Source organism: Momordica charantia, assembly GCF_013281855.1.
Source record: "Momordica charantia cultivar OHB3-1 chromosome 9 unlocalized genomic scaffold, Mcharantia_2.0 BLBB01000009.1, whole genome shotgun sequence".
In the NCBI taxonomy this organism is placed as follows: Eukaryota; Viridiplantae; Streptophyta; class Magnoliopsida; order Cucurbitales; family Cucurbitaceae; genus Momordica; species Momordica charantia.
The window spans coordinates 8,862,929-9,123,969 of NW_028275167.1; the positions used below are offsets into that span (position 1 = coordinate 8,862,929).

Here is a 261,041-nt window from a genome sequence, read left to right on the forward strand (position 1 = left end):
TTTAATGTCAAGAGAGCAAGTTGCATATATATCGAGGAAAATGGAGCTAAAGCCTATGAAGTGAAGTATCTGGTGGTAATCTAACCTAGTTGACTGGAGATCCCAAGATATAAGTTCAATAGGCAAACTAGCTGGATAATTCATAGTTGACACACTAAGAAACTTATAGTTTCTTCCCATTTCTATGATGTTATGTGTGTGATATGTTGATATTATGGTCATATTGATATATTGATTACAAGAAGAGTAGTGGAAAAATACTCTTAATCAACATCACCTATGTGATAGTAGAAATGGGTTGGTTCTATGAGAACTTTTTCAAATGGCTTATGTTCTCTAAAGCTCTCATGAATTTAGAATATTGTCCAGGACCAAAATGGACACAACCGTATAGAACTCAAATATACAAGATAAGTTATGTGTGATATTTGTTGTCTCAATTTATCACGAGAAGGATAGTTCTAGAGCTAGTTCTCACTATTTCTTCGGTAAATTCGATAAATATTCACTAAGGAAGGTTCAAGTCCAAAAGACACCTCTCTTGATGCATAACTTATATGTTTGCTCTCAACGTCTTGGTCGTATTTTGCCTGTCTCACTTTCATGTGGGGGATTGTTGAATTTTTAATATGTGAGAAAGTGAGAAAACAGTTAAGTATATGAATTTAACATCCGGAAATTATATTCGTGTATTAAGAATTTGAAACTTAATTTATATTTGTAACAAATTCATTATTTATTTTATAAATTGTTTTTTGTTTCAATTTTTGTGCTATGTAACTTTATTCTGTTAAAGTTACATGTTGTTAAATTTGAAGTTAAACTTCAAATGAGTAGTTTTTTTTTCATGTTGTTAAGGTTGAACTTAATTCCTGTGTAAGGAGTTTCATGTTTACACAACTATAAATAATTGTTGTTTTGTGCATTTGAGATCAATCTTTCTCATTTTGAGTTCCTCCTCCTCTCACAAGAGTTCTTTTTTTTTTTTTGAGTAGTTGTTCTTGTTTGTGTTGAGAGCAAGTATCCAAGAGATCTGCCAGATTCAAGTAGTTCGAGGTTGCGTGTTGTTAAACTGGAGTTAGTCGTTATATCCTGCTAAGACGATCAATGTAGTCTACTAGCAACTTGTGCAGAGCGAATAATTGTATTCAGGTCAGTATTATTGAAGCGTGCCTCGACTATATTTATCAAGTTTGGTGTTTATCAAATTGTCAAAGTGTATATTGTTTGTAGCCAGTTCTGTTGTAATCTATTTGCCAGTATTACACAATTTATATATACAACGTATATTTACTCAACAACATAACATATATTTCCAAAAAGAAATATATAAAATAGATCTAAAAATTATTATAAGCAATTATTATTTTTTCAATATAATAAATCTCATAACATCCTTTTCTAATTAATGCAATTTTATATTATTTATAGATACATGAGAGTATTTTAATAATCATCGTATGCCTGATTATGATTCTAGGTATACATGAATTGTTTTCTGATTTTAATTCCATATGATTTCAAGTAAACAACATTAATGGAATAAAGTTTCGATTCCAATTGATTTCATTCTGATTCATTTTCATTACGATGTAGGATTAATAAACAGGCCTAAATCTCTTCCTGGAATTCCTGTCGACATCGACATCTCAAATGCGAAGCAAATTGGGAAATTAGGATTTTTGACCCTCCTATAATTCAATTCGGATTTTTAACCCCATTTACAAAAACTCTTATGTGTGGGGAAATTTGAAATTTTGACCTCTCCCATAATTCACTTTGGATTTATGACTCCATTCTGAAAAAAACTAATCTATGACCTCACTCTTCCTTATTTATTAATAATTTTATAATTTTTAAATGTGAAATTACCGTAGTACCCTCATGTTTCAAAATCAACATCTCTCCCTCCACAAATCTCTTTCCAATATTTATTCCCTCCACAAATCTCTCACAATAATTAATTACAACCCTAAAAAATCTAACTTTTAAGAAAAATATCTAACTCAAATAGTAAATTAAAAGTTTAATATGGAAAAAATAAAAAACGTACATAATTATATAAGATTTGTGCGAGTTTAATTACAAAAAAGTCAAGATTACAAAAATCTCGGGTCAATATTGCATTGAATGCTCGAGTTTTAATTGATAACAATAAGGCTAAGAGGAGAGAGAATGAAAAAAAAAGCTGAAATTGGAGGATCCCGTTCCGGGATTGAAGGATCTCGGACCGGCTTACTATTCGGTCCAAGATTCTGCAATCCCGATTCGGGATCCTCCAATTTCATTTTTTTTTGCATTATCTTCCCCTCTTAGCCTTTATTGTCAATTAAATCTCGGGCATTTAATGCAATTTTGGCACGACATTTATGAAATCTTAATTTTTTTAATTAAATCCGGACAAATCTTATGCATTTATTCTTGTATCATGCAAATCTTTTTTTCACCCTAATTTACTTATTGGAGGATTTAATTTACAGATTTTTTTGTATGGATTCGTTTGTTAAGTAATAAATTAATCCATATTAGATTCAAAATAAACAAAAATGGTAAGGGTTGAGAGAAGAGATTGGTGGATAATTTTACTTAAAATAAACAAGGATATTTTGGTAATTGTACAAAGACAAAAAGTGGAAAGGGGTCACAAATTAGAACAATAGGGTCACAAATTAGGTTTTTTTAAAAAGGGGTCAAAAATCCAAATGAGTTATATAATGGGGTTAGAAACCCCAATTTCCCTTATGTGTGACCCCTCCATTGAAGTTTTAACCCCTTTCAACGTTTTGGTGAATGTGTGATTACAAAAATACCCTTGGTTTGACTCACAATCTTCTTGGATTAAAAAACAATCTCTCTTTATAAATTTGAAGAATCTAAACTAATTTTATTTTTTTAGTACGAAGAATATAAACTAATTGAATGATCAAAAAAATCTAATTGGGAAAATCGTTTAATGTGAAAATCGAATTTTTTAATTTAAAAAATTAATATGAAAAATCGAAATTAGTTAATTGAATGGTTAAAAAAATCTTCAATATCGAAATTTGCATAATCTCAACCAAAGATTTCATAAATAAGGGAAAAGTCAAAATTTCATGAATCTAGGCCAAAATTGCATAGATTTAATTTAAAAAAAGGATCAAAATTAAATTACGTAATTAAGGAAAAAAACTATTCATAAATATCCGGATTTAATTTAAAAAGAAAGTCAAAATTTCATGAATTTAGACAAAGATTGCATAGATTTAATTTAAAAAGAGAATGAGTATTACGTAATTAAGGGAAAAAACGATTTCAAGTTTAGGAAAAAAAAACGATTTCATAAATACCCGGATTTAATTTAAAAGAAAGTCAAAATTGGAGAGAAGGAAGGAAAAAGAAAACCTGGACTGGTGTGGATCCCGGTCCAGGATAGCACAAACTTGGACCGGGATAGAACAATCCCGGACCGGGGCAGTATCCATACAAGCCCTGTCCGGGATTGTTCTATCCCGGACCGGGATCCACACCATTCCAGGTTTTTCTATTTTTATTATTATTATTATTTTTTTTGCCTTTTCTCCCATCTTGCCCTCTTTGTTGCCAATATATTAGTTCGAAATTTATGATTTTTTTTATTTTTTTAAAATTAAATCCGGAAAAATCTTATGCATTTATTATTGGATCATGCAAATCTTTTTTCACTCGAATTTAGTTATCGGAGAATTTATGTGTTTACGTTTACTTATTGGAGGATTCTTTTTGGATTCGGTTGTTGTTCTTAATTGATTCCTTAATTAAAATGTTGATTTTTTTTTCACATTAGATTCAAATTAAAAAAAATCGAAAGGTCTTTGGGGAGAGATTGTTGGATAAATTTACTCGAACATGATAAAAAGTAAAAAAAGGGTCCCAAAAATGGAGGGTCACACATAACATTTTTTTCATAAAGGATCGGAGGGGTCAAATATAGGGATGACAACGGGGCGGGGTGGGGCCGGGAGGGGGCCATCCCCATCCCTACCCCTGTCCCCATAATTTTGGAGGCAGGGACGGGGCGGGGATTCCCAGATCGTTATAAATATATTTTTTTAATTTTTTAATTAATTTTTGTTATTATTAGTATAGTTTTTTTAAAAAATTAAAAAAGTTCTTATGAAATTAATATATATTAATATTATTATATAAAAAAATAGAAAAAGTAATAAAAAATTAAACGGGACAGGGACGCCCCGTCCCCGTTGGGGAACAGATTGGGATCCTCAATTCGACTCCGTCTCCGATCAAATCGAGAAATCCCCGACCCGATCGGATCGGATACTCGAATCCCGTAGGTACTTTTGCCATCCCATGTATCCCAATTTCCCAAACAAATTCTTTTTGGGTTTATTTGGTCATCAGCGAATCCCCAATATAAAAAGTTGACCTTGGGATGACAGTGCTTGAGAATTAAAACATCGATTAGCTCAAGGATAGGAAAGCAACAAACATTTTCTTTTAATGTTCCGATCCAATTTAACATCATCATCCTTGATCCTTCCCACGTCCTCTTCTCTCCCTCTCTAGGAGGAAGTCTTCCCCGTTTCTGGGGAATTTCCCTTCCCCTTCGACTTGTCTCTCAAGAAATTCGTCTGTGTTCTGCTCAGGATCATTCTTTTGGACGCCATGAATATCTTTTCGAAGAAACCCACCGCCAAAGGTTGTCCCCTTCTCTTCTTTTTCATCGACTTCATTCACTCTGATTTGTTCTTGCTGAAACCTGTTACGTATTTTTCTGCATTGCTGAGAGTTCCGTTTTTTCGTTGTTTTGTATTTTTCTTCTGCGAATTGAACTGGGTTGTGTTTATTTTGCTACTCCTGTGTTGTTCTTATGTGATTGGACTTCTTTTTTTTTCAGAAGCTCTTCGGGAGAGTAAAAGGGAAATGACACGTTCTACGCGAGGTATCTTCTTTATTTTTCTTAACTGCACCTTAATTAAGAAAGAAGCCATCTGGGTTCAAAGGGGATTTGGATATATTCATGTTTCTCATTGTATCTCTGTATTTTACAATTCAATCGTTTGGTCATGGTGATGTTTCTTTTGGACTGAATGGAGTAAAGTCGTATGGAATGTATGGTTGTATATGGCACTAACGTGGAACCAATTACCTCCAACCCATTCCCTTAAAGAGAAAATGGGAAGAAGCTTTGGGCTTGAAGTGGTTTTTTGGGGTCTTTTTCTATCGGTGTATCTGAAATGAATTTGCCTATCCACCACCAGCCATTTAGGATACGGTTCAAACATGAAAGAATTTGTCTATATCGATAGTGCTATGGCTTTGAATTGGCATAAGACGGTAAGTGTTTTGAGATTACTTTTTGCAATGGTCAGTCTTTATAATAGAATGATAAAGATTAAGATTGCGTGTGGTTACGTTATTTTGACACCTTTTGGTATTAAGAATGTCATTTTCTTAAATAACTCATTACTCTTTTGAACTTACCTGTTTTGATGGTATTCATCTCTTATTAAGCCAGAAAGGGTGATCAGGTTATTGCAGGTTGCAACTGGGAATTTGACATTACAAGCATTGTATTCAAATTACAAAATAAAATAATCAAAGTGGGCTATAAGAATATAGAGCCTATAACAAAAAGAGCTTAAATAGATCATTGCATTTTAATTATTTAATAATGGTGAAGAAAAGTTTGGGTAACATAGATATGATTTATGAATTGGAGGTATTCTTGTTAAACAAGAACCACACCTTTCATTAATTGTATTAATTAGAAGTTATAGAGAAATGGTGATATATATTCACCCCAATCCAAGGAGATTTCAGTGGGCTTCCAATTACAATTGGTCAAGTTACTAAATTTTCTGATAGAAGACTCCAGATGCATTGAAAGTGATTGCTCCTCTCCATCCATAACTCCCAATAAGTAAGAAGATAATGTTAGTCCAAAGAATTTTAACATTGTCTAGTTGTCTTTAAATGGATGGGCTTGGGCATCCTTTCTTCCAGTGAAGGAAGGTAATAATGCCTTTTAGAATCCTCTATCTGAGGAGCTGGTCTTTGACTGTGTTAGGAAAAGATAAGAATAGCTTAGCAGTGTAAGTCCTCATACTAGAAGCTGCAAGTTTAAGAACTGTGAATACTCTAACAAGAACAAAACAAAAGTTGGTGATCGTGATACTATCTTCTCCATGTTTTTTATGGAGGATGCATCACTCAAGTAAAGATTTTTAATCTTATTAGGGTATTTGACCTTCCAAGCAATCTTGCACACCGATTTTGGAATGGCTTCATATTAGGTTTGGAAAAATGAGTTTGAGGTACTATGATGTCTCATTGTGAGGATTTTTGTAGACCTGGCTTGAAGTCAAAGGATGTGGTGACCTATTGAAGGTCTCAATTGTTGTGCTAACCATAGGGAGATAAGTTGTGGAAAACGTCTCTAGCAATTTCATCTTCAAATGTATGTATCGGAACCACAATGGGTTAACTTAGTGGCATTGAGCCATGTGGAAGTAAAGGGACTTTAGCAATTTCATCTTCAAATGTATGTATTCCACCACAATGGGTTAACTTAGTGGCATTAAGCCATGTGAAAGTAAAGGGACTTTAGGGGAATGGGTTGAAACCCCATGGTGGCCAACTATCTAGGATAAAATCCTATGAGTTTCTTGACAATCAAATATCAGTTTGGTCATTAGTTGTCTCATTTGATTAATCAAGCTACGTATAAGTTGACTCGAACACTGATGGATATAAAAAAAGGAAAAGAGTCTTTTATTGGTAAAATATCTCTCCATCTCTTCTAAGAAGGAAATGGCAGCAGTATAATATTTTAAGATGTTCAAATTAATCAGGACATTCAGCAATGTGCTGAGTTCTTTATCTCTAGCAAGTGACTTGTCATGGACTCATGAGGAGAACACTGCTGTGAATCTGTGATGTTTGACAGCAATATCCCTTCTTGAAATTGATTTTCTCAAGGCTGTCTTTGTTATCACAAAATGTTACAATGCTATGAATGATAGATAAGTAATGGAGCAGACTGTTTTAATTAATTTTAATTATTATTTTTTTTGACGAGGAAACTATATTTTTCATTGATAACATGAAGAGGGACAAATTCGTATGCAGAAATATGCATGTGAGAGAGCACAAGCTTTGAATTTGACCATATTGAAACAATCCATAGCCGTTCTTCTTTTTTCTTCAAATATCCTTTGGTTTCTTTCAACCATAGATCTGATAGAAGAGCTCTGAGGCCATTAACCCACAATAGGTTGGATTTACTAGGAATCTTTAGGCCAAACAGAAGCTGGTAGACGTTCTTGGAGACATCTGCATCAAACACGCATGAAATATTGAAAACTCTGAAGAGAATATTCGGAAGCTGCATACAGATAGAATAAAAAATATGACACTGATTTTTACTATGGGCAGCACATAGGACACATAAGGAGGGCTGTCAGGCCATTTTAGGCAGCTTCTTTTGTGGTACTTCAGCTGAGTTAACCTTTCCGTTGAGTAGAATGCAAGACAAGAAGTTAATTGTTCTAATGATTTAAGTGTTTTTTCGGTCCCTCTCATCCTTATTTGATGGAGCCCTCCTCTAATATGTTTTGTAGTTGTGGTTGGTTGGTTTTTTTGTTTTTAAAATTTTTTTCTCACTCTGGCTGTCGTGGGCTTCTCCCCTCCCTTTGTATTTTCCATTTTTATTCTTTCATATTTCCTCTAGGCGACTTCACCATCCTGCTTAGTTTTCAGACAGTTGAGGCTAAGATCAAACAACCTTCCAATATTCCCAACTGTTCTTTCTTCTGGAATGGTGGCTTAAGGCCTAATTGGCCTATTTGTTGGCTTTTCTCTCTCTCACGAGGAACCATCTATAGCTCTATGGCTTTTCTCTCTCTCATGAGGAACCATCTAAAGCTCTATAGACTTGCATTCTTTGTCATATTCCTATTGGTAACATTCAATCTTGTCAACTGTGGTTGTAGCCACCTTCCATCGACAAGGAAATTTAGTTGGGCTCCCAATTTTCATGCTTCATAACATTTGATTTCCTTTATACGACAATTCTTTTTTGTGTTTGTCAACCTAAATCCCAAGATCTGAAACCAAAAGCTCCCATATCAATTGTTGAGAAATTTGAGACTCTTAACTGAAATTTAAGGGCCTGTTTGGTTGGCAATCTGGATTATGTTGTTTATTTTCAGATTCACTAAATTCGTGAATATGCATTTGATAGATTTGTTTTCGAAAACTGTTTTCGAATTATGTGATCCAAATACTAAAAATTCTGAAAACACATTTTTTTTTGTTTTCAATGTTTTCATATTTTGAATTTGAAATTTTAAGATACAAAATTACATTAAGCAAGATAAAACCTTTGTTAAATATATTATTTCATGTTATAAACTCATCTCATTTTTGTTAAAATTAAAACACGTAGAATATAAATATATTATTAATTGTATAACGTTGTAAAATAGTAAATTATACAAAATTCATAACAAAAATGTTAATAAATTAATTAATATTATTTTAGATTAAAATAAATATTTAGTTGGTACTGCTACTAGTTTACAAATATATTGTTAAACACAGATTTAACAATTTTTTAAATTAAGATTCAATTACCAAATCTGCTATCAAACATATTTTTGAAAATACTGAAAACAAAGAATACAATTTTATTTTTCACTGAATCCTTTATTTTCAGATTTTTGTTTTCTGATCACCCACCAAACGCACCTTAAATTTCTCATTTAGAAGTACCAAATTTATATAGGTTGACCTGGTTCACACCCACCAAATGCACCCTAAATTTCTCATTTAGAAGTACCAAATTTATATAGGTTGATCTGGTTCACACTCACGCAAGGCAATGTTATGATCCTAGATGCACAATCACCTTTTACAATCACAAATACTACCTCTTCTTTATTTCACCTCGATTAGGCTCCAGCCCCTCATTGGAAGAGTTGTTATGATCTATATGGCTGTCTCACTACATTGCTCTCTCACATTATATGAAACCCATAAAATTACTATTTATACCAATCTTAAAACTTGCGACACATAATCGACTACACTTGCCTTCTCACTATGGAGCCAATGCCTATACGATGGGCTTGCTAGTTGGTATGCTACAACACTGCTGCAACATGGTGCTTAGCTTCCTCTTCTCCTGGGCTTTACTTCGAGCTTCAAATGGATCTTTTAACGGGTGTTGACATGAATCGTCTTGAATCTTGATGATTAAGCTCCAAAGAAACCATAAAGGACATAACTTCTTGGTTTTTGTTGTAATTTCATTGGAATTATAAAGGGAAACCATCCCATAAAAGCCAAGGAGTTACAAAACCACTCTTTAATTGGCAATGATAGAATTTAAGGAAATAGTAATGTTATACAATGAACATCAAGAAGAAGCCACAATAACTATAACGTGCCACAACTCCATGACTTTATCTTCTCCTTTCAAAAACATTGTATTCCTTTAAGGGAAAAAAAAAAACTTTCCATAAAGTGCCCTAACCATGCTAAGCCAAAGAATTTTTCATTGTTTTTAACGAATGACAACAAACACAATTCCAAGAGCTATAACAGTAAACGGAAGGCTTAATCTGGAAATATCAAGCAACCTCCACCAGAAATTCAAAGTTAATGCCTGTTGAGAAAAAGATGGCCAGCCATCCTTGTATTAAAAGAATGCATCAAAGGAAAGAAGAGTATCTATAGGGATTCTTTGTTTGAACTTTGTTTCTCCCTCGTACTCATGCCCTTAAAGCACAAGGTTCACAAGAGCACCTTACACCTTTTGAACTTCAATATTGTCCCAAAAAGAGATTGCTAAAGAGAAATACACAGTGAATCTACATGAAGAATCAACGTTGCGAACTCTAGTATTCTCATGCGGAACTAATTTGAAAGACCAATTTGAAGAGAGGTTTGAGCATTCGACTAGTTCCCTCCGATTTAGTTTTCTTCTAAAGAACAAGTTCCAGAACCTATGCTCCTCCTCCCACAAATAGATATACCTTTGCTATTAACAATGTTGTTTAACCTTGAAAACGAGATACAATGGGGTGATTCTTCATCACATCTTTCCAAAAATTAATGCGCTTACCATCCAGATCCAAAAAATAGAGAAATGTTCTCTGAAATCTTCAGGAAGAACGAAGAAACATAAACTCTTTTTTATTGCTATTCTTTCTCTCTTCCTTTTACAATTTGTTTTTACCCAAAAATTTTAGCTTTATTGGATGTTTTCATTTTCTTTTCTATTATAATAATATAATCATTCTTTGTGATATCACTAAGTGGTCACATCTTTTTGCGTCTTTTTCTCATTTCTCTTTTCTCAGGTATAGAGAAGGAAATTGGAGCATTGCAATTAGAAGTACGTGAAGACCTTCTAAAAATGGTTTATCTCTAAATATCCTATGTTTTAACTGTGATTTGACTTATTATCTTATCAGGAAAAGAAGCTTGTCGCAGAAATAAAGAGAACTGCCAAAACAGGAAATGAGGTACATTTCATATTCTGGATAAGATTGTATCAGACTAATACGGATGCTTGATTCTTTTGAAATTTTCTATTTTGAAATTTTAATCTTATCATCATTTTTTTTTTCAATTCTTCAGGCAGCAACAAAGATTCTTGCTCGGCAGCTAGTTAGGCTCAGACAGCAAATTGCAAACTTACAAGGAAGTCGAGCTCAAATGAGAGGCATAGCAACTCATACACAGGTGAAGTCAAGTGTTTAATCCCACTCGTTCATTACTCTGTTTGAGCTATGTGTGCAAGCAGATGTATGGTTTTCCTTTCATTAGTGCGGACAATGAGTTCTTCTTTAGACATTCTCTCTAGTGTTTGTACATAATATATTATTAATGGCCCTACCCACTTTTTGCAGGCAATGCATGCTCAGACTTCCGTTGCTGCTGGCATGAAAAGTGCCAGTAAAGCAATGACAGCTATGAATAAGGTTAGAGAGTAAATTTGATATCAATCAAATCTTACATGTGCTCAAATAATTTTGTTATTGTTTGTTTTTTCTTTTTTTTTTTTGTGGATACAAAATTTTAACTCTTATTAACACGCAAACACACAAGAAACGAGGATTACAGAAGGAAATGGAGATATGACTTCAACTCGAAGCAAAGCCCTGGGAAATTATGATTTAAGACAAATTCTTTGTTTGCATTTTATCAAACAAGAATCATAAATGCGAAGAATTTTGAAGTGTGAACTCAAAAAGGAAACCTCGAATTTTTAAGGAATCCTACATCTTACCCTCTTGTAACTTATAAGCTTATCCTGAAGAATCTTAAGATTTCTCTCAACCAACACCTCCGAAATTATAGCTTTGTCCAGCCTTTCCTACAAAAATTTAGCCTTTCTTAGTGGATGGCCCGCCGCAAATGGAACTAGTCCAGTAGTACGAATGTGATTCTGGAAAACCAAGAGATATCAAACTCAGTGCAGTTCGCTTCACAGATTATGGGCAAAATGGCTGTAAAAAAATTGTGGCTTTGGCCTTCTATGTTTCTTTACACATGATAGGCCATGGCCAACTTGAGGAAATGAACATATGAAAGATGTCTTCTTTGAGTAACCTCAAAGTGGTATTAAGGCGGTGATTGCTAATCTCCAAAATCTGTTTATCGTTCATCCATCTCTCTATTGACAGTTCAGTTCTAAGGAGGGAATGTCAACTGGTGAGCGTGAGCCACCCAAGTGAAACTTACTCGTGAAGGGTTTTTCATTTTTTTGTTTCAATTATTTTATACTCTCAATCATGTGTCTGATATTATATACCCATGTTCCGTCACTTTAAAATTTTAACTGTTGATTTCTGGTCTCTTAAAACTTTTTACCGTACTCATCTGCAGCAAATGAATCCTGTGAAGCAAGCAAAGGTCATTAGGGAATTTCAGATGCAGTCTGCACAGATGGATATGACTGTAAGATCCTGAATTTATTTAAATATGTTTTTCAATATATATAGGAAGGAAAGATCTTGAATATTTCTAGCTTTGTTTATTGTGTTTCTACGTAGCACAGTAACCTATGACTTCTTATCTTCCCTGTTGATATACTCCTTTTGGTCGAAACAAGTGTAGCACGATAGTAGAGCTAGTCACATCAGAATTCTGAGGATATTAATGAAAGCAATGATAAAATACTAGCTTGGCAATCTCAATCTCGGTCGTGTGCGAGGGGATAAGTTTTGACTCATAGCATAATAAACCATGTTGCACTCCTAATGCAACTAGAATCAATGTTATCAAATTTCTGAACTGTTATGACAAGTCTGTTATTTTCTTTCCTATCATTATCCCTGACTTCTGAATTCGAATTATTACACGTAGAGAAGTTATATGTTGACATTAGTGGAAGTATCAAGCTCTCAAGTTTATAGAAACGTGAGAATGTCAGATATTCTAGAAAAAGTTCACAGAAATCACATCTTATTGGATTAAGAAATAAAAATTAACCCTTCTTAAATAAGTTAATGATTATTCTTATGTATTTATATTCAGTTGCTGACAATTTGTTCTTATTTCATTTCTGTTAGTTATTGTCATTTTGTTGACACTGCAAATAAAAGATATTGTCCCCTCTATATCAGATGTAGAAACTTTTAAATTTACAGAAATATTAATAGAAATATAGACAAGTCAATAGAAGTTTTACTTTGTAATCGTAGTCTTTTATGTGGAAAAATTTGCATTTCTGCCTTTGTGGTCTCATATTTATGGATCCTTTTGGTCTCGCATCCGCAGACTGAGATGATTTCAGATGCCATAGATGATGCCCTGGATGATGATGAGGCAGAAGAAGAAACTGAAGATCTAACGAATCAGGTAAGCTCCTGTAGTTGCAATACATAATATGTAACTCTGGACTTTACTTTTCGCTTTGTGATTGTACGTTGAATTTAAAATCCCAAGTGCTTAAGAGGCCAATGTTGATGGAAATGTTAAAGTTCCAATTTTCTGAAAATATTGGTGGAAATATCTGTGCATGTCAGCAGATATTTTATTCCGTGTACATGAAAATATAGTTAGATGGTGGGTGATGTTACCTTTCTCCATGGAATCCGCGATGCTAGCTGTGCTAAATGTTACGACTTTACTTGAATAAGATTTGTTCTATAGGTTGTGTTTACTGTGCCATTGAGTTCTAGCTATGCTAAATGTTAGGACTCTAATATTCATTTAGATATCAAGATGTAGATTTGTTATGACTTACAATTGCTAAGTTAAGAACTAATGCAAAAAAAACTTTTGGCAGGTACTCGACGAAATCGGCGTTGATATTGCCTCACAGGTATGTTAACATTGGTTTAATATCTTTTTGAAGTGTTGTTGTCAACTGGATTGCTCATTATTGAAACTGATTGGGATCATGTGGATTTGGTTGCAGCTTTCAACAGCTCCAAAAGGAAGAATTGCCTCAAAGAATACTGAGGGTGTCAGTAGGTATGTATTTCCCATGAACATTCATCCTCAAAATAAAATTGGGCTTTGATTTTTTTTTATTTACTTTTTATTCAAAATAATATTTTAAAATCCAACCTAAGTCTATGTTTTTTAACTGATCTGACTAGTGAGACCCCTAGGTCATTAAAATGAAATGTCATGCCCGTCCCTACACATTTTTTTTAAAGGTACCCGCCTTTCTAGATAAAAATGAAAGCATACAAAGGGACATACAAAAAATACAACCCGAGCATAAGGAGCCAAAATAAATCAAAAAAGGACTCCAATATAACAAAATAAGACTTAACTGATAATTACAAAAGTTCTTATCCATCAAGGCTCAAAGAGAACATGGAAATCTAATAAGGGATCAAACCTCCTCCCAAGATCTCGCCACCCCTCTAAAGATCATTGTTTCTCTCGGTCCACAAACCCTATAAAATAGCACTAATGTTGGATAGCCACATAAAACACCCTTTCTCATGAGAGGGAGAAAGAGTGAGCAACTCCTCCACTGGCACACTACCATCACTAAGATGAGCAAGGCTAAAACCAAACTCTTCAAAAAATTGTTTCGAATAGGCAAAAATAAACTGGCATGGACCTACTTGCTATATTGGTTCATGGGCTATTCCTTTTATTGCCAATTGGTTTTGATATGGAACCTCATGAATATTAATATGGTATTAGAGTGGGAGGTCCTGTGTTTGAACCTTTGCGTTGTCGTTTTCTTCCCATTTATTATGATTTCCACTTATTGGGCCTTGTCAATTATCCAAGCCCACAAGTGAGGGGAAGGGGAAATGTTGAGAATCCATATAAATGAATTAAATTTATCCAACCCGTCAGCTTAAGCTTTTGAGTTGAGTGGTAGTTTATTCATCCTTAACATGGTATCAGAGCTCAAAAGCTCAAACAAGCATCCAGAAATGGGATCTGACCAAGATCGATGAGTCAAAAGAGCCACAATCTTCAGGGGTACGTTAAGGATCCCAAATTAATAAAAGAAGGGACCTTAGGTAGGTTTATAATAGGCATGGACTATTCTCATTGCCAATTAGTTTTGAGATGAAACCCCATAAATATTAATATGATATAAGAGCGGGAGGTCCTGTGTTTGAACCCCTGCATTGTCGTTTTCTCCCCATTTATTATGATTTCCACTTGTTGGGACCTTGTCAATTATCCAAGCCCACAAGTGAGGGAGATTGTTGAGAATTCATATAAATGAATTAAATTTACCAAACCCATCAATTTAAACTTTTAGGTTGAGTGGTTGTTTATTCATTCTTAACAATTTTTTTTTGTTACTCAAGTAATGTAGACGTCTAGTAGGCTTAAAGATAGAGACAATTGCAAAACTTTTAAAAATCTAGGGACCGAATTGACTTAAAATAGAGGTACTGCATTTGTAATTATCTAAATAATTACAATGGAAGAGATGGTACTATTTCTTCAACAGCTGGTATAATTATGCAATTTTACATATATGTTTTACAAGCTAAATAAAGATAAGTGTAATTAGGACGATATATATGGTATTATTCATGATCATTAAGTTGTTCTTATTAAGTAATAAACTTTTTTGTTACTAATACTTTACAGTTCGGGTATCGACGAGCTGGAAAAGCGATTGGCTGCTCTTCGGAATCCTTGAGTATTATGCTAAATACATTGATTTTCAATTGAGATATACATGATTTCGACTGGGATGATCTACTGTACATGAAATCTCTCTCTCTCGGCTTCACAGTTGAGCATGAACATTTATTCCCTTCTTGAGATAAAAGAAGTCTTATTAAACCATTTGCTTTAAGCCTTCAATTTATTGAAATCATAAACCAAATTGAAGGAAAGGGAAACTGGAAAATGGGTGTAGGTATTGTATGAATTACCTCATGTACATATATATGTATTAGGTGGTTAAACTCCAAATTTTGTTGAACTTTGAGTTTGAGTATTATGTCTGTTTAATTTAAAATTTAGCATCACTAACGGAATAATGGCGTGACATCTTCATTAGATAAATTTTGGTTTGATTAGCATATTTGTGATAGACAACTCGACATATTAATTGACCTGCTACATCAACATTAAAATGAAAGGAAAATGCATGATGTTCTTAGGGAATGAATTTGTAATTTTAAGTAGGAATAACTTAAGCAACTACCCGATGAACGTGTAGTCCATGCAGTAGTATAGAGATTAGTATTTTTCCACTTAAGGTCGAGTGTCCCACCTTCTCCTCGTGCAAAACTAAAGCCTTTATTTAGTTCCTAACGTTAATATCATTAACGAAATGCTAGGGTGATATGTTCATTAGATAAACTTAGGTTTGATTGGCATATTGTGATAGACAACTCGACAGATTAATGACATGCTACATCAACATTAAAACAACTCGACAGATTAATGACATGCTACATCAACATTAAAATAAAATGAAAATGCATGACATTCAGAGTCTGGGGACTAAATTTGTAATTTTAATTTGGGATAACTTAAGTAGTTGTCTCGTTGGAACAAGTAGTCCATGCAGAAGCGGTATAGAGACTAGTATTTTTCCATCTAAGCTCGAGCGTCCCACCTTGTCCTTGTGCAACACTAAACCCTTGGTTATTAGAAAACATGTTCAACATCAACCAAGCTTGAGCCATGGAGTTGGCACTCATAGGAACTTCCATTAAGCACTTTCTCAATTCACTTCTCCATTCTCTAAACTTCTCATCCTCTCCAATTGCCAATATGTTGCTGATCTCCCTATATAAAATGTTGTGCTCTACTTGATTTCTGTCACAGTCATCACTACTCGAGAAAGCTCCAAGCGAGTCGAAAATGGCGGAATAGTAGTGTAGGGAGCTAACAAAACGGTCCAAAAACACACCTCCATAGCACACGTCTTGCTCCACTAGTGTGAAAACTTTAGGCCCCCATTGTTGAATGAGTCCCATAGTTTTCCAATCTGGTTCGGTAGCATCGTAAAGACGGTGTCGAACCCAATTCACAACTCGAGTCTCCCCTCGCCGGAGTTTCACCATCGATGCCTCAACTTTTCCAACCTTTGCAACAATGGGGTTATACTCGAAAGATAACTCAAGCAGTCGAGCAATGTCAGAGAGTCGCTTCCCTGTGTCCACCAGAAGCTCCAGGGTCGTGCCCATGGCGGTGATCCTCACATGGCGAGGGCGGTTATCGTCTATTTTCATGGCGAGAGCTTGCAGAAGCGGTGGCCATTGCAAGCCTTGCATGATGTCGAGGTCGATAATGTGAACCCGATCGTCATGGAGGGAGAGAGATTCAAGTATAGATTGGTTGCAAACCAAATGAGCAAACTTTATGAATGGTGAAACATTGTTGAGAAGTTGGAAGGAGTTGTTTATGCTTTTGTAGTTAAGTAAAGGAGAGCAAATACCCAATATGGAGTTCATGACTCTGCTAGACATGGCAGCCGCAAAGTATGTAACCAAACGCTCCGCACTCGATACCGCGTATGGCGACGCCATTTGAGTGAGCTCAAGAAGCATTCGTTGCGCCTCGACGAGGTTATCAACGGAGATGGCAACGGCACACTCGAAGAGGAGGCTGATCAAAGTTAAACCATGATCCTCAACATCTTTACTTCTTCCATGGTCTGCATGAACTCGAAGCTCTTCGCCATTGGCAGTCTCCTCGGCGCTGGACTCCAGTAAGTCGTTGACATGGTCGACCGAGTATGGGAACTCGTTGCAGTGTAAGTTGAAGGTGTGGTTATGGAATATGGGGGTGAGGGAGGTGGAAGAAGAAGGGAGTCCAAAGTCCCAAGGTTCATGGGGATGGAGTGATTGAAGAAGATAGCCATTAACGATGTCGGGTCGACCGAGTTTCATCGGAGAAATCGAGCAGTGATGGGGAGAAGGAAGAAGAGGGGGAGCCATTTTTAATGGCGGACATAAGAGCTTGGTGTTGTGAGAATATTTGAGTTTTTTATTTTATTTTGTGCTCTCTCAACTCAGGAAGATGGCCGGCACAAACCAAGCCACAGAGAAGAAGTCAAGTTGCTAAAAGCCAAAAATCTATGACATATTACTTGGTGATATTATTTTTTCTTCAATTATATAGTGGAATTTTTTATTTTTAATATCATGTTTTAGTTTCTTGAAACTCCGACCCAAGTTTGAAATTTTGATGTCAATGGAACTTTCGAAAAAAATCATGAAACTTTGGTGTAAATTTTAATGGTTGCTTAATTAAGTATTAATTTATCATTTTTTATTATTACATCTAAAGTAATATGTTTATTGATGTGGATGGAAATGTTGGACCAAAATCATGAAAATTGATGAATTTTCAATGTAGTTTAATTATGTTTTATTAATAATTTCTAATCATCATTACCTATCAACTCTAGTATTTAGTTACATAATTTATCAATATATGTGTATAAGATGAAATAATGGTAGAAAAGTGAAATATAAAATTTTACTATATAAATAATATACATGGGTAGAAAAAGTAATTTAATTCTAAAAAGACGACATTAGAGGATTTAGTTCATATTTCATAATTTTGATACAAATTACGATAGTGCTCCTAGATCAATATAGATTGAATGTTCAAATGTGTCGAATATGACTGATACGATGAACATATGAATTTTAGTGGAAATTTGGGATTGAGTTCTTAATGTGAAAGAATAAGTGAAGTAAAAAGATATTTATAGTTGGTAAAAAATAATTAAGAATTTAAAAATGAAATTAAAAATATAGTTTTGGGAGCTTGTAAGTTTGATTGGAAGGAGAAAAATTGAGGAGTGATTTAGAAATAGACCTAGAAATGAAAGTATGAAGATTAAATGTAAAATGTAAATATTAAATCAACGAGGAATCAATATAAATAAAAAGTGTATATATATATATATTTAAAAAACATGATTCAGGGTCGACGGGAGGGAAAAATGAAATTCACCTCCCGACAAGTCCAGTAGCTTGACACATCGAAATTTTGATGTATTGTTCGACTTTTAAAATCTATTAATGGTTTGGAAAATATAAGTCGCTAGTGGGTAATGTGTATATGCAAGGTAAGTTAATCAAACCTACAATCTCTTCTCTCGTAGATTATTGGAACATCGTAGTTACATCTTCACTTTGACATTTATAAAGTTTATGTCATAGGTAAAGTTTTAAATCTAGATGTTGATTAAATATCTAGGTCTCAATTTGTAAAAACATAATAAACGGTTGACATCGTTAGACATTTTTGAAAAAAAAATTAAAAACTAAATAACTAAATAACAATATTTAATATAATAAATAATCATTTTAGTCTTTTTATTAATATTAATATTATGTACATTTTGTTGATGTTTTTTGAATTTTGTCAATTTTTACGCTATACTATAGAAATGTTGATTTACATATCTGGTTGATTTTAAATCCATGGACCTATATAAATGTTGATAGAAATTTATGCTCTATTTGGTACTTTAGATTTCGAAAATTTCAAAACCAGGATGGATTTCAATTTGGTTGTTTGATACCGTGAAATCCAGTTGTTATGTAAAAAAATTTACAGATCAAAACGGTTGGATTTGTCAAAAGTTTATATAATTTCAAAGTAAGTTTCCTATTTAACCTTGTCGTATTTTAATTTCTAATTATTTCCTATTTAGCCTTGTCATATTTTAATTTCTAATAAATTTAGGTTAAAAGCTTAAATCAGTAAAAATTTATTTTATTTTCCTTTTCAACCAACCTTTAAACAAAGAAATTTAATTTAATACATTTAAAACAAGATAAAGAATTTAAAATTATTTCTCATATTTAAAACGACGGAATTTAAAATGTATTTCTAATTCACGTATCTTTCTCTTCTAACATTTTCACATAGATTTTAAAATTCTTTGATGAGATGAGACATACGAATCCAGAAATAATTAAGGGTATTTTCGGTATACAATCTAGATTTTTGTTTTTTATTTGTAGGTTGAACTAAATATTTAGTTGGTAACTATCACTAATTTATAAATATATTATTTTTTTAGTACTCATGTGAGAATAAGGGATCGAAGTCACAACCTATACATGTAAATTACACTGAACTATGATCGTTTTGACTTACAAATATATTACTAAACATACATCGAACAATTCTTTAAGTTGAGATTCAATTTTAATATATGCACCAAACATATATCGGAAAATACTGAACACAAAAAATATAATTGTATTTTTCATTGTATTAAGGTCTGTTTGATAACCATTTCGTTTTTTGTACTTTGTTTTTTGTTTTTAGTTTTCTAGAAATAGTGTTGTTTGATAACCAATTAAATTTTCTCTTTTTTGTTTTTAGAAACTATTTTGAAATTCTATTTAAATTAAATAAAAAAGGTAGTTTTCGAAAACAGATTTCTGTTTTTCAAAATCTGATTTATATTCAATTTTCTTTTCTTTCTCATATTTATCTTTAAAAAAAAAAAATTCTCTAAATTTTTTTTTAAATTTCTCTCTACAAAATTTATTTTTATCTCTCTAAAATTTTCATATATTGAATATTTATTATTATTTGTCTCACTCTCTCTAATTTTTTCTCTATTTTTATTTTTTCTAGTGGATCAGTTTCATTTCTCCCTCTAAAAATTTAATATTTTTCCTAACTTTTTTCTTTCTTAAATTTCATCTTTTATAACTTAATCTATTTTTTTCTCTGAAAATTATATCTTTTTTGTTCAATTTTCTTTCACCGTAGCTTTTATTTATCTTTGTATTTATTTATTTTCTCTAAAAATTATATTTTGAATCTTGCTTTTATCTCTAAATTTGTTTCAATTATAATTTTCTCTTTCTTTCTAATTTTTGTGTTTAATATATCTTTTCCTCCGGACTTTACTTTTTTTTTTCTAAAATTTTTCTCTTTTTGTTTTTAACATTTCTTTCACTAATTTTTTTTTTCTAAATCTTTTTATTTATCTCTCTAAAATTTATCTTCCAAAAGTTTATTTACATTTTTTGTATTTTCATGTCTCTACATTTGGGATGACAAAAATTTCCGCAGGGTCGAGCCCAAAAATAGGAAATGCATGATCATGTTCTCGATTCCATTTTTAAATAATTAATATATATTTATTACGCTTTTTTTATACTTAAACTCTAAAAATAATTAAAAACAATTATAAAACCGATAATTTTTCTCGAGAACATCTCTTGAACCGAATAACGAGGTGGAGGTGGAGATTAAAACTTTTCACATGCACGAGAATGGGGGAGCATCCTCACTCGCACCCACACCATTGTCATCTCTACCTTATATAGAATTTTCTCTCTAATATATATTTTCAATTTTCTAACTTTTAAAAATACCAAACATGTTTGGATTTCTGTTTTTTAAAAATAAAAAACAAAAAATGATTATCAAATATATATGGTTTTTGTTTTTTAAAAACAGAAAACCAAAAACCAAAAACTAAAAACAATAAAAACCAAAAACAGAAATGATTATCAGATGGGCCCTGAGTTATTTTCAAATTTCTATTTTCAGATGACCAAACAAATTCGATTATGAATTATATGAGATCTATCACCCATTCACTTGGCCATATTTTGTCCCATTCACTTGTCCATATTTTATGAATATATACTGGTTTTTGGTCCTTTTTTTTTTTTTGAGTATGGGGAAGAGATTCGAATTCACAATGGAGGTATATGTCAATTACCGATGAGCTATGCTCACTTTAGTTTAAAATTTTAACTTGATTTAATTGCTATACATTTAGTCATGAGATTTGGAGAATTTTTTTCTCATTTGCAAATCCCTTGAGCCAATCTAATAATATTATCAAATCTATTTGACCAGAAATCTGACCAAGTCTCCAAGCTTCAACTCGTCGAGGATGAGCTAGGTGATGGACTTCAGATGTTGCACGAAAGACCTGCAAAACAGAGTAAGGGACTCCGAAGCTAAAGTCAGCAAATGCTCAAGTCAATTCTAGAGAGAATTGATTGGATTGCGTACCTCGAAGTGAAGCGGAATGAACTTATTTATAGGCACAAAACCCGGCAGGGTCCCCAACCTGGCTTGGCTGCCACATGTAGGTTGAGAATTCACCTCCATCAAAATCCTTCTAGCATTATATATATATATTTATTTATATATATATTCTTGAATTTTACCATTTGTTTAAAAAGTATTTTATCTTTTTAAAAGTTTGAATCCTACCCTTTAACTTTCATAAATATTTCAAAAAATACCATTTGAACAAGACATAAATTAATATTTTAAACCGAAAGTTGATGTGGCACAACTTGGAACCACAAATCTGAAAAGAGAAAAAATGTGAAAAAAATTATCGTTTTTAAAAATTTTAAAGAAGTTGAAGATGAAAATTGTAAAGAGAACGACAGTTGAAGATTTTGAAAATAATAATTTTTCCATATTTCTTTCCAGCTTCTACATTAATCACCTTATTTCATATTTTGTCCGTCAATTTTCCATTTAAAATAGTAACGAACATTTTACTTCAAAGTATACATTTATGAAAAGTCAAAAACAGTATTTTAATTTTTGAAAGGGTTGAGGTATTTTTTTGAAGTCAAACAGAAAAACTTTGGGGTATTTTTCTTTGATTTAGTAAAAAATTAATATAAAAATAAACCGCTTTCAGTACGCAAATATTTAAAAGATGGATTTAAAAACAAATGATTAATTATGGCAAGTGATGCCGACTCTAAAGCAAGGGATATAATGACAAATGGCTTTACAAAACATTTTTCATAATTAATTAATTTACTAATTTTTTTAATATTATAGGCAAACAAATACTTTTGATGAAATTTGAGCATTTTTTATACTATAAAGGTTAATCAGAGATTTAGCTACCGTTTAGTATTATGTCTAATATATTTCCAAACTTTTAATTTTGTGGTCAATAAATATTTGATCTATCTAAAATTCATAAATTTATTAGATAAAATTAAAACTCGATGGTCCATTCAACACAACTCCAAAAGTTTAGCACATATTATACAATTTCCAGAGTTCAGATCCTCATACATGTTGTGTGCCCACGACTGACGTGAAAACAAGTGTAAGCTTACACTATTCTCGTGGATTGTAGTATAAAAAAGGTCGTGTCCACAGCAACTAAGGATATTATTCTAAGCATGCGTTTAAGAATACAAAAAATGCAAATAAAAGATAATAAGTATTGGTATAACTAAACTAAGTGAAATGAAAAGAAATTCAAAGAAAGAAAGTACTATAATTTACAAATGCTGAGGCATACGAAAAAAGAGAAACAATTAATAATAAGAGAGGAATCAGGTGAGATTCACTCTGAACGCTTTCACTCACTTCCAGCAAATGCTCTTGCAAAACTTACAGTGTTGATTGCCCAAACAGACATGACTCTCTCCTGAGATACCCAATCATGCTTAAAACCCAACTCCCGTTGTAATTAAAGCAAACAATAAAAACAATTTATAGGCACGATAGGGTGAGTGTCATCCCTGAATACTCACAATCCTACTTCAAAGAGAGGAATCTAATGCAAATAGAAGCAATGAAACACACAAGGACTCTCCCGAGCCTCAAGCAAGCCAACAAACTAATAATGTTGGCCAAACAAAATCAGTAAGATGAAAGAATAAAAACACTTCTATTAAATTAGCAAAGTAAACAACTACAACAACACTGTTCGTAAGCTACAACAAGCAAATCCCCACCGAAAATGGGGTTTAGTTCATAAAAAAAGAAAATAAATCAGTGGGTAGAAGAGAAAGATAAACCATTAAGAGAAAGAGCTTCAGTAGCGGTAGGAAACCTTCAACACAGTGATGAAGAAAATGACAGCCCCTCGTTGTTAGCCTCTTCCTCGAAATGGGTGAAGAATTTCCTTGCTTTTTGCACCTAATTTGGAGTATTCTTCTCTCTTGAGATCTATTACCCCATTGGGGATTGATAATGAGACAACCTCATCTTGTTCCTTTTATAGATCTCAGAAAATTAGGGCAAAATATGATAAAATGCGTGGATATTAATAAAAATTTAGCGTTAACTTGTTACTGCACTATCTTGAGATTCTGGAGCATCAGACACCAGCAAGCTTCAACATAACAACTTTAGCAGGCCTCCAGCATTATTTTGCAGCATTTTGACACAACATTTTCAAATCTGCAAAAAAACATTCCAAAATAACAGAGATTCAACTAGAAGTTACACAACTTTGAAATATTGAGGATTTTATACACTATAAATGAATTCTTCGGTTAATTTCTCACTTTACATGTTAATTTGGACAAAGACCCTCACAATTGAAACACCAATTTACCAAATTATTTACTAAAATAACTTTGAGAGAGTTATCAATACACAATGTTGAAAGTTGACCAAAGTTGTAGATTTATCCCATTTTAAAAACAGTTAAGTCGTTTTTTTATAAAAATACATTTTTAGTCACTAAGCTTTAAACTTGAATTTTGTTCTCTAATTTAAAAAAGCATCATTTTTTGTCTTTGAGATTTAAATTTAGTTTTTATTTAGTATTTAAGTTTCGAATGACATGTTTGGTCTCTAAAGTTTGAATTTAGTTAATTCCTGATGTTTGGGTTTGATTTCTAAGTGGTCCATGAGTTTAGTGACCATTAGTTGACCTAAAGTAATGATAATGTGACATTTATCATATATTGACTAAATAATGAGGATCTCTAATGTTGTCAATACGAACGTCAATGAATAGTTGGCTATCGAGAAACTTGTTGATTCACATTGCAAATTAGAATCTAGTCAAATTGAATGTTTGAAGATGAACATAGAGGAAAGGTCGTGGTGCTATTGGAAGAGTGGAGGAAAGAAATGAGAAGCGAATGGAGGCGGGATGAGGAGGAGAGAAAAATACCACTTAGGCAAAAGAGAAAAATGAGTAATAAAATATGTCAGTTCTGTTAAAAATAAATAAATATTAGCAAACTTTAGTCAACATATGCTAGCTACTGCGTCATCGGATAATCCAACTTAAGGATCAGTTAAAAACTAAATTCAGATTTCAAGAACCAAACCTATCACTTTTGAAACTTGAAGATTAAATTGAAACTAAATTTAAATCTGGGAAATTTAAGGACCAAATAGAAATCAAGTCTAAAAATTATTATTATTATTATTATTATTAGACTAAAAAAAAATAGAAGACTTTTTAGCATACAAGTAACTCATAATTCATAAGATAATTTAACTGAACAAAAGATCTTTTGAAAGATTATATCTTACACGATGAAGAAAGTTACCAAATGGGGTGCAGTTATATATTCAAAAATCTTCACTCATGTTATTTGTAATATTATATACTAGGGGTAGTAAAAGGCTTTATATCTCCTAAGATAGTGCTCTGTATCTTTAAATCCAAAACTTACAAATTATTTTAATCCTTATTTTATAGATATTTATTGAGAAATTTCACCCCCATACTATAAATTTAATACATATTTTTAAAAAATATTACAACTTTCTATTTGTTTGATCCAAAAAAAAGACCAAGCTCAGAATCCACGTAGGTCGGAGCGTACGAGATGATCTTCCTAACCGTACAAAGAACCTGTAAAACAAAGTTAGCACTCCGACGAGCAAATTAGCTATTATCTGATTTAATTCAATAAATGTAAATGGATTCGTGTACCTTATACCAAGGGCAGACATATCTATTTTTTGAGATTGGATCTGATAGGAATTTCGACATAGGGCTAACGGTCGTCCGACCGTCCGTAAAACGTGGCATGTTGTTGGATTTTAGAGACATTCCCTTGAATGCACTTTCAGGTCAGCTCCGACCATTTAAACAGGCCAATGGTAGATGGGCAGCTCGGCTCGTGCCTCAATTTCCGACCTGAAAGGACTTAACAAATTATTATAATCGAAAACGGGTTTTAATTCAAGTACCTTTACGATTCTGAGGTAACATGTGAAAATCTGCCTCCAACCATATTCTTTTCAAATATAAAGTAATTGCAACTTCTTAAAATTTGCTTTATATTAAATTTTAGTTTGATTTGAAGTATGATATTTTTATAAAAGGGTTTGAACTTTCTTGTACATTAAAAAACACATTTATTTTATGGTATTTATATAAATGCCACTATGTTCTTTACCAATTAACTTTTGTCTTGATATTTTTAGAAACTTATATTCCAAAGTATTCTTGAATAGATTGACTATCTCACATAATAATGACACAGGTGCTTAGAATAGATTTATCCTCCACATCATACTGCTTTTAATTAATATTTTATCTTATCCACTTCCCTTAATTAGAAAAAGGAGAAGGAATAAATTTCTAAGATGAGTTGAATTTAATTCTTGCACCAACTTGAATCCTTTTTTATATTTTTTTCAAATAATTTCCATAAGAGAATATTGTTAGACTAACAATTTGAATTTCAAGTTTAGTCCATTAGTTTTCAAAGTCATATTTAAAGGGTCCTTAAATTAAAAATATATATATATCAATGGTACTCGAACTCTTGAGTGTCATGCTTAATAAGTTCTTGAATTTAAAATAGTATCTAATAAAGTTACGAACTTTCAATTGTGTTCTGAATAAGTCTCTAATTTATTATATAATTTTTTAGAATTAACACACAAAAAAAGTGAATTTTATTATATAACCTTTCATTTTTTTTGTCTAATAAGTTTGTGATTTATTTTTTTAAAAAAAAAAACGTCTAGCTATTAAACACTACTCTAAACGTTCCGAGACAAATTTGTACTTACAGAAATTCTTAATTTATATGCTAAAGGGAGTATAAAAACTATTCTATAGCAATTCCCCATACCATTAGACTTTAGTGAACTTCTAAACTAACATTAACAAATAACAGTCCTCTTACCAGAACAAACACATGCTCACTTCTATCACCTTGATAAAAGTCTTCTAACCTAGCTGAGGATTTGGGTGGAAGTGTTGAGCTTCTTATCGAGAATGACTCGTATGTTTATCTTACATGTTTTCGAGACGGTTTTTAATTTTTCTTACACATCTAATAGTATAAAACTAGAACCTGCTTAAGATTAGGGGCATCCTTCAATCCAAAAAGCATTGTGATAGTATCTAACCTCTATGTGATGCAGCATTCTAACGGGTAACAAAAGTGCTTTGAATTGAATAGTAAAATCCACCTTGATTTGCCAGACAATTTTATTTTGACTAATGAATTCCAACACCTATGCATGCTGTCAAAGGGTGTGATATGATGCCTGTATATACAAAAGCTCAACCATCACAACCGTGATCTATTACCTAATTAAACAAGTAAAAATCAACGTTAAATATAACCTAGTTAAACAAGCAAACATCAACATTTAATGGAGAGGAAATGATAGAAGCTCAAAGACAAGACTTCTTGCTTTAGTACCATGTTAAATCACCCATTAATTCAAAAAATTTAAGTTAGATGGGTGTTAAAGTTATATAAACATTTATAGATATCTTAAAAAGTTCCATATGACTTTTGAAATCTCCATTGCAGTATATATATACTTCTTTCATCAATGATCCTTTTCAAAACGTTGAATTACAAAATACTTTTGAAAATTCTAAAGACTTCTCAGAGGAAGCAATTAATAGTGCTTTTTCCAAAAGTGCTATAGAAAAAGTGTATCACGTAAAAACACTACACCTAAAAATTATCCCATAGTTGAAATATTGGGTTAATATTAGACAGATACATGCTATGGGTAAACTTCAAGCTAAATACACTAAAAATAAGCATGGAAGTTAGCCTTCAGGTTGAGAATATTTACAAAAACTTGAGAGAAATGATATTTTAAATTACAGGAAACACTTCTGAAAGTACTTTCCAATTGCAAGATACTAATCCATCCAGCATCGGTTAGTATGCATAGCTCTTCTACAACGTAGTTTACATCTGTTGGCATTCTACAATCTTCAACCTGTCGAATTGTGCTTCTATGATTCCCGGTATTTGGTAAGGTCGAAGGTCAGCGTTCTCGAGCAGCTGTAAAATACAAATACATTGTTTGAGAGATTAGGCAAAATGAAATGCCATGAAATACAACTGGTGATAGGCAGACATTTGTGCATGAGTACGTCTTATAGGCTTACCTTCTTTCACAATCCCGATAAACGCCTACTAAAGCTTCAGCCTTGTCATAAAAGCTATCCTTCAGTGATATAACAATACTTTGAAAACCGCTGCCTCCCTCGGTGTCTTGATTCATCCTGGCACCTTCACATGACTTGGAACGAATGAAACCCGCAACTTTTGCAACATTCAAGTTATCTAAGGCTGCATCCACTTCATCCAATATGAAAAATGGAGAAGGCCTAAAACTGAAATACATTGGACAATGTAGATAGGCATCAGTTGACAAAACAATTTGTCGCGCTTGAACAGATTATTGGCTGTCACTGAAAAAAAATCCGGGCATCTAGCTGCAAAATATTCTATAGAAGTGGTTTCTTTAAATGAAAATCCATGCCTTCATAAAGCAAATAAAAGAATATACAATCGGCATACAAAAAACCAACCCAAGTCAAAAAGGAGCCAATACAAAAAAAAAAAAAAAAAAACCCCAAGGACATAGGTCGGCAAGTCGGGACTAATAGAAAATGTATAATCAATTAGAGTAATAAACTTAAACAATCAAATCATCCGCAACGAAGATTCACAAATGTAAGAACAAGCATCTATATCATCATACCTATGAATGGAGAAAAGCAATGCCAGAGCTGCAACAGTCTTTTCTCCACCAGATAATTGTTCCATGTCACGAAACCGCTTTGTTGGAGGCATAGCGGTATACTTGATACCATGTAAAAATGGTTCATCTTCATTTTCCAAGTTCAAATATGCCGTCCCACCCAAGGGATGTGTGTTACTTTTTGTCAATTGCTTGTAAATCTTATCAATATTTCCGGAAATATGGTTGAAAGCATCCATAAACAACTCATACCTGCAGTTGTCAAGACTAACTCAGAAATAAAATACAAACTGCAAATTAATGCAGCAATCGAAGCATCATAAATCTTAACGAGTCAAGATTTCTCCAAGACTGGTCATTGAGGTGTGTTCATATGGGACCACATTGGAAACTAAATAATTTATATTTTGTTGGAGAGTGTGACATACAAATACAATAATGGTTCCAGATGTCTTAAAAATCAGAATAAATAAAATTTAAAAGGTATCAACATTACAATGTATCACATAAGGCTACGAAGCACAAATGCCCCTCCAAAGTTAATGGGTTGGTGTTGACCTGTCTAGAATAAACATGACTATAAACAATTCAGTTGTTTTTCTGGATTGGACTTAGGTTTGATAGATATTTTAGAAACAACTCAATTGTTCGAATTTTCTATTCAAAAGATTTTAGTTGGGTGATGAACCCAATCAAACTATGTATAATTTGAATTACATTAGTTTAAGTGCTTTGAAAATTTTATTAAAAAAACATTAAAATAATAGTATTGTAAGAATCTAGTTACCTAAAATCCTTCCTACACATCACACACCTAACTCAGGATATCATCAAAGTAATAATAGGAAAAGGCGGTAATGGTGCTCTCTTCTCTTTCCTCTCAAGGTTCTCTTCTTCGTGACCTGAGATCATCTCCTTCTTTGAGTTGCTTTTGCTTTTCCAAGTCAGTCTCAAGGTTGTTTCAGTTTTGGGAAAAAACAGCATCATAAATGATCAGTTTTTAGAGCGTAATCATTCCTACGTTGCATAAATCACGGACTTAAAAGTTGTCGTGTTGGAAATAAGTCATTTTTCATTCAATCTTTGCCGAATGATTATTTCATATTGGAAAAAAAGTTATATGTCCACCCTTTTCATATCTCTCCCAACAAGAAGCAACTAATTTGGTTTGAAGATGATATTATGGATTTGATGCAAAATCCTGTGAGATTTCATTTCTTCAAGCAAGCAAAGGAAGATTTCGGTATTTGTAATCTCAAGAAAAGCTACAATAAACAAGGATGCTATATCTTGAATGTATCTTGATCCCCAATTCAGGATTGAAAGGTTGACCTGTGGTCCCAATCGGTTAAAAAAAAGTTGGCTAGTCCCTTTGGGAAATGATAAAAGACGGCATCTTTCTTCTTCCTAAAAATGTTGATTCTACCACCTTGAAGAACTCTCGAAAATCTTTCAAATTAGAAGATGAAGCTGAAGATGAAAATTCTTTTTCAATAGACAAGATGTTCATCAAGGCTTCTGGGTCAAAAAGAAAGGGAAGTGGTTGAAACAGACTGGAATTCTTGATGGTTATCTATACGTAAAGCACATGATAATTGGAATGATATTGCTATTGCTTTGAAGAAGAATTTTGAGGTACGTTGTCTAGTTAACCCTTTTATAGCTCACAAGGCTCTTTTAAAGATGGAAGATAGAAGGATTCTTAAAGGTCTGGATGGAAATGGTAAATGGAAGAAAACTGGTCTTTTTTACTTTAAATTTGGGAAGTGGTCAGATTTAAAGCATAGCAAACCTGAGTTTGTTTTAGGGTATGGTGGTTTGATCAACATTATGAATTTACCTTTAAGCTTTTGGGCCCAAAGTTGTTCCAAAGCTCTTGGCGGTTTTTTTATTATTTTTATTTTTTTAAATCCGTGAGTGTCCTAGTTTACGCGCACCTCAACTAATCTCATGGGGCAACCGCCTGACTCTACAACATTTGGTACCGGAAAACACATAGGAATTACTAATTCCTAGGGGAGGAAACAACAATATATAGGTTCGAACACAGGACTTCCCGCTCTGATACTATCTTAAAGATGAATAAACTATCACTTAACCCAAAAGCTTAAACTTATAGGTTGGGTAAATTTAATTCATTTATATTGGATATCTAACAGTAGGTGGCCATCATGGGGTTTGAACCCATTCCCTCTTAATTAACCCTAGTCCCTTTGGACCAATGCACCATCCATGATGGTTGATCAGTTATTTTGGTGGATTGGTTGATTGTTCTTCTCAAACGTTGAATATGTTGGATTGTAGCTCGGTTTGTATAGAAGTTAAGAAGAATTTTTGTGGATTCCTCCCAACTCAGATTGAAATACGAGACCCTTGTTTGGGTAGTGTTTTGTTCGAGTAAAAGAATGTTGCAAACCGAAATTTCCTAAGGAAGAAAACGCTGCTCTCAATCTCAGTGATTTTTCTAACATTTTGGACATCAATTGTATCAAATTGGTGCTTGAAGATGTAGATGCACATCTGAAAGATGAAGCTGCTCGTTTGGAAGTTGAAGAATCTCAGACTTCACTTTTAAACAATTCCTTAGAAGAGAAAGACATCCATGCTGCTCATACATTTATGGAGGTTGGAAACGCAGCATGAAATGATAGGCTTAAGAAGGGCAGGTTAGATTCTGTTGATGCTTTAAATATTGGCCAACAGCTGCAATTAAAAGGCAGGCCAAAAGATAAATCATTCTCCCTAGACTATAAGAAGCCCAAAAAACTTATTCAACCTCTTCCATTTTATTATACCAAACAATTTTGCAAGCCAAAAACAGTTATTACCTCTGAAAAGTTAAATTTCGGCAAGAATATCCAAGTAAATTTGAATGCAACCTTTAACAAAGAAGCTGAAGAGTCTTATGGAAATAAAAAAATTTGTCTAAGTAAGTTTTCAAATAAGGACAAATTAGAAGTGCTAAAATCCTCTCTTTTGGTTCAATTAATTCCACTCATCAAGGTTTGGACCGGGAATTATTTTCTTGAATTTTCAGATAGTGACCAGTCCATAAAATCTTCTTTCTTATTTTAGCTAAATATGATCGTATTGTTAGCGTATAAGTGGAATCATCTCCCTGTTCTGGCTCAGACTTCTCTAGTAGGGATAAACATCAAGGAGTCTTCTTTAGCTTCTATCGCAAACCTTATTGGTTGCAAAACATAAAATTTCCCCTTCTTGTATTTGGGTTTCCTTGGCTTTTGGGAACCTATGGTGGAAAATTCAGATGTCAACTGTCGAAATGGAAAAACCTCCCACCTTCTCCAAAGGTGGTCGCTTAACAATGGCCCAATCGGTGCTAAGTAGCCTTCCCCTCTACTACTCCTTGTTGAAAACTCCTGAAGAGATTATCGAAGTTATGGAAAAGTGTGTTAGAGACTTCTTTTGGGATGGAGATTTTTTCCTCCCTTACTTAGTTAAATGGGAGTGGGCTTCTCTGCCTCTCATGCATGAGGTCTAGTCATTGACTCTTTCAAACAATGAAACAATGGACTCCTGTTAAAGTGGCTGTGCCATTTTACTCTATAGAGGAACAAGCCCTATGGTGCCAAATTGTAAAGTATTTACGGGACCAACCGCACAGTTGGATGACTCTCATCCCTAAAGGTGCTGCCAAAGGTCGTATGATATTGCTAAGAATACAAATAAGATTCTAGAAAGACTAATGGACAGGAGATCAAACATTAGAGAAGGCTTTCTCTGATCTCTTTTTAATCTCTACAAGAAAGGAGGACACCATCGACAGATGCTGGAACAAGGACCAACAAGACTGGGATTTAGGTTTCAGACAAAGAATTCAACAGTTGGCTGGGGCTGATAAAATAGTTAGATGCAGTGCTGGGGGACTCTAAAGATGGTGTGAAGTGGAGTATTGATGCTTCCGGAGTATTTACTACGAAGTCCACTTTTGTAAGATTGTCAAAGTCCTACAAAGTGATTCAAACTCCCCTCCTTTCAGCCATCCGGAAGTTCAGTTATCCAAAGAAGATAACAATCTTCCTTTGATCGTTGGCTCACAGAGGCATAAATACCCACGAATGCCTACAGAAGAAGTTTAAAAGTTGGTCTCTCTCCACCTCTGTTTCCTCCCTCTGCTCAAGGTAAGAGGAATCTCTAGGTCACCGTTTCCTTCACTGTCCTATAGCTTACAAGTGTTGGTCCCAAGTTTTTGGAATTTTTGACATCAACCTCTGCATTCCCAAGAATATTGATGACTGGGACCAATTAGTGGCTACTTAAAAAATGGGAAAAGAACCTTGTGCAACTTTGCTGTGGCTGTGGTTTTGTGGAATATTTGACTTAAAAGAAATCGTAGAACTTTTGAGGATATTTCTTTTGATTTGCCTATTTTGTGGAGTAATGTACAACTTACTACTTCTAATAGTGCTAACACTTTTAGAAACTTCTTTTGTAATTACTTTCCTTACTCAATCCTTCAAATTCGAAGGCTTTAATGTTATAGTTTCCTTGTAAGGGGTTTCCTCTACTCCTTGCCTTTCGGTGGTTCTTTTTTGTAATTAATACATATCTCTCTTGTTTCCTATAAAAAAAAAAGTGATGATGTTGTGGTTAGCATTAGTAGTTTGGATTTTTTTCCAAAGTCTCTAGACCTCCCTATTGAAGATTTTCAGATTCTCTTTAATGAGCAAAAGAAAGTTGAAAAAGCCAGAAATCTTGAAGTATTTAATCATTCCTCCTTTTTTCGAAGAAATGAGAATTTTTCTTGTCCCTATCAGTAGGGAATTTTGATTCTCAAGTTCGGGTATTGAAGTTGAAGGGTCTTGAATATCACTTTTTGTCGGTTTTGTCGAGGCATGGGGCTGGGGCTTTAATTTTGACAGCAATTTTCTTTTAGGATTTATTTTCGGCAGCAAATTGATTGGCGTGCTGCCGCGCTCACGAGTTTCGAAGTGTCTTTTTGGTGCCTTTTCTTTTTTATTATCGAAGAATGCTCTTTGGAATCCGAAACGTCTCCTCTTGTACCCGATTGACAACTTTTTTTTTGGTTCTTGGTTATGGCTATCAGGGAGTGTATTATTGGTGGATTTCTTACTGGTTCCTTTTTCTAAGAAGCTATCTCCACATTTTTTTTCTCTCATTAATCTTGTTAGTTTGAGAAGTTGAAAGGTCTTCTTATGCCTTTGCTTCTCTTACTTAAAGAAAGGGGATCCATTAGTTGGTTTGTCTCAAAGCAGAAGCATACCTCGAGTTTGTTGTGAGGTCTTTTGCCTTTGCATCATCAATTTTTCCTGAGAGTTTTTAAAGAAGATATTGTTTCTTCCCTCAAATTCATTTCAAGCTCATCTCCTTCTCAATTGGATGCTTATTTATCCTCTCTTAGGTTCGACTCTTGGGTTTGTAAGGTGATTGCAAACAAAGTCTCACAATGGCTTGGGAAGGGAACGATCATGGATATATAAGAGAGGACAATTATCTCTATTGGTATGAGGCCTTTTGGGTGAAACCAAAAGCAAAGCCGTACGGGCTATGCCCAAAGCGGACAATATCATACTATTGTGGAGATACTTGGGGTACTTGGGGTACCATTGTCCTTAACACCGACCTTGTCAATATTCGCAAAGAAAGGGCTATTTGTTTAGAAGCACACTCTAGAAGAAGTATGGAGATTTGAGCTGAGCGGGATAGAGAAATTGCTGAAATTCAAAGAAATATTCAGGCCAAACATTCTCAGAAATTCAAAGCTTTGTTCCCAAAAGATAAAGATGACTTTGCTGATGTTTTTGATGATCAACATTTGTAGAGCTTTTATGTTTGGTTCCTTGCATTTTGGAGGCTCTATTCGAAAGTAGCTGTTAAAATGGCCCTAAATGGTCCATAACATATTTTGACCATTAGTTGACTAACATTGAGAAGTTAAATGGCTAACCTTATATTAATATTTGGCAAAACAAAATAATTTAATAATATTTTGATGTGACTAGACTCTTCGTCTCTTTCCCTCTTCTTCCTCCCTCCTCTTTCTTCTCTACTTCTCCTCCTTCTCCTCTCCAGTGAACCGCTGCTTGTCACCACTTCTGCTGTCGTGGCCCATTGTCCCACTCCTCTCTAGGTGTGAGAATGCTTGCTGTTATTTAGAGGAACTTGCCGTCATCCAGATCTGGAAGTTCCTCTTCCCATGAGGAGGAATGAACGGTGAAGTTCCTCTTCCAAAAAGGAACTTCCACTTCCATGAGAGGAAGCTCCTCTAACCTCTTCCAAATCGAAGAGGACCTCCTCTTTCAGGAAGGAGGGGAGAAGAAGATGAAAAGTCTAGTCACATCAAAATATTATTAAAGTATTATATTTTACCAAATCATTAATGCAAAGTCAGCTACTTAACTACCACGTCACCTTTAGGTTAGTCAAATAACGGTTAAAATATGTTAGAGACCATTTGAAACCATTTTACAAACCTCAATACACTTGCCCTAATGGTTTTTAAATACCCTTCGTAAGTGCGTTTACAAACAAAAATTTCATATTACAGTTTAAGACACTTTCGAGACAGTCTTTACTAGTTTATTTGAAGAAATGGGTCACGATAAGTCAAAGAGATAAGAATATGCTTCTCAATGTTAATTAGTAGATAACTAAAGAGAACTTTCAATCATAATGATACAATTTTTTTAAAAAATATCGCTCCTCAGTAACCTAACAATGTACCTTTTTTGCTTAATAGAATTGAATTTGTCAGCTACCTCTTTCTCCTCTTTCCTAGCTGCTTCAAACTCCTCAGATATTAATCTTTCCTTTTCTTTCAGAGCTTCATATTGATCTAGCGCTTTCAAATTTGGTGCAGTTCTTTCAATTTCTGATATCAAGGCATCTATCTTATGTTTGAACTCCATTTCAAGTTTCTCTCTATCAGATGATCTCCTATCCTGTTGATAGGATCTATTCAGCTGGCTAAAATCAAAAACTGGACCAGGGGTCAAGGATTCAGTCTCCATGGGATCTGAGATAATTGGGAGCTCTATTTGTTCTAATTCACATTTTTCTACTATTTCCTGCTTCTGGGTGATCAGCTGTTCAATGTTTGTCTCCTGGAAGAAAAATATGGTGGATATCCATCATGGTATACTAAAAATATATACTCCGTAAAAAGAATTAAGAGCAAAAAAGCACAACAGATGCAATACAGACATGGTGACAGGTCGTTTTCTAAAAACTAGGATATGGGTACAGTAAGAATGCAATATCTTATTCTATGAATATGAGAACATGGAAAATTTTATTCAAATATACATTTTCTAATATATACAAATAATTATTTAAAACATTTCAATGATTTTAAGTTAAAAATTCATTAACTTATGATATTTTCATATAAAACAATGTAGAAAAAGTGATGCACATGCGATACGTCAAGTGGTTGAAGAAACTATCACCTATTTTAAATAATACAATAGTGTGTTTTGTATAAAAAAAAGTATCTTAGAGAGTTTGGATCATTTGTTATGGAATTGCAGCTTTGCTTCCTCATGGAGTACTTCAATGGTGTTGGGGGAGTTTCGTTCATAACAACGTTCAATACCTCTCCTTTTCAGCTGGCATGACCAAAGAGTTTTGTTATCCTTTACTTCTGATTCTTAATAGTTGGAGCCAGATGGTTCCCTTTATTCTGGGCTCATTTTGGCATTTCTCATTGTATATCCTTCCATTTTCTCTATGAAAGTATGGTTCTTCATCAAAAAATATATATACACATACATATATATATACATATATATGTATATATATATATTATATATATAAATATCAAAACAAAAGCCAGCCTAACAGAAACCTTAGAATTAATCTGACGATTAAGTTTCGATATGCTAGTTGTAGCAGCAGATATTTTCTTCTTCCATTCCTGCATATCCTTCTCACATTCTTCCAACCTGGATTTCCACTCTGCAAAGTACAAAGATGATGAATTACTTAATTTAGGAGCTTTAAAAATGTCTACATATTAGGCCTTCATATATACTTAACCTTTTAACCATTTGATAATAACTAAAAACTGAAATTAATAACAAAGGAGAAATATTGGGAGTTTCACTATATACGAAATGAGGTGGAATGTAATAAATAAAATATGAGCTTCTGTTAATTGATAAGAAAAGAAAATAATTCTTACTTGATTACCCAAATGATTGATACAAGGCTATATAAATAGCAGTCACAAAGAAGAAACTAAAAAGAAATTCTTGCCTATTAGGATAAGGAAATACTTACCTATTAGAACAATAAAACCCTAATCTAAATAAAATACGAAACCTTTAAAATAAAATAAACTATAATTTAACAGCTTCATATCCATTTCCTTCTCAGTGAGTTGTCTATCCATGTTGAGGTTAAAGAAAATATGAAAATTAGGCACAGAGCCACATACCATTATCAAATTATTTAACCTAAAAAAACTCACACTGGATCTGAAACTCACCCCTATTTCCAGAATAATAGAACTTCGAAGGGAGCCATCCAATCAAGCTTGATTCAATAACTAATATAAATCTCCAAATTTTTCTGGATGAAATAATTTGTTTCACTGGCTATAGATCATCTTAAAATCATCACTAAAGTGATGACAAAGTGAAATGTAATCTTGCTCGTCCTCTTTCATATTTTTCGGGGTTAAAAGAAAATTCTTGGAAGCAAAAAAAGGCAGGCAGGTGCTTGACAAAAAACATATAACCATATCAAGGGAAAAAGATTAAGAAAGAATCAAAAGGAGATCTCTTACTCACATCATAAGAGAGAAAAATCAATCACTCTTTTGAATACCTTGTATAAGGGATCTAAAGATTGAGTTTGGAATAACTATTAAAAGCGTGAAAAGTGTTTTTAACTAGTTAAAAGTACTTTAAAGTGCTGGTAGAAAAAGCATTTAATTAGTGCTTCTTTCCAAAAGTGATTATAAAAGAAGTGCTTTTTCATAAAATCACTACTCCTGAAGTCATTTCAAACTCGCTCTAGAGAATTTACTTGTGTTGCGACAAAAATTAGAGTAGAGTTCTTAACTAGAGGAACAATAAACCATGTTTAAGAAATCCACCCTGTTGGTGCAGAGCAACATGTGGAAAGGTTCCGTCTGAGGTTCCCTAAAAGCTCAAGTCAAAAACTGAAAACGTACCATTTTGATAGAAATTGTTTTTATTATTTATGTAACAAATGGAATTTACAGGGTTGAGGGAGATTTGAGAGCTCCCTGGCCTCTCCTAGCTATTCCAACAAACGAGGAAAATACAGACTACCAAAAAGATACCCCCACCCTCCACACGACAACATATATCTACCTACTAATTACCATCTTGACAACAATATATATCTACCTACTAATTACCATCTTGCCCTGTAACTAACTTGGGCCCACAGTAACAATAGAAACCATTGCAGATTGGAATGTGGTAGGGGCATTGCGCAATCCAAAGGGCATAACGAGAAACTCATAGTGGCCATCATGAGTCTAGAAGGCCGCTTTATGAATGTCATTCGGATGGACATGAATTTGATGGTACCCCAACTTCAAGTCAATCTTAGCCCCAAAGTCTAAGAGCTCTTCCACAGCTAGAATAGGGAACTGGTCGATAACAGTCACCTGGTTCAAAGCGCGATAATCAACACATAACTGCCAGCTACGGTCCTTCTTGACCAGTAACACATAATTGCCAACTCTTTCATAACTATGGTTTGTATTGACTTTTAGGGAGGAGAGAAAAAGAAAATAGGAAGAATGACAAATATGATTTCCTTGAAAAAATTAATAACTTGATACAAACCTAATAACCTATTTATAACAAAATAATTCCTAAACATAATAGGAATAGAAATCGTCCTCAATTGGGATGTCTGACTTTGGAGAATATCCTACATCTCCTAGCACGGGTATCTGAGAAACTAAGACTCTTGTCTGGATCCGTTGGAAAACATACAAATTCGTTCTAGCAACATTTGTGTGTTAGTAGTAGCTGAAAGGGACATCTTAGTCTTCGAGTTCATAAAGCTTAGAAATATCTAGAGTTTTCTACTTGTAAGGCATAGAATAGGTTGAATGTTGGATCATTACATATGTTATTCGCCTGTATGCAATAGAAGTCAGGCAAAAAAATCAAATCCCATTGGAAAAGAACAAAAACATGCTCAAGTTACATCCCTTTTAGCACCTTCTTTCCTTTAATTTATACTTTTCCAATGAAGCTCTTCGCACAAAAAAGGCCCAGTAGCTTGAAAGTTTTCAAAAAAGTTGACTATAAAAGTGTCAGTTGATAAGATATTAAAAGAACAGCCTTATATGAGCATTAGACTTCTTCACAACCTAGAATCAAATTCAAGTTTCTTACCAAATACCAGTATAAATGGACAACTAAATTGTAAAATCAATATATTATTTAATTAAAAAACCGTCACAAAAATATTGCCAGCTCAGTACTCCTACAACTTTGATGTTGAACCAAAAGCATCATATCTTGATGCTCCAAGTCAGAAAAGTGATTGAAAGTTTCAATGCCAACTAAGGCAGGTGGAGCACCTGCTCAAATGTCCAAACAAAAAAAATGCCTCTTGGATCCTCTACTTTCTTTTCCTTCAATAGAAAGAAAAAAATGAATTCTGTGGAGGAACCGTACTAAGAAAGGAAAAAAGGAACAAATAGAAATTAGACCTCTTAAAATATATGCAAGAATTGTACTATTCCGGAATTTAACAAGAGAAAATTTGATATAGTAGGAATATTCTGCATAACAAGCTCAATTTTTTTAAAAAATTAGGTCTGTTTTGTAAAGGGCTTAATATTTTTATCAAAAAAAAAAATAGTGCAACAAGACCTTACCACCAAGTTCCTCCTTCAAGCGATCAATATCATTACTGGCATTTTCTGCGGTTGATTTGGCTTCAGCATCCTTGTTTTGAATCCTTCTTAAATCGTGCTCCAAGGAACTCAAAGAAGATTCCAAATCTTTAATTTGGGACTCCATGTCCCGATTCTGTTCATACTCCAACCTAAGTTACATAGGACAAACAGGAACCTGTTCTATTAGCATAGATCAGTGATTAAAACTGGAAGTTAACGAACTATTCATATATATACAAGAGTATAATATGAGCTTTAGTTAAAAAGATATCATTCGTCAGCATAAAGTTTCAACAGAAGGTTAAAAGGAAATCTTTTGGTATGCCTCCACTTGCACAAAACAGAGAATAATGAATTCAACAAAGGTTCCAGTTCCAGTAAAAGTGGAAGAGGAAAAATTCTCCCAGAGCTCAATCCGCTATTATAAACTTATCAGGACAAAATTGTAATACTTGTTTCCAAAGTTAAGCAGAGAGAAAGGAGATATTTCAACAAGTGTAAGGTTTCCTCGGTTAACCCATTATACTACTCGATCAAATATACAAAAATAGCTTTACTTGATTCAAGGTATTCTCGTGAAGTAAATATATTGACAAGTACAACACCCTATTTTTCCTAAGGAGATTACAGCACATAAGTTATGTGATCCTCAAGAAGTTTTCTCGTCAGAATCAATTTTGTCAAGTATTTTTCATGGTTCAGAGAGAAGCAAGTAGAGTTGAATTAAGATAATTCAGGTAATGAGATAACTAACCTAAAAGTCTAAGTAGTTGCCATAGCATCAAGAAAACATAATTGTATAGGAAGGACCAAACACCACAAATCACCACCTAAGCTAATGGAAAAAAATATATATGTTTCACACTACTCCTCAAACTGCACGGAGACTCTTGGTACCAACTTTCATTTTCACCAAGAGAAATGAAAGAAAGGAAGGTGATGTAGTAATCATTCGAGGAAGTTAGTTTTTGGGGAGTGGTCTTTGTTAGTAATTTTTGGTATTTTAGTTCTTTTTCCCTAGAACAACTTTGCACCTAAGATATGAGACCCATGTCCATAATCCCGCTCATGATGTACGAGGAACAAGAACATTGTGCATATATAGGCATAGTTCAGACATAAGATAGATTCAATAAGTGTGTTTTATTTTCTTTAACATGGAACCACAAGTACACTACGTATGGTAGGACAAGAGCAAAAAAGAGGGGAACCTACTGGCCTTTCAATTTTGAAAGCTGACTGCTCAAGCTAACACGTTCATCAGCCATATGCTGCACGGCTTGGAGTTGGTTTTCTTCATATTCTCGTATGTTTGCCACCCCAACAGATCTGCTGAAGTCTCGATATATCCGGTCAACAATTTCATTGATCCTCCTCTCCAATTTCCTATTTTCTGCATTCCTCTTATCAATCCCCTTTTTTAACTACAATAGAAATAATATATCATTACAATTTGAATTGCAGAATAACTGTGTGTAAAGAAAAACAAAATAGGTTGACATGTGGTCATAATATTACCTCATCAAGTTCCGGAGTTATTCGTTTAATTTCTTCATTTATAATTTCTTTCTCTTGGCTCAAGTTTGCAAGTTTGTCTTCAATGCTTCGCTGCAATAAAATATCTCATAATTAATATCAAATTCATTTCCCTGCATTATGATCGTTAGATTTCTCTCTCTTTTTATATAAGAGTTGGAGTTTTCCATACAAAGATCTGGTTGAAAGGATTAGGATAAGAATACTAGATAATAAGAAACGTAGTTTTTAAGACATATGGAACTATGTACTATTTCTTCTCTATGATTCTCAGGCACTAAGGAAGTTCTTATTTCACACCAATACTATCACACTCCGAGATTTTTCCAACAACCTAATAGCATTTATATGTTCATTGCGTGGTGATCTAGTAAAGAATAACAGTCTCCCATCCATCACATTTTCAATGCTTTGCAAAAAATGGATTTATATGATTCTCAATCTCACCAAGTACAGATACATTCCTTAATAGGGTAAAACACTTTTGATCCCTAAGTTTGAGGATAGGTTTCTATTTGCTCCCTAAGTTTCAAAAACCAATAGTTCGATCCCCAACCTTTAGGAAATAGTTCTAAATGGTCCTTGAGTAAAGTTGACCATTAGTTGACTAACGGAAAAGGGACATGGCATTGCTAAGTTGGCAATTTTTAAATGATGTGTCAATATATATTATTTAAAAATTAAGGATAGAGACACCAGAGAGACATACACGAGAAAAGAGAGAAGAAATAAATTTTCAAATTGATTCATCAAAGATGAGGAATAGAGGCACTATTTATAGGTTACAAGAGGAAACAAAATCTAGGAATAACCTCCTAACTTCCCTAACAAAAAAGGAGATCTATTTGCTAAATTTAAACACAAAATCTAAACAACTTCTAACTAAGTCCACATAATCTTAACTTCTAACTAATTCAACACTCCCCCTCAAGCTGGACTATACAGATTGAACAGTTTCAGCTTGATCAACAACCTTTCAAACATGGGTCTCAAGAGTCCTTTTGTTAGGATATCTGCAGCTTGATCTGATGATGGAACATACATCAGATTTACAATTTTCTCTTCAATCTTCTCCTTGATAAAATGTCTGTCAACCTCAACATGTTTAGTACGATCATGATGCACTGGATTGTGTGCAATAGCAATTGCAGCCTTGTTGTCACAATAGACTTCCATTGAACTATCAAACCTGATCTTGAGTTCTTGGAGAAGGAGTTTCAGCCACATTATCTCACAAATATCATGAGATAATGCCCTGAATTCAACCTCAGCACTACTTCTTGCAACAACTGATTGTTTCTTACTCCTCCATGTAACAAGATTATCCCATACGAAGGTACAATATTCTGTCGTAGATCTCCTATCTTGAACAGAACCTGTCCAATTAGCATCTGTAAACACCTTAATCTTTCTGTCATCATCCTTTCCAAAAAATAATCCAAGTCTTGGAGTTCCTTTAAGATATCTAAGAATATGATACACGGCTTCCATGTGTTCTTCAGTAAGAGCATGCATGTATTGACTTACAACACTCACTGCAAATGCAATATCCGGCCTAGTGTGGGATAAATAGATTAATCTTCCAACAAGACGCTGATATCTCCCTTTATCAACGGGTACCCCATCTAGGCTCTCTCCCAACTTATGATTGGGACTTATTGGAGTATCAGATGGTTTACATCCAAGCATTTCGGTTTCCTTCAAGAGGTCTAGTACATATTTTCTTTGACATACAGATATACCAGTTCTGCTCCTTGCAACTTCCATCCCTAGAAAATACCGAAGTGTTCCCAGGTCCTTTATTTCGAACTCCTTCCAAGTGCCTGTTTTAGTCTCTTTATTTCTTCATGATGGTCATCTGTTACGATAATATCATCGACATAAATAATGAGGATGGTGATCTTACCTTGAGAGTGCCTATTAGAACATTGTATGGTCAGTTTGAGCTTGGGTATATCCTTGTTTACAAACAGCCTTTGAAAATCGCCCGAACCATGCACGTGGGGATTGTTTTAAACCATAGAGAGATTTCTTCAGCTTACACACCTTCCCATCATACTTATCAATGTCAAATCCAGGAGGAAGGTCCATGTACACCTCTTCTTCCAAATCTCCATTGAGGAATGCATTCTTGACATCCAGTAGTTGTAGTTTCCAATCCAGATTTGTAGCAAGGGACAAGAGGACACGAATTGTGTTTAATTTTGCAACGGGTGCAAATATCTCCTGATAGTCTACCCCAAAAGTCTGAGAGTATCCTTTGGTCACCAATCTTGCTTTATACCTTTCAATGGACCCATCAGCCTTATATTTGACAGTAAAGATCCATCGGCATCCTACCATTCTATGAAACACGGACACTTATTTTTGGGCGAAGTATCTGTGTCGGACACGTGTCCGACACAGATACGCCCGGACACGTGCCGGACACGTGTCGGACACGCCAAATTGCGTGTCTGAATTTTATTTTTTTTTTAATATTGGACACGGCTGGACACGGCCTGTGTAAGTTTGTGGGTTTTCTGGGCCCAAATTGAATGGCCCAATGGCCATTAGTAATTATTAATTAAAAAACAAAACAAAAACCTAATACCCTACCCACCTAACCTGAACCCACGATAAGTCCATAACAATCTCCCAGATTTCTTTGCCGCCGCCCGCCCTTGCCGCTGCCGTTGCCGCCGCCGCCGCTCGCCCTTGCCGCCGCCGACGCCCCTGCCTCTGTTTTTCTTTTTTTCTTAGGTAAAATGATTTTTTTCGTACGTTTTGTTTCTGTCCAAGTTTTGTTTATTTAATTTTCATTTTCTTTCTCCACTTAGTTTTGTTTATTTCATTTTCATTTTCTTTCATTGTGCTTACACATTAGGATGGCATCTTCATCAAATTCAAATCCATCCCAAGAAACAACCTCTTCTAGCATTGAAGATGATTCAGAACCTCTTTGGCAATATGTAACTAAAATTCAAAAATTGAGTGAGGGGGGTGGAAATTTTTCATGGCAATGCAACTTTTGTCAAGCCATCAAGAAGAGCTCTTACACAAGAGTTAGAGCTCACTTGTTAAAGATAAGTGGTCAAGGAATAGGGATATGTTTAAAAGTTACTCCTACAGATATTGCGGATATGGAGAAATTGGAAGAAGAAGCGAAAAATCGGAAGGAGAGAAAAGCCCCTAAAAATGTTCCTTTACCACCTTCATTCATATCAGTCGGTGGTGTTAATGTGAGTAATTCTCCTGGCACGAGTAATATTGAGCCAAAAAAGAGGAAAGGCACTCCAAGTGCAATTGAGAAGTCATTCAACAAGGCATCTCGAGATCAACTGAATGCACTCATTGCACGAATGTTTTATTCTGCTGGCTTGCCATTTCATTTAGCTAGAAACCCACACTTTAGAGGTGCCTTTAGTTATGCGGCGAACCATATGTTGACCGGATATGTACCTCCGGGATTTAATTCGTTGAGGATGAGTCTTTTACAACAAGAGAAGGCGAATATTGAGAGGTTATTAATACCAATTAAAGGTGAATGGCGTTTGAAAGGAGTGAGCATTGTGAGTGATGGATGAAGTGACTCACAAAGGAGGCCTTTAATTAACTTTATGGCCATCTCTGAAGGTAGACCGATGTTTTTGAAAGCAGTAGATTGTTCTGGCGAGGTAAAAGACAAGTTTTTTATTGCTAATTTGATGAAAGAAGTGATCAATGAAGTTGGTCCTGACAATGTAGTGCAAGTGATAACCGATAATGCTCCTAATTGCAAAGGTGCAGGACAACTCATTGAAGGACAATTTCCAATGATTGTATGGACACCATGTGTAGTACATACATTGAATCTTGCCCTGAAGAACATTTGTGCTGCTAAGAATGTTGAAGACAATCAAATTGCATATGGAGAATGCAGCTGGATATCTGATGTTGTTGGAGATGTCATGGTTGTGAAACATTTTATCATGAATCATTCTATGAGGTTGTCCATGTTTAATGAATTTGTACCTCTTAAATTGTTGTTTGTGGCTGAAACACGTTTTGCATCGATTATTGTTATGTTGAAGAGGTTTAAATTGATTAAAGGTGGCTTACAAGCCATGGTCATCAGTGACAAGTGGGCAAATTATAGAGAAGATGATGTGGGAAAGGCCCAACATGTAAAGGAGTTATTGCTTAATGATTTATGGTGGGACAAAATCGACTACATTCTTTCCTTCACTTCACCTATATACGACATGATTAGAGCTTGTGATACAGACAAGCCTTGTTTGCACTTGGTATATGATATGTGGGATACGATGATCGAAAAGGTGAAGAAAATCATATATAGACATGAAGGATTGCAGTCGAACGAAAATTCATCGTTTTATGATGTGGTGCACACCATTCTTGTTGATCGTTGGAACAGAAATAATACTCCACTACATTGTTTAGCACATTCTCTAAATCCAGGGTATTTACTGCTTAATTACTATCTATCATTTAATTCTTACTGAGATTAGCATGATTTATATTTAACATGAGAGTTTAACATTTTTGTAAAAACTTAAATTTAGGTATTATAGTGAAGAGTGGCTTGCAGAAGACTCTAATCGTGTGCCTCCGAGTCAAGATGTGGAATTAACTAGGGAGAGAATGAAGTTGTTGAAGAGGTATTTTATTAGCCCTCTGGATCGTACAAAGGTGATTACAGAATTTGCAAATTTCTCTACAAAATCCGGAGATTCTGCAGATTACGATTCTATAGCGGATAGATATGTATTAGATCCTAGAAGTTGGTGGGCAACTTATGGTGTCTATGCACCCATGCTTCAAGCAATTGCCTTTAAATTACTTGGACAACCTTCTTCCTCCTCATGTTGCGAAAGAAATTGGAGCACATACTCTTTTGTTAACTCTGTCAAGAGGAATAAAATGACACCTAAACGTGCAGAAGATTTGGTATTCATCCATAGCAATCTTCGTCTCTTATCAAGAAGAACCCCAGAATATTCCCAAGGAGAGACTAAGTCATGGGATATTGCTGGAGATAGTTTTGATTCTCTTGAAGACGTTGGCATGCTTGAAGTAGCAAATTTGTCTTTAGATGAACCAGATTTAGAGGCTGAAATTCTTGACGAGGATGGTCACGCTGACAAGGATGATATGGAGACTTGAAAGGTTGAAATGATAGCTTTAGAACTTTGGAACTTTGTTGTCACTGTATTGGTCATTTGGGACTTTGTTTTTGTAACTTTTGTTGAACATTGGATCATTGGATGTAATTGGCTTCATATTTATGCATTTATTGTATTTAGCATTTTTTTGTGAAATTTATATATATCCTAAAAAAATATTAAAAAAAATTAAACGTGTCCCCAACGTGTCCGTGTCCTAAGTTTTTAGGAATTGACGTATCGCCGTGTCTTGTCGTGTCCGTGTCCGTGTCCCGTGTCCGTGTCCGTGCTTCTTAGCTACCATTGGTTTATCTTGAGGACGATCAACTACTGTCCACGTATCATTAAGCTTCGGGATGGACACCCCTACCCCGCCGACCCTCCGCCCATCACCTGAACCCTAACTCGCTTCCTGTTCTTTACCAACCACATGGCCGCCTCTCCCCACCCACAACACATCACCATCGAAAGAAAACGCTTCACCATTGCCATTGACCACAGATACCGAGGTAGCGGAGTTCGCATCACTGAATCCACCAAAGACAGAGCTTTTTTCATCTCCCTCCATTGGTCTTCCATTGCCTGGCCGAAGACAATTTTCTCCACCCTCTTATCTATCCCTCAAAACCATAAATTCTTCAAGGAGACGCATATCGATGACCAGACACTCTGGGTCGAGAAGACAAACAACCATAAAGGCACACTTGCTGAGATTGCTAAACTGGACATTAATGGAGGACTCACTAAACTTCTGATCCCCATCGGCGAAGATAGAAAGGGTTGGAAAGCCTTCTATAGACTCCTACATGAACCCATTCAACAACACCCCCATGCTCCCACCCACACTAGACAAAACATCCCTGATCAGCCCATCCCCTCTGTCATCGTGGGTACACAGACATACCGAGATGCCATAACTAAAGGAAAACAGAAACTTAATCCTTTACCCGCTCCACTCCCGACACAGCACAGAAGAAAGAACCTGCATCCTACAAACATCACCGAATACGAAGAAGCAGATCTCCAATTGGGTTCATCCATTATTGTCGTTAGAAGATTCTTCCACGACGATTGGCTCAAGATAACCAGAGCTCTTCAAACCCACATCAGTACACTCTGTACTCTCAACCCCTTTACTGCTGATAAAGCGCTCCTCCGCTGTGAAGACAAAAAACAAGGAGACGCACTCAGCCAATATAAGGATTGGCATCAAGTAGGTGATACACAGCTGAAGTTTCTGGCATGGAGCGACCTTGACCCATCACACTCTTCTGTAGTACCTTCATATGGTGGTTAGATAAGGATTCGCAACCTTCCCTTGAATCTCTGAGACAAAAACACCTTGCGTCACATTGGAGATTCCTGCGGAGGTTTTATTGAAATTGCTAAGAAATCTCTGTCCAAACTTGATCTTTTGGAGGCGAAAATTAGAGTAAAGTCAAACCCTTTCGGCTTTATCCCGGGAGAAGTTGGGATTAACACCGCTGGCTTTGGCCATTTCAAAGTACAAATTGATCCTTTCCACAGGACGGAACATTACCTGGGTTTTTCAGTCGGAATCCATGGAGCTTTTCTGGCCGGAATCCCTTCCGATCCGCCATTGGGAACAACCTCCGAGGGCCTTTTGGGTCCGTGCCCGAAGCTTTCCTTTTTGGAGAAAGACTGCAGACTTCTTGATGAAAGACTCTCTGTCTCTACCTCACCTCGTACCTGCCTTGACATACACGCCACAAAAAACCCGTCTGCTTCATCTATCAGCCACAGTCCCTCGAGCCCTGTGCCTGTGACTGACCCCTCTGCTACTTCTGCCTTCCCTGCTGACAATAAACCCCCTGTCACATCGGTACCCTTACACCGATCTGACCCCTGTTCCTCCTCGACTACAACACCTCCTACCAAAAACACAAAATCTTTCCCTCCTCTCATTTTACCTACACCTGCTACTTGCGCGAGCCCACACCCCACCAGCCCTCTCCCTCACCCCACCCTCCTCCTCGAAGGCCCAAAACTAGCCGTTAATATCGCCGAAAAGGAAACTTTTCTGGCCTTGGGCACAAAACACTCCACAAATCCCCTTGAACTCCTTTGAGACTCAGACCAATGTATCTCTAGCCCGTATCCCCTCTCCACTGAGCCTCCCTCCCCATCTGCCTCCACATACTTGATCGACAGTTATGCCTCAAAACCTTTTGGAGAAGGCGACTCTCAATCTGCCTTACACATGTTCGATCCCTCTATCCACCCCTCATTTTATCTCCAGGTAGTTGCTCCTTGGCTTCATACTATTGGGATGGGCATCTTCCCCATTCCTACAAAGCTCCCAAAGAAAGCTGCCTCTTTGCAGAAGGAATACAGGGGCATTAGGGAACTTTCTGGCCTTACTACTACAGTCAACTATGAAAAACGCCAACCAAAAAAGGGTGGGTCCTCCTCTGTTAGATGATTTTCATCTCTTGGAATGTTAGGCTCTTGGTCAAAAAGAGCCCTGATTAAGTCCCTCATCAACAAACACAATCCCACCATTGTCATCCTACAAGAAACAAAGCTGGAGGTGGTGGACCGCCTCACCATAAAATCTCTCTGGAGCTCACGTGATATTGGTTGGACAACTCTAGATGCGTCAGGCACATCCGAGGGTATCCTTATCATGTGGAACGACCCTTCTTTTCAAGTATCAGATATCACCCTGGGGCTCTACACGATTACTATCCTTCTCACCTTACTTGATGGCTCTAATTTCTGGCTTACAGGTGTATACGGTCCATCAAATTCAGAGGAAAAGCCAGCTTTCTGGAGGGAGCTAAGCGACCTTTCATCCCTCTGCAATGACTCATGGCTTTTAGGGGGAGACTTCAATCCTGTCAGGTGGACACAAGAGAAATCAAACAACTGCAGACCAACCAGGAATATGCAACATTTCAACTCCTTCATTTATCAAGCCGGCCTACAGAACCTCCCACTCACAAACGGCTTGTACACTTGGTCTGACTACAGGGACCCCCCCCCCCCCACCCTCACTCTGATTGACAGACAGATTCCTGGCTTCTAATGATTTTCTTTTGAGAATTTAGAATGCACACGTCAAAAGATTGAATCGGCCTACCTCTGATCATTATCCCATACAACTCTCCTTCGGCATGACTAAATGGGGTCCATCTCCCTTCCGGTTTGAAAATGCATGGATGCTGCATCACTCCTTACAACCCCTCATCGAATATTGGTGGAAGAACACCCCCCTCAGAGGCTGGCCAGGCCACGGTTTCATCATGAAACTTAAAGGGCTGAAAATCATGCTCAAAACCTGGAGCAAAACAACTTTCGGGAGCATTGCACAACAAAAAAATCAGCTCACCTCAGAGCTCGCCATTCTAGATGAATTAGAGGAAGAGGGACTTCTAAACACAGTCCAACACGCCCAACGGAAAACTATCAAAACACAACTTCTTGAGGTTGTGGCCAAAGAGGAGATCCATTGGCGCCAACGCTGCAAATCCAAATGGTTACTGGAAGGAGACAACAATACATCCTTCTTCCACCGGATTGTTGCAGCAAAGAGACGTCGGAACACCATTACAGAAATCCTCTCCACAACTGGTATCAGTCTTTTTGATGAGAAGGACATAGAAACAGAATTTCTTTCTTTTTTTGACAGGTTATACACCAAAAAGGATGGACAAAGATTCCTCCCATCCCTCACAGACTGGTGCCCCATCACACCACAACAAAGCACTTTGATTGAACATCCATTCACTGAGGAGGAGATTTGGCGTGCCATCAAGGACCTTGGATCCAACAAATCCCCTGGACCAGACGGCTTCACTGCTGAGTTCTACAAAAAGTTTTGGAACATTCTTAAAGAAGACATTCTGAGAGTGTTCCAAGATTTTTTTAAGAACGGAATTATCAATGCTAGCCTCAACGAAACCTACGTCTGTCTCATCCCAAAGAAGCTCGACACCAGAAAAGTGGGGGATTTTAGGCGTATTAGCCTTACATCTTGCTTATATAAGATTATAGCTCGAGTTCTTTCAGAGAGACTCAAAGGTTTGCTGCCAGACATAATCACGGATGCACAATCAGCCTTTGTTACAGGGAGACAGATTATCGATGCATCACTGATTGCCAATGAACTCATTGAAGACTGGGAAAGAAGACAAGAGAAGGCGTGGTCATCAAGTTGGACATTGAAAAGGCCTTTGATAATGTTGACTGGGACTTCCTAGATGCTGTTCTTGAGGCAAAAGGTTTTGGACATACATGGAGGAAATGGATCCGAGGCTGTGTCTCTTCAACAAATTACTCCATCATCATCAATGGTCGTCCAAGAGGGAAAATCATCGCATCTAGGGGTCTTCAACAAGGTGACCCCCTATCACCTTTTCTCTTTATATTGATCACTGATGTTTTCAGTCGCCTAATGAATGTCTAAACTAGCCACAATCTTATAAAGGGATTCAACCTTGGAAGAAACTACATGAACATACATCACCTGCAGTTTGCTGATGACACCATACTTTTCTCCACATATGAAGACTTCTCCCTCACCAGCAAGGTTTTTGAGGAAGCTTCAGGGCTCAAAATCAACCACCAGAAATCTGAAATTCTGGGCATAAACCTAGAAGACAGTGAGCTAACAAATCTTGCATCCAAGTATAATTGCAAAAAGGGATCTTAGCCTACCCTCTACCTCGGTCTCCCCTTACACGGTAAGCCAAAAACCATTTCCTTCTGGGACCCCATGGTCGAGAAAATTAAGAAAAGATTATTCTCTTGGAAAAACTCCTTCATCTCCAAAGGCGGTAGACATACACTTATCCAAGCCACACTTACAAACCTCCCTACCTACTACCTTTCACTATTCCAAATGCCTTCCAAAGTCGCCAACACTATAAACAGTCTCTACAGAAGTTTCCTATGGAACGGCAACAAAAATACCAAAGGGACGAATTTAGTTAAATGGGACATTGCTAAGCAGCCTCTCGCAGAGGGAGGTTTAGGCCTGCCCGATATGAAGATAAAAAACAAGGCCCTCCTAGCTAAATGGATTTGGAGATACATCAAAGAAGAAGCGGCTCTTTGGCATCGAGTGATTGAAATTAAATATGGTTCTGCCTCCTGGCCCTTCAAATCTATCACAACCTCTCTCCCAGCCGGTAAAGGTCCTTGGAAGACGATTATCAAAACTCAACCATTGGTTTTTGACAGATTGGATTTTAAGATTGGTAATGGTAATAACACACCCTTCTGGACTGTCCCCTGGTTGGTTAACAAACCTCTGAAACAACACTCACCCCTTCTATATGCCTTATCTCTGAAAAAAGAAGCTGCTGTCCGCGATTTGTGGTCCACTGAAAATCAGTGCTGGAACTTGAGGCTGAGAAGAAATTTGAAGGATGCAGAAATTGTGGAATGGGCAATTCTTATTCACAAACTCTCTACGGTTCTTTTATCCACAGATGCCGATAGCCTCCTCTGGAAACTAGAAACAAATGGCACATTCTCCACCCATTCACTCATCAAGGATCTAACAAAACCTAGTCAGAATACTACACAAAGCCTTTATAAAAGTATTTGGAAAGAATCTTGCCCAAAAAAGGTGAAATTCTTTCTTTGGGAACTCAGCCACCGTGCTATCAACACCGGCAACAAGCTACAAAGAAGGCTGCCCTATTTGGCTATCTCACCTCATTGGTGTGTTATGTGTCGGGCAAGTCAAGAAACACAACGACACCTCTTCACCATGTGCACATTGCTACCAGATTTTGGAACCTCATCCTTTATACATTTGGATGGTCCACTGTTTTACCAACGGATCCTCCCCTCCTTCTGGAAGTCACTTTAACAGGACATCCTTTTAGGAACGAGAAAGCGATCCTTTCGCAGAACTTCATGCATGCTTTCTTTTGGAATACTTGGAGAGAACGGAATCAACGCACCTTTAATGATAAAACTCTCCCTTTTGACAGTTATTTTGATGCTATAGTCTATAGTGTCATTACTTGGTGTAAATCTTCCCCTATATTCCACCATTATAGTTACACTTCCCTCCTAGCAAACTGGAAGTGCTTCATGTAATCCTCTTTTGAGGTTTTTGTATCCCTCTTTTGAGGTCTCTTGTAATTTCACTCATCAATGAAATTGTTTCTTTCAACAAAAAAAAAAAAAAAAACTTCAAAGTCTTCAGTTCATCATCTACCGCATTTTTCCACTGTGGATTGCTCATAGCCTCTTGAATGGATTTTGGTACCTTATTGGCTTCCAGATTGAGAGCCAAGGCCTGAACTGCTAAAGATAAATGACTATAACCAATACATCGAGCAATTGGATGTTGAGTACACGATCTCACACCCTTCCTAAGTGCAATAGGGAGATCAAGATCATTAGTATTGTCTTGAGGCACAAGGGTAGATTGTTCAGTACCTAAGGACGAGATGGATTCATGACTTTGCTGTTGAGGCTGTGGTGGCTCCACTCCTCTTTGAACCGTTTGTCGCCGAGAATAAACAAGATTCTCAGGTTGCTTGTCACTTTGATTTGGGTTGACTTGATCATCTTCATTATTACAGGAAATAATAGGAACTGACTCTTCTATCTGATTAATTGGGACGATCGGGATAGGTATTTTTGGCTGAGGTGACTCGGTATTTAGACCATCAATCTCAGGTATTTTTGACTGAGGGGACTCAATTCTGGTATTTAGATCGTCAATCTCCCCAAAATTTCCATCAAGACTACTTGTAATAGGCTTAGTCTCCCCCCGAGGGGAATTTAGGGAGAAAAAAGATTGAGACTCAAAAAATGTGACATCCATGGTAGTGTGAAATTTATTGGTGAATGGACAATAGCATTTATAGCCTTTTTGAGTAGGAGAGTAACCAAGGAAGACACATTTTATGGCTTTTGGCTCCATGTGCTTAAATTATGTTGCAATCTAATTTCTGTTCAGAAGTTGACTCATGATTTAAAGTGTCAAGCCTTGTTCACTGACTCTAAGTGTTTGTTTCAGGACTTGATAACGGGAACGACGATTGGCAATGCTGATGGCTTTGAAGGGCTCTACTACTTCAGAGGACCAAGTCTAAGAAACCACCACTCAACCCAAAAGCTTAAGCTAATGGGTTGAGTAAATTTAATTCATTTATATGGATTCTAATACTCTCCCTCACTTGTGGGCTTGGAAAACAACCTCAAGACCCAACAAGTGAAAATCATAATAAATGGGGAGGAAACGACTACGCAGGGGTTCGAACATTGGACCTCCCGCTCTAATACCATAAAAATTAAGGATAGAGACACCAGAGAGACATACACGAGAAAAGAGAGAAGAAATAAATTCTCAAATTGATTGATCAAAGATGAGGAATAGAGGCACTATTTATAGGTTACAAGAGGAAACAAAATCTAGGAATAACCTTCCAACTTCCCTAACAAAAAAGGAGATTTATTTGCTAAATTTAAACACAAAATCTAAACAACTTTAAAACAACTTCTAACTAAGTCCACATAATCTTAACTTCTAACTAATTCAACATTAATTTTATATTATTTTTAAGTTATGTGGCATTTCTTTCCCTTGTCTCTTTCTCTTTCTCCCCTTCTGCTCCTTCTCCATATCCTCCAACCATCACTCTTCCAAATCTATCTTTCTTCTCCGTTTTCCCACAGATGTCTCCATGACAATGCTTCTATTCCTCACTTCCCCTACTCTTCTCTTCCTTCTCTCATTTTTTATCAAGGATCAAATGGAGGAAACAAAAACTAGATATTTTTGCAACACCAGTTTGGTAGTGGGAGAGAATCCAGTAATAAGTAATCAACCCAACTTAAAACTATTTTGAAAACAGAAAAGTAATTGAAGTTTAGCAAACTTCAAACTCAAAAACCATCCAGAACAACAAAGATCAGACTCTATAACCCAAATGACCAATTTGAATTTGATGACTTTTCTTCCAATAATTTCTGAAAGATCAAAACTTGTGAAGACCCATGACCCAGAATGCTAGAACCTCTTCTAGAATCTAACAGTACTTGGAGCCCAGACAGCTCAAATCCATGACTTTCCTTATCTTGTGGTGTGGAGATGGGTTGATGTGGTTGGCAATGGCGGAAGAGGAGGCAGAGAGGTTCTTGGCTTCGTAATAAGATATGAGCTTGGTCTTTCCGTGCTGCTGAAAAGATTTGATAGCGTTGTTCCAGTAGCAGACGCCCTGATCCTTCAACGTCTCGATGGCACTGATACTCGCCGACACAAAGCAAAGGCTTATGCCGCTCTGTTTCTGGTTGCTGCTAATTAATTCAATCGGTGTAAAAAGAAGTTTTTTTGGGAGGGTGCTGCTAATTCAATCTGTGGAAGTTCTCCACTTTCCCCTCTCTTCTCCTCCTTCTCTTCCTCAAAGAGAGAGGAAAGTGAGGAACAGAGATATTGATGTAGTCAAAGATGTCCTTGTTTGAGTTATAAGGTTGTAAACGTGGCTGGTAGGTTATGATCATTTGTATTTTTCCTTTTACTGCACAGTAACTTGAAGTTACTGTTAGTTTGTTATTTCAGAAACCTCTATAAATAGGTTTCTGCTCCTCATTAATAAGATCAGATTACATTCATCTTAAAACCTTGTGCAAGATTGCATTAGTTGGTATCAGAGCATATGGCAACAGTGTACTCACCATACAGCTATTACTGACTTCCCTATTGTTGATGGCTACTTATTTAAGGACAATGTCCTATGCATTCCCCACACTTCCCTTCGAGAGGCTATTATAAAAGATGTACATGCTGGTGGTCTAGCAGGCCACCTAGGCCGCGATAAAACTACCGAAATAGTTACTGCCCGCTTCTTTTGGCCACAACTCCGAAAGGATGTCGCCAACTACGTTAACCGATGCTTTGTGTGTCAAACATACAAAGGCACGACTCAAAACACAGGACTATATACACCTCTCCCAATCCCCAACAACATTTGGGAGGATTTATCTATGGATTTTATACTTGGTTTACCTCGAACTCAAAGAGGATTTGATTCAATTATGGTTGTTGTTGATAGATTCAGCAAAATGGTTCACTTTTTGGCCTGTAAAAAGACATCCGATGCGGTCTTTATAGCTACCTTATTCTTCCGCGAAGTAGTTCGCCTTCATGGTATCCCTTATGGAAGAAGTTTGATACCACACTAAAGTTTAGTACAACTAGTCATCCTCAGACGGATGGCCAAACAGAAGTAACAAACCGTTCTTTGGGCAACTTACTACGATGTATTAGTGGTGACCATCCAAAACAATGGGATTTGTCATTAGCTCAAGCGGAGTTTGCTTACAATCATATGAGGAATCGTACGACAGGGAAGTCTCCGTTTGAGGTTGTATATACTAAACTACCTCGATTAACTATAGATCTGGCTAATCTCCCTTCTACTATTGATTTCAGTTTAGAAGTTGAAGAAATGGCAACTCGAATTACGGCGCTCCATGAAGAAGTCCGCAGCCACATAGAAGCTTCGAATGCGAAATACAAAGAAACGGCAGACAAGAAGAGACGGCTAAAAGAATTTCAAATTGGGGATCTTATCATGATTCATTTAAGAAAGAGTAGATTTCCAGTTGGAACCTACAACAAGCTTAAGAAGCGAAAACTGGGTCCTTTTACAGTGCTTGAAAGATTTGGAACTAATGCATACAAAATCCAACTTCCTGCAGATTACAACATCAGTCCGGTCTTTAACGTGGCAGACATCTATTCCTATCATGCTCCAGATGACTTTTCCTTGGCTCAATAACTCGAGGACGAGTTGTTTTTTTGGGGAAGGGAAATTGATGTAGTCAAAGATGTCCTTGTTTGAGTCATAAGGTTGTAAACGTGGCTGGTAGGTTATGATCATTTGTATTTTTCCTTTTACTGCACAGTAACTTGAAGTTACTGTTAGTTTGTTATTTCAGAAACCTCTATAAATAGGTTTCTGCTCCTCATTAATAAGATCAGATTACATTCATCTTAAAACCTTGTGCAAGATTGCATTAGATATCCATGGAACGGTGACGGTCGGAGGAGCAATGGAGGAGGAGAGAAGAGAGAGAGAAAAGGGAAAAGAAAAGAAGTGCCACATAATTTTAAAATAATATATATTGACACATCATTTAAATTGCCAACTTAGCAATGTCATATCACTTTTCCGTTCGTCAACTAATAGTTAACTTTACTTAAGGACCATTTAAAACTATTTCCTAAAAGTCAGGGACCAAACTGTCGGTTTTTGAAACTTAGGGACCAAATAGAAACCTATCCTCAAACTTAGAGACCAAAAGCGTATTTTACCCTTTCTAATATTTTTTTTCTTATCTTTAACTGTTAATTGATAATAAAAGAAAATAACTCTTACTTACTTCCAAAGAATTGATATAAGACTATAAATAGGAGCTACAAAGAAGAAAATAAAAGAAATCCTAATAGAGGATAAGAAAACACTTACCTATTGGAACAAGGAAACCTAACCTACTAAAATACAATAGGAAATTAAAAGATAACAATATAAGTTAACACTCCGCCTCAAGCTGGTGAATGAATATTTTCTATTCCCAGCTTGTTAACCAAATGCTCAAAGTTGTTGTTGTTCAATCCTTTAGTAAGGATATCTGCTATTTGATTATTTGTTGGTACAAATGGAGTCTATATGAGACCGCCCTCTAACTTCTCTTTTATGAAGTGTCTATCAACCTCAACATGTTAGGTTCTATCATGTTGAACTGGATTATGTGCAATACTTTTTTTATATAGGAAACTGCACTTTTCGTTAAGATAAATGAAAAATAATACAAAAAAAAACGGGCATATAAAAACAAAAGCCCGCAAGGGGAAACCCTAGCTATAGAAAGGCTTCCAATCCAAAAGAATGTAACCTAATTGATAATTGAGACAACCCCATAAAGAAACGTTAAATCTCACAAGCTCCCAAACTGTCTCGCTATCTCTCTCCACCCCCAAAAAATTCTACCATTCCTTTCCAACCAAATTCCCCACAAGATTGCAAAGAAACAAGCTTGCCACAAAAACCTCCCTTTCTCACTAAACGGAGAAGCCGAGAGCACTTCCTCCACCATAGCCCCCCAATTTCTATTCTGGACCCAAGAAACTTCAAACATCCCAAAGAACTGGTTCTAAATCTTCTGGGCAAAATTGCAATGCCAAAGAATATGATCAAGACTTTCAGAGTGTTGCTTGCAAAGAACACACCATTGAGGACCCAAACAAGAAGAAGAATGCTTTTGGATACGATCCACGGAATTGATTCTCCCAAGTATGACCTGCCATACGAAAAAAACTTAATCTTCTTTGGGATTTTGACTTTTCAAAACGAGGCAAACACAAGGGCAGTCGAGGAAGGATTAGAGGAACACAAAATTTTAAAGAAGGAACTGCAAGAGAAACCCCTAGGAGTAGGGGCCCAAACACGGACATCCTTCCTATCCCAAGAGAAATGAACATCAGAGAGAAGATGGAGCAACTCACTCACTTCCCGAGACTCTCTGTTAGTTAAAGACCGATTGAGACCTAAGGAAATAGATAGCCCTTCCACCCCAAAGCCAAAAGCATCGAGGCCACCGAATGCAACCTCCTGTCTGATAAAAGAAAGAGACGAGGAAGTAAAGAACAAAGGGGCTTTTCTCTCACCCAATGGTCCTCCAAGAACTAAGTGTCATAACCATCTCCAACCACACAAGACAAATATTGGGAGAAGAGAGGAAAGCCCGAGGATAGGATTCTATGCAATATTGATGGCAGATTTATTATCAAAGTAAAGTTTCAAAGGCAATTTCCATGGAATCTCAAACATTCTAAAATAATCTTTATCCATAGTAATTCGCAGATGTCCATTTCTCTAAATTCCGCTTCTGAGCTCGATCTTGCAATTATATTTTGTTTTTTACTTCTCCATGTCACTAAGTTTCCACCTAAGAAAGTACAATAGCCATAAGTGGATTTTCTATCATCTATCAATCTTGCATAATCTGCATTTAAACTTCTAGATTGAGTTTCTCGCCTTTCTTAAACAGTAATCCTCTCCCAATGGAATTCTTCAAATAGTGAAGTATTCGGTACACAGCTGGAAGATGAACTTCTTTTGGACTAGGCATAAATTGACTTACGAGTCCTACAACATACGCAATATCTGGTCTCGTATGAGAAAGATACATTAATTTCCCAACTAACCTTTCCTTATTTACAAGAGGACACTCTTCAGATGCACATAATCTATGGTTTTGATCGATCGACGTTCCCATTGGTCTACTGCCAAGCTTTCTTGTTTTAGAAAGTAAGTCAATCACATATTTATGTTTTGATTGGAATATGCCTTGTTTAGAATGGGCAACTTTTATCGCAAGAAAATATTTCAGCTTTCCTAGTTCTTTTAACTTCGAACTCTTGGATTAAAGAATTTCTTAATTTATCTTGTTCGTTATTATCATTGCTAGTGACAATAATATCATTGACACAAACAATCAATGTTGTCACTCCCCCTACAGTAGAATGTTTTATAAACGATGTATGATCTCCTTGACTTTGTTTATAGTCTATCTTCCTCATAACTTGAGAAAATCTACCAAACCATGTCCTAGGAGATTGCTTTAATCCATATAACGCCTTTTTTAGTTTACAAACTTTATTTCCTGCTTGCTCATACCCAGGTGGAATCTCCATATAAACTTCTTCAAGATCACCATGCTGAAAAGCATTTTTTACATCATATTGTAACATGTCTCATCCATGATTTATAGCAAGAGATAGAAGTATTCATACTGTGTTTATCTTGGCAACAGGCGCAAAAAAGATAATCAAATCCATATGTTCGAGCATATCCCTTAGCAACCAACCGTGTTTTTGTACCTCTCAAGTGTTTCATATGCTTTATACTTCACAGTATATATCCATCGACATCCTACAGCTTTCTTATCTTTAGGCATAGTAACAAACTCTCATGTTCTATTTTTCTCTAAAGCCTACATTTCAATATTCATTGCTTGCCTCCATTCTTCATGTTGTATTGCCTCCATTTATGTTTTTGGAATATTTATCTGAGTAAGTTTAACCATAAAACTTTTGTATTGCCTTAAAAGTTTGTCATATGATACAAAGTGAGACAATGGATACTGAGTACAACTTCGTTTTCCCTTCCTTAAAGCAATCGACAAATCCAGGTGTGACTCATCATTAGCAAATATTGTAATGTCTAACTCATCATTAGCAGATACTATAATGTCTAATTCATCATTAGCAGATACTATAAAGCCTGATTCATCATTAGCAGTTACAGTGATATTTGATTCATCACTGATTCTTTTCTTGTCAATTTCAGTTCCAAAGATATGTTCAAGCTCTTGAACTTGCTCATCTTTTACGGTGTTCCTTCTTGAATAAACCTGTAATGGTATAGTAGTAGAAGGGTTAGATGGTCGTGGTGAGGTGTCTATGGGTGGTAAAAATGAAGACGATTGACTAATGTTAGGGTAAATATAAATAGGGTTTGGTACAGGTGATGGTAAAGGATTTGATACAGGAAATGTGAGTTTAGGAATGGGCAAATCCTTATCTTCCAACCATTGTAAGGTCCCTTTTCTTTTCAATGTGGGATCCTTAACATGCCTCCACAAGGTCGTGGCTCTTTTGGCTCATCGATCATGGCCAGATCCCATTTTATGGACCAGATGCTCGTTTGAGCTTTTGGGCTCTGATACCATATTAATATTTATGGGGTTCCATCTTGAAACCAATTAGCTATGAGAGGAGTAGCCCACATTTATTATTAACCATTGTAAGGTCCCTTTTCTTTCAATATGGGATCCTTAACAAAGACAAGTAGTGACCAGTATATATGGAACCAACAAATTCGGTTGGTTCGCTTTTGGGAACAAGATTGTAAGCAATCGTGGCGCGTAGTGGAGAAACATTCTATCTTCAAAGTTAGAAGTGGTGTACGTATTCTTTTTTTGGCACCATCGATGGTTGGGGGACTCAATACTAAAAGAACGGTTTCCTACTTTATTTCAAATTTCTTCGGCCCCTTTTATCTCAGTTCATGAGGCTTGGGATTCATGCTCTTTCTTCTTGGAGAATTGAAACAAGAAGAAATCTTAAAGATGAAGAATTTGGTGATTATTTAATACACTTATCAAGTTTAAATTTATTTAATACACTTATCAAGTTTAAATTCAATTATCTTGCAAGAGGAGGAAGACCAGTTGGCGTGGAGTTTGGCGTGGAGTTTGGAATCTTCAGGGTCTTTTCGGTTGCTTCTTTATGCAAGCCTAGAAAGCAATCTTTCTTGATGACAAATGATCAATGCTCTAGGCTATGGCGAACGAGAAGTCCAAAAAGGGTTAATATCTTTTCTTGGATTCTTATTAACGGATAAGTCAACACAGCAGAAGTTCTTCAAAAGAAATCACCACATATGCATTTGCAACCATCCATTTGTGTTACTCAGTTGATGTTCAGTCCCTTTTTATCTCCTAAAGCGAGCCTTCTTTGGGTAAATGGTGTCAAAGCTATCATCTCGGAGCTTTGGTTTGAGAGAAATCAAAGGATTTTTGAGGAAAAAAGAAGACCTTCGATGGAGCGCTTCAACTTGACTAAGTTTAAAGTGTCTCAATGGTGTGCTCTATCCGATCTTTTTTGCCCATTATTCTCCAAACATGATATATGCTAATTGGGGGGCTTTCCTTTTCCCTAGTTAGATATATATAGGATGATACTTTGTCTTTTTATTTTTACTATTTTGGACTGTATCTCTTTATTTTATGTTTTTTCACTCCCGTGGGAGTTTGTATCTTTGAACATTTTATGTTTCTTTTCATTTATCAATGAAAAGTTCATTTCTTATTAAAAGAAAATAAATGTTTATATATATATATATTCCAACAGAAACATTCACTGATGGTATTAAATATAACAAAAGAGGGACACTAGTGAAAGGGGAGGATAGCGATAGCCAAACCGCATCCCATAGGAGGTCACAGAAAACTCCCCCATTTGGATAGAAAAGAATTCAGACTATAATTTTGAAAGGAAGAGATAATTTTACACTGCGACACAGCCAAGTATGTTAGCCAGTAAAAAAAAAGCATATTGTTATCCACACAAAAACATAATTTATGATAGAAAAAAAATTCTGATTAATTTTTCTTTTTGATGAAAGTATAGATAGAAAAAATCAGGTAATTACCTTCTCAATCTCTGCATACTGAATTTTTTTCTCAAGTCCACTAATTCTCCCAGATTTTTCAGACTCCTTTACTTGCATCTCTCTGATTGATCCAAGTTCATCTAGCTCTGATTCATACTGTTCTTTCTTTTTCTTGAGTCCTACAATACAGCAAGCAATTTGGTAAAGTTCCAAAAGACATGAATCAGTGAATGGATTGAGTACCTTCAATCTTTTTATCGTCCCATTTGTTTGACCTTGCTTCCATGCCACCACTAGTACCCCCAGTCATTGTGCCAGATTTCGTAAGCAAAATCCCATCAACAGTTACAACTAGTTCAAGCATAAACAGATGAAGCCATAAGATAAACCTGATGCACAATCAAAAATAATTTAAAATTGACTAAAAAGTTACCTTTATGCCTTTCTCCACTCCAGCTCAGAGCCTTGGCTTCATCAAGATCATCACAAACTAGAGTATTTCCCACAGCAAAAATAATTGCCTTCTCCAATATCGGATTAAAAGTGTGATTGGTTAAGCATACAAACTCATAGAATTTTCTCGCCTATTACCCACTAGCAGTTTAGAATTACCAGAATATGATAAAGAAACGACAATCATAAATTGGTAGTGGATTTTCATTTCCTGACCAAAAAAAAAATGCATTTAAAATTATTTCAGGGGAAAATTTCAGTTTTTTAGCCGTATGATCAGCACAATGAGTCAAATTTAACCTTTAAGGTTTTAATTTTATAGAAACGAACCCTAAACTTAAGTAGTGTGATTAATACCCAACCTTTTTCTTTTTTTCTTTTTTTTTTTTGTGAAAGAAACAATTTCATTGATGTATGAAATTACAAAAGCCTCAAAGGAGGATTACCTGAAGCACTTCCAATTGGCTAAAAGGTATGTGTAGCTATAGTTGTGAAACATAGGGGAGGATTTACACCAAGTAATGACTGTAAAGACTATAGCTTCAAAAAAAATTTCAAAAGGGAGAGTTTTGTCGCTGAAGATGCGTTGGTTGCGTTCTCTCCAAGTGACCCAAAGGAAGGCACGCATAAAGTTCTGCCAAAGAAGAGCTTTCTCTTTTCTGAATGGGTGTCCGATTAGAGTAGTTTCAATGAGGAGAGGGGAATCTGTTGGCAGAGCAGTGTACCAACCAAATGTGCTAAGGATGAGGTTCCAGAATTTGGTTGCAAAGAGGCAGGAGACGAAGAGGTGCTGTTTCAACATGGGCAGTCCTAGTCCCCCTTCCAAAATCGACTGCTGTGTAATATTCCACTTGACTAGGTGTATCCCATTAGCATCTTTGTTGCCTTTTCAAAGAAAGTTTCTAGAGAGGCTTTCTAAAGTGTTAGCAACTTTAGATGGTAAATGAAACAGGGCGAGATAGTAGGTAGGGAGATTTGCTAAAGTAGCTTGTATAAGCGTGTGTCGGCCACCTTTGGAGATGTAGGAATTTCTCCATAAGAGCAATCTTCTCTTCACTTTTTCAACCAATGGATCCCAAAATGTCAGGGATTTAGGCTTACCATGTAAGGGCAGACCAAGATAGAGAGAAGGCCATGATCCCTCCTTGCAATGGAATCTGGATGCAAGGGCAGCAAGCCCACTGCCAGTTAAATTAATTCCCAAAATTTCGTCTGATTTCTGATGGTTGATTTTGAGCCCAGATGCCTCTTCGAAAAGCCGGCTGATGCCGGCTGATGTTGAACATATTATTGAGGGGGTCGTCATCAAAAGTGGAGAAAAGGATTGTGTCATCTGCAAACTGTAGATGGTGTATGTTCAAGGAGTTGTTACCCAGATCAAACCCCTTTATGAGGTTGTGGTGAGCTGATTGTGACATTAGACGACTGAACACATCAGCTATTAAAATAAAGAGAAAGGGTGATAAAGGGTCACCTTGACGCAAGCCTCTAGAAGTGATGATTTTGCCTCTCGAGCAGCCATTGATTATGATGGAGAAGTTTGCAGAAGATATACAACCTCGAATCCATTTTCTCCAAGTAGATCCAAACCGTTTAGCCTCTAGGACAGCATCAAGAAAGTCCCAATCTACACAGTCAAAGGCCTTTTCAATGTCCAGCTTCACTACCACTCCTTTCTTTTGGCGTCTCTCTCAATCCCAATCTTCTATGAGCTCATTGGCAATCAAAGATGCATCAAGAATTTGCCTCCCAGCCACAAAGGCTGATTGTCCTTTTTCTTTTTTTCAAGATTTGTAGATAGCTGTATGAGCGTTCTTGTAACTAGATAAGATTATTTCTATTAATACCAGTTTTTCTAGTTCTTTTGTATGCTTTTTAGCTTCAGATTTAGGAATTTTGATGGTTTACCTTCTTAATTTTATGGCTAGCTTCAGAAATTTTCATAGTTGGGTTTTGGTATTTCTATGACTTTGACTTGCGGTGTTTTGTACGTGGAATTTTGTAAGATTTATTAGTTGGTTCGTAATTAATACTTCAATTTTATTTTCAAAAGTATTAATTTCTACTTATTCAAGTTTTGAGTAAATTTTGATCAAATTAAAAGTTTCAAGTTAAAAATGACTCGTTAAGCTATGTACCAAGGTAAAAATGTTTTTTCCTCATTTAAAATATTTTATGTAACATTGAGTACTTTAACTTAACACACAGTTATGTACCCAGACGTCGGTGAAAAGGATAATCTCCAAACATAAATCAGAAACAAGGAAGAAGGGTATGAAACTGGAAAGTAGACAAGTGTTTCTGCTCCAGTGTCCAAGAAACAGAATCACAGAAGGATATTGGATAACATCAAAGACCAGCTTCGCACTACCACCTAAAGCACGCAATCTCTCAATGATGGGCTTTACACGAACTGACTGAAGAGGTATGAATGTTTGAGGAGGAAGTTTTTGTTCTTTCAAATACTGCAGGAAAGCCAGGAACCTAATTGCATTTAATACAATGTAAACCAAACCCCTTGTATCAAAACTAATAAAGGTACACCAAATTTGATAACAATGGCAGGCAAGTTTTTTTTTAAACAAGATACAACTTTTCATCGATGGAATGAAAAGGAACAATAAAATGTTCAAAGATCAAACTCCTGAAAGAGTGAAACAAAAAGAACAAAAATAAGAAAACATATAAAACAAATTACAGAAAACAATGGCAGGCAAGTTAAATACAAAAAACTGCAAGAGCATTGAGATCACAGATATAATTTATCATCTAAGGTAGAAATCAAATAAAGGAAGAAAATGCAGCACCAAAGATTTTCAAGAACATGTTGAAGATTTTAATTCTATTTAGGAGAACTTCTAAATCAGAACTTGTCTATATTCTTCTTACTATGGCATGAACAGCACTTTGCGTTTAACATTACTTCTAAATGAGTGTTATATTTTTGTTTGAAAAATAAAGAAGAATTTCTCTTCCATCATAAGTTCGTTTGATATCCAGACATGTAATCTCATAAATTAACAGATTTAATATTCGTACACACCAAAAAAAAACCTGTAATCCAAATAGATCATTTAGATTTTATGTTTGTTTCATTGGGAATGCCCTGTAAAACAGGGAAATCTATTGCTTGCTGACAACCATGACTTAGAAAGTCCAGTGCTAAAAAGAACTGCAAAGCAACTAACTTATCAGAAAAATAACATTGAGCTTCATCAGTTTCCCCACTCCCTCCGCACAGAAAAGGTCCATCCTTGGACTATGCTGCCAAATTCAGTCATCAGGAGGAGAGCATTTCAAACGAAGGTGAAGCTTCTCAGATTCCAACAATGTAGAGAACTTCTGCTTTCAATTCAACCCCATGCAGCAAAATAAAAGAGGCCTTAGTATGGCAAATCTGTACCCCATTTCTCAAATTTAAGATAAAGTCTACCCACCGCACACCAGCCTATCGAATAGTTGAATGCACCAAATCTTGGCTTGATAGCATCCATGCATAGAATAGTTGCTTTGTTGGATTAGAAGAGATTTAAGGATAAAACAGGGCCCAGGTTTTCTGGAGAGCTAAAAAAATCGTGTAGAAAGGATAATGTTAGGATAACAAAAATCCATGCCACCTTTCTGTTTGGTAATCATTTTTTCCATCAACAACTTTGCTAAGACTTTGGGAGATGTTCAAAGTTTTCTCTGTGGCCCCTGGAGGATAGAAGATTTTGTTTGTCAATAAGTCCATTGGCTTTTTTAGGGTTTTTCATGTAGTATGTTTCTTCTTTTTTTTTTTTTTTTTTTTTGAAAACTAGGATTCGGAGCTTTGCTCCCCTATACCCAGGGGCACTCCGCACCCGTCCCAAGGTCCGGATCCGGGAGACATCAAGGGTTTTTGGTATTAAGTTCACCAGAAGATTCGAACCTAAGACCTCTAAGCCAGTACAACCAAGAGACCACAAGCCCTTGTCAACTGGGCTGCCCCTTGGGAGCTAGTATGTTTCATTTTATTTAATCAAACTTTTTAGGAAAATTATAATTTTTGTTCTCGAGGTTTGAGTTAAGATTTCACATGGCCCCTAAGTTTCAAAAAACAACATTTTAAGTTTCAAAAAGCAACGTTTTAACCTCTAGACATCGAAATTAATTTCAAATTGATCCCTAAAATCATTTTGAAATAGTCACACTAACAGCAAACTAGCTAAATATATTAAAATAAGTGAGACGAACAAAAGCATTTATCCTGGGGAAGGTCAAGACTTCCACAACTACTACTATTGTTAACTCCTTCCCCCACCACGACTTCCACTAGGTTCTTCTCAAAGATGTAACTAATGGAATTATAAAGCAGCCCACTATGGCCTACAATACAAGAGATGGCAACACGGGCAGGGCAAGGAGGCAGCCAGACATGGTGGCATTGGTGGCAAGGTTGGAAGAAGGAAGATGCCAAGAAGAGAGAAAAGAAGAATAAGGTGACAAGAAACACCTTGCCGCATAAAGCTGAAGGCTAATTTCTAAAGGTTGAAGAAAATGAAACCCTTTGTAAAATATTAAAGGAGTGGAATGGGCTTCGGATGATAACATGACCTATTTTCTATTGGAAGTAGAAATGTAAAATAAATTTATATATATAAATACATCAATTTGGCTCAGTTCAACATTAGAAATGTTAAACCAATAACTGAACTGATGATCATTAGAATGCTCAAAAGGCAGACCCAGCTTTTCACCTTTTCACCTTTTTCTTCCTTTCACTAAAGATCACTCCTTAGGCCTCCGTTGGGCTTTTTAACACTGCACTCAACCATTGGACTAAGGAAAGCTCAATGGACATGGCAAACGATTTGTACACTTACAGATTTTGTCAAAACAACTTGACTGTCATTGGCCTCACTATGTAACACAGTCTTGAATGTTTATATTCAATGTGGCAAAAATCAACAAGGAACAGCACACATGATAAAGAGCAAGGGACGAAGAAGCTACAAGGAAACCTCATAAACTCCAACAAACTACAATAGAGCGGGGAAAGAAAAGGGGTAACAACAGTGAGAGAAGTGAGGAAGCATGAGCGAGTGGAGGGCACCATTACTCTCCACCTCTTTACATCATCAAGATGGTGCAATGATCATCAGATAAAATAAGCATGTAGAGTAGCTAGCACACATGGAAAAATATTTAAAAAGAAATGCTCAGCAACGAGAAGCTTAATAATCAAGACAAATAAAAGGTTAAGTATGTTTACACTAGGAGCAAAAAAGAGGGGAGGGGCCGAAATGTGTACCTTAATACATTCTTTTCCTGTATGTTCATCCTCAACAACCACTGCATCCATAAATTTACCCATTGCAACAGTAACAGCCAGGTTGTACTTCTTCTGTGTCGGACGACAAAGATCAGTCATGCGACCATGAACTCCTTGAAACAGCCGTTTCAAAGTTTCAACAGCTTGAGATAATTTAGCATCTCTTTCATTTTCATATCTATCAGCCTTCAGTTCCCGCAGTTGGTTTTCAATTTCTCCAATTTTTGACTTTAGGTTTTCATATTTATTCCTGGATCAAGTTTAAGAATCAAATATAACATCAGATTTTTTTTTAACGAGATACAAATTTTTCATTGATGGATGAAAATGAAGAAAAATGTTCCGAGATACAAACTCCGAAAGGGAGCGAAAAAAGATTAAACAGCTAAATAAAGAACAAATCTCCAAAAAAATATAAGAGAATAAAATATTAAAGAACGAAACGCCTAATATCTTGAAAAAACGACAAGCCAAAATAATCAAAACCACTTCCTTCAACTTAACAAAATGATGCCTAATATATTAATGTAAGATTTTTTTGTTGTTGTTGCTCGACATTTAAGTAGATTATGCTAACTGAAATATGCAACAAAGAACAACCTATATAACCAGTGTCCAGAAAGTACCTTTACAGACTTCATCAACAGTATGAAAGCTATAACTAAAATACTTAACCTGACATCTCGATGCTGATCTTTTATGGTATGCAAATCCTTTTTCAGATCTGCAAGATCGTCCTTATGTCTAACTGAACTATCAAGAATCTTCCTCAGTCTTGTTCGTATCTGCTCCTCTTGTGAATCCAGTTCTTTCACCCTGTTACGTAATTGTTGACAGTTCTCTTCCAAATTCTTCTGAGCTTCAATATCAGCATGTTGTTGCCTATCTAAAACCTCCTTTTCGTCTCTTAGTTTTGCAGTTTTCATCCCAGCTTCCTCCTTGCTGCAACATTAAGAAACCAATTACCAACTACAACAAAAACTAAGGGGAAAGCAACAGATGGAATATAAGGAAAGCCAAAGGTCAATTTTTAGGAAAATACGCCAAACTTCTATATAATGTCTCATATTTTTTATAAAAAAAATTAAAAATCAAGAATGGTTGACGTGGACGGCAAAAGGGAAACCAGCTAAAATGCCAGGCATTAAGTATATTGCTGTAGAAAGTAGAAATAATATATTCAAAATAGCATCACTAAAAACGGCTCACATCAAGTATGTTGCTGCAGGAAATGTTACATAACTCCTTCCCCCAAAAGAAAAATTCTATCCTCAAAATAGCATCACTAAATTTGATCATCAAACCCCCAGTAACCAAGAATCAATCAAGTAGGGAGTGAGTTGCAATATCTCATGCTTGACCAAGTGTAGAGACCATTCCTCAGAAGAAGATCCACCAAAGCAAGTGTTGAGTAAGCCATACAATCCCAAGCCTAAAAAAAATGTTCTCCTGTGTCCTCCCTCCCCCCTTCGAGGTATGGTGTTGACTCCATGCGCACCCGCACCTTGTTCTTTTTGCGGTCCATCCGGGGGTATGTTTAATCTTTTCATTGGCCATGGCTTTCCATTGGCTGATAGTAAAAATTGAAAACAAGTCCTTCTCTTGCTCTTTCGATTAGAGGTACAAGGATAGGGTCATGTCGATACACGAATTTCACCTTCATTGGAAGTTTTCCATCTCTTTAGGAGAAATAGTGGTTAGGGGTGTTCAAAAAAACCGACAACCCGAAGAAACCCAACCAAACCGTAAGGGTTGATTAGGTTAGATAAAGGCTCGATTTGAGTTGGGTTGCAAATTTTGTGAACCGAACGATTCGATTCATGGGTTCACTTAAAAACAAATCGGTCAACCCGAACTGAGCCGAAATTATTGATATATATATATTTTTTAATTATATAACTACTTTCAATCTTAGTCATCCATTTATTTTTAATCTCAACCCTTCATTTCCTCTCCATCTTATCTTATTCTTAGGGTTTCAACATTTTGTTTCAATTTCAAACTCACGAGACTGTCTTCTTCTTTCATCTTTGTCTTCTCGTTTTCTCCTCTCCCCTCTCGAATCTTCATTGCTGACCATCGCCCACAAACCTGTAGCCGTGACACACGTCTCGTCGTTTCCAGGAAGCAGGTGCAAGTCCACCAACCACACTTGTCACCGCCGTGAAGCATATCTGCATCTGCTCGTCGCCCGTAGCTGTGACCCACATTTATGCCCGTCGCTGTCTTTTCTTTATAAGAAAAAGTGAAAATGTATTCCAAATCAAAAGAAGCCCAAAAAGGCATGGACAACCTAAAGGTGGAGGGTAAAAGGAACCCTCTCCAAAGAAGCTATACAATCGTAGACTTCCACTTCCGTAAAATTAAAAAAAAAAAGTTGTAGTTAAAAGAGGTCTTCTTATGGATTGATGCCCACCAAGAAGTTGTATGCTTTACATTCACACAAAAAGAGTCTAACAGAGCTGATTTGTCCTCGAGAAATCTACTATTCCTCCCTCTCCAGAGTAACCAAAGAAGACCCCTCGCCGCGCAATTCCAAAGGACGTAAACTATCCCCTTTAGCATCGAGCCTCCAAATCCTTCTGTTATAAAGTCATCTATCTTCCTTGGGGGACAAAAGTTGAAATCTAATAGAGATGCCACGAAGTTCCATGCTCGAGTGGCAAAGGGGCAATGAAGAAAAATATGGTCCACCGATTTTTCTTCCTTTAAGCATGTTAGAGTATAGATATTAGGTCAACCTTGTATATTTGTCTATATATATAGACTTTAATAATGAGAATACATCACATTGGATTCTCTCCAACCTTAGTCTTTACATGGTATCAGAGCTCTAGGTTTCTTCTAAAATTTTTGTGCCCATTAGGGTTTTGATGCCCATTAGGGTTTTGTGCCCATTAGGGTTTTGTCCCTCAGGGTTTTTTTCATTGCTATCCAACACAACTCACCGCCGCCGCCGTCGACCACCGCCGCCGCCGCTTGCTAATTTGCCAACTGTTTTCCGATTGCTGTTCGTAGGTTTCGTCTCACCGCCAATCGCCGTCGCATCGCCGTGTGCTTTCGTCACCGCCAGTCGCCACCCGTCGCCCTCGCCCCTCTGGTTGTCGTGGTAGCACTTGGGCTTTCTAGTTTCAGAAAACACCTAATTCGGTTTGGTTCCAACCGTTTGATTCATCTGTTTTGTTTGGTTCGGGTGGTTTGGTCTGGTTCTGTCGTTTTGTTCAAATAAGTTCGTTTGTTTGTTATGGCTGAGAAGAAATCAATCATAACTTCTGAGGTGATCCCAATGATATCAAAAATCACAGAACACAAGTTGAATGGATCAAACTATTCTTCATGGAAAATCAATGTTCGTCTTTTTTTGCAAAGTATTCATATGGACGATCACATAACTGAGGATCCGCCTAAGGATGAGAGCAAGAAAGCTTGGTTGCGGGATGATGCTCGACTGGTTCTGCAGATCAAGAATTCGATCGAGGGTGACATTATTGGCTTAGTCAATGAATGTGAGTATGTTAAAGAGTTGCTTAAATATTTAGAATTCCTTTATTCTGGAAAGGAAATGTTAGTCGAATATTTGAAATCTGCAAGCGCTTCTACCAACCTGAGTTTAGTGACCAATCTCTTACAAATTACTTTATGGAACACAAATGAATTTATGCAGAGTTTAATGCATTACTCCCAGATAGTAATAATGCAAAAGTTTGGCTTGCCTAACTAGCAGTTATCAGTTTTCTTCTTGGTCTTCCACCTAGATTTGATGTGGCCAAAGACCAATTACTCACTGGTTTGGAAATTCTAGCTTTAGAGGAGGCATACACTCGAGTACTTCGAGTTGAGAAGTCACAACTCGTCTTGTCATCTAAGTCTAATAGTGCTTTGGTTGGACATAGTACAAATGCAAACAGAGGTAATACCTACCAAGGGAATTCCACGACTTCGAACGCTCAACGTTCTAGTGCTCCAAAATCAAATTCAGGAGATATTATTTTTTGCAATTATTGTCATAAGCATGGTCATACAAAACGAGAAGGTAGAAAGCTATTGAATAAAGGTCAGAAAACACAATTTGCCCATGTTGCATCTACTCCTGATAATGTTGGCAAGTTAGTTACAATTCCTGCGGAAGAATTTTCTAAGTTCCAACAGTATCAAGAGTCATCGACGGCATCGTCCTCTAATCCGATTACCGCCATCGCGGAGTCTGGTAACACCAGTAAATGTCTTATTTCCTCCACATCAAAATGGGTCATTGACTCTGGTGCGACAAATCATATGTCAAGTAACCCTAACTTATTTGCTAATTTCTCCTCATCTGCATCTTTGCCTGATGTTATCATAGCAAATGGCACAACTTCTCCTGTTCTTGGCTCTGGCGCACTTCATCTTTCCACATCCCTTTCACTAACATCTGTCTTAAATTTACCACAATTTTCTTTTAATTTGATCTCTGTTAGTAAACTTACTCGTGATCTCAATTGTTGTGTCTTATTCTTCGCTGGTTATTGCCTATTTCAGGATCTTATGACGAAGAAGACTATTGGTAAAGGGCGTGAATCCAATGGCCTCTACACGTTTGATACACAAATACCTACAGCCACTGTTTGCACTCGAGTGCCAACTCCTTTCGAAGAACATTGTCGTTTGGGTCATCCATCTCTCTCTATGTTAAAGAGTCTTCGTCCTCAATTTCATAGTTTGCATTCTTTAGATTGAGTCATGTCAATTTGCTAAGTTTCATCGTCTTAGTTTGTATCCTAGAGTCAATAAACGAGCTACTACCTTTTTTGAATTAGTTCATTCTGATGTTTGGGGTCCGTGTCCTATTGAGTCCAAAAGTGGGTTTTGATACTTTGTTATCTTTGTCGATGATTTTTCCCGTGTAACTTGGTTATATTTAATGAAACATCGTTCTGAGTTACTTTCTCATTTTCGTAACTTTCATGCTGAAATTCGAACTCAATTTGGTGGCTCTCTTAAAATTCTACGAAGTGATAATGCTAAAGAATATTTTTCTGGAGCTCTTGGCTCTTATTTGAGTGAATATGGTATTCTTCACCAATTCTCTTGTGTCGATACTCCGTCTCAAAATGAAGTTGCAGAAAGAAAAAATAGACATCTTCTCGAAACAGCAAGAGCCTTAATGTTTCAAATGCATGTTCCAAAACATTTTTGGGCCGATGCTATTTCGACGCCTTGCTTCCTGATTAATCGCATGTCTTCATTAGTTCTTAATGGTGAGATACTTTATCGTCCTCTATGTCCTATGCAACCTTTATTTCCTATTAAACCTAAAATATTTGGTTGCACCTGTTTTGTTCGTGACGTTCGCCCTTAGCTCACCAAATTGGACCCCAAGTCCTTGAAATGCATTTTCCTTGGTTATTCTCATGTTCAAAAAGGGTATCGATGTTATTGTCCTGATCTCAATAGATATCTTGTCTCTCCCGACGTTACATTCTTTGAAGATACTCCTTTTTCATCATCTTTGAGTACCAGTCAGGGGGAGAGTTCACGAGAAGATGATGACTTTCTTGTATATTTCATTGTCTCTCCTTCTACTTAAGAGCTTCCTAGCAATACATCTTCCTATGTGCCTGATCTTTCTCTTCCCACCATTATTCAAGTTTATTCTCGTCGGCAACCTCCTACGGACTCATGCCCTATACTAGCAGCTTCTTCGTCCGAGGATCCAGGAACAAGTGATGACCTTCCAATTGCTCTTAGAAAAGGTAAGCGTAAATGTACTTATTTCATTTTTTCTTTTGTCTCATATAACCATTTGTCCTCACCTACTTGTTCGTTTCTTGCATCCCTTGAGTCTGTATCTGTTCCTAAAACTGTTCATGAAGCTTTGTCTCATCCTGGTTGGTGGGCCGCTATGTTGGAGGAAATGACTGCCTTAGATGACAATGGTACTTGGGATTTAGTGTCTCTTCCTGCAGGAAAGAAACCTATCAGTTGTAAATGGGTGTTTGCTGTTAAAGTCCATCCTGATGGATCCATTGCCCGTTTGAAAGCTCGCCTTGTTGCTAAAGGATATGCGCAGACTTATAGAATTGATTATAGTGATACTTTTTCTCCGGTTGCTAAATTGACTTCTGTTAGGTTATTCATTTCCTTGGCATCTAGTCACCATTGGCCGTTACATCAGCTTGATATTAAAAATACCTTCCTCCATGGTGATCTTCAAGAGGAAGTGTATATGGAGCAACCACCAGGTTTTGTTGCTCAGGGGGAGATTGGAAACGTATGTCGTCTTCGTAAATCCTTATATGGGTTGAAACAAAGTCCACGAGCATGGTTTGGAAAATTCAATCGGGTGGTTGAGAACTTTGGAATGAAGAAGAGTAAGTCGGACCATTATGTCTTCTATAAACAAACTGAGTCTGGTGTTATCTTACTGGTTGTATATGTTGATGATATTGTGATTACTGATAATGATTCATCAGGTATCCTATCACTCAAAATTTTCCTTCATAGTCAATTTCATACGAAGGATTTGGGAGTGCTGAAATATTTCTTAGGAATTGAGGTAATAAGGAGCAAGAAGGGGATTCTCTTATCACAGAGGAAATATGTACTTGACCTATTAACTGAAACAGGAAAGTTAGCTGCTAAGCTGCGTAGTACCCCAATGATACCTAATTTACAACTAACAAAGGAAGGAGAGTTGTTGAAAGACCCTGAAAAGTATAGGAGATTAGTAGGAAAGCTGAATTATCTTACGGTTACGAGGCCAGACATAGCTTATCCAGTCAGTATTATGAGTCAGTTTATGAGTTCTCCTACGACTGACCATTGGATCGCATTGGAACATATTCTATGTTATTTGAAAGGTGCTCCTGGACGTGGTTTGTTATGTAAAGATCATGGTCATCTTAATATTGAATGTTTTTCAAATGCTGATTGGGCAACTTTTAAGGAAGATAGAAGATCAACCTCAAGATATTGTGTATTTGTCGGAGGTAATTTAGTTTCTTGGAAAAGTAAGAAACAAAATGTGGTATCGCATTCGAGTGCTGAATCAGAATATAAGCTATGGCACAGTCGGTGTGTGAATTAGTATGGATACATCAGCTTCTGACTGAATTGGGATTTGGCATCACCACTCCAATGAAACTTTGGTGTGATAATCAAGCCGCTCTTCATATTGCATCTAATCCAGTATGTCATGAACGAACCAAACACATTGAAGTTGATTGTCATTATGTACGAGAGAAAATACAGCAAGGATTGGTGGCTACAGGGTATGTGAAGACTGGAGAGCAGCTAAGAGATATCTTTACTAAAGAATTGAATGGAGCACGAATAGATTGTTTGTCTAACAAGTTGGGCATGATTAATATATATGCACCAACTTGAGGGGGAGTGTTAGAGTATAGATATTAGTATATTTTATATTCTTGTATTAATATTAATTTGTCCTTTACCTTCTCCTTATAAGATTAGGTCAACCTTGTATATTTGTCTATATATATAGACTTTAATAATGAGAATACATCACGTTGGATAATCCAACCTTAGTCTCTACAAAGCAGAAGATACATATGGAAGGAGAGAGAGCACAATGTAGGAGCTTTCTTTAAATTTTGTCGGCCGTATTTGTTCCCCTATAAAAAAGAGTCCAAAGGAAGAATTTAACCTTTTTGGGGACCTTGAAATTCCAGATTATAGAAGCAATAGTCGTGTTAAGTTTAGGGAAGGAGACGTCAAAGCTAGGAAGGCCGAATTCACTAAAAATATACCCTTGCTGTCAGCCTGCCACCATAAAATATCTCTGCCTTAACCAAGAACCGCGCCCTCAAGCTTTTCGGTAAAGGCTGCCTATCTATCAAGCTCCCTGTGAAAAAGATTCCTTCTCAAACCTATGTCCCAAGCTAATGCCTTGGAAACCCAGCAAGCTGACACTGATTGATGTTTTTTGGATGAGAGGACATACAGATCAGGAAAGGTGATGGATAGAGGAGACATATTAGCCCAACTATCTTCCCAGAATCTCATTGTCGCCCCCAAGGATACTCTAAAATAGGAAAGCTTGGAAAAAGCCGAGGAAGTGTCTTGAATGTCTATCTCCACAATCTGCCTATAAGAGAGCCTTTTGCAGGGGTCGACATCCACCCGAAAGAGTCTTCCCATAGATGAAAGTTATCACCCTTCTCCATAAGCTTGTCTTTTCATTTGCAAAACGCCATATCCATTTCATGAGGAGAGCTTTATTCCTTAGATTAAGAGAGCCCACACCAAGACCGCCCTGATTTTGAGGCAAAGCTGACCAAGGCCACTTCACTAGGCTTCCAATCGGTCTCTGTCTCCCTCCATTCCAAATAAAGTCCTGCATTAGCTTCTCCATTGAAGAGGCCGCCGCTCTAGGAGCTTTGAGGATTGAGAAGAAGTATATGGGAATACTATTCAATCCCGCCTGAGCCAAAGCTAATCGTCCCCTTTTGTTAACAACAAGTGTCTCCCATGATGTTTTGGTTTGTGAGACTCATTAACAGTTTATGGGCAATTCAAGGATGTTCGTTTAACATGCCAATTTTTTTATAACTTGAGAGACCAAATCATGTTCAACTTCACCATCAAGCATAAGCATTCAAGAACTTTAGGCTTAAATTTCAACCTGATCAAGCTCTTCTTCAAATGTAAAACATAGCTATGAACTTCATTATTGGTTTAATGAATAACACGATCTTATCAAAAGCATTGCATCCAGATAAATCTTTTCACAAGGAAATATAAGACCTCACATTCCATCCATCCGAAACTACAATCAATGACATCAAGTAAATCTCTACAAGTACAACTTTTAATGGATATTCTCAAGTGAAGGCCAAAATCTAGTAAATAATGAGAGTCTTTAATGTAAGGAAATAGGAGCATCATAGAAGCATTTTCTAAAAAGATAAATAAATAAAGACTTACATTCGACAATATTCCCTCAGCTCTTGGTCATCTAACTTTAGTTTTTCACCACTGTCTCGACCTTTCTCATGTAAATCATCAAGCTGTGCATTGAGATCTTGTATGCCCTTTTGTAACTCCTTAATATATTGAGCATGTTTTCTCCTTTGTTCTATTTTCTTATCAAGATCTTTTCGACTTCTCTTGATTTTTGAATTTATTCGAGAAGTTTCTTCTTTCAATTTCAGAAGCTCAGGTTGCTGCATATTGTGGTGAAAAAATTAGAAAGGAAAAAATTGTTTGTTGAATATGCTCTTTTACCTAGGTATGCTGCAATAGTGCGATTAATCCTCGGGAGATATAGGGAATCTCTTTAGTATCAGCTCCTAGCATACATGTTATCTATAAAATTAATGATCTCAGACCCTCATAAGAATTAATTCTTAACAATATTAAGCAATAAAGTGATCCACAACTGCAACAAAAATACAATTTGGTGACCTCAAGGGGCAGCTACGTTGACAAGGGTTTGGGATCTCTTGATCATACCAGCTAAGAGGACTCAAGTTCAAACCTTTGAGTGAGCTTAATAAAAAATAAAAAATAAAAACTCTCGATGTCTCCCATATCCAGGCTTTGGGGCACGCACAATTGCCCCGAGTAGCTCACTCCCAAGTATTAAAAAAAAACAGAAATACAATGTATGCTGTCATACACACCAATTCCTTGGAAGCAAAACTCTAAGTATCGAACTCAGCATGTTTGAGATGATCCTTTTTCAAATGTTTTGAAATGACTTCAACAAAAGGGAACCGACATACTTACATTCCTATCAAGCCTATTACTTCGCTCTGCAATTCTCTTCTCACAGTTACCGATTTCCCTCAAATATTTAGCTTGTTCTTTCCTCTTTTTCGAACATTCATGTTCAAAATCATCATTTTGTTGCATGACAGCCTCACGACTTCTCGTTTCAGCTACAAGGTCCTCATTAAGTTTTACAATGTCCTTTTCTATAGCAAATAATTGCCACAAGAAGTGCTCTTTCTTCAAAGATCTCTGCAGAGGGAAAAAAGAAAAGAAGAAAAAAAATTAAAATTTTTAATTATTTAAAGAAAAGTCCCACAAACTCCTAAAACTTTTTAAAAAAGTATTATACAAGAGAACAAGCAAGTTACTTTTTTTAGATTTAGTTCAGTGCAAGGAGGAAAATGTTTGGCTGGACAGACATCAAGTATCTGTATACTTGACATATGGTCAATATATGAATGATTTTAGCACACTAAACGTATAGACTAAATAAGAAACCTCATGTTGCATACCAGTTGGTCTTGCAAACGGAGGTGTTTTTCTGCTTCTTCCTTTTGCTCTTTCTTCTGCTTTCTTTCCATGACAATAGTCTTTTTCTTCTGATATACAAGTGCTGAATTTTCTTCAGCCTTGGCTTTCTGTTCTTCATACTCTTCATATTCTCTCTTAAGATCATCAGATCCAGAGATCTGCTCAAGAAGTCCTGTCAGTTCTTTGGGATTTTTGGATGCAATGGATTCTACATCACCCTAAATGAAAAAGTAAATTAACAACTCGAATATGACAAACAAAAAGGCTCAAGATTGAATCATCTAACAAAAATGCACACACGAATAAATTAAAAGAATTCAAGAGCTCGAGTCTGTAAACAGAACAGGAAGTTGTGGGCTTTCTTGCTAGCGCGCTTCAATGTCGTGTGCTACTTGAAACAAGACTATTGATTCAAGGACAACTACCTTGTAATAGCAACTTCTAGTATCAGAAATAATAAGTCTCAAGGTCAATAACTCTTCAAGAAATTTTAGAAGACTAGTCTTTTAACACACTGAAGTATTTTTTTTTTCCTGTAATTGTCTTAACTTAAATTTTATTTTTAAAAAAAAATTAACAGGTCAAGTACTATTAATTTTTTACAAGGTTGCGAATCTTTTAAAAAACTATCTGTTTTAATCAATGAAAGCTGGCTTTTTTATCAAAAAAAAAAACTTCTAAAAAGCTTTGTATATTTAAATCAATGAAAACATTTTTTTTAATAAGAAACTGGGGTAGATTTCATTATCAAAACACCTGTTACGAAAGAGGGTAAGAAACCCCTAACAGCCAATGGTTACAAAGAAGTGCTCCATTTGGCAGAAATTTTCACAAAACTGTAATTACAAAAATCTTTAGAAAGATGGCACCATTAATAAGCCAAGAAATGGACTAGATCCAGAAACCCTTGAAGACATTTCACTGTCTGAAACACTCTTTGATTCCTCTCGAATCAATGAAAACATATTTTGTTAACTGGTTTTTTAAAACGTTATTTTCTTCTAGTTAATTTTCACACAAATATTGTTCTTTGGAGAGGAACATCTAGATTGTTCTTTAGACAACTAATTCCAAAATCTAGCATTGACACACATCTATTAAGCTAACAAGTGTTTGATACATTCCTGATAAGTGTCGGCCACGTTACCCAAAATGAAGTGTATGTGCTTCTTAGGTTGACAGACAGCTACCTCATGAGCGAGGTATTTGAAGATATTTTTTTAAAGGCGGTCGTTTTTCCTTCTCTCTAATGATCAGCATTCTTTTCTTCCTCGTTTGACATCACATGATCAAATAAGGTATGATTTCTTTTTCAAGCTCATCTCAAATACAAAGTGGTATGGTACTCGTGACCCTACTAGTAGTTGCCACTACCTCAAACTTAAATTCCACCAACTTTGTCTTCCTACTACTGAAACCTAAGACATCTGCAATGTGGTTGGTCAATGTAGTAAACTCTAGCATTTCAAACCCTTTTCCTTTGTAAGTTCCTCTCTAAGTTCCTAATCCAAACTATCATATGCCTTTTCAAGGTCAAGTTTGGAGATCCACTCTTTTTCTATCTTAATTTATAGTCTTTCATAGCTTCATTGGTCACTAGGACTAGGTCTATGATCTATCTTCCTTGATAAGTAAATTTTGACCAGGAGAAATGGTAGAAGAGATCCCATCCTTCAATCTTTCTACTAAAACTTTGGCTAAGACTTCATAGACGAAAGTGACGAGATCAATACACAAAAGTCTTTTAGCATCATGGCTTCAAGCAAATGAAATTTCCTTTATTCAGTCACTTCTTCATGGGATTTCAATCTACTTTTTCTTTGTTTATGATCTTTAAAATCTATGAGTAAGAGTCAAGAGAAGAGAAGATTATGAGGCTTTTGAAGGTATAGATGAGGGAGGGGTGCTCATTTATATAGGCAAGAGACTGTGTCGAGGTGGTTGAGCATAAGTAATTTGAGATTTCATAGTGAGAATGGCGGTTTCCTCTCGAGCTGAACTCTTTACGGCATAGATTATTGTGGGTAAGTATGGTCCTCATCCTTTAAAATGAGTCTCCAATGTGGGTCTAAAGAGACGGTCAGAAACCCTTGGAAAGTGATCTCTTTAGATTTCCCCTCTTTACTTAATTCGTGAAATGTCTAGTTGGGGATGGTTCAAACACTTATTTTGGGAGAATTGTCAGTTGGTGATAGTCCCCTTTGTCTTATGTTCCCCCGCCTTTACCACTTTTTCTCTTTGAGGTTGCACCTGGTGTTTGATTCTAACATCATTTTCTTCTCAATGGTTCCTTTTCGTTCAACTTTGGCTTTCATCACCCTTATTGACTAGGGAGACCTTAAATGGTTCCGCATTAATCTCTTTGTTGGGTGACATTCATTTGCGGCCAGGTAGTAGGGATTTTTGTTTCTAGTAACCTAAACTGGTTCTTTCTTCAGTCTTAACTCTTAGTCTTTTGGCCCATAACTGGGATTATTGTCTTATGACGGAGAAGGTGCTCTTCGTTCTCCTTTTAGGGATAAAGTTTTTTTTATTGGGTGTATCTAACCTAAGAGAAACTATAGAATCTTTAGGAAAATGAGAGCTCTTGGGAAGAGGTTTGGTCCTTCGTCCACTCCCATGCCTATCTTTGGGTGTCTGACTCTAAATATTTTTGCAACTATTCTCTAGGCATTGTTCTTGTGGATTGGAGACCTTACTTGTTTCTCTAGATTAGGCCCCTATGTAGCTCCTCTTTTGGCTCTTTTTTTTGTAGCCCCATCATTTTTCTTTTTTTTTTTTTGTATTGGCCCACTTTTATTGGCTCTATTGTATTCTTTCATTTCCTCTCCATGAAAGCTCAATTTCTTTTTTTTTTTTTTTGAAAAACATTTTACTTTTCTACTTTTCAATTACAATTACAATTTTCATAATTTTGATACTCAATATAAGAATGCGTCATAAGAATTTTTTTGATTGTTAGGTGAATGTACAGCATATTTAAGTGTTATAACTAATGTTTAATATTTATTTTTGAAATTGATGTATAAATGTCGTCTTCTGATTTATTAAAAGTATAAACGTGTTATCGTCTAGAATAGATTCTCCATTATGTACATGGTTTTATATATAGTATGGCTTGTATACACCACGAGTAGAAGAGAATACCAGACATCTACTTAATTTCTTAAGAGCACTAACCTATTTATTATTATTCAAGACGTGCAAATTACCTACTAACCAAGTAACCAACAAACCAAAACTAACAACAAAAAAACAAGCTGAAACTACAAAACAACTTCTAAACACTCTACATCAATCACCTAGGGAAAGAAACTAAATTTTTTCACATTTCCCATTGTTCATTAAATTTGACGAAAAAAAAATCTCATTGAAAAACCCGTTACGTGTGTATAGATTTTTTCAAAAAATAAAAATAAAAATAAAAATTACTCTCCATCTTTTTCTCTTTCCAGGCTTCTATCTTCAGATTTGCAGGAATTTTTCCTCTGCTAACTCATCTTTCCTTGTTCTTATATCTGATTAGATATTGCAAGCCAATACTACTTTGTACTAGATCTTACTATTCTAAATATTAAATTAAGTCAAGAAATTGTTTCTCCATGGTCTATGAAACGTATATATTGGCATAAAGAACCATATAATCGCACGCATGTTAAAAATTTAAGCTTCTGCATTCATCTAATTGGCTATAGTTAATCTCAGATTTTCAGTTGCTAAGTTCAACATTTTTAGTTGACCCATGGACAAGGAAGAGACTGATCAGAATAATAAATTTTTAACCGATGCTCCTAAGTTGTTGAGATAACTCAGTAAACCAACTAACCAGTCTAACCTATAACAAATTTGTCTCAACAGAATAACAGATTTTTCCAAAATTAAAATTTTTAAATTTTTTTAATTAAGCCGATTTGCTATAAACAGAACTGTTAGATGAAAAACAAGTTACAAAGGTTACTATGAAAAATATGAAACACAGTTTGCCGAGTAAACCTGGAAAACGAGGAAATTCCTAGCCTTGACGAGTATTCCGAGTGATCTCAGCTTCGAATTATACTCATCCCAGGAAACGCTCTTCCCATCAATTCGATACTCGCTGCCGCCGGTGCTTGTGATTGTCCTCGTAAATTGAAGCTCCGACCCATTTCCCATCTGATACACGAGCCGCACAAATGCCCTCCGCCCCTTCTGTTCCTTTTCCCTGTCATCGAAAGCGTAGATTAGGTCCTTCAACTGCGCCCCACGTAATTGGCCAGTCCGCACACCAAGCACGAAGCTTATAGCATCCATGAGGTTCGACTTCCCAGCTCCATTGGGGCCAATAATGGCAGTGAAATCATAAAAGGGCCCGATTGTTTGATGACCCTTGTAGGACTTGAAATTCTCGAGCTCCAATCGGAGGATCTTCCCGGATGAAATCAGGGACGGCATGCTGTGCAGAACCTTAAATCATGTAGAGAGAACACTAAGAAACACAAATACGGCGAAGTAGAAGCAGCAGAATCTATAAAACTTTGCGAATAGCTAAACGAATCGCCATAGCAAAAATGTCAAAAGGGTAAACGAAGAGTCACCTGAAGAAGCGAACTAGGGCTTGAACTGAGGAGGCAGAAGTAACGAGTAGTTCAATAGAATTCCGGCGAGAAAAATGATGGCTCAGTGGAAAATTGAATCTCTTCCATGGAAATCAGAAATTGAGGGAGTGTGGAAGCAATATCGAGAGTGGAGTGGAGAGAAATCCGCGGAAAATTGGCGGGAGAAGATGTTTTTGGTAGGAATTTTATTGGGTGTTGAGATGAAAAACGCCTTTTTTATCGATCAGCTCTTGATTCCGTGATAATAATTTTTGCTGTTATTATTTAAGAAAATATTATCTTTTACTTTGTATTAATTTTCTTCACGAATGAGTCGAATTCAACCCTCGATTTAGATAACTATGGCAAATTTTACTCTCTTTTTAATTCTTGCTAATTCGTCCATTAATTTCAATAACAGATAGTATTAAAAAAATAAAAATAAAAAATAAAAAACAACACTTCGAAAGTTTAGGGAAATTTGGAGTTTTTAACCTCATCTTATTATGACTCTTTCGGATTAATGACCATTTAATCTAATTTTTTACCTTTTTACTTTTTGTCACTGTACAATTACCAAAATATCCATATTTTTCCAAAAACAAAAAAAAAAACGAAACAAAACAAAAATGTTCATAATTTTGTTCTCTCACCCACCCCAATGAATTACAAATCTAAAAATATAACATTTAATTTTAAAAATGATTACAAATTGGAAAAAAAAAATCACAATGATAATTAATTACGAATTTAATATGAACAAATCCTATTAAAAATATCTTTTGTCAAAATAGAATTTGCAAAATCTCATCACAAGATTAAAGGTTCGGAAGATTAAAGGTCCGGATTTAACTAACAAAAAGACAATATTTCATGAATCTCAGGTCAAAATTGCGTATTAAGGTACAATTTAATTAAAGGTAATGCTCGTATTAAAACAAAAATGAGATATTTTCCATATTAGGTTTGTAAATCAACATTAATTCACTTATAATTTACCTTTTCATGAATTTCTAAAATTTTGACTCATTTTATTAAAATGAAAAAAAAAAACAAAAAGAGAAAAATATATATGGAGAAATAATAAGTTAAAAGGAAAATTATCCTGAAATTTAGGATTGTTTGATAGGCAACCTGATCCTGTTTTTATAGATTCATTAAACAAAATACATGTAATGAATGTTTTCTGTTTTTCTAGATTCATTAAATAAATTAAATCAATATTTGTTTGGTAAATATATTTTTCAAAATTATAATTTTTAGATTGTGTTATACATTTAGCATTGTTTGCTAAATATGTGATATGGAAATTTTTTATGTTGTTAGCTTCGAAGATTTTAAATTTTAAATTTTAAAATGTAAAATTACATTTAAAAGGTATAAATTCTAATAAATATATTATTTCATATTATAAATTCATTATTTTGTTAAAAGAAAAACAAAATATATTATAAATAATATAATATTATAAAATAAAAAAATTATACTGCGTCTGTGACATATATAACATTTTAAATTCAACTGAATATTTAATTAAACTAATTTATCAATATATTACTAAACGTATTCAATTTTTTAAATCAATATTCAGTTTATAAATCTGCTACTAAACACAAACTCAAAAAATACTCAAAACCGATACAATTCTATTTTTTATCGAACCCCTTATTTTCAAATTTTTGTTTTTAGATTATCAATCAAACCCACTATTACTAATGTAATGAATTTTGTACAAATTTAAATACGACCGAGACACAAAATCAACCATTAAACAACCCCAACAAAATTTACAAATTTTCAAAGAAAAAATATAGTTTTGATGTCATTATTGTCTAAACTCTATAAATTTCATACTAAATTTATGTTTTACATGGCATGTAATACTTTTGTCAACATGTTTTCATAAGGAAAAAAAAAAACTCTATTGTATGATAAAATAGAAAAAAAGAAATAAATAAAAGCGTCCCACCATTTTAAGTTGGGAAGATTGCAATTTGCAATACTTATTCGAATTTAAAGAGCACTCTTGTGACATTAAAAATTTAGAGTCACCTTTCCAAATTCATGGTTAGACTTTATTTTTTTACCTATTATTTATTAATAACAACTCAGGCGTCACGGTGTTATGGCTCGATAAATTACAAATAGCGTTTGATTTTTTTTAAAACGACGATTTTTACAAGGGAAGACAAAATCTAGAATTAAAACTCACACCGAAGAAATCGATATAATCGAACAATATTTGTAGTCAGTATCTATCTTTAACCACTAAATAAAATTTGATAGTTTTTTAAATTTTTGAACAACACGAAAAAAATATATATTTTCCTTCATTTGTCTCTTATCGATCTCCAAATCCTACCACATATTGAAGAAATACTATAATAAAAATTATAGGTAGGTCGTCATCACTAGATTTTAACCTTTTGTCTCCAAAGTTTCAAACAATTTTTCCTTGATCTAATGGCACTAGTCAATTCATGGTGGTTGTAATTTTTACTTTTTTTCTTTTAGGAAAAATATTACATCATAAATAAAACTGAAGAAACTAAAAAGTCCGGCCAAACTAGCTAGGAGTGATAGAACTTCACTCTTCCGTCAATTCGAAATCCATCGCACGTTTGGCTATCTCATGTGCCACTTTATTTGACTCTCGGCTAATATGTTTCATCGATACAATCTCCATCTCTTTTGTCAAATGTCAACTTTCTTTAAGCTTCCAAATAATTTATTTTTGATCCCTATAAATGTCCATGAAGAAATTGAATCCCCCCTAAAAAAATCAGATTCCAAATGAATCGATCGACAATGAGCTTCTCAAAGTGCTTTTAAACCCTCGACGATCACCATAACCTCAAGGTAAGGTACATCTCTTTCCTCTTGTATAACCCTGCAACCTGCTCTGATGATTTATCCTCTCTCATTTCTTAAAACCCAACCTATCCAAACTATAATTAAAATATCTGTCAATTGCTATTTGAATTCCGTTGATGACTACCAAATGAAATAAAAATATAAACTATAGCCAAAAAGAGCCACACTAAATGCCTTCCCTATAGGTCGAGGTTTAAATTTTCCGAAATCTCCACCTTGATCTTTGCAAAATGCTCCCCCTCACACACTCAGTGAACACCCTATTCATAAATAAACATTTTTCATTATTTATGTGGTATCTCAATTCAATAATTAAACAATTTCCCACCTACCCTTTAAAAAGTTGAGTTGGTTAACTCAATAGTAACCTAAAAAGAATTCCAAAAGTATAAAGAATTAATACCAACGGCCTAGAATTTAATTAAGAAATTTTAAATATTTAAAATTTTAGAATAATTACCAAAAAGAAAAATGAAACTTTGGGATAGATGGAAAATACTCAATTCACCGAGTTGTTCCAAATAATCAAGACGGCTAGTTATTAACGAAATTGCTTGCCAGACTCTCTGTAAAATACTCATTATAACGCAATGAATAGAGAAGGTATAGTAATGCTACGAATTACCCAATATCGAATACTGGTGATAATATCAGCAAAAGAACGTTCTCTAGTGCTTCCAGACATGTCGAGCTCCACATATTCTTGTACATTCAAAAAGTGATCGATTGTGTAAAAATGAGTTCAGTAAATGGAAATTAACTGAAATTTTATCTTTATAAGATCGTCAATAATGAGGGTATTTTCAAAATACATTGAGTTCACATAGTACTCAACCCAAACGGTAGTAATGCAACAAAAAGGGACTCTTATTTTGCAATTAGAATACAAACAAACAAAGAAAAAAAAACCAAATCTTTAATTAATGTGAGAAGATGATTTTTTTTTCCTTTGAGAATAATATAGAAATAAGTTAAAGAGTAAAATTCCAACTCTTGCTTTCCAACATCCCCACCCTGTTAGGCGGGGACCCATCGACAAGATAATGGACATCCCTAATGATAGGCAGCAACAAATAATGATCCACAAATTTAGCAAATACTAGCGAACTTGGATATAATTTCATTACCCTCACCAGCAAGACTTAACAATTCAAAAAGATAATATATCATTCCGTTCAATATTCAACCTTAAATTAAATTTAAAGGCCATTTAGAAAAAAAAAAATAGTAAAACCAAAACAGCCACAATACAAGAAGACTATATGATAAGGGCAATACCCCATCATGATCATCAACGCAATCTCCTAGCTTCTCTCTCAGACTCGAGCAGGGTCAGAATATCGCCTTCCCTCACTGGTCCCTTCACATTCCTCATGATGTAACGATTTTGATCATCAAGAAATTTGACTCTAACTTGAGTTACCTGCCCCCTTGATCCAGTTCTACCCATTACTTTCACCACCACAGCATGTTTAATCTGAGATTCCATCCTACACAAACACACCAAAACCAAAACTATATCTTAAAATCAGAATCCAGATCAGACCCACCGCTTTAAGATTACACTAGTATAACTTATTTATATTAGATATCCTATAAATGATTAAATTTACTCTAACCCATCGCTATGAATCTAGAGCCAACTTCCCAATTCTAATTCAACAACCTGAAGTTTCTTTAAGTTGGCTTACCTTGTGCTTCAATGATATTCAAGAATTTAGACCCAACTTCCCACTTCAACAACCTGAAGTTTCTTTAAGTTTGCTTACCATAAGCTTTAACGATGTTCAAAAATTTAGACCCAACTTCCCACTTCAACAACCTGAAGTTTCTTTAAGGTATATGAACAAGCAAACTAGTACCAACAGCAAAGCTTAAGAATAACTCAGTCTAAGAATTTCGATGAAATTTTACAAGTAACATACAGAATCACGTGTGAAAGCTATATTTCAACCAAGGCCCTTCTAATAAGAGCTTTGGGTTGTGTTGGGATGGGACACGCTGATCCAATTTTTCATTTTTCAGAACTGGGATCTCAAAATTTTCCTAAAATCAAGCAAGCACAGAGACCAAAAATCAAGCAATCAAGTTCATAGAATGGGAGCAATGCCCTTCCTATTCTTCATGTATAAACCGGCAAATGACAGCGACCGAAATACACACTTTTTTTATGGAATTGAATTAATTCTTTCTGAAGTAATAAGTACCTCAAGGCGAAGACGAGAGACACTGACGGCCGAACGGCGGGCTGAGAGGTGAGACGAGATCGTGAGAGCGAGTCTGAGAGGCGACAGGGTTTTCTGTAAACAAATCCTAAACCTATGTGTATATATATAACCGGTCGGTTCGACCTGATTTTTCATGAACCGGAAGCTGATCGGCCGGGTCTTAAAATTCCTCACTCGGTTCTTCCGATTATCAGTTTTTTTTTTTTGTTCTTTTGTAAACACCTAGCTAATTAAGAGCTATATTAGCACTTTCCTATTTAATCGTACAAAAACTTTTTTGCGGAGTGAAGATTAATAGACAAAAAGACATTGAAAGTAAGAACCGAAAGATTGCTTGAAACAACATGATAGAAGAAACTAGATTTAAACAACACAGAGGTAAATATATCGTCGGTTTTTTTTTTCTAAATCATAAATGAAAACAAACGGAAAAAGATTAGAGAAAATTTTGAAAATTAAAGACAACTCTTTCGTCTATTAAATTGACAAAAATGACGACTTTGAGCTAAAAGGTAGAGCTAATAGGGTTAGGGCAACTGATCGTGCATGGATTTTCTCTCGTTTCTCTTTTTTAAAATGAAATTTTCAGATTTCAAAGTTCGTTCCCTCTCTTTGAAAATTTTCAGATTTTCAAAACTTTCCCCCTCCCTTCTTATCTCTTCACCAAAAATGAAAATTTCTATATTTTTCCCTCTTTCTTTCCAATTTCCCAGATTTTTGGAATTTGCAGCAAAGAAAAGCAAAAAATGAATTGTAACGTTTTAGATTAAAGATTAAAGGACCATTTCGTTTTTGAGTTTTGATTTTTGGTTTTTAGTTTTTAAAAAATAGAGATTAAATTTTCGGTTTTTTGTTTTTCAAAAACCATTTTGAAATTCTATGTAAATTTAAAAAAAGAAAAAGAAAAAGTAATTTTAAAAAATGTGTTGTTTTGATACTAACTTTTTTTTTCTTTTTACATATCTATCTCTAAAAATTTTTTTGAGTCTTGTTATTTCTAAAATTTCTCTCTACAAATTTTATTTTTCTTTTTTTAAAATTTTCATATTTTGAATAATTATTATTATTCGTCTCTTCAAATTTTTATGTATTTTCGTTTTTTTAATAAATCAGTTTTATTTTTCTCTTTAAAAATTTAATATTTTTCATAATTTTTTTCTCTCTACAGTTTCATCTTTTATAACTTTTGATTCTCTTTGTAATCTTTTTTTTTAAATTATATTTTATTTTTCCGTTTAATTTTCTTTCATGATAACTTTATATATCTTTGTATTTATTCATTTTTTCTAAAAATTATATTTTGAATCTTGTTTTTATCTCTAAATTTGTTCCACTATAATTTTTCTCTTTCTTTATAATTTCTTTAACAAATTTTTCCTCTCAACTTTATTATTTTTTGTTTTTGTCTTTTTAACTTTTCTTTCACTATTTTTTTTTCTAAATCTTTTTATTTATATCTCTAAAATTTATCTTCCAAAAGTTTATTTATATATCTTTAAACTTGTCTCTACATTAGGGGAAGACAAAAATTTCGGCAGGGTCGAGTCCCAAAAATAGGAAATGCATGTCCCGACCTCATCCCCGTTCCCGATTCCATTTTTAAATAATTAATATATATTCATTACACTTTTTTTATACTTAAATTCTAAAAATAATTAAAAACAATTATAAATCGAGAACAATTCTTGGATCCAAGAACGAGGTGGAGATGGAGACTAAAAATTTTCACAAGTCGCACTCACATTATTGTCATCTCTCCTCTACATTAAATTTTCTCTCCCTAGTATATATTTTAAATTTTCTAACTTTTTAAAAACAAAAAACTAAAAATGGTTACCAAACATGTTTTGGTATTCTGTTTTTTAAAAACAAAAAACGTTATCAAACATATATGGTTTTTGTTTTTTAAAAACAGAAAACCAAAAACAAAAAACAAAAAACAACAAAAACCAAAAACTAAAATAGTTATGAAACGGACCCTAAATAATTAGATCTCTAATAAAATTGTCCAAAAATCGATAATCAGTTACTGTTCGACGATTAGACTTCGATGAGAGAGATAGGTGCGATCAATCGCACAGTCGAGGAATATTGGTTACACAATAGTAAAGCTTTTAAACTATTCAAAATCCGTATTTTTTTATTAAATATTCCAAACTTTCAAACAAATTTGTATTATTTTTATTAAATTTTCTAAGCCTTTACGAAAGAAAGTCTTTAAAAATATTTAAATATTTATTTTACTAAATATTCCAAATTTTTTTTTATTAAATATTTCAATCATTGATTAAATAAAGTCTTTAAAATTATTTCAAACAATTTAGTCCAATTCAAATTCAAAATGATTAACAAATAATCAAGATTTATGGATAACATATTTTTTTAATTAAAAGTTAAAATTATAGTTGAAATTGAGTAAAACAAATCTCAATCTTTCATTTAATCTCCTTAATTTTAGTTAGGAGAGATATTCAAATTTGAAATTTAGTCCAATTATCTCTCCCTAATTTTAGTTGGGATTGAAATGCAAATTTTAAAGTTTTAATTATGTGATAAAGGTATCATTTTTTCCGACCGAAGATCTCGCTCGCGCTCACGGTCACGGTCACGATCTCGCTCACAATCTTGCTCTCGCTCACGGTCATGATCTTGCTCTTGGTCAGATCCAGTCGGTCTCAGTCAGATCGCCTCAGTCCTGATCTCGCTTTTGCTCAGGGTCACTCGGTCAGATCCCACTGGTGGTCTGTGTGGAGGTGAGAGAGGCGCTGTATTTTAGAGAGAGAGAGGCTGTGAAAAAAAGGGAGGGAAAGAGGAGTTGAATTTTAGAGAGATGAGGCGTGAGGAAGATGGAAAAGAGGTGCAGGATTTTAGAGAGAGAAAGGGGGTGTGAGGGAGAGAGAGTACCACTGAAATTAATTTTCCTGGTTGAAAAAATCGGGAGAGAGATGAAGAGACAAAATAATAATAATCATAGAAGAGAGAGAAATGATAAATGTCAGTAAAAAATTAGAAAACGCAAGTTTTTAAAAGAGATATGTATAGAAGTGGGCCTAAGAACAAGGGTCAGTCAACCCATTTTCCCGTATTAAATTTTAAAAAGTAATTTGGTATGTTATAAACTTTCAATTTTCTATCTAATAAAATTTTGAATATCTAATAAGTCATTGACTTATTATACATTTTTTAAAAAAATTTCTAAACTCATTATACACATAATTGAAAGTTCGAAGAACTATTAAATTAAGAATTGAAAGTTAAGGGACCTAGTAGTTAGACAAGTTTCAAAAATCTATTAGACACGAAGTTGAAAATTTAGGAACATTTAAGATACTTTTAAGTTTCAATATATATATATATATTTTTTCCCGAAACATAATACTTAATTAATAAAAGCCAAACCGAGCATAGCTCAAATGGTTAAGATACCTAACTAGAAGGTCATGAGTTCGAACCCCCACCCCACAATGTTGTACTAAAAAAAACTTAATTAATAAAGTCTATCATTAGAAACATTGGTTCTCTCTTTCTCACTCAGAAATTATTGAAGACAGGGGACGACACGTCTTCATCAAAGTCGATTCTATGGCCGACGAAAGATGGTTTCCAATTACGTATGAAAAATTACCAAACTTTTGTTATGTATGTGGGTTGTTTGACCATGTCCAGAAAGATTGTGAGGTTTATCGAGATGAAGAGGAGACAAAAGCACAGTATGGCAAAGGAAAAAGCCGACATCTGCGAGCGATAATTGGCGTGGAAGGTGTAGGGGTTGAGGGAAAAAAATGACTCCGATAGATATCGATATAGAATCGGGATTTGGTCCGACTCATTTTTAATAATAATTATTATTTATTTTATTTAATTTTTTTAATGTTTGAATAATAATAATATAAGTTTTAATATAATTTCTTAGTTAAAAATATCATAAGCTTTAATGTAAACATTTAATTAATTTAAATATTAAAAGTAAATTCTGTTTTTTCTATTTTTTTTATTATTATTATTTTAAAATTAAGATTTTATTTAAAAAAAAACAGATTATGAAAAGATTTTTTTTCTTCTCCCTCCTCCTTTGATTTTTTCCTCGTTCAAATTCCAAAAGAAAACCGCCCATAAATCAACTTCAAAATCTTTAATAGTTAATGAAATACAACTCATAAACACTTCAAAATCAGCCATAAAACAACGTGAAACCTTCCAAAAACCTTCAACTTTCAGCAATAAAAAACAGTGAAAAATAATCCCAAATAATGGAAAAATGGGAAAAAAAGCGACAGAAATCACAATTAAATATAAATACACAAACACCATTTAACTCGCCTTACTTACCAGTGTAAGGGAAAACGTAGATTTAATCGCCGAGGTGGAGGGAGATTTAGAGTGAAATGGAGGAAGACGAATGAGGGTGGTGGTGGTTGATTCCTAGAGAGAAAATGAGATGAAGTTGAGAAACAAAGAGAAAAAAAAGGAAGAAAAAAGAGGGGAATTTTAAACTCAAAATAAATTAAAGGTTTAATTTTTTCACACATTTTAATAAACGATGTCGTTTAGCTTTTTTTTAAACAAAGTTTACGTATAAAAGTTTCTTATTTAAAAAGAATTGAATTATATATCTTAGGTATGGTATAATGGCAAAAACTTTGGGTATTGACACCCATAATACAAGTTCAAGCCTTTGAGTGTACTTTGAAATGATTTTTTTCCCTTTATTTTATTATTGTTTTTACTAAATAATCATTTTAAATAAAAGTTTTTTTTCTTTTTAAATAAAATTTATTTCGTTTATTTTTTTAAACAAAATTAAAAAATAAAAAGTTTGTATTATAAAAAAGAATTTTAAGTATCCTAAGGTCTTGGCACAGTGGCACTAAATAAAGTAAAATACAATAATAAAAATATTAAAAATAAACCATCAACTTTTAGACTTTTGTTCACGTGTATTCCTTAATTCGTAAATAATCGATGCCTTTGCATGTTCATATTATTGATGGTTATTGTCCATCAGTATTTCCTTTTTTCTTGATATTAATAGAGAATAGGCGTGGGTATAAAATTTAATAAAATGATATTCTGGATATTTTAAAAGAAGATTAAATTATTCTCTTGTCGTAATTTTTTTTTGTTAAATATGCACAACTCTTTTTGTTGTTATTATTTATATTTCTGCAAGTAATTTTTACAAATTTTCTTAGAGCTCAACGTTGGAAACATATGAGGTAAATGAGAATTTCTCAAATAATAAATACAAACATTAACTTAGTTATTCAACACTAAAATAGAGAGATAAGAAAAGCTTGTAAATTATGGATTAAGGCACGTTCGTAAACGTTGTCCATAGAGAAGATGTGTCCCCACTACTTTGAGTTATTTGACACTCTACTCCAAAGATACAACAATCCTTCAAGAGATCCTTGTGTAGCAGTAAAGTTTTTTCACGAATCCCTGACTGCTTAATCCCCTCTTAAATACTTCTTAAATAGTATTTGAAGAGACTAAAACTATGTTTTTCTAATTTAGAACTTAACCACTATTGCTAAATCACATTGGCACGAGGGAAATACCAAATCAATTTTCTAATAAAAGAGTAACTAATTAGTCAAACTTAGAAAATCTTTTAATTTTCCAACAATCTCCCACATAATTAAAGATTTTCTAAAAGTTTAACACAAGTTTGTTTTCATTTTGAAGGATAAAAATAATGAGCATTTTTACTATGTAATAGGTGTAAGTACCTTTTGGGTTTGAACCTTCACTTTAGTGTAAGTAAATGTACATTTGAAAAAACTACAGTGAACTAAGTCTTAAACTAGGTCTTTTGGGCCAAATTTCCACTTACCACATACATAGTACAAGCAATATATAAGGTACTCTTTTATCTGGGTTATGCGTTAAACGTCATGCGCATGTATCATATTCATGAGTGTTTTAAGGGATGAACTATGTTCTCATCGTAGTGACCTCACTACAACACCTACATAGGTGAAACCTCCTGTTGTTTGTGATCAACACCCTACATAATACATGCATTTGTTTCATTCAGAGTTAGACTCTTCCTTATTATCACAATTATGAACACTACCACTTTAGGAATGAGACTCATAGTAATCCTCCATTATAATAAGTGTGCTCATAGTCAAACTTCAACTTTGTTGTTACCCATTGAACCTCTTTCATGGGATCTCCCATCTTTGAGGTTGGGTGCGCATTGCGGTGACTATTTTATGGGCCTCCCATTCCCCTCAATGATTTCAACACATTCATCTCTCAAATGATTTCAATAATTCTTTTGATTGGTCAATCTATTGCTCTTTGCATATGCACTGCTTGCAAAACTCAATCAACAACTCATCAATATAAACAAATATTTCTTTACGTTGCAATATTTACTTTTAAAATATTCTCCCCACATTTTGAGATATTTTATATAACATATATACTTTAATCTCTCAAGACATTTTGCAAGCATAAATCATAACACAACAATTTGGGAAATCGGACGGAATAAGCATTTTCCAATGCCTTTTATGTTTTTTAATCACCCTTTTCAAAACTCATGTTTTCTAAGTGTTTGCTGACATCATCCAATTGCCAATTTACTTTCACTGCCCCTCCACTTATACAATGCATTCTCTCTCCGTCCTCTCTCCCATCTCCCTTTTTTCTCCTCTCATTTTTTCTTTACACTATCTCCCTTCTTCTTTTTTTTTTCGCTTGGATGTTACAAAACATCTCTTGTCTTTTTTGTTTGGGTTATACATAATCTTCCACCTTATTCTCTTTTTTTTGCTTGAGTTTTACGGAATTGCTTTAGAAGTAATTTCCAGATCTCACTCTCGCTCTCTCTCTCTCTTTGGCCATTGGTTTTTTTTTCTCTCACGTAATGATAGGGGGAATATACTTAAATTTTAATTTTTAAATTCAATTATAATTAAAACTACGAGAGATTAAATTAGATTTAAGAAGATTGAGGAGAAATTTAAGGAAACAAATCTAGATTAAATTTAAAATTTGAATAACAAATGACTAAAATTAAGGAGATTAAGGAGAGATCGAGATTATGTTTCTTTGAATTCCAATTTTCAAATTTTTAATTAAAAGAATCTTTAATCTCTAATTATTTGTTAATTCATTTTAAATTTGAATTTGACCAAACTATTTCGAAATTTATTTATTTAGTTATAATCGATTTAATCTGATTATAGTTTCATTTAAATTAACTAAAATTTATTATTTATTATTATTATTATTATTTATATAACATTTTATCTCAACTTTCTCTCACTCGCTCATCTTTCTACCTCTCTCTCGCTCAACTTTCTCGCTCAACTTTCTGTCTCTCTCTCACTCAACTTTCTCTCTCTTTATCTCCTTCCCCATCCCCATCCCCCATGGTTAGAGGGAACATTCTTCTTCCTTGAGCTTCCATCTTCGACAAACGACCTTCCTCGTCGATTTTGATGCACCTGTCGCTGGTGATTGCTGAAGGTCATCGGAATTATGGAGTCTGCTCGTTAAAAAAAAGAAAGAAAGAAAAAAGAGAAGACGGAGAGATTTAGGGTTTTTTTAGAGTAAAGAATAAGGGAACGAGAAACCTAATAAAATTTTAGTGAGAATGAGAGGAAAAAACCCATGACGGAAGAGAGAAAGAATGGGTTAATGGAAAATTATGGAAGAAAAAAAATTAATGGAAAATGAGAGAACGAAAAAAAACTGGAAAGAGAGAGATGGGGAAACAGAGGGAAAGAAAAATATTCTGGAAGAACAGGGAAGGAGATAGAGAGAGAATAAAAGAGAAATCTAAAAAATGGGTGGGGTAGTAAAAGTAAATTGGCAATTGGGTGATGTAAGCAAACGTTTAGAAAACGAGTTTTGAAAATGGTGATTAAAAAACATGAAAGGCTGGGAGAACGACTATTCCGTCCAATTTTCCCAACAATTTGATATGTATCACGCATTAACAAAATTGTTATATATGGGGGAAATTAAAACATCATAGAATACATAAAAATTAATTACCAAAAATTACTTTAGTTTCACATAATTATATTAATAAACTTTGCCAATGAGATATTTCACTTGATTTACTACATAATTTAAAATAGCAACATCACTTTACGAATTAGTACCTGATAACACATGAGTAATTAACGAATCGTATAAATTCAATTTCTACCTCCAATGATACTCATGGCTATGAATCACACATACAAAGTTATAATGAATTAATTTTCAAACCACCAAGAAAATATATATACAAATATAGCCATCATAGATCTTAAATCATCTTAAATCACCACCCTTACTCGCTTTATATAATTACCACATTAGCAAGGAAGACTTTTATGCCGAAAGAAATAAGCAAGGAAATTATAGGCCAAATTAATATATAACTTTCAACTTAATAAAACTCGTGGCTAAATAAAATTACCAATAAAATTCCCAATGTCTACCTAATTTAACATATGGGATCACAACTTAATTTTTATTTTATTTTATTTTGAAATACTCGATCTTTACCTCATTTTCCTTTAACTTTACAAATTAAGCTGTACCAAAAACAACTTTAGCTATATTTCATAATTATTTCAAATAAATGTAATTATCACGTATGAGCATCGTCAACAACAAGGGGAAAAATTATTTCCATGTAAATTAACATGCTAAATGAAGTGGCCACATAGAACAAATCATTAACATTTTAGAAACAATCGTGAGATCAGAAAAGCTATAACAAGTCACCTCACATTGCAATGGGTAAGAAACAAACTTGTTTTACTATTAGCTTATGCACAAAATACAACAATTATCATGCTCAAAATATGGTATCGATATGAATTAAAAGTCTGTACAGTGCTAAATTGTCATAAGCCACATAAAATTTTAAACATCCGTATGTTCATATATAGAAAAATTAGCTAGCCTTTTATATAGAAAGATTTCTATATTTTTAGAATAAATCCTCCAAATGTACGCAAATAATTTGCCTTTAATTAAACCAACTAATAAAATCCTCACAACCTGCCAATAGCTATTTGGGGAGCAAAATATATGCAACCCTAAAATAGTAACGAATTTTAATTTATTGAATATCTCATATAGACTAGTCAAGATATTATAATGCAACAAGTCCACGAAATTATTAATCATATAATAAATATATTAAATTCAATTATATTTAACATAATAAGTAAATTCCATTAATTCACATTGGGAGGAGTGTATAAAGATTCAATTTAAAAAATCAATCCAAAGTGTTCATGAGAGAATTAACAACTTCATCCATATTTATGGAACAAACTTAAAGGTACTGCATAAGTCTTATTAATTAGAGATAAATAATTAAAACACCATAGACAAGAAATCCATCGATATCTACGTCTCTCGTGAACATTCTAAAATAGATCCAATTAGGAAAACGAAGTTTAAATATGGTATAAATTAAGAAATTTAAGAAACCACCGTACTGCTTTTGCCCATGGTTATATATAAATCATTCTATATGGATCGAAGATCATTAGGAAACCAGTAGGATTAATTCACATAGGTAGAGGGGACACATTACCATTTTTTTTCCTTCTTCTTTCTCCATTTTAATTCTAAACACTTTTTAGAATAAATAGAGAAAAACAACTCCAATAGGTAGTTTTTGTAATTGATTGCTATTTCACAAAGATAGAGAAAATTTAAAATTAAAATTATTATAACCAAAGAAATTACAAACAACACTATAAAATTTCAAAAATTTTATAATCAGAAATTCCAAACACCTCTTCTCTATTATTGTTGGAAATATATTAGGTAAATGAAATTTCTCAAATAATAAATATAAACATTTAATTGAAGATGTGTCGAAAGATCACACCTTCCATCTCGAAAGATCAAACTAATTTTCTAATAAAAGAGTAACTACTTAGTCAAACTTAGAAAATCTTTTAATTTTCCAATACTTAGGTCCTTGTGTTCCTATCCTTCATTGATTTTTCTTGATGACCTATTTAATTATTCTCGTAAAGTACAATTATCATTATTTGTATATGATATATTATATTTTAGCAACAATTATTTTTTTAAAATTTGTTTAACAAATATATAACAAAGTTTTCTCTAATTAAAATAAATAATTTATACTTTTATTCCTCCTAAATTTATATTCTAAAACATAGTTTTTTTAAATAATTTTTTTAATAGAAAGGTACAAACTTCCAACCGGAGAAGAGGTAAGTACCGGTTGCTCTAAATAATTTAATAAATTATTTAAAAATACTGTGCAATAATAATAAATATAATATATTTTTTAATATTTTCTCCTTTAAATTTGATATTTTGAAAAATCAAATAAATGTATGAATTTGTCAAAAAATAATAAATAAATAAATAGATGGATATATTTAATATTTTATGGAAAAATCATAAAATCACCGCTGATGTTCTTCCCTTCTTCCTCAGTCTCACCCGCCGCCCCGCCGCCGCCCGTTTCCAAATTTACTCCTTTGCTTGATATCGTCGCTGTTGATGTCCTTAATCTCTCTCACAATAATTTTTTTGGTTTGTTCTCAATTCACGAATTTTGGCCGTAATTCATGAAATGGTTGGTAAATAATTGAAAAGTAGGAAGTGATGGCTAGAAATTATAAGCATTTAGCTTGATTTTGAGATTACAATTTTGCCTTTCTCTTTCTCTTTCTCTCTCTCCCACTTTGTTTTTAGAAGATGCTTCTGGTTGCTTGCTGGGAATTTCAATCTTCAAAATTTATGAAGATATCGGTGAATTAGGTAGTGACAAGGCCTTTGTGGAAAGCTAATTTTTGGAACTCGATTGCAAGGGCTTAACTACATCAACAAACATGAAAAAAATGATTGAATCTCTGAGTTCACGAATGGGGATAAATTGTAAATTGCTGTAGAGTCACTCGAACAATTGGCAAAGCTCCTTGGGGTGTCCCTGGGTATAGAGGGGCAAAGCTCCGACTCCCATTCTCGGAAAAAAAAGATTTTAATCATAAATATGCGATAGAAAAGCAAAACTTTCTGCAAAGTGTTGGATCGTTCAATAACAAATGATAAGAGATACTGAGGGGAATATGAAAGAGAGGACAGAAATATGGTGTTCGAAATCAGATGGTGTTTAACATTATGAGATCATAAATGGTACCGAGTTGTTTTTACGTCAGTAGACATATTACATAGATGAATTTTCTACTAAACCATTCTAAACAATACAACTTTTGAATCAGTGAAAGTCTATTCATTTTCCCATTTGCTCTACTTAAGATGTGCAGTATTATTTGAATGACAATCAAACTATATTACTAGTGCTGAAGATGAAAGAAAAAGCTCGAAAATAACCATATCTTCCCATTACTATATGCTTTTTATGAAGTTTCCTACTTTTTTTCTTTTGGGTATATTATCTCTCTTAAAATCATCTCCTCCAAATGATTGAAGTAAATTATTCATGAATTTTCCTTTATGAAATTCTTCTTATCATAAAAAAATCCTCTGTTTTTTTTATATATTTATTTTTTCACAAAATTAATGTCTATTTCAGGAGATGATATCAGGAAGGGTTTTGATCGATGAAGGTGTCAGATAAGTGGTTGAGGTGGAGCAAACAAATTTGTGGAGATTTCTTTGGTGGTCATAGACCATTTCAGTGGTGCAACTGCAAAGAAAGTTGAACCTCCAAACCAGCGATGCAACTTCAACAAATGCACTGGTGCGATTTTTGAGCTTCGAGTTTACGAAATGATGACTGATTGATTCTGGATTTCACGTATTCAACTGAAGCATATGGTTAGTACTAGTAGTATTTCAAATTATTCTAACTTCTTCTTAATCCTTATAGCCAAAGGATGAAGAACATTTGATTTTCTTTGTAGTTTATTTGGCTTTATAATTGAATTGGTATGCCTCAAATTTTTGTTCCATTTTAACGCTTTTTCCATTGGTGATTTCCCCTTAGGTTGGTACATTTAAAACAACGGTGGATACTTTAGCTTGGGATGGAACTATCTCATCAAGTGATTTTTACAAGGCTGCTTCTGCTTTTCTTCAGAGATGGAAATTGATCAACTCTGATTTTCCTTCATGGTCATGGGTTCCAGGTCAGAAACTACAATTGATTAGTTCTGATAAGGTTAAGTTTCTTCTTCTTTAGGCTAAGATATCACTGGTTCACTTTATGGAGAATTTATGGAGAATTGAAGGTATCATTGATTCTCAGAATCTCAACATATATGCCTTTTTTGTAGGTGGAAGGATACTTATCTTTGGAGAAAATATGCCTTCTGAGGCCACTCGAGGTTTGCTTCTTCCATTTTAATGGCCCTTCTTTTTCCCTTTAGCAATATGCCAATTCCATCATTCCTCATTGTTTCCTTTATTATATTTTCTATGGAATGAACAGGAGAAAGGAGAGTGCTCTGAGGAAAGAGAGACTGCTGGGTACAACAATGAGTTTCTCGATGAAGCTACGTTAGTACGTGCATTGCATTCTAAAATTGATGATCTTGATTTGTCTGTTGGTATTACACTTCTTGAGTGACATCTGCTGTCTTTGTTAATGATTCTTGTTTTTCTGAAGGTCTCATCCCCAAGTGATCACCAAGAAGTACATTACTATGATTTTCACATTCTGCACTGTGCATCATATGGTGTTCTAGTACTATACTTTCGTGCTTACTGTAGTGGTATGCAATTTTAGAAGTGGCCTGACTAACCACAGAGTGGAGATCATGCATTAGTAAAATTGTTTTTTTTTTTTTGGTGCATTTGTCAACATGAAAGTTGTTGGGGTTTTGCAAATAAATAGAGTGATGCGTACTGATGTTAATATTTGTTTGTTAATATATAACTGTCCGATTTATAGCGAGTACCTATAATTAGAAATTATTGTTTTTTAAATTTGAATATGGTATTCCAAAAATGTGATTGAGCGTTACTTCTGTTTAAATAGTAAACGTATGCATTCTGAAAATGTGATTGGGTGGAACGAATTGGAAATCTTGGAATCTGGGAAATCTTGGAATATAACCATGGTTTATTCTAAGTGGTTTAATCCCCCATAAAATCTTTCAAGACCTTAATTTTTGCCAATGTAGACTAATCTTTAATAACTCTTTTTCCTAGAACCATCGTCCTTGCTCGTTTCCCTTCTTTTAAAAAGATAAGAAACTAATTTTTGTTGTTAGGTGGAAAGTGTAAAAAGAGGGAGAAATAAGAACCATCATCCTTATGCTCTTGAAACCTTGTGATCTCATCCTAGATTTGTCACTCACAAATCAGGAAAGAATGAGCATATTTGGTGTTGTTTTTGTATATTTCTGAATATTTAATTGTTCTTGAAGTTGGTGCTTTTTGGTTATAGCAATTTGATTATTGTTTGATCTGCTAGTCAGTCCTATGTATTCCATGTCACCCAGTTTATTCACTTGAGGTACATGGATCATTTTGACTATCCCTTGGCTTACAAAGCTGCAAATTCTAGAATATCACTTACATGTTGAAGTTGAGTGGTTTAATGCATGTACTTTATCTTCTTCATCAACTCATTTCCACCCTTTATCTCTTCCCTCTTTGGTGTTATATGGTTTAGGAAATATGAGGTACGGAATATCCATTTTGTAGGGTTAGATGTTCTGAAGTTTTATTGTTTTTTTTCTCAAATGAATAGCTATTTGTACGTCCATTGATATTGTAAAGGACAGAAGTAAGTTGTCCTCTAGCGGTACGATTACCTATTTAATATCCAGAGTGCATTCAGTATTGGTCCTTCTTTATCAGTTCTTCTCTGGTTAATGTTTTTGAATGGTCTTCACTGGGGGATTAGTGCATGTCTTTTGTTGGTATGAGACAGCTCTAAGCTTTCTATAGTAAATAATATGTTGAAAATAAATTTATCTTTTCTTTTCCAAAGTATCCAATAACTAGACAACTGAGATCAAAGCTTCTTATATTGAGCATTAAATAATTAAAGTTCGATATAAGTTCTTTGCATATGAACTTATAATCTTTTAAACACGACAATCTTACGATCTTTTGGAAAGTTGTATTCTTAAGTTAGAAATATCAGGAAATAAAGGAAATATAGATACTTTATTGTCTAGTATGACATGACAATGATAGATCTCCATTATAATTTAAACCTGTTTTCAAGTTTCCACTCCAAATTATCCTATAATATGTAGACTGCTGCACTTAAATGTTGATTTATGCATTTAAATTTAGGATTCTTTTGTAATTCTTTTGTGGAGAATTCAGGATTTATGCATTTAAATGTCTATAAACCATAGAAAATTCTCTTTTGTAACTACAGTCCCACGATGATTATTAGGATTGGAAAGTTGTAATGCACTAGTTTCTTGGGAGAGGCTCTCTCATCCCCTTCCCTTAGGTTGTTTGTGGCCTTTTGTGGTTAATAACTTAATACATTTCTGTTTCTTATTAAAATAAATAAATTTGCTCGTACTGATATCTTGGAGTATTTAGCTCATTCACTATACTAATTTTGTTAAGTGTACAGATGGGCTACCTCTGATTTTCGAAGAAATTGAAAAGGACCTTCCATCACAGTCTAAAGATGCATTATTGGATTCAAAATGGACATTCATTACTCAAGAGGTACAATTTTTCTTCGTTTAATTATTTAGTCTTTGGTTCTTAAGTGGGTCTGACTGGAAGGTAGTGCCAAATATAATCTACTTTTGTTTTCATATTTCGCTATGTGTTATAATTTTGATGCTCTGAAGTCTAAATCGTTATTATTTATCAGCTAATTTAGACCTGTACTAAATTAGTGCAGGAAATCCCCATAATCGATAAATTTATATACTATATAGCTTGTAAAAGAAATAGCTCAATTTATTTTAAGATTTGGGCGTTCTTTGAATTGAATTGACCATTTTTTTGTTTGAAATGTTGATGTTTCTTTATCAGTTTGTAATAACATGAGTAGGAGGATTTTTGGGTTCGGTTATATTGTTTTGGTTGAGGTTTTAAAACTAGATTGACCATATAGATCGTAGTCTCGTCTGTTTAGCATTTATTTGTTTTTCTTTTTTTCTTATTTGTTTGATAATACCATTTTCTAATTTGGTAATGCTTTTGATCATTTTTTTGAATAGTCTTTTTAGTCGTTTTTTTTGGTGTAAATGTTCCCCTCTTTTTCATCACTGTGGAGAGGTTTTTATTGGGGTTATCTCCCTTTTGTTTTTCTAATCTCATATTATCAATGAAATTGTTTCTTCTCATTATTATTATTATTTTTCTTTTTTTTGTTATTTGTTTTTCTATCTTCATAGTTTATAGACTTATAGTACATAGTTTTTTAACAAGTTTAGTACAAAACAACAATTTTTATTTTTGGTCTCAAAAAATAACATAAAAAACTTTTTTGGTACCATTTTCTAATTTGATCGTTATGTTGGTTTAACCTCTATAATGCTTTCATTTACTAAAAATTCTTCTATAACTAATCAGAAAAGAGTTGCAAGAATGTAAGGAGAGAGAGAAAAGAAATGAAGCGTGGAAAGAGAAGTAAAGTCCATAAAATTGTGCTGAAAAAGGGTTAAGAGATGGCATGTATTGAAGAGAATGAGAAAAAAAATGTATGGACAAATAGGTTACTAAAAAGAAAGTATATGCAAGAAAGTAAAATTTATATGGCTTGGCATAGTTATGCAGGATGATTCATTACGCTGCTTATGCACTGTGTCGGGTTTGAGAAATGAAAGTTCATGAAATTTTCCATAAACTAGTCTCGGGTATCGACTAGTCTTTTAGGAAATAAGTCTTTTAACTTATGAGAGTATATTTGCAATCAGTCTCATAGTTCTTTTTTTGATTGAAGATAGGAGTGCAGGACGATTTTCTTATGCTCCTTATGCATTGCGTCGGGTATATAACTAGTTTCGGGTACCGATTTGCAGGAACATCCATATTTAAACAGGCCATGGTTCAAATTACATCCTTGTGGAACCAGGGAATGGATGAAGCTACTCTTCCTTGGTGATGCTTCTTGGTGTAAGAATGAAACAATACCAATGGAAAGATATGTTGCAGCCTGGCTTTCAGTTGTGGGCCAAGTAGTTGGCTTCAAGATTCCAATGGAAATGTTGAAAGATGGCAGCGACAGCCAGTTGTGATTCTGGAACAAAGCTAAAAGTACTTTTAAAAACTTTAAAAATATCATAAGATTGCTTCTATATGAAGCACTTAGATTAATATTCATTTCTAAAGTGTTTCTAGGAAAGTCTTTTACTTGACAGGGCGTTTGGCCTATAATGGGGTAGGGTCAGTTTGGGTAGTCCACCCAGTGTTTGAAGCATGAATTTAGCAACATCATGCTTTCTGAACCTAACCCACCCGTGGAGTCTATTCAACCCCATAGGTTATACTTTTTTTTTTTAATTACATTATCATTTTTCTATTATTTTGTCTCAATTTTATCAATCTCGTACCAAATATATGTTTTATAGTTCATGATTAAGGTAAAAATTACAGAACTTTTTTTAAAGTACGGTTTGATGACAATTCTGTGGTCCAATAATTATTCAATGGCATTTAGTAATGGTTATTGAATGAATGCTATCAAACAAAATTGATACTCCAATAAATTATTACTACAATAATGAAAACTAGATTAACACATCATTCTATGAAGGCCAATGTGTGAATTACACAAATAAATAAGACCTTTAAAAAAAATGTAAAAACAAGAGACATTAAAGACGTTGAGTTTCTACCGGACAAGTTGGTTCTATTCTCTGACATCACTTAGCAGTAATTGTCACCTATTTCTTCTTTTGAGGTCAGAAGTTCGAACTCCATATTTCCAATGTGTTAGTATTAAAAAAAAACTCCCATTTCAAATTAATCTGCATCTGCACTTGAAACTGCAGTTGTCCTCTCAAAGCAAGCCAAGAATTCTGTATTACCCTCAGCCCCCTTCATTGGTGATTCAATCCAACCTCTGCTGCAGAATCCAAAATTCTCCACACCTTTTATGATCTTCTCAACAACCTACACCATTCATTTTTCAAACATAGATTTGAGGTATTCATCCTATCAATCTTTAGAATTTGAGGAAAAACTCGAGGACACAAGTACAACCAAAAGAACGGATCCTATTTAAATAAGGTCGTATGATTCAACCTATCAATAAATGTGCTAATAACAAATAGAGGAAACTAACATCACATTATCTTAACAACATATATAAACATATATAAACCATAATCAATTGAAATCTCTCTTTAACCATTAACGGGATGTTTGATAATGTTTTTGTCATTTATTTTCTGTTTTATGGAATTATGTTTTATTTATTGACATTTTCTTTGTTCCTAATCTAATTTTAAAATCGAGTTCGAAATTATAGCAAAATTTTAAAAGCTTAAAGAAATGTAATTTTCAAAGAGATTGTTTTGTTTTTGAAATTTAATTAAGATTAGTGTTTTTGAAAGGCGTAGTGAGACGTGCACCTGAGCTCACCTCATGCAAGGCGAGGGAAAACTAAGAAGGCAACCTTTAAGAGCACGCCTTATATTAAAGAGTTGAGGCACTGAAGCTCTTCTGTAATAATGTTATATAAATTTATATTTTATTAAAAAATACCATTTAAATAGAAGTGTCATTTCTCTTCACTAGAAGTTGGAGTAAGCTCTCTCTCATTTCCATCCTCAAACTCTCTCTCTTATCTCATTTTTCTTCCTCGAAACTCTCTTTCTCATTCCCCCCTCAAGTGTTCTTTCTTTCTATTTCTTTCTATTTCAATCTCTCTCTCTCTGACTCTACCTGTTTATTACTATGTAGATGGGCATATATATTTATTGATTTTTATATATAGTGTGCCTCGAAGAAAAAAAAAACTCGCTTTTTAAGCGCCTCATGTGTAAGCCCCAATCTTGGAATTAATTACAAATCATTATTATTTGAATTGACAAGTGATTAAAATTATTTCTTTTGAGGGTAGAAATTAAATTACCCATCCTTATCAGGTGGACAGGTAATGTTAAAAAGATGTATATAGATCCTTTTTAGTGCACAGAAGATGCAAATGACTATTCTAAACTTCAGTAAGAGCTATCATCTCAAGATAATTTAAGCAATAATTCCAATTAGAAAAATTCAGTAGCATGACTTTTCTCTATAAGCAGGTAAAAATCAATAAAACACATTAAATGAAATAACAACAAAGGAAGAAATAAATGTTTACCTCCTGGTGAACTAGTGGATCTCTCACGATTCCCCCACCTCCTACCTGCAATGAACTATATCTTCAAATGGATGGTCTACATAAACTTCATATGTCGGATATCTATATTTTGACATTCTTATTTTTCATAGTTTCATCTATTTTTACAAGATATCTGGTTTTCATGATTTTATTAGGAGATTGTAAAATGATAGCATAGTTCGAGTCAAGGCCAGCAAGAACAAAAATATTTAATCCATTTTTTTAATGAATAAACTAATATTTAATCCATTTTTTTAATGAATAAACTAACTTTCAGTGAGAAGAAATGAAATAATACACACGTGGAACAAAATAAAATAAACTAAGACGAAGGAGCAAAAACAAAGAGTAAAAAGCTAACAAACTACACAATTACAAAAAGGGATCTAGTTCAAAAGTGAGAGATAAAGGGTAAGAAATATTCAATCCATAAGACATAAAGGGGCTTTTATAGCTGGGAGAAAAATTCTTGAAGATCACCCTTTTCTCTTTGCTTAGCTACACAAGTGTCCTCTGTTTGCAGATGGTACTATCTTTTTCTGCTCCATTCAAGAGGATTCCTTTATCACCCTCAATAGTTGTCACATTTTCTTTGAATCCATGTCTGGGTTGAGGGTAAATAGGGGAAATGCTCCATCATTGGCATTAACTGTGCCCCTAGGTTGATGCTTGGGCTTCTCTTGTGGATGTGTGTGAGGTAGGTTGGTTTCCTTCTTCTTATCTAGGTCTTCCACTCAGGCATACACATAATCCTAGGGGTCGTTCCTTTTAGAACCCAGTCCTAGACAAAACTCCAGAAGCGTCTTTCGTCTAGGAATAGAGCCTTTTTCTAAGGGTGGCAGGTTGACTCTTATCCAGTCAATTATGAGTAGAATTCCGACTTATTTCCTTTTAGTGTTCGGATCTATGCAGGGGTCAGTAAGAATTTAGAGAGACTTATGAGGAAATTTCTTTGGGAAGGGGTGAAGGAAGGTAGAGGATCCCACCTAGTTAGTTGAGACGTTTTGCTAAGGTCGATCCCGTTAGGGGGTTTTGGGCATTGGTAATCTGAGACGTCGAAACAAGGCCCACTTCGTGTTCTCCTGTGAGACCGAGTCCTTGTGGCACAAGGTTATTCCTAGTAAGTATGGTTCTCATCCCTATGATTAAATTTCAGGAGGGGGTTTAAAAGGCACACTTTAGAAATCCCTTGAAAGAGATCGCAGCTGGATTTCCCTTTTTCTCCCGGTTCTTCAAATACCCAATGGGAAATAGATCTGTTACTTTATAATGGGAGGACATTAACCCCCAAGGGGCAGCCGGATTGGCAAGGACTTGAGGTCTCTTGGACATACTGGCTTAAAGATTTCAAGTTTGAACCTTCCGATGAGCTTAATACCAAAAATCTTTAATGTCTCCTAGGTCTAGCCCTTGAGGCAAGCACGGGTTCCCCTAGGTATAGGAGAGCAAAGTTTCGACTCCCAGTTATCCAAAAATAATAATAATAATGGAGGACATTAGGTTGAGCGATAGGCCTTTTGTGTCCAATTTCCTCCCTTAGATCAATTATTATCTACGAAATTTAGTCTGGTCACATTTGTTCTTCCTTCTCGAGGTTCCTCCTCCTTTTCCTTTGGTTTCAGTGACCTTCGTCTGGCAGAGAGACAACAGAGGTTGTTCATCTTCTCTCCTCGTTAGATGATCGGGTTGTGAGTCCAAGTGGTAGGGTGTTAGGCCACCAATAGTTAACAAATATACTAGGGGGGCAAGAAAGGAATTGTACTCGGGTATAGGGGAGGAATTACCGTTTTAGGTTGTGGGGCCCAGGGATCAGTGTGGGAGTGAGGGCCGAGTAGATATAGAAGGAGGTTAGGGAATATTGGGGGATATGCTTGTTTTTGTGAGTACCTTAAGGAGGTAGAAGGAGAGCTTACCCACCCTCTCGAACAGGTGGAGTGTTTCTATATTGCCTACGGGCTTTTGCTTGAGATTCAATCAAAGTGTGAGGAAATACCTCACCATAGGGGTGTTCGTTTTTGTCCTCCTAATCCTGTGGGGGGTTTCTCCTGTGAGTCGATTCATGTATTTTTCCTCTACTCTTCAGAGCCTTGCATGTTCCCTGCTTTAGAAGGTGAAAAATTTCAAAGAAGGTTAGATTCTTTGCATAGCAGAGTGAACACCTTGTCATGTTCTGAGGCATTATTTGGTTGTTGCTGGGCCACATGGGACGTTTAGTGTAAGATTGATGTTGAAGACTTGAACCCCATTTTATGAAACTGTCAATGCACAGACTGTTTGGGATCGCTTCTTTCACGTGGTCGAGCTTTGTTTCGCGAAATCTAGTGTTTGTTTTGAGATGATGGAAGAGGTTAATCATAATCCTCGTCCTCCCTTTTGCAAAAAGGACTGAATCATGCGGCGAACTGGTTTTTTTTGCGGTGATTCGGGGTATTTGGCTGGAAAAGAACAACATAATTCTTAGGGATCAGGAAAGATCTCCCAAGATGGTGCAGTCTCTTGCTAGCTAGGTTTAACACCTCTGCTTGGGCATCTGTTACTAAATAATTTTGTTCTTATTCTCTAGATCTTATTAATCTTGTATAATTATCCTTCGACACAAATTGTGGGTTGTCTTTTTGTTTGTCCTCTTTGTTCTCTTTCATCTTTTCTTGATAACATGACTTATCGAGGAAGGTGACTCACCTGGATAATTGGGCCATCACGTCTAAACTAGAAGAGGTTGGAGGTCTCAATTAGGAAATATATGCAAAAAGAATATGGCCCTTTGACTTGTCAACAAATGGCCTTATAATGGTTATATAGGAAGAAATATCTAAAATAAACTCTGGTCATATTTTCTTAGAAACTCTATTAAAACATATTTCAGTATAATCTATAATGATAACCAAAAGAGCAGCCAGATAGGAACTACTAAAACACCCAAGAAGGATAAGAACTCAAAGCCTCTTACCTGTGATCTGCGACATTCAAATTGAGGTTTCACCAAAGTAACCAATGTTGACATTTCCTTCATCACACTCACGACAGCAGGCATGACCTGATACATAAACAAATGAGAGCAAGGAATGAGAGAAAAGACAAAAGCACTTAAAATGACCATTGCAAGACCTTCTGGTCAAAATCAAAACACGTCACACTAATGATCAAAATTGTACTAATGATAAACTATGGCTATAATAATGTTTCTAACCCTGTTATCAAGTTAGATTTAACAAACTGAAATATACATCATAGCTATTAAAACACATTTCCGCAGCCATTTGAAACCTTACCAAGAGAATAGAAATGAAAGAAAGGTCCAGAGTAACAATATCAACTTTTTGAGGAAGTCCAGCAAGATATCTTAAGTTTGTCCTTTCCATCACACAGACACGTTCATCTCGGCGAATCTTATCAGCAACCTAAAAATTCTGCAGATCATTGATGCATCACAATGGAACAGAAGAAAGTGTGGGACATATTTGCTAGTTTCCTACATAAATATTAAAGGTATCCAAAGTGAACATTGGTTATCAATTCACTGGTTTAAACACTTCTGGTCAATGAAAGCAACAGCACTAATTACCAAGTCTTTAGTTCATTGGCCTCAATGGAGATGGAGAACCAGATCCTTAATTTCTGTCACATGCATTAACTTAATGACAAACTGTTCTAAACATAAATATATTTAGAGGAGAGAACAAGGTTAATAACTTCATACTCTTTGCAGCCTGAACATACCTCCTCCTTTTCCTCACTTGCAAGCCAGTTTCAGATGGATTTACAAGTTCAAATTACAACTAACTATAAAAGTTCCCTGCTTCCACTCAAACTCCAATATCTTGAATGGTCAATTTAAATTAGATCCTTTATGCTATATAGATAATCCCTTGTTATTGCTTTTTGTGTATATAAGAACCAATTTAATTTTAACAGAATATGACATTTCCTAAACAGTGACAGATCTCTTCGTTATTAAGATTGCCCCTCCTTTCCCAATGAAAAATCTTATCAGGCACTGTTTGCTCTACTTTTTGGGAAATTGAAATGATAGTAATAGGATTGAAGAAAGGGGTATTGTGGAGGAGGGTCAAAAGAAGCTGAAATATTGTGCTTCTCCTTGGGTTTCTTTCTAATACCAAAGAGATTTATAATTGACCCTTGTTGCTAAATTTGATTAGTTGGATACATCTTTTGTTATCTCTTAAGCCTGGGCTTGGATTTAACTTCTAGTTATCTCCCCCTCTTTTGAAGTTTCTCTTCTTCAATTCAATTACTTCTTGCATACAAAAGATGGACAAGTAAATAAAATTGCTAGTAGAACTTTCCCAAAAAACATGAGGTGTAGTGCTACTTTTATATTAGTGACATTTATTTACACGCTTATCAACTGTCAACTATATTAAGTAGATAACGAAGAATATGTATTAGAAAGAAGTTTATAAACTTTACCTGCCCATAGCCAACATCAACTCCGTAGACAAATGAAGCCCCATGCTGAAGCAAACAGTCAGTAAATCCTCCAGTGGATAACCCAGCATCAAGAGCAACTTTACCAGCAACATCAACCCCGAACTGTTCAATGGCAGCTTCCAACTTGAATCCTGCTCTGGATTTTATAAAATAAAAATAGTAAAGCAATTGATTATATTAACTTCAGAGACTTCATCTAGGCTAATGGGGATGAAGCATAGCATCGATATGTATGGGGAAAGAACAGGTAGCTTTCAGCGAAGTTTTATCACCTACATACATATTTCGGAATTTCAGCAATAATCTCAACCTTAGCTTTATCCCCAACAGGTGTTCCGGCTTTGCTGACTACTCTGCCATCTACCAACACTTTGCCTACACACAAATTTGTTCACAAAACACAGAAAGAGAAAGAAATCAAAAATAAAATGAAGTTCATCATCATCAACGAATCCAATCAGGCCTACCTTGTAATATCCACGATTGTATAATTGTTCGGCTGTATTGCTGGTACCTTTCCACGCAAATCTCATCCAACCTCCTCTTCTTCTTCCTAAGGAAAACAAAAACAGCTTCATTCCCTGGAACAGACTCAAGGTGTTCGACAAAATGTCAAGAACAATCCTTACAGGTTGAGTGGCTGAATCTTTCCCGACTTGGCGACGGAAAAGCTTTTAGGAGAAGAAGCATGCGCCGGAGAGCACGATAATGGCGATAAGAGAAAAATCCTTGCACAATTGTTACGATTCAGGAAGCTCTTCGACATCATTGGGGATTTGTTTCTTCCCCAGAATTACTTTTCGCACGATTTATGTGAAGGCTACTCTGGAAAAATCTCAGTCCTCGAAGGAGAATTAAACTTCAGTTCTTGAGGTCCGTCGCCATTTCTGGAGAATCTTGCACTTCGACATGATAGGGGTTGTTTTCAAAATATGTGTTTAGTGGTAGATTGGTAAATTGCATCTTAATATAAAAAATTGTTATTGGTAACTATTATTCGACTCTTTTTTTTTAGATAAATTATCGACTATATATTTAGTTGATTTATCAAAATCTTTGTACAATTATTATTTTACAATATTATATATTTTAGTTTTAAATTTTTAATTTTAATAAAATAAAAATAAATTATCATAATGTAATATATTTATCCAAACTTTTATTTTTCTAGAGGAATTCTGTATTATAAAATTTAAAATTCAGAATCTGAATCTTAAAACATAAAAATGTGGAAGACTCAAAATGAAATCGGTATATTTACGTAAAACAAAGGTTTTTATTTTTATTTTTTTTGTTTAGTTCTTCTCTCTATTATTCTCTCCCTCGTCTTTAAAACTTTTTTCTATATATTTTTTTTGTTTTACCTTCTAACTTTTCCTCGTTTTATCTTCTTTTCACATTTTCTATTACTTTTTTCTTTTATTTTCTCTCCGTTTCTAACTCTCTCTTTCTCTAATTCTGTTTCTATTTTCTTTCTCTATGCATTTTCATGCTGCATTGTTGTGTTATTTTCTCATTTTACGTTCTTGTTATGTTATAAATACTTTTTAAAGAGAGTAAATCAAGATTAAGAAGTTTAAAATAGGATTGAATCGGCTTAAGCTATAGGCGAGCGAGATGACCGTCTGAGGCCACCGTTATAGGGAGGCCTCATATTTTTCCTATAATATAAAATATTAGTATTTATTTAATTTAATTTTTAATTATAAATAAATTTAAAATATAAAATAATTTACTAATTATTTTTCATAATTTTTTATAATATTGAAAATACAAGCTACTAACAACATCCACAGTTAATAAGTTTATAAATTCCTTTCAATTAAGCAAGCTTTCAAATTTGTTAACCATAATCTTTTTATTCATGTTCATTTCAAATTTCCTTAAAAATCTCAACCCATTAAAATAAGCTCCCAAAATTTTCCTGGCATAAGTTGGGAGTGCGGGAGACCTTCCATATTTTTTCACTAACCAAACACAGGTTCTATAAAAAACTTCATAAATATATTACATTAATTTTAGGTTGAACTATCTATCTCTGTGTCAATACTCTCCCCCTCTCTCACTCTCACTCTCAATCTCTCTCATATCTCAAATTTTCATCTTGATTTTCTATGTGGTCTCACGATATTATCAATTGCTAGAGTAAAAATCGAAGCTTCTTATTTCCTCAACTCAACCTATCGGCTTCAAAGTTCAATGTTTTTCATTCATAATTTTTTAACTTTTTTTTATAAATTATTTCATACTGCATGTTGATTGCTCAAGACCTAATATAAGAGATTTACTTATTTAGAATATCAATATGTGAAAGTATGAATCTAGATATGAAAATATAAAAGAAAATAATAGTAGAAAAACTTAATCTTAAAAAGGTGCCCTCGATAAATTTTTTATTGGAAGTAAAAGTAATAAAAATGATGAAATTATAGAAGAAATGATAAATATATACAAATCAAGAGATGAAATAAAAATAGTCGATGATGATATGGTTGTTGAATAAATGAAGCATCTAATTATGAAAAACAAAGTAGAGCCAAGGAAGTATAGAGAAAAAGGATTGCTAAGAAAATTGCAAATGATATGAAAATATAACCAATATTTCACGAAAAATAACCATTTGAAAAATAAAAAATCATTTGATGAGAATGTTGATATTGAAGAAAAACGATAACGGCAAGATTCAATTTCACGTATATAGAAATATCTTTTAACTTCTTATTTGATATGAAATTTTTAAAGTCAAAAATATTGTAGTAATCTTGAAAATATATTAAAACATGATATATTTACTGACATTAGCGGTTTAGATTTCTTTTTTGAATTAAAAACATTAGGAGAAGTCTTACAAAATTAAATTGACTGTACTATCAAAATATTAAATTATATAAAAAAGTAAACACTTTTACAAATATATATATTGCTTATAAAATATTATTAACAGTGATTCTACTGAAAGAATACTTTTCAAAATTAAAATTAATCGTATTTAAGGTCAATTATGTCACAAGAAAGATTAAATGGATTAGTCATATTGTTAATTGAAAATGATATATCAACCAACTTAGATTATCAAAATTTGATACATAATTTTGGATCTCAAAAAGTAATAAAAATAAATTTTATATGATATTTTCTATATTAAGACCTCTAAATCAAAGTTTTGCCTAAAACTCCGTATCACCTTGAGCTGCCCCTGAAATAGGGTGAAAGGAAAAGATTGTATGAAAAATTATAAATTTTATTCGTTGAGCTATTACTGACGAACCAAAAGTTTTTAATCATTTTTTAAAGAATATTATACTATAAATACAACAAGGGTATGAAGTTCGAACTTATGACCTATAGAAACGTTTAGCCTTCAACCATACTCAACAATAAATTTTCAATATTAAAACATATATTACTATAGATTTGAAAAATCGACCTACCCAAAACTCAAATCAAAATTAAAAGAAGAAAAAGAATCCAATAATTTCTTTTTAAAACTTGCATGTCCTTGATAACAATTCGATACAGGTTTAAAGTAGGTTTTTTAAATTAGATGCAATGCAATAGTATAAAACTATCAACCATATTGTTTCAACCTATTCCAATAGTTTCTATAAGATCTCTAGCCTCCACTACAAGAAAAAAAAATCGTCGCTAAAGAATATTTTCAACGACATTTTATAAATTGGGTCGCTAATATAACTTTCAGTGACATCGTTATCGTTATGAGATGGTGTTGCTGAAAATACTTTTAGTGACAGCGGTTTCATATTCATTGCCTAATTGATTCTCCGTTAGAGAAATGTTGGAAGTTAGGGTTGGAAAACTTCTGAGTAAAAACTAATAAAGATAAATATTGCATTGCATTGCTCTCATGTGCCCAACCCTCCCTAAAAGCTCAATGGATGAGATTAAGAGGATTCTGAAATCTGACGGAAACGGATTGCAACTATTTGACCAAGGTTTCTGATGCAAATTTGAAGAACCAGGGTGAGTTCTTTGATTTCCTAATTAATTACTTTTCGTGAGTCCTAAAATTTATCAATTCAAGAACTCTCTCTATCCCCGTTTCTGATCCAGACCCACCTCTGTTCTCAGATTCTTAATTTCGTACCTTCCATTCCCTTAGGAGCCATTTTGTTTATTGGTTGATAGACAAAACAAGAAAAGAAAGAAAAGCCAGGTACGCAGTCCCTTTTCAACTTGTTTTTTCTTTTCTCAATAGTTGGGTGTTAAGATGTGGTGTTTATATTGTTGGATTCGTCTGTTTAAGAAATTGGGCCGATTGGCGACTAATGTAGAAATCATATCTGTTGTCATCTGGCTTTTGTTGTTGAAATTGCTGTTGAGAATCGAAAGGTACAGCCATGCTAGAGGCTACTGGGGACACTAGAAGAACCTGCTTTTTTATTATTTCGAGAAAAATTTGAATAGTTTCTAAGGTGCACTTTTGAAGATGATTTTAGTACATACTGGACCAAAGACCATAATTTAAACATGTTTGATGAACCAAAAGTTACGGTTTTGGGCTTCAGAAAGCTCTGATAAAATGTTTAGTGAAAGATTGATATCATTGTTTATAGCTCCAATGTTCTCAGCTAAGGGGATGAAGAAACCACATGCATGATAACATGACCATGCTTACCAACTGCAACCGAAAGGTTGGCAGAATAACAAGTATGACTATGAAAGAGATCCTGGATAATACTCCTAACATCCAATGAAATGAACGAAGAATGTGAAGAAGGAGCCTATTTTCTGGAGTTCGGGGGCATACCTGGGTTGTGCAGAGAAGGTGGGGCAGAAAGTAGTTAAAACCATTAGACATGTAAAGTATAGCTTGTACATTTACAACTTAAAATCTAACAGCGAAGTAAAGGTTAACTCCAGTGGAGCAAATTGCAGTCCATAAAACGATCCTTATTGGGATAAACTAAGAAAGGGTCAGAAGTGAATATCGATTTAGTAAAAGGGAAGAAAAATGGAATTTTTGTATTAAAATTAACAAAATGCTATGCAGATTAAAAATTAGACTTAATTTGTGTTGTCAAATCCACCTCGGATTAATTCATTAAGCCAAATCATTTCAACCATTAGTTCATATTTTGGTTCGACCCGGTAAGTAAGATGATAGTACTCAAAGTAGGAAACCAAGTGTAGTTCATTTATAAGTCCTCAAGCAACTAATTACAATTGAAGATTTAATTGTAAGAAATAGCCTGGATGTGGTGATTCTTCATAAAACTAGGATGAGAAGGTGGATAGAGGAGTCATCAAGTCTCTTTGGGATTCAAAAATTTTAAGTTTGTCTTCTTTGATACAGTTGGAACTTCGGGAGGAATTTTTTTTTTTTTAACAAGATTCAAAATTTTCATTGATAGATGAAAATGAACAAAATTGTTCAAGGATACAAACTCCCAAGATAGTGAAAACGGAAAATTAAAAAGAAGAACAACAAAACTAACAAAGAATTATAAAGGTCTCGTAATACATACAAATCATATTTGGGGAAAAGGGAGAGAAAACATCAGAAAGATCACACCATTGAGATGCCTTGAATTTGGCAATATTGAAACAATCTAGGGTCGAACGACGAGATTCTCGAATACCTGTTGGTTCCTTTCAAACCATAATTCTGAAATGATTGCCTTGAAACCATTCATCCAAAGAAGGTTAGATTTAGGCTGCGGCCTAACACCACATAAAAATGTGAGAATGTTGCTTGGAGCCGCTAGATCCTAGGCCGAAGACAAGTTGACATCGGAAAGAATAAACTCCAACAAATAGAAGCATAGGGGTAGAAAAAGAACATGTGGCTCAGAAATTCACCTTGTTCAGCACATAAGAAACAAATGGATGGTTGCAAGGCCATCGTAGGAAGCTTCTATTGAAGAACCTCTGAAATATTCACCTTACCATTTAGGAGAATCCAAATCATCAAGTTAACCCCTTCGAGGCTGCCCAAACTCCAAAGAGAAGAGAAAAAGCCTTTGGGAGAAACAAAACTGCACTATCAAGCTTGCAAAGTGAACTTACAAAAAATACTCATGAATTCTCCAAACTCCAGCAACGAGAATCGGTTTCCTCATTAAGGACAGCCATGGAAATACAAGATAACAACTCCTCCAACTCTACAATCTCCTGAAGCTGACCTTCCATCTCAAACATCCGAGACAGAGGCATACGTAGAAGAAGATATATTAAAAATAGGAGGAAATTTCTCCCAAGTATGGAGTCCCCTATCCACAGGTGATGTTAAAAGAGAGTTCTTTTACCATTCCCTACTTTGAAAAGGGAATACTTTTCCACCAAAAGTCATTGCTCGTTAATATTGTTCCAAGGAATACGACTCGAGCCATGAATCTTAGGCACCGCGTTCCAGCCAAAATGATCATAACCATATAAACTGGCCACCACCATATGCCATAAAGTCGAAATCTCCACACTAAACCGCCAGCCCCATTTGGATAAAAGGCATTTGTTGCGCTTAAGGACACAATCAATACCCAAACCGCCGGCTTCCCTAGGTAGAGAAGCAATATTCCAACGAACTAGGTATCTCATCGACCCTTTTGAAGAATCTCCTCACAAGAAAGAATGCATAAAACGCTCAATTTGTTTGCCAATTCTCACCAGAATGAAAAACAGAGAAATAATAAATAGGAATACTCCCAAGAACAGATCGACATAATGTCAACCTTCCATCCCTCTATAAATGATACCTCATCCATATGCCGAGCTTCTTGGAGATTCTTTCTTGTATTGGACTCCGAAAGGCATCAAGTTTAGGATTCCCTCCTAATGGCAAGCTCAAATATAGTATCAGAAGGCGTTCAGCTTTACAACTAAAGGAACTTGCAACATGCACCACTCTTTGTTCATCCATATTGATGCCACTCAAGGATGATTTTTCCCAAGACCTAACAACCATTTAAAGGCCTTTGTAGTCTCAAATAGAACATTTAGCATCCCATCATCATCTTTGCAAAACAGTAACGTATTGTCCGCAAATTGCAAATGAGAGACATGAGTCACGTCTCTTCCAATTACATAGCCTTCAAAAACTCCCTTGAGGTATATATTGTCTAAAAGACTACTAAGCACATCGCTAATAAATAAAAGGAGAAAAGGAGAAAGGGGATCTCCTTGCCTCAATCCTCTTATAGGATTGCTATTAGGATAGGTTGGGGATATTATTAGGGTATATTAGTAATTGGGTTAGGAATTTTGGTTATAAATAAGGTGAAGAGGAAATGATGAGAGTAGGAAATTGGTAGAACGGTTTAGACTTGAGTAAGAATACTCAAGAGAGGGGAGGGTCCAAGTACCTCGAATTACTTGGGTAATATTGTAGTTATTCTGTCTTTTATATTTCAATATATCATTAGTAATTCGAGTTCTATCATCCTCTTGAAGCTCTGACTCTTCCTCTCGGTTTCCCGTTGATGAATACAGAAAAGTTGTTGCCCCTGATACAATCATTAATCCATTCTACCATTTTCAGCCGAAGCCTTTCTGCTTTAAGACTTCCGAAAGAAAGTTTCAATCAACCTTATCAAAAGCTTTTTCCAAATTAAGTTTAAGGATCCATCCTTTCTTCTTCCGAGATCTACAATCCTACCACTTAAAAAGGCACTCTAATTACGGGAAATAGTGGAAGAAATGACTTTGTTAAGCCTTTTTGATAATACTTGTAGCCAAGATTTTGTAGGTTGTTGTAGTGAGATGGATAGGAGCGAAGTCCTTGCTTTCTCCACTCTGTCTTTTTTTGGTACAAAATACGTGGATTCACTTGTCCATTCTTGTGAAATTCAGCAAAGAATCTTATAAAATCGGTCTTCCAATATTTTTAGAATTTTATAAAAAAAAATCAGCAGTAAAGCCATTCGGCCCGGGGGCTTGTTTTTGCCAAGACCCTTTAGAGCTTCCCAAATTTCAGCCTCCTCGAAGCTTCTTTCTAACCAGCCCCTGTTCTGAACAGAAATAGGTCGCCCAGAGAGCCCAATTGGTAAGAAACGCTGCTGACCCTTGTTCAAGTAAAGAACTTCAAAGTAATTGATGATTTCCAGCTCAATGTCCCTTAGATTAACCAGGGAATTCCCTTTAGAATCCTGTAATTCAGAGATGATGGCTTTCCTTCTTTTTGCTGCCAAAAACCTATGAAAGAATTTACTGTTTTCATCCCCTTCGTTTAACCACCTAATTTTACTTTTCTAAGGAAGAATTTGTTCCTCACCTATATATATATCAAGCAGATTCTGTTTCAAGGAGCATCGATTCCCAATTTCCTCAGCCGATTAGCCCAAAACTTCTTCCTTTCCATCAAGCAACGAAATTTCCTTCGATGAGAAGGCCAGCCCATTCCTCCACCCCTGGTTCAGTGAAGTTCCTTATGAATTTGAAATCCCAGCCAAGATCAAAAGCCCTTTGGAGTTCACCACAGAATACAGCCTTGGAAAAGAAGATGTAAGAGGAGTGTTCTCAAGCCATTGGTCTTTCCAAAAAGGAAATTTGTCCCCTCTGCCCACTTCACATTTATACCACTTCTCAGCCTCTTTACAACACCCAAATGTGTTTTTCCTTTTTTAAAAAAAGGTACTCCTGGCTTCCTATTAGCATTAGATGAAACAAAAACTTGAAATACCAAAGAGAGAGAAATTTCACCCAAAACACTTACTTAAAAACAATCCATTAAATTGTCACAAACATCAATGAAAATTTTAATTTCTTTGTTTAAAAAGTAACTTCTTTATATTGCTTTAATTTTAAAAACTGTTTGTAAAAGAACTTTAATTTAGTGCTTTCATTCATTTCTTTAATGTATTAATTTAAACATGTAACACATTTAGACCAAGTTTTACTTTTAGGAAAATAATGGATGATTTTAGATAAATAATTAACTTAAAAAACACTAAAAGAACATATGAAAATAGCAAATTACGGTTTCAATTTGGAAAAATAAATACTTTTAAAAATCATTCTGCCAAACAACCTTTTTTCATTAAAAACTGTTTTTATTTTTAAAAACAGAAAACTATTTCTTAAAACACCACCTCCAAATAGCCTGAAAATATTTTAGCAGCACGCTCATTTGACCGGATTGCGAAGGATCAACATTATATATATAAGTTCCGACTCGACAGTTACAAGGCAAAACAAACTGCATGTCCCTGAAGGAGGGTGCATATACTAACCGACTGAGAAAAGATCAGGAAAGCAAAATAAAGAAATCTTCATTCTTAATTTCTTTTTGAACTTTTCATGTTGGGATTTAAAAGAGGTATATGATTGTAATAGTTGATTTTATCTAACTATAAAGTATTGAGTAAGGGAAACTACACAGACTGTAATGTATTGCAATTAGTCGATGATTCTGCCTTGGTATTCACTCTATTGATATGGTTTGACTTGACATTCTCTATAGAATTTTGAGTTATATTTGCTTGGTATTTTCCACACCAGTTGCTTTCATGGTTGAGAGTATATAACCATCTCTAGAGTTGTTGGCCTTTGTTTTACTGGACAAGCAAAGGTGGAAACTTTGATTGTACATTTGGCACTTGTATTTTGTCAAGTATATAGTTCTGTAAGAACAATATTCATTCTCTTTAACTTATGCAGGGGTCTAAATTATGGAATTGTGTAGGAGATGGAACCACTTGACTTGGCAAGGTTTTATAGTTGATGGGGAGAAAGCTATTATTCAGGTTTTATTTGTTGGTTAGGTTATTAAAAATTCACATTCTTTTAAAACACTCATAGATTTGATAAGAGCACACCAATGAGCCTATTTTCTTCGAGGATTATGGAATGGCAAGGAATGGATTGATTAAGCATCTCACGAGTGACTTCTTATTTCTTGATTCATCATATTTTGCCAAGCTCTTGAACCAATGCACTAGCTCAAAATCAGCTAGAGACACGAGTTGTGTACATGCTTGCATAATTAAATTGCCATTTGCCTCAGAGACGTTTATCCAAAATAGGCTCATTGATGTGTATGGGAAATGTGGGTGTGTAGATGTTGCTCGCAAATTGTTTGATGGATTGCTTGAGAGAAATATTTTCTCCTGGAACTCCATCATTTGTGCATACACGAAGTTCGGTTTTCTTGATGATGCCGTAGACATCTTTGAGAGGATGCCTGAAGTTGACCAATGCTCGTGGAATTCTATGATTTCAGGTTTTGAACAACATGATCGCTTTGATGAAGCTTTAAATTATTTTGCTCAAATGCATAGTCATGGTTTTCTGATGAATGAATATTCATTTGGTAGTGCCCTCAGTGCTTGTGCAGGTTTACGAGATTTTAAATTGGGTTCCCAAATCCACAGTTTAATATATAGGTCAAATTATTTATCAGATGTGTATATGGGCTCTGCTCTAGTAGATATGTACTCTAAATGTGGGAGAGTTGACTGTGCTCGAAGTGTTTTTGATGGAATGACCGTAAGAAGTAGAGTTTCTTGGAACAGCTTGATTACGTGTTATGAACAGAATGGTCCAGTTGATGAGGCTCTTGTTATTTTTTTTGAAATGATCAAATGTAGGGTTGAAGCTGATGAAGTAACGCTTGCTAGTGTGGTTAGTGCATGTGCAACTATCTCGGCGATCAATGAAGGTCAGCAGATTCATGCTCGTGTTGTGAAATGTGATGAATTTAGAAATGATCTTATTTTAGGCAATGCATTGGTTGATATGTATGCTAAATGTAACAGGATTAACAAGGCTAGAATAGTTTTCGATCGGATGCCAATTAGGAGTGTGGTGTCTGAAACCTCAATGGTAAGTGGCTATGCAAAAGCATCCAGTGTCAAAGCTGCAAGATGTATGTTCTCAAATATGATGGTGAAAGACGTAATTACTTGGAATGCGCTTATTGCAGGGTGTACACAAAATGGAGAGAATGAAGAGGCACTTATACTCTTTCGTCTTTTGAAGAGGGAGTCTGTTTGGCCTACACACTACACCTTTGGCAATCTCCTCAATGCTTGTGCAAACCTTGCTGATTTACAGTTGGGCCGACAGGCTCACTCTCATGTTTTAAAGCATGGATTTCGGTTTCAATCGGGGGAAGAATCAGATATTTTTGTTGGGAATTCTCTAATAGATATGTATATGAAATGTGGATCAGTTGAGAATGGTTGTAAGGTGTTTGAACATATGGTGCAAAGGGATTGTGTCTCATGGAATGCTATGATAGTTGGATATGCACAAAATGGCTTTGGTAATGAGGCCCTTGGAGTTTTCAGTAAAATGTTAGAATTAGGAGAGAAACCAGATCATGTCACGATGATTGGTGTTCTTTGCGCTTGTAGTCATGCCGGGCTGCTTGATGAAGGCCGCCATTACTTTCAATCCATGAGTGCACAACATGGCTTGGTGTCATTGAAAGATCATTATACATGTATGGTTGATTTACTAGGCCGAGCTGGCTGCCTTGAAGAAGCAAAAGATCTAATAGAGGAAATGCCGATGCAGCCTGATGCTGTCATCTGGGGATCCTTGCTTGCCGCTTGTAAAGTCCATCGGAACATCAAATTGGGGGAATATGTAGTAGAGAAGCTTTTAGAGGTAGATGCTGAGACTTCTGGACCATATGTTCTTCTCTCGAATATGTATGCTGAACGTGGAGATTGGGGGAATGTTGTGAGAATAAGAAAGCTGATGAGAAAGAGAGGAGTGGTTAAACATCCAGGTTGCAGTTGGATTGAAATTCAGGGTCAGTTGAATGTTTTTATGGTTAAGGATAAAAAGCATCCAAAGAAGAAAGAAATCTACACGCTTTTGAGAACACTTCTAAAACAGATGAGACGAGTTGGATATGTCCCATATGTTGTCAGCAATGAAATTGATGAAGAAGAGATGAAAGAACATGACAATGTCCTCGTCTTACCAAATTGAAATGTCATATACAGGTGACTAGATTCTTCTAGCTTCTTCTAACTAATCTAAATGGATTTGAAGGATATAATAATCAAAGTAGGAATTATATATTAAGGATTTTGAGGGGAAAAGCCAAAGCATTGTTATATGCTCACTCTTTTTTGCTAAAATTCAATGTAAAGAAGACGTATATTGCTCTAACTTTTTAATCAAAACATTGTTAGGATAGATTGTTAAATCCTGTAATGGGTCTAATCTATTCTCATGTTGTATTTCTATTTTGTCCAATAACTTGAAAAATATATCTCAGTTACCCTGTTTATCTACTATATTTGTTTTCATTTAGGACACTAATGTTCTTTCAAACGAGTTTTTGTGGAACAGTGTACAACATACACTTCTTGGTGGTGTTCAAACCATAGTAAATTATTTTGTAATTATAGATTTATAACCTCCCGTGATTTTGTATGATTGGAAGGTCTTGCTCTAGTTCTTTTGGGGGTAACCTCCACCTCGGCCCTTAGGCGCTGTTGTTCGTCCTTTTGATCAATGTGATTCTCTCATAAAAAAGGAAAACGTTCTTTCAGATAATAAAACTAGATGGTCTTAATTCAATCATCTAATTGTCAGTTGTGAGAAAATGTCCTTTATTTGTACATTTTACGGCGATGCGTGTTATGTATGCACTTTTGGCTTCCTCATTCGGATGTGTCTCATCAATCATGTAAATGGCTTAGTTCTTTTCATCTTGTTTGGTTTTTCCAAATGTTGAGGGTGCTGTTTTCCTTGATTTTAAAGGGGAAATTGAGGTGATGGGACTATATTGATTTGCCTGTGGTTTTGGGAGATTTGAGAAGAAACAATTGGAAAGATCTTTAAATATAGAGTATAGGGTTTGTTGTGTAGATGACTTGTGGGAGAGTCATTTTGTAGCTTCGTTACGACTTCCATATGAACAAATTTGTTATACGTCTCTTCTTATTATTGTAAATTGTATTATTCTCATTGTTTATATTTTTTGAGATGATTAGAAAGTTATATTATTGCTATTTTTCTTTTTAAAAAAATCTTTTCATTGATAGATAAAAAGATAAGAAAATGTTCGAGCATACTAACTCTCAAATTTGGTGAGTTGAAAAAAAATACCAACTTCAGGATGCCCGACAAATGAAAAGTTATCTGAATGCAATAAAAGGCTTGGATATTCAAGGATTTCAAAGCCCTGACCTCGGTATTCTCATGTTGGTAATGTATGTAGACTTCTTGATGAACAAAGTACCACCGTATGGAGAAAATCTAAAAGATCATCTACTAATAAATAAAATCTTAAAATCTAGAAGGTAAAAGATGATGTAAATATTAATATAGATATGGAAAACTAATATTAATATTTACATCATGAAACTTTTCTCAATCTTGTTGTACCCTACGAATTAACAAAAGAAATTGTACGAGGGAGTAGTTAAGTTCATATTAGTTTATGAGATTTTTATGATCTAATGCCAACTAGATTCTAGATTTTGACAATAGTAGAAAATTATATCATCCCTTATAATAGAAAGAAATACCAAGTCGTATAGGAGAAAGACCATCTATCTTTAAAAAAATCTAAAAAAAAAATTATCAAAAAAAAAAATCTAAAATTAAACCTAACATTAATATGTACAATTGTTGTATGTTTTCATTATATATATATATAGAGGATAATAAATTTACATGAAATCAAATCTATATTTATATTTATACTATATTAAAAAGGGACAATCCTAAAAAAAACATTTTTGGATTAATATAATTTTCCAAATTTCTAAATTACTAGACATACCACTACTAATTAATTTTATAAAACCAATTAATTAATTTATCCCTTTCTTTAGATATAATAACTTAATTAGTTAATAATTAATTATCAATAATACTAAATATATGGGATATAAAATGTTGGAATGCAAAAGGTGTTTTCTACCATTTTTAATTAGTTAATAATTAATTATCAATAATATTAAATATATAGAATAAAAAAGTCTTTTATACCACTTTTAAAAAATTCATTTAAATTATAATTTATAATGGAATTTCTAATATTTTGTAATTTTCATCTATTACTCTAAATATAAGCTTTCTTCTACAATTTTCTTCACAAATGCTGTTCTTTTTAGTCTTCTCAGTTCATTGTTCTAAAAGAGCTTTTCAATCTTCGAAGATGTCTCAAGATGATGTTGGTGACATATTCAAGTTACAAGGAAAGTAGATGTTGGATCTATATCTCGAATCCTAAGCTTACTCAAACTACTCTTTAATTTTCAAATACGTCTCAAGATGTTGGTGACATGTTCAAGTTGTAAGATTACACGTTGGATTTATATCTCAGAGTTTATGCTTATGACATTACAATTCCATTTTGTGATGGAGTTAAATTATAATATTGGTCAACCAATTATCAAGTCATGAGCCAACATGAACTTAGCTTAACAGTAATTGGCATGTGTATATGACCTCTATGGTATGAGATAATGCAATGTATATGCACGTAAGAGATATGAATGTAATGTGAAAAGTTAGAATGTAAAATGATTTGTATTCATTTATACAAATTAATTGTATAATATAATATTTGTATACAACTATATTTAATTTGTATAAATATATAAATTTAAATTATAATAAGATATACTATAAAATAAAAAATTTGATTCATATTTTATATTTTAGATGTCATTTTGATTTTTTTTCTTCATATAACACTTCTTATTCTTTCTTTTTTTATTTCTATTATTATTTTGTATTTTTTTAATCACACTAATTTTAATATATAAGAAATCTATTAATTTTTATATAATTTTTTAATTGATGCAATTTTTAATTGTAAATAAAAAAAATCAAGATTTTTATTTGTTTATTAACACAATTTGATAAACAACTATTTTTTTTCTTTAAATTTGATATAAAACTATTGGTTTAGAGCCAAAATTTGAATTAAATATGACAAAATCAAATTTCCATCGTATTTCTAGCCCCCATTAAATTTAGATTTCCTAGGTCCTGAATCTTAAGGATATTGGTGTTTTTTCTTTGGCCGAGCTCTTTCAACGCATCGAGTAATTTCCTTGTTTCTAAAACCGAGTAAGAACGTTATATCTTGAAAATGATGTTGTCCACAAGAAAGGGCTAGAGATACCTACGGATTAATTAGTTAATCAGTTACAAATTTTGATTACTAAAATCAAATAACAAATTTAATTTGATATAAATTAGAGATACAATGATAATCATAAGGCGGATGAAGATCAAGAGGAGAGGCCCTAGAAATAAAGAGAGACCCTGAAAGAGTAAACTTCATTGACCCCACAAGTGCCTCTTGACAATTCTCAAGGGTCAAAATACGTCAATAATAGTCAAATGGAGGATGGAGTTTGAGGAAAGACTAAGGAATCGGCCATGCATCAAGGATTTACCCACACATGCACTTGAACTATCGAGTATGCTCAACCCCTGCTCATGAACCTCGCAAGGACACGACCCTCGTTCGTCCGTGAGCGAACATACCCAGGCCAGCACCCATGTGCACGCCCCGCCAGCCCTCTCGCACATGCCTGCACTTCACTAATGCCCACGCCCGCACCATCTGCCCCTACACGCACTTGCGTGCCCATGCTGCCAGCTACTTGCATATATTCTTGCCATCCACTGATGCTCTAGCCAGCCGCCTAGACATTTAAGAAATCTTGTTTCCTGTCTTTGATTTGTTTGTTTTATTTCATTTTGAACTTAGCCATTTAGCTAGCATTTTTCGATTTAGGGAAATATATCAAATAATACTTTTTAATTCTATACGACCATAAAAGAAGCTCCCGTTGGTTCTTCAATGGCAGGCCATCCAATTTGCCACCTGCTTCATGCTAGGAAGGTTGAATTGAACTCGAAATCCACATGGATGAAAAGATGATATTGGATTGCTATTAGAAAACTGTAGCACATACTCTCTAGAAGGTGAATTTTTTGGGACAACTATTTTCATATAAATTTTAAAAATCAAATAGCTATTATGTGGTATTTAAACTTGATTCACATTACTAAGAATCTCAACCCAATTGGGGTCCATGCTTGAAGAATGGAGGGAAAAATTTGCAGGTAAAAACATCATCCGATTCTAAAAAACACATTTAATCCATATACTTCACCAAATTAACGAATTAATTCCTAAATTTTAGTTTGTAACGATTTAATCCATATACTTTAGACTAAAGTAATGAGTTAATCCCTGAACTTTAGCTTATAACAATTTAATCCCTATAATTTAAAATTTGAACTAATTTAGTCCCTATCGTAAAAAAATTTATTAGAATTAAGTGTCAAATTTTATCATATAACAATTTAATCTTACTAAATCGTTATAAACTTTAAATTACAAGGACTAAATGACTAAACTGTTACCAATTTGAAAGTACAAAGACTAAGTAAATTATTACTTTATCAAAAAGTACCTTCTCTTTTCAATTTTACTTTTATTAAGATGCATCTTAGTAGCACATATAAAGGAAACCAAAGCCTTTGCATACCAAGACTTGACTTTTAATGAAAACAAAAATACCTTTATACATGAAAATGCTTAAACAAAAAGAGGATTTTCAGAGAGGAATATAACCATCACCAAAGAATATAATTTGGTAATACAAAACAAGGCACGGCACGAGTCACGACGTATAATATACAGAGTTGAAAAAGATACATCAATCCTCATCACTTACGTAGTTTTGGCACAAGGATAAAAGGCCAGTGTTCATATCCTCTGTTTGTTCATTATCCACTGGGTTTGTCAACTCTGGTTTCTTAATAATGGAAACCTTAATTGACAAAGATTTGGAAACAAATCTAGCATCATCAGATGTGCCAACACTGCTATCGTTTCCTGTCAGTAAATAAACAAAAAAACTGTCAATAAAGTTACTGAGGCAGAAATAGTAGAGAAAATACGCCCTATGCATTTCCAAATTTCATAATTGCCAGGCAGCAACATAGCTAGCTATTAAAGAATTACAATCATTTTGGCATCTTCATAATACTCTAACATCGTGTCACAATTTTCATCAAAAACATATATCATAAAATATATTACTTATAAATAGAGCTTCATACATGCTCACGTTGTGGGATTAGGTGTGTTCAAATGACCCAAAGGCCCCGAAGAATTGGGTTGGGTTAAAAAATTTTTGGTCCATTAAACCTGAACCCAATGCTGACCCCTATATAATAATAAAAATATATCTTTTAGGATTCTCCCTCACATCTGGTTGCATCGTTAGAAATCCTAGAGTTCTCTTGCCCTTTGAACTGAGGAGGAAGAGGAAGATTGCGATTGATTTCAGAGAAAATGGTGGAACCATCCTTTCTCTCGTTTTCAAGACAGACCACCCTTCCTTATTCTCTCTCGTTTTTCACGACAGACCACACTTTCCTTATCTCTCTCGTTCTCATACCATAGCTTGCACTTCCTAATCTCTCCCTCTCGTTCTCACGCCATAGCTTGCCCTTCCTTATCAAAGTTAAAAAGAGCTTCTTCAAAAGGGATATAGTAAAATCGCTTAGCCACTACCGAGCAAAATACCAGTTTGGTTTGAACCCCAGGGTAGAAAAAGCTTTTTGAAAATTGAAAAGGACAATGACATTTATTCGTGTGTTAGCACTACCTAATTTTTACAAGGAGTTTTTTGTGGAAATTGATGCTTCAAGCTATGAACTGCGAATAGTTTTGATGCAACAGTTAGGTTATTTCTTTTAAGGCAGGACATGGAATGGAGATGTAATAGTCCTAGCAACATAGAAGTGAAGGCGTACTTCACGGGAAGAAAATTTTGAACTCAAATGCACCAAAAAAGTCGCAAGTACTTGTTAATGCAGTCTCAATCCCAACCAATGTAAGTTTGACATACATAACAATAATTGCAGAGAAACATATTGCCATTATATTAACCAGGAAGTGGGAGCAGATCCTTGTCTCAAAGTAAGAAGTCCTTGCTAGTGGGAGGGAAGAGCACCCTATTTCAATTTAACCATGAGCCAACTACGCTACAAAGGGGGGTTTGTTTTTAAGACATGTAAACAAATTCTAGTACTCCTTGAGGGCTGTTATTTTTCGGGAACCTAGATACTTGCATCTTTAGATATCCAAAATATTAGATATTCAAAATTACAGATATCTAGCATCTCTAAAGCACAAACATGTAAAATTAGTCAGTGTCCGTGTCAGACACGGACACGTCTAGACGCACGCTGAACATGTCTCTTACATGCAATTTTACGTATCTCAATTTTTTTTATTTTGGACACATGAGGGATACTTGTTGGACATGTGAAGGCTATTTTTTATTTCCTAAGCCCAAACTCAGAAGTCCAATAAGAAGCAAGTAGCAATTTTAAAAGAGAAACCTTAAAAAACTAAAAGCTAAAAACAATTAGACCAGAAAAACCCTAAATCTAACCACCAGTGACCGACCATGCAAAACCCCCTGCCCCGTAGACGCACGACAAAAACGAAGGCCACCCACCACCAACTTTTTGCATTCGCGCTAGCCTTGGCCGCCACCAACACCTCTGCTGCCAAGACTATTATGTTTTTAGACCCCTTTGTTCGCCACCAACACCTCTGCTGCCAAGACTATTATGTTTTTAGACCCCTTTGTTCGTGTGACCCCACTATCACCAAATTCTCTGTTCGTGTGAGTTAAATAATAGGTTTAATCTTTTTTTTTCTTCTAAATTTCGTATGAGTTAAATTAAAGTAGAATATGTTCTTCAACTAAATTAGGATGGCATCTTCAACCCAATTATCAAATTCAAATCTATCTCAAGACTCAAACTTTTTTTTTTTGACACAAGACTCGAACTCTTCTAATATTGAAGATTATTCAAAACCTCTTTGGCAATATGTGACTAAGATTAAAAAATTGAGTGATACAAGTGAAAATTTTTCATGGCAATGTAACTTTTGTCATGCTACAAAGAAGAGCTCTTATACAAGAGTTAGAGCTCACTTGTTGAAGATCAAGGAATTGGAGTGGGTCTAAAAGTCATTCCTAAACTATTGCCAAAAGAAGCTCCATGATAAACATTTGATCTCATCACATGACAATTATGATCCTTTTCACTGTGAGGTCAATATGAAACTTAGAGCCCGAGGTTTTTTTTTTTTTGGAAGGAAACAAATATTTCATTGATAGTATGAAATATAGAAAAGACCACATGGGCAATTACAAGAAAGCCCTCCAGCTTGTAATAAGATTGTTAAGAGAGTAGCTATTAAAAGGTGAGTAGAAACATTTACACCATCCAAGAGTTAAGAGAGTAACTCTGTCAAAAAAGATCTCAAAGGGAAGAACTTTATCATTAAAGACCCTATTGTTTCTCTCCAACCAAAGACTCCATAAGAAAGCCCTTATAAATTGAACCCACAGTGTAGCCTTTTCCTTTTTAAAAGGGTGTCCAAACAGTAGGCAGTCAAGGAAAATGGCAGGGTGAATGTGCAGTGCAGTTTTCCATCCAAAAGCAGTGAGGATAATGTCCCAAAAACGAGCAGCAAAAGAACAAGTAATGAAAATATGGCCCCGGTCTTCAGATGCCTCTAAACAGAGATGGCAACAGTTTGGGGAGAAAACGATGTGGGGAAGTTTCCTTTGAATCCTGTCGTGTGTGTTTATAGCGGCATGACTGAGCTCCCAACAAAAAAAACTTTACTTTCTTTGGACAGAGACCTTTCCAGATGCTATGGAACAGTGTTAGGGCGGGTTGTGAGGGAGTGGTAGATAGCACTCTGTACATAGATCTGGTGGAAAATGCTTTGGTTGATTCGTGTGGCCATATCCATAGATCATCATGGGTCGTAGGGGCAATCTCTAAAAGGGTGTGTGAAAGGCTTAACCACTCTGTTGTTTCCTCCTCTTTTAGATGTCTGCGAAATCTATAGTCCCATGATGAGGTGGTTTTTGACCATAGATCAGCAATCAGCAATGGTTGCCTCTTTATCTGTGGAAATAGCAAATAGAGCCCGAGGTATTAATGGGTAGAATAACACCTCTCATTTGTTTCACATATCCAAGGAGAGGTGCACACAAGAAACCTGAGGGAGGGAATACTTAGTTGTGGGACCTGTTAGATTCATTCTATTTAACGTAAATAGGAAGTGGAGCCATTAGAAGTAAGCTTGCTTGTAACTTGCTAGAAATATTTTATGAGAGCTTCGAACCCTTCAGCATCAGAAATCATTTGTACCTTTCTTTGTTTTTCAGTGCAACACCAAATGGTGCATCTTGAAATCATTCTCTATCCTTTTCTTCAATAAGAAACTTTACTTATATTTTTTGATAACCCGAAATCTATAGCTCTTTAGCATTCTTATACCTAGGGGCACCCGCACCTGTCCAAAAGATATCAAGTGTTCTTGGTACTAAGCTCACCCAAAAATTTATACAATACCTCATGATAGGGGATACCACAAAGCCTCACACCCTTGTCAATGAAGCTACCTCTACAGAAACTAAACTTATATTAATGAAAGAAGCCCAACCAAAGAAAGGGGAAATTGGTTACGATAGGCACAAGATCACAATTACAAAAAATCTCTAGAGAGGGAGCACCACATGGAGGAAAATTGTTCTCTATCATAAGCTTTATTTACCAAAAACCATACCAAAATAAAGTTAATAAGGCATTAAAAAAATAAAGTTAACAAGGCATTAAAAATCCACACGCCAAAATATTTTAAGAAAGGCATAGCAAAAAGTTCAAAACTAAATTTAGAACCTTTTCTCTAATTGCAGCATAGGAAAATAATTGCAACTTGTTAGTGTTCTTGTATACAGAAGAAGGGGAAAAATAGTTGAAGATTTAGTATCATAGTTGTATCATCCACATTCACCCAAGATTCTTTATCTAAAAGGTAAATGCTTACCTTCATCCGTGAGGCTATTAAGAATAACAGCTTTTGTCGAAGTACTGGTAGGATCATGAGGAGATTCTTCAAGAACCTTTTGCTTCTGCAATCCGATTAGATAGGAATGCTAATGAGAAAAGACATGCAAATTTGAATGCTAAAAATAGGCTGAACTAGCAAAGAAAGTATCTTCATGCATAAAATAATACAAATAGCTTAAGATTCAATAGTAGGGACAATTCTTAAACCTAATTCACTTCCTATTCGAAATTGAAATGTTAATGAGAGAAGACGTGTGAATTCAATACTACAAATAAGTTTAATTAGCAAAACAATATCTTTATGCATAGAAATAATACAAATAGCTTAAGATTCAATGGCAGGGATAATTCTCAAACCTAATTCACTTCCTATCCCCGCGTAAATTCAGCCACACTGAAGTGACGTTATTTGTAGAAAGCAAAAAAACTTGTTGGAATTTTGTTATATATAGGATTCAAAAATTGACAAGATTGACAATGAAATTGAGATAAATCTATAAACTAAATGAAAGTGCCTTACCCTTAATGCAGGTATGATCTATCAAATTTAATCTAACAATTAATATATGCTTATCAAAATTCGAAGATTAGAATGACTTTTGAGGTGATCAATCTTAATTGGGGGAATTAGTCTCCTCCTACAAATCTTAATTGGGGGAATTGGAAGTATGGCCACCCTCTCCCGCTCTCTTCCACCCTCCCCACTCCTTCCTCCTTCCCTTACCTCCCATCTTCGTCTCCTCCAACCACGTCTTCTTCCCCCTGGTTTCTAGCACACCCTTCAAAGTAGCAAGTAGTCATGGAAAAAATACAAAAACTGCCACACAACCATGATCAAAAGAAAACTCTTCTCAATCAATTGATTCTAGCTTTAGGGGTAGAAGGGTCTATATATCAGAAACAACAAAAGATAAAGCATACTCTATAGCTGTCCATTGGAGTATCCTTCAATGGATCAATCCTGTCCTGTACGACCTAAGAACTCCTTTATCTATATAGGAGCATTCAAAGTAGTTGTTGGGCTGAAAACTAACTAACTAATAGAAAAGTAATTAAATGCCATTAGGCTCCTAACTTAATGAAAAAACTAGTTGTTAGGTTGTTTTAAATTCAATCTAGCAGTTAGGTCACTTAATGAGGCTACGGATTACATCAGACAACTTTAAAATCTTCTTGGTTGCACCCTTAACCAAAAGTTTTCAAAGAAACACTTTGATCATCAGGTTCTTTGGATAGGAAAGTTGACAAACAAACTAGGGCACTCTACCAAACTAGTAAGGTTGGACTGCAATGGTGGAAAGAGCAAGATCCTAATCCCTGTGGGTGAATGGAGGCTAGAGCTCTTTTACACGTCTCATCTCTTTTTATAAGGCTACAAACACTACTAAATCATCTTTTAAAGAGATGGTCTTAAAAAAGACAAATGTTGGAAAAGAAGTTATTAAAGCTCACCTACCTGACCCCACTATGCTCCACTATGTTAATTACTAAGCAGAAGGTGAACCACTCTATTACATCCATCGACCAAAGGCTAGAAATAAATATTCTTCCTTCTGACTTCGACAAATCCATTGAGGTTGAATGAAAATTTTTCATGATAACTGGTATGAGATCCTTAAAGCCCTTCGAAAGGATGTAAGTGCTTATTGTTCCTTGAATCCCTTTCAATCTAATAAAGATTTCCCATGGAGGATGGATTAAGATAAAGAGATTTACTCATAGACAAATGGAATATGGAAACATTTAAGTTCATAGGTGAAGCATGTGGAGGTTTCAAGGAGGCGACCAAGAAACCTCTTAATCTGAAGGACTGGATGGAGGTCAGTATCAAAATCAAAGTTTCTCACAGGTTTCATACTAGCTCAAATTTATCTGCCGTCTTCATCAACTTCGACGGCATGAGACATGGTGGACACTTTGATCGTCAATCATGCTCCTCTCAATTTCTTTTTATATGGAAAAACCAGGAAATCATTGAGGGAAAAAAAGAAGCAAACAAAATCTACAGCCCGGAGAAGGGATTAATTGGCACCACTAAATTTTATTTTATTATTATTATTTTTTTTTTTTTGGAAATTAATTGGCACAACTCTCAAATTAGATAGTATTAATTTTACAAAGCACTTTAAAATCGACCTTAAGCGTCACCTAACCTCCCAAGTTCAATTCCATCTCAATCACAGAATGGAAAGACTTTTGAATCAAACTCAAACCAACATCCATGGATCTGGATCTAGTTCTTTTCCCGTCATTCAGGATCACATACTCCATATTTAAGGAAATGGAACTGTAGCTATTTTTTTAACATCATTCCAAAGCCATCTGAAGACATTTTAGTTGATTTACCTATACTAAAACACAAAGAAATTGGACATAGTTGATGTCGAAAGGTAGACCTTTCTGTCTACTCACATCCTCTCAAAATCACTTTTGACAATCACAAAAAATTTTCCGAATCAACATATTTACCCTATTAATCAAACATCCAAGACTCTCAAATTGCACAGCCAAATTCTACGTGGAGTAATTAAAAACTTGCTAGGACCCCAAATACACTAAACGAAATAAGATAACTATATTGCAATATCAAATGACGTTACAATATCGATAGCCTTTCGAGAGGGCTATATCTGTCCCAAATAACTATGCCAAGTTCCTTCGATGAGAGTGAGACTATTTCCAAAAATCCCCATACCTCCTTCCCTACCACTTCTTTTTTAAACAATAATTGCAGAAGAGGGGGGTGAGTATTAAGCTCCTTCCCTACCACTTCTATTTATAACAAACTCACCCCTAACTAATTACCATAACACCCCTAACTACAATACGAATACTATTCCCAAACTATCCCCATTAGGACTCTCATAAAATTGCACAACTAGCTTCGATGTCAAGTAGTTGAAAACTAAGGTAATTGAGGTTCTCAAAAACCTATTCCTTTTACAAATGTATCACTCACACTACAATGCTCACTATTTATCCATATCCACAAATTTATAAGAAATACGAGCTTCACTTACTACTTTATTACCTTTGCACTTGTGCCAGATGTTTTGTCATTGTTTGTAACAAAATGACTGCCGTCATCAAATTCATCATCAGGAATCCTTCTAACGTAATCTTTGGAGTTCTACAAAATATTATTAACCATGTACATTAAAATCCTTAATTCCTCACAAAGGAAAGAAAAAGAAATAACTATAAAAAGGGGAGGAAAGATACACAGAAATGATGAACTCACATTGAAGACTATCGATTTTATCAAAGCCTCATCCTCTTCTTCCAACTTCTTTTCCTGTTGAGTACACATTTGTCAATTATCCAAACAGTAAAACCAACACCATAAAATGAGATAGAATCCAGGTTTTTTCAAAATTATATCTCATTCATTTCACTCCAAACTAGGTTATACAATGAAAACATATGAGAATAATTAAATACCTTTTCAGCAGCAGTTTGTTGCAAAGCCATGAGCATTGAATCAATACTAACAGTTGCGTGTCTGGACTGCAGAACAAAAACCCACCAAGTTGTTTTAAACAATAAACTGAACTTATAGAAGGAAGATGTTAAAGATCAAGAGATATAATTAGATTCTCAATCAAAGCCTCAACTCCAGGAATCTAATCACAAAACAAGAGCCATAATGACCAAACAAAGGATAATAAAATGGAAAACCTTCATAGACTTCATCTCATCCAAAGCAGCAAGGATGTCCATCTCGCGTTTAGAATCCAAGGTTCTATTCTCCAAAGATTTCATAGGATCTCCCATCTCTTCAGCATTCCTTTTGTGTTTCTCCTTCTCTGATGCTTCATCCTCCTCACGCCATGGTTCAAAATTACGGGTGGCTCCTGATTCTACAACATAATCTGAGTTTTGAGGGTCTGTCTTAATGGTGAGCTCGGCAGAACATCTGGTGCACTTGAAGTAAAACCTAAAAATTTGAATTCCCAAATATGTCTGAGACAAAAGGAAAAGAAAAAACATGAGGACATGTGAATTATAAAAGGAACAAACGTATTTTAAGTCAAAAAGGAACACAAAGGGATTCTATTTCTCTTGCCTCGCCAATGACGTCCTCCTTGCGAGAATTAAACTTGGTGCCCTTGTATATATAATTACCACATGTATTGCATCGGATGCTCATAGGAAGCATCATACGGACCTTAATCTGCTGGTTTTTGGGCCTACGAACCCTAGGTAGCTTTGAAGGATCAAAGTCCGGCGGGTAGTATTTGTTGAGGACCTTCCTCTCACCCATTTTATCTCAAAATTTCACTGTAGGACAAAAAAGGGGTAAGGACATATCACTCAATGTCTAGAACATCCCGAAAACCATGAAAATCATATGCCATATTGTAAAGTAATGCACTTAAGAACAGTGACAACATCCATGTGTTCCTTATCAAGAACAAAAAGAACGGTGAAATCATGACATGAAAAAATCCACACTACAATATCAATGAACACCCAAAATAGCCCCTTGCATAACAGTGAACAACAAGAGAGTTCAACCTATGAAACACGGACACATTTTTAAGCGAAGTATCTGTGTCGGACACGTGTCAAACATGCATTTTGGCGTGTCTGTTTTTTTTTTAATCGGACACAAGCTGGACACGGGATGGCAATTTTGTGGGTTTTCTGAGCCCAAATAATAAGGCCCAATGCCCCTTAGAAATTTTAAAAAAAACGGTTGTCGTTCACCGGGACTTCGGTCGCCAGCTCCCCTGTCATCAGGTCACCAACTTCCTTGACCTTCCGGCCCCTTAGTAATTTAAAAAAAAAACAAATAAATGATAAATAACCTAATACCCACCCACGAAAACAAAACACACCACCCACTCCACGAAGCCAACGCCGCTGCACGCCTTCTTTGCTGCCAACGCCGCCGTTGCCGCTCGCCCTTGCCACCGCCGCCGACGCTGTCCCTGTCCTCTGTTTTTCTTTTTTTGCTTCTTAGGTAAACTCTAATAACCTAACTTTTTTTTTAACCCTATGTTTTTCTTTCATTTTCATATACTAAAAAGAATCCTCATTTATTTAAACTGCTTTTTAAATTTTGACCATTTTTATTTCACTAATTTTAAACTTTATTTATTGCCTGCCAATCTGAGTAAAGATATTTTTTTTAGTGTATTTAACATTTTTTTGTGTTAAATTTACCTATATCCTAAAATAATATTAAAAAAATAAACGTATCCCAAACGTGTCCGTGTCCTGATTTTTTAGGAATTGACGTATCACCGTGTCCTATTGTGTCTGTGTCTGTGTCCCGTATCCGTGTCCGTGCTTCTTAGAGTTCAACCATATCTTCTCTTATTCAGGCTACTCTTGTATTTTTTTGTCATGCCCCCAAATTTCTAACTCTAAGATGGAAACATTGGTAAACTCCTTTCAATCGTTCCAATCAGTTTCAATGAAAAAAGAAATTTTTTACCCTCATATGGAATCAGATTAAACTTTATTAACTCATCCATAACCAAAAACTCAATTAGTCCAATGAAACAATAGTAAATGTCTTGAAGATACCTACCATAAATTAAAAGTATTGACCCAACTTATTAACCAAACCTATCCTAACAAATCCCAATCGCAGAAAAACAAACAAAAACTCAATGGTCTCTGCAAGTCACTCCTCCACACCATCACCATGTTCATAGGACTCGTTGTCACCATTCACTAAGTAGCTCCACTTGAAGAGCCACCAACATATAATAATAATATGATTATCAATACAACATGCTTATCCCCTCTCTACCTCCTCTTCGCCACCAGCACCCTCCTCCTTCTCCTTCCCCAACCACGCCAACCATGCTTAATTCTTCACCCTCACCCCCTTCTGTTCTCCTCTCTCTGTCACCCTTACCTCATGGAGCAGCATACAAACCTCAGATCTGTTAAGATTGAAAGAAAGTCCTTCTCGATAGATAATAGATGAAAGTACCCAGGGTAGTAAAGTCCGGATCACTGAAGCAACAGAAGACAGAGCCTTCTCCATAGCTGTCCACTGGAGTACCTTGAGATGGATCATTGACAGTTTTAAAGACCTTATAGATTCCCCCCTCATCTATAAGTTTTTCAAAGAAAGAAGGATTGATGATCAGATCATCTGGCTAGAAAAAGTTGGTAACATACAGGGTTACTCTGCAGAACTAGTATGTTTGGACTCCAATGGAGGGAAAAACCGTATACTCATCCCAGCGGGACAAAATCGTTGTGGATGGGTATCATTTATTGACCTCTTATCTATTCACAACTCTGATATCAATGATGTTTCTGCACCCACTAAAGCCCCCCTCCATTAAAGTTCTCCTACAAGGAAGCCTCTAAGTCAAATGAGTTACATGAGTCATCGGAAAATACAACAATCTAAGAGCCCCAGAATTCCATTAACCCACCTACACAGAGGTCAGATATAAATGTTCTAGCCCTTGATCTTGGGAAATCGATAGTGGTTGAAAGAGAAAACATCCATGATGATTGGTATAAGATTCTCAGGGTCTTACAACTGGAGGTCACTAGCTTCTACTCTCTAAACCCCTTTCAACCTAACAAAGCATTAATGAGCTGTCAAGACGAGGACCAAGCTCGGATATTAGGCTCACCCAGAAGTTGGCAAAGAGTTGGACCCTACAAACTTCTTTACAAGCCTTGCTGTCCAAAAACCTTCACGGGTGGCTAGGTTGTCCCATCCTATGGTAGATGGATAAAGAATCGAGGTATACCTTTAGATAGGTGGAACATGGACACCTTTAAATTTGTGGGTGATGCGTGTGGGGGTCTAAAAGCCATTGCAAACAAAAACCAAGAACCTCATGGATCTCATGGAAGCTAGTATAAAAGTGAAAATAAATACAAGAGGTTTTATCCCGGTCTCCATCGATCTCCTGTCATCATCAGCATCTTCTTTGTGTGTGACTGTGGATCCTTTTTTCAAGGAAGAAAACTACATAGGATACATTGTCGGAATCCATGGCGACCGAAGCAAGGAGCCGACGCGTGAGATTGGGCGAGTGGAATTCCATCCTCCCAAAAAGGAGCAGCAGTCGTACCATGGAGAAGACAAACCCACAGATCTCCCTGCCACATTGATTAAAGATGCTGCAAAGGGATGTGACCATACGGTTGAGGATAGTCCATTGGATAAAAGTATGGTTACTTGCAAAGGTAAAATTTCCCCTTTTGTGAATGAACAAAATCGAAAAGATCTGCAGGAATTAATCCTTCCTTTACCCACTGGAGTTGATTTGAATTTTTCGATTTCCTTTCTAAATCACCCTTTCCCATCCCTATTCCCAATCCATCGACTGACGCCAACCCTCCCATATGCCCATCCCAACCAAACTATGTTATTTCCTGCCTAAATCAGCCAGCCTATGCTCCCTGACCCAACAGCTCTGACTCACTGCCCATACCCCAAAGCCATCACCTTTGGCAATAGACCATCTATGTTCATACCCAGGACGAAGCACTCCTCTTCCCTCATCCTTTATACCTTCTGAACTGGATATTGATGACTATATCTCAAGCACCTACTCCTCCTACCCAAACTCACCCTCCTCTCTGCCAAACCCACCCACCAGCCAGACCTCTTGCTCCAAAATCTACCCGTTCCTTCGGAAGCCCACCCAATCCCCATACACTCATTGCGATCCTCCCCCCATCCAACCCATTTCCTGGGTCTAATCTCTCCGTGGCTTGAAGAACATGGCCTCTGTATCACAGCCATCCCTACAAAGAAATGCAAAGGGAAGATCTCCACAGAGCAATCCAAGGGGCTTAGGGAATTAAAAGGCCTGAAAATATCAGTCACTTACGACAAGGAACAGTCCTCTAACCATCCTATGGGGTCACAACCACCCATATGATTGTTATTGCTAGGAATGTTAGAGGCCTAGGCTCTTGGCAAAAAAGGGCCCTAATCAAGGATCTCCTCAAGCAACACAACCCCTCCATCACCATTCTAGTTGAAACTAAGTGGTGCAATGTAGACAGAATGCTTATCAAATCAGTTTGGAGCTCTAGAAACTTGGGCTGGTCTTCTCTCGACGCGTGTGGTAGCTCCGGTAGTATTTTAATTCTCTAGAGATAGGAATGATTCTTCTTTCACCGTGATAGAGTTGATAGAAGGTAGGCACTCTCTCACTATCCACTTTAATCTGGCTTATGGCTTTTCTTTTTGGCTTACAGGAGTATATGGTCCATCTTCCTCAAAATATAAATTAGATTTCATCAAGGAATTATCTGATCTAGATGGCCTCTGTGGTGAAAATTGGATTCTTGCGGGTGACTTCAACCTTATCAGATGGTCGCATGAAAATTCTAACGGGAAGCGCCCATCTAGAAGCATGAGAGCCTTCAATGCCTTTATCTTTGACGCTGGACTTGCTGATAGCTTTCTCAAATGGCAGATTCACATGGTCAGATTTTAGGACTCCTCCAACATCAACTCTTATTGATCGTTTCCTTCTTTCTTTTCTGACTCCATTATCAGCAAATTCTCTTCAACCACAACAAAAAGGTTGGAAAGAATCACGTCTAACCATTTCCCCATCTCGCTGACTCTTGGTAAACAAAATTGGGGCCCCTTGCCCTTCAAATTCGAAAATATGTGGCTGCAGCATTCAAATTTCCTTAATTTTGTGGAGGATTGGTGGAAGAGTGATCCTATGAGAGGCCGGCCCGAACATGGATTCATTCAGAAACTCAAGGGATTAAAAGGTGTTATCAAGTCTTGGAATGTGGAAACCTTTGGTTGCATCCATTAAGGAGCTCCACCGCATTGACATGGATGAAGATCTTCTTCAATTGTCTTATGAAAAATCCTTTCAGCGATCTAAGATTAAATCTGAGCTTCTAAACCGGACAGCAAAAGAAGAAATTTTTTTGAGGCAAAAATGTGAACTTAAGTGGCACCTGGAGGGAGATGAAAACACTCAATTTTTCCACAATTACATGGCAGCAAAAAGGTGTAAAAACACCATCACTGAAATCATATCTAGCCACGACATCAGTCTCTTACATGAAGATGACATAGTGGCTGAATTTATCTCCTTCTACAAGCTGCTTTACACCAAAAAGGTCATACAGGTACATTCCACCTAACCTTTTCTGAGATCCTATTCCTACAGATCAAAATAGTATCCTTGAGGCACCCTTTACAGATTTAGAGGTTTGGCAAGCCATCCAAGCACTTGGTACGAACAAGTCTCCTGGACCGGATGGTTTCACAGCCGAGTTCTTTAAAAACTCATGGAACATCATCAAGGATGACCTTATGAAGGTGTTCCAAGATTTTTTCAGAATGCTAAAATGAGACTTATATTTGCTTGATACCAAAGAAGGTTGATTCTAGAAGAGTTGGTGATTATAAACCTATAAGCCTTACTACTTGTATTTACAAGGTGGTTGCTAGAGTTTGTCAGAAAGACTCAAGAAAGTGCTTCCTTACACTGTTTTCGAACAGCAAACAGCATTTGTGGCCGGTAGACAAATCCTCGATGCCTCGCTCATTGCAAATGAGATCACTGATGAAAGGTTTCAGAAAAATCAAAAAGGTGTGGTCCTTAAATTAGATGTGGAAAAGGCATTTGATATGTTGGATTGGGATTTCCTAGATTTGATTTTGAAAGCTAAAGGGTTTGGAGATAGATGGAGAAGGTGGATTCGTGGTTGTGTTTCTTCGCCAAATTTCTCCATCATTATTAACGGTAAGCTTCGGGGAAAAATCCTTGCTTCAAGGGGTCTTCGACAGGGAGACCCGCTCTCTCCTTTTGTTTTCATCCTGGTGGCGGATTGCCTAAGTCGGATTTTGACTAATGCATAAAAGAGCTCTCACATTCAAGGTTTCACTATTGGGCGAAATAATTTGCAAATTAGTCACCTACAATTTGCAGATGACACAATTTTATTCTCCTCACACAAGGAAGATGACATTAAGAACCTTTTCTCTTGCATAAATCTCTTTGAAGATGGATCGGGCCAAAATGTGAATAACCAAAAACCGCAGATATTGGGTATTAACTGTGAAGATGACCACATTTCTCACCTAGCAAATTTGCTAGGATGTAAAGCCAGCTCATGGCCTAGTTCTTACTTGGGCCTCCCCCCTCTGTGGTAAACCAAAAACAGCATCCTTTTGGGATCCCATAGTACAGAAAGTGGAAAGAAGGCTATTGAGTTGGAAGCACACTCATGCATCATAAGGTGGGCGTCTAACCCTTATACAAGCTACCCTTACAAACCTTCCCACATATTTTCTCTCTTTCTTTCTCGTTCCCAACAGTGTTGCTGAAACACTAGAGAGACTCTTCAGAAAGTTCTTATGGGCCGGTAATAGAGAGAAGGACAATATCCATCTTCTCAGGTGGGAAAAAGTTAAACTTCCTCTTGATGAAGGTGGTCTTGGCATTGTTGATCTAAAGAAGTGGAACAAGGCTCTTCTTGCAAAATGGGTTTGTCGTTTTCATTGTGAAAAGGATGCTTTATGGAAGAAGGTGATAGTAGCAAAATTTGGAGCTAAGCACTTCGACTTAAAACCGGACAACCACTCTTTACAAAGCTCCAAAGGCCCATGGAAATCTATTTTTAAGCAAAGTAACCTCATCTTTGCTAATATCCATTGCAAAAATCGGTAACGGTCAATCCACCTACTTTTGGTCAGACCTTTGGTGTGGGAGTAGACCTTTAAAGTTGGAGTATCACCTGCTTTATGCATTATCTCTTAAAAAAGACTCCTCCGTCGCCGAATCTTGGGATGATACTAGTGGGATATGGAACCTACACTTTAGGAGACAGTTGAATGATGGAGAAATTATGGAATGGACCTCTTTTTTTGAATACTATGCCATGCTTCAAACCCACAGATAGTAGAGATACTTGGTTTTGGCCCCTAGAGAAAGAAGGCAACTATATAGTTAAGTCTCTCTACCGAAACAGTTCCACAAACATCAGCTCTTTCTCTTCACAGCTTTATAAAGCTATCTGGAAGTCTTCTTATTCTAAGAAGGTTAAATTTATGATATGGGAGCTCAGCCACAACCTAAGAAGCACAGACACGAACACGAGACACGGATACGACACGACACAAACATGGCGACACGCCAATTTCCAAAGTAGGACACAACACTCTGGGGACACGTTAATTTTTTATAAACAATAATGTGTGTGCATATTGGAGGAGAAATGCTCCATTTGTCAATTTGCAGTGGCACTTGGTGGCAGCAGTTGTTTAAATCTTCCTAGAAATTGAAATTTTTTCTAGACTTTTCTTCTTCCTCCCTATTCCATGCGTCTTTCATCTTTTTATTTTGCCTTTTCTTCTTCATTTAGTGCTCCTAGAAATGGTAAGTTTTTCTGGTCTTTTCTCTTCCTCCCATGCGTCTTTTCTTCTTCTCTTCCTTCAGTTTTTTATTCTTTTAATGCTCCTATAATTTAGTCTTTTCTTCTTCCTCACCTCATCTTTTTCTTCTCCTTTTCATTCTATCTTTTCTTCTTCTTCCCATCTAACTCTTATTCTATTCTGATGCTTCTTCTACTTTAATGCTTCGACAAGAGATAAGATTTTGTCTTCAGTTTATAATTTTTCGACGTTTCTTATTTCTTCTTTTTATTCTTCTTCTATGTCTCTTATTCTTCAATATTTTTTCTTTTCATCTTCATTTTTCAACTCTCCTTATTCTATTTCATTTTTTACTGTTCATCTCCCATCAGACTCTTCCTTGTCCTCCATTTTTTCAACTGATACCTATGACGCCGTTGGAGCTCATGAAAATTTTTTATTTTTCTTAATTGTCGTGTCCCCGTCGTGTCCCGAACGTGTCCGCTAAATAAAAAATAATAAAAAATAGGACACTCTAATTAGTGTGTCGGAAGCGTGTCCGAGTGTGTCGGTGTCAGACACTGACACTTCAAGAATTTTTACGTGTCCGTGCTTCATAGGCCACAACTGCCTTAACACATTTGACAAGCTTCAGAAAAGGTGCCCTCGATGGTTTCTCTCCCCCCATTGGTGTTGTTTGTGCAAAGCAGCCATGGAAACAAATAGTCATATCTTTTTTAGTTGCTCCCTATCAACATCCATTTGGACCCACTTTCTCGCACCTTTTGGATGGAATCTTTGCCTCCCAAATGGAAACACATAGTGGTTTAGGACAATTTTTTTGATGCATCCTTTCAAGAAGGAGAAGGCTATCCTTCGGATGAACTTCAATAGGGCTTTCATATGGATGGTTTGGAAAGAAAGAAACTCTAGAATTTTCAAGGATGCTGAGCATGTGCCTCAACAATTGATTGATACTATTACTTTTTTGGCTTTATCTTGGTGCAAATGTGTAAATCCTTTCAATAGTTACAGTCTAAATTCTCTTATATCCAAATTCTCTTATATCCAATTGAAGAAGTTTTTTGTAACTTCATTTGTATAGGTTTTTTGTATATTTTATGCTATCAATGAAATTTGTTTCCTATCCAAAAAAAAAATTCAATACAACATGTTTGGTCAACATCATCCTCGATATAATTCAAGCTGGATACACAACACATATGTCAAACTAAACCTGAGTTCTAAAGGTCAGGCTCAAGGCTCACATTTGCAAACCCCACTAGAGTCTAATTCTTTCCAACTCTTTCTAATCCCTTCAAGATTTACCCTTTCAAGTTGTATCGTCCATTTATACCCGAAGTTCACCTACAACTCTCGACCATTTATACCAAAGACCCCAATACTCGCCTCCAATTACCCAAGGCCTCAACACCCAACCAAAAGTGACATATCAACCCCGACCATTTATACCCGAAGCTTCGACACTCACCTCACTTTCCTTTCTTTCTTTCACAAGGTCTCTGACCCTTTCCACCTAACATGCAACATAACTGTTTCCACAACTATTTCAACACAAGATTCTACCACATGCTTTTGCCAACAAAACAAACTTCTCACAACCATCCAGCATGCTTTCATAATCATAATATGAACACACAAGCATACGCACCCCTCAACAATTAACAACAGTTATCAACACAACTAACATGCTTTTGCCAAACAATAACCAAGCCAGATCCCTTAATTGAAATGAAAAGAGAGTTTAAACGAGTAATTACCTGTTACCAATTAACCCTTATTGAAAGGTGAATCGATGTCAAAAGGGTTCGACACTAGCAAGGACGATGCCGCCACGGGTAAGAACTCGCCGCCGCAGAAGAAACAGGGAGTCGCGCAGCCGCGTTGTTGGAGGCAGGAGAGCCCCCGCACCGCCGCAAGGAGGAACGCGCTGTTGAGGTTCGTGAAAAGGTGGCGGTCGCGGGCGGTGGATTTATGATGGCTGAAGCTCGAATCTGAGATGGAGGAGAAAGGGGTAGCGAGAGTGATGACTGAAATTGACAAAATTAGGGCTCCATTTTTTCTTTTTTCTTTTTTTGAAGGAAAAAGAACACAAAAAACAGACTTTCGCTCTTTTTCAAAAAATAATAATAATAATAATTAAAAAAAAAGACTTTCGTTACCGCCGTCTTTAACTATAGAACAATAAATCGAATTTTTTTTTTCTTTTTTGTTTTTGGAGTTACTTTTTGCTGTATAAAAATAAGAATTTCTGCTTAATTGACCGATTCAAATTCAAATATGGTTGGTGGGGTTTGATTTTAAATCCTCCCACTCTGATTTATTTTTAATTATTTCATTGTCTATTTACCTGCAATCATTTTAGAATTTGTATATTATTTTTTCATAAAGTTTAATTTTTTATTTAAAATGTATTAGATCTATAGATATATTTATTTCATTTCGTGTAGGATTTTCTATTTTATCTTCTTCGCATTATTTCATTCCAACTATTCTTTTATGTTACATTTTGTGGTTTTTTTCACTTCAACTGATCTTATAGAGTAGGAAAGGGACTTTTTTTTTTTCTAATATGACTTATTATTAAACTTATTCCAAAAATATATATCATCTACCAAACTATTTTAAAAAATAATGCTCGAAAAATAGTTGTCGTGTTTGAACTCTTTTTATTTTAACTAAAAAAAATCTAACACAACCTTAAAACAAACCAAAAAAATACTTTAAATTAAACTCAACTATAAAAAGTCTAACAAAATCTTAAAAAAACAACATAGATAAAAAAATCTATAAGAAAATCTTTAAATTAACTTTAACTATAAAAGATGTAACAAAATCTTAAAAGACCAGTTAAAAGAAAACAAACTTTAAATTAAATTTAACTAACAATATCTAAAACAAAGCATAAGAGAAAATTCATGTAACTAACTGTTATTGAATATTTAAAATTTTAAATTAAATCTAATTTTTTAAAAATTAGATAAGGTGGTGGTACCTTAAATTATAGTGAAAGATATGCAACCCAATAATTTTGAGTCATGCATCTCCAACTCGACGATGACTCGCAATTCACAAACCTCTCACTCCTTTGCCACTTCGATCTACAACAACGAGTGAAACTTCATTTTCTGCTTATGACATTTAGACTTGAGTTCTAAGTCTACGTAACACTTGTCATAGTTTTCTACTTTTTCATTAATATTTATGGGAATGTATCATTCTATTTAAAGTTTGATGCTCACAAGAAGTTGAATCGACGCCAATAAGTCTCTAGCTAAGACAATAATTGATTACAAGAGAGCATGTAAGGATAAAGATAAATTTTCATGACGGACAGGATAAGACCCTAACCGGTAACCTTATCTCAAGAAAACCTGTTTTTTGAAAGGTAAAGACAAGGTGTGGCCGACAAGATAAAACATCTACATCGCTCAATGTTTTTTATATAAAGGTAAAGTCATGATTATTTCAATTTTGTTGGGAAAGAAACCCATACCCGACGAATTTGTTTGCGTCGAGGAAAAGAACGTCATAAAAGTTTATAATTCTTTTAGTGTGAGAATTAAAATCTCATACAAAAATATTAACTCACAGATTTTCAAGATCAGAATATTTAGAATAACGAGTCTCGAAATGAAATGATTTAAACAAAATATTACGTTTTTTTTTTAAGACAAGTGTGCCTTAGATTAAAAACAACGATGAGAGATATATCCAACACAACAAATTTGAAAAACTATTTCCTTTTAGTTTTTATTTATATCTATATTTACAAAAGGAAAAAAGAAACATAAAGTTTATATTTTTTTGACCAATTTATTCTTTGAAAAATAGTTAATTATGGGTTGAAGTGTTGATATCTCAACGGGATGAAAATGTCATTTAAAATATTGATTAAATAATGTAAATGGATAGGTCTAAAAAATCATTTCTATCATAGTAATATTTTGTTGATATTTTTTTATATTTTGTGATTTTTTTTTTTGCGAGACTATGGAAATGTCAATTTACTATTTAGATTGATGTAGAATCTATGAATATATAGAAATATTCACGAGAGAAATTTAATCCTTTCTTTTTAATCAAAATTTGAAAAAATATTCTCTATGGTTGGAATTTTTACTATTATAACAAAAATCCAGTTTCTTAATTTTTTTTCTAGCATTTTTTTTCCTGATGTCCATTATATAATACATTTTTTTTTTAATTTTCTAATTTGTTGTAGGATAAACATATACTACTTCAAAATGTTATATAATATATAACTTTTAGCGATATATACTCAAATATTAAGTTATATCACATATACCTGAAGTACATGTGACATATATCCAAAATCTAATCCATATTAACTTCCTACCGCAATATAACCAACATATAGTTCATAAGATTTAGAGTTTGGTTGTCATTCACGGTTCTAAACAAATAAATTAAATACAAAAACTTGATTTAATAATAAAAAAAACATATACCCAACATATATTCCATATGTTTAAATATATACCCAACATATACTTATTTTTCTTCTTTATTAAGTAGCCCCTTTGGTGTTTCCCACCGTTGACCCTCCCCTCGTGGATGACGACCTTCGACAACTACCGGTACATCTTGATGACCCATCGACTGCAAACCCGTGGTTGGCGAGTTGCAACCTTTGACATGCTCCACGAACATATGCTCTAATCTCCTCCACTTGCCGATCGTCTTTGCCGCTTTCGAAATCCCTACGACCCTATAGCAACCCAAGAGGCTCGAACTTGTGGTCAACGATATGCAACCGTTGACACACTCCACAAACAGCAACCCATGAATGTTTGCTCCAACCTCCTCCACTCGCAGATCATCTCTGCCGCTTCCAAAATCCCCATCATCGACTTCGCAGTTTGGTAGGAGGATTTGGGGGAGGGTTTCACGATTTTGGGATTTGAGCGTCAAAAGTATATTTTGAATACCACGATTTTAAGACGGAATTTAGAAGATTGTTTTTTAGCGATTTTTTTTAATTGTTGCTATTTTTTTTAGTACAACATATTGGGGAGATGATTCGAACCCACAAGCTCTTGATTTGAGGTATATGTCAATTATCCTGAACTATGCTCGCTTTCGCTTCTAATTATTGCTATTAAGAAGGAATATGCCCGAACATTTAATTTTGATTGTCATTTTGTATTTTTTTTTGTTTTATTAAATATATATTTGTATGGTCTATTTAATAATTTATTTAAGGACACGCGTATTAATGGAAAATTTTTAGATAAATTTGTAAACTATTAACCGTTAAAGTCATAATTTGGATTATTAAATTGACTAATTGTGTAATTATCCCAAAAAAAAAACAATAAATAAAAAGATAAATTGTGTCCATTTTATTATCCCAACTCGCCCCACAGAACAAACCACAGAGCTCTGCCATGGAATCGCAGACCCTTTACCTCTCTGCTTCTTTCCTTCCCTTCAGTTCAAAACCTCTGAGCGTCTTCAATGGCGTCCATTTTTCCCCCATTACCAAAACCCATCCGTCAAGCCCTCTCCAAAACCCCCATTTCCTCGCAAAATCCTCCCCATTTCACCAATTAACGAAACCCCATCTCCCTCTCGCTCTAACCCATCTCTTGCTCACGCCTCTCCCCAGCTTCGCTCTGGAAACCGACCAATCCTCGGACAAGATAAACTTGGAATCCATTTTGCTTTCGATCGATGGCTTCTTCAACAGATACCCTTTTTTCGTTGCTGGGTGTACTTTCATCTGGCTTGTTGTGGTACCCTTGATTGAGTACTCTTTTAGAAAGTACAAATTCGTTTCTGCCATTGATGCATTTTGCAAAATCCGGGATGACCCAAATGCGCAGCTCTTGGATGTTAGAGATGGGAGGAATTTGGGGCTTTTGGGGTCTCCCAATTTGAGGATTTTGAACAAGGATGTGGTGCAGGTCGAGTATGTGGAGGAGGATGAAAATGGGTTTGTGAAGAAGGTGGTGGAGAGCTTTGGAGATGCTGCTAATACTGTGGTCTTCGTTCTGGACAAGTAAGTTTTTGCCTTATACTTCAAAGGAAATCTTGGATAAGAGAATGTATGTGTGCCTGTGCAGTTTTTCTTTGGCAGGCCAAATGTTACATTCCAACTTGTCATTAGGTATAAATAGTAAAAGTAGTAATAGATTGAATTGTTACCACCCCTATAGTGTATTCTATACTTAAAAGAAACCTTTATATTTTCTAAGAATTAGACAAATTAATAATACTATTCTAATAATTATACCAAGCATAAAGACTTCAAACCTTGGTTCCTATTCAAAGAGGCATAAGCCTCTTCTATGAAGAGGGGTAAGCCACTTGTGCCTTCTTTCATTCTTCTATGAGAGGCTCGCAAGCCTCTTATGGTTCAAAGAAGGCACGAGTCTCGAGGCTAAAAGTTAGAGACTTGCCTCGGAGGTATAAGTCTCAAAAGCCTTTTAAAACATAATGTCCTTCCTTTGAAATAATTTGAAAGTGTTTTCAACTATTCTCAACATTACCTGTGACTATGTAACAAGAAACAATGTTTTTAGACACTTTTCACCATCCCAAAGTCTCAAACTCACCCTAAGGAAATTGCAAAAAGGAAAATCGCTAAAGATCCTCGAAAATTTTGGCATTCTGAGAAGTTTTCCTTGACTGAAGATGATTTTCATTTGATATAAATGATCTTGAATTGTGTTTCTATTTAATTAAGTACTCAAACTCATTGAACATATTACTTGCGAGCATACACTATCATTTGGAAATTTTCATGCCTCGAGTCATGTCTAACGGTTTTCATATTTAGCTAATACTACCTAGATTAAACATAAGCCTCCAAATTTATTTGTTTTACTGTTTCAAATTTTACTCTTTTGCCAAGGATATGACTTCAATTTCATCAAGTGTTGCAATTTTCATGTCTAAGGTAGTTTTTGACGGTAATTCCATGAAAGTGGCCGAGTTATTGTTCAAGAATGGCTTCAAGGAGGCTTATGCAATCAAGGACGGTGTTAGGGGCGAAAAAGGGTGGTTGGTATGCATCCTTATCTTGCTAATTTACTTGATATTTGTTCACCATACTCATATTTCTGTGGAGGAGGTTTTGCTTTTTTTTTTTTTTTCGCTATTCTGTGGGGTATTTGGATGGAGAGGAGTAGACGAATGTTTAGGGAGTGCAAGAGGTTTTGGAGGAAAATTTTGGATCTAGTTAGATATAATGCCTCTTTGTGGGTATCGGTCTAAGACTTTTTGTAATTACCAATTAAGTGTCATTCTCTTGGATTGAGGTTCCATCTTGTAGGTGGATCTCCTTCTGGTGGGCATGTTTTTTATATGCCTCTTGTATATTCTTTTATTTTTATGTGTGTGTGTGTGTGTATAGAAAAGAAGCACAACCTAAAGGCCTAGGGATGAGGGATTTTGTCTGGGAAGGAGGAATCGAACAAAAGGTCTCCAATCTAAAAAAATGAGAAGAGAGGGATGGCACAGAAGGATTTGTGTGAGGCACCCTAAACATGATCACAAAAGTTAACGATAGTTTATGTCGAAGAAACATCATTAGAATTTCTTTCTTTCTAAAGAAGTCATACTCTGCAACGAACAAGAAATAAAAAACACGAAACATCAAAAACCATGGTCATCATCATCCTCATCCTCTTATAAAATCTATTGCATCATCCAGAGACTCTCCTTGGACATTCTCCCAAGTTTCCAATGTCCATTTCCTATTAACCACTATTTCTTATTTCTTCTCTCTTTGAGGTGATAGTGAGTTAGTCTTCTAACTCTTGAATTTAGAGGCAATTTTGGGTGACTTTCCTCTAGATATTGTAGATCTAGTATGCCTTAGGGCTTCTCTAGTACCACTAGTATGGGCTACATTCCCAACTTATCATGTGATTGCTCATTTTCTTCCTCCATCCTTCCAACCAATCATTTCAATTTCTAACTGTTTGTTTCTACTATACTAAGTGTATGTTTGGCATGCATTTGAAAGTGCTTTTGGAGGACTAAAAGTATTATATATATATATTTTTAAATTGGCATTGTTTGGTTAAAAGTTTAAAGAGTCTTGTAAGCAACCAAGATACTTTTCAAAATTTTTTATAATCAAAAGTGGTTTGAGATATTATAGAATCAGAAAAAGCGCATAAAAGTACTTTTAGATGAAACATTTAATTTGTTTTCTGTAAAAAGTGTTTACAAAATAAGTGCTTCACTTAAAAACACCTTTTTCAAAAGGCATCCCAAGCCCACCACAGTTATCTTCTTCTTCTGAACAATAACCACTTTCCAAGTGTTCTTTCTTTCTTATTTTCAAATGAAACAGAACCAGTTTTCAATTTCTAGCAGTTCGTTTCTTTCTGTTTACTAGATAATCTTCTGTACTGCTTAACCATAAATGCAGAAAAAGGATGACTCTGTGGCAAAGTGTAAATGGGACTTTATAAGTTATTTTTGAAAATTGCAACGTCTTCGGTGGCATTATGAATTATCAGATGAGTGATGCATAAAAGATTGAGAAAAGTTATTTTACATGTATCTAAAATTTGACAGGTCACTTTGGGAAAAATTGAAGACCAACTTAAAATCGAACTTTTTTGAAAATCAAACGGACTGAACCATCCACTAAAAGAAAAAACCAAAACAACTGAAACAACTAACTACATAAGCCAACCAAAATAGACTTCCCCATCTAGAACCAACCAAAATGATTTTGAAATTGTATAAATGTTAATCGACCAACATTACTGAATTGAATTCTGTTGGTATCATCATTTTTTTTTCAGTTTTCATTTTCATGTTTCTTTGCTATTTTGTGGAGATATGGATTGAAAGAAATAATAAAATCTTTAGGGGTAGAGGGATTCGGGAAGTATGTCTAGAAATTTTTTAGATTTAATACTTTCCTGTGGGGTCGGTTTCTAAGCTGTTTTTTTTTTTTTTTGTAATTATCGTGTTATTCTTTTGGATTGGAGTCCTTGTCTTTAGGTGGCATCTTGATGAAAGACTGGTCTTTTAATATGCCCGTGCATATTCTTTATTTTTTTCCCATTTTTCTCAATGAAAAGTCCAGTTTTTCATGAAAAAGATAAAAAAAAAAAAAAGATCTCTATTATGGTCCGTACTCGTGTTGCTGTCATGTAAAAGTTCATTTCTTTTCTTTCCTTTCTTTTCTGTGTTCAAATCTTGACTTGCGGAATTAAGAGAGCAGAGGTTTGACTCTCTCCAAAATTTGGATAAAGCTTTCTTTTACTTCTTTTTCATGCTCTTTGCAGGCAATACAGGAACGCTTATTGCCACCTTCTGTCCACATGAGCAAACGGAAAAAGACTAAAGCTTCCCAAAAGTTTGGGACAAATGGAGTTGTTCGACAAAGGGGAGAAAATGAAGCTGTCCCATCTTCAAAAACCTCCATTGGAGAAATCAAAACGTCACGTCTCCATATCGATGCATCATCAGACACCAAGCCGCAATTGAAAACTCAGTCGAGGTCATCGTCGCCTTACCCTAATGTACGTTCACTCTGCATACTACTAGTATTTTTAGGGATTATTTTTCACTCTTGGAAGTAGTTGAATGATTCAACCAAATTTTAACTTCATCAAAATTATGTGAAAATGAAATTAATATTATCTTTGTAACCCGACTAAATATTTTGTAAAACATAGTCAACTAACCCTCATTTGATAACTATTTCGTTTTTTGTTTTGTCTTTAAAAACTATGCATCATTCCTCACCAATTCTTTGGTATGTTTCACATTTAGATTTCTTAGCCACATTTCAAAAAATAAAAACAATTTGGATTAGATTTTAAAACTGTTTTTAAAAAGTAGATAACAAAACAAATAAACACATGGGTGGAAGCAATGTATCTAAGCTTAATTTTTAAAAATATAAAACAAAAGACGAAATAGTTATCAAACAAGGCCTTAAATATCAAAACTTCATTCAACAAAGCCTCTAACATCTAGCCACATTAAATGTCCAAAACCAACTAGAAAACCATCCAAATTAATCATAAAGGAAAAATATATATAATATATATAGTTAAAGTTCTTGACTTTTGGAAGATTGAAGGGTGATTTTACTTTATTAAAAGTACTTCTTCGGTTACATAGTAAAAAATATCTTAAAAATTTCTAGAAACAGTTAAAAGCATTTTTGAGATATTTTTAGAGGGCGCACCTAAGTGCTTTTCAAAAGCACTTTAATTATAGTTTATAAGTACTTTTAAAAAAAGCACTTTAATTATAGTTTATAAGTACTTTTTAGTTTTTACTATAGGGTCACTTTGATGGTTTTATGCCCTTTGAAGATGTGCTTCTGAATGAAGTACTCGGTCGAAAAGTACTCTATAAGTGATTTCTCACAAAGTACTTAAAAGTGCTTTTGACTTTTTTGTAAGACACTTTTACGTTATTATCAAATCTGTATACCTTTGAGGGAGAAGTGCTTTGAAACACAACAAGAATGCTTTCAGTCATGTAAAAACCACACCCGAACGTATAGTGATTTTCTTACCAACTGCTCCACCTCAAAAGTACTACTCTCAAAACTTTAAAGCATGATTTTGACCCGCATGATTAACTATGGAGTTATGAGTTAAAAATTTGTCCATTATGTATAATTTCTTCCCTCATGATTTGGTTCTTGTGTTTGCTTTCATTGTGGGTTTTTCTTTAGAACTGATATGTAATGTAATGGCAGTACCCAGATTTGAAGCCACCATCTTCTCCAACTCCCTCAAAACCAGAGAAATGAAAGGCAATCCTTACAAGTTTTGGGCTCACCATCTTGTTTTGCATAGAGAAGTTGACTTGTAATATTATCAACTGATTATTTTGTAAACTCCAATTTTTTTTGCTGGCAACTAGCTGTATATAATGTATGATTTAGTCTTTTGTTTCTCAAATAGTTGGTGGAAATCAAGATTTCAGAAAATGAGCATTTCAATATTATTCCTCACAATGGATGATTACATAGCATTGGAATGCTTATTTAGACAGGAAGCACATGGCTTTATGACTGAAGGAGAATATGTTAAATTACCGGTTTAGATTGCTGAACTTTCAGGTTTGTGTTTAATAGGCCTATGAAACTTTAAAAAGAATCCTATAGTTTTTTAGAATTTCAATTTTGTGTCTAACAGGCCTTTAGTTTTTTAGACTTTCAATTTTGTGTCTAACAGGCCTTTGACATATTTGAAAATTTTTAAAATTAACGTATTTATTGAACATGGAACTTAATTTTGTGTTTAATAGAATTTTAAAGCTTTGATTTTGTGTCTAATAGTTCTAGATTTTTTATTGTTGTAGAAATCATCTTTTCGGATCGTATGATCTTGAGGTGGGGTTCAATCTTGTCTCTCGAATTCTAATCATCTCTCTACCAATAAAAAACATCTTCTACATTTTACTTCTCTTTAACATCCTCTCTCAAAGAAGAGAGTGATGACATTATAGCTCAAATTTGATTCTAAACTATACAAAATACTCTTTAATTTTATGATAGGTTTCAATTATTCATTTGTTATTTCAAAAATTCTACACTCAACTTTTAAGTTTAAACTATGCTATTACAGTTTTAAAAATCTCATTTGAATCATTAATTTTTTAAAATGGTTTAAAACAACTCATTCGTATAGTTTTTCATGAAAATCTGACGTTGCAGTGAGTTACGATCTTTGTAACATTAAAAAATGACATCGTTTTGGGGTTAACATAAAAGCTATGATAATCAAATTTTTATTTTTGCGTATCCGTGATTCTTCTCATAGCGTGTGGCTTCCATTGGTGAGCTTTTCATTAGTCACAGACAAATAGACTTAACTACTTTCTACTATTGCCTGATGAGGTGAAATATGTGTTTGGGGAAGGGAATACCCTGGACACGTGGAGGACCCCTATTGGTGCTCCAAGATTGCTCATGAGTCATGCTCAGCTCGGATAGCCGAGATGGCCGCCACTAACGTCGACAAATGCTAAGTATGAGGGCCGAGGTGAACCTGGCCCAGGTCTGACCTACCGGGGAGCTCGGTAGGGGCTGATGTGAGCAACTGTCTGCGGCATGATTATCGGGCGTAACCGTCGGTCCCGAGATTACCGGGTGTAACCGACGGTCCCGAGATTACCGAATGTAACCGTCGCGAGATTAGCGGGACTACCACCCATAAGTAGAGGACCTCACTCCCCGATCAGGGACGACGACGATTTCTGGCCTCGAACTAAACTTGGAATCCGACCTATACTGACTTGATCGTCGGAGTGCTCACCTTTTTGTGCAGGTCCGCCCAAGTGTTCAGGTCGGTCCGGAGGCCGAGTTCGAGCTACAATCTGGAACACACTGTTGTGCATATCCTTGCATAAACATTTGGCGCCGTCTGTGGGAAACGACAATCTAAGTCACCCCAGTTCTTTTAAACCAACACGCGAGCGAACATGGTTCAACCAGCAACTCGACCAATACGACAGATCGAAGGACTCTAGCTGCCAGCGATGCCCACCAGAGGGAGGTCGGAGCAGCAGCGGTAGAGGGGCAAGGTCACGACGGCCTAGTAACGGAACCCCTCCGCAGGTCGGCACGGATCACCGCGCCTGCCCTACCGCCTGCGCACCCGAGGACGTCCAAGGCCACCCGTGGCCGAGGTGGGACCTCTAAGAAGGGCGCCCGGGGTCCAGCCCCGGCTCCAACAAGCGAGAAATTTGATGCGCTCAAGAGAGAGATGGAGGCAATGCGCACACAAATGCGCTCCATGGAGGAAATGTATAACGAAATTAAGATAGCTGCAGGCGCAGGGTCCCGATCTGAAAATCGAGTGACGCGCGTGGACGTACACGAGCAAAGGAGTTCCCACCTCGGCCCAGCCGAGGAGGAACGTCCCGAAGACAACGAGAGCGAGGGGTACACTCGCCAGAGGGGAGACCTCCGTGAGCATCTCAACAGAAAGAGAGGCTCGTCTCTCCGAAAAGGGCAGTCACCATCCCGCTCACACAGGAGCTCCAACCAGCAGGCTGAATCCTCTCACAATCCCGCGGGGATAATCACAAGGGAGGAGTTCGACCAGCTGAGGGGGGAGCTCGATGCTCAGGTGGAGGCCTTAAAGGCCAAATGTGAGCAGAAAGACGATTCGCTGAACGATGGCGACTTGAGAGAATCGCCTTTCACCTCGGACGTTTTGGAAGCACCAATCCCTCCGAAGTTCAAAGCTCCTACCGTGAAGCCTTATGACGGGACGAAGGACCCCAAGGACTATGTTGAGGTCTTTGAAGGCCTCATGGACTTCCAAGCGGCATCAGACGCAATCAAGTGCCGCGCCTTTCAGATCGCGCTTACTGGTAGCGCGCGATTGTGGTATCGGAGATTGCCAGCCAGGTCGATCTCAACCTACTCTCAGTTGAGAAGGGAGTTCCTCGCCTAGTTTTCTTCTCGGCACTATGACAAAAAGACAGCGACCCATCTCGCCACCATCAGGCAGAAGGAGGGTGAGACGCTGCGAGAATATGTCACCAGATTCCAAGAGGAGCAGTTGAAGGTTGCACACTGCTCCGATGACTCGGCCATGTGCTATTTCCTCACCGGTCTAGCCGACGAAGCCCTCACGGTGAAACTTGGAGAGGAGGCCCCGGCCACCTTCGCCGAGGTGCTTCAGAAGGCGAAGAAAGTCATCGATGGACAGGAGCTTCTCCGAACCAAAACCGGCCGACCGGAGCGAAAGATCGGCCGGGGCAGAAGTGGGAAAGATGTAGAAATGGCAGATCCCAAGTCCAAGGACAAGGGATTCTTTTCCAGCGGCCGAGCTGAGTATCGAAGGGCGGAGAACGGACCTACCAGGAGCCGACCTTATGAGCGCTTCACCCCGACCACGATTCCAATTTTCGAGATCCTAACAAACATCGAGGAATCTGGAATGGAAAAACTACTCAAGCGTCCTGAGAAGCTTCGGGGAGCCCCGGAGAGGCGCAGCAAGGACAAGTATTGCCGCTTCCATCAGGAGCACGGCCATAACACGTCAGACTGCTGGGAGTTGAAGCGCCAAATTGAGGATCTAATTCAAGATGGCTACTTCAAGAAATTTGTGGGAAAGCCCAGGACCAGCTCAGCAGAGAAAAAGGAAGAGCGAAAGCGTTCAAGTACGACGCCCCGGCGCACTGACCGACCTGCGGTCATCAATACCATTTTTGGAGGGCCAAGCGAGGGTCAGTCCGGACATAAAAGAAAGGAGTTAGCCCGTGCAGCCAGGCGCGAGGTGTGCATCATCAGGGAGCAGGGGCCGACCTGCCCAATCACCTTCGACGGTGCAGACTTGGAGGAGGTCCACCTGCCCCACCATGATGCACTTGTGATTGCTCCCTTGATTGATCATGTGGTGGTCAGGAGAGTGCTGGTAGACGGGGGCGCATCCGCTAACATCCTGTCCTTACCGACCTACCTCGCCTTGGGATGGACGAGGTCGCAATTGAAGAGAAGCCCGACACCGCTGGTTGGGTTCTCTGGAGAATCGGTCATCCCAGAGGGTTGCATCGACTTGCCGGTCACGCTGGGGCAGGACCGAACTCGGGTCACTCAAATGGCCGAGTTCGTGGTAATTGACGGTAGATCGGCCTATAACGCCATCTTTGGGAGACCCATCATCCACTCATTTCGGGCCATTCCCTCAACACTTCATCAAGTTTTGAAGTATCCCACCCCCAATGGCGTGGGCACGGTCCGAGGAGAACAGACCGCTTCGAGGGAGTGTTATGCCTCCGCACTTAAAGGCTCATCGGTCTGCGCCCTCGGAACTCTCGCCGGTAGGGATGGGACGCTCGAGTTCGAGGCCGACCTGCCGAGGAAGGAGTTTGCCGCACCCACTGAGGAGCTCGAACTTGTTCCTCTGCTTAGTCCCGAGAAACAGGTAAGCATAGGAACCAAGCTGGGGGCCACCGACAGAGAGGAGCTAATCCACTTCCTCAGATCCAACTCGGACGTCTTTGCGTGGTCCCATGAGGACATGCCTGGCATTGACCCGCGAATTATGACGCATCGCCTCAGCATAGATCCATCATTCCGACCTGTGAAACAAAAGAGAAGACCTATAAACAAGGAGAGGAGTGATGTAATTGTTGAGGAAGTTAACAAACTTTTGAAAGCTGAATACATAAGAGAAATTTCGTATCCCGAGTGGCTCTCCAATGTTGTATTAGTTAAAAAATCTAACGGCAAGTGGAGAATGTGCGTAGATTTTACGAACTTAAATAAGGCATGCCCGAAAGATTGCTTCTCACTGCCGAGGATTGATCAGCTCGTAGACGCCACAGCCGGGCACGAACTGCTCACCTTCATGGACGCCTACTCTGGAAACAACCAAATCAAGATGCATGTCCCAGATGAAGGTCATACCGCTTTCATAACAGACCAAGGTCTGTACTGCTACAAGGTCATTCCCTTCGGGTTAAAGAACGCAGGAGCGACCTACCAGAGAATGGTGAACAAAATGTTCGCCAAGCAGATCAGCCGGAATATGGAAGTGTATGTGGACGACATGCTTGTCAAGAGCAAGCAGTCTAAGTCGCATCTCTCCGACCTGACCGAAGCCTTCGAGGTCTTGAGGGCATATCAAATGAAGCTCAACCCGGCTAAATGTGCCTTTGGAGTCTCTTTGGGAAAATTCCTTGGCTTCATGGTGAACAACCGGGGAATCGAGGCCAACCCCGAAAAGATTAAAGCCGTGATCGAGATGGAGGCACCTAAAACGCTGAAGCAGCTTCAGTGCCTCAATGGCCGGATTGCGGCCCTGAACCGGTTTGTTTCAAGGTCGACAGATAAGTGCCTTCCTTTCTTCAAAGTCCTACGAAAGAAAGGGCCGTTTGAATGGACAGCGGAGTGCGAGCAAGCGCTTCAGCAATTGAAGAGCTACCTCTGTTCGGCACCTTTGCTCGCCAAGCCCATGTCGGGGGACAAGCTCCAATTGTACTTAGCAGTGTCTGACAGTGCCGTCAGCTCGGCCCTAATCAGGCAAGAGGAAGCGCGGCAAAACCCGGTCTACTACATAAGAAAGGCTATGACCGAAGCCGAGACTAGATACCCTCAGATGGAGAAGTTGGCTCTCGCTTTGGTCACCTCGGCCCGACGACTTAGACCATACTTCCAAGCCCATACGGTGGTGGTGCTCACTAACTTGCCCCTAAAAAGTATCTTCCATAAGCCGGAAGCTTCTGGACGCCTAATGAAGTGGGCAATAGAGCTAAGTGAGTACGACATCCAGTTCGAACCCAGAACTGCGTCGAAAGGACAAGCAGCGGCAGATTTCATAGCCGAGCTCACACCACCTTCCGAGCTGCGCGAGTCCGACCTACCTTGGACAGTCTATGTCGACGGATCCTCCAATGAGAAGGGGTGCGGAGCTGGGGTCCTCTTGCTCGGACCAGGAGGCGAGCGATTTGAGAACGCCTTGCGGTTCGGCTTCCGGACTTCTAACAACGAGGCTGAGTATGAAGCATTTATTGCCAGCCTGCGAATCGCTAGAGCATTGGGGGCCTCTTGTGTTAAGGTCTTCAGTGACTCCCAGCTGGTTGTGAGCCAGATCAAGGACGAGTACCAAGCCAAAGACACCCGAATGGAGAAGTACTTGGGCAAGGTCAGATCGTACCTCGCCCAGTTTCGAACTTACGAAGTAAGCCGGATTCCGCGAGCAGAAAATTCTAATGCTGACGCCTTGGCCAAGTTAGCATCGGCGTACGAGACCGACCTGGCCAGGTCGGTCCCCGTCGAGATCTTAGATAATCCCTCGATCTCAGAGCCAGATCTGATGGAGATCGGCGCTCCAGAATCCTCATGGATGGATCCGATCGCGGACTTCATTAGGGGCAACTCACCACAAGACCCCAAGGAGCGCAGAAAGTTGGCAAGGCGGGCAGCTCGGTTCGTGGTTCGAGATGGGGTATTGTACCGACGTGGCTTTTCCCTGCCTCTATTGAGATGCCTAACCCCTGAAGAGGGCCTGTACGTCCTTAGAGAGATCCACGAAGGAGTGTGCGGCAATCACTCAGGCGCCCGGTCGCTGTCAGCCAAAGTGATCCGACAAGGATACTATTGGCCGACCCTCAGCCAGGACGCCAAGAAGTTCGTTAGAACTTGCGACAATTGCCAACGCTACGGAACCATAATCCACCAACCTCCCGAGCTGCTCACCCCCATCTCGGCCCCGTGGCCATTCGCGCAGTGGGGGGTAGATATCATTGGTCCTTTCCCTTTGAGCAAGGGCCAGACCAAGTTCGCTGTGGTCGCTGTGGATTACTTCACCAAGTGGGCCGAGGTCGAAGCGCTCTCCCACATAACGGAATCCAGGGTCACATCCTTCGTATGGACGAATATCATATGTCGCTTTGGTATACCGCAGGCCATAGTGACAGACAATGGGAAGCAGTTTGACAACGCCAAGTTCAAAGACTTTTGCAGCAAACTTGGCATAAGTCATCTTAGCTCGTCCCCCGCACATCCGCAAGCAAATGGGCAGGTGGAGGCAGTCAACAAGATCATCAAGCGAGGCATCAAACTTAGACTGGACTCCAAGAAAGGCAGGTGGGCCGAGGAGCTACCAGAGGTTCTATGGTCGTACCGGACCACCCAACGAGAGTCGACGGGTGAGACCCCGTTCTCCCTGGCCTTCGGCTCCGAAGCTGTAGTCCCGGTTGAGATCGGCATGCCATCTGATAGAGTAGAGCATTACGAGCCTACGACCAATGAGGAAGAGCTGCTCCTCAACCTCGACTTGTTGGAAGAAAGAAGAGCAATGGCCCAGCTACGCCTGGCGGAATATCAGGGCAGAATGGCCCGACATTACAATGCCCGCGTTCGACCTCGGGCCTTTCAGGTCGGACATCTGGTCCTAAGGAGGGTTCAAACGCATGTGGGTGCCCTTGATCCGGCCTGGGAGGGCCCCTTTGAGATCAAGGGCATAGTCCGACCTGGGACGTACATATTGATCGATCTGAAAGGAGACGTCCTCGCGCACCCGTGGAACGCGGAGCACCTGAAGCGTTATTATCCTTGAAATGCCAAAAGGATTTTCAATGAATCTGTAAACACTGTTCCAAAAGAATTATGATCGGAAATTAAATGGGGGCCACGGACTCCCACACGATCACATTCCGGCAGTTGGTCCAAATTCAATCCTCCGAAGCCTAAGGGTACGAGGTGCGATGCCAAAACCACTGATGAACTTAAAATTCAAACCTTCAAGGCAAAGGGGCGATGTGAAAGGTTCAAAATGATCAAGCCTCCGAACTTGGGTGTACGAGGAGCGATATGAAGAATAGCTACGGACTTAGGATTTTAGCCTTTTAACCTTTTTTAAGTTAAGGGTGAAATGTTAAAAATCCAGAGTTGGTGCAATGTATTGAACATTAAGAGATTCAAACTCAAACTTACAACTATTTTAACTGATGGCGCGATCTCAAAGGTAAGAGGCGCGAGGTGACATTGGCTGCAGTTCAAGGAAAAGGCAAAGAAATGAAAGATGTTGCCGACACCAAAGTAAAATCGAACAAAGCTTCTTCATTAATGGAGAGCAGAGCCAAGGCTTATAGACCTTGCAACTCTGCCCTGACAAACAGAAAACAAAAGAAAAGGGAAGAAGAACAGCGAAAAGCCTCGTGAAGGGTGGTCGCTTAAGAGCCTGCTTGAGGAGCGCTCTCTTGAGTGGAGCCGACCTGGTCCTCTTCGGGATCGGAGTAGTCAGAGTCCAGATCTCTGACATACTGATCCACCAACGCTTGGGGGCCAGGGGTGCCGCCAGGCCCAGACGCCCACTTCTCAGCATACCTCCTTTTCAGACCGCTGAGATCGATCTGAAGATCGGGCATGTCGGAAGCAATGCCCTTCATGAGGAACTTGAAGCCCGCGTCAGAAAAGTCTTTGGCAAATCCATCGAAGTCAGGATGTTGCCTAAACGATTCCTCCAATAGGACTCCATTGCTGAGGCGCTCCTTCGCCGTCTCCAGCTCGGCAGTCGCATGCTTCAGCTCCTTATCCTTCGCTTCAAGCGCCTGGAGCATGTCGTCCTTCTCCTTCAGGAGCTGGAACTTCTCCTTCTCCAAGCCCCTGGTGATAGCGTGGGCAGCTCGGAGTTGGGCCTTGCGCCTGTCCTCTTCCTTCTTCAGCAGCTCGGCCTGGGACTCCACCTCGGCCTTCAAAATCTCCACCTCAAAGTGAGCCTTCAGCAGCTCATCCTTCATGGTGGAGGAAGCAGCCTCCAAGGCAGCAGAGAACTCCTCCTTCTCCCTCGCTGCCAGAACTTCCCTCCCATCCAGCTCGGCCTTTACAGCCAGAGCCGATTGAATGGAAGCAACGAACGCCTGAGAAACGGTACAAGGAAAAAGTTAGACCGAACTACCTGTTGGGCGAAATTAAGCAAAAATGGGGACACTAGTCTTACCTCGGCGGCGTAGTCGATGGTCCTCTGCAGAACAGACCTAGGGTCGCTCACAAATTTGGACGCCCTCCTTAGGCAGCGGTCCAAACTTGCAGCTGAGATGCGGGACACCTGGTCCCTCACCCCGGAACTTGACGGCTCAACTCTGAACCGTGTCGTCACGTCGGACGTCCCGCCCATCCTGGCCTCAGAATCGTCCACCCGATCTGCGAAACTTGCAGGCAAGACCCTGCAAGCTCCGACCTCCGAGGGGGAAATCGCCTTCTTTTTCTTCCTTTTTCGCTTCAGAGGGGCTTCCTCCCTCACCTCCTCGCCCAAAGGCGGGGCGTCCACCGCCTCGGTCTGATCCCTGGGGCGCTTCTCCCTCGAGGGACCCCCAGAAGACTCCAGCTCGATCACTGGGGCTGGATCTTCCAAGGCAGGCCTTGCCACGGCAGGGGTGGCAGGTTTCGAACTCTGGGCGGCCTCAAGAGCATGGGCTCGGCCCTTAGACTTGCGCTTCACGCCGCTTGCAAATCCGCAAACCATGGCTGCGAAATAAAAACAGGGGTCAACACAAGGTTAGAGGAAAAAGGGGGGAGGCAAGCTCGGCATACCAAGTTCAGAGTTCGGCCTTGAGGATTCAATGGGACGAACTGCAGGGTTGTAATCTAGCAGCCCGGACTCAAGCAGCAGCTCGTCGGTCACCAGGGTTCCGACCTTCCTACCCCTCGGAAAGCGCTCCTTGTAGTATTTCAGCGTGTCGAAGGAGGCTTGCGTAAGCTCGGGGACTGGTCGGATTGAAACTGCACGAAGACAAAATCCGAGTTAGACCTGAACGGCAGAAAAGAAAATTACGAAAAGCAAGAACTACTCCGTACCTAGGTTCCCAAACCTAGTGGAGACGTCAAAGAAGGAACGACCTGACTCGTCCTTTGCGAGCCATTCCCTGGAAGCGTAGAACCACTTCCTCACCCATCCCTTGATGGAGGTCGGCCCCTTAACTATACCGCCTGCGCCTTTCCTTGCGCACATATAGAACCGACCAGGCTTCTTAGCTATCCTTTTCGCTTCGAAGCACGCGAAGAGCTGGTCTACGTCCAATAGCTCGGCCTCCTCACTATCCCGAGCTCGTAGCCAAAAGAGGATGGCCAAAGCGAAAATGACACCCCACCCATTGGGGGCCACTTGAGCCGGAGCCAACCCAGTCCAGAAGAGAAATTCTTGGACAAAAGGGTGAAGGGGAAGTCTGAGGCCGTACTCAAACATTTTGAAGTAGAGAGTGACCCATCCCTCTGGAGGATTGTCAGCTCTCTCCCCCTCCTCCGGAAGCCTGAGGAGGATGTTCTCAGGGATAGCGAATCCCCTACGAAGGGATCCGAGGTAGTGCTCAAGTATCCTAGAAGGGTATTCCAAACCCTGACCTAAAGTGGAGGCGTCACTATCCTCCCCGTCATCGGAGAGTCTAAAGTTTTCTATCTCCTAGAGCTCGGACTCTAACCTACGAGCTAAATCGGATCCTAAGTTGCTGCTAAAAGAGGACGACATGGCAACTACGTTCGAAAGAGAGAGGGAAGAGACCGACCTACCAAGGGTTCGAGCTGCCTTCAGATCGAACTCCAAGAATTCAGGGAACGTAAGGTATGACCTGAAGGATTGGGGGCATTTATAGCCCGTCGGAAGAATTTTCCCACCGTACACGTGTAGTCAACGAGCGGCTAGGATCCTCCCTGGGATCCGAAGCGTCGGAATATTTGAATATTCCGACGATAAATCTTCCGCGACGGTTGTATTTTCCCACGAATAGGAAGTCGCCACGTGTCCAAAGCAAGTCGAATGAACTTCTCTGCCAGGTCGAGGTCGGACCAGACAGGGAGGGGGCCAATGTTTGGGGAAGGGAATACCCTGGACACGTGGAGGACCCCTATTGGTGCTCCAAGATTGCTCATGAGTCATGCCCAGCTCGGATAGCCGAGATGGCCGCCACTAACGTCGACAAATGCTAAGTATGAGGGCCGAGGTGAACCTGGCCCAGGTCTGACCTACCGGGGAGCTCGGTAGGGGCTGATGTGAGCAACTGTCTGCGGCGTGATTATCGGGCGTAACCGTCGGTCCCGAGATTACCGGGTGTAACCGACGGTCCCGAGATTACCGAATGTAACCGTCGCGAGATTAGCGGGACTACCACCCATAAGTAGAGGACCTCACTCCCCGATCAGGGACGACGACGATTTCTGGCCTCGAACTAAACTTGGAATCCGACCTATACTGACTTGATCGTCGGAGTGCTCACCTTTTTGTGCAGGTCCGCCCAAGTGTTCAGGTCGGTCCACTGACTTGATCGTCGGAGTGCTCACCTTTTTGTGCAGGTCCGCCCAAGTGTTCAGGTCGGTCCGGAGGCCGAGTTCGAGCTACAATCTGGAACACACTGTTGTGCATATCCTTGCATAAACAATATGATTGTGCAATGCAACTGTTGTAAAGATGAAGTTTGACTTTGGCTTTGTTGATGCGTGGATTTCGGTCCTCCGGCTCACTACCTCGCATCCACCAAACTTGTTGATCCGGGACTAGTACCTACAAAATCAAATCGAGCTAAACCGGTGTGACTCTAGTCACACGGGCTCCGATGCTTAAGTTAGCAAGAGAATAACGTAAATGTAGTCAACTTTTCTTCCCCCCTACCTCTAAGGCTGGATCGATACTTATAGCGTGAAGTTGTTCCAGAATCTTCCGTAGCTAACCCTAATTCACCGTTGCAGGGCCTGGGTGACATCGTCGATCGAAGATGGGGGATCACTGGCTGGGCCGTGGGCCGAGCACGACTCGGGACCAAGCCTCGGGTCGGGGCCGAGCACCGGGCCGGGACCGAGCCCTTCGTGGCTCAGTGGGCTTCCCTCTGGTCGCTTTCCTCGTTCTCTGCCCCGGCGTTAGGTCACTCTTTTGGCCGGCCCGTTATGTCACGGGCCGATCTTCCCCAATCAGACTTCAACTCATTGTCTCGTTTCGGGTCATTTTTGTTCTCCATAACAATGGCCCCCACTCTCAAAACAGAAGACGAATAATTGTGTAAAGATCTTTGTTTTGAGAGTACTTGTCGCTTTGTCGTTACCACGAGATCATTGTATATCAGTGGCCAAAAATGGGAAGGTTGCTAAGGCACAGGGCTTCTACCAAAAGCTTTTGATCCAATTTTGGATCTCAGTGCTTGGTTCCTGCAACTGGTTTTGTGCCTTGAACTTGTCGATACTATTCATGAATTGGAAGTTTTTCCAATTTTTGTTGACCAGAATCAAGTCTCCTGAGCCTGGTTTTATTCTCATCTGAGTTTAAACCATTTTGGCTTTGGGATCTAACTTTAACAGAACTAATGTCGATACCTTTGGGTTTCTAACCTATTTGGCTTTTGCCAATGTTTTATACCTCAGGGTTTACTCTCGGGTTTCTAACCCACTTGGCTTTTGCCAATGGCCTTTATACCCTGAGTTTAGTCGGTACCCTTAGGTTTCTAACATATTTGGCTTCTGCCGGTTTTTTACCCCCAGTTAAATCAACACCCTCGGGTTTTTAACCTATTTTGGCTTTTGCCATATGATTTTCTACCACGGGTGTAGTAAGGCCTTCCTTCGCTGGTCTTCTAAAGCATAAGTGCATATTCGCACCACTTTAGTGACTTTGTATGGGCCCTCCCATGTTGGCCCGAGCGCACCGCTAGTTGAATCTTTTGTATTGGGCATAACCTTTCTTAACACCAGATCACATTCTTTAAAGTCACGTTTCTTGACCTTCTAGTTGTAGTATCGAGCTATTCGATTTTTGTATTCAGCCGTTCGTAGTCATGCTGTTTCTCGATGTTCTTCTAATAGGTCGAGGTTGAGCTTTATGGATTCGTTGTTGTCAAGTAGAGTGAACTGCTCTACCCTTGAGGAGAGGAGTCCGATCTCGACTGGCACTACCGCTTCAGAGCCAAATGATAATGAAAATGGCGTTTCTCCTGTCGAAGTACAGGGTGTCGTTCTGTATGCCCATAATGCGTTGGGAAGTTCCTCTGCCCACAACCCTTTGAGCTTTTCTAATCTGGTCTTCAGAGTTCTTTTGATAATTTTGTTGACTGCTTCAACCTGCCCATTAGCCTGCGGATGTGCTGGCGAGGAACAGATGTGCTTAATGCCCAACTCCCTGCAAAATTCTCGAAAGGCAGCATTGTCGAACTGCTTCCCATTATCACTGATAATGGCGTAGGGTATTCCGAAGCGCAAATTATGTTCTTCCAGATGAAGTCGGTGACCTTTTTCTCAGTAATTGTCGCTAGGGCTTTGGCTTCGGCCCACTTAGTAAAATAGTCGACTGCCACTACTGCAAATTTGGTCTGGCCCTTTCCTAATGGGAGAGGTCCTATAAGGTCTATTCCCCACTGAGCAAGGGGCCAAGGACTCATTATGCTTGTCAGAGGCTCTGGCGGTTGTCTAGGTACGGTTGCAAACCGTTGGTATTTGTCGCATTTTTTGGTGAACTGCTTCGTGTCATTCAGCATGATCGGCCAGTAGTACCCTTGTCGAATTATTTTGTGACTTAGGGATCGTGCTCCAGAATGGCTCCCACAAACACCCTCATGTATCTCTTTCATGACGTAGTCGGCTTCATCAGGCGTTAGACATTTTAAAAGCGGCAACGAGTAGCCTCTTTTGTACAGATTGTCGTCTTTAAGCACATATCTGGCCACTCGTCGTTGCTCTTGATTGTCGATATCCATGGCTTCCTGAGCTTCTATGCTTGGCTCGGGTAGAATCTCGACCGGTACAGTTCTGCCTAAGTCGATTTCATAAGCCGCAGCTAGTCGAGCTAACGCATCGACGTTGACGTTTTGAGCACGTGGAATTTGTCGAATCTCATATTTTGAGAACTGGTCAAGCTGGTTTCTTACATGTGAAAGGTATTTCGCCATTCGCGGTTCTCTAGCCTGGAACTCCTCTTTCACTTGACCCACAATCAGGTGTGAATCACTAAGTATTAGTATGTTCCTGACCCCAACGTACCTGGCCACTTTTAGTCCTGCTAGTAGAGCTTCGTACTCGGCTTCGTTGTTGGATGCATGAAAGTTGAATCGCAGCGCATATTCGAATCTTTCTTTATCTGGAGAGATTAGTAGGAGTCCTGCCCCGCATCCCCGAAAATTTGAGGACCCATCTACGTAGGTGTCCAGAGTTGTTCTTCCTCAACCACTTGTGGGTCGATACTATATACTTGAGGCTCTGTTGGTGTTAATTCCGCTATGAAGTTTGCCACAACCTGCTCTTTCATGGCAGTTCTTGGCTTATAGTGAATGTTGTACTCGTTGAGCTCTACAGCCCACTTTACCAGTCGTCCAGAAGTGTCTGGCTTTTGTAAGATCTGTCGTAAAGGAAAGTTGGTGAGGACCATTATTTTGTGAGCTTGGAAATACGGGCGTAGTCTCCGAGCTGAAGTGACCAGTGCTAATGCCAGCTTCTCCATTGGTGGGTATCTAACTTCTGCATCTACCATTCCTTTGCTTGTGTAGTAAATTGGGGACTGTCGTCTATCTTCTTCCTTTATTAACGCGGAACTCACCGCAGTGTTCGATACAACTAAGTATAAGTAGAGCTCATCACCCACGATCGGCTTTGCGAGGAGTGGAGCTGCCCCTAGGTACTGTTTCAGCTCCTTAAAGGCAGCCTCGCACTCTTCCGTCCATTCAAATTGTCCTTTCTTCCTTAAGATTTTGAAGAATGGTAGGCACTTGTCAGTGGAACGGCTAACGAATCTGTTGAGTGCTGCTATCCTTCCATTGAGTCCCTGCAGCTGCTTTAGAGTTTTAGGTGGATCCATCTCCAGAACAGCTTTGATCTTATCTAGCTTGGCTTCGATTCCCCTTTGGTGCACTAAAAATCCCAGGAACTTGCCTGAGGTCACTCCAAACGTGCATTTGGTGGGATTCAACTTCATCTTGTACTTTCACAAGATGTCGAACGCTTCTGCCAAATCCTCCTCGTGTCGCTCGTTCTTTCGACTCTTTACCAGCATGTCGTCTACGTAGACTTCCATATTTTTGCCGATTAAGGCTGCAAACATCTGATTCACCATTCGTTGGTAGGTTGCACCTGCATTCTTTAATCCAAACGGCATCACAGTGTAGCAATACAAGCCTCGACTCGTGACAAAAGAGGTTTTATCCTGATCCGGTACATGCATCTTGATTTGATTATATCCAGAGTAGGCATCCATGAAACTCAATCTTTCATGTCCTGCAGTGGCATCAACCAGTTGATCTATTCGAGGCAAAGGAAAAGAATCCTTTGGACAGACCTTATTTAGATCCGTGAAGTCGATGCACATTCTCCATTTGCCGTTTGGCTTCTTTACCAGCACCACGTTGGATATCCACTGGGGATAATGTACTTCCCAAATGAAGCCTGTTTTCAGTAGCTTATCCACCTGTTCAGCTACAATCTCGTTCCTTTCTTGGTTGAACGCGCGACGCTTCTGTTTCACTGGCTTACAGCTCTCGTCGACGTTGAGTCGATGTACCATAACTCCTCGATCGATTCCCGGCATGTCCTCCGGTGACCATGCGAACACATCAGCGTTGCTTCTGAGGAAGTTTATAAGGCTTTCTCTTTCCTCACTCCCCAACTTGGTTCCGATGTTGACCCGTCGATCTTCGGCTGTCAGAGGGACAGATTCTACCTCTTCAGCCGGTTCTCCCCTGTCAAGGGTGGTCGAATTAAGTCGATGACCAGGGCTCGACCTTGCCTCTCCCGAAAGGTTTGTCGCTTTAATCAGGCCCACCACTGGTTCTCCCTTACCAAGGGTGGTCGGATTAAGTCGAAAACCAGGGCTCGGCCTCGCCTTTCCCGAGAGGTCTGTCGCTTTATTCAAGCCCGACACTGGTTCTCCCCCGTCAAGGGTGGTCGGATTAAGTTGATGATCAGGGCTCGGTCTTGCCTCATCTAAGTGATCGGCCGCTTCTTTCAGGCTCTTCTCTTCGAAGCACCGATGGCTCTTATCAGGATTCATGTCGCTTTCGGACCAAGTCGATGATCAGGGCTTCGTCCTACCTCGCCTGAATGGTCGGCCACTGCACTCTACACGCCTTGGATCGAAATTTCACCTCAGATCGGGATTTTGCTTCGACGAAACTCGTTTTGCTGTATCGTTCCCACAGACGGCCCCAATTGTTGATGCATGGATTTCGGTCCTCCGGCTCACTACCTCGCATCCACCAAACTTGTTGATCCGGGACTAGTACCTGCAAAACCAAATCGAGCTAAACCGGTGTGACTCTAGTCACACGGGCTCCGATGCTTAAGTTAGCAAGAGAATAACGTAAATGTAGTCAACTTTTCTTCCCCTACCTCTAAGGCTGGATCGATACTTATAGCGTGAAGTTGTTCCAGAATCTTCCGTAGCTAACCCTAATTCACCGTTGCAGGGCCTGGGCGACATCGTCGATCGAAGATGGGGGATCACTGGTTGGGTCGGGGCCGAGCACCAGGCCGGGACCGAGCCCTTCGTGGCTCAGTGGGCTTCCCTCTGGTCACTTTCCTCGTTCTCTGCCCCGACGTTAGGTCACTCTTTTGGCCGGCCCGTTATGTCACGGGCCGGTCTTCCCCAATCAGACTTCAACTCCTTGTCTCGTTTCGGGTCATTTTCGTTCTCCATAACAGGCTTTATATTCAAAATTTTCTCATACTTCATTATGTGTTTTTATGAGGATTTTTTTTTTTGGTAGGGCAATTGCATATAACATATTTTTAAAGTGAATGTTACAATTACACTCAAACTTTTAGGACCCGTTTGATAACGATTACTATTTTTGTTTTTGATTATTTTGTTTTTAGTTTTTGGTTTAAAAAAATCAAATATGTTTGCTAACCATTTTTATTAGAGACGACAATGGTGTGGGTACGAGTGAAGATGCTCTCTCTCGTTCTTGTGCTCGTGAAAATTTTTAATCCTTGTCTCCACCTTGTTCTTCCATCCGGGAGTTTTCTTCAGAAAAATTATCGATTTTATAATTGCTTTTAATTATTTTTAGAAATTTAAAACAAAAAAGTGTAATAAATATATACGAATTATTTAAAAAAAAAGAATCGGGGACAGGGTCGGGACATGCATTTCCTATTTTGGGACACGACGCTTCGAAAATTTTAGTCATCCGGAATATAGAGCATGAAAATATAAATTTAGAGAGATGTAAATTAACTTTTTGAAGATAGATTTTAGAGAGATAAATAAAAATGCTTAGAAAAAAATTAGTGAAAGAAAAGTTAAATACAAATACGGAAAACTTTTAGAGAAGAAAAAGTAGAGTAAGATATGTTAAAAGAAAAAAAAAGTTAAAGGAAATTAAACAAAAAAAAATGTAATTTTCAAAGGAAAAAATAGATTGAAAAGATAAAGAAAAGTTATAAGAGACAAAATCCGAAAAAATATTAAATTTTTAGAAAGAAAAATGAAATTGATCTATTAGAGAAAAAAACATTAAGATGCAAAATTTGGAGAGACAAATAATAATAAATATTTAAAATATGAAAATTTTAGAAAGAGAAAAATAAAGTTTGGAGGGAGAAATTTGGAAAGAAAAGTTTTTAAGTGAGAAGTTTTTTAAAGATAAATATGAGAAAGAAAAAAAAAGTTGAATATCTTGAATATTAGAAGAAAAAAAATCAGATTTTGAACCTCAGAAATCTGTTTTTAAAACTTTTTTTTTTTGTTTTTGAAATTTACATAGAATTTCAAAATGATTTTTGAAAAACAAAAAACAGAAAATTGAATTGGTTATCATTTTTAAAAAACGAAATGGTTATCAAACAGACTCTTAGTTGTAAAATTAAACCTCTAGACTTTGTACTTGATGGTAAAAATTAAAAAACCACATACTCTGATAAATAAATAAAAGTATATAGCCCTTTTCACTCTCATTCTCGGGAAATTGACAAAAATGACCCTCTAGACCCCCTTAGAATGTGCTCAAATGACCCACTTGAATATTTAATTAAATTTGTGGGATGCTCAAATGACCTACCCACAAAGGTGCTTATGTGACCCACTTTAAGCATTAATGATGCGTCAGAGGAGATGGAATGACTATAATGCCCTTAATTATAAGACATGACCTCTGAAAAAACTTTGGTCGGGGTCATATTAATTCTCGTCTGGGAATCATTTAATTCACAACAACCATTGTACCACTACTTTTAAGTTTTACCCAACCAATCTGTACACCTCAGAGAACAAATGTCCTTATCGTGAATATTCTCTCTGTACAATCCTACAAAATCTTAAAGGTGTATGTATTGTGAATATTCTCTTTGTAATTTGAAGATTTTGAAAGAGGTAGTGAATTTTGATGCTTTCGATTTCTTCTTAAGATTGAACTACATTTGAAAAACAATTTTGTTGTTTTGTTTGCTTTGATTTTAAAAGAGGTTGTCATTTTTAAACTTAGTTTCGTATTTCAGCACGATTATGTGAAGGTTGACTATGAACCTCGCATGGGAGTTATAGTTTCCTGGCCGAGTTTCATAAGAAGCGATGAACATCGGGCGGAGTTTCGTAGGTTTCCCCCGAGGTCAATGGCTAATGATAGCAAAAGTTGACACGACCTTACCTAGAGCATGGTGTTGGATTTCATTAACCCCAGGTGGGAAAATGGAGACCCCACCCTAGGTTTTGTTATTTTACAGTTGGTTTGTTTTTTTCATCTCTAATTTTCTTGTACTTGTGCTTTGTCATTTACATAATAAAATGATTCATCTTTTTGTTATCTATAGGGTAAGTGGAATAAGATAGGCATTGTGTATGAAGATGGGGTTATGGATGGTTTAGATGTTGATGAAAGCATAACATATAAAGACCTCGAAAATGCGATCTTTAGGCTTACTCGAATAAATCCTGACCTTTTCAATATTGTTTTACAATGTATCTACAAATTCAAGCATTGTGCACTAGTATCTTCAAAGATATAATAGTTCGACACTTGGTACTGGAGATCGAATTTGTAAACACATTATAAAACAATATTGAAAATGTGAGGATTTATTCGAGTAAGCCTAAAGATCGCACTTATGAAGTCTCTATATGTTATGCTTTCGTCAACATCTAAACCATCCATAACCCCACCTTCATACACAATGTTTATCTTATTCCACTGACCTCATAGATAACAAAAAGATGAATCATTCTATTATGCAAATGACAAAGCACAAGTACAAGAAAATTAGAGATCAAAAAAACAAACCAACTGTAAAATAACAAAACCTAGGGTAGGGTCTCCATTTTCCCACTCGGGGTTAATGAAATCCAACACCACGCCCAGGGTAAGGTCGCATCAACTTTTGCTATCACTAACCGTTGACCTTGAGCGGAACCTATGAAACCCCACCTGAGGTTCATCGTTTCTTATGAAACTCGACCGAGAAACCATAACTCCCGCAAGAGATTCATAGTCAACCTTCACATAATCATGCCAAAATACGAAACTAAGTTTAAAAATGACAACCTCTTTCAAAATCAAAGCAAACAAAACTGCAAATTGTTTTTCAAATAGAGTCCAATCTTAAGAAGAAATCGAAAGCGACAAAATTGACTACCTCTCTCAAAATCTTCAAATTCCAAAGAGAATATTCACAATACAGACACTTTTAAGATTTTGTAGCATTGTGCAGAGAGAATATTCACGAAAAAGACATTTGTTCTCTGAGATCAATAATGAGATGTACAGATTGGTTGGATAAAACTTAGCAATGATACAGATTTGTAGGATTGTACAATGGTTGTTATGAATTAAATGAGTCTGGAGCGAAAATTAATATGACCTCGACCAAGGTTTTTTCCAACGGTCATGTTTTATAATTAAGGGCATTATGGTCATTTCATCTCCTCTGACACATCATTAATGCTTAAAATAAGTCACATAAGGGGAAATTGGCTCAAATAACCTTCGTAAGTTTTTGGAATGCTCAAATGACCACCTCTTTCAAAATGTGCTTGGGTGACCCACTTTAATATTTAATTGAATTTAAAAGGAAATGAAATTACACTATTACCCATATGTTCAAAAATCAAACCATTTATCGGACGTCTCTTTCTCTTCTCCTTCTCCGTTCAAAATCGCTTCTGTTCTATCGTCTTCTTTGTTCGAAATCGCTTCCGTTCATCCCTTCTCTGTTAATTTTTGTTCTTTTCCATTGATTTGAATGTTAGGGCTTCGATTTTCATCGCTGTTAAGGAGTTGAATGTTTTGTTTCTCCGTCGATTCTTTTTTCCGGTGTTTGGATGAATGAATACACGAATTATATTGGATCAATTTAAGTTTTGTTTCTCGCATATTTCATGTTTTGAAAAATAGGAAAACTGATTATTGTTTGTGTGTTCCTTGTTCTTGATTTTTGAGTATATTCTTATGTCAATTTTGAGGTCTTAGTCTCTGTGTGTGAGGATGTGAGATTTATTTGAAATATTTGTGGTGGGAGGTTGAAGAAGAAGGGCGAACTCGGGCGAAGTCAGATGAACCTCGAGCGAGGTTGAGCCCGAGGTAATTGAAAGACACTCAATCTCGAGCGATGTTTGGAAGAAATTTCAAACCTTACTCGAGGTTTTAGGCCTCTGAAAAGTTTCTTAGGCGTTGTCTCGCCCGAGGTTGAGACTGAGGACTTTTCCATATGCTTAGAAAGCTGCAGCGAGGATTAAAATTTGAAAGTCGCTCGAGAGTTTGTACTCTCTTGTTATTTTTCTCGGGTTCGACCTCGGCAAGGTTGAGCTCGAGGTATTCGGAAGAGGTTGAACCTCAAGGTTGAACATCTTTCAAATACCTCGGGCTGAACCTCGAGGTAACCTTGAGGTTGAGCCTCTTAAAATAACTCGGGCTTAACCTCGCCCGAGGTCGAACTTGAGAAAAATAACAGATGCTTAACAAGAGTGACGTTCCTTCTTCTTCTTCAACCTCCCACCACACAACTGAAATACTATCAACGTATCCTCCCACATACCTCAATTTCAACAAAACAATAATAAAGGGAAAATCAACAAATAACATGGAACGAAAAAAAAGTATAACCGGACAACGAAATCGATCGAAAAATACCTAAATAGATGCATTAACATTCATGTATTCGTTCATCTAAACATATGAAACAAGAATCGACGGACAAAAATGTCATTCAACTCCTCGACACACAAAAAACGAAACCCTAACCATTCAAATCGATGGAACAATGGAAAAATTAAAAGAAATGAAACTTACCTCGAAGATTAAATTAACTTCTTTCACTTTGTTTCAAAACAAATTTCCAAGAAAAAGGGGAGCGAAAATGGAGAGAAAGGGGAGTGAACAGTCTGATTTTTTGAATTAAAGGGTAGTATTGTAATTTCACTTCCTTTTAAATTTAATTAAATATTAAAGTGGGTCATTTGGGCACATTTTGAAGGGGTGAGTCATTTGAGAATTCTATAAACTTTTGAAAGTCATTTGAGTCAATTTCCCTCCCATAAGCAGGGGTGAGTCATTTGAGCATTCCACGAACCTTTAAATGTCATTTAAGTCAATTTTCCCTCATTCTCCCCCTGCTTTCTCTAACATTGTCCCTTATGAAATTTTGAGAACTTAATTTTTATAATCAAATTTTACAGATAAAATTTTTCTTATCAAATTTGAAAGTTTACTTTTTATCCTTAAAAGTTTGTGAGTACCATGGGAACATACTGGGGTAAATTAAAGATTAAAAAACACATTTGATTTGTAATAATTTAGTTCTAATCATGAAAATTCTCATCAAAATTAAGTGTTTATCGGTCTACATATATAAAAATTAACCAAAAAACTTCACAATGGAGATTAAATCATTACAAACTTTGAACTTCAAAGACTAAATTGTTACATTCTAAATTTCAGAAACTAAGTTGTTACCAATTTGAAAGTATAGGAACTAAATTGTTACTTTTGAAAGTTCAGGAATTAAATCGTTACTTCAACTGAAGTACAGGGACTAAAAGTGTTATTTAATCTAAATTAAATTACTTTTTTTTTTTGTATAAATCCAAGTAGGACATTCTATTTTTTAAATATTATTTATAATTTCTTTTAACTCTTCTATTTTGACTCATCTTTTTGAGAAATTGAGATTTATAACCCTCCAATAATTCATTTTAGATTTATGACCCCCTTTTGAAAAAAAAAAAACTAATTTGTGACCCCTTTATTATAATTTGTGACCATTTTCCACTTTTTATCTTTGTAAATTTATCAAAATATCCTTGTTTTTAAAGTAAAATTATCCATCAATCTCTCCCCTTAACCCTGAATTTCTTTTTTAATTTGAATCTAATATGAAAAAAAATCAACATTTTAATTTAAGAATCAATTACCAATTGGGAAAGGAGGATTTTTCAATCCTGGTCCGGTTTGTGCTATCCCGAACCGGGATCAGCACCAATTTTTTTTTTGTCTTCTCTCTCTTATTGGCCCTCTTATTGTTAATTAAATCTTGAGCATTTAATGCAATATTGGCTCGAGATTTATGAAATCTTGATATTTTTTTTGTAATTAAATTCAGACAAATCTTATGTAATTATATACATTCGATTTTCTATATTAAACAATTAAATATCTAATATTCCATTTAGTAATTTCAACTTTTTTTTTATCGATTTTTTCCATATTAAAATTCTAATTAACTATTTGAGTTAGATTGTTTTTTATTTGTAATTGATTTTTCAAGTTTAAAAGTTAGATTTTTTAAGCTTGTAATGAATTATCGTAAGAGATTTGTGGAATGAATAAAGGTTGAAAAGAAATTTGTTTTTTATAATGAGAAGGGAGAGATCGTCGATTTTGAAACACAAGGATACTATAGTAATTTTACATTTAAAAATTATGAAATAGATAAAAAAAAAAAAGAAGAGTGGGATCACAAATAATTTTTTTTTTTCAAAAGAGGGTTATAAATCCAAAATGAATTATTAGAGTCTCAACTTCCCCATCTTTCTCATATTTCCCCATCTTTCTTATAGGTTGAGTACATGATTTAAACGTGAACAACCTTATGTTATTTACAAATAAAATAGTTCTTAGGTAGGCGCTGTTAAAGTATTTATATAAAATAAATGTGAAAAGGAGAAATTTAAACAAATTTCAAGTCCAACCTTTAGTTTAATAGAAATTATGAAGATTGTGGATCCCATATTAATTTGAAGTGAACGAAAATAAACATTTTGTTAAAAAATACCTATTGAAAAGGAGGGATGTATCATTGAAGAGCCGATTCTTCAAAATCCAAAGCTTACATCATACTGTTTTAGCACTCTAATCACACTATTCTAAACCCGTACTTCTTGAACCTACACTACATACTAAAGTTTCTTCAAATCTAAATACTCATTTGATAGACATTCTCGTTTCTTGTTTTTGATTTTCCATTTCTAATTTTATTAACAAATCTAAGCATTTCACAGTTATTTATTTTCCTTATTTCTCCATTTTTAGAAATATTGAATACAACCAAAACAAGTTTTTTGTTTCTTGTTCCGATTTATAATTTGTTCCAAAACATAAATAAAAAAATATAGTTTTATCATTTTTGAATATACGGATATTAGGATCTTTATATTAGAAAGGAAGAAACATAAATAAAAATACGAGGGCGTCACCAAAACCATGTATCTTATTCATCCAACACTCCCTTGGAGGGTTTCATTGCACATTACTACTTATGGTCACAAATTTTCAATAATTTCCTACAACTTTACATCATTTCTTTTATTGGAAGAACTCTCCACCTTGCAACAAATAACTCAACATTCCATAACTCTTTTTATCCACAGCTTATATTTTCATCCCATTTCTTTGAACTATTGAACGAAGATTTGTCTTCCACCTATCTACTGTTTCAGCTATGCTTCTAATTCTCTTTTACTATGCCAATATTCATGTATCCAAAAGAAATCAAATAGCATAAATCCGATACTTACAATGTCAAGCATCATTCTGTGTGCATTGAGACCTTGTTCTGGAAGCCATTAACGAACTCCTCCATGCACGTCCTGTAATTCTCCATTCCTCCAACATGCCTCGCTATTTCCAGCCCCAAATCCATCCATTTCTTTGCCACGTCAGTCTGCCCCATCCTCACGGGCACACCTGCCCGGTTCCACGCTGTCATGGCAAGCCATTTCCCCTCTTCCAACGGATACTCCCCTTCCTTCAGCCCCACCATTATCCTATAACCTCGCCTGTACATTTCATACACTGAATCATCTGTTTCGCCTTTGTTAATGCTTGTCATGGCGATTAGCTTCCGGAAAACAAGAGCAATGTTATGAAAATCTGGCGATGGGGAAGAGAGGAGTGCTGATAGGCACTCGTTGAGTGCGAAATTGGCTGCTTCTAGATTCAATCGAGGGCCCTGCAAGGCGTAGAGCCCGATTTGAAGCAGATATTTGGGATTGCAGACCTTGGAGATGGCGAAGCTTTTCACTACGTGTTGTTGGGATACTGGATCGTTCAGCCTTCCATGGATGTCGTAGGCACTGACTGTGTAGATGAACAAGTTTTCTGCCTCTAGGCGCTGAATGTCTTCGTTGTTGTTCACTTGCTTCTCTGTGGAAATCAGCTTCATGATCTGCATGAACAAAAGTGGAAAGACTAAAAAACTCTCAACTGAGAGGTCCATTGGGTAACAGTTTTCTGTTTTTAAGCTTATGTCTACTCTTTACTCTTTTCTTTTTCATGTCTATGAGGATCTGAAGAAACTTATGTGCACCTCAACTAATATCACAGGACAACTACCTAGCGGTACGAATATATTACCCAAGATAGTGACCACCATGGATTTTTGTTTTTTGTTTTTTTTCATTCTTGCAAATATATTTGAATTTTTAGCAAAATAGAGTTTCTAAGATTCTTAGTTTTTAGCATCTAAGCTTTTAAAAATATTTTTGAAAAGTAGATAATAAAACAAAACAGAGAGTATAAATAGTGTTAAATAGAAGTTTATACCTTATAGACCAAAGATTCAAAACAGAACCATAAAATGGTGTCAAATGTGACCTAAGTTAGTTAAGTCAGTTTGAAATTCAGTTTTTGGAAATATAAAATTGAAAATCTCCATGAATAGAAGATTCTCAATCACAATGGGTAGAAAGACAAAACATAATATACATAAAAGCAACTGCAAGACATAATTTGAAAAAAAAAAAAAACTAGAAAGCTAATTGAACTTTGAGTATGTTTATTGGTAGATTCAATTTTCAAAAGTATAAAACTGAAAAATGGTTGATCATGTCAATTTTGTGAGTTGAGTCGGTTCAATAAGTTCTGGTCAGATGATTGATCTCAGTCAACAAAAACCAGTTTTTCAGCATTAAACTGACTTGACTGACCAATTTACACCCTAATTAACAATAATCAGTCAAACAAACAAACAAAAAAAGAATTGAATAGTCCTTACCTTACCAGCTCTACCTAACAATTCTTTGGCTTGTTTGACTCTGGCGTTTGTCAGTGTGACCTTTGTCTGTTCTTCAGAAGCTATCATAGCAGTTGCAGCCAGAGTTAGTGATCTGAAAACCAAGACATTGTTTTCTTCCGCTTGTTCTTCATCAGCCAAAGCAGAGTAAAAGTTGGAAGCCAACTGCAGAAATTCAGCGCATAATTCAAATTTCCTCTCCCTCCCCATTCTTGTTCCAAAGTTCCAACAAGTCACAGCAAACCAGTTTTGTTCCCGCCTTCCTACTTCCCCTTCTCCAAAGAAGCAACCAGACCCAAGTTCCATTGCCCTCTCACAAGCGCGTTTCATAGCTTTGAGGATTTCTAAATCATCGCTGGTTTCTTGGGTGAGGATGGTTACTAAGGTACGTAGTACTACAACTTCTCTTGCTGGCATAGGTTTTCCTGGAGAATAAAAACCTAATAGGCTCGAAAGAGAGGCAACTGCCACAGGAAAAGCTCGGCAAGCAACAGCTTCATGAGCAGAGAGTGAGAGAAAATCTGGCGTAAAATCAAGGCAGGACATCATGGATTGGATCTGATTGATGGCCGCCGTATTATCATTCTTTAGAAGAAAGATTTTGAACTGCATAGTGGCAAGTATCAAGTTCAATCAATCATCAGATAATCATTTTGTTTCTTGATTTACTGATTTTAAAAATTATACTTGATTGCTCATATTTTTTTATGTTTTCAATCTTCCATACAGAATTCTTAGCCCAATTCCAAAAATAAAAATAAATTTTTAAAAACTAATTTTTTCTAGTCTTCAAAGTTTGGCTGAAATTTTAAAAATATATTTTTAAAAATAGATAACAAACCATGAAACACAAAGTGGAAATAATATTTCTAAGCTTAATTTTAAAAAACAAAAACCAAATAACCTTAAGAGAAAAATCACGAAAGATAGACCTAATAATCTTATATGATACATGAGAGGTGTTATGGGGGGAGAGTGAGTACCTTCAGAAAAGCACAAGCTATGCTGGGTTCTAGCTGCAGAAAAGAAGATAGGATTTGAAGCACTATAAATATTATTTGAGGTGGTGAAAAATTTAAGACCCGGGTTCTTTGAAATTGACATTAAGTTTCAGCTTCCTTTGATGATCGTACCTTTTCAGCCTCATTGACATATTCTTGAGCTCGATCGAGCAGAGAAAGACCAAGATAACAAAGACATAAAACTCGAAAGCCTTTGGTCCGATGACTTCTATTTTCAATGTCATATGGAATGTAAAGCATTGATTTTTCAAACATCTCAGCACTGATCTCGTAACCTTTTGACCGAAAATGATCTGCGGCACTGCAAAAATAAGGTAGGGAATAACAAAATAAGTTCTACAAATGAGAAATACCAATAATTTATATCACCTAAACTTAAACTTATTTCGTCCTAGTTCAACTTTAGAATGGTAACGAGCGTCTCATCCACTTAAATATATTCGGGTTCACAACTTATTCAAATCCTTGAACTTTTAAATGTTCTATTTTAACCCTACCAGTTTAATCATCGTAGTTATTTCTTCCTTTCATCATTTTAACTAAAATTTGAATTCATTTTAGAACACAACTCAAGACCTATTAAATAAAAACAAACACAGCCTTAATATTTAATTTAAAAACTCAGCACACCAAGCACTAAAAATGATTTTCATGGTTTGAAAACTTAAAGACAAAAAAGTGAAATAAACATAAGAATTTGAAGGAGTAGAATAAAACTTAAATCTATCTTTAGAAATTAGAACATCTTTCGTGGCAGTCATAACTCAATTTGCTCTTCAACAAAATCAAGAACATATGTAAATTTCCCTATTGTCTTACTGTTCATTAAGGTTATCAACGCAGAAGCTACTAACCACATAATTTTCCATTACAACTAGAAAATTCCAACCCTCCCTTTAATCTTATCGACTAAACTATGCTCCACGACTCATGTGGATTGATAAGAAATTGATTAGAGGGAAGGAATGCGAGTATAGTCACCAATTCCAAAGCATAGTGTACATGGTTTTCCTTTGTTTTGCAGCAGCCTCCCCGCGAAATAGCGCCAGCACTCTGTCATCTGCCACCAGCTTGGCCGCAACTCTGGCCCTCACTTCCGAAACCTCGCCGCCATGGCCAACCATCTTATGAGCCACTCGCACCGCCGCCCCTGCACTGACATGGCAACGGCCCAGCAGCCCCATGAACACTCCCATGGCGGTCTCTGCTCCGGCCCCTCCCACCGCCTCGAAGTACGCCTCCACAGCCGAAACCCAAGCGCTCTCCGGAATCCCTTTGTTCTCGATCATCCCTCGCAGCTCCTTCTCGGCTTCTCCGTGCCTCCCCAGCCCTAACCAAGCCTTCATAGCTAGCACCGGCAAGCTTGGATGGTTATCCCAACAATCTCCGTCTCGCAAAAGCCTCACACACTTGATTACGCTCTCGAATTCTTCGATTTGTAAATGGACGGCTGAGATGAACCTCAGCGTCTTCGATCTTAGGGCTTTGAACTCAACCATCTCCTCCCTTGCTCTTGCCACACGCAGACCTTTCTCGAACAGATCCAGAGCTTCGTTCATCAGCTTCAGAGCCTCGCGGAACGCTTGTGTTTCCCCCTTCGACAGCTCGCTCTTCCCAAACGCCAAGTACTCGTCTCCGAGCAACTTGTAGTTCTCCGGCAAGCCGAACATCAAAGATTTCGCCCGACTCAGAAGCGCCGCCGCGAGATTCTTGTCAGAGACCTGCCAGGCCGTTCGAGATCTAGCGATGTTCAGATCCAGTAGCAGTTTCTTGGCGCCGGCATCGGCATCGGCCGCCGTGGTGAGATCGATCTTCGAGACTATATCCGAAGCCCTCTCGAAGCAACTGGAAGCGAGCTCGAAGTTTTTGAGACTGTGCCATATCGACCCGGTCCTGTAGTAGAAGGAAGTGGACTTGACGGCCGGGGAGGGGACTCCGGCGACATCGCCGGCGAGGTAGAGGAGATCCGACGCGACGTGGCGGAGATTCGCATGCTCGACAGACGACCGGCGGGCAGCGGAGGTGTTGGAGAGGTCGACGCAGGCATTCCAGAGGCGGTAACTGAGCTTCCAGATATGGAGTTTGGTGGAATTGGGGAAGGGGGCGAGTTGAGCGAGCTGAGTGAGGCTATGGCGGAGGTCGTCGGAGATGGCCGGCGAGAGAGGGCGGTCGGCGGAGGAGGAGAGGAGCTCGGCCTGCTGGATTGAGGACTCGATTTGGGAGAGAATGGGATTGAAGTTTTGATCGAATCGAAGATGTGATTGTGATTGTTGTTGTTGGGATTGAGATTGAGAAGGCGACGAGATTTCTGCGATTCTCATTTGGGATTTGGCGGGAGTTTGTGAAGAAATCGAGGGAACGAATTTTGAATAATGGAGAAATACTATTTCGTTTCACCTCGACAAAAGCAGTGAATTCAACTTTTAAGGCGGTGTTTTTTCTTCAAATAAAAGTGCTTCGTAAAAACATAAAAAATATGTGATTACGTTTCGTTGTGTGTAAATAGGTATAGGCAAAGTAGGTTAAATAACACTTTCACGGTCTCTCTCCTTTTAATCTCAGAACTCTCAAAAGTAACACTTTAATCTCTATATTTTCAAATTTATAACAATTTAATCCTTGAAATTTAGAAGGTTATAATTTAGTCTTTGAAGTTTAAAGTTTGTAATGATTTGATCTCCATTGTTTTTTATATATGCAAACCGATAAATCGATGAAGGATCGAATTAGTTTATAAATTATAAAAATTAAATCGTTATATGACAAAAATTGACGCTTAATTTTAATGAGAATTTTCGTGGTAGAGACTAAATTGTGACAAATTTTAAACTATAGGGACTAAATTGTTACCTATTAAAATTCAGGGACTAAATTGTTATTAATATGAAAGTACAGAGACTAAATTGTTACAATTAAAAGTTCATGGACTAAATCGTTTACGGGGATCAAAGGTGCTTTTTAACCGGCAAACTAAATTGGATTTTTGAGTTGGATAGTCTTCCCAATAAGTCCACTTTGATATATGTCCCCACCCCCAGTATTTATGTTTTCTAACTACTTCTGTCAAGTCAAATGAAAATCACTACCCATCTACTAACTTTGACTTAAATTTTTACTTTCCTTTTTTTTTTTTCATTTGAATCTTTACTTGTATTCACTCTCACTCTCTCCGTCTTTCTTCCCCATTCTCATCTTCTTCTCTCTCCCTCCTCTCTCTTCATATTTCCTTATCTCTCTTCTTAATATTTCTTGTTCTCTCGTAAAACATAATAAAATCAAAATGTTCAGATTTGTAGGTTTCCGTCCTCTCTTTTTTCTCTCTTTTCAAAATTTCAAAATTTTTATGGATTTGAAACTTTTCCATTTCTTTACAAAATTTACGAAATGCTATGGTTTTAAACTTTCTTTATCTCTTTTCAAATTTTCTCAATATTAAAATGTAACAGATTTTCCCTACTTTTCCTTTCTCTCCTCTGTTTCACATTTTTTTCAACATGAATCAACGATTTTTTTTTTTTAATATTCTTTGACCACAAAGTAGATGAGTTATGAGGAATTTCACTTTTTTTTTCTTCGAGAACTATATCTTGGCTGTGGGAGAAAATTAAAGTGAGATTGAATGAGAGAAGAGAGGAAATAGAGAAGAAAGAGAGAGAAGGAGCGAGAAAAGAGACTGAGAAGAGAGAGCGAGAAAAGAGAGCGAGAGAGAGAGAGAGAATAAAGCGAGAAAAGAGAGAGAGAAAAGAGCCCTAGAAGAGAAAGAAAATGAATCCCCATTTTTTTAATTCTATTACTAATTTAGCGGAGGTGGAGATTAGGATCCCGATTAGATTTTTCTAATTCAATTTTTAATATTGTTGAAGGATATATTTTGACAAATTACTAAATGCCACATCACAATTTAAAATTATATTTTGGACCAATCATAAAATTACATGTATCCTAAATTAATTTTAAATCGATAAATCAAATTGTGTCATGTGTTTTTATGATCGTCCGATGAAATCAACTAATTGGATCAGGACCCATATAAGACCCACAAAAACTATATAAATAGATGGGGTCACCTCTCATTTGGAGAATTCGGAAAGATCCAGAAGCATTGGAGATTCAGAGCATTCGGAGCATTCAGAGTCATCTACAACTGTTTAGAGTGCAAACCATCTAGAACCAATAAGACTTGAAAAATGAAAGATTTGAAGACTACGAAACTTCAAGAATTCTGAATCTTCTCTTCTCCAAGCAACTAACCGAAGAACTTCACAAGCTACAAGCCAAAGACTTCACAAGCCGAATACCTCAAGAACCAAAGTACTTGAGGATCATTGCATTGCATTACATATTGTGGTGGATAAGTTGTTTGGATTTGATATCATAATGAATGGCAATTGCTGTTATCTTGCTGCACTTTGAAATGGTTTGAAATTTGTGTTTGCTTTTGGAAACTTCATAATTTTTCTTCTGAAAACTAAGTTTGAAGGCGCTTGTAATGATGTTAGCTTTACTCTATTTCCATTATTCTTGTAATGGTTCTCAAACAAACTCTTTTTAAGTCTAAGTTGCTCCCCATTTCAAATAAATTTATGGTTGGTGTTTGCAATACATAGAAACTCAAGTGAAGTAGCAGAAGAAGTTCATCCTAAACCAATGTGTGATTTTGAAATAGGTTCACCGAATCCAAATGAGAGGATATCATGTAATGGCTTCACATGACCCATGTGACAAAAAGACAAATAATCTTAAATTTATGTAAGTGTACCATTTTACCATTACCTTTCTGTTCTTTACCGTCCAACCAAATGCAAAAGAAAATTATGAAAAATGTATTGGTTTTGCTTATACTTCTTATCCAAGAACCAAGTCAAAAGTTATGAGATCAATGTTCCTTTCCCTTCCCTTTTTTAGGTTACTCTACAACTTTTACTTCAAATTAGTTTACATTTATGATGTATTTGCTTTGGTTGTTTACTCGATGAGATTGGACAATGTTGATGTGGTTTGCTTGTTTACTCGATGAGATTAGACGATGTTGATGTGATTTGCTTTGATTTATTTTGATGTTGGTGTGAATGGGTTGAGTCTCTTTTGTTTGTTTTTATTTAGGAGGTTTAATTTTATCTTATTAATTCACATGATGTCTTCGTCTGAGTTTTCTAAAACAAGTCATTCTAGTCAAACTCTTCCATCAGGTGACTTTGATAATCCTAACCTTGCTGCTAGTAGTAAAGTAAGATTGATTGGTAAAAGAAAACGCTCTAAAGGTTGTTCAGATGTATGGGAACATTTTGTTAGAGTAGAAGGATGTGATATTGAATTTCCTAGGGCTGCTTGTAAATATTGTGGAACTACATATGCATGTGATTCTAAAAGGAATGAGACGACAAATTTGAAAAAAACACTTAGAGAAATGTAAGAAGTACACTGAGGATTGTGTTGAAGGAGCAGGGGATTATGAAACAAATTTGTTAGCTACATCGTTTACTCAAGAGAATTGTAGAACGATGCTTGTTTGTATGGTCATATTTGATGAATTGCCATTTAAGTTTGTCGAAAGTAAAAGATTTCATAAATTTTGTAAGACATTAAATCCTAAGTTTATAATTCCATAACGAATCATTGTTGCAAAGGACTTTCAATTGTACATGGTTGAGAAAAAGAAGTTAAAAAGTGCTTTAAGTCGAAGTGGTCAACGAGTTTGTTTAACGACTGATACTTGGACTTCAGTCCAAAATATTAATTATATGGTCATAACAGCTCATTTCATTGATGGTGATTGGAACTTACACAAAAGAATTTTAAACTTTTGTCAAATAGCTAATCACAAAGGAGATACCATAGGAAGAGCAATTGAAAAATGCTTGTAAAGTTGGGACATTGACAAAATTTTTACTGTGACGGTTGATAATGCTAGCTCAAATGGTGGAGCAATGACATATTTGACTAGAAAGCTTAATGAGAGAAACGTGTTGGTGTTAGATGATGAATTTCTCCACGTTCGATGTTGTACTCATATTTTAAATTTGATTGTTGGTGATGCTTTAAAGAATTTGTATGTATCTATCATTCGTATTTAAAATGCTGTAAAGTATGTTAGGTCATCTCTTACAAGATTGCAAATATTTAAAGATTTTGCTAAAGAAGATAGCATTTCAACAAAGAGTATGGATGTCCCAACACGATGGAATTCAACCTTCACTATGTTGGATGAAGCAATTAAGTTCAAAAGACTTTTGAAAGATTAGAGGATCATGACCGAAATTATATTGCAGAAGGTGACAGACCAATTAATGAAGATTGAGATAATTCTAGAGTATTCGTATGGTTCTTGAAAATATTTTCAGATGTTACTCTAAAATTTTCAGCATCCATGTCCGTGACTTCGAATATATTCTTCCATGAAGTGTGTTTGGTTTAGGAAAAAATTTCTCGATTGGGTTATACAAAATCTCGACCGGGATTTTGAAAATTTACAAAAATCGATTGGATTGTTAAGCAACTCCCTTGAATTTCATATGCAACAGACTTCAAAAAAATGTCTTGGCTGAGATTTATAAAACTCGACTGGGTTTAAGCGACTCCCTCGAGTTTGATATGCAACTCACCCGAGATTGAATCAAAACTGAAGTAAAAAGTTAAAATTTATGCTATCGGCCTAGTTTAGAATCCCTTTCAACTTAAAAAATACAACTGATACTAAAAAAAATAACAAACTAACCTCCTTCAAAATAATGAAGATGAGAAAATGAAATGTAATCAACCTTCAAAATATGATTCTCCGAGTTCACCGCTCAAAGAATCTACACGTTGTAAAAATGAATTTCTTCGAGGGTTACAAAAACGTGGAAGACATGGAGATTTTCGTGCTCTAAGAACATTTTGTTCTCTGCCATGTAAAGAGACATGCGAAATGTATGGAATGAAATTAATGCTGGTACAAAAAGTTGGTGATAATTAATTGGAGTTGGTCAAAATTATTTAAAAACTAGGTCGAGTGGTTACAATGTAGGTCGAGTTTTATCCATATTTTGGTATCCAAAAGTTTGAACTTTTTCATATAAATTAAGGGCAGTTTCATCTTTTCACCGGTTTGGATGTGTCAGACAAACTTCTCTTACGTTAGAAAAAGTAAAATTTATGATGTGTAGGTCATTTCCACAAAACCTAAAACTTTTCAAGTCATATGTGTCAATTTTCCCCGAACCTGAATCTCTCTGTGATCGTGGGATTGTCAAGTGCGCGCCCGAGAATCGCCGTTCCTTTCCTCCCATTCAATCTCACTCACTCTGCTGCTTCAAGGTTTCTTCTTCACTAAATTTGTGTGCGTGTGCGTTTTTCTGACGATTCTGCTGAGTTAAGATCACTGCAATCACGATATATTTTTTTTGTTCTGTTCAGTCTCTCATTTGCACAGTTCCAGTCTACTTTCTTCTAGCCTGAGCACGTGAAGACGATTTCATGGTTATATTCGCTGTTTTGTTCATGGCTGATGGACATTTTGTGCTAGCCTGAGCATGGAGGTTTACTTGAAAACTTTGATTTTATTGGCTTTCTATCTCTCTAGTACCTGTTTATGCGTAAGAATGGGTTGCATAAAAGTGAAGAAATAGTGTTGATTATGTATGATTTTGATTTGAATGTACCATTTTTGTTTGACTGAATCTTTGTTACACATCTCTCTTCTGATTCAGGTACTAAATTTAATATATGTTTTGATTGGTTGCGTCAGTGAAGTCATTCCATATTCGTGTATATATATATTTCTTTTTAATTTCTAATGTTTACAATAATTTATTACCCAATTTATGTTTTGATGCTAGTTTTATCGGTTGTTGTAAATGTCACCTCTTTTTCACTATTATAACATTGATTTTCTATTATCCCATTGGAGAAGTTTTTGTAACTACCTTGGATTGGAGTTTTCTCCTCCGTTTGTAATTTCATACAATCAATGAGATTGTCTCTTATAAAGAAAGGTTTATGTTACAGTAGTAATCCTATACGTGCATGATAGATTGGAAAGTTCATGTAGTTCATGTAGTTTTATTCATTCCTTTCCTGTACATTTCACTAATTTAGTGATACTAGGGTTTCACTTGCAAAAAACATCCGGAGGGCATTGTTGGACAGTTAGTCCTTATTTTTACCTTCAACTTCCACCTTGTCTTGCAGTATTTTGCAAAAGAATTCCATGCAAAAATTCCTTGAAGAAATAGGAGGACTTGAAGAGTTTGAGGTGTTACATTTGGTATACAACAACGTCTATGGACCACTACCAGCTGACCTTGGCAGTGATCTCTCTCTTGGAATTCTGTATGTTGGCTCCAACAAGTTGCAGTTATCTTCTCCCTTGACCTTTTTCTATCCCATCTCTTTAAAAAGTGTCTTATTATTCCAATTTCAGGCTGCTGTTCTAATTTTGAGGTTGATTTTTTAAGCTTGGTTTTGAAGCAATACTCCTAGAAGAGAATTTCCTTGTAAGTTTTGAATAATTTTCTTTGCCTTATTTATCTGACATTAAATAAATCCTATGAAATATTCATGTTATAAGCCTTGGAGCCATTTTAATAGTTATGTATGTATGATCCGATTGTTATGTTAATTAACGTACACCACATCGATAATTAATGAAATTTACAAAGTTCAATTTTTTCGGCACTTTACAATTTCAATTTTTTACCGAGGAAGTAAGTGGAAGTTGAGGAAAGAGGAATAAAGGGCATGGCGAGAATTAAGTCTTTCATTTTTTTACTCCAGTATTATTTGGGCTTACTAGTAAGCAAATAAATTATATTGTATCCCCTTGTGGTGTCTGAAAAAGCTACTAGTTTCGTCGTTGGGATTTCTTAGCATGCACCAATAGGTTGACAACACTGACTAAAGATGCTTTTAACTAGAGGGCATTTTCTAGTCCATGTTTGCTGTTTTTTTTTTTGGATATCCGTGTGTCCAGGTCAGCTTGCGCGCACCTCGACTATTCACGGGCCAACCGCCTGACCCTACTACATTTGGTTGACAAGGAAACTTTTAGGATATTAAATCCTAGGTAGGTGGCCACCATGGTTTGAACTCATTCCCTCTAAGTTCTTTCTATTTACATTGGCCCTCATTGACCACTTGGGCCATCCCACGGTAGTTCTATGTTTGCTGTATTTATGAGGGTAAATATCCAATTTAGTATATTTTTTACGAAATACAATTTCTTTGAGATGCATAAATTAATAATATGTCAAATATAAAGAGATACATATACTTAAACTACCCTGCCATGTTCCAATTTAACCAATTGGCGTGGCCACACCCTTATCCTGCCCAAATTTCCAAATTAGAATTGAATGGGAAAAGTAAAACAACAATAGGAGTATGCTGCAGAGTTGTTAAGCCTCAGGTTTGAACTTGGTGAACAATGAGGCCATGAAATCTTCCTAAGCCACCCCCATTTCAAACTTTGTGAAATTTGAGAGAGATTAATTTGTTGGCTTATAACGAAAAGACAAACTTATCTTTGTAGGTGACACAAGAATATTGTAAGTGAAAATACAATTGCCCTCTTTGATCTCATATATATAGAAAGAGAATTTAGAGAGAGGGACTTTTTGCAAATTTTGGATCAAGTGTTGATAGCTAATGAGGCGATTGAGGATTACAGAAAGAGCAAAAAGGAGGGTGTGGTTTTTAAGATTGATTTCGAAAAGGCTTACGATCACGAGATTGGGACTTTTTAGATAAGGTTATGTGGAAGAAAGTTTTTGGTCTCAAATGGAGAGCTTGGATGTGGAGTTGTATTAGGTCCGTTAATTACCCTATCCTTGTGAATGGGAGACCTAGGGGAAAAATTCTTGCCTCGAGAGGCTTTCGACAAGGTGATCCTCTGTCCCCTTTCCTGTTTCTCTTGGAAAAGTTAATACCTTGGATCGTATCCAGAGGATGTCTTCCTTTTGTCTGGGCCCGTAGTGGTGTGTTCTCGATAGGAGAGCCTCGGAAGACCTCGAGCATTTGTTGTGGACTTGTAGTTTGTGTAGGATTTATGGCTTCGTTTCTTTAGGTGTTTTGGGATGACTTGGGTTCGTGCAAGGGATTGTAGGGCGATGATGGAGGAGGTGCTGTTATACCCTCCTTTTTGTGATAGGGGTCGTTTTTTGTGGCAAGCTTGTTTTTTTGGCTACTTTATGGGGTATTTGGCTGGAGAGAAATCATAGATTGTTGAGGGGGTGGAGAAATTTGTGGACTATGTATGGGAACTCATTAGATTTAATACTTCGTTATGGGGCTCGGTTTCTAAGGCCTTTTTGTAATTATCCGTTAGGAATCATTCTTTTGGATTGAAGTCCTTTTCTTTAGGGGGTTTCCTTTTTTTAGGGCTGTCTTTTCGTAGGTCCTTTTTGTACTTCTTGTATTTCTTTTCATTTTTCTCGATGAAAGCGTAGTTTCTTATAAAAAAAAATGTTAAAAGAGGAAAAAGTTTTAGATTAAGAAAAATTTCAGAGAAAGTAAGTTATAAGGAGGAAAAGACGAGTTATGCTGAGCGAAATTTCAAAGTGAGGAAGATAAGTTACAAAGCGGGATAAGAGAGAGGATATATTAAAGGAGAGATAAACTAGAGATAAAAGGTAAGTTAGGGAGAGATATGAGAGTCAATGTTAGGAGAGGATTATCTACAGAGAGTCAAGAAAGAAAAAGTAGGATTTTGAAAAAGAAACATTTTTTCAAAATGAAAAATAAAAAACCAAAAATTGAAATCGAAATAGTTATCAAATGGTGCCTAAATAGCTTAGGTCCTGTTTGGTTGGCAATCTAGATTTTGTTTTTTGTTTTCAGATTCACTAAACCAAATAGCTTCAGCGAATATACGTTTGACAGTCTTTTGCCAAATTTGTTTTTGAAAACTGTTTTGAGATTTTGTGATCAAAAGAAATTTTGAAAACAATATTTTTTTATTTTCAGTGTTTTTAGATTTTGAAATTGAAATTTTAAAATGCAGAATTACATTGAGAAAAGAAAAAAAGATAGAAACTTTGATAAATATATTATTTTATGTATAAACTTATTTCATTTTTGTTAAAATTTAAAAAATGTAAAATATAATATAATTATAAATTATACAACAATGTAAAATAATAATTATACAAAATTTATAACAAAAATGTTAATATATTAATTAATATTATTTTAGATTAAACTAAATATGTAGTTGATAACTACTGCTAGTTTACAAATATATTGTTCAAATACACATTGAACAATTTTTTAAATTGAGATTCAATTTTCAAATTTGTTGCTAAACATATATCAGAAACACTGAAAACAAATAATACAATTATATTTTTCATTGAATCCCTTGTTTTTAGATTTATGTTTTCTTATCACCAACTAAACACACCCTTAATTTTCGATTCCAACTTGTTACTTGTGATCACTTCCCATCAGTTTCCTGTATGGAAATATTGTTCTTTCTTATTGTTCGTTACTAGTTGTTTTATGGAATTGTTATAATATAGGACTTTACTACGTTTTGTTGTAAATGTAGAGTCTTCATCCAGGAGATTAGTCTCTACCTGATTGAGTAATAAGTTCAAAAGGTTTGAGGTTCTCTTCCCCAGATATATTCTACTCTTGCAGCAACAAAAATATTGTATTCTCTTTTCTTTGTCAACTATCTTGACTCTTGAATCCTCCGAGGTAAAAGTGTTTTCAAATATAAACTTTTATTCACTCGAAGGAGATTTGTCTTGTCTCCGACCATCAAAATTAATCATGTTTTTTTTTTTTTTTTTTTTTTAATTTAGATAATCTCAACTCTTCTTTATCTTGTTAAATTTCACATTTCTTCTCATTTTAAACTCAGGGCTTTTTCAATTTTCTCGTTCTAAGTATTTTTTTTTGTTGTTTTAGGTACTTTTTTTCAAGAAAGAGACAATGAGAAATCAATCTTTACCAAATTCTTTCTTCCTTCTCCGCTCCCTCTTTAAAAAAAGATCTTTTGGTTCACAATCAGAATTTTCGGGAAAGACTATCCTATCGTCACCATCTTCCGTGCATATCAAGCAAAGTATTGATGCTTCAATGGAAACCTCTTCTGAAGTGGCTTGTCAGAGCAACTTGGTTTTTTCAGAGTCCATTAACACCAAATGCAATTTCTCGCTTAATGCAGCTTTAACTGAAAATCATGTGATCAACACTCTCCTAGGCAACAAAAGTGATCCAAAATCAGCATGGGAGCACTTCAAAAGGATTGAGCGGAAGAGAGGTTTCATCAAGAGCACTGATGTTGTTTGTGTGTTGCTTCTCATTCTGATGAATTCGGCAAAGACACATAGAATAGCTCAGAATTTGCTTAACCAATTTGTTTCAGGAAATTTTGTCCCCTCTAGTTGTCTAGTGGAACATTTAGTGGAATGCATGAAACTGTACAGTTTTCCATTAGATATTCAGGTTTTTAATTATTTGTTGAATAGTTACGTTAGAGCTGACAAACTTGAAGAAGCTCTTCACAATTTTAATAAAATGGTAGAATTTGATATAGCGCCATCAGTTCAGTATATGAATATTCTTTTGACTGCTATGGTTAGGAAAAACATGATTTATGAAGCACGGGAGTTACATAAAAAAATGTTGCTGAAAGGAGTTGCAAGTGATTGTTTTACCTTGCATGTTATGATGCGTGCTTGTTTGAAGGAAGGGAATATTTTGGAGGCAGAGCAGCAATTTGTAGAAGCAAAAGCAAGTGGAGTTAAACTTGATGCCGAAGCATATAATACTTTGATCCATGTAATTTGTATGAAACCAAATTCTGGATATGCTTCATCTTTGTTGAGAGAGATGAGAGCAACAGGTTGGGTTCCTTCGGAGGGCACATTTACAAGTGTTATTACTGCTTGTGTGAAGGAAGGGAATATGGTAGAGGCTCTATGGCTGAAAGATGAGATGGTTAATTGTGGGAAGTCTATGAATTTGGTTGTTGCAACAAGTTTAATGAAGGGTTATTGCATGCTAGGAGACCTGAGCAGTGCTTTAGATCTTGTGAATGAAATTATGAAGAATGATATGGTGCCCAACAAAGTTACATACGCAGTTTTGATTGATGGTTGCTGTAAGAATGGGAATATGGAGAAGGCATATGAGTTTTACACTGAGATGAAAACCAAGGGCATTCGGCCAAGCGTTTATTCTTTGAATTCTATGATACAAGGGTATTTGAAATGTCAGTCATTGCAAAATGCATTCAAGATGTTTGATGATGCAGTTGAGTGTGGTCTTGCAAACGTGTTCTCGTTTAATAATTTATTGTCATGGCTTTGTAAGGAGGGTAGGGTCAATGAAGCTTGCAATTTATGGGATGAGATGATTGTTAAGGGAATTAGTCCTAATGCAGTTTCTTACAACAACATGATACTCGGTCACTGTAAAAATGGAAATATTAATGCAGCATGTAAGGTGTACAAGGAGATGCTAGATAATTGTTTTACACCGAATGTAGTTACCTTTTCTATTCTAATGGATGGTTATTTCAAGAAAGGTGATATTGAGAATGCCTTTGGTATATTTCACATGATGATGGATGCTAATATTCTCCCCACTGACATCACATTAGGCATTATTATCAAAGGTTTGTGCAAAGGTGGTCGTACTTCTGAGGGAAGGGATATGTTCAATAAGTTTGTTTCTCAAGGTTTGGTTCCATCGTGTATGGCTTACAATACTATTATTGATGGTTTCATCAAGGAAGGTGACATTAACTTGGCCTTGAATGTTTATAGGGAAATGTGTGAGATTGGAATTTCTCCTAGTATAGTTACCTACACGTCCTTGATTGATGGATTTTGTAAAAGTAATAATATAGATCTTGCTTTAAAGTTGCTGAACGTTATGAGAAGGAAAGGTCTTGAAATGGACATTACAGCATACGGCATGCTCATTGACAGTTTTTGCAAAAGAAGGGACATGAGAAATGCAAGTGAACTTTTTAATGAACTTCTTGGAGTTGGTTTATCTCCAAATGTTATCATTTACAATAGCATGATTGCTGGGTTTAAGAATCTGAACAACATGGAAGCAGCGATTGACTTATATAAGGCTATGGTAGATGAGGGCATTCCATGTGATTTGCAAACATATACCTCATTGATTGACGGACTGCTGAAAGAAGGAAAACTTCTCCATGCATCAGATCTCTACTCTGAAATGCTTTCCCAGGGTATTTTGCCTGATGATCACACACATACGGTTCTAATAAGTGGTCTCTGTAACAAAGGACAATTAGAGAATGCACGCAAGATTTTGGAAGAGATGAATGGCAGAAACGTGATTCCTAGTGTTCTCATTTATAACACATTAATAGCTGGACACTTTAAGGAAGGGAATTTGCAAGAGGCTTTTAGGTTGCATGATGAGATGCTTGCTAGAGGTCTTGTTCCTGATAACACTACCTATGATATTCTTGTCAATGGAAAGTTCAAAGGAGATAGTACTTTTAGTAGAGATTTTAGTTTCTAAGTAGGCAGGCTCACACTCCTGTATTGTCCTCAAAAGAAAGCATGATTATTAGGTATTTTGTCTCACTTCTACGTTTTATGCAAGATACATTCTTTAAGAAATAATATTGAATGTGAAGATAACTAGTTAATGACTGACTATAATTTTCTAGGTGTGTTTTCTTTTTCATTTTGGAAGCGTTGGAAGGTTTCATGTCTCCACTCATCGTCAGTTCCAAAGGTATGTCTCAAAAGTCAAGATCTTTTAGTTACTGCCTTATTTTTATTGCCTTTGAAATTTTAACAGCCATTGTCTCCATGAAAAGATCCCTATATCAGTTAATATGTTTCTGGTATACCTACTAATTTTTGAAATGGTTCAAACATCATGAGCAGCTGATAGAATTTTGCATGCCCTCCTAGTAAATTTGAATTATTTATTAGAAATATGGCAATTCTTGGCTTCTTTGCCAGTGTATTTTGTTATAGTCATGATTGTTTCCATTCTACTTTTGGATTCTTGGATATATTAATCACAATATCCTCATTCGTTTCAATTTGCTTTCAATTATTTTTTCATCCAACTTGATTGTGATCACTGATTGTTAGTTAACTTAGATTGGTTACATTTATCACTAAGTAATGAATTTTTTATTTTTCAACTGGAATAAAACTGCAACAAATTCTCCTTGTTTTTATACCTGCTTCCAGGAAATCCAACGTATTAGGTCTTCAAGGCACGCAGAAAAATCCTCCACAATTATCTCCAATTGCTTAAAAAATTCTCTCTACAATGTCAAGGGGACATCTCTGAGTTTGATCCACCCCCCTTGTTTCTGAGAATAAGGTTTCACAAACTTAAAAAGAGAAGGCCCCCAACATCGTCTGTCCCTTTTTCTTGCATACAAGACTGGCTTTGAACCTTTATGTAGATAGGATAAAACATACAATCCTCCATAATTGTTCTTTCCAAATTTTCTAGATGTTAGACCAATTATCATGGAATGGAATCTTGTAATCACTATGGTCCATTTCCAATGAATTTCATTACAATCCAAATTGTCCTGCTTCTCCTTCAGGTCTACCTTTCTTTCCTTTGTTTTGGAGTCTTTATTATTATTTTTTTTGACAAAATACTTTATTTCTACACTTTTTCAGGTTCCATTTTTCCCATTGACGAACAAGATGAAGGATCTTTTTCCTTTTGATGGGAAAACTTCAGTGACGGCCTTTCTTCTTTCTTCCCCTTACCCACATCTTTCGATCACTTTGCTTTCAAAAACCACTTCTTATCATTTCCCAAAATACTTTTACCTTCCCTTATTCCCCCATTGTAGTTCATCGAACCAGCCATGATGATTTGAATCTTTTTGCATCCAGCATGTTCCATATGAAAATCTATTCTTTTAAAGAATTTATAGTTCAGATGCTCTGAAGAGTTTCCACAAATATTTCTTCTATCGGGAGCAGTTGATCTGTAGCATACTGATTAGAAAAATAAGATTTCTTGTTTTCTCCTCCACCTTGATCATGTTGCCGTTTGAACTAGCTTCTGAACTAATAGAAAAAGCCTGTTTTCAGTTTCACAATGACCAACCAAACTCAGTCAGAAATTTTCCAAAATTTTGTACTGTTTTAAAAATAAAGTCACGCCAACCTGTTTTAGCAAGAAAACCCTTTACCGGGAAAATTCTCGTCTGAAACACTCCGATAAGCTCCAATCCACTGCCTTTCTATCTCCTTCATCGTCAAAATTTCTTGTTTGTTCATTCTTCCGGTTGTGAACGCCATTTTCCGGTTGTTTTGGAAGAGAATGCAGGCAAATGCTGACTCTGATTATGATATCTCCGAGGACGAAGATTACGTTTCAAATGAAGGAGCAACAGAGGAAAGGAAGAACTTCAGCTCAATTTAAGATTGAAAAGGCTCAAAGGAATCAGAGAGGCCTCCAAGCCTAAATTTACGTTCCATTCACAGAGGAAAAAATTATCATGCACTGTTATTCATGATGATACACTCTGTGTACCATCCAAGGTACATAATTTATCTGACAACTTAGATGCCATTCTATCTAGAACTGAGAACGATCCAGCTGCAGAGTGTCTTGAAGATTTTTTGGAAGAATTTGAAGAGCATATTGACGTCAGGCCTGCAGAGAACTTTGGAAACAATGAGAGTTTGATTGCTGAACTTTTAGATGGCCTTAAAGATAAGACTGGCCTGCAGGGTGGATGTCCCAAATTGTGTAGCCAAGTTAGAGGGAGAATGCACCCAATTGTTGAGAAGGGAGCTCTTGTTGCACTTGGAGATACACGTTCTGACAGTGAAGACTCCCATACTTTGGTGGATACCGGATCATCAAGTGGTAAGGTTAATGATCAGAAGTTGAAGCTTGCTGGGCCCTATATGAAGGAGCAATCGCTTACAGATAGATTTGAGGAAGCTTTATTTGCTGCTTGCATGGATGCTGAAAGGAATCTTGGCTTGGTTTCGAATCCATTAGGAATTGGCTTGTTTGGAAAGTTGCAGCGAGTCATGCAAAGCGAAAAAGAAAGAGAGACGAATTTCTTGAATGGGTTACATTGCAGTACAGTTTCAAATGGCTGCATTGATGTAAAAATCCTGTCGAGATACTTGGATGCAAAGTTAACAATATTTTCTTAGCTCTTTATAGACATGGGACGCTCTACATTGCACAATGGTGACAAAGGCATTGCAACTGAAGGTGAAAATAGGACAATTATTTTCAGTCCAAGAGTTTGCAGAAATGTTGAACTTGAAGTTGGGAACTTAATTCGTATCAATCCCCCATGGGAGGAAGTTCAAGTGGACCATGCTCCCGCATTCTTGTCAACATATTTTTCCCAACTCGATAATCTCCTTAGAAGAAGGAATGTTGCAGATTTGCCTGATTAGTCAAAAACCAATGTAAGATATTTCTCATTTTGTTTATACCTATAAGCCCTCATTCTATAGTTCAGGTATTAAAAGGTTAAAAAACATTTTTGACCTTCATTGACCTAATGATTTAGGTCCTGAACTTTAGTTTGTAACGATTTTGTCCTTGTACTCTCAAATTTGTAACAATTTAGTCCCAGAACTTAGTATGAAACAATTTAGTCCATAGAATTTAAATTTTGTAACAATTTAGTCTCCACAGTTTCACAACGACTACAATTCATGGAATTCAACATCCTAATTCACCAATTTCAGATTTAGCAAGGAGGAGAGAAAACCTAACCAACCTTTCTTTAGAGAGAGATGGTCACTGAAGCCGGTATGACCGTTGGCACCCTGGGGCGCGGAACAAGTACTTTTTTTCTAGTCTTCTGTTATTTATTTTTTTATTTATTCTTTTTTCATGAGTGACCTTTTGTTGATCTGTCTGTTTTTTCTGGTCCATAACTTCAAAAGGTGCTTGTATGTTAACTTTCTATTTGCCTTTAGTTTTTAAAAATTCCAAGGTTGGTTTGATTCATCTCTTAAACGAAACTAGAAGGTCCATAAATAAGGAAATATAGTAATTAAAAACATGCATATTCATGTATTATTAGGTGAAGCTTCCGTTGCTGACATGGATTTTCGTAATAATCACTAGGCTTTAAATCCTCGAAGAAACCTGAAAATAGGAGGAAATCTGTGAGTGGTTTCAATTGGTCCATTACTTGGTCGTCCCACATCCATGATTGGTTGTTGCTTACTATCAAAGATCATCCCTTTGAGAAGGAAAAGAAGACGTTATGGTTAAATTAACTAGAGCTCTCATGCAGGATTTTTCAAGACGAAGAAAAGTCCTCGGAAGGCCTTTTCGATGTAATCCTTTTTTTTTTTTTGCTCTTTATATTGGTTCAAAAGTAAGTCTCCCTTTTGTAATTATAACTTAACTTCTCTCGAATGTAATTGGAGAAGTTTTTTTTGGTAATCCTTTAGATGAGTTTACATTTTGTAATATCTCATATTATTAATGAAATTGTTTCCATAAAAAAATGTATTAAAACTATTTTCCTCTTTGGTATCCATCCACCTACTAAAACTTTAGGAAATCTTTTAAATCTATTATGTACCTAAATAAAAATCCTCACTCTTTGCAATTTTATATCATGTAAACTTGGGGCTCAGTTCCTCTACCATTAGGTAAGAAAGTAATTGTTTCGAAACTAAGTCATATGGATCTGTTGAACGATATAAAGTTTGGTTAGTGACTAGATATTCTCAAGAGTATGACAAGAATTATGAGGAGACTTTAAATGACTATAATAGGTACACTCATTGTAGTTGTGTCTATTCGACGATGATATATATTTTAGATGGATGTTAAAAATGCTTTTCTAGATAGTGAGCTTCATGAGGAGGTATTTTGATTCCTCTAGGTGTTTCTCGTAAACTTGGTCGTGTCTGCAAGCTTATAGAAGCTCTTTATGGTTTCGAGGAAGTACCAAGGGCGTGATTTGAAAAGTTCTCAACTGTAATTACTAATCTTGGCTTCTCTTCTAGCTCTAATGATTCTGCTTTTTCATCATACTTATGTTGGTCATATTCTTCTTTATTTATATGTTGATGACATGATTTTCACTGACAATGATATTTGAGATTAAAAACGAGCTAGTTCATTGTTTTGCAATGAAAGATTTGGACCTCCTAAGTTACTTTTTTGGTACTGAAGTTGCATGCTCACCAAAAGTCTATCTTCTATCTCAATCTAAGTATATAACTTATATATTTGAACGTGCTTGGATCTCTGGTAATAAGATTGTTAATACTCCTCTCGAGCTTAACGCGTGATATTGACAATCCTCTACAAAATTCTAGTTTGTCTCATACCATTGTTGGCAGCAGGGTTTATCTTACCATTACTCGTCTTGATATTGCATTTGTTCATATTGTTAGTCAGTTTGTTGCCTCTCCAACAATTGTTTATTGGGTTACTGTCATACACATTTTTAGATATCCTCGGGGCACTCAGTTTCAATGTATTTTGCTTCCATCTACTTCTTCATTACGGTTGCGTGCATATTTTGATGCTAATTGAGCCAATGATGTTAATGATCATAAATCTACAACTGGATGCTATATTTTTAAGGTAACTCTCTAGTTTTGTGAGAGAGCGAAAAAAAAAAAGATGTTTCTAGATGAGGTAGAATATCATGTTATAACTTCTACTCCTATGAGATGGTTTGGTTACAATGGTTACTTGAGATACGAATGTTCCTATTTTTGAACCTACACCATTATATTGCGGTAGTAAGAGTGTTATTCATATTAGAACCAAATATATTGAAATTGATTGTAACGTTGTTCAAAATGATACTCTTACCTTACCATTTGTTTCTTCATCTTTGCAGGTTGATCTGTACATAAAGGTTCACGCAATGCCTTAATGTTTTGTGCAGCTTCATTGTCAGTTTGAAAGGGGATGTTAGATAATAATTGTTATTTATTATTGGTATATTTTTTTAGAATGGTATTTCTGTCTTTTACTTCAATCAGTTTGTGTATATATGTATATATATACATTTTTCCTCTCTAGTTTATTAGGTTTTCTTTTGATATAAGAATTCCTCTTCTTTTCCCTATCGATTTTCTCTTTAATTTATTTGGAAAAAATTTGAATCATATAACTTTTAGGGAGGTAAATAATGCCTGCTCCCATGTAAAAAAATAAGGACTTTTACATTGTTATTATATCGCTTTCCTTAACTTGATTAAAAATAAAATATCAAAAAACACATTATTAATTTCCAACAAAATGAGGTTGGATTACAAGTTTGGCCTTTAAATTTCTAGGACTGTTTTTATCTAGCCCATGTATTTTAAAAATTTCATAATACTATAAACATTCAAGTTTGTTTGTATATGGTTTATCTACTTTAAAAAGTTTATAATATATAGGTTATTGATTTTTTAATTTTATATCTAATAGGTCTCTGGTTTATTAGATTATTAACTTCTTTTTTAAATACATGGATCAATTAGGTACAACTTGACATATGTAAATTTGAATACAATATTCATATAAAAGACAATCTCAATTTACTTATAAAAAAACACTAAATTGGTTTCATCATCATTCATTTTAAGTTAAATGAAAACAAATCATTTTATACCAGAAATACATGTAATTTTAAATAGGGTACAACTTTTCAATTTTTTCAAATATAATATAAGTTTTGGCTTTTTTAGCATACTTGAATTATTTTTTTAAAATTTAGAATTTTGTATTATGGGAAAAAAAAAATAGATGTTTATTTTATACTATTTTCGAAATTGCATTTAAAAAGTATCAACTTGATGTCTTATTACCATCTTTTCATTATAATATATATTGCTCCAACCTCTGAATTGGTCTCATAATTCACATACATCTGTCGGATAAAATAAAATAAACAAATCAATGAATAAAAACAAAATCGCGTGTGGGATTGAGAGAGAGAGAGAATCGAATCATATTTGTTTTGGTTAGAGCGTGAGAGAGCTACCAAACAGCGATTTTATTTGTTTTATTAACATAGTTTCTTCTCTCAAAAAAGAAAAATAAAATCTCTCTTCCTATTTTTGTTTTTTAGTACAACCGAGAGATTTGAGTGTTTAGAAGACGATATACTTAGTCAAGCTTAGCATAGTTCAACTGATTAAGACATATATCCTCAATTAACAGGTCGAAAGTTTGAATATCTAATTTTACATATTGTTGAACTAAAAAAGTGTAATTAGTGCCTTCTCCCTCCTGCATTTGGAATGAACTATTTATTTCCCTTTTAGCCCCCATATTTGTAGACAGAAAACAAAAATTATAGAGTTCATATTATTCATTAGTTTAGTTAAATCATAAGTTTGGTCCATGAACTTTAAGATCGTGTTTGTTATGTTAGACTTTAAAATGTGTTTAATAGATCTCGAAATTTTCAATATCGTACTAATATATTTCTAAACATTTAAAAGTGTTACAATGATTCTGAACTTTTAATTTATAATAAGTCTAACTTTCAATTTCGCGTCATATAATTAGATTATTGATTTATTAGACACTTTTTAAAGTTCATGGATTTGTATTGGATGCAAAATAAAAAATTCAGAGTCTAATAAGACATTTTTTTTTAAATCTAATAATTTATAATACACAATTTTGAAAGTTTAAAGACATACTAGACACTTTTTAAAGGACGTACGAGACAATCCTAAACTTCATGAATCAAACTTGTAATTTAACATACAAATTTACAAATTTTTAGTTGATTTGAGAATATCTTAATTTTTTCTTTCTTTTTTTCCCCTTGATACCATTGGAGCATAGCCTAGTTGAGGCATAAGTATAAGATTATTGTTCTAATTGTTACTCTATGTTTTAATTATAAAACAAAAAACAATATATAATTTAGTGTAATTTTCATTTGGGTCCCTAAATTTGTACGTTCAATTCATTTGAATCTATAAAAGCTTCTAAAATGTCAATTTTAGTCCTTCAAGAAAGATAGCATAGCTCTAAAAAAAGAATACAATAGTGATAAAAAAGATCGACTAAATTCATCGAGTTATAGTTATTAATGGAATTTATTGCGGCGAGTGTTGCACTTCTCAGGGCTCTAAGTCAAAGCAACCCCATTGGGACGATTCAGTCACTGAAGTTTAAGGAAAAGACTGTAGAAAATTAATCCTGAACTCCAGAACAAACGAGATAAATAGAATACTGAAATCCAAAGTACTAGGGTGATGAGGGCAAGATGACCTGTGTGAGGCTAAAGCATAGCGAAGCCTAGAGAGGTAGAAGCTGTAGCTTTGCGGATGAAGCTGAGCCACTTTTGCATTTTGAACAACATGGTTGTATTATAAGTAGACTGGATTTATGTGTGCTTAAACTGACTACCACCAGAGTAGTAGCTACTTTAAGGAGAAATGTTCCTTCTCAAATGGAAAGAAGTACCCCAAGGACAAGAAATTTTTTCTTTGTGGAAATTTCACATCACGTTAGTCTTGAACTTAAAAAGGATAACTATTTCTGTCCTTATAATTTTAAAAATGTCTATTTTAGTTTCTAAACTTAAAAAAAAAAGTTTATTGGTATTATTTTACCACCTTATATCTACCCACTCAAATCTTGTTTCAACTACAAGGAAAAGGGGCTTCAGCGATGAAAATATTTCGTCGTTGAAGCTTCATTTTTGTCGCTGATAACAGCGACGAAAATATTATCGTCTCTAAACACGTCGCGTAAAAGTCGTCGTCAGTGGACGCGCTCGACGAAAAGGCTAGCGTCGCTAGTACCAGCGACGAAAACATAACATCAACGACGAAAACTATTTTCGTCGCTAAAATCAGCGACGAAAGGTGCTAGCAACGAAACCATTTTCATCGCTGATTTTAAGATAATTTATTTTCGTCGCTAGAATGCTATGGTGACGCTATATTTTCGTCGTTGTTTATTTATTATATATATATATTTTTTACTTGTACGTTTTTTCTTTTTTATGGTGACATTATGTATTTAGTGACGTTTTTATTATTTCGTCGCTAAATAAAAACTAAACTTCAATATTATCTACTTAGTATTACTACATTTCCTGCAATTATAAAAAATACAATAAATGATAATATAGAAATAATAAATCACACTACACTTTAAAATTAAACATAGTGTAAATATAAAATATCCAAACTTGAAAAGCAAAACATATGATGTGTCAAAATATAAGTCTTTTTTCACATTGATCTAATATAATAACAGTGACAAGTTTACCGAATCTTCGAATCCCGACAAATTTATCGACAAGTTTCAATCCTACACAAATAATTTCATGTGATCAACGTTTTTTACCTTAAAAATGCATCCAAAATCAAAATGATAATATATAATATAACAAACTACACATAAACACATCCATGAACACATATTTATATTCAAGCTCCAACAACAAACTTAACAACATTCTAACAACTATATAACAAATTTCATATTCACAAGTTTCAAACTCCAACAATAAACATAAACCACATTCACATTTTTCAAACTTTAACAATAAAACATCAAACACATTCAAGAGTTTAAACTCCAACAAAATTCTCATTCAAAAACTCCCCCATCTCAACAACTATATAACAAATCTCATATTCACAAGTTTCAAGCTCCAACAATAAATATAAACCACATTCATATCTTTCAAACTTCAACAAAACACATCCAAGAGTTTAAACTCCAACAAAGTTCTCAAAAGCTCCCTCCCCCGTACTGTACTCAAAATCAATAACTTCACAAAAATACATATTCAATACCAAACACATAAAGTCAAACACAAAGAAATTCAAATTGTTTGTATCTTGCTCAACGATGAACTTCCTCCTCCTCCTGTAAAGCTATTGAGAATTTTTTCCATTTGGCTAAATCTTCTCTCATATTCCTGTCGTTGCATATCAAGTAAGTCTTGTGTTGACTTGCTTGTTGTTCAGCCTGCAAACGTTGTGCCTCTAATAATTCCTCTCGTTGGCTCTTTAATAATTCTTCATTTCTTGCAACTCTGGCCTCCAATGTCAGTACGTATTCTTGTGAGCATCTTGCCGACGCTTTTTTACTAGGTGGCTTCGAACCATATCCTATCCCTTTAGTGTATGATGATCTTTTTCCGAGGGCTATCTCCATAGCATCTTCTTCACTTAATTCTCGACCTTCTTCTTTTGCCTGTTCTACTAAGGCCACCATTTTGTCCTGCACAAACAAATATATTAGCTAGAATTCTGATTAGATATTACCACTAAATTTATATCATCAGCTTAGTACTTGCATATGCATTTTGAGCAGCTTCGTTGGTCCAAGTCTTTGTCGGATGGCAATGTGTCGCGTAAAAAAGCTCAAAGGAGCTCAAATATGTATCATCTTCTTTTTTCTATAGCATCATATTATTAACAATAATGAGATGCAAAACATATAACATACTACTACAAATCATAAGTTCATATCTTATCTAAGGTCATCAATCATTTTCTACCCAACAAAAGCAAATATATTAAAAGTATAATTTAAAGCAAATTCTAAACAACAAAACTAATTCCAAACATATTTTCAAGAAAATTTCATTATTCCAATTAAAAAACTTACAAAGAATAATTTTAAAAAGAACTCTAAACAAACATATTTCATTAAGAATTTAATTTTAAAATAACTTGATAAGAACATTCTTAAAATTAATTCAAAGCAAATTCAAAATAAAATTTAAACTAAATTTCAAACGTAATACATAAATAAATTCAAATAATAGACATACTTTTTCAATGTACATGAACGATCTTAAACTTAATTCCAATCAAAGTCTAAACAAAATCAAAAGTAAATTTCAAACGTATATATTTAACACAAATTTAATTATTGGACCCTAAACAAAACATGCATAACACAATAAATCAATTGAAATAATAAACCTACTTTAAATAAAATGAAAAGAAAAAAGTTTGTACCAATATGCTAAATCCTTTAGTGCAAAACAAGGATCGATGAAAGAATTCCGGCGAAAAGAAGTCCCAAACCATGAGGGCCGATTATACACACAAAATAGGGCATATAAGGTATAAATCAACAAAAATAAAACTCAAAAACCAAATATACTTACCTAGGTATTGAAACGAACCAACAGCCGATGATTTTGTTGAAGAAACAGACGGCAAGGACGACCTTTGAGGCGGGCGGCAGTGTTGGAACACGAAAATGGGGGAGAGAAATGGAAGAGGCAGAAACGTAACAAATGAGGAGAAAGGGAAGGGTTGAGTTGTTTGAGGGGCTGGGCGACGAAAATAGTTTCATCGTCCGCCCAAAATGGCGTCGTTTGACATTTCGTCGCTTTGCAGCGATGAAAGGTTCTCCAGCGACGCAAAATCATTTTCGTTGCTAGTCTGCGACGATAAATTGATTTCGTTGCTGGAAATGCGACGAAAATTATTTCGTGGTTAATTAATGTGGTTGAAGACCTTTTTGGTTAACCAACCTAAGTTAACATCACATCAGCATGTTAACATATATTTGAAACCTCGTATTGTGTATCCATTAAACCATTAAGGACAAAATAACAATGAGATCTAAAATGATTATTTCTTTTAGTACATTGATTAAAGCATATACTTTGAAACTTCATGAAGATATAATAAACCCTATAAATTCACGGCACTAAGAAATATATTTAGAAGTTCATAAACAAAAAAGTAATAATTTTGATAGTGTAAAGACATAATATCATTCAAACGTAATTTTATGATACTTTTGGCATGAAGCTTAATAAAAAGTAATATTAATATTTAAGGACAAAATTTGTCAAATTAAGGGTTTATTTTGAGAAATTGATTTTAAAATATCTTTTTCATTCTTATTTTCAAACGAGTAGTTGAAATATTCGGTAATAAAGTTAACATTAACATAATTCAACTGATAAATACATTACTTACATCCTTCGGACTCAGAAATTCAAATGGGTTTCTTCCTCCTACTCTGCTAAAATAAATGTGGTAGAAAATCACTATTCTCTAGCTAATGATTTTGAAGAATTAAAAATGTATAGTGGTTCTAAAGTTGTTTCCTATACCTATTCTAAAAATTCTAAAAATTCAAGGGTCAATTTAAAACATTATCCTTTTGCAAATAAAAGAAGATATTATGATAGTTACAGGGGTGGGGTGGTGATCTAAGGAAAAAAAAAAATAGTGGAGGAGTTGATGTTTTAAATATAATTTTCAATTTTATTAGAATATATATATATATATAATTAATGTAATTGTGCAAAATTTTAAAATCAACCAAAGCTATAAAACTACACAAAAATAATATTTAAACTTTATTTTAAAGAATATAATTAAATATTTTAAAAAATTTGAATGAAAAATAACTCGTACTTTTACTAAAGTAATGATTTAGTCTCTATACTTTCAAATTGGTAATAATACCGTCTCTAAACTTTGATATGTAACAATTTAGTCTCTATAGTTTAAATTTTTGACCAATTTGGTACCTACCGTGAAAAATCTTATCAAGATTTTTGGGGTGAAAATGTTACTACCACGTGGAGGACAAAGAAATGTCTAACTGTAAAGGTCTTCCCTGGTGGCCGACCTTAGGTCTTCTAGGGTGGTCGACCTGAAGTGGCTGATCTGAAGAGCTCCCATAAAGGTCGACCTGAAGGCCTTGCCTAATGGTCGATCTTACCATGGCCTTTCTTAATGGTCGAGCTGAGGCCTTCACTGGTAGTTGTAATCGTCGACACAAGAATGTCGGTAGTCCATACACTAGTTAAGAAACTACTAATTTTATTGATTATTTAGGGTTTCTGGTTGGGGAGGTGGAATCCACTTTCCAGCGGAACTCACTATGTTAAGGACACAATTGAGGTTTCTGAATTCGACTGGAGGGATTATATGGTTGTTACACCAGTTAGGAATTGTTTTGGGGTGAAAATCGTACTGCCACGTGGAAGCAAAGAAAGGTCTAACTTTGAAGGTCTTCCTTGGTGGCCGACCTAGAGAGCTCTCCTGAGGGCCGACCTAAAAGTCTTTCCTAATGGTCGACCTCACTCCATGGCCGACCTGAGGCCTTCCCTGAAGGTCTTCCCATCATTCAAGGGAGGAACAACCTTCCATACTTAGCTAAATTCCAGATGACAAGAGTATGAATTGGAATAATTGCTCTCGACAGGTCGACCTTGGTCCCGACATACTTAATCGTTGGTCGGATTCCTTGTCGGGTACCTCAACCTATAAATAAGGCACTTCATGTCAGGTATGGTATTCTAGCTCGGCCTTCATACTAAGGTCGGACACAAAACTGACTTGAATATCGGAGTGTTTGTTCCTTTGTGCAGGTCTTTCCTCGGGAAGTGGCCTTTCAGCTCATTCCTGACACTTCAGTTCATTCCAGTCAATCTACCTTAACCTCTTGAGCTGGTCATTTCTTCTCAAAGATACCCAAGTTCTCCCAACGGTCATACCTGGAGCATGTCAAACTCTTCCAGTGATCACACTTGGACCAGGTCATACCTCGATCAATTTTTTGCATAAACATTTGGCGTCGTCTTTGGAAAAGGACATTTTAAATCATCCTGGTCGGCTAGAGGAAGAACTTCCACCAATGTAGCTCATCCCGACCGACTAGAGGAAGGACTTTCATCAAGATAGCTCATCCCCGGTTAGAGTAAGAGCTGACGTCAGATGACTCATCCCAATAGAGGAAGAACTTCTGTCAGGTAGTTCATCCCCACGTAGAGGAAGAGCTTTCATATCAGCTCGACCCTAGTTAGAGCAAGAGCTTCGATCAAGCAGCTCATCCCCGGTTGGAGTAAGAGCTGACGTCAAATGATACATCCCAACATAGAGGAATAGCTTCCATCAAATAACTTATCCCCACGTAGAGGAAGAACTTTCATATTAGTTCGATCCCAATTAGAGCAAGAGCTTCGATCAAACAGCTCATCCCCGATTGGAGTAAGAGCTGACGTCAAATAGCTCATCCCATCATAGAGGAAGAGCTTCCATCAAATAGCTCATCCCCACATAGAGGAAGAGCTTTCATATCAGCTCGACTCCGGTTAAAGGAAGAGCTTCGATCAAGCAGCTCATCCTCTGTTAGAGTAAGAGCTGAGATCATATAGCTTATCCCAACATAGAGTAAGAGCTTCCATCTCAGTTCATCCCTACTGATAACTCTCCTAAAGAGAGTTATTTGTGTCTAAAATTCGCATAAGATAGCTAAAAATTGCTTCATCTAGTCCCCTTATTTGTTGAGTTATGCCTAAATTAGCAATTAAATCAAAGGTTCTCCTATATAATGCTAACATTTATATAAATGATCTAATTTTGAATATTTTGCTGCAGCTTTAATGATGCTACAACATCGGGTCCAAAAAGAGACAAAATCAGCAAGTGGGCAATAAAAAGACTTCTCAACAAAATTTACCATAATAACTGGAAGTTTTACGTGGAAGTAAGAGCTGGGCCCCTAGGGTGTGTTTTGTTGCCTTAAAATCGGAGGGAGGTATAAATGACAACAAGAAGAGAAGCCTCCACACACATAAGACATTTTCATTTCATTTTTGAAATCACTCAACCCTCACTTCAAGAAAACCTCTCAAACCGTTCGAGAAAGTCAAGAGGAGAAGAAGACCAGACAACTGCAGCTAAGAAAGAAGCCGAGAACTCTTGTTGGAAGCTGATCTTCAGCTCTCTCTCTCTTCATCTTTTAAGCTCTTTGTATTATTTTTATTCTTATATTTTTTATCCCCTTATGGCATTGTCTAGCTAAACATCTTGTGTAAGGGGGAGATGTTGTGAACTCATTTCAAGGGTTGCAACTTTGTTGTTTTGCATTAATGATAGTGTGTTTTGATTTGAAGTTGTTGTATTACTCTATTTTCAATGTGCTTGATCACCATATTGAAATATCTTCTTAATAACCTTTGGAAAAATGTATTAGGGAGCGAAAAACTTCATCTCGAGCTAAAGTCTATTTGAGTTTAGAGTGTGGTAACTTAGGGATAAACACCACCTAGCTTGGTTAAAAATTGTTCATATATGTTGTTATAGTTTGTCTAAGAACTCTAATGGTAGAAAATCTGGGGTGTTTGGAAAAACATCTTGCCTGTTTGACCACTACATTCACTCCATTAATGCTGCAACATCATTAGAGTAGTCCAGAAAGGAGTCGCTGTTCTCTCCCCCTTACGCCCTTATTTTCATAAGAAGTCACTCGTTGATTGTTTATGTTTGTTAGCTCTAGCGAAAATTTACGTGTGTTTAAGAATATAATTGAAGCGTCTGCATTATTGTTTATTTTAGCATTTATTCAAAAGAAAAAATTATTTAGTTGAGTACACCGATTTCTTGGGTAAATATTGAGTGTTTGGGCACTTAGTCTCTATGGATTCAAACTTTTTATTACTTGCTGCGACGATTGTTTATACTTGCACATGTAAGAATTGGTAACATAATCTGTAGACAACACCTACATAAGAGGAAAAACTTTCATATCAGCTCGACCCCAGTTAGAGCAAGAGCTTCGATCAAACAGCTCATCCCTGGTTAGAGTAAGAGTTGATATCAAATAGCTCATCCCCAATTAGAGTAAGAGCTAACATCAAATAACTCATCCCCATAATGGAAGAGCTTCCATCTCAACTCATCCCTACACAAGAGGAAGGACTTCCATATCAACTCAACCGTCGTTAGAGGAAGAACTCCCATATCAGTTCGATCCTGGCTAGAGGAAAAGCTTCGACTAGACAACTCATCCTTCTATAGAGTAAGAGCTGACATCAGATAGCTCATCCCAACTTAGAGGAAGAGCTTCTATATTAGCTCATCCCCGGTTAGAAGAAGAGCTTCGATCAAGTAGCTCATCCTCATCTAGAGGAAGAACTTCCATCGTCTGATCATATTTGAGCGAGTATGACAGACCCAACTTAGGTGCTGTCGACCTACATTCCAATGTAGGCCACCAAATACAAAGTACGCATGTCAAACTCCTAAGCGCCTAGCTTAGGCCGAGTTCCTCCAAGCTCTTACCTCAAACTCCTAAGCATCCAGCTTAGGTCGAGCCTCTCAGCTCTTACCTTCAAGTCCTAAGTGGCCAGCTTAGGCTTCTCAGCTCTTACCTCCAAGTTCTAAGCGGCCAGCTTAGGCCGAGCTTCTCAACTCTTACTCCTACTCCTAAGTGCCCAATTTAGGCCGAGCTTCTCAGCTCTTACCTCCAAGTTTTAAGCCCCCAGCTCAGGCCGAGCTTCTGAGCTCTTACTTCAAACTCCTAATCATCCAACTTAGGCTAAGATTCTCAGCTCTTACTCCTACTCCTAAGCGCCCAGCTTAGGTCGAGCTTCTCAGCTCTTACCTCCAAGTTCTAAGTGTCACAATCGCACTTTTTCAAAGCAGCTCGAGCGATTGTGCGGCACTTGCTCTAGCTCAAACGAGCAAGTCAACCGAGAAAAACTGTAAATTGCGGGCAATCTTTGTCGTGGGTCTAGCCTCTGCTCACGTTTTACGAGAAAATTGGTTTTAGAAAACGTGAGAGAGAAAAACAGTTGAAAACATCTTTAAAACAAGCATTGTAGACATTGGATGTAAGAAAGCTTTGATTGCAAGAAAGTATACAACACTTGGTCGGGGGGGAGGTTTGATGACTACTTGGTCCCCCTTAAGGTACATTATAAGGCATTTTTGGTGTGGCAGGTGTAGACGTCCTAAGTGGCAAGGAGTCACTCGGTGGCCTACAGGGCCCGTGTGAACTCCGATTGACTTGAAATTTGGCGTGCTTACATATCTTACTAATACACACCTAGTTCCAAAGCCGCTCAGCCAAATTCCACCTACAACCCCAAAAACCTGATACAAGAAAATTACACTAGGAAGCGTTAAAGACATGAAAAAAAAGCGAGTGGTGAGGATGGTTTGGACATGCGGCCATGGGTAACACACCCTGGACAAGCATGCCCACAACACTAAGCACCCAGCTTAGGCCGAGTTTCTCGGCTCTTACCTCAAACTCCTAAGCGCCTAGCTTAGGCCAAGCTTCTACAAGCTCTTACCTCATACTCTAAGCAACTAGCTTATGCCGAGCTCGAAAGATGTAAGTCACCGCTTAGGCTGATTTTCGAACCCATGAAAACTTCTCTGCCAGGTCGAACTCAGACTAGCTAGAAAGAGGGCCAATGTTTGGGGGTGAAAATCGTACTGCCATGTAGAGGATAGAGAAAGGTATAACTTTGAAGATCTTCCCTGGTGATCGACCTGAAGTGGCCAACCTTATGTCTTCCCGGGTAGTCGACCTGAGGTGGCTAACTTGAAGAGCTCTCCTAAGGGCCGACCTCACCATGGCCTTTCCTAATGGCCGACCTAAGGCCTTCCTTGATAGCTATAATCCGTTGACACAAGAATGCTGGTAGTCCATATACCAGTCAAGAAACTATTGATTTTATTGATTATTTGGGGTTTCTGGTTAGGGAGGTGGAATCCACTTCCCAATAGAGCTCACTCTGTTAAGGACACAATTGAAGTTCTTGAATTCAACTGGAGGGATTATATGGTTCTTACACCAGTTAGGAATTGTTTGGGGTGAAAATTGTACTATCATGTAGAGGACAAAGAAAGGTCTAACTTTGAAGGTCTTCCCTGATGGCCGACCTGAGACCTTTCCCTGAAGGTCTTCTCTGAAGATCATTCAAGGGAGGAACGACCTTCCATACTTCGCCGAATTCCAGATGACAAGAGTATGAACTGGAATAGTTGCTCCAGACAGGCCGACCTTGGTCCCAACATGTTTAACCTCTGGTCGGATTTCTTGTCGAGTACCTCAACCTATAAATATGACACTTCACTCTTTAGTCAGGTATGATATTCTAGCTTGACCTCCATACTAAGGTCGGACACAAAATTGACTTGCGCATCGGAGAGTTTGTTCCCTTGTGCAGGTTTTTCCTCGCCAAGTGACCTTCCAGCTCGTTCCTGACACTTCAGTTCATTCCAGTCAGCCTATACCTTGACCTCCTGAGTTGGTCATTCCTTCTCAAGGACACCCAAGCTCTCCCAATAGTTATACCTGGAGCAGGTCAAGCTCTTCCAACGGTCATACCTGGACCAGGTTATATCTCGATCAAATTTTTGCATAAACAAAGATTAAGTGTCAGTTTTTTTAATCATATAATGATTTATTATTTGTAATTTATAAACACATCTAGTCCCTTATAGGTTTATCCATCTACATATATAAGAAACTTAATAAAAAAAAAAAATCTCACGACGGAGATTAAATCGTTACAAACTTTAAATTATAAAAACTTAATCTTTACCTAGTAAAGTTTAGAGACTAAATTATTACTAATGAGTAGAGAGACTAAATCGTTACAAAAGACTAAATCATCACTTCAATGAAAATACATGGACCAAATATGTTTTTTTAGTACAACATGTGAGGTAGGAGATCAAACTCACAACCTCTTGGTTGGAACTATGAATTATCGCTGAGCTATACTCGCTTTGGCAGACCAAATATGTTTTTTAACCTTAAAAAATTAAGGATAAAATTTAAAATTTAAAATTGGACAAACTTGCCTGATAGCCCTTTAATTTGAACATATCAATTCTAGTTGGCAATCACATCAACGTTCGATTAAATCTAATGTAATATTTAATGACGGAGACTAAATCATAATGAATTTTAAACTATAGAGACTAAATTGTTATTTTTAAAAATTCAAGAGCTAGAAATTACCAAACAAAATATATAGTTTAACCTTAAAAAAAGAACTTAGGGGTTAGTGAAAAATTTATTACATAAGATTCTTTTATCCCAAAAGAAACAGGGAAGAGTGAGGAAGAAAGAAGTGGGGGCATGGGGGGATGGGAAATATAAAAAACGGGAGTGCCCCAAAAAAGTTAAGAGAGAGAATGGCGAGAAACTGTACCTCACTTGGCTGTGGCTGCAATAAATACTTTTCATTGTCCCTAATCTACTTTCCTCTTTCCTCTATTTTTCTCCCTCTATTCCTCTTCTCTCTCTGGTTTTGGTTTTGGTTTGGATGTTTGATTTTCATCTCAGTTTGTTAGGTCAAGCATTTATTTGCAGTCTCCCCAGTGATTCGTGTGCCATCTCTCACTCCATCAATCGGGTAAACTTTTTTTCTGCTTTTTCTCTTTCATTCAGATCCATTTCTGTGCTTTATGCTTGTGGGTAATTGTTCTGGAAGCTGTTCTTTGCGCCCAATACTGTGCCCTCCTTCACTGTTGGAGTTTTTGGTGGGAACTGGGAACTGGGAAGTATTTACCATCGAGGGTTCGATTGTGATGTTACTTCTTTTTTCTAATTTGAGCTGCTACCGTGTTTTTGATGATGGGTATTCTGTTTGGTGGTGTTTTAGGATCTTTTTGCGTTGTTTTCTCAAATTAGGTTCGATTTTGGGTGGAAATGTGTTTTTGGTCGTGTGTTGGGACTTGAGAGGGAGTAATTTGGAAGGGTGGTTTGGTGGTTCTTCCTGGAAAGCAAGAAGTGAGAATCAATCCAAATGTGTTGGTCTGATTTCCTGAAAACTATCTCATTTGAATCTCTTCTGGTTGCTGCGCATTTCAGTTCTTTTCTATGTAGGATCTGAAAGATTTTTAGTTCGGCTCTGTTTTGCCAATTTATCCAGTGTGTGGGTTTCTTTTTGATCTTGAGTAATGAAAAGCTTAACGCTTTCTATACGGGAGGCGGCAGTTTTTGCATGCAGTTTAGTGGATTTATCAATTGTTTTATGTAGCAGCAGAGCCTTTGATCTATTATGATCACTATAACCATCTTTTGATCAGTGACAACTGTCAAGTAGAACTTCCATTGATTACAAACGAGGAGATAAAATGAAAACACAAAGATATGAAAAACCCCACATAAATAAAGCCAAACTGATAGCTATGCTTTTATCAGCACAGTCTTTTAAACAATGAAGCGCAGAATATTCAAAATTAAAAGGTAACCGACCCGTACAGAGGTAATGAAGGAACTTCATAAATCCTCTACTTTTTAATCTTTTGACAAATACAGGTCATGCTATTACTTCAAGTTAATTGGTCATTTTTGTATATTTCATCGCATAACATTTATTTTTTTCTTTTGAAACATTACCCACAATCCAAAGTGTTACATTTTCCATTTGGACCCACCTCCTTTTGAAGCTTGTTAAAATGAATATTGAACTAATCCTATTGTTTTTAATAAGTAATCTAAAACTTGGAAACTTAGAATGTAGAAACTCATCCGAATGCCTCCAACTGGAACAATGTTATGTATGCTTGTTCGGTTGTTGTTTTCTTGTTTCTTTCTTTCATTTCCCCTTCTCTTGTGTGTATGTGAAAATAGAAGAGCTGGGTAAAATTTTGATATTTGCTATAGGCTAAAAATACACGAGTGTACTCACACTGGTGGGTGAAAGTACTAGACAGTAAGAAACAATTCAATAGATTAGTTTGGTATTCCAATAAAATTTTGGAGTGGAAAAAATTGTAACACTATCCAGAAATGTTCAAAGACCAACTAAAACACAACCAAACAAGACAAGTTCAATGAGAGAAAATTCTAGAAAGCAAACACCCTTGAGATTCCTACCAAAGAAAATAGTAACCACCCTTGAGATTATTAACAACGTTCTATGGAATGGCTGAATGGGAATATTAGTCTCCATCGTTGCACCTTTCACCTAAACCCTGGCTTGCCTTTTGGTTGCTTCTTAGTACTAAGATGACTTCACCTCTTGCCTTTGCCTCAGACTTTAGTTGATCATGTTTCTCATTCTCCTTCCTCAAACAAAGCTGTTTGATGCATTTTGAAGTCTGCCTATCAAGAGTTTGCCTTAGCCTCTACCTATTTTTCTGTTCGTATATCAAGAGTTTGGGAAGATATACTTGCCTTGCTTTATATTAGCATGGTTTTTTGCTGGCAGTGCTTCCTTTAACTTGGGTTTGTCTCCATGAGGCTAATTTTAGGGTCAATCTCTATTCCTTATTAACTTCAATAAAACCATTGTCATTGTTGAATGTCATTGTTGAATGGAGTGGTTAAGCCTTTCACAAACCCTTTCAGAGATTGCCCCTACGACCCAGGATGATCTATGGATATGGCCACACGAAGCAACCAAAGCATTTTCCACCAGATATATGTACAGAGTGCTATCTACCACTCCCTCACAACCCGTCCCAACACTGTTCCATAGCATCTGGAAAGGTCTCTGTCCAAAGAAAGTAAAGTTTTTTTGTTGGGAGCTCAGTCATGGCGCGATAAACACACACCACAGGATTCAAAGGAAACTTCCCCACATCGTTCTCTCCCCAAACTGTTGCCATCTCTGTATAGAGGCATCCGAAGACCAGGGCCATATTTTCATTACTTGTTCTTTTGATGCTCGTTTTTGGGACATTATGCTCACTGCTTTTGGATGGAAAACTGCACTGCACATTCACCCTGCCATTTTCCTTGACTGCTTACTGTTTGGACACCCTTTTAAAAAGGAAAAGGCTACACTGTGGGTTCAATTTATAAGGGCTTTCTTATGGAGTCTTTGGTTGGAGAGAAACAATAGGGTCTTTAATGATAAAGTTCTTCCCTTTGAGATCTTTTTTGACAGAGTTACTCTCTTAACTCTTGGATGGTGTAAATGTTTCTACTCACCTTTTAATAGCTACTCTCTTAACAATCTTATTACAAGCTGGAAGGCTTTCTTGTAATTGCCCATGTGGCCTTTTGTATATTTCATACTATCAATGAAATATTTGTTTCCTTCCAAAAAATGACAATAGTTCCTATTGACCATAATTAACTTTGTAACTCCAATTTATCTATAGTTCCAAGACATGTTCAGGTTGGATTTAACATGGTCATTTGTAGAGATGTGATGGTTACTCTCTTGAGAAGAGAGAATAGAATGCATAACTTATTTTTTATTTCCACGTTTAAGGCTCTTGATCTGGTCATTTTCACCCTCTCCTAGATTTTTGTAATCTCTGAATTGGTCTGGTGTTCATTGTTTTTCCTTAATTGTGAGGAGGTTGTGCTGTCTTCGGTGTGGATGTTTTGTGTTGTTTAGGGGACATTGGGTTGTTCTACATTGTTAGATAATTGAGGGTTTTTCTTATTAAAAAAAAGATAAACAACGGTTTTGCACATGAGATGGATTCTACATTTAGCATGGTCCATCCAGGAATCGATCAGCCCTTTAAAAACCCTTGGAGATGATTTTTTTGTTATTATTGTTTTTTTTAGTACAACATGTGGGAGTGGGGATTCAAACTCATGACCTCTTGGTTAGAGATATATACCAATTATCGCTAAGCTATGCTTGCTTTTGGCAAACTCTTGGAGATGATTTCTTCATTTTCACTTAGTTTCTTGCATGTTGTTACATTTTTTTGGTGGAGGTTGGATGTAGAGTTCGTTTTTGGTTGGATCATTAGCTTTAGTATAGAACACTTCGGCAACAGTTTTCGCTTTTTTCTTCTGTAGCTTTTTCATTCCTTTTTGTAGCCTTTTGGTGTGCAGGGATAACTCATCTCCTTTTTTGTACTCCTCGTCTTTGATAATGAAAGTTTCATTTCTTATAAAAAAAAAAAATCCTGTAGCCCTCTTGTATATATTTTCTTGATCAAGGGGAGAGTCCCCTTTTTTATTTTTATTTTCGTAGAGCCCTTATTCAAAAGATCGACAAGTTAGCTTCCATTCTTTCCTTAATCCAAACTGTCTATTTCTCTCCAGAGCTTATCAACTTTTGCTTGTGATTTAAATTGCTGTCTTCACTTGTTAGTCTTTATTTGTTTGATTGATTTTATCTCCTTTTCCTTCTTCAACATGCTTTTTTTTCTCTCTAAAATGTGGAAGTTGAAAATCACGAAGAAGATTCAACTTTTTTCTTGGCTTGTAGGTCTGTACATGCCATATATTAGTGTGATGTAGAGGATATTAACCATCTTTTGTGCTTTTCCCCTTTGGTTCCAAAGTGTGGGATTATTTGTGACAGTTTAATGCAAGTTGTAGTATGGATTTTTTTCATTTTATTTTTTTGGTATACGTCTAATTGGATTAATAAATTCAAATTGACAGTTTATGACATCTTCTCTCTCTTCCTATCACCTTCAGCTCCTTTGCCATGGATGTCGCACATTCAGTTGAAACGCTAATTGACTCTACAACCTCTAAGATACAACAGCTTCAGAAAGCATTTGCTGAGCTTGAAAGTCACAAAGCACTGACACTTAATTTGAAATGGAAAGAACTTGAAGAACATTTCCATGGGCTAGAGAAATCCTTGAAGAGGCGTTTTCATGAGTTAGAAGACCAAGAAAAAGAATATGAATCCAAAACAACAGAGGCCCGTCAAATGTTAGAGAAGCGGGAAGCTGCTATTTTGGCTAAAGAGCAGGCCTCACTGGAGAATCTTCAAAATAAAAGAGATGCTGCAGCATTTGCCGTTGCCAATGCACGAGAAAAGCATAGGAAGGTGTCATCAGAAATGCCTGCTTGCCCTGATGACTATCAAAGTGGGGAACTAAATGTGGTAGATAAACCACCTGATTCTTTGACTAGTGAAAATAACTCAGAAGATTTGAAAGAGACTCATGATGATGGACACTTTGGGGTCAAGTCTTATCCTCAATTAATACAATTATGTGAAGAGATGGACTCAGCAGGGCTGCACAAATTTATATCAGACAACCGGAAGAACCTTGCTGCAATAAGGGAGGAGATTCCATTTGCACTGAAAGCTGCAGCAAACCCAGCCTGTATGGTCTTGGACTCCTTGGAAGACTTTTACAGTGGAGAAGTTGCAAACTTGGATGGAAAGAAGAACTCAGATCTACTGGGTTCACGTCGAACCTGCATCATGTTGATGGAATGTTTAAGCATTTTGCTGAAAACTCTGGATGTTGTCTCTGTTTCTGAAGTGATTTCAGCTGGAGTTAAGGTGCAAGCAAAGAAAATTGCTGGAGAATGGAAACCGAAGTTGGATGCTCTTGATGTGGATGCTAGTAATGGCAACTCATTGGAGGCTCATGCCTTTTTGCAGCTTCTGGATACTTTTGGCATTGCATCTGATTTTAATGATGTAGAGTTATCCAGGCTTGTACCAATGGTCTCCCGTCGCCGCCAAGCAGCTGATTTATGTCGATCTCTAGGGTTATCAGACAAAATGCCAGGTCTGTCTTTCATTCTTAAACCATGTCTTGACCTACTATAATTATGCCCATGAGATCAATTTTCTTAAATGAACAGATTGGGTGTTCTGTTCACTTTTAAGTCAGCTATTTTTAGGGTTTAAATCCTTTTTTGATCCTGTTTTCCCATTTTGGTCCTAAGATTTCAAAAATGTATTTGTCTTTAAACTTCGAACAAAAACCATTTTTGTCGTTTCCCTTCGTTTTTAATTAAAGTTTTTTAGGGTAGGTGTCTATGGACAACTGACAAGTATCTGAAGCCTTGTGTAGAGTTAGTCATCTGTGGGATTTCTAAATATGTTCAGATGTATGTTAGATACTGAAAAGTAATAGTGGGGATTAAAATAATTGTTTATGCAAAGTTTAGGAACTATAACAAAATGTTTGAAAATTTAGGGACCGGAATAAACATAAGGTTGAGGGATAAAAACAAAATATTTGAAAGTTTAGGAAGTAAAATAGAAAGTTTAGGAAGTAAAATATATTAAGTCTGGAAGTTTATGGACTGAAATAGGCTTCAAACACTTTTTTAGTGAATCAATTATTTTATTTTATTTTTGTAATTTTATAAAATAAGAGATGAAATATATTGAAAAAAAGGAAAGAGAACAACCTCAAGGCCAGGGTTGTGAAAGGCCCCTCCCAAAACATTAATGTATTATAGCTTTCCAGTCAAAGATGAGCATATCTATACCATAGTTACAAAAAAATTTCTTATGGTTGAGGCACCAAGAGGCCATGAAAAAAAATCTAAAGAACCGAAAGAATGAGCTTCATTGTTGAAAGCTCGTTGATTATGTTTCTTCCATAAGCACCAAACGATAGATCTAACAGCACAACTCCAAAGGGATTTTCACTTTCCCTTTCAAAGACCACCCCTGAAGAGCTTCTAGGAGGCAATCCTCCACCAAAAAATGATAACGTAAGACCTAAAACTTTCATCAAGAATATCCACATGTCAGTAGCAAAAGGGCAATGCAAAAACAGATGATCCATGCTCTCTGCACTACTGAGACAAAGATAGCATACTGATGGAGAGATGCACCTCTTCCTGAGTCTCTTTTGTAAATTGTCATGTGTGTTCAAGCTTTTATGAGAAAGACCCCCAAAAGACACTTTGATCTTCTTAGGGTACTGAATTTTCATATTAACTTCAGAGGGGTTCTTAGCTTAGGTTGAGTCAAATTTTTTCAATCTAGTCTCTAATGAGTAATGCCATCCAAATGGAACAAAGAAATGGTGATATTGACATTCAATAATTTTTTTTTTTATAAGAAACCAAACTTTTCATAGAGAAAAATGAAAACAAAATAGAAATACAAGGGCATACAAAAACATAGCCCCGAAAAAGGAAGCCAACCTAGAGAAAGGGCTTCCAATCCAAAAGAATATGACCTAACTGATAATTACAGAACAAATTCGAACCAGACCCCATAAAGGGACATTAAACCTTATGAGGTCCCAAACAAACTTCCACTCTCTCTTTCCACTCCCCTAAAGATTCTATTGTTTCATTCCCCCCAAATTCCCCACAAAATCCCAAAGAACCTAGCCCGACATTCAATAATATTATTTTCTAGGAGCTGATATTTTTAAATATTAATTAATAACTATATAATTTATCCTAATTATTAAAAAATTCAAATAAGAATTTTTGTAAGCTGACTCGTGAGATTAGTTAAGATGGGTGTAAAAAATTCAAAATTTCAATTTCAATTTTGTTATTCAGTTGAGTCGATAGAAAATAATTGACACCTTAAGGGAAAACTTGAAACTTTCAAAATGCTAGGACTAAGTTATTATTATTGTTTTAGAAGAAACTGAACTTTCATTGAGAGAAATGAAAGAAATACAAGGACATATGAAAAACTAGCCTGACAAAAGGGATGCCAACCCACTGAAAGCATCTCCAATCCAAAAAAATTATACATAGTTGATAATTACAAAATGTTTGGACTAAATTGAAAATGGGATAAATTTTAGGGGCCAGTGATATGTTTAGCTGAAAAATGTATTTGTTAGTAAAATATAACTGGACATCGTAACACTACAAAGATTTTTAAAATTATTTGTTAGGCTTTATTCTTCCTGGTTGGTGCTCTTTTCTGTATAGTTAGTCTTGGCTTGGCTCCTTTTATTGGACTGTATGTTTGTTGTCCTCTTTATTATTTCATGTTTCTAGAAAAGAACTTTAGCTGATTCTATGCAATTCTCACTTGATCATAACATATGGGATTAGGATACCTATTTGGGTTCTCCTCTCAGGCATAATCCTAAGAGTGCTTCTTTTTGGGATCTGGTGGTGGAAAAGGTTAAAAAACGTTTCTTTTCTTGGAAGAGAAGCTTCTTTTCAAGAGGGGTAGATTAACAGTTATCAAGTCTATCTTGTGGGATTCCGACTATCTCTCCTTGTTTTTTGAGTTAGTAAGACCTTAGAAAAGTTTATGAAGGATGGGAGGGGATTTGTGGGGCAGCGTTAGGAGGATTGGTGGTTGGAGGTTAGACCCCTCTACTCCTTGTTTTCGCGTTTATATCATTTGTCCTCGATGCGGAATTAGTCGGTGGCGTCTGTCCAACCTTCTCTCGGGATATTTTTCTCCCTTGCTAATGGCTTCTGTCAACCTTTATCCGATAGGAAAGCAATAGGTATTCTGGCTCTTTTGTCTATGCTTGGGGATTTTTCTATTTTCTCGAGGAGAAGGGATAATTGTTTGTGGGGACCTAGTCCTTCTAACGGGTTTTCTTGCCTTTCCTTTTTCCGTCTCTCCTGTCTTCTCCTCGGTGTGGAAGATTTAAATTCCAAAGAAGGTTAAATTTTGTGTGACAGGTTCTTCATGGTAGAGTTAATATTTTGGATCAGTTTGTTAGGAAACTCTATTAATAGGGCTCCAGTGTTGTATCATTTGTAGGGGTGCATCAGAGTATGTTGATAACCTTCTTTGAGGCTGTAATTTTGCTTACTTGGTTGGGAACTATTTTTTTTAGGGGTTTGGTTTATGCTTGGCTTGGCCTAAAGATGGTAGTTTGCTGGTGGAGGAGTTGCTCCTTATTTTGCCCTTTTGTGATAGTTTTTCTATGGCTCAACAGTGTTTGTGCTATTTTATGAGGATTGTGGATGTCAAGAAACAATATGATTTTTAGAGGGGTGAAGAGATTTTGGGAGGAAGTTTGGTCCCTTGTTAGGTTTTGTGTTTCTCTCTAGGTCTTGGTGGTTAAGCATTTTTGTAACTATCTGTTAGGTTATTCGTTAGATTGGAGCCTCCTTTTATTTTAGTTCGGCACCCTTTGCTTGGGGTTGTTTTTTGTATGCCTTGTATTCTTTCATTTTTTTTTCTCCATGAAAGTATGATACCTTTTCAAAAAGTAAAACAAATGTTGTTAGGATATCAAGATATTTTTAGATCGGTGGCTATTAAAACTTTAATTTAGGACATGTAAGGCATTTGAACTTGTAATGTCCATAACAAAAGAATATGTAGAAAGTAAAAATAATGAAAAAATCCCTTCACATATTCAGCCCACAAAGCATCGTATGTTTAGTTCTTATCCAAGAATTTTTTATTCTTGTTCATAGCTGTGCTGAATTTTAGAATTATTTTTTCAGTTTTCCATCATTGTAGGCAAAATTTAAATTTGACGGTATCATGAGATAATAATTTTCAACTTTCCAGAAAAAGAGAAAATGATCAAACTAAACAAACATGAGAACACACGCACATATATATTAGAAAAAAATATATTGGCCCAAAGGGAAATTATTTGGTTCTTTGGTTCTTTGGCGTAGGCATTTGTTCCTGCTTTAGGCTGTTTTCTTGTTTGTGTTTTCTGTAGCCTGTTTAATCTTCTGTGGATACCGTCCTCCTTTGTGGCTGCCCATTTCAACCATAATTTTTATACTTTCATTTCTTTTGATGAAATTTCTGTTTTCTTAGTAGACAAAAAAGCTAATGCTTTAAGGAGCTCCTGTAATTAAGAAGCATGGATACGGACATGAGACACGAACACGACACGGACATGGCGACACGTTATTAAAAATCTAGGACACGGACACGGCAATTAAAATATAAAATTTTTTTAGGAAGGAAATTTAAAGTCAATAAACTTGTGCATTTTTATGAATAAATAAATGAGTTTGATGTATTTTTCTCTCAAAGTTTATTATTTTGCCCCATACTACTATTTATGTCTATTTCTTATGCTTAACAAGTGTTCTATATGTGACTAACAAGTGTTGAATCCATATTCACTTTTTACAATTAGTATGTGACACGTCTATAAGCCTATCAATTGTCCAATAAGTGTCAGAGTGTCCGACACGGACACATTACCTTAAAATAAAGTGTCTGTACTTCTTAGCCTGCAAAGATTAATTTGGTTGAAAGAAATTACTATATTTCCATATTTGCAAGCTTCCATCTTCAGTAGTTATATCCCTTCAAACTTGCTCCTCCCTCCCCCCAATCCCGAGGAATTTGTTGCTGAATAATCCTCAAGGTTACAGCAATCTGAGATCCAATTGTGCCAAGAATAATAGAGCAGTGACTTAGGCTTGTTTGAATATTATTTTAAAAACAATGATCTGTTTTGAGAGCACAAATGTTGTGAAATTTATGTTTGGATAAAGTTGTTTCTTCTTATTTTCTTTAAGGGCATTCTGACTGGTAACTTATTTCATGAATTTGTAAATAGTCATTCTAATGTGTAGCGTATATAATAACATTAACTTGTCTATATCACCATTCTTAAAAATAGTTCTGAAAACAAATGCGTTAAAACTGTTTTAGAAACAGTTTTCAAAATAAGCACTGCTCCTATGCCTCTTTCTGCATAATTTTGCTTAAACTTAGGGCACGGTAGCACGTTGCACAATGAGTAAATGACTTTACCTCATTTTTTCTGAGGCGGGGTTTTTACAGCTCGGTAGACCCCCTTTTCCCCCCTCTATCCTGAATTGTCTTCTTTGGAAGTTATATAACCACAAGCATTCAAAACGCAGACATATTCTGGAATTACTAGAGATTTCGAAAAATATAAGTGCCGAAACGTTGAAAAAGCTACTATGCTTGTGATACTATTATAGTTATTTTTATCTGGATCTTGACTCTTTTCTAATATGGTGTTCTTGACCACAGGACTGCTTTAGGGTAGGATGCGATTTATCTCAACTTTCTCTTCTGTCATTCTCTTGTTAATTTGTTCGTGTTTCGACAGGTGTCATCGAAGTATTGGTTAACAGTGGAAGGCAAATTGACGCAGTGAATTTGGCTTTTGCATTTGAACTGACAGAGCAGTTCTCTCCAGTGCCATTGCTGAAATCCTATCTAAAGGAGGCGAAGAAGGTGTCTTCACCAGTCAAATCTGGAAATGCATCCTCCACTGCACAGGTTTTTCCATATTAATTGAGATTTGTTTAGTTACTTTTCTAAATCAAAAAATTAACTGTTAGGAACTCATATTGGTTACTGGTGCTGGTGCCATGATAAAATAATCTTAACTATTGATTATTTTTAGTAGGAATTACACCAATGGCTTCAAACCATGTAGGAAGTAGAAGCATCACCTCGACACATGATAAAAGTTAAGAAACAGAGGAGAAGTTGACAATCCTTCTACTTTTGGTTAATATTTGGTCAGAATGATCAGCCTGCGAAATTGCTTTATTAGTCCCAATAGTAATTCCAGAACATTGTTTTGGCGATAAGACTCATGATACTCACTAACAACTGCATTCCCTCTAAGCAGCTTTAGTTTTTCATTAGCCCCAATGGTCAGTAAACCAATCCGTGATGGTTATAGTATTATGAAAATCTGAAAGGAATCCTATCAGGATAGAATTAAGAATATTATTAAGATATTAAGGATATATTAGTAATTAGTTAGGAAAGTTGGTAGAATGGCTTATAAATAGAGCGAGGGAAAATGGATGGAGGCAGGCAATTGTTAGTCCGGTTTAGGCTTGAGTGATATGAAGAGGGAGCATCCAAATACTTCGAATTTCTATAATCATAGTCTTATCTTTTTATGTTTCAATCTTTTTTATTTTATTTTATTTATATTTCTAGTTGTTTGAGTTCTACAAAATATACCCCAACCAAATGCAGCAGAGTCAAACAATTGTTTTATGAGATTAAATGATGCAGCAGAGTCAAACAATTGTTTTATGAGATTAAATGTATACAGGCTGGTCCGGTTAATCATGGATATAAAAGAAAGGAAGGAAAAGAAAGAAAACAATATTCATGATAATGTAGGCATTCAATTTCCCCTTTAGAATTTTCTTCTCATTTGCACTTGGGATCAAAACATGCAGCAGTTAGATCCTCTAGACTTTTTGTGCGCTATTGTTGTATATTTCACATGCTATCAATGAAATTTGTTTCCTATAAAAAAAAATATATATTTCTCCCTCTGATATTTCTCCTTTTCCTTGACTTGGTTTGGTATGAATTTCAGAATGATGTTAGTGACAGAGAGCTGACCGCCCTCAAGGCCGTAGTCAAGTGCATTGAAGAGCACAAACTCGAACACCAATATCCAGTCGACCCTCTTCAAAAACGGGTTCTCCAGCTCGAGAAAGCCAAGGCTGACAAGAAAAGGGTGACTGAGGCAACAAAACCTCAACCAAAGCGACCCCGTGCTAATGGCGTTGGTTATGCCCCGCTCGTCAATAACAACAATGTCACCGACAAGAACTTCTATGCTAGAGTGACAGATAGGTATCCACAGTACATGTATGACAACAGACCCTACATGTACCCGAGCCCCACCGACAACCATTGCCCATCCCTCTTGGGCTCGGCCACATACAACATGTCTCCTGCAGCTCATGGAAACTACTTCGGCAACGCTTACCAGTATCAAGCTGCTGCATATCTTCACTGAATCAGATCAAAGATGTTAAGAGGTGACTGATCCTTCGTTAACTGTTTAGAGTATTAACCGTCAATGGATGTGGCAGTGTATGAATGAAATTAGTAGTAAGAACTCAGAAACTTACCCAAAAACTCAAAAAGGAAAAAAAAAAAAAAAAAAGACCAAACTGCCTTGTTAATTTCTGCTGTACTGGATAATATTTCAACTCTCTAATATATATGCACAAACTTTGATGTGTAATATGTTTGTCTGCATAACACTTTTTTCTGTCGGTTTTTTACCATCTCTATTAGTAGAATTAGTATTTATTTATTGGTTAAAATACCATTTTTGTTTCTATACTTTTTGTTTTGGTTTGTATTTTTTAAAATGAATTTATTTTGGTCATTTTACTTTTAATTTTAGTTCATTTTAGTCTTTGTATTTTAAAAATGTTTGTTTTGGTCTCTATAGGTGACCATTTTGGTCTTTTCATTTTTATTTTTAACCTCATTTTTCCTATTATAATTTCAGCACGATAAATACTACACTCAATATATTTAAAGTATATTTAAAGTATGAGGATCAAAATAAACAATAAACATTTTAAAAGTGCATAAATTAAAAGGAATGAATTAAAGTAGCTACTAAAATGAATGAATTAAAGTTGAAAATACAAGAAATGAAATAGAAAGAGTTAGAAGGTATTTTTAGTATCTTTATTTTAGTAACAGTGAGAGTCAAATTTCCAAACAGTAGTTTGGCAAAAGAGCTAATGAGTTTTGTTCATTTCCTCCATTGCTACATATTTGATGCTCAATTTGTACCAAATTAGAACACTTTTTGAGTGTATGATTGGGTAAATATGGGATTTATTGAGCTATCACTTGGGGGCAAAAATTCTCTTCCTTTTAAAGAGTTGAGTTTTTTTTAATCAAAAGTATTTCTCTATTGTAGTGTTTAGTAACAAAATAATTTTAATTAAGTTAAAATTGTGTTTTTTTTTTAGAATTGAGAAATTACTGAAATATAAATAATGAAAAATTTAAAAGAAAAATGAAAGAAGTGGGTTAAAACTTAAGAGAGATTAGGTAGAGTTTAGGTGTGGAAAAGAGTAGTGAGAGTGAAGAAGGGAAAGAAAAGTCGATAAGAGATGCACTAGTTATAGAAAGTATTGTTAGATAATATTTATTCATTTTTATTGCTTTAGAAATATTTATAGGGATGCGATTTTTCTTTTTTAGTTCAATTGTTGCAAAGTGGGAGATCAAACGATCAACCTTAAGGATGATAATAAGTACCTTTATACATTTGAATTATGTTCGGTTTGATTTATAAAAAGATAGAATTGGGATAAAAAAAAGTTAATATATTAGTTTATGTTTATGTTCTAGATTTTTCCTTTCTCCTCAATTAAAAGTTTAGACATTATTATATCTAATGTAATAGACATTTTTTAAATTTTAATTATAATCTTTTATTTATTTATAGATCTATTGATTCCTTTCTAACTTTGGATATAAAAGCCCCTTACGATTAGAACATTGCTACAACTCTGAATGAGATATTTTCATTTTCCATCCGTACAACTAAAATTTTAAATGTCAATATCGATGAAAATGTCGAGATCTCAATTTATAGTGCTTAAAATAAAAAATATCGATAAGATGTTGATTTCAATAGATATTTCTATAAAATTATAAAAAAAAATAATAAAAGATAGTTAAATTAACAAATAATCATTTAATCTTAAAATAAGTAAAAGTAACTATTAATGGTATGTCTATATTAATTAAAGATATTATTCTTTCATATTGTGTCAATTTTCTTGTGATACAATAAGAAGATTCACCTGACATTGTGTACAACTTTACATTTACAAAAGCCGTGCATGTTTCAATGATTTTTTTGGGGATAAATTACACAGTATAAAATTATATTAACATTTAAAAACAGAGATGAATTCCTTTGATAAGTAAATATTTTCAATCATTTCAAATAAATTATTGAATACTATTTTACTAAATTCAATCATGTTTATTGAATGATTGAATAACAAAAACAATTAGTCATTAAATAGATACTTTTTTTTGGAGTACATTCAACAGATACTTCGACTCGTATTTGGTGGCATATTTGGTTTGGTATTGCCACCGTACATGACTTTGAAAGTCAGATAATATCATTCAAGAATATCTTTATTGAAATATTTTTGCTTAGTGATCACGAACAATCAAAAATTGATAGAATATCTTAATAATTGATACGATCATTATGAATTATTTTGGAAGAGAAAACTCCTATCTCATGAGAATGTGATCAAAGTTTCACATTGGTTAAATAAAAAGATCACGAGTATACAAGTGAGATAACATCTCTGCTCAAAGGCAGAGAATATTATACTATTATGAAAATGTTTGGTCCGTTCTTCCCTAAAATTATTACCACCACCCCTTAACATTTGTCAATCTAGGGTGAGACCAACAACATTCGTTCTTATTCCCTTCAAATTGGAAGACATGATCCATAAGATTATTACAAATAAACCAGTATTACAAACAATAGAACTCCATAAGATTCGATAGAAACAATGGTTACATTTACTTTATATCATGAAAAGAAATGAGAACAAAAATCATTCTAAATCTTAAATTTGTAAACCAACCCAGTTAATTATTTAAACTATTTTCTTCTTTATTCTAAGCTTTCATTAAATTAAATCAATCATAATGAACCTCTTTATAGTTCTAAGTGCAAGATAATTATAGCAAAGCTAACGGTAATAAGCCATATGTCTGGAAGACATGAAAGGAGACGCAACGGAAGGAGAGATGTTCTTCTTCTTCTTCTCAGATTTGGTTTCAGCTCGCAGCCAAGACTCAACCACTGAGAGCAGATTGGCTGAGTTCTTCAACTCTTCAACTTCAGATAACTTTTCTGATTTTCTAAGCTCACCATCTTGAATATATGCCAGATGAGTGGCCCATGTCTCCAGCCCATCAAATATGTGTGTTGCATAAACAATTGTGGCTCTCCTCTGTATACAAAACAACCAGTTCTTCAATTACTCTTATAGACATTTCAGGGGTAATATAGAGATTTCATTGGTGAATGAAACTACGGAGGGGGGACGCTTCGAACCTGAAAGAACTTATATAAAAATATTCTGCCAAGTAATGCAGGGAGAAGGGCAAGTAATGCAGGGAGAAGGGAGAGTTTATTATGAAAAGGGTGATCATTAAATAATCTCAAGGGTTTGACAATTTTATCAACATCGACATTGAATATAAGGACACCGTCATTTTCTTTTTTAGAATATAACATTACATCCTTGCAAGTGGAGATTTGAATCTTCAACCTATAGAAATGTTACTAATGCCTTAACTAGGCTAATGAAACACCATCAATTTGAGAACTTCCAATGAAAATATTGCGATTAGTTATGCTATCGTTAATTTTAAGCCTAGTGCTTAGAATGAAATTCTGGATTTGTAAGGTTACTAGAGAGCATGATTATATCTTCTATTCTGGACGATATTGCCATTCAACACGAAATTAATGTGGCATAATTTAGCATGTGTCAGCCAATTGCTTTTAGTTTGAATTGTAGTATGATGTAGAAAGCCTTTTTAAAAAAAGGGGAAGATCCTTTGGAATTGCACTATTTAGGCCCTTCAGAATATTTGGAAAGAAAGAAATCTTAGGATCTTTGGATATAAGTTCTCTTTTTGTCTTAATGTGCAGCATAGTGCCTCAGCGTGGGTACTCTAACCACACAAAATTCTTGTGTGATGATTACTAACAATTAGAAGGTCCTTCATCGGTATTTTTTGGGGGTTCCCTCTACCCGGCCCTAGGCTGTTCTTTGGTTATTTTTTGAAGTAACATACTTCTCTCAGTTACATATCAAAAAAAAAAAAAAAAGATTCAATACCTGATCACATTCTTCCTTTAGAAAGTCCAGAAGGTCCATCCTTGCAACAACATCAAGGTCGACTGTGACTTCATCTAGCAAAAGAACCTGACAAGTCAAAAACATTAATTGAAAGTTAGCAGATAACGATCTGTTGCAATATTTCCACGAAGGTGAAATGTAAATCAGAATGTAAAATGTACAATTATAATCTGAGCCATGTAAATGCTTGACTAGAACTTTAAACTCAATTGGTGAAGAATTTGGTTAAAAGAACGGAAGTGAAAATCAGAGTAAACTTGCTGGCCACCCAATCCATTCACAGTGGGCTAAAAATCTGTAGGTTCAAATGCTATTGTAATCCCTAAACTTTCAGCATCATTCCATTTGGGTCCTTGATTTTCAAATTTGTTCCATTGTAGTCCCTAAACTTCAAAAAAATATATTATAGTTCCTAAACTTCAAAAGAATATTCTGATCCTTACCTTTATTTTTCTCTTAACACATTCATAACGTGGCTTTAAGTATAAGTAATAATGTGTTAACTAGAGCATGTATTCAAACCACATAGTTTGAAAATGAATGGATAAACAAATATTAGATGATAAAATAACATAGCAAGGACCAAAATAATTATCTTAAAAAAGTTAAGAAACCAAATGACATTTTGAAAGTTTAAGAACCAAAATGAAACAAACCTACCAGGACTAAAATAGGATTTAAATCAAATGTTAAAATCTGTATTCAATACCTTGAAAGGATGTAATAGGCCCATGCAGATTTGCACCCGACGACGTTGCCCATCAGATACCTTATGCATTCGCCACTGGAGATCTATATCAAGCAGGTCAATCAACCTATCTCTCCTTTCGGGATCCGTTCCTTCGACTATCAATATAAATGAGGGGCATTAATTTGTATGGTAGCAGCTAATCAAAGGAAAATTTGTATACAACCTATTCAAATTGAATCAAGTACATGAAAATCTTAATTCATACAAAGAGGACGCTAAAGCATTGATGGGATTGTATTAGTGGCGTCTTTAGGTGTTATATTAATCATAACTAATAAATGGTTAGAGAAGTTTGTTAGAGTGAGGGCGGTATAAATAGGGAGGAGGTGATATAAATTTAAGATTGTTAGAGTGAGTTAGTTGTTAGATAAGTATGTTGTGAGGGGAAAACTCTTGTTTCTTCACCATTTTTTTCTTCATTCTAATACAAATATAAATGTGGTTCCTAGAAAATTGGTATTAGAGCATGTTCATCCTTGGAAATGGATCCCAAATTCAGGGAAAAATTGTTGGACACGTACAGCATACTAGAGGAGATGATGAGTGTTAATACATCAATGAGACTGCAGAATTCAGGAACAGCAAGACTAGAGGCAAAAAAAATTGGAATCTAGGGCTATAACAGAGGGGTAGCAGTTGGAAAAATCCATTGGAGAGCCAAGCATAAGAAGAATCCACATGAGATTGAAGAAAAACTATGGCGAAAAGAAATTGATCAGGTCAAAATGATAATAATCCGGCTTTTAGGAGATAAGAATGAGCAGATGAGGAGCTAAAGAACACAAACCAAGTCAGGTCAGTAACACCAGTTCGGAAATCAAAACCGCATGGCTAAACTTTAGGAAAAGTATTGCACAATCATGAAAAGGTCAGAAAACACTGGAGAAGAGGAGAAAGAGCCAGAACCAAAAGGCAGAAGCCGAAAAACCATGTTGGAACAGAGAAAATTGATGGCAACAGGTTCCAAAACAGACCAAACGGTGGTGTTATGAATGTATCAAAAGACCCTCGAGGAGATTTAGAATCAAACTTTGCCACAAACTCTGAAATATCACAAAAGAGTAGATCAAACCAGAAGGGAAAGAACTTTCAGCCGAAAATCACAGTGGCTCTGGCAGGGCAGCATCAGGAAGATGGTTGAAGGGAGTGGAGGCATATGGATGAGTCAAAACAATTTTGTGATGGGCTAGAAGTTGGAGCTTAAATGCCCCATATTAGAAGTACCAAGGTGGGCCAAGTAATGGCTCTTTCCCAACACAACAATCAAAGAAATCAAAAATTATCATTCATGACCCATTTACCCTATACATACATCTATGTTTGCTATAATTTGAAAAAAAAAGAAATTACAAATCTCATCAAAATTTACTGAAAAAATCGAAAAGAACAAAGACCTGACGAAAAAACCAAGCAAATCAAGAAGGAAATTCTCAACCAACTTTATTGATTGAAGAGATGTAACCTTGGGCCTCCTACGTTGTGTTGGTGAGAAAAGTAGCTTCCACCATTGGAAAAGCCCTAAATTTGGAAAAGAAAAGTAGAAGAAACAACTAAGACGTCTAAGAGTAAGGAAGACAAGGAAAAGGAAAGCCAACAAAGTCTTGACTGCCAAATTTCCAGTAGAGATAGGGAACATGAGTCCAGGCACTTGAGTTTAAATGTGATTCTGGAGAGAGCAAGTTAGAGTTCACAATGTTATGACAGTTGGAACTTCGATACACCATCAGTTGTAGATCTTCAGGTTTGGCAATAAAGCTTGACCGTTAAGCATGGGCTGCACAAGTCTGAGAAGATGTTGGTAGCGTTACCTGATGTCGTGGGAGTTGATTTCTAGTGAGGTTGGCTTCAGAAAAGATATGGTAAAGTATAATGAGATGGGTGAGAATTGGGTTATACTCATGATGTTCAACTTTTGATGTTAACTGCAGTTAGTCTAGCATGGGTCAATTAAGTTTAGGTTCCTATTTTTCAAGCAAGCTATACAATTTGGGAATTAACCATATCTGGTGGCTGGATGGGAAAAATACAGAGGTTCAATATGGATGAATATTACCCGGAATGATTAAGAAGTTTGGTTGGTTGAACTATTGTGGTAAAAAGAAATTTCTAACCAATGCCTCCAATTCCTACTTTACTTGTATCTTCAGATAGTGTTAGAGATAAGTTCCTAGATACCGTGACTTGATTTTCTTGCTTTTTTTCTGAAAAAAGAAGGGACCTGAAGAGCTTATCAGCATTTTCGGTTCTCCACTTGAGCATATTACTTAGCTCACACCCTCCAGAAAAGGTGGATTTCAGGGCAGAGTAATAATAGGGTTGCTCTAGGGGTTTAATATATTAGTCATAACTAGTGAGCTGGTTATAAGGGCTTGTTAGAGTGAAGGATTTTATAGTTAAGAGTAATCCAAGTAACTTAGAATTAGAAGAGTAAAGAAGCTTTCTTACCCATATTTTGTAATCTTTGCTTTATTTTAAGACAGATATCAAAGTTGCTATCAAGTATCCTAAAAGTTCCTGTCTATAGGAGGAAAAAGAAAAATCTGCTCCCCACATATGAGGATACGAAATATAATATAAGGTCACAGTTACAATGCCGAACACCGCAAATATAATGCAATCGAATGTATCACACCTCCGAATATCATATGTTCAGCAGAAAAATCTCCCTGTAATGCAACCTCTCCCTGAGTTTCCAAAAAAGACGAGGATATATTCAGCATAAGACGTTCGATGCTTTGTTTGAGACAAATCAGATCAATTGAATTTGCATCCAAATTTAATTTAGAAGATACTTGTGAGGCATAAATGCATAGATAATCCTATTCGTGCAAGGAGAACAGAAATATATAAAAGCGATCCAGCAGCTAACAGCTTAAACAGGAAGTGCAACTTGCAAGTAAGGTACTTACTGCAGAGCTAATGGTCTTACTCCAAGACCCTCCCAAGTAGGCCAAATCACCACTACATACAAGGTGAGTGTCATGAAAGGCTGAACTATTTAGAACCCGGACAACGTCTCTTCCTCCAACCATATGTTTGCCTGCCAAAATTTTCAGCAAAGTTGTTTTCCCTGCACAGAAGTGGATAACCATAACATGTATCAATGTCTTGAAAGGTCCGCCATGAGGAGAGGACCATTTGTTTCTCTAACATTGGAATCTGCCTTCCCCCCGTGGCGTGAAACAGAATAATTTGGTTAATCAGAAGTACAAGAAATGGCAGGGTAAGAAATCCAATAAAAAACAAGCAAAAGAAACTATTATCCAGAATGGAATCTCAAAAAAGTTTACACACTGTCTGAAAACCAACTTCCTAAAATCAAATAACAGCAACGCGAAAGAAGGATTCCAGAATGACAGGCAAATTTGAATTTGATACGTAGGTTCATATCCATATCACGCCACTGTATAAGATAATTCATGAGCGTTTTAATGGGTTACCAATTGCATACAATTTAAGAAACTATACGGCTGCTGCAATTTAAATCATTTCATACTTCACGTTTAGAACTTGTTTGGCCCCCAAATTCTTACACTAAACCAAACGAGATAAACGGGATTCAAGTACCAGATCCGTTGGCGCCAACGAGAAGACATCGAGATCCAGGGCCAATCTCAAGATTAAATTCAACGAAAATAGGAGAATCACTTTCATAAGCGAATTGCATCGCTTGTACCCTGATGCCGGTGGAACTAGCATCTTCCTTGGCCGCCATTTCTGATCAAAATTCAGGAAGAACGAAGAACGAGAAGAATTACCCAGAAAAATTTATACACCCTGGTCGGGAATTAGCAGGCAATGCGCATGTAGAAGTTTGGTGGGTGGATCTTGAAAAGTAGCGAACATGGTGGTTGTGCTGGAACGTTGATGAGGCATGAAGTTGAGGCTAGAAATCGATGCGCCATGGAATCTCAACGTGGCATTGGGAAAGCCGTTGCGATAATCAAAGAAGCTGAAGCTCCAACTTCTTCACATTGAAAATGGGTAGATAGGCGTCTCGGTGGTCCGCGGGAGATCTTGGCGCACTGCCATGTTAATTACAATCTACCACAAAATTTTGTCGTTTTTGGATTGCTAGGAGTTTAATCGATTCCAACTCATGACATTTTGATTGAAGACAGGTCAGCCTCATCATCGGGCCCGAGATCTAAAGGTCGGTCCAGGCCCAGCCCAAGTCCGATCCAAGCTCGATCCAAGGTCAACGTTTGACCGGTCCGGCCCAATCCAACCATTTTATTAATTGGATTGGATATGGATATTCATTTTTTAATTTGGGCCGGTCCGTGGGCAAACCCGTTTGAGCTGTATTTGGATTGGCCCGTAGGGCCGGCCCAAAAGCCCAATCCAATATTTATTAATATTTATATTATATAATATTAAAATATTCTTTTATTATTTATTTATTATAAAAAATAAATTAGATATGGTAGGCTATAAATCTTTTGTTTCCCCCTACTAAATAGTACATATTACGAAGAGATTCTACCACTCCCCAATATCTCATTTAAATCATTGTTTTGAAACATATTAGGAGGAAACTCTCCAACTTCCCAAATTCAAAATTTAAAAATTATTTTAAATATATCTAATATTAGGTTGTAATTTTTAAAATTTCTTAATACAAAATTTTCTTATAAATATCAACATTCTTTTCTTTTTCTTCACTCAAATTCTAATTCTAATTCTCAATCTCAAATCCTCTCATGTTCCAATTCAGAGTGTTTAAATTTTCAATTTCTCTTGTAAAAAGATATAAATTTAATTTTTAAAAATAAAAAATATAATTTTTTAAAATAAGGCAACTTGAATTTATAAAATATGACATAATAAAATTTATTAGTAAGATTATAAAAATAACAAAAAAAATGTACCAAAAATTATATAAAAACGCATATTCTAGAATTTAAAAATAAAAAACTTAGTTTGGAAATTATTTAAATTTTAAAATTTGATAATTAAAATATATTAATATACGGGCCGATTCAAGCTCGATCCAAAGGGCCGATCCAAGCCCGATCCAACTTTGGCTCAACAACTTAGGCTCATGGATTGGGCTATGAGCCTAGGTTTGAGTGGTTGGGCCGACCCAAGCCCGGCCCAAACAATACTTGAGGCCCGTAGAGCTTGGGCTTGAACCAAGTTTGGGCCATTACTTCTTTGGGCTGGGCCGGGCCGGCCCAGCCTAATGATGAGGCTGAAAGACAGGTACCAATTAGAATAGGGTTATGTTGACCTCATTTTAGATTGAATAACACTTCTTGCAAAAATTAAATCCTGAAAATAAGAAGGGATTCAATAAATAATAGAGATGTTTCAATATTTTCAAATATATATTTGATAGCCGAATTGAAAATTGAAATTCAAAAAATTATGGGACAGTAGCAAATATGTCAAAAATATTTAGTAAAATAAGTAAAATAGTAACCACATCTAGTTTTTTCAAATATAGCATTTTTTTTCAACAAAAGAACGGAGGTTCAATTTTAAAATTACAACTTTACCCTGCAATATATATATTTGATATACATTTGTAATATATCTGACTGCTAATATATATCTCTGATATACCACTAATATAATAATGATATACAATTGATTTACTTCTCATATAACTATGATATCTACTAAATTCTTAACATGACTTACCACTAATATACACATGATAACCATTGATTTACCATGCCTATACAACATTTATATATTTGTGATACATATTTGATATGTCTCTAATTTACCATTCGATATACAAATGATATATCACTGATATAACTATGATATCTACTTATATAACTTCTTATATATGATTATATGATTTAACATTAATATAACACTGATATATACTACTAATATGCGTCTAATTTCCACTAATATACCTCTAATATGATCATGATATCTACTAATATAATTATGATACATTTGTGTTGATATAATACTATTATATCCACTATTTTTCATACGAAAATGATGGTGCAAAAAAAAAAAATTGGAATATAAAGTTATGGTATAAAAAGTTTATGTAGATCATGCACGTCCAAAGAAAAAAAAACAAGTTAGAAATTTGATATACTTTATAAATTTATAACAGTTGGTATCTCTTATATTTAGTATCCAATTAATATTAATATAAAATAAATAGTAGTGATATAGTAATCAACATTATCGATAATATTAGTATACAACAAATTGCAATGGTAAACTATAGTTTAAACAGCTGATATACCACTAAAAATTAAACGTTTGATATACCAATTGTAAATATATTTAATATATCGTAAATTAGAGGTACATAAGATATATATATTAGAGGTATAATACATATATCTGATAATGTATATCAGAGTACATTAGATGTATATCGGAAGTATATCAGAGGTACATCAGATGTATATATCAGATATAGATATACATTGAATTTACATCAGATATCATAAAGGTAAAATCGGAATAATAAAAAATCCGAAAATAAAAATTCAAATATTTTACTATATTTAAAATTTTGAAAAGTTGGTAACATTTTTTGAAATACATTAATTATTTTTACTACCCACTACAATCACCCAAAAATTATTCAATGTATTTAGTTATATATTTGTATGGAAGTAGTTACCAACTAATATTTAGTTATTATTAATTAGTTTATTAATGTATATATTATAAAATTTATAGAATTATTATTTCATAATATTATATAATTTATTAATATTTACCTATTTTATTTTTATTTATTTTTTAAATGGAATGAATTTATAGCATGAAATAAATATATTAAAACATGATATATTTACTTACATTAGCTATTTATATTTATTTTTTGAATTAAAAATATTAAGAGAAGTCTTGCAAAATTAAATTGACTATCCTATCAAAATATTAAATTATATAAAAAGGTAAACGCTTTTACAAATGTATATATTGCTTCTAAAATATTATTAATAGTGCTTCTACTGAAAGCATGCTTTTCAAAATTAAAATTAATCGTATTTAAGGTCAATTATGTCACAAGAAAGATTAAATGGATTAGTCATATTGTTCATTGAAAATGATATATCAACGAACTTAGATTATCAAAATTTAATACATAATTTTGCATCTCAAAAAGTAATAAAAATAAATTTTAGATGATATTTTGTATATTAAGGCCTTTAAATAAAAGTTTTGCCTAAAACTCCGTATCGAGCTACCCCTGAAATAGGGGGAAAGGAAAAGATTGTATGAAAAATTATAAATTTTATTCGTTGAGTTATTACTAACGAACCAAAAGTTTTTAATCATTTGCAATTTCATTATCAAAACACCTGTTACGAAAGAGATTAAGAAACCCCTAAAAGCCAACCGTTACAAAGAAGTGCTCCATTTGGCAGAAATATTCACAAAACTGTAATTACAAAAATCTTTAGAAAGATGGCACCACAAATAAGCCCAGAAATGGACTAGATCCAAAAACCCTTGAAGACATTTCACTGTCTGAAACACTCTTTGATTCCTCTCGAATCAATGGAAACATATTTTGTTAACTGGTTTTTTTAAACGTTATTTTCTTTTAGTTAATTTTCACACAAATATTGTTCTTTGGAGAGGAACAGATTGTTCCTTAGACATCTAATTCCAAAATCTAGCATTGACACATATCTATTAAGCTAACAAGTGTTTGATACATGTCTGATAAGTGTCCGCCAAGTTACAAAAAATGAAGTGTATGTGCTTCTTAGGTCGACAAACAGCTACCTTACGAGAGATGTACTTAGAAGATATTTTTTTAAAGGCGGTCGTTTTTCCTTCTCGCTAATGATCAACATTCTTTTCTTCCTCGTTTGACATCACATGATCAAATAAGGTATGATTTCTTTTTCAAGCTCATCTCAAATACAAAGTGTTGGGTAAATATACGCTGTATATATGAACTGTGTAGTACTGACAAACAGATTATAACGTAACTGGCTACAAACGATATAAATTTGAACAACTTGATGAACACCAAAACGTGATAAAAATAGTCGAGGCACGCTTCAATAGCGCTGACCTGAAGACAATTATTCGCTCTGCACAAGTTGCTAGCAGGCTACAGCGATCGTCTCAGCAAGATACAACAACTAACTCTAGTAGAACTGCAACCTCGAACTACTCAGATCTGACAGAACTCTTAGATACTTGCTCTCAACATAAACAAGAAGAACAACTCAAAAGAAGAGAGAATTCTTGTGGGAGGAGGAGAATACTCAATTGTGGTATGCTTGGATATCTCAAAATGAACAAAACCACAACTATATATAGTTGTCCAAACATGTAACTTATTATACAAAATTAAACTCATATGTAACCTTTTTGTACATAGGTAACTTTAACATGTATAAAGTTACACATTAACAAAATAAAGAAACAACTTTTCCATTTAAATAAATAACTCCAAAATTAAAAGAAACAAAACCACAAACATATTCACAACGTATATGTGAATAAGTTTCTTTAAATTACACTTTCTTTCACACTTTTAAATCCAACAATCCCCCGCATGAAAGAAAGTGAGACAGACAAAACACGACCAAGACGTTGAGAGCAAATAGATAAGTTATGCATCAGGAGAGGTGTCTTTTGGACTTGAACATTCCTTAGTGAATATTTATCGAATTTACCGAAGAAATAGTGAGAACTTGCTCTGGAACTATCCTTCTCATGATAAATTGAGACAACAAATATCATACATAACTTATCTTGTATCTTAGAGTTCTATACGGTTGTGTCCATTTTGGTCCTAGACAAGATCCTGAATTCATGAGAGCTTTAGAGAACATAAACCATTTGGAAAATTCTCATAGAACCGACCCAATTCTACTCTCACATAGGTGATATTGATTAAGAGTATTCTGCCACTACTCCTCTTATAATCAAGATATCAAGATGACCTTAATATCAACAGATCACACACATAACATCATAGACATGGGATGAAACTGTAAGTTTCTTAGTGTGTCAACTATGAATTATCTAGCCAGTTTGCCTATTGAACCTAGATCTTGGGATCTCCAGTCAACTAGGTTAGGTTACCACCAGATATTTCATTTCATAGGCTTTAGCCTCATTTCCCTCGATGTATAAGCAACTTGCTCTCTTGACAATCATTTCATCAAAGGATCTGCAACATTCTCTTTTGATTTTACATAATCAATGAGAATTATTCCATTAGAGAGCAATTGCCTGGTAGAATTATGCATGCGTCTTATGTGTCGTGACTTTCCATTGTAGACATTATTCTTAGCTCTCATTGAGACTGCTAAGCTGTCACAATAAATATATATGGCACTTACAGGCTTCGGCCACAATGCAATATCTTCAAGAAAGTTTCTAAGTCATTTTGCTTCTTCTCCAGCTTTATCAAGAGCTATAAACTCTGATTCCATATTAGATCGTGCTATACACATCTGTTTTGAAGATTTCCATGACACAGCTGCTCCACCTAAGGTAAATATATACCCACTGGTTGATTTAGTCTCCATGCTATCAGAGATCCAGTTAGCATCACTAAATCCTTCCAGTACAGATGGATATTCCATATAATGCAATCCATAGTCCAAAGTGTACTTCAAGTACTTTAAAACTCTGACTAACGCATTCCAATGATCATGTCCGGGATTGCTAGTGTATCTTGCCAATCTTCCTACTGAATAGACAATATCAGGTCTTGTACAATTTATTATTTACATTAAACTACTCACAACTCTAGAATATTCTAGAAAATATACACCTTCACCATTATTCTTCTTCAACTTACAGTTTGGATCAAATGGAGTAACTACTGGCTTACTCTCAAAATGACCAAATTTTCTCAACACTTTCTCTATGTAATGAAATTGAGAAAGTATATATCCACTTGGATTTCTTGTTATTTTGATTCCAAGGATAACATCAGCAAGACCAAGGTCTTTCATATCAAAGTTGGAATTCAACATCCTTTTAGTGGAATCAATAACACTTCTAGTTGTGCCCATTATCAACATATCATCCACATATAAGCAAACAATGACGCAATCTTGATCTATGGTTTTAACATAGACACATTTATCACAATCAAGAAATCAAGTTCATAGAATGGGAGCAATGCTTGTAAACAAACCCTAAACCTATGTGTATATATAACTGGTCGGTTCCACCTGATTTTTCATGAACTGGAAGCTGATCGGCCGGGTCTTAATTCCTCACCTGATTTTTTCCAAATGATTTTCATATGAAATAGAGGAAAAAATAAAATTTTTAAGGGTTCGTTTAATAACTATTTCGGACCCGTTTGATAACCATTTCCTTTTTAGTTTTTAATTTTTCAAAAATAGTGTTGTTTGATAACCAATTCAATTTTATGTTTTGTGTTTTTCAAAAACCATTTTGAAATTCTATATAATTTTCAAAAACAAAAAAAAAAGTTTTCAAAAACAGGTTTTCGTTTTTTAAAATCTCATTTCTTCTTGAAGCACTCAACTTTTTTTTCTACTCAACTTTTTTTTCTTTCTCATATTTATCTTTAAAAAATTTATTTTTCATTCTAAAATTTTTTATTTCTAAATTTCTCTTTTCAAACTTTATTTTTATTTCTATAAAATTTTCATATTTTGAATATTTATTGTTATTTGTCTCTCTCCAGAATTTTATGTATTTTTTTTCTAACAGATCAGTTTCATTTTTTTCTCTAAAAATTTAATATTTTTCCTAACTTTTTCCTTTCGAAAATTTCATATTTTATAACTTTTATGTCTCTTCGTAATCTATTTTTTCTTCTAAAAATTATATTTTATTTTCTCATTCAATTTTCTTTCACTGTAACTTTTATTTATTTTTGTATTTATTTATTTTATATAAAAATTATATTTTGAATCTTGTTTTTATCTCTAAATTTGTTTCCACTATAATTTTTCTCTTTCTTTATAATTTCTTTTTTACCTTTAACATATATTTTCCTCTCGACTTTATTTTTTTCTCCAAAAATTTTCTCTTGTTGTCTTTAACTTTTCTTTAACTATTTTTTTGATAAATATTTTTATTTATCTCTCTAAAATTTATCTTCCAAAAGTTTATTTACATCTCTTTTTTCATGTCTCTACATTAGGGGAAGACAAAAAATTCCGTAGGATCGGGTCCCAAAAATAGAAAATGCACATCACGACCCCGTTTCCGATTCCATTTTTTAAATAATTAATATATATATTACACTTTTTTTATATTTAAACTCTAAAAATAATTAAAAACATTTATGAAACCGATAAATTTTCTTGAGGACATCTCTCGGAACCAAGAACGAGGTGCAGACGGAGACTAAAAATTTTCACGAGCCCAAGAATGAGAGGGAGCATCCTCACTCGCACCCACACCATTTCTACTCTACATAAAATTTTCTCTCTCTAATATGTATTTTCGATTTTCTAACTTTTTAAAAACACAAAACTAAAAATGGTTACCAAACATGTTTTGGTTCGTTGTTTTTTTAAAAAAATGGTTATCAAACATATATGGTTTTTGTTTTTTAAAAATAGAAAACCAAAAACCAAAAACTAAAAACAAGAAAAACCAAAAACTAAAATAGTTATCAAATGGGCCCTAAGTTTATGGATTTTTCCCTCGTTTCTCTCCCTCTCTCTTTTAAAATGAAATTTTCATATTTCAAAGTTCGTTCCCTCTCTTTCCAAAATGAAAATTTTCAGATTTCCAAAACTTTCCCTCTCTATTCTTCTCTCTCCACCAAAAATGAAAATTTCTATATTTTTTTCACTCTCTCTTCCCAATTTTCCAAATTTTTGGAATTTGCAGCAAAGAAAAGCACAAAAATAAATTGTAATGCTTTAGATTAAAGACTAAATAATTAGATCTCCGACAAAATTGCCCAATTTTTTGGCAATCAGTTGTTCTTCGACGATTAGACTCAATGAGAGAGATAGTTGCGATCAATCGCACAGTCGACACTAATCAAAAGTGGCACACAAAAACGTCAGAGAAGAGAGACCAATGAAGGAGAAAGAGAGCGAGAGTGAGAAGGGCGAGAGTGGAGGGAGACCACCGAGAAAGGAAGGAGAGTGGATGGATACCTAAATTAAGGGAGATATTGGTTACACAACGCTAAAGCTTTTAAACTATTTCAAATCCGTATTTTTTTTATTAAATATTCTAAACTTTCAAACTATTCCAAATTTGTATTTTTTTTATTAAATATTCCGTTCAGTTATGAGTTTTTTCTTGTAACTCAAATTTAATTTTCAGTTTTTAAGTTTCTTTTTCTTTTAAAGGTTAGATTTAATTTTATGTTTTTTATCTTTTAAATTTCAATTTATAACTCGTAAGTTTCTAGTTTTTTAATGTTATTTTAAATTGTATGTTGGTTACTAAATAGGTTTTTTTTTTTGAAGCAAAACAGATTTAAAACAAAGAAATTACAAAGACAAATCTAAGCATTCAGAATCTAGAGTGTTTGAGATCTCCTCCGGCCCCTCCTCAAGCCAGACGAAATTTTCCTGAGACCGGAGGGCTCTTCTCGCCAAAAGGTGAGCGATCGTATTTCCACCTCTTTTTGTGAAGCTGTAGGATACCTACAATCTAGTAGCAAGATGAGTTTTCGCATATTCAATAATTGATCTCGTCTCTGATAGGACTTCTTTATCTCGAGCAAAAGGTTGTAGATACGCAAAGAGTCAGTTACCAAAAGGATCGGAGAAATTCCAGTCTCCATTGCCACACGAAAGCCTTCCACTGCAGCAAGCGCTTCAGCATCATCCCCGGACGCCACATGCTCTAGGTATTTCGTAGCCGAAGCTAGAACTTGCCCTCTATGGTCTCTGATGATGACTCCCAGACCTGCATTAAAATCGATAGAGGAGAAAGATGCATCTGTGTTTAATTTAAAGATCCCCTCTTCTGGTGGGCACCAAGTAGTGTGATTTTGAGCTTGATGTATTTGTGAAAGCTGTTGAAAGCTAGTCTTGATTGGCTGTTGCATGATTGGTATTAGTAGCCCTGAATGTAGCAATGTAAGTACTGACCCATCCTGCCAAATCATCATCCTCAGCTCTTCTCTTATTAAACACAAATGCATTTCTACGATTCCATAAACCCCACAAAAACACGACCAATTCCTCAAAATCTTCCCAATTTAGCATGTCTCGCCAGTCCCTTAGGATATTAATCATAGGTGCCTGAGGATGAAGAACAGAGAGATGGTGAAATTTAGAATTCATCCATTTATGTTTGGTATATTTACGAAGCCAAAATAAATGGTAAGAATCTTCTCCTTTCTTCCCACAGAAAACACAAATATTTTGGACATCCACCTCCCTTTGAGTCAAATTTGCTCTCATTGGGAGCCTGTCTAAACACAAACGCCAAAAGAAGACTTTTATTTTACTAGGGAAAGATAAATTCCACACTCCTCCCCACCAATTCGCCAAGCCATCCGTAGAAGAGGATGAGGCCAAGTTATTTGATAATGCCATCTGAGCAGCTCTATATCCACTTTTAACTGTGTATATACCCAATTTCTCATGGTGCCAAATCAAACGATCCCATCCATGGCTCATCCCAATAGGAATCAATATAATACCCTTAGCTTCATCTGGCGAGAAAATATCTTGAACTATATCTGCCTTCCACTGGCCTAGCTCATTATCAATCAGATGACTAACGTTTGTGTCAATGGGAATTTGGGGCCGAGATAGAATTTTCAGAGTTGGTTGATTAGGAACCCAATTATCACCATAAATCTTCACCCTTTCACCATTCCCAATGCGCCATCGGGTTCCCTCTTTAAGTAAATCCCGACCCCACAGAATATTTCTCCAAATGAACGAAGGATTCCAACCGAGTTTTGTAGATAAAAAGGTACCCTATTTGAAATAACGTCCCTTTAGGACTTGTGCAAGCATTGAGTTCAGGTCATTTAAAATCCTCCAACCTTGTTTTGCTAGCAGAGCCTTGTTGAAAATTTCAAGATCCCTAAAGCCCATTCCTCCCAAGCATTTCGGTTTACACATTAATTTCCAGCAAACCCAATGGATCTTCCTGTCCTCTCCATCTACACCCCACCAAAAACGAGCCACCAGTTGATTAAGCTCCTGAATAAGTTTCTTCGGCAGTCTAAAACAAGACATCGTGTAGCACGGAATAGCCTGTATAACTGCTTTAATTAACACCTCCTTACCTCCCATTGAAAACAGTCTACTTTTCCAGCCTTGAAGGTTCTTCCACACACGGTCCTTAATGTAATTGAAATGCATAGTTTTGTTCCGGGATAGAAAGGAAGGGAGACCCAAATATTGGTGATGGCAGGCCACAACTCTAACAGAAAGAAGATCCCTTAGTTGTTCCTTAAAAGCTTCATTCGTGTTTGGACTAAATGCAAGAACGGATTTATCGAAATTTATAACCTGCCCCGAAGCAACTTCATACCGTTTAAGACATTCACCAATGCAAGCTCCTTCACTAATTTTGGCCTTAAAAAATAAGAGGCTGTCACCGCGAAGAAGATGTGAGAGATAGGAGGGCTTCGCCGAGCAATAGATAGTCCAAAGACTTTTTTCTCAATTGAGAACTGATGGAGAAGGCTAGACAACCCTTCTGCGCACATGAGAAACAAGTATGGCGATAATGAGTCCCCCTGACAGAGTCCCCTTTGGGGAGTGACATGGCCAACTTTCTCTCCATTGAGCTTGAAGGAAAACGTAACTGATCGAACACACCTCATAATTAAATCAACTGAGGCCTTATCAAACCCTAGCCTCAACATTATCTCTTCCAGGAACGCCCATTCAACACGGTCATAGGCCTTACTCATGTCAAGTTTCAAAGCCGCCCAACCGGATTTTCCTCCTTTCTTGCTTCTAAGGGAATGAATGCATTCATATCCCAATATTGCATTGTCAGTGATATGTCTTTTAGGAATAAATGCACTTTGGTTGGGTGAAATGATCGCATTAAGCACCTTCTTCAGCCTATTAACCAACACCTTTGAGATGATCTTATAACAAACATTACACAGAGAGATTGGCCTAAAATCAGTCACTCGCTGAGGGTTATTGCATTTTAGGATCAGTACTAGCATTGTTTCATTTAGAGGTCTCATATCCAAATCATTATTCAAAACATTCAAACAACAGGCTATAACATCCTTGCCCACAATGTGCTAAAAAATTTTTGTAGAAAGCTCCAGAGAAACCATCCGGACCTGGCCATTTATTTGGATGGATTTGACCCATAGCCTCTTGAATTTCATCTTCACTGAAACTCTTTAGAAGCTCTCAGTTTATGGCCGAAGTGACTCGGGGCACAATACAACGGGACACATGAAAAATGTCCAGCCTCCTAGGACCTGAAGAAGAAAATAAATCAGAGAAGTAGTTAGATATCATATCGGCGATTTTATTTTGGTCCGCTTCCCATCTTCCTTACGAGTAAAACAATCCCTTGATTTCGTTCTTCCGCTTTCTATGAGATGCTTTATTATGGAACCACTTAGTATTCTGATACCCCCATTTAAGCCATTGCTCTCTTGAGCGTTGTCGCCAATATATTTCTTCCTCGTTTAAAAGCTTTGCCATATTCATCTCTGCCATAAGAATTTCTGTTCGGTCTCCCACGCTTGGGAGGTTTTTAATTGCTTTTTGCAGTTGGGTTTCCGCTTCTTTCAGTCTTCTACGATAATTTCCAGCTTTATTTCATCCCCAATGGGATAGGTGAGTTGCACAATAATTCAGCTTTGAGATCAGAGACTGAGGGCTGCCATCAAAATTTCCACTACTCCAACTATTCTTAACTATATGTTTGCAGTTTATATCTTCAAGCCAGGTTTCCTCAAATCTGTAAATTCTTGCGGACCTCTTTGCCTTCCATACCAATTCTTCCCCTATGTTTAGCGCCAGTGGTATATGATTGGATGTCCTATACTCCAAGTGGTGTTTAATACTATTTGGAAATAAACTTGCCCACGCTGGGTTAAAACACACCCGATCAATCATTCATATACAGCCTTCCCATTTGGCCTTCTATTACACCACGTAAACGGCTCACCAGAGAAGCCTAAATCTATTAAATTGCAATCATCCATCGCCTGACTGAAGTCATTGATCAACTTATCATTCTTCTGGTTTCCCCCCCATTTCTCATCATGACTTAATATGCCATTAAAGTCTCTTCCTATCAGCCATGAGATTGAATCACTCCCTTTCAGCCATCGCATAAGGTCCCATGAGAGCTGTCTCTTTTCTTCCTCAGGATGTCCGTAGAAACACGTCATTTGCCAAAATTTCCCTTCAAACTCAATCCCACCATCAATGTGGTTTTGAGAATAATAAATTAAATTAAAAACCAACTGCTGTTGCCACAATAGAGCAATTTCGCCCCTCTTCCTCTGACAATCTACCGCGAAACAGTTTTGAAAACCCAGACGAATCTTTAAATTGTTCATTTTGTCCCTTGTTGCCTTTGTCTCTTAAAGAAACAAAAAGTGGGGTTTTATCTCCTGTACTAGATTATACAGGCTTTGGAATATTGCAGGGGACCCCACCCCACGAATATTCCAAAAAAGGCCAATCATTGTGAAAGGCGGGGCTAAGGGTCAGCCACCGCCACAATAGTAATCTCAGTTGCAGGCTTTTGATTTAGGAGCAAACTTTCTCCCTTCTCAAGCTTTTGAAGTTTCTGTTTTCCACTATCCAAATCATTCAAAGATTCCACTTGGGCTTCTTTCCTTTTCCCTGACGCTGGGTTTAATAAATCCACGATCACGCTCTTACCCTTTTCAGCTCTGTTTAGTCGTTTCCAGCCCTGTTTGGATCCTTTAATTTCACTCTCTTTGAGCCTAACTATATCAGGTAGCCCAATGTCATGGGAGGAAATTTTAGGTCCTTTATTCTGGTGATTTTCTGTAGGATTTCCATTAAATTCAAAATCCATCGGCACCTCATTATTAACCTTATTTTCCTGCACAGAATCTTCCGTTTCCAAAATACCCTCAACCATAGAATTTCCATTTGGAATTGATTGCGCTAATCCGCCCTTGACGTGGGAGTTGCCACGTTCGAAACTGTCGCCCCTTCAGACCCCCTTACTAGAACTTCCTCCGTCGTACTCCGGTGACTTGCCAGCCAAATTTCCTGATCTTCATGACTATCAGTACTCCTCCGCCAATCCCCTCGCCCTCCCGACGACCACCATTGCTTCGTTGTCCTCTTTTAAACCGACCGCCCCTTATTCCAAAACCATCTTCTTGATATCTTGTGCTCTTCTTCAGTAAAGTCGCATGAAGCCAATCGTCATATTGATTCTGATGAACTGTGCTTCGGTTATCACATTCCCTACTCGAATGGCCAATCATTCCACAATCATAACAAAAATCTAGGAGCTTTTCATATCGGATAGGACACCATAGGTATTTTCCTTCACTACTTCTAATCTTCATGCCTCTTCGCAGGGGTTTTGAAATGTCTATCTTCACCCGCGTTCGTAAGAAGGGTCCTGCCCAGCCACCAGGGCCTTCACATTCAACTTCCTCCACTTCCCCCAATTTGCCTCCTAAAAGCACCGCCATCTCTTTTAACATACATTCAAAAGGAATGTTATGAACTTGAACCCAAAAAGCGCAGATATTAAAATTCATTTCAAGAGGTTGATCTGTTGCTGTTGGAGATGAGAGAACGAGAAAGGATTTGTTAAAAGTCCAAGGTCCTGAATTTAGAACACGAATTTTCTCACGTAGAGACTTGAACAGAAACACAAAAATATTCATGCTGATAGTCTCTATCCTTGTGGAATCATGAACATTCCACACTGATTTCATCACCGACTTAAAGGCTTCCACACTAATTCTTTTATTGGTGTGGATTTTGCCCACAGTACAAAGTTGCACATTCTCCGAGGTCATGATTGGCTTGCCTTCGTCGATTGTAACAGTCTCATTTTCCTCGCTTCTCAAGTTGAGATTTCCACAACCTGCTATGATGTCTTCCATGGTCTGCAGCTAAAATCACAGACTGCAGTCTAGGTAAGGATAGAGCCAAAAGGATCCGCACTCTCATGTAGAGAGAAAGAAAAAAAATCTTTTTAAAATTGTTTTACTTGTATTTTTTAGGGAGGGAGGGGCTATGAAGAAGAGGGAGGGGAAGATGAGTTGAATTTTAGAGAGAGATGAGGTGTGAGGAAGATGGAACAGAGGCGCTGGATTTTAGAGAGAGGAAGAGAGAGTGAAAGCAGCACTAGACTTGAGAGAGAGAGGGAGTGTGAAGAAGAGTGAGGGAAATTAATTTTTCTAGTTGAAAAAATCGGGAGGGAGATGGAGAGACAAAATAATAATAATCATAGAAGAGAGAGAAATGATGAATGATTGGAGGAAGGGTAAAAAGTGATCTTAGTAAAAGATTAGAAAACATGTGTTTTTAAAAGAGATATATATAAAAGTGGGCCTGAGAAGAAGGGTCAGTCAACCCATTTTTCCGTATGAAATTTTAAAAAGTAATTTGGTATGTTATAATCTTTCAATTTTCTATCCAATAAAATTTTGAATATCTAATAGGTCATTGACTTATTATACATCTTTTTTCAATTTATAAACTTATTATACACACAATTGAAAGTTCAAAAAACTATTAAATTAAGAATTGAAAGTTAAGGGACCTAATAGTTAGACAAATAATCTATTAGGCACAAAGTTAAAAATTTAGGAACATATTAAATACTTTTAAGTTTCAAAAAAAAAAATATATATATATATATATATATATATATTTTCCTTTTTTGAGAAAACATAATACTTAATTAATAAAGTCTATCATCGGAAACATTGGTTCTCTCTTTCTCTCTGAGAAATTGTTGAAGACAAGGTGTCGGCGGTGGTGCTTCAAGGGCAGGAGGTCTCTCTAGTAAGGGGTTCAGCTAGTCTTAATTCGGGTCTCTTCAGGCATGGTGGACGATTTGCTAAGTCGACAAGTTGAAAAATTGAGATTGACGGAAGAAGAAAAAGGGAAGTCCTTTGAAATTGAGGATAATGTGATCACTCAATATGATCACAACCTCAAATTTGCTCTAGCTTGCAAGATCCTGACAGCAGAATCGATAAAGCCGAAATTTTCAAAGTAATGATGCCACGAATTTGGAATCTGGATAATGTGAAGATCAAGGGTATGGGGAAGAATGTTTTCGTATGCCAATTCATGAGCACTAGGGATTTTGTGACGGGTGGTGGACGACGACCCGTAGTTTTTTTACAATGGAGTCCTCTCTTTTGAAGAGTTGCGCGCGAACTCTAGTATTGCTGAAATGGAGATCAGATATGTATCTTTCTAGATCCATTTTCATGAATTACCCCTTGTAGGTTTTTCAAGAAATATAGCTAAGGCCATTGGGAATTTAGTCGGGAAGTTTGAGAACGTGGATTGTGACGATGATGGGCTATGTTGGGGTGAAACACTCCGAGTCCAGATATATATTGATGTGAGGAAACCGTTTCGAAGAGGTGTCTTCATCAAAGTCTTCATCAATTTTAATTTATTTAAAAATGATTGGATGTTTATCTGTTAGTTTCAATATTTGTATGAATTTTTTATTTTTATAATTTTTTAAAAAATATTTGTCCATATTGATTTTTTTATTATTATATTTTCATCCAAATTTGTATAAAACTAAAACCTCGATATTTTCATCGACATCGATATTTAAATCGGAAATGCATTTGGGATAAAAATAGATAACTTATAAAAAAAATCGAAATGAAAATCAATAGAAATTCATATGTTATTTCTTTGTTTGTTTATTATAAACCTTTTGAAATCGAAATAAATTTTTTTTTACTAAAATTGTATATCGTAGGAAGCATATATTAGTAGCGATTGAACTCTTTTTTTTTTTTTCGAGTACAACATGTAGGGGTGGGGATTGAACTCACAACCTCATGATTAAAGGTATATGTCAATTACCGCTGAACTTATTTTTATTACAACAATTTATTTCTTTTCTAAAAAAAAATACAACAATTTATTTAATACTAATAAATAATTAAAATAAAATTACTCCAACCAAAATTTGTTAATATAACTTTTATTACAAAGACCATTATGATGTAAAATGTTATTAAATAAAATCTATAGTATTTATCCACTCCATTTCAAGGTTGGATGCTTGGTTTTTTAACCTTTCAAATCTCGCCTTGAGTTAAAATCTACTCTTTGAATTCTCCAACAAACCCTTTGAAATGAGTGAAGTTCTCTATTTATAGAGATAGATTTAATTTAGGCTATTTGGGTCATGAACTCAATTTAATTTCAAAATGTCTGAACTTAGGTGATTTTGAACTTAGCCTCTGAACTCGAATTTGAGTTGTTTTGAACCTTGCCTAATTTTTTTAAGTGGAATTAAATGTATTCAAATTTAGTAAATTCTATTACCAATCTATCTCATGGTAATTTGTTTCAATTGATAGACAGATAGGAGAGATAGGAAATTAAATAATTTCTTAGTCAATGATCCTAAAGGCACAATGTTTATTGAAACTAACAGATAAACATCCAATCATTTTTAAATAAATTAAAATTGAATAGTGATATTTTGTAAATATTTTGTCAACATTTTTATTCAATAAAAATGTCAATTTATTGAAATTCGAACCGTGGATAGTCGGAAATTCGATCCCTTGGTGTCAAATATTCTTCCCGCCATTGTCGACACACGACGGTCCAGAAGCAAGCCGCCATAGCCATCCATCACTCAAGCTTCTCAACTTTTCCTCTCGTCACCACTACAATAGCATAAAACTGAGGGATGTGCGGTAGAGCCCGTTGTACTCTCACAGCCGCCGACGTCCCCAGGGCCTGCCACCGCGCCGCTGGTCCCCTCCGTACCCTCAACATCCACCGGTAAAATCATCCACTTCTTTCCCTATTTCCTTCTGCTCCACTCTATTCTGAATGTTCTCTTTCTGTCCTATGTCTGCCAGAAATGTTCCGATCATAACGGCTGCGATTTTTTGTTTGAATGTTTAGTTTTCGCCCGCTGTATAATGCCTCGCCGGGCTCGGATTTGCCGGTTGTTCGTCGAGATGATGAATCGGGTGGCGGAGGAGTCGTCCTCCAGTGCATGAAATGGGGGCTCATTCCTAGTTTTACTGACAAATCCGAGAAACCTAATTACTACAAGATGGTACTCTCTTTTTTGGTTGGCTTTGTCTGATTGTTGTGCAGAGTCATTGAGATGGATAATATTGTTCATAACATTACAATCCAAATTAAAAAAAAACAACATATCTATTGTACATTGCTTTGTAGATTTGATGTAGTTTGTTTTAGGAGCTATTTTGTGGTTGTTTCTTGGTTCTAAAAACTCCTGGGTTTTGCTTTAGTAAATATTAATCAATGAGTCGTATTGCTTTTTGTTGAAAATGTTCTAAGTTTATCAATTCATTGTTCTGACTTCTGAGATATTGTGCATCTTATGAACTCATGCTTTTGCCTTGTGCCTACGATTCAGGGAAATTTCTTTCATTTGTCTTAATGAAAGCTCAATTTCTTATAGAAAAAGAAAATGATGAGTAGACCATGAACACTGTCCAATATACTTATTATCTAGTATCTGCAAAGTGCAGTTCAATGCTCGTTCAGAGTCCATACGTGAGAAGGCCTCTTTTCGCCGTCTAGTTCCTAAAAGCAGATGCCTTGTGGCAGTGGAAGGGTATGCTTAGTTTTCTTAATTCATTTTTCTTCTCATCCACCCATTACTCTGCCACAGCTTTGGTTACTGGTGTTTTCAAATGTTCACAAGGAATTTCTACATCTTTTATTTGAATGTTCTTACTTCTTCCTCACTTAGCTAGTCAATTCCATTTACTTTTATTTAGTTACTGGAGAGTGAACAACATTGAACTTTTATATAAGAATGCATGTTTGTGTATATCGTCTGTTGTTACTCTTGTACGAACCTCCTTACCTCAGTTCTATTTATTGTAGGTTCTATGAGTGGAAAAAGGATGGATCAAAAAAGCAGCCGTATTACGTTCATTTTAAGGATGGGCGGCCACTTGTTTTTGCTGCTTTATATGATCATTGGGAAAATCCTGAAGGTAAGTTTCTTTTATGTTCCAGCAATAGAAAATTTTTGCCTACACTTTGTTTTGATTATTTGAATGTTTTTAATTTCTTGTACTAGTTCCAGTTGGTATAGCTATAGCCATTTTTTAAACTTCAGGACTGGGTAATTGAAGTTTTTCTTTAATCTCTGGTAATTTAATTCTCTGGATTTGGTATCTGATATCAGTGATGACAAGTTATTAATGTAATTCTTCCAGGAAGTACTACTTATTTGTTATTGTTTTTTCAGGTGAATTACTTTACACTTTTACTATTTTGACGACTTCATCATCTCCAGCTTTAGAGTGGTTGCACGGTCAGTCCTACCTTTTCCCATGCTGATTTAGATTACGTTTACAACTAGATTTGAATTAAGAACGGCAAGTGATGGAACTTAAAATTGTTAATCTCTAATGTGGTTTCATCAATTTCTATTTTTAATAAGAAAAGATTATTGTATAAACATAAAATTGTCCAAGGGTGAAACCAACCAGAGGGGAGGTTTGAAGATTACAAGGAGTTTCTACTAGCCTTTATAGAAAACAGATGTGTGCTAGGACTAAGGTGATAGAGTTAAGCATCCATAGGGAATCAATCATTAGAAGTACATATATAAGTACGCATATTTCTAAGACTTCTAAGCCCTCCCTTCAAATGGTAGCCGTTGTATTTCTTTAAACAATAACAAGCTTGTCATTTATTATGAAGGGAAGGTGCATTTGACAGAAGAAATAAATGACATTCAATGCTCTATACTTTCTCAAAAGATCACACATATAGGCTAACCCACGCTTCCTTGGAGCATATAATTTTCTAGGTAAGAAATGAATGTCCATTAATATTGAAAAAGAATGATATTGATGGATGTCCATTAATATAGGCTATACCACAGAAAGAAGCAAACTTCCAACAAACAAAAAGAAAAGCAGCAAAAGGAGAGAGAATTAAAAACCTTTCTTCTTCCATTAACTACAAGAAAAGGAAACTTCTCAAAGGGGGTCCTTCCATAACCAATGAAGATCATCACATGGAATGTTAGGGGCTGGACCTAGGTAGTAGGGACATGCTCAAAATGAAGAAGTGTCGGTGTTCGACACGTGTCCGACACTGACACGCTCTGACATGCGTTCTACAAGTGTCTGAAATTAATTTTTAATTTTTTTAATTTTAAAAAATCCGACACGTTGGGGATTACGTTTGGGACACATCTGGGACACGCTGGGGACACGTCCGGGACACTCGAGTGTCTTTTTTTTTTCTTTTTGATCTTTCTCCTCCCACTTCCCGATTCTATTTTGTCCCTCTTACCTAGTTTTCTTATTTCTTCTTCATCAACTGAAGACCAAGCTAGGAGTCTTTTTTCTTCTCTAGAAACCAAATAAAATCAACCAAAAATCACGTACTCCCGACACTTATAGAAGATAGGTGAACAAAGAAGAAGATGAAGAAAAAGGAAGAAGAAGCGGTGATGTTGAGAAAGGAGAAGGATGAGAGGAAAGGAGGCGAAGGAAAGGAGGCGAGAAAAAGATGAAGTAGGAGGGTAATGGGTTATGATGAAAGAGATAAAAACTAGGGCTAGATTATTGTAAGGAAATCCCCTTACAACTTCTTGAAATTCAAATACACAACAAGAACACAGTAGTACAATATCTCTCCAGCCAATTCGACAGGGCTGGTAACCTCTCCACAGAATATAACCGTTCTACTCCACAAAAAGCATAAAAAACATCTTCCCTAAATTCCTCCTACTTTATTCCATGTCCCTCCATCTCTCTCCTCTAACTGACACTCCACAACTAACTTGTGGAATTCTCCCCTTTACCCCTCCTAACATAAACATTTATAATTGGAGGCCTTACAATTATTAAGTGGGAAGAGGGAAGCAAAGATGAAAATAGTCTTCTTTATTATGAGAGAAAATTTGGGGCTAGAGTTAGGTTTTCTTTTATATATATATATAGAATTTCTATTTAAATATTAATTAAATCATTTAAAAAATTAACGTGTCCGCAACATGTCGTGTCCTACGTTTTTGAAAATTGACGTGTCGTCGTGTCCGTGTTGTGTCTTATCCGTGTCGTGTGTCCGTCTCTGTGCTTCTTAGGCCTGGACTCATGGAAGAAGACATCCCTCATAAAATGGTCCATCTCCTGCATCAATCCAAATTTGGTCGTCGTCCAAGAAACCAAGCTCTCTAATAATGTCAGTCGCAGCATGGTCAAATCCCTATGAAGCTCCCACGGGATGAACTAGGTGGCTTTAGATGTAACGGGATCAGCTGGAGGCATTCTTATCCTTGGGAATGATCTGGACTTCAATGCTGTAGGATTATAGAAGGTTTTATCTCTCTCTAACCTTTAGCTTTTGTCTGGCCGATGGTTTCCTCTTATGGATCACAGGCATATATGATCCTTCAATCATAGAGCCTTGTTTTTGGCAAGAGCAGAGGGATCTCTCTCATCTTTGCCCTGCTGAATGCTAGTTACTGGCCAAGGACTTCAATGTTACTATATGATCTTGGGAGAAGTCACGAGGAAAGCCCCAAACTAAAAGTATGTGTTTGTTCTATTCTTTCATCATTGACTTGGCTCTCACAGACATACCTCTGGGAAATGGCAAGTATACATGGTCCAACAACAAATACTCCTCCCCCATTGACAAATTCCTCCTCGTTGAGGGTTGCATCAACAAATTTGGCCACCCAACAACTCGAAGAATGGATAGAACCACATCAGACCACTTACCCAATCCTCCTAGACTTCGGCTAGAATAAATGGGGCCCTACGCCATTTAGGTTCGAAAACATGTGGCTAACTCAACCATCTTTCATCCCTCTCCTTGAATCGTGGTGGAACAAAAATCCTATGATGGGATGGCTAGGGTATGGATTCACGATGAAACTAAAGTCTTTTAAGGTTGCTTTGAGAGGATGGAACACAGAGAATTTTGGATGTCTCTTTTTTACAAAGAGATAGCCTACCAAAGAAGCTACAAGCCTTAGATGCGATGGAAAGCCTTGCACCTTTTTCCCCAACCAAGGTTTCAAAGTGGAACAGGATTTGGAAAAAAGTCTTCTCATTGGCTGCACCAGAAGAAATCTTTAGGAGGCAAAAATGTAAACAAAAATGGCTGAAAATACCAAAATTTTCCATTGCTGCCTAGCAAACAATAAAAGGAGTACCATTACAGAAATCCATTCGAGGAATGACATCAGCTTAACACAGATCAGGGACATTGAAGCAGAGTTTATAGATTTTTACAAATCTATCTACACTGGAAAAGAAGGTTAGTGCTTTTGCCCAACAAATTTGAGATGGGATCCAATCACCCTCGATAGCAATTAGCAACTTGAACAACTCTTCACATCGGACAAAGTTTACAAGGTAGTTTTTGATCTTGGCTCCTACAAAGCTCTAGGGCCCAATGGATTCACATCCGAGTTTTTCCAAAAATCTTGGAACATCATCAAAGGCAACATCATGGCGATGTTCCAGGATTTTTTTAAAAATGGAGTCATCAATGCAACCCTCAACGAGACATACATCTGCCTCATCCAAAAAAAAAGATGCTAAACAGTCCATGATTTCCACCCTATTAGCCTCATACATTGCACCTACAAAATACTAGCCAGGGTCCTCTCAGTAAATTGAGGACTCGAAAATTGAGGAATGACTTCATCTATCCAACAAGCTCAATAAGGTGCTGTCTCTCCCACCAACGGATAAATGGATTTGACCTCTTGACCCATCCAAAAGCTTCTCCACCAAATCTGTCTTCTCTTTGTGTCCTTGGAAAGCCAACAGAAGCAGCCTTTGTACAATAACATATGGAAATGATAGTATCCAAGGAAAATTAAAATTTTCTGCTGGGAGCTTTGCCATGGAGCTGTTAACACTCGTGATAGGATACAAAGGAAACTGCACACATAGCCCTCTCCTCGAATTGCTGCCATATGTGCTAGAAAGAGGTAGAAACACGGGTCATCTCTTCATAACTTGCAGTTTTTCCTCCTTGTTTTGGGAATTTAATGCTTGAGACTTTCAGCTGGCATACGGTCTTATACAACAGCCCCTCCATCTTTCTTAGCTCCTTGTTGACTGGTCATCCTTTTTAAGGAGGGAGGAATTTTTTGGGATCAATTTGTCCGGGCTTTTTTGTGGAGCTTATGGTTGGAAAGGAACAACAGAAAATGCCACATCTCTCTTTGGAGATTTTTTAAAAATTATTTTTAAGGATAATTGTTTTAGCTCTTGCATGGTGTTAATGTTTTTATTCCCCTTTCAATAGCTACTTTCTAAATTTGGGGTGGGCGCAGGTATCTCTGAGTATAGGGGAGTAAAGCTCCGACTCCCAGTTATTAAAAAAAAAAAGCTACTCTCTAAATGCCCTTACCTCTAATTGGAAGGTTTTCTTGTAATTAGTCACCATGGCTTTTGGTTATTTCATACTTTCTTGCTAAAAATGAATATTAAAATAAGTGAATACGACCATCCAATCAAAAGCCAGTGAACCTTATAAAAACACATCCCAATTGGCACTAAGTGAAGAGAATAATCAATTTTAGATGAGAGACAATTTCTTTCTTTAGTGGCTGATGGGTGATCTGTTTAGATAGGATGCCTGTAATTTTTGGTGATAAAGAACGGATGGATATGTGGTTGAATGATTCATCTTCCAAGTTTGATACTGTCCTTAAACCGTATGAGGCTCCTGATTTGGTAAGAACTTTTTTGAAAGGAAAATTGAAACTTTTGTTTTGTTTTGTTTTTTTTTTTGGAATAATTGAAACTTTTGTTAATAATTCACTAATGTTCAAAACATAAATGCTAGGTGTGGTACCCTGTAACTCCTTCCATGGGCAAGTCATCATTTGACGGACCAGACTGCATTAAGGAGGTATCTCATCTCATCCATTCTTTTCGACTTGATTGATAATTTTGCCATCTTGGTTGAAGTTTAAAAATCACACGGCGTTGTGCAATATAAATTGTGAGTTAGATTATTCTAGTAGATTGTGGTTATTGTTAGTTCCTTGATCAACAATTAATCTGAGAGTGTATTTTTGTTGCTTCATGTTTCTCACCTCCACTGGATCGCTTCAGCTAGTTTGTTGGTTTATTCTTCCAAATTTCAAGGGTTTTTTGTTTTCTCCCCCTGGTTTTTATGATTGATGAACATATATTTTAACTATATAATAAAAGTATACGTTGATTACAGACAATACATATGGCTGCAGTGATTCAAGTAGCCGATACAATACAAAGAAACATAGTTCATTTTAATGCCTCTTTGGGCTTTTACAGAATAATATTTGTGCAATCATGTGATTTCTTCTTGATAATGTTTGTGCGCCCAAGTGATGAATGAATTTGTTGGTAGGGAATGTTTGGGTGATGTTTGAATTTGTTGATACATGAAATGGAGTTCATTTGAAAGGACATTCTTTGTCTTTGGACCTCCATTGTGAAAAGCAAAAAGTTCTATAAAATGTTCAAACCACATTCTGTTGACCTCAATTTGCTTTGTAACAATATGAAAGTGACTGAAATTTATATTTTTATTTGCATATTGACTGGTTTAAGTATTGGTTAGTTTATTCTTGCACGTTTCTGATAGAATAATATTCAGAAGGCATTACACAGGGGCCAAGGGAAGGGAGATTAGAGAGCTTTCGCACCTCTCCGAACGGTTTTTGACAAAAAGATCCCTTTCCTCCCATCTAAGGGTGTGTGCCCCTTACACGTACCCTATTTCCTTACCCCCACTCTCTCACCCTCTCTTTCCTCCTCTTCTTCTAGTGACAATTAAAATTCACTTTCAGGTCGAAAATGAAAATGACTAGGATTTATATTCACATCGAAACTTGTCAGTGTAGGCTTTCACATTGGAAACGTTAAATCACTTGCTCCTTAAAAATAAATTTGTCCTACAGAATGGGCTATGCTATTTAGAGTAATTACAGATATAGTGTTTTTTAAGAAATAATTGCAAATATAGCTCTAATCAGTATGCCTTTTAATCAAGTGATAGTCATTGTCCTCATCACATTAATGATTGATCTATATTGCCTAACAATAACATTTTTATGTTTTCTCGTACAGATACAGTTAAAGACTGAAGGAAACAACCTCATCTCCAAATTTTTCTCTGCAAAGGAAACTAAGAAGGAAACTTCAGACTCCCAAGAGGAGACATCTCCCTGCAACACATCTGTGAAGCCCGAGCCATCACAACCTCTGGAAGAACATGAAAGAGATGTAAATCATGGAGCTTCATCCTGCTCTATAGGAGCCGAAGAATCAAAGGATAGTCTTGCAAAGCGTTCTTCTGAGAGTGCGGCAACATGCCAAATGAAACGGGACCGTGAAGACATCTCATCCGATTCGAACATCGGCATCAACGACTATGTCAAGATAGGTAGTGGTTCGAAGATAAGGAAGAAGGGAGGCATGAAGCCTGGTAGTGACAACCAGTCAACTATGTTTTCATATTTTGGGAGGAAATAGATAGGCTTACCTTGTTTCAATGACTCGTGCACGAGGTCTCGTGTTTGTATCTTCATCTCTGTTGTTTGTTATCTCGCCGTGTTAGCTGCTGCTGCTGAGGTATGTGGAAGGTTTTTTTGTTGCAGATTTAGATTGTATTTAAGCAGTGTATTTTTGTTGTATAAAACTGACTTGCTTCTGTAGTTTAGAGGGGTTTAGTTTTCAGCTGTACTCTAAAACGAACTCTTTAGGATACATTTGTAGCAAATTTCCTAATGTAAAATGCTTTAGTTCATTTGTTAATGGGTTTAGCATATTTTTACTTGGATAAGTCGAGAATTTAGTCTCGATCCGTTGAGTATTAATTTGTTTCTTATAGTTTTAAAAGTTTCAATTTAATTCTTTATTATTAAATCTTCCTCATCATTTATATTATTATTTGATATTAATAGTTTCTCCATGGTATTATACTTTGAGATGCTCCGTCTAATTAAAAAAATCGTGTCATGTAAGAGCAAAGACGTTTCAAAGATTTAATCGAACTTTAGAAATTAAATTGAAATTAAGACTAAAGTACCGATATTAAAATACAAATTTGACCCTTGATTTTGAAGGGTGAAAATGTAAAACTTTCATGTCTGTTATAAAGCTCCTTTTTGCACCTTTTTTTTGTTGCTTTTTCTTTTATTTCGTTATAGTTGAGTTTAATATGAACACTATAAAACTAGTAGTTTTTGTTTCGTTTTTGCAAATTTAAGATTCTATTAGAGTTGAATTTGGTACGTTTAATTATTGACAAATTAATATAATCACTTTCAAATTCCTTGCAATGCAATACTGGATAAATTAATAAAAATACATTGAAGAGTAATTGGTTTCAATTTGTTTTTAAGATTTTAAAAGTTTCCATTCTATCTTCAATTTTTTACTTCCACAAACAATTTCTTTTAAAATGTCCCATGAGATAAAAAAATTACAACTTTTATAATGTTGGAGCAAAATTGACACCAACTGCTTGATTAGGGGCATGATTTATATAGTTAGTTTTCATTTTGCCCCTAACACTTTAAGTTTTTTCTTTTATTATCTTTTTTTTTTTGAGTTCAACCTTTGGAGGTAAAAATTCAAACTTCCAACTTGTTTTCGACCAGTTGAACTATGTTCAAATTGACTAAAATTTTAAGAGTTTTAATTATACCCTTCACTCTATTAAGTATTTTGACAAAATAACGATAAGAAGATTTTTTTTAAAACAGATTGAATAATGAATAATGGCAATTTGTATGTCACTTCATTTCATTGGGTATTCTAATAAAAATTGCTAACAACCAATTTTTTTCATACAAAACATTGAGGGCACAATCAAACTTTTGTAGTAGCATTTGAAATTTTGCTAATATCTCCAAAAACATTTTTAAAGTATAGGTTAAATATAAGGGGAAAAATTACCACTAAGTAAATAAACTTATTTAAACTCACAGTAAATCCATATTGGAAATTATTATGGTTTATCAATTTATTTACTCATCAGTACACAGAGAACAAGAAATTGTACAAAGTATACATAAAAAGAAGCACAAGAACGGTCCGCAACACTATGGGCGCACGGTATTTAGGCTCCCTTCCCCAATCTACCAACTATCTGAAATCTGAAATGTTGGCGAAACGTAAAAAAAAAGAAAATAAGATCACCACCCACATGAAAATGCTTCATTTATAGGCCTATTTTCATTTCAACAGAGAGGGAACAAAGTTGGGCGTAGAAATGGCAAAAGTGAGTAATAAGCTTCCATCAACTTCTCATTTGGAGCCAGCTCCATGATCAACCTCTTCAGCATCCGAAAGGGCCCAACCACGACCCGCGACCCGAGACAGAACCCTCGCCGCCGATTCCCGAGCCTTATCGTGCTACCCCGACGACGTCGCGATCGTCGTCGGGGGCGACACCAACCGACTAACGCGGCGGAGCTCGAGCACATGGAAATGGCCATGGCTTCTCTCTTCAACATAGCCTAAGGAGTTGTTGATTATGAATTTGAATTTGAGTTTGAGTTTGAATTTCTACCTTCTTCATTGTGATGTATGTGTATATATAGATTGCATCAAGCTTGAAGTTCATAATGGTGGCCATAATGGCTGCAATGATATTAATCACTACATTTAAGGCCTGATTTGCTTTGTTTCAAATAGGGCTTTTATTTTAATGTGATTTCTTTTTTAGGGTTGTGGTAGTCATGATTAACAAAGTAGATTGAAACTTTACAATATGAGCTATGATGAAATCCCAATTATATATTAATTGTGCCTCATACTCGTAGGCTAATACTTTAGGAAAATATATATATACTTTAAATATTATTACTTTTATTTTTATTTTTTATTTAAGTTCAACAACATGTAAGAATAGATATTCCAACCTTAACATTTTGGTCAATAATAACATATGTCTTAATCAGTTTAGTTGATTAACTTTTTGAGTAAGGGCGGGTTAGTGAGCACCTATCTTGTGCTTACAACTGTTAAATTTTTTATACACAAGAGCGAGAAATGCAAAAATCGAGAATTTTTTTAAAAAATGATGGGCCATTAATTTTTCAACGAACCAGCACCTAAATATTTTTATACTTAAAATATTAAGCATCTACCAGTTGATTACTTTTTGAGTAAGGAAGATTCCATCTAATTATAAAAACTTATCTCCCTAAACAAATCATTGGTGGTAGGATAGATGATGATGAGAAAAAAAAAAAAAAGAAAAAGAAAGAAAAGGGTAAAATGGGGGTAGGTATAAAATTTCAAAATGATATATAGGAAATAAAGAAATAAATATTATGTATGATTGAGTATCTCTTTATGGAAAAACAATTATGGAGCTTTCAATGTCTTTATTTCTGAGCCACCAAACAAAGAACTTAATGAAAGGATTAAATTTACATGTAACTTTATGTGTGTGGCGTCGTTTTTACATCTTATGTGGTAGATATAATCTTTTGAACTTATATTATTATTATTGAATCTTTCGTCTTTTGAGTGTGAATTTGACTCGAGGACTGGAGGACTATGTTCTCGAGGTGGTCTTGTAGTCTTCAATTTTTTGAGAGTTTTTTGAATTATGTCACTTTTGAATCGATGGATATTCTATATACAGAGTATTAGTGAGTCTGGGCTTGGATAATTTTAGATCGAACCATTGGATTCGGACATTGGGTCATTGACCCAATCCTCTTCGAGTTTTAGTGGGTCTAAATTTGAATGATTTTAAACTTAACTCTTGGACTTGAGTCCCATTTTGGTGGATGATATGCTCCATTATCTTGAGCGGATTTAGACTTATTCAAATTTTTTCGCAAATAAATTATAAATAAAGTACAATGCCTAGGCTAATTTGCACTTTGGCCAAATTATCACATTTCGGACTTAATTTGATGATGGGTCATATGACCCAATTTGATCGAGGAAATCCGATCAAATGACCCTGAGAAAGATACGTGATATTATTTGAATTTGTCATTTTTTTTGTCTTTTCAATTTTAATTTAAGAAACATGTGAATTCGTAACTGACCCAAATTTAATAACAATAGTTGCGTCATGACGTAATAGATTGTGATTGACCAAAATTTAAGAGCCGTTTGGTAACATTCCCGTTTCTTGTTTGTCGTTTTCAATTTTGTTAAGAAATCTAAGTATTTTTCAATTAACTTTTTTTCTTGTTTCTCATTTTTTTTGGTAACATTCTCACAATTGTATAGAAATTTTGGAAACAACCAAAACTAGTTTCTCATTTCTTATTCTCATTTCCAATTTGTTCCAGTCGGAACCATGCAATAGATTTTTCTTCTATTAAAAAATAAGAAAACAAAAACAAAAACATGAACGTTACCAAACGAGCCCTAAATTACTTAAACTATTAAATTCTTCCCTTTTTAAGTGGAGTAATGAAAAGTTTCTTGACAAGGCTTGATAATATGGTAGGAAAGCTACAATTAGATTAATCTTGAACATTATATACTTGACAATAGGAGAGATGTTTAAGAAGTAAGCTAAGTAACCTAAATCTACCTTGTTCATGTGAAGATGCAAGTGAGGGTATTATATACCATTAATATGAATAAGATAGAGATTGCAACATATTTGCTCTTTCTTTGCAAATTTGTTATAAGAAAGACAAATATATCATTAGATTGTCTTATACACTAATCTTGATTTTGAGTGAATTATGAACTCTTGTTTGCAACGTCATGTCATTTGATATGCATAGATGAGAATAACTTTGGATGGTTTATTATGGACTTACTATTTTGGATATGAATGAGGAAGTGATAACATATAATGTCATAAGATGAAATTCACTTCTCGTAACGAAGGTAAATATAATAGTTATTTTTAACTGCTAATTCAAGACTTGAACAATGGACCCTAGTAGCTTGAGATATATTAAGTTTACGGATAAG

At 35.9% G+C, this 261,041-nt stretch overlaps 17 protein-coding genes, 1 long non-coding RNA gene and 2 pseudogenes across 33 annotated transcripts; 11 read left to right on the forward strand and 9 right to left on the reverse strand.

Moving 5' to 3' along the window:
• Positions 1 to 4,414: 4,414 nt before the first annotated feature.
• Positions 4,415 to 15,415, forward strand: VPS2.3 (vacuolar protein sorting-associated protein 2.3). Its single transcript, XM_022300405.2, has 11 exons — positions 4,415 to 4,678; positions 4,877 to 4,921; positions 10,347 to 10,381; positions 10,461 to 10,511; positions 10,627 to 10,731; positions 10,899 to 10,970; positions 11,878 to 11,949; positions 12,772 to 12,852; positions 13,283 to 13,318; positions 13,415 to 13,470; positions 15,076 to 15,415. Exons 1-11 carry the CDS (start codon positions 4,645 to 4,647, stop codon positions 15,125 to 15,127), a joined length of 639 nt encoding a protein of 212 aa, XP_022156097.1. The 5' UTR covers positions 4,415 to 4,644; the 3' UTR covers positions 15,128 to 15,415.
• A 474-nt stretch (positions 15,416 to 15,889) lies between these two features.
• LOC111023065 (scarecrow-like protein 23 pseudogene) lies at positions 15,890 to 17,627 on the reverse strand (annotated as a pseudogene).
• Positions 17,628 to 27,091: 9,464 nt separating this feature from the next.
• Positions 27,092 to 81,685, reverse strand: TTN8 (Structural maintenance of chromosomes (SMC) family protein). Its single transcript, XM_088128389.1, has 19 exons — positions 81,447 to 81,685; positions 80,866 to 81,315; positions 76,854 to 77,090; positions 76,357 to 76,590; positions 75,553 to 75,791; positions 67,303 to 67,569; positions 66,607 to 66,877; positions 63,675 to 63,799; positions 61,315 to 61,424; positions 61,125 to 61,232; positions 60,921 to 61,060; positions 40,550 to 40,639; positions 40,247 to 40,455; positions 39,011 to 39,180; positions 35,984 to 36,093; positions 34,861 to 35,240; positions 28,156 to 28,407; positions 27,557 to 27,784; positions 27,092 to 27,449 (listed from the first exon to the last, which is right to left on the reverse strand). Exons 2-19 carry the CDS (start codon positions 81,301 to 81,303, stop codon positions 27,401 to 27,403), a joined length of 3,657 nt encoding a protein of 1,218 aa, XP_087984515.1. The 5' UTR covers positions 81,304 to 81,315; positions 81,447 to 81,685; the 3' UTR covers positions 27,092 to 27,400.
• On the forward strand, positions 44,133 to 46,079 carry LOC111014710 (uncharacterized). Its single transcript, XM_088128390.1, has 2 exons — positions 44,133 to 45,008; positions 45,112 to 46,079. Exons 1-2 carry the CDS (start codon positions 44,167 to 44,169, stop codon positions 45,710 to 45,712), a joined length of 1,443 nt encoding a protein of 480 aa, XP_087984516.1. The 5' UTR covers positions 44,133 to 44,166; the 3' UTR covers positions 45,713 to 46,079.
• Positions 81,686 to 85,408: 3,723 nt separating the features above from the next.
• On the reverse strand, positions 85,409 to 86,686 carry LOC111025637 (small ribosomal subunit protein eS28z/eS28y). Of its 2 annotated transcripts, none has more exons than XM_022303527.2 (2): positions 86,528 to 86,686; positions 85,409 to 85,810 (listed from the first exon to the last, which is right to left on the reverse strand). In XM_022303527.2, exon 2 carries the CDS (start codon positions 85,807 to 85,809, stop codon positions 85,612 to 85,614), a length of 198 nt encoding a protein of 65 aa, XP_022159219.1. In that variant the 5' UTR covers position 85,810; positions 86,528 to 86,686; the 3' UTR covers positions 85,409 to 85,611. The 2 variants fall into 2 exon arrangements, with proteins under 2 accessions (XP_022159219.1, XP_087973026.1); XM_088116900.1 differs by having other exon boundaries at positions 85,409 to 85,835; positions 86,528 to 86,676.
• A 10,288-nt stretch (positions 86,687 to 96,974) lies between these two features.
• LOC111025801 (ubiquitin-like-conjugating enzyme ATG10) lies at positions 96,975 to 104,177 on the forward strand. 3 transcript variants are annotated; one of them, XM_088117676.1, is made up of 8 exons: positions 96,975 to 97,093; positions 98,097 to 98,341; positions 98,511 to 98,684; positions 98,800 to 98,850; positions 98,955 to 99,026; positions 99,132 to 99,237; positions 101,070 to 101,167; positions 104,011 to 104,177. In XM_088117676.1, the coding sequence occupies exons 2-8, from the start codon at positions 98,339 to 98,341 to the stop codon at positions 104,014 to 104,016; spliced, it is 510 nt and encodes a 169-aa protein (XP_087973802.1). In that variant the 5' UTR covers positions 96,975 to 97,093; positions 98,097 to 98,338; the 3' UTR covers positions 104,017 to 104,177. The 3 variants fall into 3 exon arrangements, with proteins under 3 accessions (XP_087973802.1, XP_087973803.1, XP_087973801.1); XM_088117677.1 differs by having other exon boundaries at positions 104,017 to 104,177; XM_088117675.1 differs by lacking the exon at positions 104,011 to 104,177 and adding an exon at positions 102,475 to 103,002.
• Positions 103,162 to 110,180, reverse strand: LOC148208908 (bacterial hemolysin-like protein). Its single transcript, XM_088117674.1, has 8 exons — positions 109,865 to 110,180; positions 109,703 to 109,788; positions 109,508 to 109,610; positions 109,215 to 109,371; positions 108,056 to 108,184; positions 107,734 to 107,820; positions 104,763 to 104,807; positions 103,162 to 103,567 (listed from the first exon to the last, which is right to left on the reverse strand). Exons 1-8 carry the CDS (start codon positions 110,002 to 110,004, stop codon positions 103,418 to 103,420), a joined length of 897 nt encoding a protein of 298 aa, XP_087973800.1. The 5' UTR covers positions 110,005 to 110,180; the 3' UTR covers positions 103,162 to 103,417.
• A 2,740-nt stretch (positions 110,181 to 112,920) lies between these two features.
• Positions 112,921 to 121,441, forward strand: LOC111025648 (pentatricopeptide repeat-containing protein At2g13600). 6 transcript variants are annotated; one of them, XM_088117578.1, is made up of 5 exons: positions 112,935 to 113,216; positions 113,325 to 113,409; positions 118,848 to 118,933; positions 119,248 to 119,409; positions 119,777 to 121,441. In XM_088117578.1, the coding sequence occupies exons 4-5, from the start codon at positions 119,384 to 119,386 to the stop codon at positions 121,128 to 121,130; spliced, it is 1,380 nt and encodes a 459-aa protein (XP_087973704.1). In that variant the 5' UTR covers positions 112,935 to 113,216; positions 113,325 to 113,409; positions 118,848 to 118,933; positions 119,248 to 119,383; the 3' UTR covers positions 121,131 to 121,441. The 6 variants fall into 6 exon arrangements, with proteins under 6 accessions (XP_022159229.1, XP_087973702.1, XP_087973703.1 ...); XM_088117577.1 differs by having other exon boundaries at positions 112,930 to 113,216; positions 119,248 to 121,441; XM_088117579.1 differs by lacking the exon at positions 119,248 to 119,409.
• Positions 121,442 to 125,682: 4,241 nt separating this feature from the next.
• LOC111025649 (coiled-coil protein (DUF572)) lies at positions 125,683 to 143,497 on the reverse strand. Its single transcript, XM_022303539.2, has 8 exons — positions 143,187 to 143,497; positions 134,146 to 134,360; positions 133,758 to 134,042; positions 133,521 to 133,586; positions 133,321 to 133,374; positions 133,111 to 133,209; positions 130,057 to 130,141; positions 125,683 to 126,021 (listed from the first exon to the last, which is right to left on the reverse strand). The coding sequence occupies exons 2-8, from the start codon at positions 134,341 to 134,343 to the stop codon at positions 125,843 to 125,845; spliced, it is 966 nt and encodes a 321-aa protein (XP_022159231.1). The 5' UTR covers positions 134,344 to 134,360; positions 143,187 to 143,497; the 3' UTR covers positions 125,683 to 125,842.
• A 3,290-nt stretch (positions 143,498 to 146,787) lies between these two features.
• Positions 146,788 to 152,398, forward strand: LOC111025650 (Rhodanese/Cell cycle control phosphatase superfamily protein). Its single transcript, XM_022303540.2, has 4 exons — positions 146,788 to 147,451; positions 148,357 to 148,459; positions 150,705 to 150,941; positions 152,138 to 152,398. Exons 1-4 carry the CDS (start codon positions 146,838 to 146,840, stop codon positions 152,189 to 152,191), a joined length of 1,008 nt encoding a protein of 335 aa, XP_022159232.1. The 5' UTR covers positions 146,788 to 146,837; the 3' UTR covers positions 152,192 to 152,398.
• A 23,085-nt stretch (positions 152,399 to 175,483) lies between these two features.
• On the reverse strand, positions 175,484 to 180,720 carry ATSPO22 (Tetratricopeptide repeat (TPR)-like superfamily protein). Of its 2 annotated transcripts, none has more exons than XM_022302169.2 (5): positions 179,308 to 180,713; positions 178,438 to 178,627; positions 178,288 to 178,320; positions 177,287 to 177,910; positions 175,484 to 176,458 (listed from the first exon to the last, which is right to left on the reverse strand). In XM_022302169.2, exons 1-5 carry the CDS (start codon positions 180,645 to 180,647, stop codon positions 175,820 to 175,822), a joined length of 2,826 nt encoding a protein of 941 aa, XP_022157861.2. In that variant the 5' UTR covers positions 180,648 to 180,713; the 3' UTR covers positions 175,484 to 175,819. The 2 variants fall into 2 exon arrangements, with proteins under 2 accessions (XP_022157861.2, XP_087974246.1); XM_088118120.1 differs by having other exon boundaries at positions 176,021 to 176,458; positions 177,292 to 177,910; positions 179,308 to 180,720.
• Positions 180,721 to 184,067: 3,347 nt separating this feature from the next.
• On the forward strand, positions 184,068 to 184,741 carry LOC148208909 (zinc finger BED domain-containing protein RICESLEEPER 2-like; annotated as a pseudogene).
• Positions 184,742 to 185,413: 672 nt separating this feature from the next.
• Positions 185,414 to 195,063, forward strand: LOC111024480 (uncharacterized). 5 transcript variants are annotated; one of them, XM_022302175.2, is made up of 7 exons: positions 185,415 to 185,622; positions 185,722 to 185,843; positions 186,496 to 186,636; positions 186,728 to 186,800; positions 190,216 to 192,868; positions 192,968 to 193,035; positions 194,614 to 195,063. In XM_022302175.2, exon 5 carries the CDS (start codon positions 190,240 to 190,242, stop codon positions 192,814 to 192,816), a length of 2,577 nt encoding a protein of 858 aa, XP_022157867.1. In that variant the 5' UTR covers positions 185,415 to 185,622; positions 185,722 to 185,843; positions 186,496 to 186,636; positions 186,728 to 186,800; positions 190,216 to 190,239; the 3' UTR covers positions 192,817 to 192,868; positions 192,968 to 193,035; positions 194,614 to 195,063. The 5 variants fall into 5 exon arrangements, with proteins under 5 accessions (XP_022157866.1, XP_022157867.1, XP_022157868.1 ...); XM_022302176.2 differs by lacking the exon at positions 194,614 to 195,063 and adding an exon at positions 193,506 to 193,946; XM_022302173.2 differs by having other exon boundaries at positions 185,416 to 185,622; positions 193,953 to 195,063.
• On the forward strand, positions 194,608 to 195,458 carry LOC148208910 (uncharacterized). The gene is made up of 2 exons (XM_088117065.1): positions 194,608 to 194,658; positions 194,829 to 195,458. Exons 1-2 carry the CDS (start codon positions 194,608 to 194,610, stop codon positions 195,456 to 195,458), a joined length of 681 nt encoding a protein of 226 aa, XP_087973191.1.
• Positions 195,459 to 197,265: 1,807 nt separating this feature from the next.
• On the forward strand, positions 197,266 to 198,367 carry LOC148208911 (uncharacterized). The gene is made up of 2 exons (XR_015787211.1): positions 197,266 to 197,874; positions 198,137 to 198,367. It is a non-coding gene; the product is annotated as an uncharacterized LOC148208911 (long non-coding RNA).
• Positions 198,368 to 211,245: 12,878 nt separating this feature from the next.
• LOC111024479 (FRIGIDA-like protein) lies at positions 211,246 to 223,586 on the forward strand. 2 transcript variants are annotated; one of them, XM_022302171.2, is made up of 4 exons: positions 211,246 to 211,408; positions 215,362 to 216,455; positions 221,685 to 221,857; positions 222,927 to 223,586. In XM_022302171.2, exons 2-4 carry the CDS (start codon positions 215,408 to 215,410, stop codon positions 223,353 to 223,355), a joined length of 1,650 nt encoding a protein of 549 aa, XP_022157863.1. In that variant the 5' UTR covers positions 211,246 to 211,408; positions 215,362 to 215,407; the 3' UTR covers positions 223,356 to 223,586. The 2 variants fall into 2 exon arrangements, with proteins under 2 accessions (XP_022157863.1, XP_022157862.1); XM_022302170.2 differs by having other exon boundaries at positions 211,247 to 211,408; positions 215,398 to 216,455.
• Positions 223,587 to 225,630: 2,044 nt separating this feature from the next.
• Positions 225,631 to 232,050, reverse strand: LOC111024482 (ABC transporter I family member 19). The gene is made up of 6 exons (XM_022302179.2): positions 231,599 to 232,050; positions 230,941 to 231,101; positions 230,664 to 230,715; positions 227,990 to 228,126; positions 227,260 to 227,346; positions 225,631 to 226,362 (listed from the first exon to the last, which is right to left on the reverse strand). Exons 1-6 carry the CDS (start codon positions 231,744 to 231,746, stop codon positions 226,099 to 226,101), a joined length of 849 nt encoding a protein of 282 aa, XP_022157871.1. The 5' UTR covers positions 231,747 to 232,050; the 3' UTR covers positions 225,631 to 226,098.
• Positions 232,051 to 245,102: 13,052 nt separating this feature from the next.
• Positions 245,103 to 246,002, reverse strand: LOC148208912 (uncharacterized). Its single transcript, XM_088117074.1, has one exon. It carries the CDS (start codon positions 246,000 to 246,002, stop codon positions 245,103 to 245,105), a length of 900 nt encoding a protein of 299 aa, XP_087973200.1.
• Positions 246,003 to 248,646: 2,644 nt separating this feature from the next.
• Positions 248,647 to 256,892, forward strand: LOC111024488 (embryonic stem cell-specific 5-hydroxymethylcytosine-binding protein). Of its 2 annotated transcripts, none has more exons than XM_022302184.2 (8): positions 248,647 to 248,898; positions 249,025 to 249,181; positions 249,624 to 249,709; positions 249,985 to 250,097; positions 250,355 to 250,420; positions 254,716 to 254,822; positions 254,935 to 255,000; positions 256,206 to 256,892. In XM_022302184.2, the coding sequence occupies exons 1-8, from the start codon at positions 248,804 to 248,806 to the stop codon at positions 256,608 to 256,610; spliced, it is 1,095 nt and encodes a 364-aa protein (XP_022157876.2). In that variant the 5' UTR covers positions 248,647 to 248,803; the 3' UTR covers positions 256,611 to 256,892. The 2 variants fall into 2 exon arrangements, with proteins under 2 accessions (XP_022157876.2, XP_087974140.1); XM_088118014.1 differs by having other exon boundaries at positions 248,652 to 248,898; positions 248,979 to 249,181.
• A 1,172-nt stretch (positions 256,893 to 258,064) lies between these two features.
• LOC148208913 (uncharacterized) lies at positions 258,065 to 258,811 on the reverse strand. Its single transcript, XM_088117954.1, has one exon. It carries the CDS (start codon positions 258,596 to 258,598, stop codon positions 258,323 to 258,325), a length of 276 nt encoding a protein of 91 aa, XP_087974080.1. The 5' UTR covers positions 258,599 to 258,811; the 3' UTR covers positions 258,065 to 258,322.
• Positions 258,812 to 261,041: the final 2,230 nt, after the last annotated feature.

Excerpts from the sequence above, each read along its gene's own strand:
- VPS2.3 (XM_022300405.2), top strand. The coding sequence starts at position 4,645 with ATGAATATCTTTTCGAAGAAACCCACCGCCAAAG. Across the intron at positions 10,732-10,898 it reads GCATAGCAACTCATACACAG|GCAATGCATGCTCAGACTTC; the intron begins GTGAAGTCAAGT and ends CACTTTTTGCAG. Across the intron at positions 13,471-15,075 it reads AATACTGAGGGTGTCAGTAG|TTCGGGTATCGACGAGCTGG; the intron begins GTATGTATTTCC and ends AATACTTTACAG.
- LOC111014710 (XM_088128390.1), top strand. The coding sequence starts at position 44,167 with ATGGCCATCTCTGAAGGTAGACCGATGTTTTTGAAAGCAGTAGATTGT. Across the intron at positions 45,009-45,111 it reads GCACATTCTCTAAATCCAGG|GTATTATAGTGAAGAGTGGC; the intron begins GTATTTACTGCT and ends ACTTAAATTTAG.
- TTN8 (XM_088128389.1), bottom strand. The coding sequence starts at position 81,303 with ATGCCGTCCCTGATTTCATCCGGGAAGATCCTCCGATTGGAGCTCGAG. Across the intron at positions 61,233-61,314 it reads GAGTGGAGAAAGGCATAAAG|TTGTAACTGTTGATGGGATT; the intron begins GTAACTTTTTAG and ends TGCTTGAACTAG. Across the intron at positions 61,061-61,124 it reads GGACGATAAAAAGATTGAAG|GACTCAAGAAAAAGAAAGAA; the intron begins GTACTCAATCCA and ends GCTGTATTGTAG.
- LOC111025637 (XM_022303527.2), bottom strand. The coding sequence starts at position 85,809 with ATGGAATCTCAGATTAAACATGCTGTGGTGGTGAAAGTAATGGGTAGA.
- LOC111025801 (XM_088117675.1), top strand. Across the intron at positions 98,685-98,799 it reads AATTGATTAGTTCTGATAAG|GTGGAAGGATACTTATCTTT; the intron begins GTTAAGTTTCTT and ends CCTTTTTTGTAG. Across the intron at positions 101,168-102,474 it reads GGACATTCATTACTCAAGAG|GAACATCCATATTTAAACAG; the intron begins GTACAATTTTTC and ends ACCGATTTGCAG.
- LOC148208908 (XM_088117674.1), bottom strand. The coding sequence starts at position 110,004 with ATGATGTCGAAGAGCTTCCTGAATCGTAACAATTGTGCAAGGATTTTT. Across the intron at positions 109,372-109,507 it reads ATTCCGAAATATGTATGTAG|AGCAGGATTCAAGTTGGAAG; the intron begins GTGATAAAACTT and ends TATAAAATCCAG. Across the intron at positions 107,821-108,055 it reads CTTTCATTTCTATTCTCTTG|GTCATGCCTGCTGTCGTGAG; the intron begins GTAAGGTTTCAA and ends TTTATGTATCAG.
- LOC111025648 (XM_022303537.2), top strand. The coding sequence starts at position 119,037 with ATGGCAAGGAATGGATTGATTAAGCATCTCACGAGTGACTTCTTATTT.
- LOC111025649 (XM_022303539.2), bottom strand. The coding sequence starts at position 134,343 with ATGGGTGAGAGGAAGGTCCTCAACAAATACTACCCGCCGGACTTTGAT. Across the intron at positions 134,043-134,145 it reads AGGAGGACGTCATTGGCGAG|ACATATTTGGGAATTCAAAT; the intron begins GCAAGAGAAATA and ends CTTTTGTCTCAG. Across the intron at positions 133,587-133,757 it reads ATGAGATGAAGTCTATGAAG|TCCAGACACGCAACTGTTAG; the intron begins GTTTTCCATTTT and ends TTTGTTCTGCAG.
- LOC111025650 (XM_022303540.2), top strand. The coding sequence starts at position 146,838 with ATGGAATCGCAGACCCTTTACCTCTCTGCTTCTTTCCTTCCCTTCAGT. Across the intron at positions 148,460-150,704 it reads GGGGCGAAAAAGGGTGGTTG|GCAATACAGGAACGCTTATT; the intron begins GTATGCATCCTT and ends TGCTCTTTGCAG. Across the intron at positions 150,942-152,137 it reads CATCGTCGCCTTACCCTAAT|TACCCAGATTTGAAGCCACC; the intron begins GTACGTTCACTC and ends ATGTAATGGCAG.
- ATSPO22 (XM_022302169.2), bottom strand. The coding sequence starts at position 180,647 with ATGAGAATCGCAGAAATCTCGTCGCCTTCTCAATCTCAATCCCAACAA. Across the intron at positions 178,321-178,437 it reads ATGTCAATGAGGCTGAAAAG|CTAGAACCCAGCATAGCTTG; the intron begins GTACGATCATCA and ends TCTTTTCTGCAG. Across the intron at positions 177,911-178,287 it reads TAGCTTGTGCTTTTCTGAAG|TTCAAAATCTTTCTTCTAAA; the intron begins GTACTCACTCTC and ends GCCACTATGCAG.
- LOC111024480 (XM_022302174.2), top strand. The coding sequence starts at position 190,240 with ATGAGAAATCAATCTTTACCAAATTCTTTCTTCCTTCTCCGCTCCCTC.
- LOC148208910 (XM_088117065.1), top strand. The coding sequence starts at position 194,608 with ATGCAGGCAAATGCTGACTCTGATTATGATATCTCCGAGGACGAAGAT. Across the intron at positions 194,659-194,828 it reads TCTCCGAGGACGAAGATTAC|GTACATAATTTATCTGACAA; the intron begins GTTTCAAATGAA and ends GTACCATCCAAG.
- LOC111024479 (XM_022302171.2), top strand. The coding sequence starts at position 215,408 with ATGGATGTCGCACATTCAGTTGAAACGCTAATTGACTCTACAACCTCT. Across the intron at positions 216,456-221,684 it reads GTTATCAGACAAAATGCCAG|GTGTCATCGAAGTATTGGTT; the intron begins GTCTGTCTTTCA and ends GTGTTTCGACAG. Across the intron at positions 221,858-222,926 it reads ATGCATCCTCCACTGCACAG|AATGATGTTAGTGACAGAGA; the intron begins GTTTTTCCATAT and ends TATGAATTTCAG.
- LOC111024482 (XM_022302179.2), bottom strand. The coding sequence starts at position 231,746 with ATGGCGGCCAAGGAAGATGCTAGTTCCACCGGCATCAGGGTACAAGCG. Across the intron at positions 231,102-231,598 it reads CGTTGGCGCCAACGGATCTG|GGAAAACAACTTTGCTGAAA; the intron begins GTACTTGAATCC and ends ACTTCTGTGCAG. Across the intron at positions 230,716-230,940 it reads GTAAGACCATTAGCTCTGCA|GGAGAGGTTGCATTACAGGG; the intron begins GTAAGTACCTTA and ends TTGGAAACTCAG.
- LOC148208912 (XM_088117074.1), bottom strand. The coding sequence starts at position 246,002 with ATGGAAGACATCATAGCAGGTTGTGGAAATCTCAACTTGAGAAGCGAG.
- LOC111024488 (XM_022302184.2), top strand. The coding sequence starts at position 248,804 with ATGTGCGGTAGAGCCCGTTGTACTCTCACAGCCGCCGACGTCCCCAGG. Across the intron at positions 249,710-249,984 it reads TGCCTTGTGGCAGTGGAAGG|GTTCTATGAGTGGAAAAAGG; the intron begins GTATGCTTAGTT and ends TATTTATTGTAG. Across the intron at positions 250,421-254,715 it reads AGCTTTAGAGTGGTTGCACG|ATAGGATGCCTGTAATTTTT; the intron begins GTCAGTCCTACC and ends TGATCTGTTTAG.
- LOC148208913 (XM_088117954.1), bottom strand. The coding sequence starts at position 258,598 with ATGTTGAAGAGAGAAGCCATGGCCATTTCCATGTGCTCGAGCTCCGCC.